This window comes from Aythya marila (assembly GCF_965140915.1).
Source record: "Aythya marila genome assembly, chromosome: 12".
Classification (NCBI taxonomy): domain Eukaryota; kingdom Metazoa; phylum Chordata; class Aves; order Anseriformes; family Anatidae; genus Aythya; species Aythya marila.
The window spans coordinates 259,289-547,646 of NC_139053.1; the positions used below are offsets into that span (position 1 = coordinate 259,289).

Below are 288,358 nucleotides of genomic sequence, written 5' to 3' on the forward strand. Positions count from 1 at the left end.
AAGTGACGCGCTTGGTGGATGAGAGAAAGGCTGTGGACGTGGTCTACCTTGACTTCAGCAAGGCTTTTGACACCATCTCCCACAGCATTCTCCTCAAGAAACTGGCTGCTCCTGGCTTGGACTGGCGCACGCTTTGTTGGGTTAAAAACTGGCTGGATGGCTTTCCCAAAGAGTCATGGTGGATGGAGTCAAATCCAATTGGAGGCCGGTCACTAGTGGTGTTCCCCAGGGCTTGGTACTGGGGCCAGTCCTCTTTAAAATTTTAATTGATGATCTGGATGAGGGCATTGAGTGCACCCTCAGGAAGTTTGCAGATGACACCAAGTTAGGTGTGTGTGTCGATCTGCTTGAGGGTAGGAAGGCTCTGCAGGAGGATCTGGATAGGCTGCACCGATGGGCTGAGGTCAACTGCATGAAGTTTATTTACCAAGGCCAAGTGCCAGGTCCTGCACCTGGGGCGCAATAACCCCCAGCAGAGCTACAGGCTGGGAGATGAGTGGTTGGAGAGCTGCCAGGTGGAGAAGGACCTGGGTGTGATGGTGGATAGTCGGCTGAATATGAGCCAGCAGTGTGCTCAGGTGGCCAAGAGGGCCAACAACATCCTGGCTTGCATAAGAAACAGTGTGACCAGGTGATCGTCCCCCTGTACTCGGCTCTGGTGAGGCCGCACCTCGAGTACTGTGTTCAGTTTTGGGCCCCTCGCTACAAGAAGGACATGGAGGTGCTTGAGGGAGTCCAGAAAAGGGCAACAAAGCTGGTGAGGGGCCTGGAGAACAAGTCCTACGAGGAGCGGCTGAGGGATCTGGGCTTGTTCAGCCTGGAGAAGAGGAGGCTCAGGGGCGACCTTATTGCTCTTTACAGATACCTTAAAAGAGGCTGTAGCGAGGTGGGGGTTTGTCTATTCTTCCATGTGCCTGGTGACAGGACGAGGGGGAACAGACTAAAGTTGTGCCAGGAGTGTTTTAGGTTGGATATTAGGAAGAACTTTTTACTGAGAGGGTTGTGAGGCATTGGAATGGGCTGCCCAGGGTTGTGGTTGAGTCACCATCCCTGGAGGTCTTTAAAAGACGTTTAGATGTTGAACTTAGTGATATGGTTTAGTGGAGGTCTTGTTAGTGTTAGCTCAGAGGTTGGACTCGATGATCTTGAGGTCTCTTCCAACCTAGACAATTCTGTGATTCTGTGATCTGTAAGAGAAAAGGTATAAGTGAAGGAGGAAACCCCTAGGGCACTGTTTTCATGTTTTTAATATCCCCATTGCCTTTTCAGTGTGATTAAAAATAGTGGTTAAATTTCCCCTACAAATAAAAATAAACAAGTGATTTGGCAAACAAACAAAAAAAAATTTATAGTGCAGCAGCACACAGCTAACTGTGCTATGGTTTAGGTTGTTGGTTTCCATCACAAATCCAGTTTGGAATTTTTAATGTAGCTGTAAAAATCTGTTCCATTCTGAAACTTGACAAGGCATTTCTCTGCCTGAGAATGAACTTTCTTGTTTTTAAATGGAAAGGTATCAGATTTCTTTAAATTCTAGGATTGTATAAGCACTTCCAGAACACTAGTTGTAATACCGGTGAGAACACTGAAGTGGTTCTCAGGCAGAAGGAAGCAGCTCATGGGAGGGGCGTGTGTATGCGCGTAAAACATTTAGGATTTAACGTACAACGGAGTATTGTGTATTATCTGTCTGGTTAAATCACCCATTGTGTTGAAGGGATTGTGATGTTCCTGATGACAAGCAAGTTAGTTGCCCAGCGAGATACAATACATGTAGAGGAAGGCACTGAGCAGGCTTTTCTACTAAACTTTGCGAGTGCATGCTAATCTTGATTTACAGGATTGTGCCTGCTCCTTTGCCAAGCTGATCTTTGGGCGAAATCAGTTTGCATTACATGGCACTGAATCATGTGATGTTCAGATGAATGCAGAGTAGGATTAGACTGAAAACCCTTATCAGGCCAGGCCTTGGGAGGTATAAAGCGATAGGCTTGCAGCATTGACTGGAACTACTTGCCATCCAGAGAAGTGAAAGAATGATTTATGTCAGAGGCTTTTTGTTGTACAGCTTCCAAAGAAAGCAGTCAGAATGGTTTGGATTACTGCCTTCCATGTCCTTAAAATAATCTTGGGAATTGATTTCTTCCTTGCCTCTGTCTACAAGTTCTAGCACCTTGATGTTAGTACAAACATAAAACATTCCTCTCCCCAAAAAGATTAGCAAAGGCATCCTAGTGTTTCTTGAAAGAAACTGGCAAGTACGTTCTTCACGTTGATATTGTATAAAGTCACTTTAGGATAGAATAAATCTTGCAGTTAAAAATGTAATGAGAACAAAATATATGACATCTTGTTATCTGTCAACTTTCTGTTATGTTGAAGCATCTTGTTAATTGAAACATCCCGTTATCTGTCGACCTTCAGTTATGCTGAAACTTGAGCTAACTTGAGCCAACTCGGCATTCCTGCAGCTTGGAAAACAACGGATTCAGACAACTTGGCATTCTTTAGCAAAAGGTGAAAAGTACACCATGAGGAAGACCTACGGTCTTCCTCCCAAAGACCCCTGCCCACAATTCTTGGTAGGCTTCGCGCAAGGACTGATAAGCTAGTTAGCATACGAAGTGAGAGTAGGTGGGTTTAGGTGATGAATATGTAAAGGTGTTTATTGAATATTCATTGTTTTGCTGTATAAATATGAGACACTTTGTCACTTCAAACATGCACGTTAGGCGGAAGGATCCCCTGTGCATCCAGCACTGACAATAAAGGATACTTCGTCACTTAAAAATTTCGGCTTTGTTCTTTGAATAATGTTAAAAATACAAAATTTTAGGTTTCTTAAAATAAATCTGTAAAGCTAAATCTCTATTTTAAGTCATCATATAGTTCCACTAGAGAGATTAACATGTTTTAAGATCTACAGCTGCAAAGAGATTAGTACCGGCTTAATTTATTATGAGTAGCTATTACATTATTTCACTGTGAGATGTTCTGGTGTGTACAAATATAGCAGTGAAAAATTATTTACTGAAAGACGACATGGAAGCTCAAAGCCTTTGAGCTACGCAGACGAGATTTTGTCCTTTATTAGCATACGAGGCAAGAGTTTTAGCTAGGTGAGAGGAAATTGGATAAGGAAAAGAATTCACAACACATGCAAACATCAAACTGAAAACAAACACTGAATTTTCTACAATGCTCATTCTGCTAATAATATGCAGCAGTTTACTATTAGTTAGCTGCACAGTACAGTATTTCATGCCAAGTCCATGTACGTCCAGTCAGGTAAAGATTGCCATCTGAGTTCAGGCATCATTTATTCATGCAGAACTGAAACAGGAAATTGATACAAAACTGATTCTGTATGTGTATGAAGGGTAATATAGAAATCATTGACAGACCATCAGAGTTTATGAAACTGCAGAAGTTATTAACTATTGTTAACACAGCAAACTCAGGTAAGTAAAGCTCTTTAATTTCTTAAATTAAAAGTACTGATGTGCACATCATCTTTAAAGCCAACAATTTTGAAGTGAAGGCACTAGACAATATATAGAGTTCTTCTGGAGAGTATTTTTTTCCAGATGCTTAGAATATAAGGACTATTTTTCTCCAAAAATTAAACACAGTTCTGCAACCTATACGTTCAGTTTCAACAATTTTAGGGGCATGCAATAGACAATACTTTGCAACATTATCCTTAACAGACAAAGATCTATCTCCAAATTACTCATCGCTTTCTACACTACTGTCATCTGAAGACTCGACCAGATCTTCGGTTACTGCAGAAGTGCAATGCAGCTTTTTAGTACCTAGAAGTAATTAACAAAGTGTAAAATCTATAAAGCAAGAAAAGACAAGAGCTTCAAAACACACATGTAGAAATACAAAAAGCCTTTAGGGTACAAACTAGACCAAAACACTAAAAAATTCTGCACCAAACTGTCTGCAACAAACTATACTGACTGAAAAATACCTGTCTGCCCATACTTTGCTAGAGGTCCTCTTATCTGTTTTCATGGGAGCTGGGCAAGCCAGCTTAGTGTCATACTTATAAAACAATTGAATATTTCAGATAACATCTATGCAATAAAAATTAGGATGATAACCATTTCATACATGAGAAACACTGACTTGTTCTATCCTTACCAGCTGGAAAAGGACCCTTGTCTTCAAAATCTTCCCAGTGTTCGAAATCAAAAGACACATGAGGATTCTGTTAACAAAAAACAGTCTGAAGTATCTGTACCAAAACACAGCTAGTATGTTTGAAATATTCAGTAATTCTCAAATCATTTTTCCCTTCACCTTGTTCTTTAGTAACTTGCACCATGGTCCTTTTTTCTCTTTTGTGAGGATAATAGCAGCCTCTTTATCCTTAATCACACACGATGACTTTTCTGTAAGTATGTACTGATGTAGCTCCATGTCAGCCAAATAAAGTTTGTCTCCTGAACAAGCACTAAATTATAAAAAGGTTTTTAAAAAATAAATACAAACTAACAGTCAAATTTCAGGTTTATTAAACTCAAATTTCATAAACCTACCTGAAAATTACTTTCTCTTTAGAGAAGTCACATTTATAGTCAGCAATACCTGCTATTTTTACCTTCACTGTAACAGTCACTTCATTTTGAAACCATTTTATTTCTGGATAAAAGCTAGAATAGATAAAGATTAATTGGAGTTAGCCCAAACACAAAATAAACTGCCTTACATACAACTAGAATTCTCCCATTAGGTTGCCAACAAACAGATGAGTTTCAGCACCCGTATGTGTATTCAAACCATAATAATTTGACTCTAAGTAGCAATATCAGGAAACCTTATGTCAGGAAAAAGAGTGTCAGCCACACTTGCTACAAAAGCAATGTGATATCAGTCTTTGGAGGAGTGTATTTGTTAGCTCAAGAGGGGACACATCCAACATCACCACTGGTCTCTCATGCTCAGTATCAATTTAACAATTAAAGAATACTTCTACCTGTATTGTATCTATTTACGCGTAAAACAGATAATCTCAGTAAGGATAATTGTCCTGTTGGACAGTTCACATTAAAAAAAAGCATAGTAGCAAAATCACTCTGAATTTTTGTACCATTTGTGCTGATGCAGGGTGGAGTCTTCTGCTTCCTTATTTTGAGCTACACCATCTAAAAATAAGAAATCAAGGAAGATATTTTATACTTATCTATAATGTACAAACCAGATTCCAGAATAGCCCCGTACCATCATAGAAATAATTCAACAGCAATCAGATTACTACTGCAAGCATTACTGCAAGCATGTATTTGGTACTTACGTCAGATACTTCCTATCTGGAAATATTCTATTAAGCTAATAATTCAACTGAAATTTCAAATGAAAAGTATTAGAGTTGGTATTAAAAAAAATAAAAATCACACTTTCCAGGTCATATAAAGGATTTTTTTTTTTTGAGTCTTCCAGACATTATTTGAAACCTGCAACATGTAATTTTAGAAACTGAGTAAATGTTTCAGGGGTTCATTAAACAGCTAAAATTGATATTATCATCAGAGCTTGAAACACAGCATTACAGTCACTCTACTATACCAAGTAAAAATAAAAAGTCTTCCATGGTTAGTATTACATGACATTGCAACTTTTTTTAATCATTCAGCCCTCATCTCTCCAAATTCACATGCTAACTAGAGCTAGACCATCTTCTGTCCTCTTCATGGCTGACATCAAGTCATGTGCTTTTAAATTCTCTGCTGACTGAATACCAAAACCTTGAGCATTAGATTAAGGAAAAAAAAAAAAAAAAAAAAAAAAAAAAAGCTGTTTTCTACCACCCGGAATCTGGGGAAATAATAATAATAAAAAAACGTAATCTCCCAGTGAATGATGCTGTTTTTCACCTCAGATATTCCAACATAGGTTAACTCCCTTCAACCTTACAGCTTTTGGAAGTAAAATGCTCTTCCTCTCCTTGGGAGTTATTTCCTGCTCACCATTCCAAAGAAAACCAAACAACTGAATGTTTCAAGGACAGAATACGTCCCAAACAGTGAAACAGATGTATTCACGTGGCTTACTCACATAGCATCTTCAGGCTACTAACTATAAGGTATTTGTGACTTAACATAAACATGACTTAACATAAACATTTAATAAACATATAATGTTTATGTTAAGTCACAACACATGGTGCTACTCCATATATTCAGAAAAAAAGGCTGCATTTGAAAAAAATGACTTTCATGTTAACATTTTAGGGCTTAGCTTGAATGAAAGCTTTAAATTTTTTGTTAACAAGGAGAATGCTTACCACATAGATGATTCCCCATAGTCATTTTAGAAGATTTACAGTTTTCAGTAGAATTTGCTTGTATGGACATGTTCTGAGGATCAGACATGTTCTCTGAATGGTCTGTATCCTCCTTTATGCTTCTGAACACAGAAAAAAATATTTTTAAAATGAAACATTTATAAAATAAAAGGTTTAAGAATGTTAAATATTCAGTGAATTCCAAATCGTAGTTGGAAGTCCTATTGGAGTTATGTTTCTCATTCTAACATATACAAAACAAACAAAAAAAAACCCACAAACAAACACGGAACTTCTAAAATGCACTTCTAGCAATCCTGAAGTCGCACCCACAGGGTTACTTAAGTTTATTAACACAGTAAGAAGCTTTTATACAGTAATCCAAGTCAGAAGAACATTTAAACTTCTGATGCTGGCAGTATTTCCTTTGAGTCAAAAAATCTGTTAGTCTTAGTGTGTGCGATGGACCTGGATAGGAAACTGGTTACCTTTCAAAAAAGAATTCCAGTTGTTCTGGGGGCTTTTTGGTCATATTTTGTTTTGACTCAGAAAAAATAAAAGTTTTAGAATATTTAGAGTTCTTCACATATTAGTAAGAGACCTCTGGCTTTACAGATTACAAATAATACCTGCAATAACAATTTTAAGAACTCTGTGCTTGTAAGAAAGTGAGGTATTAACGGACACACTATGTAAATTACATCAACTCAGTTAGTTGGCCAAATGAGGGGCTTTACTAGCTGTACTCAAGATGAAGGAAATATTGCAACAGTCAAGCTATGTGAGAAGCCATTGATCATAAGACAACAAAATTTGAATTTACAGATTTTTATGACAAACTTGACTATCTGCATCAAATGCTAGTTTAACATCTTGAAGACTTTCTATTTTTCTTTCCATGGTGCTTATGTAACTAAAGAAAGAGGAAAGCAGATGTCACAAACATGGCTGTCTCTATTTAAACAAAAATCATACTCAGTACCAATAATGTAAATATCCTGTTCATAAAGTTACTTTTTTCCTAGTAAAATATATGCTGAAAATAATACATATTTTAAATACATATTCCAAATAATTGGAAACACTCACAAAGGCTCCAAGTCATTCGTGTGATTTAATACACATAACTTCTGGAGTTGTGTTACGTGTTCTGGATTGTCAGTTCCCAGACCTGTAGACAGAATCTCAGATCGCACACTGTATTCATTGACATACATCTTCAAATCCGAAAGCCTGGTAACCCGGACCTTGAATTACAAAACATGCTAAATGAAAACCATAACTCATTAGTTGTTTCTCTACAATTCTAAGCTGTTCTTTAGATAAAATTTAGAAAATCTGAAAATTAACAAGTATATGTTTAAACATGAAATAACTTACTCACGTTTAATTGTTTTCAAAGGATCACCATATTTTAAATTGTTGTAACAGCTCAATTAACTAGTAGCTAGCCCCATCTAAAAGAACCAATGTGGAAATGAAGTAGAAAATCCTAGCGTCAATTACAAAAACTACAGCCAAAATATACACCATAGAGTTAGAATAACTTCTAGATCCAAATCACAATAAAACTGCTTTGGGTGGGGCCCCAGTTTTATTGAGAGGAATAAAAACAAAAGGTAGCAATCAAAGAGAAAAGATTAAGATCATATCAGAAATCAAGCTAAGTAAGAAAATTACTTTCAGATAATTTTCTCTTTCCACTTTATTTTTCCATCTGATTGAATAGACAGGAAAATAAAGCAGGATATATTCCAAAGCACAGAAATACCTTACTTGGACAGGACCAGGCCGACACAAGAAATGCACGGTGATCCTGGTGTGTGGGGAAGCCTTTCTGATCAACTTGTCTCAACCATAACTCATAAGCTGAGGGATCATTTTTATCTTTGACAGCAATTCTTAAAAGAACTCATTGCCCTTAAAATTGTTTTTGACACAGACATTATAAAAACACAATTAGCTTTTTAAGGTCATTAATGAAGACATGAAATGCACCTTGATTTTTTCTTTGTCCTTTGACTTCACTTTCAGAATAGATTCCTGACTTTCCAAACAAGCAAAACACAAAAAAGCCGACAACAAACAACCCAAACCCTTTCAATTAAAACACAGCCTTAAGGTAGTTTCCTACCTGCAAGATTTTGGGAGAATAGGAAAATACTCAGGGGAAACATCACTGCATGGATGACCTACTCTTCTCCTCCTCACTTTTCCCTACCTATCACCTTCCAGTCAGCACCTCTAACATGGATACTTTGCCCAGCCCAGTTCTGTTACCTTCACAGGCCAGGGAACTGACACAACAATACAAACATGGCACTGACCTTAACATGCCGATTTCAGGAAACCTAAGAAATCAGCTTTGACACAAACAATAATTAAAGCAATTTCATCATGTCTAAGAGTACTATAATGAGACATAACAAAATCAAAAATTTCAGCATCTTCAACATGAGAGGCAGCCTTTATATCCAATTGATGTTTATTAGTTTTCTTTTGAATGCCAATAGAAAGAAATGCAGCTGATGAAGAAAAACCTCACAATACTACCCATTAATGCTCCACAAGACTAAGACATCTTCCAGATGTTAGTTAATGGCAGTGTTAAAAAGTGTTAAAAACAAAACTCCACACACAAACAAGAGCACTCATTCTTCCTATTCGGATTAAGAAAACTAAGGAAAGAAGTTTAAAGGGTTCTTTTAATTTGCAGAAAAGCTTAGAATAAAACTGGCTAAGGAAAGAGAGTTGCAAGAAGAAAAAAAAAGCGCAAAAAAGCAAAAGAACAAGAAGGTAATTTGAAAAGATCGTCGAATATAAAAAAGCAACAGCATCGTCATCACTGAAACACAATACAGCAACACAATACAGTTAGTTATACAATAATCATCATTCTCAGTGTGAACATGTGGCATATCCTTTTTGTCCCACTCCCACTGGTGCAAGAACCAGAAGACAGCAAAGGCTTACAAATATAAACAGAACAAACAAAGCCTAAAGTAAGAGATCCTAGAGATTAGCAAATAATGTTAGAGGACCAAAGCATCACTATCTCAGAGGTATGTGTGGCAAACCACAGAAATGATTTTATAAAAAGCTAAGTAGTATTTCCACAAAACACTTTTGTTATTAACTTCATGAAATAGTCTGGATGACATAACTTATTTGATACTCTGTTACTGGCGTATTTTCAGCTGTCCAGATTTACAGTTCAATTTTTAATCACTCACATACATTCCATCTATAAACAAACATTCACGTTAATTGCAGAACAGCTGAAGCTGTGAGGAGGGAGTCATGTCAATCAACCTCCCTTTTCAAGCAGGGTTATCTAGAACCAGCAGCCCAGGACTGCATCCAGATGGGCCTTCAAGTATCTCCAAGGATGGAGAGTATAGAACTTCTCTGAGCAATCTGTTCCAGTGCTTAGTTACACATGAATACTACGTAGATTAAAATCAGAATATATTTCTGTCTGTGTTCTTTTTTTAACTCAACAACACCATACCTACCATTGGGTCAATCCAAACTGTATTTCCTAGGGCAAGTACTATTTTTGCTTCATGTGGTTTTCCTTTAATTTTGTGATGAATATAATGGGTTACCTAGGAGAAACAAAACACCACCTCTGAGATGTTTAGCAAGGTAACTTTGCATTTATTTGAATTTTAGTGAAGTATCATCTGAGCTTAACAATAAATTCAATTCAATAAATCGAAACGGCTTGAGTAAACTAATGAAGTACTGTAATTTTACCATGGATTAAAGTAGTTAAGTCTTTAAGGAAGGAACTTATTAATAGAAGACTACCCAACCACAGGTCAATTTACAGAGGCTGCCCTCCCATTACTCCCCACAGACTTACAAGTAGCAATAACGTTCTGGAAGAAGGCATTTAAGTCACATAGGAGAAAATCCCATAAATTTCACTTTATTATTTTGCAGGCAAACAAAAAGTAAAAGTTAACTTCTCAGAATCTGGACCACTAACAGATATTTATTGATAAGACTAAAAACAATTAAATTTGATAACTAACTTTGAATTCATAACTGTTTTCATTTAGAAAACAAACACACAAATTAAAGAACCTAAGGGAAATACTATGAAAAAAGAGATGATGAATATTACCTTTGGGTTCCATTCAATTTCATTATCAACGGGTTTCACTCTACAAACTATAAATTCCACAGCCTGAGGTGGCAGCTGCTGAAATCTTGCAGGTAAGTGAAGAAGCTGAGAGCTCTGAACTTGACGTGTTCTGCCTTCATCTATGTATTTGATTTTGATATTAAAGAATAAGTTTTCTTCTTTTGGAGGAGTCTCTACCACCTGAACTCTTCATATAGTGGGAGAACATAACAGAATTAGTATTCATCTAATCAACTGTAAGAAGTTTTTGTTTGTTTGTTTTTAAATCTGCACATGTAAAAAAAAATCACAGTAAAATACTGAATTCTGTGTGGGCATATGCATATGTGCATGTGGGATCATTTTATTTTCCATTTGGTAACTTAAAAAGTATGCGTTTGTTTGGTATTTTAAAGACTGATCTGAATATAGCAGTGTTTTTTTGCTGTTTTCAGGGCAGGATGGGGAGGTGGATATTATATTTTTTGTTTTTAAAAAACAAACAATGAAAGGTTTAGATATTTTTTTTCCTTATATAAAAGTGCACGAGTAAATTAAAAAAAAAACAACACACAACACTTACCTGTGAAAAAGTGTTTCCTCACATAATCCATACAGAGCTAGCTTCTCTGCCTTTTTAATAGGAATTTTATTACTAGTCTCCTTAAAATATTCACTGATTTCTTCAGCAAGAGTAGTATATTGGTCCTGTTGTTTATCTACTATACGACCGAAGTAGTTTGTTGCATTTACAATGTGGAGAGGCAGTATCTGAAAGAACAAAACGTATTAGGGAAGGGAAAAAAAAAGGACTGATGATGTCTCAAATTAATGAGATGTGGAGATGTTTAAGTTTTCATATTCAAGGCCAGCCATCTATTCACAACCCACAGAGTAGGCAGAGAGACTACTGCAAACACACATTTCAGAAGATCATTTATTATTACTATATTATTCTTAGGATAATAAATAGTATTAACTGACCATATTCCAGTCAATGGAAATATATAGCACAAAAACCATCAAGCCTCAGTTGGTGGTATCCCACTTAATGCCAGCGAGCTACGCTATTATCTGTGAAGCTACTAACTACTAAGGCATTCCACACCATCCTAGCTTAATTCTTAATGTTCTCCAACTTTATGATGAATTTTAAAAGAAGCTTACTGGGGAAACACGTAATGGCATTGCATTATTGTTCTCTTTATTAGGCCATCACTCTGAAAATTTTGCACTAAAAATTGGTTTCATAAAAAACAAAACAAAGAATATACTACTAGCAACTCCAACGCATAAAATTCTGGGTGTACTGTCTAAATGTCATTCCACATAGAAATACTGAAATACAGCTAGGTATACAACACAGACAGTAAGAAGACCAGACATTTGATTTCCGCTTCATAGAAATCCCAAAAGAGCACAACATGACTTCAGTTCTTAAAGAATGGAACCCATTCCAATATTTCCTAACAAAGAGGAAAATGAATACTTACTGTATTCATGTATTAATGAATACTTATAATGCTGCAGTCAGCAGAAGAAAGCAGATGATATCACGAAGTCAGTCCTGACCTTAGGCACTACAAAAACTAGATATAGCCTGCCAAATAGTCTGAACTCATACCTACCAAGAAAAACTTCTGTATTAGGCAGAAGTGGAGTGACAAAAAATAAATAAAAAATACACTCAGTTCTCCTTTCTATTCTTGCAGCCATTGACCTTTCGGTACTGATAGTGCCCACTAACTGCGTGAGCTGAATGCACCTGAACTCTGCAAAAGACAGGACGGGAAGAGGATGCAAGCAGTTCAAAGGGGCAAATTTAAGGGCAAATCTGGCACGATTCATGTTTATGCTGCAACCCCTTCAAGGGAGAGAAGAAAAAAGCTAAACATGAACAAACATTTTTGAGATATAGCACACATATTACAGCAGTATTAATGTAAATGTTAAGAAATATGTAATATGCTGAAGTACCTATTTAAGACCTGCCTTTTCAGTACCCAAACCCAAGATAAATAACAATAACTTACTGTCACACGTCCAGACGTTTGTGTAATTTTATCTGGCATATTCTGGAGCATGTCTATTTGTAAATTAATTTGATGACGGTCTGGACACACTGTTCTATTCCTATGTATTAAAAAAAAAGTTTTAGAAAAAAAATAATGAGCAATATCTGGTATGAATGAAAGTACTCAATAGAAAAATCTATGAAGTAGCAGTCATCATTCAAGGCACGCAATTCCTTCTTTCATGAGTATGAATGTTAGGAAAATGACTTATTTCCTTACTTGCAAATTCCAAATGCTTTAAGATAGGTGCACAGTGGCCTTGCAAACTTCTTTTCTTCTTCAGCTTCTAGCACCCTGGCTGTAAAATCATGCAGTTCCAGGGGAATTTCAGCTTTAGCACGCTTCAAATAGCGCAGGATCCCAAGAGCATGACACATGTTGTTTTCTGTTAGCAGTACGACTGACCTTGCCTTTGTATGTTCCTGATCTACAGATGATTCCTAAAACATATGTATGCATTTCTAAGCTTTTATTTATCCGCCAAATAGTTATCAAATGTTAACATTAATTTTTTGAAGATTTATTCAAACCTCTATCACATTATGGAAGTTGTCAGACATGTTGTATAGACGTTGACCAAAGATTCTTGGAGAAGAAGGAAAACTGAAATGTATCACGCAAGATGCATCTGTAATTCCCAAAAACTGCATGCAGTCATCTGTTAAAACTGAACACGTGGTTTAAACACAAATATAAGGGAACTGTAATACTTTAAGCATGTGGAGTATTAGATCACATTTGCAATGCCTGTTTCCTTCTCCCATCCACTTAAGAATCGAGGACAATCTTTTCCCAATACACTTACATAAGGCATTAGGTTTCTTCAACACATTTCATAAGCGCATGGCAGACAGCATCACATGCTAGTTTCTAATCTGTGTAAATCTCAATCTCATAACAATATCAAAGAAAGAATAGGCCACAGCCAAATACTTCACAAAATAGAATACAATTCCAGTAATGCAGAAATGCTAACACCTTGAACCTATAGATGCAATTAAGTTAATCTTCAATTGACAGATAAAAGGAAAAAATGAAGTTTAAAACTGCTTAAGGCTTTGCTCTGGGAAAGAACTCAAAAAAAAAAAAAAAAAAATCTACCAGAACACGGGGAAATGATTATGCTAAGGCTTCAGACATTCTGAATTTCAAACTGAAAATAGCCTTCGTATTAGCAGAGGGAAACCGTAGAAGTTCTTTGAAAGAACTAATAGTTCTTGTAACTAATAAATCAAACAACTCTTTTAAGCTCCATCTAATAAGTAAGGCTTCTTGATGATTTCCCTATCAGCAGTTAACCTTGACACTCAGGGGGGAAAAAAAAAAAAAAAAAAAAGACTAGATGCAGCACTAACAAGTAAAGAGATAACCAACAGTAATTCATAGGGGACTGGCCTCACGGAAGTGACAAAATAATCTCATTAAGTATTTAATGTAGAACATAGGTCACCATGAAGAAATAAACAATAGACAACTAGAAAATGAGAAGATACTCACCTAACACAACATGATTACCAGAAGCATAGCTTTTTGTCCAGTGCTCTAGGACATACGTGAAATTAAACTCCTTTTCTTTATGTATTTTCAAGGCAAATATTGAATTGCTCTTCAGTGCCTAATGACAAAGTTACACATTCTTGCAATACAACAATAACAGCTCTGAGAAACTCTAACAGTGTATCTTATTAGTATCTGGCATACCCTAGAGTTATTTTAAGTATATGGGAAATGGAGAAAAAAGAAAAAAAAAAAAAGAGTAGAATTCTTAGGTTATTTATATGAAAAATACTTAAGCTTACTCATTTCCTGTATAAAATGAAAACTAATAAAGCCCAGCTTCCTACGGATTAATACATTAAGCATCTGTTTAAGAAGGTACAAAGTCAATTTGAAGCTTTTCCCACCATTAAGATGACCTCTCTGTTTTAAGGGATGCTATTTTCTAGTATCATGCAGGCTCACATTTCAGACTCTCAAAAAGTGCTAAAAACTCTCATTGATCTCCCGCACTTAACTTGCATGAATGAAGAAGTCTCAAAAAGGCTTTATATATTTGTCAATTCAAAATTGTTTAGAAATTAATCACTACTAAAGCCTTTGTTATTTAGAAAGAAAGCATGCGTAATGAAGTGTTTTTTTTTCTATGTCACTTAAGGTATTTGAAGTTGGTGTACACAAGGATTACTACGAACAAGTTCCACTAAAAGCTTCAGTACTTCTGTAGCATTGACAAACTTTTGGTTTTTTTTTAGTGGTGGTATTTGAGCAGGGGGTGTTTTTGATACTCCTGAAGAAATTTAACCCTCAGACACTCAAGGAAAACAAAGTCTCAAGACAAAATCAGATTGGTTTCTGTTACCAGTCTTCAAGGACTAAGCATTCCAGATACACTAATTACGTATTAAGAATCTTTCAAAGAACACAGGATCTATTCCAAATTCTGGGAGAGAATATATTTCTGTGTTTTAGGACTATTCCTATTAGATCCGGAAAGTCTAGCCATATATTCTTTTGCTATCCCACCCTTGAAACTACTGCTAAATGTTTTCTTTCTCATATCCTCATAGCCTGCCTCCTTTAGTAAAAAAAATAATTATATCTCCACCATGCTGTTGAGGTTTAACAGCACTGCTTCGCATCTCTTGCTTCCCAGTGAAATCTAACAGTTCTCCTCTCTAGCTTCATACTGTTCAAGGACCAGCAGAGACAATGAATGTACAAAGGATATTTTTTGTTTTCCATTGCTCTCTACTGCTGTGTTACCTGAAAAAAGAACAACTGCAGGAAAACTCCTTGGTCTGCCTCTCTAAAATGCTGAGTACACATAGATTAAGTGTCTTTTTTTTTTTTTAAACTGTTATATTACAAGCTAAGTTTGGTTGTTTTGTTACCTGATGTACCATTTCTACTTCATCTAGTGAATCTGTGAAAACCAACACCTTCTGAAGATGATTAGGGGTAAAATCCAACATTTTGAGTAATATAGCGGTTTTCTCACTGCTCACACAATGCTGCACAACCTAGAAATTGACACAAAATAGATGACTGATAATTCATATAATCTAAACATACTTTATAGCGTAATTCTTCATTTTAATGAACACTATGCATTGTTACACAATACAGCTTGAATCAAGAGAAAGAAAGAGTAAATGGTAGCGCTTTTGTTAAGCTTACATGATATGCAGTTCTCACAGAGGACATCCACTTGATACCTTCCAAAAGCATTTATTTACATCACATAATCAAACACCCATGTTAAGAATTTGATGAAATGCTCCATTAAAATGACAGACACGATTTTTCATTCATTTAATTTTAGATGATTTTTCAATCTTTTGTTCTAAGTTTGGCATTTTCAAGAACTACTGAAAACCTTCAAACTACAAAAAATGTCCTGCTCCAGGTGAAACACTAAAGCCTTTAAAACACTGACATTGTCAGTCCTGCCAAACTACTAACTTGATTTCTCACAAGGAGTGGTACGTTTTTCAATTTGGGGTGAAGCTTAGAACATCTAGTCTTTCAAGTATCCTAACATGCTCAATCCCCAATTTATGGCATAAATTATAAATTATTTTTAGACACAGACGAATTCAGATCATACTTACATTTTGTATTATTCTCAAGGGCTACACTCTATTTACTAGAAATTAAATATACAGTTTGAAACACTCCATATCTTGACCTAAGATTTCCAGAAAAAAGGTATTTTGTTGCATGGCGCACTGCAGTAGAACAAGGTGTTTTTTAATAGCTCTGTTGTGGCAGAACTTACCCTGTAGTTTTGCCATATACAATTAATAGTTGAAACAACTTTCTAGTAATTTTGTCACAAGCTACACCATTTGGTAATGCTCACATAAAATCCAGACTTATAAGCAGGATCATGGAACTAATTGAGTCTTCACCCAGTCCTAGAAACTAAGGTAAGTGACCATCACCTCATTCAGTAAGGTTTTCTAAGAATCACCTCAGTTTGTATGTGGGAAGTAGACCTGAGCAACCTGATTTACAATTCCTGCACTATCCAGTTACAACAAAAAACAGTTTTATTTTATATATATATATATAAAAAATACACACACACACACACACACTGAGCTTGATCAGTACAGACAAGACGAAAGACATCTTGGTAAACCAATAGCAACATCACCCCCGGATTTTTACCTGATGTACATTTCCGTAAATAGAAGCTTCTTCCATAGCTGTTATCACAATGTAAGGATCGTTCATGAATTCCTTTATTAAACGTGCCATATGTTTATTCCAATGAGTTCCAACAGCAATAATTTGATGTGGTAAATATTCCCATTCTTCAGTAATAATGGTCTTCTTGTAGCAATCTAATATAGTAAAAACCTATAAAGAAAAAAAATCTATCATCCTCTTACCCTATTCCAAGGAATCTGTAAAAGCAGTGGAGTGTATATTGCTCCAGAACACTTTTTTTTTTTTCCACATTATAAAACTTGAATCTTTTGTGTTGTATCTCAGAAGAAAGCGTTGTGCACTTTTGCCCTATTATTTGAATACCTCTGAAGCAAGAAGAAAGTGCCAGAAGGACATGAAAGAACTGTTTGCACACATGCACACAAACATCCTCCCTGGAACTGACTATATTAATTGATCAAGGATCACAGCTAACACCTGAAGAAGCAGCTTCAGTAAACCCCTTGCCAATAAAATCTACTAGAAAAATGAATGTTCAAGTAGTTACAAAATAGTTACAAAAAGTTAGATTAATAGACCAAAGCTATACTTCTCCAGTGTTGTATTCTGTCAGAAACATACAGATAAAATTTTTATTTTTAATTCCGTTTCCTTCTCAACTTATACTCTAGCCAAGGATTCAAGATTAGTATTTGCATTATTTTCCACTGTCTTCAAGACTGCCACATGCAGAACAACTGGAACAACATTTTACCATCTGAATGCAAAACCCAATTACCTGTTCAGTAGCTTCAGAAAACAGTACCTCAATCTCATCAAAAACAAGATGGGAAAGTCTACAAAACAATAAGCAGTTATGTTCATACAGTCTCAGGAAGCTGTATGGTGTAGTCACAATAACATCACCTACAAGTCAGAAAAAAAGACTCTTAACATTTTTCTTTTATGATTTTAAAGAATACAAGTAAAAAACACTGTAGGGCAGGTCAATTTTACTAAAGAGACCACTAGATGATCTCTTGAGGTCCCCTTTAAAAATCGTATGATTCTACATACATTCAGGCAGAATAAGATACTGAAAAGTGTCTGTAAGGAGGTGGTTAAAATGCCCACTAACATAGGTCAAACCTCAAATAATGGAACAAAAATATATCTATTTCTGTTCCTTCACACTAAGTGCCAGTAACGCTGTTCTCAAGCATAATTAAGAAAATAGAAAGTATTCTTACATCCTTGGATTTTCACTCTTTTAGCTTCTTCCTTATTCTGCCCAAGTATTATCAACATTGGATGAAGCTGTCTGGAACATCTGCTGTAAGTTTTCAACAACTCAAAAACAAGTTGTGCCTTCTTCCAGCCAGGACATAAAATAAGTGCTAGTGGCTACATACACACACACAATTTTACACCATAGTATTAGACAAGAAGTACAGTTCTTACAATTCTGAACATCTCAACATTTAGTAAAAAAATAAAGTCTGCAACACAGGTCTTTATGTGCTTAAAAACTGAATCTTTTAGTACCGTATCATCTCATTAACGTAGATGCTACAGACCCAAGGAATGCTATGCCAGGCTACCTGAAGACAAAAAGGATACATGCAGTAACATAGTGTAAAAGGTCCAGAAATTTAACAGAAGCAGGAACATGGTCTAGTATGACCCCAAGTAACTTAAAATCTTCACCTAAAAGTCCCTTACAAACTCAGTAATTCTGTAGTTCTGTGCTCTAATACAAGTTATGAAACAAGTTACAACATTTCAAACAGCTAATACAAATTTGAATTTAGCAAAAACAGACTAAGTCCTTTAAAAGGAACCTTCATAAGAATCAAAGTGCTATAACATTAAGCACTTATTAGACATAACTTACTAAGTTTTAGACTTCCAATATTCATGCAGTCCATCTCCATAAGCCTTTACATTGAAAGGCCTATAAACAGGCAAACATCACGAAGATACACTAAGATCACATTAGAAACATACATTCTAAACCCCCACTATTTTTTGATTTATTATTCTATTTTGCACTTTAGAACAGAAAACCTGATACTACTCTAATATATACATACTCCATTTCTGTTTGGCAAGGCTTTGTAGCAACTTCCCAATTGCAAGAACGTAAGAACTGGTGGAATATATAAGAAAGGGTCATTTCCTTGATGTGAGATGGCAACTACATCACATCCTCGAGCAACTGGTGGCCAACAGTAAGATTCTGTGAAGGTAGGGCCTAAGAATTTTTCCCGAGTAAGTTCCTTAAGAAAAAGATAATAAAGAGTTCCATGTGAAAACTGTGTACTTACATATTGACAAAAAAAAAAAGACAAAAAAAATAAAAGACAAAACTCTATGTGACCTAAGAACTTTTTTGACCCACTTCATAACTAATATTCTTAACATGCAATATGAAAACAAATTCCTTGGGGTCAGTGAGTTAAATTATGACATTGAAATTAAAGTCACTCAACTTATGACAACAGTTGACATACCTGCAGAAACCTTACAGAAGCCTGTAAGAAATTCTTACAGGTGTCTGTGTCAGCATCTCTCTAAAGCTTCTTTATTTATTCAATCACATGACAAACATCCTAGACATTCCTCCATCAAAACAAGGTATTGAAATAACATATTTAGTATTTAAGGCTGAAACATATCATCCTTAGAAGAAATTCAGCGTAAAATCAAATATTAGTATTACCTTTTTCAGATCATCATAAAGTGGTGCTTTTTCCAGAATTGAAGATGGCTCAATTTTGTTGCTAAGAAAGACAAAGTTCCCTTCTTCACTAACACTGTGAGAACTCTGAAACCGTAAGTAGAAGATAGTATTGAAGGCAACACGAAATAAAAGGGTTTAAAATAGTTTAAAATAGTTTACTTATGATGACTCGAGCATTTCTTGTATTTAAAAAATTAGATTTTGATAAAAAAAAAAAACAAACAAACAGGAAAAAGAAGTTGTAAATGCATTTTAAATGCGATTCATACATACTGATCAGCTACACAGAGCAGTCATGAGACAAATACTCAGTATTTCTTTCTTAATGAATGATTTATAAAGACCTTCATAACACAACTGTCTTAAGAGAAACAACAAAGCAGGTAAAAGGGCTGGAAGGCAAGTTCTATGGGAAGCTGAGGACACTTGTTTTGTCTAGTCTGGAGAAAAGAAGGCTACGATGTGACCTTGCTGCCCTCTACAACTTCCTGAGGATAAATGGAGATGGAGCAGCTGATCTCTGTTCCCTGGTAACCAATAATAGAACACACAGGAATAGCACAAAGCTGTGCCAGGAGAGGTTCAGACTAGGTATTCGTTTTTTTTTTTTTTTTCAGTCAGGGTGGTCAAACACTGCAGCAGGCTTCCTAGCAAGATGTTTGATACTCCATGACTGTCAGTGATTGAAATGCACTTGGATAGTGCCCTCAATAACGTACTCCAACTTTTGTTTATCCCAGAAGGGGTCAGGCAGTTGGTCTCGATAACCTGAGCTTCTGACTGAGCTATTCTAATTAAGATACTCAAAAGAAAGCATTAGAAGCTGGATGCACACTTAGTGCTCAACTACAACAACAAAAATACAATTAATTAAAAATTACTAGTAAAATCCACTGTGGTGGCTTGGCCTCACAGCCACTTGCTCACTCTCCCCTTCCATAGGGTTGGCGGAGAAGCAGGAGAGCAAGAGATCTTAAAATACAGTCAGGGTTGTTACCAACTACTGATGCACACAAATCACACTCAACTTTAGGTAACTTAATTTGTTGCTAAGTAATGTAAATATTTGAGTACTGTTTTGGTTATTAAGAAAGAAAAACAACAGGACATTTGCACACTGATGGAAAAACACCTTTCTCCCTCCATGCAACTTCGCTCCTCTCCCTTTTTAAGTGAACACAGATTAGACTAAGCTGCATCACTGAAGCAGCTATCAGCACAAGGCAGGCACTGCAGTCAGAATGTAGCAGATTGCCTTCCTTGCTCCTTGTATCCCACTTCTTTACAGTGTGGGTCCTCCACTAGTTACAGACCCTTCAGAAATACCTGCTCCAGCACCGAACACCTCCTGTTGCTCTTATATTGGTGTTCCCTGTATTGTTTCTCACTTTTTTTCCATTCCTTACTCCTCCTCTGGTGTCTTCCACCCTTTCTTAAGTATACGTTCATAAGGGTGCCACCAATTTTGCTGACTGGCTCAGCTTTGGCCTGAACTGGGCCTGATGTGGAGCCAACAAGCATCAGCCCCTAACTTCCTTCTAAAAGACCACCTCTGTGTCCTCTCCCTCCACTAACAAAACCTTCCAGGCATATCCAGTACATTTGCATAGAACAAGGTAAATTTAAGTTAAATGTTTGAAATACCCATTGGTTATCTTCTATTTTAGGAGTCTTCAGAGGATCAGAATTTAAGAACTGCAAGAACCTGAAAAAAAGGAAAAATAATAAATATAACAAATGCAAAAGTAAAGTACAATTTATAAATACCACCAATATTTCTAAAATCTCAAGAAGCAATTCACTTTTCACAATTCAAAATACTTTTAATGCATTATCTATGCTGAGGAGCAAAACCTTCTAACTTGATTACAGAAATAAAGAAAACAGTTTTTAAAACTGAAGGTAGCATTAGCTTTTTAGTATCTGCATATAGCCCCAAACAAATTTTTGTAACAGATAATTAGTAGCTTTCTCAAGTCCAGAGGAAAAAATAAAATAATCAAACATCACTGTAGAAAGATTTCTTAAGAGTTTCAAGGAATGAAACAACAGTTCTTTCCGTCAGCTACATAGTGAATTTAAAAGACAAACAACTCAGGCATATTAAGTATGGGTCATCTGATCTGCATCATAGTAAATCAAAGCACAGCACAAATCAATTCACATTTAATTCAGTTTGAAAATATAAGATCACACTAACAATTGATATAATAAAGCAACTTAACATGTTTAGAGTGCAGAAAAATATTTCCCCATCAAATATTTTTTGCCAAACCATAGTTGAGAAGGAACTATTTTTATTGTACTCTGAATAAATATCAACAGCTTCAAACTCCCTTCTTCCCCAGAAGTGTGCATATGCATTTTTTTTTCTCTTAAGTGCTCAAGAATAGTAACTCAGAACATATATCACCACCTAAATCTCCGATTACATAATTATTTCAAATATTTATCACAATGCACCATACCTGTCTGTGTGAACAGCTGACTTTTCCTTGCAAGGCAAACCCGGAAATACTTTGACAATCTATCAAGAAAAGGTGAGAACTATTTCTTTGCACTAAAATACTGTTCAAGAGAAGTATTTCTTCCACCTACTAAGGTAAAAGTAGTTTTCTTACTTAACTCTAGGATTTTCCAAGTATTCTGGGTTTCTCTTTGTACCAAATTATATGTTTGCCTGATTGAGGCAACAGTTTTAATGAAGCAAACTTACTTCTTACAGAACAGTATTTTCTTTCAAGAACATAACAAGAATATTGCCCACACAAAAAAAAGAAATATTAGGTCATGGTCATATCTCAAGCAATAGCCCTAAATGGGGATCTGAAATAGTATGAACACACACTGCTTAGTTCTTAAACACCTTATTTAAAAATAAATAAATAAATCATGAGAAGCCTGCACACATCAGACTGGAGGAAAAAGCAGAAACAGGTTGCCCTCCTGCAAACTAACAAAGTGAATGCACATGAAGGTAAATTGAACAACAGTGAAAATCTTCAATGGAATAACCTGTAGCAGACACTATATCCAGACTTATCCAAAAGATCCTCAGTTCTGAACTAGGGTTTTCCTAACAATCATCTTTTATCACAAGCAACCAACAGGCTTGACTTGGTCAAAAACCTGCATCACTGAGGTGGCTGATAAAGGTTATTTGGCATTAGACTGCTCAACGAGTAAGAAGAAACTCCAACAAATGTTAACCATTCTATAGCATAAGGACTATTTTGTTTTCAGGGCAGCGTTAAAGTTTACCTTCTTTTATATTTAGAAAACTGAACATCCCACTGTAGACCCTTATTATCTTCATAAAACCATAGCAAAAGAGTGAAAGAGTAGACACAACCTTTCCAAGGATGTGTTTTTCTTTTTAATGTTCTGCATTTTAAAGTAAAAGGACAACATTCCACTCCAATTTAGCTCTATCAATAATTACAACGGTCCCACAAATCTGTTACATAGAAGAAACAGCTAGATGACTACAGTATTCCTTATATGTCCCATATATGCTTAATCGAATTCACCGTTGACACAATATGATACTTACAGATTTGGTACCTTCATTTACATCTGTGCTTGACCTTTGGTACATCTTTTCAGGAGAAGAAATAGAAACACTATGACCTAAGAAGATAATCAGAAATTTTTAAATTATCTGAACACATAAAAAGCTAATATTGTTATTTACAGCGAGTTGCCACTGATTTGCTGTTTAGTTTCTTCTATCAGTTGCTAATCTCAAGGATTTGAATCCTTGAGACAAGTTACAGTAAATCCTACAGTTGTACAAGTACCTCTGATCAAATAATACCCTCCAAACTCAAGAACATCAGTAACACACTACACAAGTAATTTCAGCAGTATCTAATGCTATTAAACAGATCAACAAATGCCCATTGAACTCACCTCTCAGCCTTCACTTGTCTTGTATGCTACAAAAAAAAGTATTCCTACATCTGGTGATTTGATGACTGTTTGTGAAGTCATAAGCACTCTTTGTTAGGATACCATTTGATACAATTGTTGATTCAAACTGAGACATTAGAGTAGCTTCATGTTCAATATATCCAATTAGAGAAACTTAGCATATTGTCTATTTGATTGTTTCTGAAATATATGGTTCCTACCTGTTTCAAGATTCATTGGTACTTTCTCCTCAGACAGAACTGGCCTAAAAGCACGTGTAGGATCAATGATTTTTACTGGAAAATATTCAACATTTAATGACATCTGGTTCTCTTGATCTTTTGCAGGACTTCCAGTATCCTCTTCAGTTTCCACAAAGCGAGCAAAGTTCTTTGAGACAAGATCATCATTAATGCATACCTTAAAAAAAAAATTAAAAAAAAATCCTTACCGACCAGAATCAATATTGCATACTATTTAAGGGTATATCTGAAGTTTTAAACTATGGTAATGTTTAAGCTGATAGATTTGAACGGATAGAAGGTATTAGACTTTATATGTACCTTCAAAGTTATTGCCTATGGCAAAGACCACAGCCACAGCGTTAACAGCCTTTAACATGGAGTGATCCAAGCAGATGCAAGTGAATTATTTCATAACTACATTACAGCTACTTAAGTCTGACAGTAACTACAGGAGATTATTGGCAGAAGTTAGATATTTTGACAAGTGGAGTTATTGTTTCCCCTGAAGGTTTGAGGACTCGGTCTTACCACAGAATGGTTTGGTTTGGAACATACCTTAAAGATCATCTAGTTCCAACCCCCCTGCCATGGGCAAGGACACCTTCCACTGTATCAGGTTGCTCAAAGCCCCATCCAAAGCAAGTATGAACTGGTATTTAATGACATTTGAATGAAGTAGTTGCAAAATATTCTAAATATAACACAAAAGGTGTGAAAATGCAGTAAATAATTCACGTAGCTGTCCACTTGAGTTGCTTCCTGTATATTTATAATTTTAAAGGAACATCTCATTGTAGGATGCAGAGTAATTCAGCTTAAATAACATCAAATATTTCTTGAAAAACCTCAAAGACAGTATTTTTTTAAGCAAAGAAAATATTATAATGCTTGAAAACAGATACAAGATTCTTGAAGACATACAGGTTTACTGTGCAGTTCATTGTCACAACCTCCAAAACAGTTGTGCATTACAGCTCCAGGTAATCAAATGGAATAGCAAAAACCAACCAAACCAAACAAAAACAACAGAAGAACAACACCTCACCCAGGATAATTCTAGTTCATTTAAAGTTATCTCCAACAATTCAACTTAAAAATGAAAGTGCTCTGGTTTTAACACTAATGTTAGTGTTCACACATTTCTTACACATTTAATACATTGTTTGGACCAATTTGTTTAAATTCAAGTTCCATAAAATATTGATAGCCCTAAAATTTTTGTTATCTGCTCTTTAAAAAAATATATTTATTTTAAGCTGTGAAGAACTTAATGTATTACTTCAAATTTTAAAATGTCGCTGAAATAAATGTGATTAGAACAATGAGGAAAAAGATGAATGAGCTTGCAGTGAGTAGAATTGACTCTGTCTGGTATCCATTGCTGCTCAGCCTTTCACCAGACCAAGTTAGCAGGAAAAGAGCTTTGGGAACACAACACTCATTTTCTGTGAGCCTCATTTGTGATTTTTCTTGTACCCTGTCCTGTAATTCTAACAGTTGTAATTAGACCTAAAACAAGCCAAATTGCAAATGATAAATTCATAAAATAAATTACCTTCATCAGAAGTTCCTAAAAATGAAAGAAAAACTTGAAAGGGCAAAAAGAAATTTGCATGAAATAACCTAAATTTGCAGTTCTTATGAGAACGTGTACTTTTTGTTATGCAAGATATCTTTGTGCAATGCTACAAACTTGTACTTCGCTTACCTGCCAATACCTTCAAAATAAAGGTACACATGAATGAAAATGGAATTTCTGCCTCCTGGAACACCTCCAGAGAGTTACATCAACACAATCATAAAACAATACCTTTAATAAGTTAATGATTTAGCTTCTACTGTATCTGGCAAATGACAAAACTCACTTGCAGATAATGCTTTTCAGTCCTAAACTGATTACAAAGTTATTATTTACATAATAAAGCATACAAATAGGTTTGCAGATAAAAAAGTATCTTACCTTTTCATCTTTTATTGTCACATAAAGAATAACATCAAATGTATTATCCTCTACAGCACATAACTTGGCTTTGATTTGTGTAGTTGCTAAATGTAGTAGTAAGAAGGAGAAATATTAACCCTGTATCAAATTATCAGTATTTTTCAAGCTATACAAAAACAGAAATAATGATTAAATGAATGCAACCTATTATTTTGAAGAAAAATTAATACAAATGTTGTAACTTTTAAATGAAACAATAATCTAACAAGGCATTAACAGAGCTCGAAAAATTAAGTTGTCCTCAGTCATTGAAGGAAGATTGAGAACTGAAAAGCATTCATGACCTGTCCACCAAAACTAAACTTAGTCATACAGTGAAATTATTTATATATTTATGCGTATTTGTGAAATCAAGTTCCATGTTGTTATTGCTTCCTATTGACCTTTACTTTGCATAATAATGCATTACACTTAGATGTGTGAAAACCTGTAAATCATGAAAGTGCCATGTTCCATTAGTATGGGAAATTAAGAGCCTAAAGACTCTACTGTTTTTATAAATTCATCCTCTCCTCCTCAAATATCTGTGTATTGTACTTGCAAATAAGCAGGTAGGTTGTTTTTCAGGTAGAGGCACATAAACAAGGTTAGACAAGAACAGTAAAGGGCTGCTTTTCTAGCAACACCAACAAGCGCTCTCACACCAAAAAAGAATGCTGGATATGAAAAAGACTGCATGAGCTCCTGAAACAGCACACATGGGAAAGGACAACAGACTGGAAAACAAGCATTTCTACTTCACTAAGTAACTACTTTGAGCAGTAGATAGTTTCTTCCAAGATAAACGCTCTTGAAAGAAACTATTCCAAGCTGGCAACCACCTAGTCAACTTTAACAATTTATGCAGTGTGGTAAAGATGCAAGTCTACACACATTGTTGGCTAAGTCAAATCACACCAAAAAAAAATTGACTAACTCCCTTCTCTTTAAAATGCTGTGAAAATTAAAAAGGAAGTACAATCAAATATATATTCCAGTACTACATTTCTCTGACAACTTATTTCCCAAAACAGAAGGGCCAATTACGATTTTGACAGCATATTTACCTTTCAGAAGACTTTGAAAATACTGAGTAGCAGCATTATCCCATCTTTGGGCTGGCCTAGGAAAATAAACGCAACCAATTATCCCACAGCATCAAAACTTCAAACAATAATCTGAAAAGTGAGGCACATTCAAAAAAAAAAAAAATGTTCTCAGTTCATGCTAAGTCTCAAAAACTGCCTCTAACAGAAACATTAGCACGATCTTTGAATGTAATTTCAGTTTTGATGTTTCAGTTCATTCATAAAATGAACTGCCTAAAAATTACTAGATATTGATTTGTCAAAGTATGATGGCTTATATCCAACATAAAATAAGGCAGGAAAAAAAAAAAAAAAAAACAACAAAAAAACAAATAAACAAATAAACATATTAACTAGAAATAGAGTGGGAACCCGTTTGTAGAACATATTAATTACTTAAAATAAGTATTGACCAGTTTTGAACAAGCACTTTACAAACATTGTAAAGACTTTAATGTCTATAACAGAAAATTAAGTTCTTTACCATCTTCAGCAATTGCAAATACAAAAAAAGAATCAAATGTACAGCATTGCAAAAATATAAAATATAGTAGATATATGTAGAGAACTTAGTGGTCTTTTGATAATTCACAAAGATGGCCCACTCAAGATGTATGCTATTTCCATCCTAACTAAACTAGTATTTGTTTTGTTAGAGTATCTAGGTAAAATACTGATTCCTCCTTACTAAACTAGTATTTGTTTTGTTAGAGTATCTAGGTAAAATACTGATTCCTCCTTACAAAGGACAGTATAAAAAACAAACCTAACAGTCAAACTACATGTAGTTTTAAGTATTCTTTAACAACATAAATCAAGATAGGTTACTTGCTATAATGCCACATTCCCCCACGATCTGGCAGGTCTTTGACAATAACATCCTAGAGCTCAAAGTAAGGATATACAAGCACTTTTCTTTACCACTACATCCCAGAGAAAACCTTATTCCACTCCTTCAAAACTGGCATAAATATGATACGGAAAGTACAACAAGAATCCTAAGTATTTCAAGGAGACAGATATAATGGGGAAAACCAAAGCTATCTATAATGTTTATACATTAACAGAACTTCAGTTCAGTCAGAATGTCTAATGGCCACAAACAGGATTGTAGGGAATAAGATGAGCACCTGTAAGAAACCGCACACGGATCAATTAGTAGAGAAGCTCATTTGCTGGAATCACAGTTCTGGGATTGCAGATGAAGGGCATTAACTGCCAAAAATTTGTCTGAATTTCTTAGTTTCTAAATAAACATCAGAAGTTTCAAATAGATGAATAATAAAACCCAAATCATTAGCAAGTTTATGAATTCCTCTTGTAAAAAATAAATTGTTTTCCACATCTTATCTCCTATGTTCCTATTGAAACAGTATCCTCTGAAGAAAAACAAACAAACAAACAAAACATTGTGATGAAATTTCATACCTAAGAAATTTATGACTAGAATACAATTATTAAACTCTACTTACACTATTTTTGCTGTATCTTCACAAAAGTTGACACGCAACGTCACTGGCTTTGTGCAATGCAATCTACATTTTTTTGCTCTGTATGGGATTTGCATAAATGCTTTCATTGCAACTCGAACACTTAAAAACAAAGCAGAAATAATCTCATTTTACAGAGCAGACTATTTTCCAGTGGTGTTTCAAACACGTGCTTTCATTATCCTGTATGCAACAACACATTTCTTCTAGAAGCCTGGCTCCTACAGTGAAACTCCCTGGAACCCCCGTTTTATTTATTTATCTAAGACAGGTCCTGTAAGGAGCAATTAATAAACACATTTGCCCTGAATATGACTGCACTTCCCATTTAGTAGAGAAATCTCAGAAAGGTTTGCAGTGCAGTTTAAAGTCTTTTCATGATATTTAGACCTCATACACTATATATACACAATCTGGCAATTCTTACCTCTGAGTGAGAAGCCAGGTATGACTAAAATCAGTAAGAAGGAAATTAATAAATATACTAACATGCATCTGTACTCATTTCCCTAAAAAAAAAATAATAATAAATCTTTGTATAGCTATCATTAGAGCCTTGATCTATATGTAATTACCCCTTATAAATGGTTTTATGGGAGACATTTAGTAACCAGCAGGACACCACCTATACCAAGCTTTTAAGATCCATATAATTATCATTTTTGTTCCAAGTTATTTCATAATGAAAAAGCAGTATATCATGTGTTTAATTGTATTAGAAAGTATTTTAAACTTGGCATTATAAAGTTGCTCACTGATACAGGCACAATCTATTTAAAAATGTTATTTAAATTAAGATTTTAAAATATTTTTTCTAAAATATTTTAAATAAGATTTCTTAATTTTGTTGAATACTACAAAAACACTTGGTAAAGATCCTTGTACATTAAGTTGGATATTTTACCAAAGAAATGAACCTTAAACATGTCTGAAAGCTGGAAGAGATTTTTTAAGACACATTTTAAGATTTTAGAAACCTATAGTTTCATAGTGGTTTTATTTATTTATCCCTTAATAAGGTGTGTTTCAGTAACGTTAACTGATAACCATAAATCTCAACCATATTAAACGGACACTATTCCAGTTTCAAGTCCTTAAGGAAAAGAAAGATAGAATAGAAAACATCTTAAAAAATTAACAGAACAAAGACTGGTTTGCATCCACGCTGACCAGGGCCCATCACACATCTAGCAGTTTCTTATAGACCCACACTTCACTTTAACCAAAGCCTTGTGACTATTAAATTAAATAAACACTGATAGCCAACAAAATACGTTTCAGTGACACTCTCAAAAAAAAACACTTACTCCTTTGTTTTAACAATAGTGTATTTGGCATAATCCACAAGAAAGCATTCTGTTTGATAATGACCTGCACAGTACATGATTGATTTAATAACTGCTCTACACCAGCATTTCAGTTCTTCACTGAAAACCACACACATCTGAAAAAGAAAGATCAAAACAACAGGTTCTTGTAAATGGAACAAACATCACCGTCAGTTTTCTTAGAGGCAAGAAAACGGTGTTTACAATACAGCCCCAGTTTACTCTATAAACTGCAAGTACTGCAGCTTCCTTAGTGATAAAGCTTACAGACAAGATGATATAAGATGATATAAACCACATAGATGTCCTTTTCTACTACAAAGCAATATTAAAAAAAAAAAAATACACTTGGATACTTCACCCTCTAAACCAAAAAAAAAAAAAAAAAGATCTCTTTTTATTCTTTTTATGCACACAACATAGCAATGTCTTTACCTGGCCTTTTTCTAATGTTACTGGCTTTACTTCGTCCACATTTTCACAAGATTTGTCATAGAACTGATTCATTTCTGCATTCAAGTTTTTATACTCTATTTCATCAACTATGTACGGCCCACATCCTTTCATAGTAACCCAAAAGCAGCTTGGATCTTCAATCTGGTGCAAACAGTAGATAAAAAACAAACAAACAAACAAACAAACAAGTAGTATTATCCCCTGCAGAAGCGATAGAATATTTTCATGAGCATCTGAGCAGTAAACAGGAATCTTAAAACCTTCAGCATGGCCCCCTACATTATAGGAATAGATATTCAGCATAAAGAATGTTAACAGGCATAATACATCTTTCACGTTCAGACAGTTAGTTCAATAAAAGACTTCTAAACTTGTTTCTTTAGCACTGCAATTAATGACGTATGCATTCTGAAAGGTAAAATCATTTTAAAAGTTTGTTAAATGAAATATAGTGACTTAAGTGCACATATATAAACATTTTACTTTCACAGAATTTTCAGAAAATGAAAAAAAAAAAAAAAACAAATCACTGACAGGCTTTTCTTCAGTCTCAGAAGATGTGTAACACAGCCAGTTTCTTTAAAATAGGGCCACAGCTTTCCACTCAGCCTTTGTAAGCATTTATATACCAGTCTTACAGCTAATAAGTGTACTTGCTATTCTGGGGAAAAAAAAATCCATGATCTCTTGCAGCATTAATTAGAAACCTATTACTATGTTCAATTTAAGATTACACAGGATATCTTCCATTTTAGATTTTTGCTGCATCCCTGCTAACCTCTTTTGAGAGGAAACCAAGATAAACACGTGGAAAGAATGGGAAAATGTATATAATCTGTCAATGACCCCACCATGTGTAAGAAATGACTGCTGAACAGAAATTAAGGCATAATCTTATTTGTAAATCTGACTTCTATAGTTTTACTGAAATAAACACCAATCCTTTCAACTTTTAAAAATTCCATCATACCTGTAGTACAAAGACTTCCATATTGCCCAGCTACTCAGTCTTCTTTGACGCTACTGGAGGAAAGCAACAGACATGTAACTATTCTAAAGCACATCTAAGAAGTGTACTTCTAAAGCAGGCCTACATATTTTTGCTACTTGTGTAAGCAGCATTAGCACAGACAACTGATTTACATGTATGGAAGACTTCTAGCCAGCTTTCTTAATGGGGCTCTATGTTGAATCCCAATGAAGATTCACCATCCATATTTACTCACATACGACCACACCCATCTTCAGCATGCCACAACATACTTGTTCTCCTGTCTCATAGCCCACTACCTTAAATCCAAAGGCCAACAGAAATATCTTGAAGACTGGGGCTGCTACAATCTAGCTACTTGACCAAATAGACAGCAAAACACCAAAAACTTACATCATTTAAAAAAAAAAAAAAAAAAAAAAAAACAAAGACACGAATCCCAACATTCACCAGTAAGTTTAATGTAACAGAAATTTTTACTCATTTTTCACAGCACACTTATACTGAAGCAGAACAGATCTTTTGTATGCCATTTCAGCACAGCCTCACACATCACAACACCCCTCATCACAGCAGCGCTTAGCCTACCGCTTCAAAGAATTCATGCCACGAATGAGCAGCTAACGAAAGAAGACAGAAGTCTCAGAAGTCCTCAGAAGTCAGAAGTCAAAGCAGTACTCTTCAGCTGGCAGAACCAGCTCCACTCGAGCCTTACCCGAGCCACTGCCACCATCCCCACAGTCACGAGACCCGAGCACAACCCTCAGCGCGCTGCCCGCACCCCTCAGAAGCCTCCAGAAGCCGCCCGCGGCCCCCCAGTGCGCGTGCGCCGCCCTCAGGTGGCTCCGGGGGAGGCGGTGGCGCCTGGCTGAGGTACTGCGGCTAGAGGCGGGAAAAGGCCGCGGGTAGGGGGTGGCGCGGGGCCGACCTCGGCTCGCTGAGGGCAGAGGAGTGTCAGTGGGCGTGAACAGGAGAGTCCTGCCTTTCTGTGCCTTCCTGCTACTCCTGCTTCAGGTGGGCTTTCCCAGACCCCGAGTCCGAAGTGCAGTGTATGCCTGAAAGGTCTAAAGGAGGCAGCTGGGGAACAATGGCACCAGACACATCTCTGGTGTTCTACTAATGATAAAAAATACATGCATCCCCACACAGTCAGCTGTTCAAAATGTCCCCTGACATCCAGGCCCTTACAGAAGTGTTACTTAATTCTTATATCAAGCTCTGTGACAAAGTAGCAACATTATTATTATTCCTCTCCTACACTCCCGTTTCCATTCAGGCTTAATGTTTTTTTCGGCCCTGATTTAGCTTTATGCAAGGTGCCAACTCAAGCGGATGAAACGTCAAGCTGGAAAGTAAAGCCCACCCCTTGGGCAGCAGCCCATACTTGGAGGGGCTCATTATTTTGAAACTACAGCTTTAATGATCAATATTTTAAAGTTAATAATACAAGATATTTACAGTATGTGCATTCTAAAACATAAATGCTTCTATTTGATGATTAGCTTCATTTTCTAGGTAAAAGAGCATCTTTTAGTTGCCTTTTTTTTTATAAATCCTTCAAGCTCTTTTTCGGCCTTTAAGCTCCCCCTGCTGGACCATTCTGCTTTTATTAGTGACAAAAAAAAAGTGACAGCAGCCTATCTGAAGATGGAGAGGCAGAGTATTGACCTAGAAGATAGATTTAATATTGAAGTAACTGCTTCTGACACACAGCAGAACTTGAATTATATAGGGCTAGTATAGGAATAAATATTGGAACATGCTGGTTTGTAGAACACTTATTTAAGAATCCAACCTATATTTAAGTTGCTGAATCATTTATTTCCACAAAATATTTTCTTAGTAGCCACCTTCTGCTGCAAAACAAAGCAAAACAAAAACAACAAAAACCTGTTAGAACCACAAGGTACAGACCAATAAATAATGATCAAGATAGCTCTCCAGCAACTATGATCCTAGGCATGCTTCTCCCTCTTATATTCATAGTACTACAGTGGCCAGTGTTAATGTCCAAAAGCTAAAAATCATATAAGATAGTATACAGGATACTTTATTTGCTTCTTCCACTTTCCGTTTTTCTAATTTTCTTGTCTTCATGTTCAGAAGAATCAGCCAGAGTATTGTGAAGGAGATATTAAGCATAATACACTACATCATAGAACCCATACATAGCAGATGTATAGAAGTTTCAGCAAGGGTCTGCAACCAAGAACCATCTGAGCACGTTCAGAAAGAAGAGAATAAATAGGTACATATTTTTCTAACAGAAATGAATGCTACAAACCAATTCAACTTAGTGAAAATATTACAGATGATTTTATTTGAATTAAATTACACAACAAAAGTTGGAACATAGCTTTCAGAACAGCTTTATTGGATAATTTTAAGTCATAATTCCTTCTTATTCTTCCAGATAAAGAAGATACCACATCACAGCTCCATATATTCCACTTATTGCACCAGCCACAAAATAAAAAGACCAAAAAAAAAAAGTAGCAGTCCTTCCTCTTAAGTCTTTAAATATCACAGATACGTTAGGTAAAAAATTTAAGAAGCAAAATGTGGAATACTGAATTGTGGAATTAGGCATTTCCAAGGCAGTATTTTATTTTTCTGAAGTTGGTGGCATCTTTTTGGAGCTGAACAATTTTTTCTTTTTAAATTCCTATCAACTTGAAGGTAAAAAAATGTCATGAATAAAAATATCACAACTACCTTTGAAAACTGTGAAGTTTTTAATAAATTACCATTAATAGAAACAATTTAGCTTTATCAAATATAAATATTCCTTGTAATAAGTGAATGTTAGCTGACATCTATATATACACATACACATTGGTTTTCAATTAAAATAAGGTAGACTGGAATATGTTAACAGAAACTGAATGAATTTCATTCATTTCTAGACACAGATTACAGTTGCCAAACAGGTAACTTTAGGAAGCATGGTAAAAGAATTTTTGAACTCAAAACATACTTGTTCTAAACATAAGATGTACTTTAATTTTCAGTGAGAAAAAGACCTGTGTGACCCAACAGAATGGCATTACAGCATATTCCATTATTACTATGTAAGTAGAATAAGATGCTAATTGTTCGGTATAATCACTGTCAAATCACTTTAAAGTTTATTCAGTTAATTAAGTTGATAGTTGTGTTAATTTTTCTGTAGCTTCTTTACACCATACCTGACACAACTTTGAAGTTTCAAAGACTCAAAGATTGAAGTACACATAAATCTCAAACCCACAACCATATGAAATGCTGTGGCAGGGCAATGGTATATTTAAGTCTCTTGTCCTAACTACTTGGCAACCGTTAATAAGGATGAGAAACACAGTGAATATGTATGTAGTTAAATATATTCTATCTTAAAACCAAAAATGTTATAATCTACTATTGTAGTCTGAACAATCGGTGTTTATCATCAACGGATTCATATGTTTATATTTTGCTTGAATGTTAACATAGAGAGCAAGACTGTTTATGTTTTTTATTACTATCCTGTGAAACGTACTACCCTCTTTCATGAAATCTTCAACCGTCTTATCTGTTGACATGACTGTGTTCATTTCCCCTGTATAATCTGGATCTTCTGGGTATAACTCATCTCCTGTTAACAAAAACAAAAAAAAAGATAAAACCAGCTTTTATATATACAATGCCTACCTTATTTTTCAGCCTTTGATTGAGTGACACTATCAGTTTTTAAAATATTTATTAAGACATGAAACTCAGTGGGAATAGATTTTGACAATATGAAAGTAAATTGCCTCCAAACATTTTAGTATTTAAAGATACAGCCACAAATTTCTAAAGTGTCTGTCAAACACACAGGGCACACATTCAGTGCTCTTGCTAATACTAAAATGATGTCTTGTCAGGAGGGAATTTATATATATATAAGATTGTATAATAGATGGAGAACAAGACAAAGATTTTTCTGAATGTACAAAGGCAGGCTACAGAAGGAGAAATGCCAGAATTTATTCATAAATCAACATATTAATATCAACCATATGAAACAAAGAAATTATGAGCAAGAACAGAAAAAACTGTGCTGCCCAGGTGGTCCAGTAGCTTGTCTCTGATGGTAGCTGTTACCAACTGTATCAGAGGAAGAAAAAAATGTAGGACAAGAATGCAGTAACTTGACTTCTAATAGAGTTTTTCCTTACCTTTACAGACTAGTTTGTCACGTGGCTTGAGTATGTATCAATTCCAAAGTTTTTATGTACTTAAAAGAACTCTTATTTGTTTTCTTACCTGGTAATAGCTGAATTAAGCCATCTGAAGCAGTTAACATTATAGGCATCCAACATTCACATCCCTCTAGAGCTCGATCAGAGCTGAACTTGTGTAATTCATGAAGTGAAGAGAAGTTGCACAGCCTACACAATTCATAGAACTGAGGGGGAGCAAGTGATATTTCTCGAGATTTAAAGAGTTCAATGGCTTCTGGAGGTGATGACCACTGTAAGAGCAAAGTAAGCATTGAAATATTAGTTCCGTAAGCAGATGGCAATTATCAGCAACTTTAAAAGCTGTTTGCAAGGAAGTCTTTACAGAAAAAGAGCGTGAAACAGTCTAAGTTATCTGAACACAGTAAGAGTCATGCATAAACTATACCAGAACATAACCATGAAGAGATTCAAAAAGTTTTTACAAAACACAATAAAAGCAGTTTGTAAAAGTTTTTCCTATAAGAATAAATAACATTTAATATTAAATGTAGGCATGCAAAATTTGGAGACTACAAGTCTGGTTTCAGGGACTTGACTAAAAGTCTACTGAAATCAGCAGAAAACCCTAAGCTCAATGTGAATTCAATCAACAAAGTTTGCTATGGCTTCTTCAAGGACTAATTAAAATTACCAGTACTTCCAGTGCACATTGTTTTTAGAGCACGGATACTCAGCTGTTCCTGCTTAATAAACATGGGGTTTATAAACTATTAATCTTCATTTCATTTCATGTGATGACTCTGATAATTTAAATATGTGCAAAAACAGTTGCAGTACATTTCTGCCATTATTAACAAAAAATTATACCATGAACTCTCTCAAAGATAAGATCTCAGGTGCTTTCAAATTTATATAGCAAGATCTGATAGAAACATAAACATAGAAACATTAGTAATACCAAAAACATTAGGTAAAGCTTTATGGAAGTTTCAGGTTTTTCTTTTAACTTACCTTCATACTTTTTAGATTTTTTTAAAAATGTGAATACCCAAATGTACCTGACTCTGAGCTGTCTTTTACTTCATGAGCAGTCTTTACTCTTTTACTCCATTAAAAAAATAAAAAAGTCAGAAGTAATATAGCTCCGAAACCAGTTTTAATAATACAGCTTATCTTAACAAGTTTGTATGTTAGTTATAGTATTCCAACTAACTCTACAAAAGACAAAATTAGGAGCTTTTGTAGCCCTGAAACACAGCACATACCACTCGGATCTCTCTAGGCCTACTGAGTGTTAACTGTATGGTGTCAGCACTCTGTTGGTATTGCACAAATGACTGCGTAGGAAGTGATTTAGATGTCATCTGTTTTCAAAAAATCTGTAATTCAAGGTGTAAATGTTCTGATATGAAACACTTTAAAAAACAAACAAACAAGACAGTTTGATGTAAAGGAAATTCATGTGAAATGGCCCTCAAGAAATTAATCCTCGTCTGTCAGCATTTTTGATTAAAGGGGGCAACCGAAGTTACTAATGGAAGTAGGATTGCAAGCGGTAAAGGACTGTCAGAAGAGGGAAACACTTATTTTCCTCACGCCTTAAGGGATCCCTGTCAGGAGGGGGAGGGAAGGGTGGGAGCTAGTCCTTTTCACCATCTGATCACCTCTTCACCTGCCCTGCCTGTACTGCAAGCGAGCACAGCGGCTGGCCTGCGCCCCAAGGGTACCCCTGCCGCCGCAGCGACCCGGGAAGGTGGCACAGCGCTCTCACCAGGCAGGCAGTCACCTCCCGCTCGTCCTCGGAGGCGTGGGGTGGCCGCTCGCCCAGGCAGCACAGGTAGAAGGCCGTGTCGTAGCGGCGGCCGCCGGGGCCGGCCCTGCCGACCGGGGTGAGCCAGTTGCTCCACTCGTGCAGAGCCCAGATGTTGGGCACGCAGCCCAGGTGCCGGCAGAGCTGCAGGAAGCAGCCCGCATCCTCCCGCACCCGGCGCCGCCACTCGCCCAGCTCGGCGGCCGACAGCAGGCTCTCCGCGGGCAGCGGCCCGGCCCCGCCGCTCTCCCCCGGCCCGCTCCCGGGTGCCAGCAGCAGGATCCCCGCCTCTTCGAAAGTTTCCCGGATGGCGCAGATACGGAAGGCGACTTCCCCGGGCAGCGGCGAGCCCAGCTGCCGCCGGTCCGTGGCGAAGATCGGCGCCCGGCCGCTGCCCGCAGGCGGCGGCTTCACGGAGCCCAGCCCGCAGAGCGGCGAGGCGGGCAGCAGCCCCAGCCAGGCCGCCGAGAAGTCCGCCGCCTCCACCAGGCCGCCCGGGAAGACGTGTGCGCCGGGCGCGAAGCCGCTGCGGAAGCTCCGCTGCAGCAGCAGCACCTCGTAGTCGCAGGGACCGAGCGCGGAGCGCCCCGGCCGCGCACCCATGCCCGCCGCCAGCAGCAGCGTAGCCGCCTCCCGCCAGTGCCGCAGCCGCGGGTTCATCGCGGGGCCGGCGGCGAGTGGGAGGCGGCGGCGGCGGCTCGGGCGCTGAGGCGCCGCCTGGGCGCCTGGAGGAGCCGCTGCAAAGCGCGGCGAGAGGACGGGGACGGGCTGAGGGCAGGGCGGGCGGCAGCAGCAACGCCCCGGGTCCTAACCCGCGGGGTCGTGTCACAGGGCACAAGCTGAGGGTTCGCCGGGCGGTGGCACAGGGCACAGGCTGAGGGTAACGTGGACGAGCTTCAGGTATGCGGCTGACGGCGGCCGCTGGCAATTTATTTGGGAAAGTAGGGGTTGGGGCACTTTGCAGTTCACAGTTATTCCACTATTCCACTTCGTAGCACCGAGTGTGACAAGAAACTGTTGACCCTGCTGATTTAGTATAATCAGCTGATTATACTAAAACTGAGGCAGAACACCATCTGTGATACAGCCAGACAACATTCAAGTTCGACCTCTGTCTCCCCTTTCATTCCTCATAAACGTACATGCAAAAACCATTTTGTAATTGTGGCCTCTTTTTTCATGCTTAAGCAGTGTTGCTCATTGGTGATTACAACCTTAAACAATGGAAGTGTGAGGTCCACTGCTGCTCCTATTTCCTATTGTAAGGCATTTTGAACCCAAAATCATGGAGTCTGCCTTTCATTTGCTTGTATTCTGTACTTGTAGTCTATTTTATTGAGTTAAATATGCATCTTGTTAGGAATGTGCTTTGTCTAAAAGCTGCTTTAATGGTGAAATATTAATAAACTACTGAGGTTTTCCAAGATTTAATGTCCGATGAGCTTGACTGCTGATCAAAAAGATTTAAGGTCCATTATGTCAGGTAATTACCACATAAAGGCATTTTAAGTAGAAAATAGTTGTGTAACAATAACAAACAGCATCACTTTAAAATCAGCTGTAATACCTGCACATACACAAATCTGTCTTGCTATGGCAAAAATGTGATGTATAATACTTCTGGAAGAGTATTTCACAACATCTAGGAAAATCTGATACTAGAGAATAGTGATTATGTTGTTTAGTTTCTATACAGGATATATATTTTATTATTGTTATTGTTTTTTAAGCCCAGAGAAGTCTAAAGTCTCGCCAGTGCTCATACATGTATGTCAAGCAGCAATATCCTGGACAATTCCTCCAGCTTCACTGCTATACAGCAAAAAATTTGACAGATCAACTTTCATAGGCATTCTTGTATGGAGGGGTAAATGTAGTTTGTGGATGGCATATACACTGCTGTTTGCACCCTCAAACATATAAAATACAAGGATTGCAGCAGAAAAATAGTTGTGTGGTTATAGCATTATTTATGTCTGTCGTCAGCATCTGGAGCAGTCCTCTGGGACCACACAGCCAAGTGCAAGTGTGGCTTAAGACAAATGGATTATTCTCCACTCCAGTTACTGCATTTTTCCAGACAGTCCTGGGGTGTGTAAGGTACCTCTTCCCCCTAAGCAGGGTGACATCCCTTGCCTAAGGGTAAGCATATTCACACTATTGATGGCAATTTTTAATCTTCCTTTCAGTACTGTCTTAGAAGAAGTAGCTCAGTGTTCTTTCATGACAAAGATGAAACCATCTCAAGCAAAGTTCCAGAAGTATATGAGCATATGAGTCTTTAATTGACACAGTTATCAGGACTGGGGGTGGCAGGAGGTTCTGAGGATGAACCAACTGACACTCAGAAACTCCTTGAACAAAAGCCTATGGTGCAAAGGGATGTTTTGTCCCCTTTCTACTAAGAAAGGCAAAACTGAAGTGCTGTGAATGTGCATCCATCTCCTCTCTCAGAGCTATATTTAACTTGCTGGAGAAAGCTCAAAGGAGTATGGAAAAAGTCCTAAAGCCAAACTAGATTTAAGGTTATCTATAAGGCATGTTTCTTTTCATCTCCAACTTGGATGACTTCTTTCTTCAACATATTCTGCTGAAATGCTGAGCTCATCTCAACTGTACTTAGAAAAATACTCTGTTATCAGGAATGCCAGTCCTAACATGAGGATACTAGTTTATGCCACTGCTGGAGTAAAACCATTCCAGCACAGGAGCATTCTGTGTTCAGCTGGGCTTTCCTGCATTATGGGTAGTATGTAGGCAGGGAATACAGGAGACTTTTAGATTGTTTAAGCTCATGTAACAGATTGAATAGGTGGACTCACAAAATAATATAAAAAAATAAAGAATTTGTTGTATGCTTTTCCAAGTATTGTCCAAAACATGAATAAATATCCAATATAGAAGATGCAGGCTTGTAGTTATAGCACCATTATAAGGTTTATAGCTACCTTCAGACAAAAAAAATACCAACAAAGCAAAACAGATCAGAAAACTAGGGTAAAGATAGTATTAACAATTGCAAATGTTTTACTTCCTACAGATGCTTAATGGATTACATTTCTCGTGAAACTGAAATTATGGTTCTAATTCTGCAGCCTTTAATTACATGAGTAGTCTTTGCACATGTAATTTCAGATGAGTAGTGATGGCACATATAAGTAATCATTCAGACCACTCCTTCTAAGACCTAGAATTCCAGTGTGTATTTGTTGAGGGATTTTTTGAAACAGCAAAAATCCCATGGCTTGCTGTAGCTGAGCAAACCAAGCTACCAGGGCAACTATGAGAAGTTCCCATGACAGTGTTCCCACATCACCCAATTGAGGAATTCAGAAAAATATTGTTACCAGTAGCTGGCTTCAAGGACAAGGTCTACATGACTGCTAATCACAAGGGGGTTGTTTTCTTGCAGGTGGGGTTGTTTTCTTGTAGTTGTTTGTCTGAGTGCTTTTGACCAATTATCTTGTGTGAAACACTATCCGCCCCTGTTAAGTTCACTATAAAAGTTAGGCTATTTGGGCAATAAAGTTGAACTATGCTTTATCACTCATATTGAGTTGGCTGCATTGTTCCTTCAGCCGCGAACCAAAAAGTGGCGCCCAAACAGGGACCTGTCAAAGGGTGGCTGAAGCAGAGGGGCACCAGAACACGGCGACTGGGGGGTCAAGAGCGACCGAACACTACTACAATGGTTGGTGTGTCGTCTCCGAAGACCTGAACTAAACAGTTCGCCATCTGCGTGGGCTACAGGGCAAAGGCTGCAGGCTGATTACAGGGTAAGGCATGCTTTCCTTTTGATATTGTCATAGTGCAGGATATTGCCATAGAGCAGGAACAACAGGAAAATGGAGGACGAAGTAGCCCTAGATTTATTACAGCGCTTTTTGGAAAAGCGGGAAGTAATCGCAATGCGACACAAAATTCGGGCAAGAAAATGGAGCATGATCTGACTCTACTGGTGTCTGTCGTGCTTTCGGCCATGCTCCCTGCAACATGTATTTATATATAAAGTTACATATCCAGTTAGTGTATTGGATTAAGTTGTGAAAAGAGTATCATGTTTGGTGTGTCAGGTACTCAGTCACTTTATATGGTATAAATAGTTAAATATTTTCTTTTGTCTTTTTTCATTTCCATCTTTCTCACTCTTTCCACCCCCAAGGATTATGCTGTATATATATATACATATATAGCTTCTTCAAGATTGTACAAAGGAATTGCATTTGAATTCTTAAATAATTATTTTTTCTTAAGACAATTATATGACTGTATGATGTCATGTACTATTCTTATTAAAAGCAAAACAACAACAACAACATGATTTTCAAAGTCATGTTTTAGGCTGTGTAATTCCTTCATGGTGACACATCAATGAGTTTTACTGTACATATTCTTTGAACGTTTGCGTGCAAGAGACAGACTTGCCTGATCATATACTTCATTGAATTTTTTAACATGTCTTGAAAAATTTACCAAAATAAGTTCCAAGGAGGTGAAAGGCACAGCTCATGTATTTATTCTATGATTGTGACTTCCCTTACAGTGCACTTGAATTAGAACTAGGTTTTAGAGGATTTGTTTGTATAATTTGGTGGAGACGTTATTAGTAGTATCTGATAAACAATGTTATGTAATAATAGTATAAATAAAAGAAAACACACTATTCAATCAAAACCAAACAAACACAAACAAACAAACAAAAAAAAACCAAACAGCACTGTAGAGGCTCAGGAAGCACATTGCTACTGCTTAGGAAAACCACAGCAGATTTTCTTATAGAATTACTAGAACAGAACAACACAATTGCTTTTGCTAACTAGCCTCTGCAGTTCACAGAATTTCAGAAATGCCATAATTTTATTTATATTTACCTACATGGCTTCTAGTCACACAGCCTCCAGCATGCAATGTTTGTCCATGGCTGTATATAGGAGATTGCAGAGGAGACTTCACACTGGTTAAACGCTGCATGACTTTTCACCTTCTTAAAGGTTTAATCAGTGATAGATGATTAAGTTGCATTTCCAACTGCATCACAATACTGCAACAGCTAGCTGCCAGAATGGATGGCAGAATCCAGCCTTCTGTGACCACTTTATCCCAATAGTGTGAAACAGAGAGAAAAGGGGCTGTCTTTGGACTGGAACTGATATCAACTTGTATCAAAAGGAGTCAAAATACTGTAATCAAAATATTTTTACTCCTACTCTGTACTGAGTTAATCAGAGAACAGGTAGCCAGTTCCAGTTAGAGATACTACATTTTCTTGGTCTCACTAGATTTAACATTACCTTCTTATAGAGAAGCTATAGCTTAATATTTTGATACAGTTATGTTCTATTTAACAAAAAGCATACTTCGATAACATAAGATGAAGATACTATTTGCATATATCCATCTCTTTTCATTAGCTTGTCCCTCCCTCAACACATATGGATAATTTTATATGAGAAAAACACTCTTTTCTAATCCCACTTTTACTGTATGCTTACCATAGCAAATGCTGCTCACGTGTGGACTACTATTTTGTCCAGAGCCTTTCCTGCATTAAAAGACTTACATAATCGCATTGAGAGAGAGTGCTTAGAGATCTATAATCCATTGGTCTTTCAGAATGACTTTTTACATAATGAAAATCTGTGAAGGGTAAATATGTTTACTAGGAGTTCCATTAGCACTTAATGTATTTCTGGAAACTATACATAAACAACAGAAACCTTATATAAGATGAAAAGGAAAGCCCGTAATCAATCCTTTCAGACTGCAAACAATAAGCATGTATTTCATTTTGAATCCAAAAGCTAATGACATCAACCAGTTTACTCAGTTTTTAAATAACTACATTCACATTAAAAAAATAATGCTTTATGCGAAGAATTTTGAAACTAATTTTATTTTACATTCATAAAGCTGTTAAGTTTAAATTTACATTCCATTGAAGACTGTCACTTTACTTTTGGTTGTGTTCACTTTGCTAGCAAATTAAAAAACTGTGTGCAATTTTTTTTACATTGAGAGACTGGGAGTCCTGGAATAAAATCACACACTGCTGCATTTAACAGACTCAGTTCAGATAGTTTGATACAACTGTTATCTTTGTTGCTATCAATACCACAGGACCAAATTTCACTTTCCTTCAATTGTGTATATCACTCCTTCAACTGTGTATATCTTCTGTTAAAGCAAATGCAAACTTTGCTGGATGAACGAGGATAGAGTTTGGATCCTAATACAAGAGCCTCTGTTAGTCTAGCCTAGTATGTTCTCTAGTTTTCAGTTTCCAAAGCCAATGTGTCCTTGCTTTTAATCAACAATACTGAGCAAGCAGTGCCGAAGGCAACATCATGCCTATTATCCTGAATGTTGTTGTAGCTGTTTCTTAAGACAGAGATTTTTTGGCTTTCAAATGTCCAATTTCCCTGCAGTATAAATTAAGATATATTAATATATTCATCTGCAGGTGTGTGAAAAGGGCATGTTTATTTAAAGAAAACTTTAGCGTGAGGACTTTGTGCATTAGTTTGATTCCTTTGGTTGAAATTGGAACTTTTTCTTTAGAAGAATGAATTGAAAAGGTGTGTCAATATTTCAGTTTTTGTTTGGTTTTAATTACTGCTGCAAGCTGACAAATAAGCTACAAGAATGTACTTTATTTTAAGTTAAATGGTGACAGTAACAAGTTTTATTCAAAGTGTAGAAAATACCACCCATGCACAGGCAAAAAACAAAACAAAACAAAACAAAACACAAAGTAATTCATGTCAGCAATAAGATTTCAGTATATAGCAAAGTTAACATATGTATCCTATAAATAAGGACAAAAGAACCGGAGTAAGATTCAAATTAAGCAACCAGCATCTTCTTTTGTAGTGAAAACACAGTATCGTTCTCGTTCACTGTTCAGCACCAGAGTATCTGTATTCTCATCATGCTAAATATAGAGTATTTTGAAGTTTGACTTCACATTGTTCACGTACAAAAACAGCATTTCTAGTCTCCTTCCAGTTGCATTCCCGTGGGGAAAAATCTAAGGCTGTGAATCTAGCACATTTCTTTACTTCTTAGTTTAAAAGAAACATAAATATCTTTGAGCAGTAGTGGCTTCATATTATTTGAGCAGTAGTGGCTTCATATTATTTTGATTTTTTGTGCTCTAGTGCCTGAACCCTGTCACATTGAATGTACACTTGTATCAAGTGTGTATCAAGTGCATTTTTTTATTATTAGTAAATTAATAGCAGGAATACTATCCACTTAGATGGTGCCAATCCTCTGTTACAATTCTACTTCATCTTTTAATTTCACATAGCTGAAATATGAGATAATACAGATTTTTAGGAACAAATTCATGATGAATAAATCCACAGTCAGCTTTGTCTTAAGATTTGAAAATACAATATTTTTCCAAGGTTCCTTTAAATATTAGTCGTGTGCATACTCAAATGAAGTACAACTTGCATAATTATAGGCTACTTATATGAAGTCTTTGGGTCCTGTATTACTCAAGATCCTCCCCACCCCAAAACACCATGGACTGAAAATTTACAACTTCTGAACTCACTGAGTCTTGCTTTTGAAGATTATATTACCTAGTCTTAAAAACAGCTCTACAAAAATAGCCATTTTTAAACAGTATACCCACTTTAGGATACCAAAATACAAGATAATCAATGCTGTAGATATTACCATTTACTTATCCACCAGAAACTAGACTTGCATTACTTGGATTTTCAGAAATGTTGTTAAATGATCTGATTTCAAAAGGAATATGAACTTTTCAAGAAGTGCAGAATAAAGTCCAACTTCTGATCCACCTGCATGTAAACTAAGTAACAGGAGAGTGCAAAGAGTGAAAATGTCCATGAATCCTTAGTGACTAGTGGTGGCAGTCAAAATTTGTACATTCTCCTGCAGCTTTTGCTCTATTTTCCATAAACATGTTTACTCAATATTATTGTGAAGGAGATCTTGACATTTAAATCAACGCACAGCTTTTACATCTAGTCTATGTCTAGACAGACTAAAGCAGTAGCACTGATAGAAACAGACTTGCCTGGTAAGAGTGCTGCTGGGGATCTCTAAGAACCTAAGTTAGCTATTTACAAGACACATCCTATGGAATGAATTAAATACGTAAGAAAAAATTGTGGAGTTTTACAAAACCGTGGATTTCCATGAGAAGAAGGTTTAGACTGGATCAATGTGCAAAACTCACATTATCCTTCACAGAAATGATAGTTGTTAGCCTTTAAATCAGGCCTCTATTTCACATTCTTTTTCCTCACCTGCAAGTGACTAGATTCAAATTTGTTACTTGCCTTTTCTCCACAAATCCAGTTCTCTTAAGTTCTAAAAACTTAACTGGTGCAGTTTTTAATATTGGTTAGTTCTCAACTCAAAAAGATCAGCTGTTCGCAAGTGTTGACAACATAACTTTATTTAACAAACCTACAGATTATTGTCTAGTAACATCATCAGACACATCTGATTGTTACTTTTTGATAATGTGCCCATAATAATCAGCGCGGCAGTGTAATTACCTATTAAAGCCCCCACGTCTTCGGGTCCTTTATTTGCCTGTGGAGTTTGGAATTGATAGCGTGTATTTAGATGAACAGAACAAATCTCCTTAGGTTACATAATAAAGGAACACAACACATGGGTCTTTTTTCAAGACAATAATAGAGCTTCTCTGCAAAGTTAGTATCCCCCCAGTTCTACATTTCATCACTGACAATTTTTAGGTAAGCATTGGAAAAGTTTTCTGCTGCTCTTGCATTTATCCCCCAAACCTGTAGTGCATTAAATGGGACCAATTATGGGTCCAGTCCTACAGACTTCCTCTTTCCCACATGATTAATCAGACATGAATGAAATGTGAAACCAAGACTTCTTGTTTTAGCTTTGTCTGTATTTTTGCAAAGAACTCAAAGGTTTTGTGGAAATGTGACTGTACATACAAAGGGAAAAATCCCTGCCCGTCAATGTAAGAGAGAATCTCTTTTGGGATGATTAGAAAGGTCTGCTTTAGCTCTACATCATTTTTGTTTGCCAGACTCCTTTCAAAAATTATTGCATCTGTTGTGGGTGGATTCACTGCTCCTGTCCTCATAGTTAACTGTGATGTTCAGACAGTTTCATTCTACAGAAAGAATCTGAAACAGTGGCAGGAATTAGACTTTCTGCAGGGGAAGATAAAATCATGATAAACATGGAATAGAACCATGAGGCTTGCTGGTATTTTTCTGAACATGCAACTCTCCCTTTTTTCTCTCTGGATGTGGAAAGCCACTAGTCATTAGTGTGCGCTGTGCCAACCCACGTAACTGGGTTCTGTACAATGCAGTCTAAATCTCCCATCAGTATTTTCTGAACATTGCTTGTTTTGTTTTCTCAGTCCTCCTCCTCGCCTCCTCTTTCCCTAATCATTAACTTATCCAGAATAGACACTTACATTCATTTATTGGGGTTTTCATCCTTCCCCTTTTGTCCACTGAAATAATATCTTGCGTATTTGATGAAAAAAATCTCAGTGCATTCTATTCACTTTGTTAGCCTCCAAATTTGTGTTACTCCCAAATACTGTAAACAGTGAGCAGCAGCAAACAGCAGAGCCTATTCGGGAACAAAAAGTACATGCTTCTGAGACTAGTGATCTATTAATAGCAGACAAATCCCTGTTATAGCCAGTAGTGATAATACCCTGATACTTCATAGTTAACTGTTACAAGTCCAGCAAACGAACACGTCCTATTTGCAGGCTGATTTAGATCTGTTTTCTTCAAAAAGCACGCAGAAAGAAACTGTGCATTTTTGGATTTTGAGAGGCAAAAGTTTTGCTTTATTTTTTCAAGTGTTAGGTTTCAATTCTCAGCTCACCCGGGTGACCCGTTTTGAGAAGATGTGAGGCATGAAGTGCTTCACAGGCAGCCATGGGGGCTGCTTGTCAGAGCCTGCACCAGCCTAAGAGAGCTTTACCACGCACACTGCCAGGACAATGGCAATAATGAGGACAGCGGAGAAAATAATCCCAGCTAGAATTTTGCTGATATCACAGAAGGATTTATTTTCCTCCACAGAGATCATGCCAATAGAAGATGCGCCCACGCTGATGGTGGATTTGAGTTCAGCCCCAGGGTCTTGCTTAGCCTCTACTGTCCACTGAGGGACGCTGACCTTCATTTCCATCTCGTACATCATTTCTCCTACCTGATTGATTTCGTTTTCTAGGTCTTTCAAATCCACCACATCTATATTGTGCTCAGCCTCATATTTCATGTTCTGGATGCTCATCGCCCTAGCGGCCACGCCAGAGGTTCCCCCGCTCATGCCCGTTTGTATCAGGTGCTTTTTGGGGACGTTCAGCGGGAACTCGTGGCCCAGCTCCAGGGCCCTCCTCATGTCGATCTCCAGGATCTCTAGGCACGTGGAGAAAATCACCCATAGCCTCTCGAACTCGGCTTTGTCCTCCTTACTCACACTTTTGTCCTTCAGGACCGCGGTCAGCTTGTTCCTGTTGGCCACCGCCAGCTCCTGGGCTTTTTGCCGGGTTTTCTTGAGCTCTTCGCGCAGGTTCTGCGAGTCCGAGGTGCCGCCGATGGTCAGCACCATGTGCCGGTAGCAGGCGGTCACCTTACTGAGCGCATCCAACAACGCCTTGCACTCCTCCTTCACCATGGCTCCGCCGCCCTCACCCGCTGCCGGGACCGGGACCGGGACCGGGCAGCTGCCGGAGCCCGGCACTACCAGGCATGGCGAGGGGCGGCTCCCTCGCGCCCTCCTCCGGATCCCCTTACGGCTCCTCAGGCCCCTCCGGGAGCCGGGGAAGCGGGCAGCATCGCTTCCTGCCCGCTACCGCCGGCGTGCAGTGGGACCAGGCCGCCTCATCCCGCCTCTAAAGGGAAAAGCCAAAGCTCCGGAGGACGACCGGCAGCTGTCCCGTCACATGGTGCCGCGCAGGGAACGCCCGCGGCCTGCTGGGCCCGGCCCTATAAGCCCTCACAGACTCCGCCTCCGCAGGCTCCGACTCCGAGGCCGCCCGCCTGCTTCCTCGTTCGCTCCCCGCCGCCCAGCCGTTGGCTTCGTGCGGCGTCGCCGCGCCGAGCCCGGCCCGCCCTGGATCCCGGTAGGGCTCGGCTGAGGCGCGCAGCGGCCGGGGGAGGGGGGCGGCCGGCGGCGGCGCTCCGAGTCTGGGCTGTTGGCGAGGCGGCGCCGCGCTCCGTGCCCGCAGCACCCCCGGCACTGCCGCTCCAGGAGCGGCCTGCGAGTCGCCCTGCGGCCGGGGGGCGCGGCGGCGTCCGCCGCGGCCTGCTCCAGGGCCGGAGTCTCCTCCCTCAGGAGGGAAAGGCGGTGGCGGAGCGCTGTACCCGTGCCCCAGGGCCCCAGTGGGTGACCACGGTTATCCCGCCGTCCCCAGGCTCACGGGGCGCTGCTGAAGTGGGGTTAACGTCAGTGCGGGCAGTGGTTGTGTGCTATGTGCGCTCCCCGCTTCCTGCCTTGCTTCGTGGTGTGTGCTTTGGGTATGCACGAGTGTCGCAGGTGCTTGAGGAAAAGAGTTTGCGTTGTTCTCGCCTCTTCTGTTTTTTTTTTGTTTTTTTTTTTTTTTGAGAAGGCCGATAAGAAATGTGAGTATGCAGTGCAGAATGGCTGTGGATAGCTGGAGTCAAATAACCATATGTCAGAAGGGGTAGAAAACCCTGAAGTTTCTTACCAGTGAAAATGATATTTCACAGACTGCCCTTGCACATATGTTGAAATTGTTACTGCAAAGAGCAGTGAGCTCTTGTGTGTTTATCGTACATCTGAGCCTTCTAGAACAACAAATAAAACCGATGTTGAGCACTGCAGAGCAGATGAAATTATGTTGTCTTTATTATCTGTGATGTGCTTTTGCCAAAGCAGACTTCTGGAGAACTTTCTTGTCATAACGTGTGCTACTACATGTGCCTTGGTGTTTGTGGCTAACAGAATGGTTTTCTGATGTGATAGTAACTTAAAAGATGTGAGAACTTATTTCCATAAGAAGGGGGAATGTGACCCACTCCCATGTCATGCTGGTGTTGTGCGTGCTGTAGGCAAGATACTTAGCTGTGAGGAGCAGGCTCCAGGCAAACCAGCTTTAAGGTGCTGAGCCTGGTTTGGAGAGTCTGTCTAGACTACGCTCTCTTCTGGATCTCAGTAGTTCTGGAAATCAGTTACTTGCTCCATTAACTTTTTGTTCTGCATTACTTTTGGACCTAGTTACAAGTCAGGTAGCTTCTGCTGCAGGTTTACCACTTGTGGAAGAAGTTACCTTTTAACTTCCATGGTAGGCTGCCAAGTTACTACAGAGTGTGCTGAGCAGCTCTCTGCCAATTTGTGTGTTGATAGTCAAGAAGTGATGAGCCAATAATGTCCGGCTCCTTGCTGGAATGAAGAAATACAAGATAATTTTGACCTTGTAAGTGAGGTCTTGTAATGGCTTAATTATTGTCAGGTGGAAGAAGGATTAGCTCTGATTTTGAATCTGGAGTCCTGTGTGACTTGCGTTAAATTTAATCCCAACCAAAGAATGCATTTGTGTGTGGGCGTGGTAGCCATGTTCAAAGTCTGCTACACTTCACTGAAGCTGCTATTCATTGTAGCACACAAGGATCTTGGAGCTCAGTTTCTCTGAAAGTATCTGAGAAGGAAAGGGGATATTATTTCAGCCACTTGTGACTACTTAGAATTGCTGGTACCTTTGGGCTTTAATCTGTGTCAGATAATACTCCTAAAGATGTATTGAAGCATTAGGTGGGAAGAAAGAGGCTGTTCTTGAGATTAGTTCTAAATTAAGTCCAGCTGTATGCATTTATCCAGTTCAGGTAGATTGTGGAAACTCCTAAAACTCAAGTTGTAGTTTGTCAGGCATGATGTTAAGAAAATCTAGATCTTGCTACTACTTTGATACAATGTGCTGACTAGCTAAAGTGTTGTCCTGGAAAAACTATTAGGAGCAGCATAATGAGTAGGAACAGAAATGTATTTGCTGGCTCTATGGAAAGGCTTCCTTGCAGCAGACAATGACGACCATATTCTTCCTACTCCAGTGCTCTTAAATATTTGCAAAGTCTTCAGTGGTGCATCTTGAACACTACTACTTCTTTAATCCTATATCGTCACTGTAATAGGCTGAAGCAGTATTTTAGGTAAATACAAGTCTGTTTTGTTTAAATGGCTCGTAAACTTTGTCTGATGGTGTTGCTTTTGGAATAAGCTCACAAACTGAATTCAGTTGTGCTCTGGTATGAGAAAGTTGAAAGTGAAAGCCATTGTGAGATAAGGAAAGAAGAATTGGATACAGTGAAAATGAATCTGGTTGTGTCTCATAACACTGCAGCTTTCCTTTGACTAGTTTCCTTTTAAGCATTTTGCCAGTAAAGTGTCTAGTAGTGGTCTTTTTTTTTTTTTTTCCACCTAAGCTTCTAGCAGTGATAAGGTAAGACTATAGCTGGCCTGCAGCAACTTGGTTTTCCTATTGAGAAGTGCAGAAAATGGATTAAATTCATTAAATTTGAACTGTATATGATATGCTGTCAACAGTGGTGGTCTATAATTCTGCAGTCAAGAAACAGCATAAACTTCTGTGCCTCACATCCCTGTATGTTCAGTGTTCAGGTGCAAGTACACAGGCTGGGGAATTCTACCACTGTCTTGCCTCAGGAACTAAAGGATCAAAATAACTGGCCTAAGTAAAATACTGCTTATCCTCATATTTCATCTCAGCCTGTGTTTGTGCGGTCCATCCAGGTGACCCCCAAATAAATGTGTGTGCAAGCTGCAACCTCTGCAAGCCTGATGAGGTAAATACAGTTCACTAATACTTGGAGGAAGCATCCATATTTGATAATGTTTTGGGAACTTTGTACCTTCTGTTATTTTTTTTTCCTGTATATGTGTTCCTTTTTAATGTTTGTGGCTCACTGGTCAGCATTTTCTGCATTCTTTTTCCACAGCTTGTTTTTGAATAGCTCAGGCTTTCCTATTTGAGACTTAAATGCAGCTTTAGTAATGATAAGCCAGAGAAGGGATATGGGTGGTGGACTTGTAGCTATTCTAGTATATTTTTAAACCTGCTAGAATGAAGTATTGAGAATCTGGACTATTCTGTTGTGGAGAATGCAGCTTGTTCCTTAACACTTGACTAACACTGAGCAAGATGATCTCCAAAATCAGGGTAGGTGGCTAGTTAAAAGCTCGCCTGGTAAAGGATGAGCTGCTCATAAAACAGGTTCCTTGGAGGAAAGAAATAGGTGATTTAAGAGTCAAGCCCATGTGTTCTTTGGCCTCAAGTCTGAGGCAAATAAGGTTTCCACATCAAGCTATAGTGCAAATACACTGTTAAAATTGAAAGGGTGAACTTTTTTAAGAATGAGCTCTGTTTTAGGTTACAGGAGGGGGATTCATAATGAAAAGCAGCATGAAGAACTGAAAAAAACCTGCTTGCGTGGTGTTGCCCTGCTGCTGACAGATGCTGTAGGGTTGTGGGAGTCCTGTGTGAGAGTGTGGGGGCAGTGGTAGCAGAAGTGGTAGGAGAGACAGAGCTGCTAGACCCTAAAAAGGGAAGTGGTGTCTGCGTGGGGAGGGGTGGGGCAGAGACAAAAAAAAATAATAAAGAGCTGGTGCTGGGAACTGGAGATGTTTTACCTTCCACTTGAAGAAAAATGTGACTGCAGGAGAGATGCTGAGAGAAAGGAGCATCTTCCTGTAATAACATTGTCCCCTCCTTCCCAGAATCTGTTGCATCACTGTCACACTCAGTCTGGCATAACTAAACTTAGTTTTTCCCTGTTTTTTAGGAAGCTTTGAGCTGACTGATGCAAATTCACTGCTCTATAGCCTGATAATTCAGAGGTAGTGTTCTGACTTATCTCACTTTCACAGAAATCTCTATAAGCTGCAGCTGAATGTAAAGGAATAGAAGTTGTTTTTTTCCTCCCTAACTGGCCCTGGTAGTGAAATGAACGAGCCAAACAAAGCCTTGTGCTGTTCAACACCGAATCTGAAGTGTTTCTATACAGAATCCTTGGTTATGTTAAAAGTATTTTCTCTGTAGTGTGTTTTAGGTCCTTAATGGTATAGCAGGATATTCAGAAGAACTTAAGAACTGAGTAAATAGTGATATATAACTTGTAGGGTGTAGATGTGATGTAGCTGTCAAGTAAATGCAGTGGTATCTACGTTAATGACTATCTATTTCAAAATGCTTCTTAGAAGGATCTGAAGACTGATTGGTCTGTAAATGTACCTGACTTGAGCATCTCTGAAGGAAAAATCATCAGTGAGAAAATAAACTTTTGTAGTTAAGTCTTGCTCGTTGCTTTCAGTACCAAAGGTTGTAAGACTTTGTTTCCAGTCTTTTGGGAAAAAGTGACATGCTTGGATTCCATGGTGTATAGCACAAAGAATAGCTAAAGTTAAAAACAACAACAAACAAATAAACAAAATCAACATATATGTCATTAGAATTATCAGTCTATTCTTAACCTATAAAGGATTTGGCTGTTCTAAGGTTATGCTTTTTTTTTTTTTTTTGAGAGAGTAACATAATGCCCATTAGATTCTGTGATCAGCTAGCTTTTATTCTTCTAGCAATTTTATTTTTTTTCTGTGTTTACAGGAATGAAGCCTCACATTTAAGTGATTCCATGTAAACATTCTGAGATTAGTACTTATGTATTGCTTTACAGCTTAGCATGATAGAATTTAAGAAACTTAGTGTGTATGGCTTCTGACAATTTTTAATGGACTTTCACTTAAGCATTAAACAGTTCTGATAACGTATACATGGTTTTGTGCTTTTTTGTGCCCTCTTAATGTTAGTAAATCTAAAGCTGTCCAAGGTGCAACTAGAGGAATAAGTCTATCACCTGCCACTTCAGTGAAATTAGATTGAAGTTGGATGTTGTGTTCTGCCAACAAATTCTCAATGGAGTGTTCTAATGCATTTCTAGAATTACTGCAATGCATTAGCTGGTATTTTCATATGCACTTAACTTTTGAGGTGGAAAGAAATTTGACTTAATCTCAAAAATGCCTGAGTCAAAATTTGGGGAATCTAATGTATTCTTCTGATTCTGTGGACTTAATCTATTGAAGTGTAGCATAAAGGACTTGACTTTACTGTAATTATTTATATTGTATACAGCTTATACATCCCCATTTCTGCCTCTCCATCAGGAATGCTGTGGATAGGTGAAGAGGAGGTCCAGGTGAAGATAGCAACTGTTCAAGCTAATGAGCACTTTCTTTCCTTTTGCATACCCACACTATAATCGTATAATATAGCCATCCACTAATGTAGCAATGAGCAGATGAAGCACTAAGAGAGGGATATTCAGAAGTGATTCTCAAATCAGTACTTGTTTGTTTACTGGTACTTACTTGCTGCTGTGTGCAGCTTCACATGTTAAGCTAGTAGTTGAGTCTTCAAAGTCTGCCTCTGCTCAAGCTGAGTGATAAACGCTTGGATGAACTAAGAGTTAAGCTCCTTTATTGAGGTTATAGCATGCTGGTGGCATCTTAGTTGCATTACAGTAGCTAAAATGCCAGAATTGAATGTTTCAATGCAGTTTCTTGTGACTTGACTTCTTTTTGGAGGTCTCAAGCATGATTCAACACAATTGTTCAACAGTTGTGTAGTAGAAGAAATACCTACCACTAAGTGTTTTAAAACTGCTTATATGTGGTAACTCATGAACTAGAACTGAAGACTGTTTCAAAATTACTGTGGTGATCTGTGAACTGAAACAGTTCTTCAGGTCTGTAAGTCTCTTAAGTTGAAGACTCTAGTCTCTTTTTTTTTCAGGTGCAGGTGATGACTTAAGAGCTTTGTGAATCAAATAATTAGTTTCATAAGAGCAGGCTTGTCTCTGGGAGTTTCTCCACCCCTCAATACATCTCTTCCACCTGTTTTGTCAAGGTGTTAAATGGTGATCTTAATTTCTTCTTAGACAAAGCTTCTTGCTGTTTTTTGATAATGAGGTACAGGTTTCTAGATAAGGGAAGTTTATAGAAAGTGTTCATCTTTCCCCTTTTCTGCTATGGGAAGAACTCCTTGGACTTAAAGATCCATTAAGCTGAAAAACTGGCATTATAGCTACTGCGATTGGAAGCACTTGCACAGTTTTGCTTCTGCAGTCTGATACTCAGTTGCTTTTTTGTGTCAACGTGCTCTTCCATCATCTCCTCTGCTGCCCAGTGCATGGCATCCAAATCGTCTTTTTCCCTGTGTAGAAGGTCTTGGCAGTCTCATCTACCACTTGACCAGATACTGAACATGAATTCACCAGTAAAGGTAGGTGAAGATGTGTTAGTGGGCTAACTATGTTAATAAAAGCTTGAGTTAGAAAGCTTGAGAGAGCATGTAATCCAGCCTCCTAGCCTCACTATATCCATATCACCTTTAGTAGAGGTTTGTCTAACAGGTTCTTAAAGATTTACCATATCAGAGACTTGATTGCTTAGCAAAGCTTTCTAAAACATGTTCACCTTCTTTTGAAAGGTGTTCCTGATCTGTAATCTGAGTCTCTTTACTTAGAGCTAAGTAAAGAGACTGAAGAAACAGCTAAGGCCTGTTTCTTCAGATATGTTAAGAAAAAACTCTTATCTGCAGATATGGGGAAAAAAAAAAATGTTCTTTACTGAGACCTTGATGCACCTGGGGATTTTCTTTTTAACCTATTTCATGCAGTTTCTTCACCATAAGGAACATGTCTCAGATCCTGCTTCCAAGGCATCTTGCCTTTCTTGCTTAAGATTCTTCAGTCAGTTCCATCTCCCTTGAAGTGTAGCACCCAAAAAAGAGCACAGGATTCTGAAGTAAGTCTTGTCACAGTAGACTATTTTGTGGGCTGTGCATGTGTTCATACAGCCCTTTGCAGTGTTCAACTTGTTTGTAAGAAGTTGATGCTGATTCATGTTTGGACTCCAAGCTGTAGTCATTTATGGCCTGTTGCCTAGCCTGTTGTTCAGAGAAATGTTTTCCATAGCTGATGAGTACTGCTTAGTGAAGTCTGTCTTATCACACACCTGTGGAGTATCAGTGCTGAGATGTCTGTGTTCCTGCAGCAGACCTGCTGCTGTGCTGCATCGCCTTTCTTCCTTCCCACACCGCTGGTCTAGGAACTTGCCTTGCAGCTGCCTGATGGAAGTGTTTACAGCAATCAGCTGTGGAATTGCTAGAGATAATACTGTTGACCCATGCGCTGCAATAGGACAGACCTTGTGTGAAGTTGTACTTTTACAGGGCTGGATGTCTTTTACTTGCTGAACTTAGCTAGTCTTCTGAAGGTGTCAAAGGATAATCCTTTTCTCTCCCATCCTCTAAGTAAACTTCAAAGCTGTGTTCCAAAATGGTTTTGGGACTGCTAACTTAATATTCTTCCACAGAAGCTCTTAATGTTATTATTTTTTGAAAGTGGATGAACTATTTTGTTTAGAACTTCACAGGAAAACTTTGCTTGAGGCAGTTATCTGCCACTGCCAGACTTCAGTGGTTCATAGTGTGGTTATCCAGGCTGTAACTGCTGATAACTTCACAGTGGAAATTGCATGCAGGCTTATCTGATCGCGTTTGTGTTGAGTTCTCTTTGTGCCTAATTATAAGGAACCTTCAGACTGTATGTAGATCAGTTAACAGACTGTGCATCAGGTAGCAGCATAGCTGAAACTGAAAGACTACAACCAATCCCACAGATTCTTAGATGTTTTTTTCTGCCCTTTAAACTGCCATGCAATGGTTTTGTGTCTCTTTCCTAATCTATGGAGAAGGATGTGGTTTTTGGTACAAGTGCAGCATGAGGTAGTCAATATTACAAACACAACAGAACAAGCATTAGAAGCTCACACTGAGCAAGTAACATGTGAAGTATAACTCTGTTGAAGAAAACAAGAAAATACTAATTGTCTAAGGATGACCTGCTCAAATTAAAGTTCTCTTGCTCTTCTCACCTATTCCTGGAACATATAGGTGAAATTGCAGGAGGAAATCATCCAATTTCTGTTCCTTGACTCCAGGGGGAAACATATACAGACTACTTAAGCACTTGTAAACCTGTTAATCTCCATTCTTCTGAAGAAAATAATTTTGAAGTTAGTCCAGAATAGTCCTATTAGGATTTTTCTTACCCTTGTGTCTAGGACATAGTTTTTATTGAGAATTAAAATTGAGGAAGTAAACAAAGGGTTTAGTGCCTCTAGAAGTTATCTTTGCCCTGTGGCTCACTTAGTGGTAGCTCTTCCAGTGCCTAGAGATTCAGTTTTCTGTCTGCAGGCACTTTTGCTTACTGTTCTGCCAGATTTTGTGTCAGACTCACTTCAGATAGTTGAGACCTTTTTCATGGGAGTGGAATTGCCCACAAACATCTGTTTTCATGGTGTCTTTTAAATTACGACTTGGATATTCATATTTTCTTGTACTTTTTTCCTATAAGTTCCCCTGAAAAGTTGAATATTCATTTTACACAAATTCCTGTTACACTGTCTGGGTGTCTCATTGATCTGTGTGAGTCAGTAATCCTCACGTAGGTAAGTCTTATGACTGAAATGAGCTTATTGTGGAAGCATCAGTGTCCTGTGATGCGGTCTAATCTGCTACAAAGGAGCAGTCAATTCAATTGAGGGTTGTTTTTCAAATTCAATTCTGGGTTGTTTTAGAAATTAGCAGTACAAGTTTCCTAGTGTATCAAAGTGGTAATAATGTAGATCTAAACTTCCGTAAGCTTTGTCTAAACATATCACATGCTGTTACTTCTCTTACCTGAAAGGGGTAAGAAAACATTATAAGGATAGCTGTGTAAAAGGAAATTTTTGTGAAAACTTCTTTCCTAATAACTTATGTGTGACTGTAGTTACATTCATGTTAAGCATGCCATGAACAGTCCATATTTCTGGAGAGCGTGGAAGATAGCTTCCTGACTCAGCTGGTTAGTGAACCTATCAGGGGTGGCGCCCCGCTAGACCTTCTCTTCACAAACAGAGAAGGACTGGTGGAGGATGTGATTGTCGGGAGCTGTCTTGGGCAGAGTGACCACGAAATGGTGGAGTTCACTATTCTTGGCGAGGCCAGGAAGGGGACCAGTAAAACCTCTGTATTGGACTTTCGGAGGGCTGACTTTGAGCTGCTCAGGACACTAGTTGGTGGAGTCCCTTGGGAGGCGGTTCTGAAGGGCAGAGGGGTCCAGGAAGGCTGGGCGCTCTTCAAGAGGGAAATCTTAATGGTGCAGGAACGGTCTGTCCCCATGTGCCCAAAGACGAGCTGGCGGGGAAGAAGACCAGCCTGGCTCAACAGAGAATTGTGGCTTGATCTTAGGAGGAAAAAGAGGGTTTATAATCTTTGGAAAAGTGGGCAGGCCACTAGGGAGGACTATAAGGATGTAGCGAGGCTGTGCAGGGACAAAATTAGAAAGGCCAAAGCTCATCTGGAGCTCAATCTGGCTACTGCCGTTAAAGATAACAAAAAACGTTTCTATACATACATCAACACAAAAAGGAGGACTAAGGAGAATCTCCATCCTTTACTGGATGCGGGGGGAAACTTGGTTACAAGAGATGAGGAAAAGGTGGAGGTGCTCAATGCCTTCTTCCCCTCAGTCTTTAGTGGCAATACCGGTTGTTCTCTGGATACCCAGTACCCTGAGCTGGTGGAAGGGGATGGGGAGCAGGATGTGGCCCTCACCATCCACGAAGAACTGGTTGGTGACCTGCTACGGTACTTGGATGTGTGCAAGTCGATGGGGCCGGATGGGATCCACCCAAGGGTACTGAGGGAACTGGCAGAGGAGCTGGCCAAGCCACTATCCATCATTTATCAGCAGTCCTGGCTATCAGGGGAGGTCCCAGTTGACTGGCGGCTAGCAAACGTGACGCCCATCTACAAGAAGGGCCGGAGGGCAGACCCGGGAAACTACAGGCCTGTCAGTTTGACCTCAGTACCAGGGAAGCTCATGGAGCAGATCCTCTTGAGAGTCATCATGTGGCACTTGCAGGGCAATCAGGCGATCAGGCCCAGTCAGCATGGGTTTATCAAAGGCAGGTCCTGCTTGACGAACCTGATCTCCTTCTATGACAAAGTGACGTGCTGGGTGGATGAGGGAAAGGCTGTGGATGTGGTCTACCTTGACTTCAGCAAGGCTTTTGACACTGTTTCCCACAGCATTCTCCTCAAGAAACTGGCTGCTCTTGGCTTGGACTGGCGCACGCTTCGTTGGGTTAGAAACTGGCTGGATAGCCGGGCCCAAAGAGTCGTGGTAAATGGAGTCAAGTCCAATTGGAGGCCGGTCACTAGTGGCGTCCCCCAGGGCTGGGTGCTGGGGCCGGTCCTCTAATATCTTCATCGATGATCTGGATGAGGGCATTGAGTGCACCCTCAGTAAGTTTGCAGATGACACCAAGCTATGTGCGTGTGTCGATCTGCTTGAGGGTAGGAAAGCTCTGCAGGAGGATCTGGATAGGCTGCACCGATGGGCTGAGGTCAACTGCATGAAGTTCAACAAGGCCAAGTGCCGGGTCCTGCACCTGGGGCGCAATAACCCCCAGCAGAGCTACAGGCTGGGAGATGAGTGGTTGGAGAGCTGCCAGGCAGAGAAGGACCTGGGTGTGATGGTGGATAGTCGGCTGAATATGAGCCAGCAGTGTGCTCAGGTGGCCAAGAAGGCCAACGGCATCCTGGCTTGTATCAGAAACAGTGTGACCAGCAGGGCTAGGGAGGTGATCGTCCCCCTGTACTCGGCTCTGGTGAGGCCGCACCTCGAGTACTGTGTTCAGTTTTGGGCCCCTTGCTACAAGAAGGACATGGAGGTGCTTGAGCGGGTGCAGAGAAGGGCGACAAAGCTGGTGAGGGGCCTGGAGAACAAGTCCTACGAGGAGCGCCTGAGGGAGCTGGGCTTGTTCAGCCTGGAGAAAAGGAGGCTCAGGGGTGACCTTATTGCTCTTTACAGATACCTTAAAGGAGGCTGTAGTGAGGTGGGGGTTGGCCTGTTCTCCCACATTCCTGGTGACAGGACGAGGGGGAATGGGCTAAAGCTGTGCCAGGGGAGTTTTAGGTTAGATGTTAGGAAGAACTTCTTTACCGTAAGGGTTGTTAGACATTGGAACAGGCTGCCCAGGGAAGTGGTGGAGTCACCATCCCTGGAAGTCTTTAAAAGACGTTTAGATGTAGAGCTTAGGGATATGGTTTAGTGGGGACTGTTAGTGTTAGGTCAGAGGTTGGACTCGATGATCTTGAGGTCTCTTCCAACCTAGAAATTCTGTGATTCTGTGATATTAAGACCTGAAACTGCTTTTTTCTGTTTGGACAAGGAATCAAACTGCTTCTGTGGTATTTCTGTATATAGTACTTTCACAGATACTGTGTATGACGTATTAACCATTCTCTATATGCCCTTCTTTTAAGAAAATCTCCTTGGAATATCTGAAGTCCATATGGCTATGTATGATGAAGATATCTTGAAAAATCCCTTTTATTTGGCCATTCAGAAGCGTCGTCCTGATCTCTGTACTAAAGTTGCAGAGCTCCATGGTATTGTAAGTATACAGTGTATTTGAAAGTTGCTTAATAAATAGTAATGATATGGATTTAAATCATGTCTCCTAAGACTCATAAATGATCAGTGCAAGCCTACCTGCTAACAACATGCTTATGGACCTCCAAATAAATGCATGGTAGTAAAAGATGGAAGTGTGTACTGTTTCTAAACTTCACACAAAACTATTTTTCTTTGATATGAACAGCATTGCGTGTCCTTCTACTTGCTTGTAAAGCTTAAGGTAAGATTGACCACCTGAAATCGTTAGTGGACAGACAATCGCTTGTTTCTGACAGCATTTTACATAGCAAAACAAAGCTAACAAACTGAGCTGGAATAAAAAAAAAAAATGCAGTCCTTTAAGAAGCTTGATTTGAATATTCTGCAGTAAGTCTTGATCCAAATAACCCATTCCAAATGGAATATATATATATATTTATATTTGGAATATATATTTTATATATATAAAAATATATATTATATATATATATAAAAATATTATTTATTGCTACCCCCATTTTATTGCTACCAGATTATAAATTTAAGTCTTAATTGGATAGGGCTTTTTCAATTTTTATTACCAAGGTGGTGTAGATTAGCAGAAATGGTAAAATCTGTTCACTGGTCTTGTCTGTATGCTGTTATCAAATATCCTTGACATCCTTATCCTAATCTTATCCTTAATTCTTTGTGTTAACTGTACTACAGGTTCATATGAACTTGCTAGCTTTTAGTGGGTATGTCTATTGCAGTGTTCATATGTAGAACAACAAGCATATTTCTATAAATACTTACTAAAATTGAATACAGTGATTTGTATAGGTTAAGAAGAATACAGGGGAATATGAACAATGAATGGTTGAGCACTTAGCTTGTTAAGGCAACAATCTGTCAAATATTTGCAGAACTCAGATGAGCAGTTAATATTCAAAAATAGTCTCCGTTCTCAAGTCTGACCTCTTATGCTGGTGATTCTGGTACTGATAATGGCATTGCTGTACGTTGCTAGGATAAAAACATTTGTATTGAGTCATTGTCATTTCTGAAGAAAAAAAAAGTATCTTATTTTAGGAGTAGAATTGTCTTGAAGACACTATTTCTGAAAGCATCCAAGTACAGGAAGAACGTTTGCTTCATGTTTGTTACCAATGAGAGATCTTTACAGCGTGTATAATGTGTACCTTGTATTGAAGGGAACACCACTCTTCTGTTAGAGTACAGACTTCACGCTTCCTTCACTTTTTTTCTAATTGCATTATACTTTGCTGTAATTAGAAAGTGCCCATCCAGTGCTATATTCCAAAGTACATAAGTTCCTCTGAGTGGAGAATAATGCGACTAAAAGAAAATTCCAAGACAGATTGGGTTAATAATAAGAATGTAGATTTTGCACTGAAGTCAAGATGCTTAAGATAACGTTAATTGCCAGCTAGTGGTAGTTATTTTGGTTACCTCAATAGACAATTGGTGAGTTCAGTCAGGCTCTATTATGAATAAATGCGTGTTACTATATTAAACCAGATGTGCATGTTACATTATGATTTAGTCATACTAAAGGTTAATCTGGCAAAAAAGACAAACTTTCAAAAAGGAATGAAGTTTTTAGTATCCTTTTGCGCTGTTCTGTGTATCAAAACAGTCTAGTTCTGATCTGGTTATGCCTGAAATATCACTAAGAAATAAATTGGCAGTACCAACAGGTTGTTCAGGTTGAAAACTAGACTCGTGTAGTGTATGCAAATGTTAAAATGTGTCTTGTGTGCTAATTAAGAATGTGTCCATCTGCCAATCTTTTAGTTACAGTAGGCCCAAGTTGTTTTTTAACTTAGGCTTATTCTTCATTCGGATAATATTTCCTTTTAGTTTGAAAATATATTGCAATTTTACTAGCTGCCGTGTTTAGATCATTCAGATGACTGGTGCAGGTAACTTATATGGGATTTCATCTCCTTGTTTGCTTCAGTTCCATCTGTTCTCATTCAGATAAGTCAAAAAATTAAACTTTGTTAGCTGTATGTATGGCTTTTCCTTTCTATTAAAAAAAAACAAAAAAAAAAAAAAAAAAAAAAAAACCACACCTGAAAACAGCTCTCAGTTGCCACACTTGCTGGTAAATGTGTATAAGCCAGATTTAACTGCATGCCTCTAAAGGAATGTAAAAGGCAAAAGTGATTAGGGTTTAGCTGGTGATGTCTTGCATTTGTCTGAGTTGTTTTTTTTTTTTTTTTTTTTTTTTCCCCAGGTATTAGTTCCATGCAAAGGAAGCCTTTCAAGCAACCGTATTTCTACCTGCCAGTTTGAATCCTATGTTTTGAGGCCACTAGAGGAAAATTTTCAGACCTTAAATGGAAAGGTAGTTCTGTTATGATATCTAAATGTGGCTTGGGGACACTCCAGGAAATTATTTGCTGCAGTTGTGACTGACAGTGTGAACTAATGGTTACAGGAGTTAGTGAGGAGTTGTAGCTAACTTGCAAAAGAAGTATGCTGCCCATCTAAGCTCATCTAAGGTTTACATTGCTTTCTAGCAAAAGCTGTGTCTTGGCATGTACACAAGAATAGTTGTCCTATTTAGATGGTGTTGCTGCCTCTCATTTTCAGCTTACTACTATTTCAAGCTTGTCTGTGTTTTTTAGCAATTCAATCTTTGTGAACAAAATGGGTCATTCCCACTTGTGGCTGTTAGGAATTTTATTGCGAGGCAGAAAGACCGTTATTACTAAGATAACCAAGTGATCTTTAGCTTTCAGGCAAATAGTAGCTTGCCTATATTGTACACGGATTCAGGCTCACTAATGCTTAAGACAATTTGGATGGTATTGAGTTGTATCTGAGGCCTGATTAATTAATTCAATAAATAGAGTAGAGACTTATTCTAAAGACAAGGCATGATAACCAATGCTAGCACTGCATACGCTTTTAATGAATTTTTTTCACTTGTCATTTTTGCAATAGTCTGATTTTGCACTGGTTTGCAAGCAGTCATCTAGATCTTCTTACTGTAGATATTCACACTGGAATTGCTTTAGAAGATAAGCATGAAAAACGTAGACAAAGATATATGGTATTTTTCTGAAGCTGGGCTCTAGACTTCAAATATAAGTCGTTTTTTGTTTCCTTTATACTAAAAGTGCTTTAAAAATCTGCAAATAGTCACTTTAGTTTGTAGGATGTCTGAAACCTCTTGTAATAGTGAGTTTGTAAGGAAAATGGATGTAAGCAAGGTTAAGCTACCTGTTGCAGGCTGAAGGAATTCCAACTTCAGTCTACACAGCATGAGAATACAAAAAAATCTCAAATCTGTGGCTTTCTTGTCTTGAAAGATCCTCTTCTTTCCCTGAAAATATTACTCATTTCTTCATTGCCTAGTTATTATGATTTTTTTTTCAGGAGCTTTACACTATCTCTTTTTTTTTTTTTGTTTCAGGAGATCTTCATACAAGGAAACCTCATCGTTTTAGGAACTGGTTTTAGTCACCATGTTTCAGTCCCTGTACTTTTTGAAGAAACATTTTACAATGAAAAAGAAGAGAGCTTTAGTATTTTGTGCATAGCTCATCCACTGGAAAAAACAGAAAGCTCAGGTATGTATTGAAGTGATGTCTTGTTTGCATGGTGAATAAATTAGTGTTTTTGTTTAATACATTTTCTTCATTCTGAAAAATGCTGGCTTGGTTGAAAGCTCCCAGTATTTACTAATGTGCTGATGTGGATGCTGGTATGTTGGTGGAAAGACATATGAAGTTGCTGCCAGCCATACTTAAGTCTACACATCCCGGTCTCCACAGTTTTTAAAAAAAAAAAAAAAGTGGAAAACTTGATCCAGCTGGATTTTTTTTGCAGTGTTGACTGTGTAGTGTTGACTGTGTAGTGTTGACTAATTAAAAGTAGTATTTAATCTCTTAAACCTGACATCTGTTTTCAGATGTAAGGTGGATGCACAAGACTAGATTGAAATAAACTTTCACAGTCACTGTAGTGTTTAGATGTTGTATTGCATAGCTACAAAGTAGTGCATCTGGTGATTGTGTCTCCCCATTATGTTGAATATGTTACTTTGTGGCCTAGCATTGAAAATCCTCTTGATGAGGCTGGAACACTATTTCCAAAGTCATTAAAGTTTTGAATGTATTAGGGTTTCATTGTGAAATTTTATAGCAAATCTATGTTAGCTAATTAAAAGTAACTGAAGCTACTTAAAACACACACTTTTTCTGAAATATAAGGATGTGATCTTAATACATAATGTCATTATTCATTTCAAATGGACAAAGTGAAGTGATGCCAGACAAGTGTGAAAACAGTACTGTGAGGGAAGTATTAAAGTTATTCTAGAGAAAATACCTGGAATACATATAGACTCAAACTATAAATATTAATGCATGTATAAAAATATTCTTGTGGAGTTCCTTTTTTGGCTATTTAGTGTAGTTGTATAGCGGTCTTTCAGAAGTGAGGTAATTTGTAATATTAAAGTAGTTTGAAATGAATGAGAGCTAAGCATGTTATTAGCTAGCCTTTGGTTGCAAATGAAGGGTTTGCCTAGAGAAATTTTTGTGGAAAAAAAAAAAAAACAAAACAAAACACATGAATTTGAAGTGAGGGATCCAGTTGTGTTATTCAGAAGGAAAGGGGATTTGGTTTAACGTTTACATGGAGTGATTTTGCCCTCCCATTCAGAGAAAAGCTTTCAGAAAAGAACAGGTTATGTAAAAATCCAAGATGTTTTTTTTACAGCTTGCTTAGAGCACACTGACTTCCTGCATGGGTATTCAGTCAGTACGTTGCTGTGCTTTTCTTTCAGGCCTGGGCAATGCCAGTTGAGTTGTGTATGTAGCAATAAATTACCACACAGCAAAAAAGCACGCAAAATTAATTTTAGATATTCCGAACCAATGCTTGATGTAAAAGGCAAAAGAGCCAGCTCTAAATGTGGTTATTTAATTGCATTAGGTTCTCTTAGTTAACTGAAGGTGTTGCTTTTAAAAGTATGTTAAGTTGAATTAATGTTTCATTGCACACAAGTTGGCTAGATATCTAGGGACAGAAAGTACTTTACCATGCTTACATATTCAATGAGTTAACTCTTGGATTTTGTTTTAGGTGAATCTACAGCTTCATCAAATTCCTATTCTCTTAAAAATATTGAAGATGTTAGAGAATCCTTGGGAAGGCATTGTGAGAGATTTGATAAATACATAGCATCTTTCTACCGAACATTTAAAGAACATGAAAGGAAAAATCTCCGCCACTACATAGTCAGTATCTAGTTGCTCGATGTTTAATTTACTAAATATAATTCCTGTCACTGCTTTAGGTATCTTTGTCCTGAGATTTTCTGTGTCAATCTTCCAGAGTTGTGGGAAAGGTGGGAAGAGAGAAAATTTGTAATTACAAATTACATCTTAACTGTCTGGTTAAGGCAGTTGTTCTAGCTAAAAATCTTATCTTACTGTAGTTGATACTGTACACTTCTAAGGCAGGAGAAATTTCCTTTTTTTGCTTACTTATGCTCTGTTGCTTCAAGTCAGATTAACCCAAATCTTAAAGCCTTTTTTTTTCCTCAGGATTCTGTCAATGCGCTTTATACCAAATGTCTCCAGCATCTTTTAAGAGATTCACACTTGGTAAATACTTCATTTAATGCACAGTACATGGTGTTATGTAAGCAATCAACTGTCTAACTTTTGCCATTTTTTGTGTGTTTTTTTTTTTTTTAGAAGATGCTTGCAAAGCAAGAAGAGCAGATGAATATGATTAAACAAGCAGTTGAAGTAAGCTTCTGAAATTAAGGGAAATAATTGGCAAACTATTTTAACTGTTCCTTTCATACTTAAACTACTGTTTTTTCCCCACAGATGTATATCCACCATGCTATTTATGATCTAGTCTTTAAATATGTGGGGACTATTGAGGCAAGTGAGGTGAGTTTCTTTGCTAAAGATTAGTTACATTAATTCAATGCATTTTGAAAACCTGTTGCCTTTCTGTTGATTAGGATGCTGCTTTCAACAAAATCACGAGGAGCCTTCAAGACCTCCAGCAAAAAGACATTGGAGTAAAGCCTGAGTTCAGGTGAGAGATGAGTGGATTTTTGAGCAGCCACTGGGATCTTATCTTAAATGGGTCTCAGGCAGGCCAAAAAGTGTAATCCTTCAGACAATAGCAGACTTATTTTTCTATTCATTTGAAATAAAAAAAAATAAAGCTTTGCAATTCTTATTTTAATGCAGCTGTTGTGCTGATTTTTATCTCCTTTTCTTTTGTGTTCTTGTGCATAAGGTTGACTCTACAGGGTGCAAAAGTGCAAATGTACTTGGAGTGGGGATGGAAATTTTCTTAATGCCATTTCTTATTTCAGCTCTGAATGAGATCAAACTTCTGGTTTTGGACATCCTGCATAGGAACCATGATGTATGCTAACTATTTATTTCAAATTATTTCATAGTTTTAATATACCACGTGCAAAACGAGAACTGGGTCAGCTGAACAAATGTACTTCCCCTCAACAGAAGCTACTTTGCCTACGAAAAGTGGTGCAAATTATTATGCAGTCTCCTAGCCAAAGAGGTCAGTAAATAGTGAATTAATAATTGATTTTAAGCTTTATTTTTCCTAACTAGTATGCACAAAGCACTTTGGTGTGTAAACAGATGTTTGAATTAGTCTTGTGGGCTAACATTTAGATTGAGGTCTACTTCGCAGGTGTTCCAAGAAGCAAAATGGATGTGAGATAGATGCTTCTCCATGGTGTGAGATGAGGTACTTGGTTAGGTGTGTGTTTTAGCTAGAGCATCTGAGAAGTTTGTACGTGTTAGGACACTTTCTCATGTAGAAGAAATGAGGGTGATCCATTTTAATGATCTAGCAGCGATGCTCAGTGTTTGTGCTTTGTGATAATCTTGAAATCAATACTGTTGAGATGCATCTTCTGGAGTGTGCACTATTGAGGGGGTGGTCAGACAGGCCAAGTGCCACTCAAAGTGCCACTGAATTCACAGAAATCATTCTGTGATGGGCTTGCCTTTCTGCGATGGACCTCCTAATCTGATATTTATTTCATCAAGCCTGGAAAGAGAAGATACTACTCCATTTACCTAGTAGTATTATCCTAAACTAGCACTTCTTTGCAGCATCCTTTCCTTTCTTCAGGAAGACTCTTGGGATATGGAAAAGCATGTCAACTTAAAGGGTAGCATTTGTCATCAAGAAATTTTGAGTTAGTGCTTTGTCTCCTCCTGTGTAGAAAGGAGGAAATGCTAATCAAATACTGCAACTGTATTTATTTTGGCTCCTGGCAGTCTATTTTGAAGGGAGATTGAGAACATACTTTTGAAAGGCTGCTTTGGTTACTTAATACACTCTCTACTAAGAGCTGATCCTTAATCTTAAGAGGCATGACTAATATGTAATTTCTTTCTTTTAGTTAATGTGGAAGCTGTGTGTGCAGATGATCTTCTCTCTGTTTTGCTTTATTTACTTGTAAAAACAGAAATCCCAAACTGGTATGTAACTTCTTTGGCTATATATAGCTCAATTGTATTTTACATAACAGTGCTGTAGGGGCAAATGCTTCTGGATATTTAGTAACAACCTACCTAAAGTGTTAGAGGAGCTGCTGTAATGCAGTAAGCTATTTTTAGTAGGACAAACAGCAAAGATGTGTTAAATGTAATAGAATTAAGGGCCTATCAGGAATTCTGGAATTGCTATCAGGAAGTGCTGTATGTTCTGATTCCCAGTCTAGAAAACAATTTTAATGGGAGGATCTTCCATTTACTCGATCTATGTATCCCATATAGACTTCATCTATGATGGAACTATAACCTTTATGCAGATTCTATGTGCCTGATACACTTTATGTAGAGAAATAGTTTGAATGCTTAATTGCTTGCTTCTAGTTTATGCCCTTCTATTTATCTCACACCACTCCCAGGAAAAAATTACCTAAACCTTTCATCTGTACCTGAACTGAGTTGTGTTGGTGTATCCCATATCTCAAACATTAGAATTTTTTCCTTTTAATATTTAGATATCTACACTGGTGCTTAAGATGCTTGAAACTTGTGATATGCTCTCTTACCACTGTCCTTATCCCATCCTTCATGTACTTTATATCTAATTCTTAAATTTTTATCGGACAGTTAAAAGTAGTAGTGCTCTAATCCAATCACAAAGCTCAAAACAGCTATGGTTTTGCTAGCCTAACAATTTCTTTAGAAGCTTTTTCTTAACCTCCATTTACTGTCTGCCTGCACTGCCTAAGATGAGTTGTATTAAAGTATGTCTTGCTATAGTGACATCTTATCTTTAGAGGCTTTAACTTTTTATTTCAGGATGGCCAACTTGAGTTACATCAAGAACTTCAGGCTTTGCAGTTCAGTGAAGGATGAATTAGGATACTGTCTAACCTCAATTGAGGCTGCAATAGAATATATACGACAAGGCAACCTCTCTGACAGAACAACAGTAAGCTACTCTTAAAGACTGTTAAATGTGATTTTTGATAAGCTTGTTGGACTGTACCACTGTAGGGGTAAATTGGTCAAAAGAAGCAAACAGCTAATGAGCTCCTTTTTTTCCCACTTTAAGGAATTGGTTTAGGAGGCAACTATACCTGAAACAGAATCTAAAATATTTGAATGAAGTCCTAGTCCAGTAGCAACACTTGTTCGCTGTACACTCCTAGAGGAAGTAGTTAAATGTTAAGTTTGCCTCTTCATATGATCAGAAAAAAATGACAGACCTACTTTCAATAGCTGAATTTTCAATAAGCTTTTAATATCTCCTGTAGTTGTGGTTGTGAAAGCAATGCAGTACATCAGAGTAGGCATAGCTTGAGCTTACACAAACTTTTTTTTAATTTTAAAAAACCTGGCTAGCAGAATGGAGATTGCAGTGTAATGTAAAATTAGTAAATATTAATAGTGTCTAAATACCAAGTGTTTGCAGTGTAGATTACTCTGCACCAAGTTAATAGTTTAATGGGAGCGCAGGACTATATTAGGTGGTGCTTGAAGGTCAAGTTTGGCTCTCAGGGTTTCTAACGTAGCAGGGTTAGGAAGCTTGTGGATGCGTAAGTTACTTGCTCCTGGGCAGCTAGACCTTCTGTTAATCAGGTCAAATCCCTGCAGGCCAATCAAGGATGATACTGATGTAACTTTAGAAACTTTTGTAATCTAAAAAGTTTTCTAAAAGTAATCTGAGAATCTAAATTTTTGTAATCTAATTTATTTATTAAAGGAATCCAGTCTTAACTACTCATTTAAAAAATCTGCTATTGCAAAACTAGATTTTTGTGATCTGATGTGGAAATCAAAAGGAGTGAACTCAGAATTGGAATTAATTCAATATGTCTGTCTGCCCAACTGTGAAGCAGGGGCTGGCAACGGCTCAGTGTGCAGTGCTTGGGATGGGACAACATGGGGCATAATCTTTAAAGAAAAAACACTTGTCATTTTAGTCTTTTGCTGGTGTGGGTTTTGTTCTTTTCTGGAATCTTTCCATTAACTTGTAATGCATGAGTTTTTGTACACAAAAAAAGGCACTTTCTTTTTGTGTGTAAAGAGACTGTAGTATTTCTTGTTTGTATTGTATTGAATTCTGATTAAGAAAAATATATGTTGGTTGAAAATGAAAACCTGCCAGTCAACTTTGCTTCCTGCAGTCACTTGGCTGTCATTAATTATCAATGTACAAATAGCAATGCTGATGGTCTGGATGGAGAATTGACGCCGAAGTAGAACTGTCTTCCACAAAAACATGAGCAAGTTGGAGAAAATAAACTACTTCCTGTGAAACGCCAGGTCCTATCCTTCCTTACATGGCTGAGGATAGCATTCTTTTTACTGGGATTGCCGTCTGACTTCTTGATAAATGCTGCTGCCAAGTAAAATGGACTTATTTCTCTGGGAGGTGTTTGTCTTGAAATATGAGAGATGAAATATCTCTGTGCAGTTGATATAAGGGCAGTCTCATGCTGCTGTCTACCTGCTCTTATGAACAATATAGTAGTGCAATGTTTTCCTCCATATCTCAGCTGGAAGAGCTCCAGTCTTGGGGTGCTAGTTTCCTGCTCTCTACTTTCAGTGAGTGTATAGGGAACAAACAATGTGAAAGGCAGAGTAAAGGAGGGGAGTTCCCAGGTGTGGCTTGAAGATTAGATGGAAGAACAGCAGAACCCTGAAGACAAGGAAGTGAGCGACCCTTTGCTCTCTAACACATGAAAAGGAAAGAGCTGCACTACCCTTTTCACTGGTGTAAATGGAAAGGGAGAAGGTGGCAGGCAATGAGGAGACAAACTAGGTAGCAGGTAGCTCCTTGACAGAAAGTGGGAAAGGGGAGTGAGGAGGTGGGAGAACACGGCAGGAACTTCTGATGGAATTGCTGTCCCTTCAGGGACTTACTAGTTGAGATACATCCTACTTCCTTTATCGTATAGTAAAAGAGCTGCTTTGACCTTCAAGGGGCAGCAGTTGTCAGGTTGATGTCCCATGGCTTCTGTCTCCAGATTGTGCTCAAAGAGGTTGTGGGATCTGAGCAGGAACATTGCTGTGCCCTTGGCCTTCATTACAGCCCCTCATGTGGCTACATTTAATTTCATAGATGGCTTCAGATGGAGCTTCTGGCAGCTGATGAATGCTTTTTTCCAATCCCTAAAGAACCTAACTAACTACAGAAGGAGAACTCTGCAGGGAACTAATGTACCCTGTGGGATAATGGGCATATCACCTTCATGAAGTAAGCACTTGAAAACGTGCTGAATTCCTTCACCCAAGATGATGTGAGTCTTGGAAAGACATTTTGGGTGGGGGTCAAGAGGAGGAGACAAGTGTGTAACTGATGGCACAAGAGAACTCCATATTTTCTGGTGCTTGTCAATTGCCAAATTTATTTAATGGGGTTCCAGTTAATGAGTATTGGATCCTTGTTAAATTTCTATGCACAGCTAATATGTAGCAAGACCTACCTCAGAAGGTTGAGGCAGGGAGCTGGTAAGAGCTATGCACTAGAAAATCAGTAGTATTTAGATTTTTTGCATAGAAAAAAGCTGTAGGTGGCCGTGAAGTTGGAACTGAAGAAGTGCACATAGGAGAGATCAGGAAAGGAAGACTAACAAGCTAAGGATAATAAAGTTTTTGGGATGAAGAGTGGGAGATCCTTTTTGCGAGTCCTGAATTATCTGTAGAAATCATCTTGGATTAGGTCTGTGTGTAGATATACCCTTATAGGTACAAATCTTTTTTCTATTTATAGGAAATAGTGTTAGATAAAAAGCTCATTAATATTTGGCTGTATATCCAAATCTAGGTGATCAGATTTAAAATCTGTTGTACCAGAAAAAGTCCCATTCTAAGCAAATCTTTATGTAACTCCTGGAGTTGAAGTAAAGCAGTTACAAGGAATATTGTCTTTGAAGGCCTTATTTTGCTTGATATTTTGACCAATATCTGATTCTTCTGCCATTCCTTTTTTATTCCCACCTTCGTACTATTTTTAAGATACAAGGTTTCACCTGAGATGGACTTTTTCCTGATTCATGTAATAAAATGAAGACTTTCTCTCTGTGTAAGGATTGCTGTCTTAAATGGCCCTCGAATTTTTTCACACTGGGGAAATTTTTAGTATAAAATACACTGTGGAAGGGAGGATATTAAAAGTACACTAAGTTTTACTGGTTGTTTGGATTCTGAGGGGGGAAATGCAAAACATGGGAGCAGGTCATGAAGCTCTGATGAGAGTTTTCAGAAACTGACATCTGTAGTAAAGCTTTAACATTTTTTCTAGTTAATACAAATTTTTGATCAAATATTTCTTCCTAATCACACTGAAGAACCTATCTAAGGAGATCACCACTCACACTCACATGCCTTGTAATTCTGGAAAGACAATGTATAGATAGCTTTCGCTGAAGTACTTAAGTTTGAAAAATCAGTGATTGTCATCACCTTCATGCATCTAAATACAAAACCAGTAAAAATAATTTCAAATCAGCTAACAACTTATTCTTCGTATATGTGCTAATGTTTTTTCACCCTTCAGTACAAGGAAAAAAGTGTTTCTTAGGTTAGCATAAATAGCCCAATATAGCATGCCTCTACCTAAATAGTTTATGCTTTAAAAACTGTGAGTTCAATTATAAGGGAAGAAGAACGTGTAAGCATACCGCCACATGGCTGTGTAGATGTGTTAGGAATGTACAAGCTGACTTGACTAGTGAATTTACAAAGAGACTTTTATGAAAGAGATCTTAATGTTGTGATAGGGAACAGATCTATATTATTCTGTTTGTAGCTGCTCAGTTTCTACTGTGATCTTGGATAATTTTCTATTCTAAAATCTCTGTATGAATATTTAAAGTACTGAAAGAAATTCTGTTTACAGACAATTTACCATGAAGTACAGATCTCAGCTATTATCTCTGTAGGCCTCACAAACGCATTTCTAACAGCATATTTCTAACAGCATTATTGGCTCTAACAGTGGAGGGCTTTTTAGTCAGTTTTACAAGAGACGTCTGTGCTGATTTTTGAAATTCCTTAATGAAATTTCTAGAAAATCTTAACTTTTCATTTTCGGTGTCCAAGTGATCTTGTTTAGTTGCAGTTCACTAGTTTCTGAAAGTTCATGCTGACTTGCTACTCATGTTAAGAGCTCAATCAGACATTATATCTGGTATTTACTGCAGAAGCCACAGCATAGATCTTAAACTATCAAAGTTGATCTGATAATTGTGTGTTCATTCTTAACTGCAGTGATCTTCAGTTTGGTGGATGCTGGGAGTCTTGCCAGTTTTAGGGGGTTAGATGATTGTAGTCAACCACTGCCTGTGGTTGGCAATGAATGCCATTTCTTTGGTTATATTTGGATGATGACTATGTGCCAGTGTCTTCATCTATGAGAAGAAAAGTGTTTTCTTTGGATTAAGGTTTTATTTCCCGTGATGTTCGATGCTGCCATTTCAAAATCTTACTTGAGAATTTTCTACTGTTTTTGGAAGCATATACATGTATATTCTTCTAAAGTATATCTTCAGATTTCTTAGAAAATAGGAGCTGCCACCGTGAGGGTTGAGCTACATGTCTGCTTAGATGAATCTGCAGTTTTCAAGAGACTGGTAGGAAACGCAATACGAGTGAGTCTGGTGCAGAGTAATACTTCACGTGTAATAAAATAACCTTTTATTTTCCAGTAACCAGCAGAGAGTTCATGAGTGTCTTTGACTCAGAGTTGCAACTGGGTCATCCTGTTTAGTGGCCACCAGTAGGCATGCCTTACATTAATTTGCCTAATGGCTTTTTGACTCCATTTATACTTTTGACATTGGCAGCACCCATGTCAGTGAGTTCCATAGCAAGAGAACTTTGTCTCCTCTCTTGCTTCTCCCTGTTCCTTTCCCAAACCTAACATGATGATTTCGTTGGGTGTCACAGTTTTTTGAGGAACAGCGAGTAATCATTCTTTCTTTGTTTTCTTCAGACTTCCTGTGATTTTATAGACTACTGTTGCACAGTCAAATCTTTTCCAGAGTGAAGAATCCTTATTTGTGTTCACGAGAAAGCTTCTCTACAGTTCTTAAAAAAAAAAAAGGCAACAGTTCTTGTTGCCTTTGTCTTTTCTAGTTGCCTAGTTAGCTCATGGAGAGCTACAGTAAAGGAATATTCTAGTGAACATCCACTTATTTTTTCTTTGGACAGCAGTTGTGCGATCCTTTAAGCCTTAGAAATAGGATCCTAAATGTGAAACTGACTAATAGTTAAAAAGTGGTTAATGGATGATGTATGTTTTAAAAAACTAATAATGTTGTTAAGCTACTTCATTTTTACTTGCATGTGAGTATGTATCTATTTATTTTACCTTCAGGAATCTGACAGACTGTGTGACAAGCTGCTTTTAAGACAAAAGATGAACTTGTTGTCCCAGATTTCTGCTACCCCAATAGATTGCTTATTTAAGGTAAATAATGGTGGCATTATGTATGTACTACTTATTTCATGTTTGTATACCATCCTTTCTGATTTTCTGAAATCGAATGCAGTGTTAATTATGTTAGTACTACAAAATATACATGTATATTAGTAGCCGTTAAAAGTGTATTTGTGTTTCTGTGCCAAAACATTACCAAGTTAAAACAGTTTTACGGATTTCAATGCCTAAGAAATTTGGACTCAGATGAGGATGAAATGCTACTGCTGTTGGTGTTGATCAGCCCATTTAAAGCACACATAGCTGCTTGTCACTCACTACTTTCAGTGCTTAAAATTAAAGAGGTTGCTAAAATAATTTAAATGCAGTCACCTGACAGCTGCTTCATATTATATGCTAATCTCATATTGTCATTCTAAAGGAATTTTGCCTATACAAGGAAATAAAGCAGAACTTCTAATTATGTGTGTTTGCAGCTTATGGCTAGAGACTTAGTAATTGTATAGAAATGTTTTTTGCAAAGGGGGAACTCAATTTTGTGACTGAGTCTAAAGAGAATAATGGGAATTGTTTTAATTTTTTTTTATAGAAAGTGAAGTATGCCAAGAACAGATTCTTTTTAGTACTGAATGCCTGTTAAGGGGTTTTGTGCTGTGACATTGTTAATTTCTGCTTTCTAATGCTTGAATACATGTCTTTAATAATCAGTTCCTTTGGTTTTGTGTTTTAGTAAATTACTTTTTTTTTTTAAAATTCTTTTTATATCGGTTCCTCATTCTCTCTCTTTCCTTGTCATTTTGTAGCATATTGCTTCAGGTAATCAGGAGGAAGTGGAGCGATTACTAAGTCAAGGTGACAGTGACAAGGACACCGTACAAAAAATGTGTCATCCACTTTGTTACTGTGACAAATGCGAGAAGCTAGTTTCTGGGTAAGCACTTTTCATCTCTGCAAATACAGGAAAAGCTATGTACATGTCTTAATCTAAGATTTCCTTTAGAAAGTATGCTGTTTTCAGTTTCAGAGGATGTTGGGAGCACTTCAGAATATAAGAGAGATCATACATTCATATGGTTTGAAAAAGCAGAAGAAATGTTAAGAGGGTACTGAATACCTTGGAACCAGGCAAATTTTGTGATGGAGGCTGTATGTTGTGGTGGTTTTACCGTGCTGGGCAGCTAAACACCACAACCGCTCTCTCACTCCCCGTCCTTAGATGAGGAGGGGGAGAAGTAAATCAAAGAACAACTCACGGGTTGAGATAAGGATAATTTAATTAAAGGGAAATAATTATAATAATTAAAGAAAGATTATTATGAACTAAACAATTTAACTAAAGGGAAATAAAAAGGGAAAGGGGAAAAGGGAGGGGGAAAGGGAAAATAAAAAAAAAAAAAAGGGGAGGAAAACAAATAAATAAAATAAATGAAGGCTATGTGGAAGTGCAGAGGAAAGAAATTACTCTCTACTTCCCACAAATGAGCGATGATTGACCATGTCCTTGAAGCAGGGCCTCAACGCACGTAGCCAGTGTTCGGGAGGAGGCCCGACGTTTTCACGAGAGCCCACCCCTCCCCTCTTCTTCCTGTTTCCACCTTTTATTGCTGAGTGTGACATCATATGGTATGGAATATCCCTTTGGTTGGTTTAGGTCAGCTGCCCTGGTGATGTTTCTCTTCTCACTTTCTGCCCACCCCCTAGGAGGGTTAGAGAGAGGCCCGATGCTGTGCCAGCACTGCTTAGCAGTAGACACAACACTGGTGTGATAACACTGCTGTTCCAGCTACGTATGTCTTTGGATGAGTGTAGTGTAGAAAGTTTCTTCTCTTGAGACTAACTTACACATCATGGAGAAAAACACTTTCAACAAGTATAAAGCTCTGTATAGAATAATTTGTCAGTGTGTAAAGCTCTGTATAGAATAATTCCTCTCTTCATCTCCTCATTCCCCTGCTGCATAGATAACTGAGCTGCTTTTAAAACGTTTTACGTTTTAATCGTTTCAGAAAACTGAATGATCCTTCCATTATCACCCCATTTTCCCGAGATGACCGGGGATACACGCCACTTCATATAGCTGCTATCTGTGGTGAGTGTTGTTGTTTTTTTTCATTAATACCTTCTCTTCCTTATTATCTTTATCTTCATGTTAGCATCATTTCCAACATTGCATTATACAGTGAATTTTGCATTAAATTATTTTCTGCGTATTAGCTGTGGGAACTGGTATCTTGGCCTACACTGAGGTTACTGAATTTTCTTTTAAGCTCAGTTTCTTATGAGTAGATTATTGTTTGTTTGCTGACTGTTTACTTTTGCCTTAGTGTTTACTACAGAAGTTTTTCAGCTGTGAAAAAAGTAAAAATGTGTCATCAGAAAACAGTCTCATATTTTAAAGAACTGTCAGATTGAAGAATTAATAATTTCTAACTGCAGCTGACTATGCATGGCAGATCTGTACTATCTCCTGACTTGTAATGTTCGCCATGCTACGGATGTTACATTTATTAGGAGATACATTAACTTTTTTGATTTTTTTTAACTACCTCCTTTCTTTTGTTATCTTGAATCCCAACATGAAAATGCATTGTGTGACATGACTTTATTTTCCATCCTTTTCTTACTCATAAGTTACAAATGTCATTTGCTTTTAGTTGGAGGTTCTTTTACAGAACATTGACCTTGAGCTCTGACCTTACTATGCAACAGGAAAAACAAATACCAAGGAAGTAGGAAGCAAATATATAGTATGTAGAAACATAGTATGCAAAATGCAGGATATTATGTTTGAATATGAAAAATAGCAATGTTCTTTTGCAAAGTTTACTTTTCTCTTTTAATGACTGTATGTTTTTCAAGGGCAAACATCATTAGTGGATTTACTAGTTGCAAAAGGAGCCATTGTCAATGCTACAGATTACCATGGTTCAACTCCGCTTCACCTTGCCTGTCAGAAGGGATATCAAAATGTTACAGTAAGCACTAAAAGGCTTAGTTAGAAATAAAATCAAATACTTAACCTAAATAATAAATGTATGACTTTTACTAATCTGTTCTACTGTTACTGTCACTTAGGCCTTCTGAAGTTTTACTTAGAATTGTATGTGTTGTCAGAATTGAGAATCTTTCAGCATCTTTATTTGCATATTTTATTTTTTCCTATATTAGAAGGTTTTCTGCCATTCATAATAACCAAGTAATTGGCAGGTATGTATGCCTGATAATTCATCTGTTTTATTAATACAAACCTCTGGTACATAGTACAAATGGAAAGCCTGTTAACTTTCTGCTCTTGATTAAGGCAAAAGAGCCACTGCAGTCATTGTGATTAATTAAATGACTTCAAATTGTTTTTAGGATAGACTGTGTTTGTTAATTATTGTGTACTTGAATGTTGTATATCTAAGATCCTTGAATTACTATTGCTTAAATTAATTTATATTCACTTCTGTAGGCTCTTAATATATAGGGTAAATTAGCACGTAGCATATATGTTGCAGTGTTTGCTGCAGTAGGTGATTCATTTTGTCAATGACAACTCTGAATATGTAAGCAGCAGCTTTTATTTGGTTCTCAGGGTGGGGCAAAAACAGTGCTGTAATGCCAAGGGGGACTGTGTTACTATTTGAAGCAGGAGAAAAGTAGATAGTTCTTCATGAAGTGGTTCATCATGCTAGAAATATAAAGGAATATACAGAGTAGCAATTGTTTGTCCATTAATTTTTTTACTTACTTAGATATCTATTTTTCATTTGTCTTCTAAGCTTCTCTTATTGCACTACAAGGCAAGTACGGACGTTCAAGACAATAATGGAAATACTCCGCTTCATTTAGCCTGCACTTATGGTCATGAGGATGTAAGTAATTGTTTTGTGACAAACTAAATGGACATCCTAATGGAATGGAATTAAATTGTCATGCCAGTTTGCATTAAACTGTAAAAAAAAAAAAAAAAAAAAAAAGTAAATAAAAGAGATTGGGAGGGTAGCTATTTAATGCTGTAAATTCAGACTTTATTCAGTAGTTCATAGCAATTTTTATTATGCATTCACATTAAAGATAGTATTATCGTACAAATTTAGTTATTTGATTTTAACTTTTTTGTTAATGGCACTGAACTGTAAAAGCCTATCTTTTAGGCAAAGGATTATATGAGTAGCTGTGAAAACAACCTGTTTAGGATTGCCCATGTTACGTGAATTGAGAGATGATACTATATTTTATTGATGGCTTTCCTTTTTTTTCCAGTGTGTCAAAGCTTTAGTCTACTATGATGTTCGTTCCTGTAGATTAGATATTGGAAATGAAAAGGGAGATACTCCTCTCCATATAGCTGCTCGTTGGGGTTATCAAGGGATCATAGAAGTGCTTTTGCAAAATGGGGCAAATCCAGATATTCAAAACCGGATGAAAGAGACTTCCCTACAGTGTGCATTAAATTCCAAGGTACTCCTGTTTATCTTCCAGCTTGAGTTCTTTCTGATCAATTCCACAGGCATGTAGATGCTTACCTGTTAACAGGTTTTTGTGGTCTGGTATGAATAAAGTGAAAATGTATGCTTGCCTTTGAGGAAGAAGGGTCATATTTTAAATCTTATAGCATGAATGCAGTCTCTCTATAGTATAGACCATAACATTGTAAACTGGTACTTTTAATTTGCTCAGTGATAATCTGTTACTAGTATTAAGTTGTCAGCTAATTTGTGTTTCCGTCAGTGGAGTTACATTGGTTTTCTTAATATTTTTATGCAGATTTTGTCACTGATGGAATTAAACTATATAACGTTTGAAAGGGGACAGAGTGCTTCTGAGGTAACAACCAGTACAAGTTGCTAATTTTTTTTGCTTGTGCTTAACATGCTTAATCTGATAATGTAGGTTTTTCTGTTTGCTTTTTTGCCAACTTGAAGTTACCACTTAGGTCTCCTCAGCACTCTGCAGAAACTTTTAGCAGAGGATCATCTGTCTCAAGCTTGTCATCAGCATCAATTGATACAAGACAAGAAGAAATAAAAAACAGTTATAAAGAGGTAAGACAGGTATAAGCAATGTGAAGGAAGCTGGGAGAGTGATACTTTGCAGCCTTGTTTTAAACTGGTTCTTCAGAAAATAGCCTTTTCTCAGGCTTGGAAAATGCTGCTATCCTAAGGTGCTTCTCACCTTTGTATCTCAACACTTATTTTTGTATCTTATGAACTGATCTGCTGTGTATTTCTGGGGAAAAATTGAAAGCTCATTTGGAGTAGTTGGTCATATTTACCACAGTAAATGACATACTTTGAGATTTTGTTGAGTTGTAAAATAATTATAACGGCAGTCAGTAGTCCCAAGGACCTTGATGTCTTGACCAAGAATTAAATGCTATTGTTAGGTTACAGAATCTCTCAGGAAAAACAAACTAATACAAGCATACTGGCAAACAATGTATCAAACTGGAATGTTAGGACAAGTTTTCAAAATAGGCAAAGGATATCAATTTTGTGAAATGTGAAGAAGTACAATCTACTGAATATATTCCACATGTTTTTGCTGGTTTTGCTATGTCTGTACCAACCAAGGTTTCTTCTCTGAGTTTTCTATCTTTGGCTTTTTCTTGTGTGGGACCTCAAATCCATACTTTCCATTTATGTCCTCCCAAGATTGTCATATCATCACTCCTTCTGATACTTCTCTGTTTATTTTTTCTTGATCTTCCTGGTCCATTTTTTCCAATATGACCTTCTCAATATTTTTGTTTCTTTCCATATAATTTCTTCATTGAAATTCTTCCTTCTGTTGAAATGCTTTTTTTTTTTCTTTCCAAAAGTTCCTGTTTTCTAAAAATCTTCAAGAAACTCAAAGATGTAAAGTTTGATTGGACAATATTAATTCACGCTTCAGTGTCATTTACTCTGAGAGCCTTAATGTAGGACTGTACCTCCCTGTTTGTGCAGAGTCAAGCTCTGTAAATAAGCTCTAATGTACATAAATGTTCACCTGTTAGGTCGAGGATTTGCTTTTCCTTGAGGGAACAAATTTATCACTCCTGACAGCTAGGACTAGTTTAAGCCAGGGAAAAAGATTACAAGCAGCTTACACCTTATATTCTTGAGGTTAATGACCTCCTCCTGTAATCCAGCTTTAGGTCATTTCTGTTTGCCAAGTTTCACATGGGCTCACTGCTGTTATTCTTACTAAGCAAAGAGACAACGACCTAATCCTGAGAGATCTCCAAAAAGGGAATGCCACTGGAAGTATAGGAAATTGGTAAGGTTGGTTTTCCAGATTTCAAGGCTTAAATAATGAGTTAAAGGAATGCAGTGAAATCTTCATTAATCAATACTGCGTATGAATTAAACTCTTTGCTTGAATGAGTCAGTCATGGCATATGTCTTGTATTGTATGTGGCTTATTTACAACAGAGAGTAAAAGAACTAAGCATGTAAATTTGGAACTTCCTCTTGTTAGAACTAGTAATTCTCAGCATAAATTCTGTTCAGCAACAGGAAAACTGAGTACGCAAGTGAATTGCAATAGATTTCATCAAGTGGCTTTCTGTTTAATCTATTTTTGTATTTAAAGGAGGGTTCTGTTGTTCCACAGGAGGGAGAAAGCAAGCTGGAAAGATGGAGAAATGCAAGTAGCAGACATTTTACCCTAAGTACTCATAATAAATAATCTGTAAGCTGCATAACAGTTGTTATACGTTTCTCTACTGCTAGGGCCTGAGATAGTTTTAGAACAAGGAAGTTGTTATTTTGGGAAAGAAATTAGTGGAACTTGTGGGTCTTAGGCATCTTCTATGTGATAAGACTGACTCCTGAAAATTGTGAAGAACTCTACATTCTCTGGTGACATTATTCTGTATGATTAGGGAGCCATGTCAAGGGAAATCTGTGGGAAGTACAAAACTCTGTAATAAATATTGTCCATTTTAGGTGTACATGTGCAGAGGCTGGGATATGGCTTAACTACCTTCAGATGCCTGACAGACAATCGTCTTAAGTTTAGTCACCTATTTTCCTCCTTAATTGGTAGAGAAAAATTAGTACCTCCAGAGAGCAATTCATCTCAGACACCTTAGATATTTGTTTGAGCTGAGTTGCACTCAGGTGTTTGTTGACTGCCTTCTATTTTGTTGTTACCAGAGAGGGAGTTTAGATGACTGGCTTAGATTTAGATCCTCTGAGATCCCCTTTCTATTCTGCATAGTTGCAGAGAGATTCTTAAATTCCCTTAAAAGTCACTTTCTGTTCTTGCAGAGTTGGCTGCTCTGCATCTGTTAGCTGTATCTGGCCTACTTAACCACTCTGTTTATCCAAATGTAACATTATTAAATATACTTAATATCATTGGTATTTGTAACCTGACATTAAAGTAATAAATGATATAATTCTTTACAGAAATGCTGTAGAAAGAAGCTGATAGTTTCTACACAAAATGTAGAGTTTATCATAAATAATTTGTCCATTCATGCCTTTCAAAAAGTTAAAAACAATATTTTTTTTGCCATCAGCTGTCTGATAAATATTTCTGATTCACAGGATATGCTAGAGTTATAATGTGAATAATGTGAATAACTAGTTTGTACTAAAGTGAACTACGTTCAACTTAGTTAAAAATAAGCAATTCCCTTCCTCCCCACCCTTCCAGAAAAGTGAAGACTGCTTGAAGTTCTGTAATGGTGAAACACAAGCTCAGTGTTACTGATGTACAAGTTGCAATTAGTAACGTAAGTAGAGCTATGAACTCTCAAGGAGTGTCCATTTATTTCTATTCTGTGAATAATAATGCCTCCTCTGAGTGATACTGTCACATGTGCTATCTAAAAGGACAGCTCCAAGAATAGTAGCATGCTTTCTGGAACAGTGGGAGGTAAAAATATTTTATTGCTCTCAATTATATCTTTCTGTACTGTATACAGAACACTTGATAATACAAGCATGTTGAGATGCAGCTGTAATGAACAAAGCAGTCATTTCCAGAGAAAGATTGAAGTGTGACTAGCTCCATGACATCTTCAGCTTGCACGGTGTTCCTTAATATTGAAACAACTTTGCTCACACAGCAGCATCTTTGGTGATAATGGCACAGTACTAGAATAATTTGCTATAATGATGAATCAGTCTTTCCCAAAGCTTATTGAATGATCCTTCAACACTCTGCAGGTGCTAAACAAGTTGCCTAGTGATAATTTTATTGGAGTCTCCATGACTTTTCACTGGCAACTGTGCCATTCCTGAAGAAGAGGTTTGGCTTTTGCTGGTGCGAACATACCCTTTGATATTTAATTATCAAACATTTTAAGTAAGAAAACAAATTTATTCCTTACAATCAAGCCAGGTTTATAAATGCTTGTTTTTAACATAGGAATAAACCAATAATCTGTAGATGTGAAGTGGGCAACTGGAAAGCATCTTTTTGATCTTAAACTGTTCTTTGTTACCTAGTAAAATAAAACAACTTGTCATCCTTTGTGATTTTGGTAGCATATCAATGCAAGAGCCCAGACAGTAGTAGTGTTCATCAGTGTAGGAGTTTGTCCTGAGCAGATTTTTTTACAGTGTTAGGTTCACAACAGAAATGTATGGTCAGTTCCTGCTGAAGCAGAATAATAATGTATGTTAGCTTACATGTCTTCTGTTTGGGTAAATGCTGTTTAACTGAGCAAGTCAAGAGATCATCAAATGGCTGCATATTCACATCTTTTGTATTTCATAAAGGAAGAAGGTTTTTTCTTTAAAACTTTATTAACAAATATGAAATGGGCCAGCACTAATCTTACTACTTGAGCTTAGAGGGTTAATAAAGGACACAGGATTTTCCATGTACAGCTTAATATGAATATTAACAAAGCAAATAAATTGTTTTCTTCATACACAGGTGGAAAAACTCCTCAGAGCAGTTGCTGATGGAGATCTAGAAATGGTGAGTCTTAGAATGGCTGTTGAATATTCAAATTTAAGTCATTCAAATTGAGGAAGCTGTTTGTAAATAATAGTAAATGAAGGACGCTTTGCTAAGTATCTTCCTTCAGAAACAATCACGTAGAGCTCATTTTCTACCAAGAATTTTCACTCCATATCCCCAAGTCATTTTACCTACAGTACTTTCCACATTACTCAAGTTCACGTAAAACTGTTCATTATAATGAGGACTGTCCTATTGGATGGCATGGTTACGGCTTGCATATCTATTAAAAAAAGGGTTATTTAAAAATTCTTATCTTGTTCTGATGGCCTGAGGTCTGTCTTCATAGGAACAGAAGCATCAGAAGTGTCATTAGTGCTGTTGTAGATTTCCACTGTGACAGCCAGATGAGGAGGCATTTAAAAAAGTGCTATGGAACCAGAAGATTAAAAAAATAAAAAAAATATGCTGTGATTGTTCAGGAAGCCCAAAAAAATAACCTGTGTCATCATCATAGCACCTGCGAACTTCAAAAGCACTTAATACTTTAGACTGGGGATAATGATGTTAATCAGTGGCTGTTAGCTTAATTAGCTGACCCAATGACAAACAATTCTGCATTTTGAATATAAAATTTAGCTTGCTTTGATAAATTTTCTGTGTCTTTAGTGGGGAAAAAAGTATACGAGGACAGCATGGAGGGAGGATCTACCTAGAATATGCGAAGCTTTATTCTCAAAATGTGTTTCAGAGTTATGTAGCAGTTTTTTGGGAGGAGGTTCTCAAGCTATACATTTTATATGTTTAGTGGCTGCTGAATTGGTAGATGATTATAGATCCGTTATGGGTGGAGATTGTTAAGAATTGCCTTAGCCCACTGTATGTTGCTTGTAAGAAAGCTTTATATGACTCTAAAAGTTAGTATTGTGTAGTAGTAGTCAATACTGCTTAACATCAATTTTTGGTCTTTCATTTGTTATGATTGGATTTGGTGGTCAGCTGTACACTGTGGGGGGGAAAAAAAAAAAGAGAAAGAAAAGTCTCCTCTATAAAAGAACTCCTGTGGAACAGCTAAAAGTCTGGCACATGGGGTACAATTTAGCTCTGCTATATATTCCTGAAATTGTGTTATTTTGAAATATAGAGGAGGTGTTAGATGATAAAGTTAACTGGCAAAATGAGATTATGAACGATTTCCTGAGATACTTCAGTGTGTGTACGTTCAATGTTTTTACCAAAAATGGAAAAAAAAAAAAGGGCAATTCCACTGTTATGATAGAGATAATGCATGGGATTAGCATGTTCAGATTTTTGGCGAGACTCTGATATATTGAGAGATGAGCATTTGGATAATGAGAGTACCAGTACTGAGTTGTGACAGGAGGGGGAAAGTGGCTATTGAAGAGTCTTGCCTCACGGAGCGTAGTACAAACCCAGAATGATACACGATAGGTGTTGGGCATAACATGGTCAGATGGTGCAATAAATGGGGTCTTAATACAGTCACTAGTAATTCTGAGATGTCTTTAGTTTACGTGGATTAATGAATTTCAGTGTAAAAATGTATTTCTTAATTTTTTGTTGTTGTTGCATAGAATTTAAGGTCAGAATGAAATGCAGTAAGCATCACTGCTGGAAGATAGCATAGGAATGAATGCTCTGAATCCTAAAACTAGCTTCACTGAAGGGCCTCTCTCACAAAAAGGAGGCATTATATGTTGAGGAAGAAGTAAAACTGTTAAGCTCCTGTGAAGTTACAGGCCTAAGAAAAGTCAGTGTCCCTGCAATGTTTGGATATTCATTAAATATCATTATCCATGCCACTTCTCATGTTAGTTAAAGCAAAAGATGAAACAAAATTAATGTTGACGTGAGCTGACACAAATCTTGGTCTAATCATCATCTCAGCTAAAAGGATTTGGAGGGTTTGAGCAGAGGTGAACACTGAAGTCTTGATTAGGCAGCAGGAAGTCATTTATAATTTACTTCACTGCTATACTTGGTGAACTTTCTAGCTGCTTTGTCAACAATAACATTTGACTTTTGTAATTTGGCTTTGGGGAGATGATACCAGGAAATAGATATATAGTCTGAGTTATTCACAAGTGTATGTTTGTAAATCTTGCTTGTGTAAGATGCTGATATGCAGATTTATCAGGCTATGGAGCCCTTGGGCTCTATAAAGAAAGACTTGCTTTTTATACCAGGTACGTTATCTATTAGAGTGGATGGAAGAAGATTTGGAAGATGAAGATGACACAGTCGGTACATCAAAACCAGAATTCTGCCATCCATTATGCCAGTGCTCAAAATGTGGGCCAGCACAAAAGGTTGGAATATTCATTCTATAAAAAGAATAATTTGTGTTCACGTAATTCAACTTCTAGCTCTAGAGAAATAGCATTCATATTGCCCAACACTTCTGTATCTCTATCCAAAAAGTAATAAAATATGTACAGACGATAACAGAGCTCACCTGATGATATTAAATTATTTCTTTTTAACTAAACTGTAGAAAATTTTGGGCACAGGATTAAGTGTTCAAAGGCTTACTTGATAATGGAGTGAAAAACCTCTGTCCCTGGAAAGGTGTTGGAACAGCTTGTTCTGGATGCCATCTCCAAGCAATTGGAAGAGGATAAGGTTATGAGGAGTAATCAGCATGGATTCACCAAGGGGAAGTCATGCTTGACCAACCTTGTTGCCTTCTATGATGATACCACCAGCTGGGTAGATGAGGGGAGAACAGTGGATGTCATCTACCTTGACTTTAGCAAGGCTTTTGATACTGTCTCCCATGACATCCTGATAGCAAAACTGAGGAAGTGTAGGATAGAACAGTGGACGGTAAGGTGGGTTGAGAACTGGCTGACTGGCTGAGCTCAGAGGGTGGTGATCGGCGGCGCAGAGTCTGGCTGGAGATCTGTGACTGGGGGTATTCCCCAGGGGTCAGTGCTGGGTCTGGTCTTGTTCAACATCTTCACCTTGATGAGGGAATAGTGTCTGCCCTCAGCAAGTATGCTGATGACACAAAGCTGCGAGGGGTGGCTGACATGCCAGAAGGCTGTGCTGCCATTCAGCAAGACCTGGACAGGCTGGAGAGATGGGCAGGAAGAAACCTAATGAGGTTTAGTAAGAGCAAGTGTAGAGTCTTGCACCTGGGAAGGAACAACCACGTGCATCAGTACAGGCTGGGGGATGACCTGCTGGAGAGGAGCTCTGAGGAGAAGGACCTGGGGGTCCTGCTGGATGACAGGTTGACCATGAGCCAGCAGTGTACCCTCGTGGCCAAGAGAGCCAATGGGGATCCAGGCATGCATTAAAAGGAGTGTGGCCAGGAGATCAAGGGAGGTGATCCTCCCCCTCTACTGTGCCCTGTTCAGGCCTCACCTGGAGTACTGTGTCCAGTTCTGGGCTCCCCAGTAATAAAAAAAAGACAGGGATCTCCTGGAAAGAGTCCAACAGAGGGCCACAAAGATGATATGGGGCCTGGAGCATCTTTCTTATGAGGAAAGGCTGAGAGACCTGGGTCTCTTCAGTCTGGAGAAAAGAAGACTGAGAGGGGATCTCATCAATGTGTATAAATACCTGAGGTGTGGGAGACAGAGATTTGGCCAACATCTTTTCAGTGGTTCTGAAACAGAATTTCTGGAATTTCTATATAAGAAGCTATGGTGTTGGAAGAAAAGAGAGAAAAATAAAACTCATTATTCTAAAACTCATTATTCTCTTGAGAAGTACTACTGAGCTGCTCTGGTTTACCATCTGTTTTCCTGAATGTCTCAAATTAAGTTCTGTAGCAAAAGTTTTTGTAATGTTTGTCTGCCCATTTGATGTGTAAGTACACATCAAATGGATTTTGATTGTTTCTTTGGTCAATAGAAAGTAACATGATTAATTATATAGTTTTGTTGTATATTTTCCTCAACAGAAATTTGCAAGGATCCCTACTAATGGACTTGGCGTAAATGTTTCAAACCAAGATGGTTTTACACCACTGCACATGGCTGCACTGCATGGACACTCTGAACTTGTCTCTCTCTTGTTGAAACATGGAGCCAGTGTCAGTGCCAAGAATGCTCAACATGCAGTTCCTCTTCACTTAGCCTGCCAGAAGGGTCACTTCCAGGTATTTAAGCCTCTTCTTTAAATACAAGCTATTTAACACTTAACCACCAGCAAAAAGCTGTTTTGTGAGATTAGCAATGAGACTAAACCAGTAACAGTTAAATGAATTTTAATGTTTGCTTTTTCTTGTCCATTTCTAAAATCTTCTGTCAGTCTCTTTCCAATGAAGCAGTTTCAGTAGGCAACCATTTTATCTTAATGGTATAAAATACTGTTTTGATGAAGGTGCTGCCAGTAAAGGTACCATCTTACATCAAACATTTAAACATACATTGTGCAGCTTAATCTTTCTGTATGTTTTCTCTTTGCCTTCCTCCCTTCTTCCTCTTCAAGGACGGTATGTATGCATCTGTTGATGCTATAGACTTGGCAATTTCAGTTTGCCACACCGTTAAATATTTACTATATTTTCAATAATGTAACTCATTTTAGTAGATTATGGGACAAGTGAGCTCTTAGGGTAGCTGATAACCTCATCCCTAACTTGAGGTCAGGGAGGCAATAGCAATGAAGCAGAAGCATGAGCTATTGAGAGTAGGATATTAGTACAAAACAGCAAGTGCATGAGACAGGAAGAATACCAACCAGGAAAAAGCAGGTGCAGATAGGAGACTGGAAGTAGGAAAATGCAGAAAAGGTGGCTTAAGAGTAAGGAGCTGAGAAATGCAAGGAGTAAAAATTGTGAGAATCATGAAGGTAATGGGGAGACAAAACATTACAGAAGCAAGAAGGAAACAAGAATACAACACAAACTTTTAGGTTAATGAATATTCATTGTATTTTTTATTTATTATTTTCTAGCCTTTCTTCAAGTTGCCTTTTTTTTTAAGTGTGAGAACTGAAATGTGAGAACTGAAATGTGAAAACTGGTATGATAGTAGTAGATGCTTATATTTACCATCTGTTTGGTGAGATTTTTCTCTAATCTTTTTTTTTTTTCCATCTCTTTTTTTCATTCTAAGTTAAAAAATAACTATATTATAAGACAAGTGGGAAGGACTTCCATTGTGTGATCGTGGTTAGATTAAATTAAAAAGTTGTTACTTCTTCCAACAGGTGGTAAAGCGTCTGATGGATTACAATGCTAAACAAAATAAAAGGGATATATATGGAAATACTCCTTTAATTTATGCATGCTTGAATGGTCAGTACGAGACTAGTGCCTTGTTGTTACAGGTGAGAAGGATCACTGAAAACAATGTTCAGAATAGAATTTTTGTATGTGATATCTGTGCTATCACATACAACATATCTGTGATATGTTGTACTCGGGATTAGTATATCTTTAAGCATTTCTCCATCAAAACTACTCAGAAAAAAATGGAGAGTATTTGTTCTCGCACTTCTGTCAACCCTCTCCATTCATAGCTTTTGATTAGATAAATATTACTTTGCTATTGTACAGCTTATTGTTTTTATGGAACTTCTCTGTGGCAGATGGCAGGTTTTCTTGCTTAGGATTCTGTTGCATAGGGTTTTTTGCATTCTGTGTGATTTTTTTTTGATCTCTTTTAAACTTGGAATATATACTAGATACATGCAAAAAAAGAAATGAGCTTATCCATGAAATTGTGGCTGTGAGAGAGTAGGAAATAATATGGCCAGGTGGCTTATTGTTGAACTGGTGATTGCTAGCATATGCTTTGTTTTTGCATACAGCCACAAGGCTGCTGTTGTATTGTTCTCATTGATACATGGAAAATGAAAGGGGAGAGAAACAGAATAATAATGTGCTATCTCCATTTTATGCTGCTCTTTCTTTGTAACTTCTATTTTATTTTGCTGTCCAGCATGGAGCTTCTGTTAACCTTTCTAATGCCAAAGGAAATACAGCACTGCATGAGGCTGTGATAGGGAAGAACGAAGCCCTGGTAGACTTGCTGCTTCAGAATGGTGCCATGACACACATAAGGAATGAAAGGAACTGTACCCCTGCAGACTGTGCTGAGCCGGTGAGTGCAGAAAGTTTGTTTCCAAGGTTAGATTTTTTCATGTTCCATAAACATAATGTAAGAAGGAAAACAAATGTAACTGTTACAACATTTTCAGCCCATCATTAGCGAAGACTTCTGAATCGACTTGATGAATGGTCCCTACCTTTATACATTAAGTAGCTTCTGAGATGTAGCATAATGGCCATGGAATTCTGTATTGCATCAATTTCAGTATGTATATTATAATTTAATCATAAATAGCTTAGTTGTAAATAGTGTAATTTAAAATAGTAATCCAGGACTACAAAAGCATTTTGGCACAATGCAGCTTAGAGAACACTGGTTTTGTCCCTAGTCAGACAGATACAGTTTAAAGTTTGTATTTATAAAGAGGTACTTTTGTGTTTGTTAAATTCATTTTGGCAGTTAACATGCTTTGAATAGACTAGAATTCTAATTTATACTTTTTTTTCTTTCCTTTTTTCTTTTTTTTAATACTGGTGAAAATTTTCAAATTAAGAATTCAAATATCATTAAGTTGCTGGAAACAGCACCAAGCTATGTACCTACATCAGCAGAAGGAGAAAAGGAGTATGAGCAGCATGCTACTATCAAGATAAGAAAAAAAGGTACATGTCTAATTTCCACTGGTATGAATAACAAGATTTAGGAATTAATATGTGGCGATATGATTTACATATCATTAAAGAACAACAAACTATTTTTCATGTTTATTACTGGAACACCTAAAATACTATAACTAAACTCAGCAGACTTTCTTCCACAAACTCAATTCTCACTTGTTTGGTGCATGGTGGGTGGAATTTTACAGGCAAAAGCATTTCACGTTAAAAAACATGGCACATTTGAGATGATATAATTAACCATGTAATTTTGTCCATCTCAGTGCAAAGTAAAACAGATTAAATCACCTGTAGTTATCATTTACGTTGCCCTTAAACAGATAAGGGAGCGATACTTCAATTTGTTACTGTCTCTCAGGTTATACGACAGAAATTAAGAGCTACAAAGCTTTCTAGGCCAACAAGCAAGATTTGCAGAAGGTATTTCTATAAATGGCAGCATATATAGTACAGTCTAAGCAAGTATGTTGAGAAACATGGTACCAGTTTGACAGCACAGCCGAGCTGATGCAATGGCTCGCTTAGAAGAAATGGTGTTACTCCTGGTCCATCACCACCTCCTCCCTCAGCTTCTGGTTCTCCTTATCCACTGCTTCCTTATGCTGCCTCAGAAGTTTCTCAGATGATTTCCCAGCTGATATAGTTCACTAACGTAGGGAAAGAGATGTAACAAGTTTTGAGCTGAGCTAGATAACTCAGCATAGCAAAGGGTCTGTTGCCACCACAACTGTGGAAAGAAGGGAATGAGGCTGTGTGACCAGGAAGTAGGGAAAATAAGGAGAAGTAGTGCTCATTTTGGCATACACACATTTTAGTTAGACTTTTCATAATAACTGTTGTCTCTTTCCTGAAGAAAGAATGTAAATATTTTGTTAAAATTTATCACTGTATACTGATGCCAAAGACTGAGACAGTCCTTTCAAATAGTGTAGGAATAGTTTTAAAAAGACCAGTAGAAAACATGAGTAAGTAATATTAATGAGGAGGTGGAATAGCACATGTATGTTAGTTCAGGTTTGTAAAAACTGGAATTAAGATTCTCAAAGTCCAGAATTATATAGTGTCTACAAAGGCTTGGCCAGTCATGATAATCTGATCAAGAATGCTTTGTCACAGAACTTAAAATGCTTCGAAGTTTCCAAAGAGAAATGATGACTGATTCAAGTTACTACTATTACAGTTTTACTGTAAAAATTTAAATCCAATGTCAGGAGATATCACTTTTCATTCAGAACTGATTTTTTAAAAAAATCTTAAGTGTGCCTGTAATTTTATCTACTTGTTCTTTTCAATCCCTAGTGAATTCTAAGCCATGTGAGAAAGCCAATGATCCCTTAAGCAGACAACATCAACTGGTCCAATCAATTAACAGATTTAACAAGTAAGTATAGAAACTTCCTCGGAAATACATTTATTGTACTTGAGGGAGGGGAAAACCTGGCCCGTGAAGGAGTACTTGCAAACGTATTTAAAATTGTTTTTGCATTGGTACTTGGTGTACTATAAATCAGGAATTTCTGAGCCAGACTGTTAAAAATATTTTCTTAGTGCTTCACTCAGAGGTTGGGTTTTGCTATGATCTTTTTAAACTTCAATGTATATTCTGCGATTAAAATACAGGGAATAGTAGAAGGCTGATATTTTTCAGGAAAAAAATATTGTAGCCCTTCTATGTTGAGACAGTGCCACCTTGTGGATTTTCAGTGATCAAGACTTGTGAAAAGACTTGGAAGTATGTTTCTTTACGAAGATAAATTTATTTTTTTAATATGTTTTAGAGGGAACCATTTATGGAGAACAATAACAAGAGATAAAAGTGTCCCAAATTTTGACTATGAATTATTGCATCAGGTAAGAGGAAACACTTACTTGAATTATTTGTTTAATACTTGTTTTATCTGCTATTAATGTAGATACGTATAACTTTACTGGTGGTCAGAGAGTTGTGAAAGTTCTGTCCTGTTTGCTAAAAAGATAATGTTCTATCCTTGTCTGAACTTCAGCAGTGCTTCTATACCATTTGAAGCTTCTTACTCTTCCTTTTAAACCTCTTAAGTATCTTATTGCGCGCTTCATCTCTGTCTTGTTTTCTCTTTCTTGTCCAGCAAAATCTAGGATATACCAATGCTTGAAAAACTGCATCTTTTGAGAACAGCTGTAGCCAAGCAGAGGTGCTCTTGGCAGGGCAGAAAACTCAGTTAATTAAAACTGGGGTTTGTATGATAAATCTACTTCTAGGCGGAGAGTGTTTGCAACGGAAATAGCAAGCTACATGTTGCAATGTCAGCTGTATCACAAATATATCATGTGATTAATTAATCTATGGTTGGGTGGAGTAACTGCTGGATGCTGCCCTTGACCATGTACTTCCTCTTTACAGGTCTTTGCCTTTCATCTCTATCTATGAAATAGAATACTGTTCTATTTCATGGATCCCTTATGAGATTTAACATTTGCGAAGAACCCTGGGAATGCCAAATTAATGTTATAAAAATTGAATATTTTACTTGTTCTTTCTAGTATTAATGATAACATCCCACTACTTAATTAAACATGGCATTTAAATTTTATAGTTGTGGATCACTGAAGGCAGTATGTCATGCAAATATAGCAGGTGTCAAAAAGCAACTGATATGTAGCACTTTTAATGTGTGATTGTCACGGCTCTCTGAATTTACGAGCCATACAGGTCTGAATTGTTAGTGGTTTTAGTCATACGTAATGTCCTTCTGAAACTTTTTCAAAATTGTTGTTGTTATTTCAGTAAAAGGCTATCATGATTTCTGCCTTTAATTCTTATCTTAGAAAATCTGTCATTAGCATACTTAGCCTCTTACTGTTTTTTTTTTTTTTAAATCTTAGTTAACATTTGCAAAGTGACCAGTAATGAAGGAAGGCTGTCATCTTTAAAAAGGAAAGATTAGGAGCAATTACAGAAATGGAAGATGAGAATAGTTGTAATAACCAAAAAGAGTCTTTAAGAGGCAGTAGAGGGGTGTCTTCCGTGACAGAGAGGATCTGGAAGCAGACAGTTTGGCTTTTGGACATAATTCTGCACTGTCCTGTCTGTATTGCTGCTTACTTATTTCTTAACATTAAGAGAAATGGTTGTTACGGTACCTTGAGACCTGTATTATAAAAGCTATTCAGAAGAGTTAGGGATCATACTGGCATAATGCAGTGAAATGCTTCAATTTCAGTTCTGGTACTGATTTATATGTAGCCTGGGGCAGGTTGGTCTCTTCTCGTTTCCTCACATCTAGACTGAAGATAATATCTGTCCTACAAAGTATGCTATTTCTAATCCTTGGCTGTGTTCTCAGTGTTGAGAATACCATTAAATTAATGTGGTAATTATATTCAAGAAACACTACGTTCATTTACATTTTTGTAATGAAGAAACTAGACAATGCTTTTAATGTACCATTTTTCTGTCCTCACAGTTAGCTATTAAAAGCTTTGACAAAAACAAGTTAAAATCTGTTGAAACACTGGACCAGAGCAAAGTTAAAATGACTGACACAGGATGGTTTGGTGGGTTTGTGAAACATGATGACATGCTAGAAGCTCCTCAAAGGAGTAAATTAATGCACCGAAGACACACTGTTAACGTACAGCTTTCAGCAGAGAATGTCAGTGACAATAGTTTATCTGGCCCTAGAAATCCACGTATTTCACAATCAAGAGACTGCTGTGATGACTTGCTTTCCAAACACTGACAAGGAAGTGCAAACTTGATGTCAAAAGCTGAGGAACTAGGTGGTGTTGATTTCTATATTCCTTTGCTGCGTATCAAAGAATTCAGTGACGATTGCAAGCTATGCCTTCAGAACAGAACACAAGGATGACTCTTCAACAGAAACAGAATGTTCCTAGCACTTTCAAAGACTGTTAATGTTGGAGGTAACTACACAAACAAATCATTTCTGATCTCAACAGGGAAGTACTGAGAGGTAGACAGCAAAATTACTTTCCTATTCTACTTAGCACTTACTAAAAAAACTGCATGTAAGAGTAAACCAAACCAAATCTTGTATTGTATTTTTTAGTCACCCCCTTTGTTTTTAGAAGTCTTTGAATAATTTTTGCATTTTCAGGTTTTACCACTACATTGGATAAATATATATAAATATATATATGTATTTATATATATAAAGATATATTGGATAACAAACTATTTATTGCCAGAGGTAAATGAAATGTTTCTATTTTTATTGTAATATTACAAACCATTATAGTATATATTTCTGTATATTTTAGTAGCTGGGAAAACAGTAGTCTGTAACATCTGTGACACCATGTAAGACATTTATACATGCTATTAATGTGAAGGGAACTAATCGTTGCTAATTTCTTTGTAATGCTCACCTGTGTTGGATCTTGATTTTTTTTTTCAAATAACTTTTTAATTGAAGAGATAAAACGTGCATTAAATTAAAGATGAAGTTCTTTTTAAGAGCCAAGACAGCGGAGAAAAGTAGAGAACTCTTGTGAACCTGAACTTTGGATTCACTGTTCACAGCCTAATTAGAAAATGTGCAGAAACAAGCATGTATAAGGACACACTTTTTTTCTTCCTCTAAAGCAAGTCATTCAAAAAAATGCACAAATATTCATGATTCTGAACCTGGGTAACATCTGCAGACAAAACTGCTGCTTAAAAACCTGTTATGGACTGTTTCTTAAACAGGTAGACTTCCATTTTTGAAAGGTACCTCTCATATCAGTATGCACTTGTTGGAATATGTCAGGTATTACACCATTCCTAGGTGCGATGACTGAAGAATTGAAAGCTCGTAACTGAATTGACTGCTTAGATTTGGACTTCATTTTCTACTGTTTGATTATGGGAGGAGAATGTGTAAATTGTACAAGTGCAGTTTTAAGTTCTAAGTGCAGTTTTAAGTGCAGTATTCTTCATTCTTGGCTCATCACATCCAGCTTGCATTTTATTTCATAAAATATTTGTATGAATAATTCTGTTCCTTTTAGCTGCAATATCTGTAAACTGCCTGGCAAAGTACAAAGCTGGAGGACATACCGGTGATTTTTTTCAAGTAACTTTTTAATTGAAGAGATAAAACGTGCATTAAGAGCACATACAGACACTTGTAGTTGAAGGTCATGTGTTTATATTTCTAATAATTTATGAATTTATCTGATTTTTCTAATGTGCCTTGGATTTGTGCCAAAAGATGGGAAGAAAAAGCTAGTAAAATAATACTTAAAAACACTGTTTTCTTTGAGTGCTTATTTAAAGCATTGAATCTTTTATGGAGATTTACTTCCATTTGTTTTTGTGGACAGTTGAAGAGTTCACCTCACATCTCTGTAAATTGAGGAATCTGTTGGAATTTACTCTCAAGTTCAATAGTACTTTCTTCCCTCTTCTGCCCTACATTCATAGATTTCTAGTAGATAATAGTATTACAACTAGTTAATGGATATATAGTTACTGCTGCTACAAGGCTGTATGGTTTTGGATTTAAGGCATAGAGGTGCACAATACAGAATTGTTAGTAAAACTGAACATTTTCACTTAAAACTTTCTTCTCCTGCTCCACCTTCCCATTAACAAAAAGAAAATGGTAGGATTGATGTTCAGCTATCGCAAGCCAAAAGAGCAAGAGGAAAAAGAGATTGAACCAAAAAGAGATTTTTCTTCCTTATGTCTTAGAGTAAGTCACTTATACTTACCTACAATAAAAACAAGAATTATTACCTTAAAGCCAGGCAATGCTATTTTTGAAATGCCTAGATACTACTTCTAAATTTTACTTAAACTTTTATAGATCTAATTTCCAAACTAAATATTGAGAAATTAGTTTATCTTAATTGTATAATCTTTTAACTAAATGATTCTTGTATCAAGATTCCCTGGCAATAGAGATAAGAAAAATCAGCTTAATAGCTTTTTAATACCAGTGAGACTATGCTACTACGTACAGTATGCTACTATGTACAGATTATACTGCCCTAACTACGAGTCAGCACAGTGACAGTAAATTCAGTGTCAAGTCTGTTTACTTATTCCCTAATAATGGTAGTCTAGTTGAGGAGCTTTTGAATGACTTGTGAGATAGGTTATTAAATACCTTTGAAAAGTGTTAGAGGTAAGTATCAGAGGATGTGAACTCTGATTTTTTTTTTCCTTCTATTAAAAACAACTTTTAACTGCAATAGATTATGGAAAGCTAGACGTTAAATTATTCTTATCTTTGAAGCATAAGATGTTTTGTGTACTCTGTGCAAGCAATGAAATAGCTACAATAGCTTGATATGAATGACTATATAATTATTTGATTTTACTCTTAAAATTTAGTCTGATTAGACAAGTATGCATGTACCTGCTATACTTGGATACTCCTGCAACTGCCTACCTGAGGAAGACCTAAGGTTCTAGTCATCTTAAACTCGCTTTTGTATGGAGCTAAACACGACAGAGAGATAATCCACAATAAGCAGTCACTGAGCATGAATGTAGGAACACCGATGTTCCAAAGTGCCACAAATCTCCATGTCAACTTAATAGTATTACATTTGTGGGTAGTACAGATGCCACTGAAAGTGGCACACTTACACACAAGTTTACACACAAGTGTAAAACATTAAGCCAAAAACTATACCAATATAAGGAAATGGGTTAAATAGGAAAAGTACTTCTGATATATTTTACAGGAACTGGCCACATGTTAAACTAGTACTTACCTTTGAAAAACTTTTATCCCCTCAAACGAAATAAATTTACACACATACCAACAATAGCTTACTAATGCAACTTAATGCTAACTTGGTGCTTATTGCCTACAGTAGCTTTTAACAAAATCTGTACTGTAATATAGCAAACATGCAAATACATTTTTTCTTTAGAGTTTTGTAGAAAAAGTTCAAATTCACAGGAATTAATTTGTGTTTTCTGTTGTTACTGTATCAAAACAGTTGTCCTGTTGAACCCACACCTATTTAAGTGACCAGGCAATTGCCTCACTTTTACTTCAATGTTCAGTCTAGGATAAAGCTTATTTCCAAGCATTTTGGACATATAGTTTATGAATAAAAAAGGATTGCTTACTGACCAGTTCCAGATAATGCCTAACAACTGATTCAGGTAAATGAAATAGTTCACAACATTCCTTTGACATGCTTAAACAAGCTTATCAATTAAACAACATTCAGAGATATGATGACCAAAGGCTAAACTGGAATAGGATTACAAGGGAGCACCCCTGGAAGCTTTACCCATCAATTTGTAGTATAAACATGCTAAAATCAACTTCATAACCTTGTTATGATTTGTCTGCAAAGCATGTTACTGTACAGTCCAGTTTATTTCTGTTTTTGGTAACTGAGATTCCAGACCAGCCTTTTTAGAAGAACAACAAGGCAATAAAACTTAATGAAGTAGAATGTAATGAACTTGGGAAAAGGAACATGGAACATGAATACTTAAGATACACCCAAAGAGAAAACCTTTCAACAATCTGTGAAAATCTTCACTAATAAATGGTCATTTTAAAGTCTAAGTAATTTAGCATACTCCCATGAAATTACTGAAGTTAAGGAAACCTCGTTGTAAACAAACACAAACGAAAAACAACTAGTCTACTCCAAACCAGACAAAAATAATTGTTTAAATACTTTTTAACCACATTTGCACTAGATGAAGAACACACACATTAATGCTCACTTGAAAAAATTTTATTCCATTCCAAAAAAAAAAAAGCACTGCAGTTGAGATCATACATGTTTCTATTAAATAATGTCAGAAAAAGGCTTTGTGGTAATAGAATGTTTATCAGCACATTACAGTATTTATCATCTTTCCATAACCATATTTTTGAACAAATGTACAGCACAAGTTTTACTTTATGCATGCAGAGTTGCAGAAAATTTAGGAAAACTGCCTTTTTTTTTTTTTTTAAAGATAGGAAACCCTCCAGCCATTTCACAAAATGGAGGTAGTTTTAAGAATATACAACAAGTGTCTGAACAGTGCTATATTACACGGTTAATTTTAACTTGCTTTTTTTGAGATAGCTTGATTATTTTATAGGGAAACAGTTCAGTTATGGTTGGTAACAATTTTACACAGACTGCCTGAGAAGACGCCCTCTGATCCACACACCAATCATCACCACTTTGAAACTTTCACTTTATTTTATAAATTTCCAGTGAAGACTTTAGAGTCAGAGAGTTGCTGGAGAGGCTTCCTTCAGGGGCTCAGAAAATCTTGTTTCTAACAGTTTTTAATTTATAGACTCTGGAGCTAAGTCTTTTAAACTCCTAGAGGGACTGGCTGTTCCAAGCCTTACACTTAACTTGTCTTCATGTTAAGGTTTGTCCAATAACAGTAAGTTAAGGGTGTGCAGGTGCTGAAAGCATAGCTTACGCACTGAGTAAGGGGCAACAAAACGCTCATGCTAATGAAGCAGTGGGGAACTCCACGCTGCTCAGGCTTCTTATACTACAAAAGTTTAAGTTATAAAATCCCCTTCTCACGCCATTTTACAAGACAAGTTCATTTGTTTGGCCTTTATATGTATCTATATTTAAAAAAAGTAAAGAAACGTAAACATTTTCAGGTTTTCCATTCTGCCTGACAACTGTTGCCCTTTTCCAGGCCATTTACTTGGCAGACAGTCTAACAGTAGTATTTAATAATCATCCTCTTCATCAGAATCCAATACTTTCCTTCTGTTGAACTAAAATGAAATATACAAAATGAAAACACAAGGGGCACAGTAAGCCCAACATAGAACAAGCCTTTCAAACTCTGCCCACTTAACTATTAATATATTACAAGGGAACAGAAGAGTCACCCCATCACAACCTTCCAGTCCCCACCTGGCATAATGGTACAGTACAAAAGCACAGCAGTTTGTCTCGCAACAAAACACCAATATCCCAGTGCTAATATCTGCAAATTAGACTATTGAGAAGGACTTCTACAATACAATCCCAATACTTATCAGTGTGTGTAGCAGTGATGGTAAATAAGAAGTTCACTTCTATGCTGAACCGAAGTGGTACACTACATGCAGTTTTTCTGCTCTCTTTTTAACTATTTAAAAATATATATTTAGGAAATGAAGCTTACCTTTACTGTTGTTGTCTTTTCTGTTTGCTGACTTGCTTTCTCAAGTATTTCTATCAAAACTTGTTCTGTTATCTAGGAAAGAAGTAATACATTCTGAGAGATGTTTAATAACAAAAAAATGAATTCACTTTCTCTTCTTATAAAAGGTGTTTGATAGAATTTTGTAATAGCCTTCAGAAGTTCTTAATTGCATTTTTTCAGTTAATTTGCAAACATTAAATACATTCAATATTTTTGAAGGAATTAGGTTTGAAAATGGATGTATGTGAGAAAATTAAAAAAAAATATGCCATAACTCACCTTTCCAGGTAGCTGTCCATATCTTGCCATCTGTATAAGGTAATTCTCTACTGCTTTTGCTTTGTCTGGTTTCACAAGTGCCAGATTGCTCACTGCAATAAAAACAGGCTCTATTCATTCATACCTGAATAGCTTCACTAGTAACTAAAAAGTGACAAAAGTCCTTATCAAACTGACTTCATGCCCGGGTAGTGAAATATAAATCAAAATCCCTTCTTCAATGTAAGACATATAAAAAAAAAAAAAAAAGCTGTATTTTTTACATATTTCTTTCTTTAAATGCTTGTTCTTAACTAATTTTGAATCACTACAGCTCCTACTATTAGTTCAAAAAAGTTGGATTAATGTCATTCAGACATCAGTTAACCACCCCCCTCATTGGTATCACCAATCGAAAAGCTGTAGTGGTTTCCACCTCAACGTTTTCTATTCTAGCCTCTATACAGGCATATGTTCTTGATTTGAGCAGCACTGAGTACACTAGGTGAGAAGTCTTTATTAGAAAGTTATTGGATACTTACATCTCGCACGTGCTGCTTGATCGAGAACTTGAGCTAAAATAGTATTTCTTATTTCTGCTTCCCTGTAACAAAAAATTAGCTACACATTAAAAGTGGGATTTCAAACACCTAAAATAATATGTGCAATACAATAAAATTTACAGAAGACTTTCCATTCATTTAAGTGACGTTCTGAAGTCCCTTCAAACCCTACATTTATATGGTTTCTTCTATAGCATTTTCTGTCATGGAGAGCTGTACATACATCAGCAATAAAGTTACTATATAGCTGACAGCATCTTGCAAGAAATTGAGATGGAGTTTACTACTTACCCCTTATTAAAGTTGATTATTACATCCTGATAGAAAAACGGAAGCCATGCTACCCCCGTAAAGATTCTCAATTCATTTCCATCTAGAATTTCACCTAAGGTAGTTTTTTAGAGCATGAATAACGAACAGTCTGTGCAACTCCAAGACAGAACTAAACCTCATCATTTATTTAGCAGTTTTCAGTAAGTCTTCATGTACTTACTTGCCTAGGTGTTCACAAAAACGGAATTTTACTTGTTTTATTTTCAGTATTTCAGTTAATACAAGCCCCAACTGTGTGCTCTCATCTCAACTTCTCACAGAAGTCTGGCTCTTCAAACATATGATTTTACTTTGGAAAAATTAAAATTTACTTTTTTTTTTTCCCTTCTTAAATCTCTCATATTTCTGTTTCTTTGTTGGTGTTTTTCCAAGATCAAAAAAAATCAGATGAGTATTCCAAAGAAACACAATATTAAAAAAGAAGTTAAGAAAAGATTCAAAACTATTAGATTTAAGACACTACCGAAAGTCAACAGTTCCCATTTATACCTCTGTTTTGCTTCCTGTTGCGACGGATCAGCAGAAGAATCCTAAAGAATGAGATCAGAATAAAATACTATAATTCAAGAACATTCGACACAGGACAACTTTAAGTATTTTAGTAGAAATCATTGTCAGCCAAACCTGCCTGACCACAAACTAGATCCTAGAAATAAAAATCTACTGCCCTAGCAAATACACATGCCATGCTAGTTGTTTCTTTCCTCACAAAGCAGTAATGCAAACTAGTCTGGTGACTGCTGCTACTGGATCTAGCCACAGATTGTTCTAGGTTTGGACATTAAAAAGCCTCACGTTTAGATCTAAGACAATAAACTTCCCTGAAGCCAAGAAAACAAAGATATTAAATCCTTTAAAGCAAGAAATGCAATGCAATGCTTTGCATTTATCAATGCAGAAGAAAACACAATCCTATCAGAGAATTTCAGGACTAAATTGGCAGGTAACTATTCAGAAGTAATAACGAGATTCACCTGAACCTAACGTTGCATCTACACCTCAAATTTTACAGGTGACACTTCAAAGTGTGAGAGCAGAACGGGAAATCTGAGACACTCACAAAACAGATGTGACTGAAAGGATGGGTGGCGGGGACAAAGGCGGGCAAAGACTGCGTGCGGGGCCTGGCGGGGCAGGCAACGCCCCTCAGGGACCTCCTGCTCCCGCTGCAGCAGCACCAGGGGCCCCCCGCCAGCACCTCGAGGCCGCAGCGCAGGGACCGCCAGGCCGCTGCCACCTGACCCGGCCTGTGCCCGGAGCCTTCACTTAGGGGAACATCGCGCCCGTCCCCGCCTTGGTGAGGGCTGCGGCGGGACAGACCCCACGGCGGCAGGGAGCGGGGTTCCCCAGCCGCGCCTTACCCCGTGCTTGGCCTGCAGCTCGGCCAGCCGCTGCCGCCGGAGCGCTTCCAGCTCCTCGTCCGCCATGGCTGAGGGCGGGCGCCAGGCGCTGCGCCTGCGCCAACGCTGCCAATGCACGGCCGAACGCGGGGCTTCGCAGAGGGGGTTCGGGGAGCCGTGTGGGGCACACCGGAGGCCACCTCGGAGGCTGCCCCGGAGGCCGCCCGGCCCCGGCAAGAACGATAGTGGAGGAGGCTGTGTTCCCTCACTGGGGTCTTTTTCTTTCAGGGGGTTGCTCCCCGTCTCTCCCCCAAACGTCGAAATGGTTCTTTGCCCCGATATTGAAGGCTCCGTGCTGGACAGAGCAGCTCACGGGGGAAAAAAACTTCCCGCTGCGCAGCGGGATGGTTCTTCAGCAGGTTGCCGTGGGCAGCGTTGCCCGAGCTCTTGGTCAGTGAGCTTATCTCCTTGAGACCTGTCTGGCTGGTGAACCCGCATGCAGTTCAGCTTCTGTAACATGACTGCAGCTGTAGCAGTGGTGGTGGTCTGAGAAGAGCATGTGGGGAATTACAGCTCCCTTTTCGAGAACACCTGATCGATGCTCAGGGAGCCCAAATCAGGCTAGACCAGGCCAGCCTTCCCTGTGGCTCCTCTTCCTTGAAGGGTGCTTACCTTACACCAGGTAAGCTGCTACTGGGCCAGTAGAAAGAGTTTTGCTTTGGTGTGCCCGTTTGTCTTTATTGGTGCAGCTTGCCATAATTGTATCTTGATAATAATATCATAGTGCTTCATCTGTTTTCAAAAAAAAAAAAAAAAAAAGGAGGGGGGGTAGTGGAGGAGGCAGTGCTTTGGTTATGCTTCCTGACTTGCAGAAAATGGACTCCACAATCAGTAAGATTGTAAAGTAGGTATGTTTATTCAGCGCTGGACAGCACGGGGGGGTAGTCCCACCAAAGTCATGCACACCTGACACGGCAACTTGCCTTGGTTTTATGCAGTAAAGAGTTACATATGTATGAAGTTTCACGAAACTCCCTCTCTCATTCCCACACATGCTTCCTTGACTTATTTCCACAATCTGTTCAGCTGTGACTCCCCAAAGAATAACTTGCCATGCTTTTACCACACCTTTCCAGTTCAATCTGTGGTTGGCAATTAGGACTAAAAAAGAATGAAATGGTACTGCTTCCTGCCCCTCTGTCATGAGGTCTGGCCTTCTCAGGAAAGAAACCAAAGGTGTAGGAAATTGACAAAAGGAGCCAGCCTTCATCAGACTGGTACATTCATTTTGGTACAAAGTCACTCTAGTATCTAGTCAAAGTGGCTGTTGCAGGTGACGTGTGGAAAGCAAACTCCACACTCAGGAAGACTGTAAAGTAGGTATGTTTATTCAGTGCTGGGCAGCATGGAGGCATACTTTCCCACCGAAGTCGTGTATACCCCAATGCGGCACTTGCCTTGGTTATATGTGGTGAAGAGTTACATATGCATGAAGTTTCTCGAGATGCCTATATATATGAATGACCTATCCCAGCTTTGTATTAAAATTAGTTCCAGGGAGTCATTTTCATAGATTCCTCCTATTCACGCTTACACAATGTTTTCTGGTAGTGGTTGCCAGCGGTCGTGGGGATGAAGATTAGTGAGTCTTTCTCATCACCGCTGGTTGACCTCTCATCTCAGTGCAGATTTATAAGCTTCTCAGCTTCTACTTAAACTGCAGATTAGGTTTCAGTTGGTACTTGAAATGTGTTTCCTGTTTTCTATGAGGAACTGTTGTTCATGAGGAATCCCAGAATTTTCTGCCTCAGTTTCTTTGCACAATAGGGAGCAGAAGATATAGTACATGTCCCTTACCTGTCTTATTTACTAAACTTCTTTGGGCTTTGTTATAAGTTGCCCCCTTAATTAATTTTCAGAGAGCATTGCATTAATAATAGAAAGGAATTTATTGAGTAAGCAACAGCAAGCAAAACAGAGCTGGGCGGCTGGGGAGTCTCGGCTCCGCCAACGGCGCGCACCTCACCCCCGCCAGGGTCCCTTTTTATATCTTGGTAATTCCAGGATTACGCAGCACATCCTGGTATATTCTGCGACTGCGCGCACTGTTGCTAGGGGGTCGTCTCTGTCCCTCTGGTGGTCGTGAAGATGAAGGCCGTAGTCTTCCTCGGCATTGTGGTTCAACTTCTTTTTTTATTTGGTCATGTTGGCCCAGCGTGAGACAGGAAGGCATGTATGTTGATACACTAGTTTAGCAATTTATCAGGAGATGGTTACATGAGCTTTGCAGCAGTGTCTTTGAACAAAAGAGGCAACTGAGATGCAGAAGGAGAGAAGGGGAGGGGGTTCTCTTTTTGTTACATTAAGCAAAAGAATTTTCATAGTGTCTAGCCAAGCATTATACAGCTCCTTACTTCAGCAGGGAGTTTTCACAACTCCCGTTCCTCAAACAGAACTCCTTGTTTTTATAATACAAAAGACAATGAAGAAACATTTATTGTGTATTACAGGCTTCATTTTACATGCCCATTAGCCTATCTTATCTACTAAAATTCTTTCAGCCTTCTCTCAGAGACACACTCCCTCGACAGCTTCCATCACATCAAATGGGTAACTGTCATGGAATCATAGAATTGGAGAATGACCTGAGTTGGATCACTGAGTTCAACTTTGATATTTGAGATTGTGCCTTTTTATGTTGATCATTCACGCATTCTTTTTAAAGGCTGTATTTTTTTTAGTCATACTTAAAGATTTTACTTAACTAAAGAAACAAGCTAAACACCAAAAGCTGCTTTTTTATAGGTAAGCCACAATTTTCTAAAAATAGAGGTTTCTATAGAAATACATTACCAAGTATTTCTAGTCTAGTTTTAAAAAATAACAAAAAGTATCAAGGGCCTGTTTCATTACTACTTTTAATTAAGACCTGCTGCAGCTAATGCAGAGACAGTTAATAGAGTGGGATTAATTTTCCTTGAGTGGAGCTTTCCATGCTTGCATGTGAAACCAGAGCGTAGACTCCCCATGCACCCAGCGCTGTTTAATTGCCTTTTATAAATATTACTAAATTCAGATTGAGTTGTATCTTCATTTATAACAGACAGTACCTCTTGGAAATGGAAGATAGAGAAGGAATTAGCCTGATAATTGATAATTGGCTCAACACCAGAGCTAACTTTGTTTACCCTTTTAGACCTGAAGGATGCCTTCTTTTGCCTCCCTCTCCATGAAGCCAGACAGAAAATCTTTGCATTTGATTGGAAAAGCCCTAAGAGTGGGTGCAAAACACAGCTCACATGGACACGGTTGCCTCAGGGCTTTAAGAATTCACCCACCTTGTTCAGAGAGCAACTTGCAAAGGACTTGGAGACCTAAGAAGCCCCATCAGGAGAAGGAAGGCTGTTGCAGTATGTAGATGACCTCCTAATAGCTACCCAGACAGAAGAAGCATGTGTGGCCTGGACGGTAAGCCTCCTAAACTTTATGGGAGTACAGGGCTCAGGTGGTAAAGCAGAAGGTGACCTACCTGGGTCATGAGGTTAGTGCTGGACAATGGGCCTTGGGGCAAGATCGTAAAGAAGCTATATGTCAAACCCTGAAACCCAAGACAATAAAAGAACTGTGAACTTTATTGGGAATGATGGGGTGGTGCAGATTGTGGATCTATAATTATGGATTGCTTGTAAAACTGCTGTATGTGCTCATTGCAAATGGCACAAATGGACAAAGGAGGCCACACGAGCCTTTGACCAACTATAGAAAGCTCTCATGTCAGCTCCAGCTCTGGGACTTCCAGATGTAAATAAATCATTCTTCCTCTTCTCCCAAGAGAAACGGGATAGCCTTGGGAATATTAGCACAGGACCTGGGCCCATATCGAAGGGCAGTTGCTTATTTTACTAAGCAGCTGGATGCTGCTGCCAAGGGATGGCTGGGATGCCTCAGAGCTGTTGCAGCAGTGGTGCTAAATATCCAGGAAGCATGCAAGTTCACCTTGGGACAGAAAATAACTGTGCTAGTGTCTCACAGTGTCCACAGTGCTGGAAGTGAAAGGAGGTCACTGGCTTTCCCCACAAAGGTTCCTGAAATCAGCAGAAACCAAGGGGAGCCAGTACACCATGACTGCCTGGAGACCACCAGGAGCTACCTACCTACTCCAGCTGTCCAGATCTGAAGGACACTCCTTTTGATGATGTGGAAATATGGGAGCAGCTACATCATCAGCGGAAAATGACATGCTGGGTATGCAGTTACCACTTGCAAAGATGTAATAGAATCTGGAAAATAAACATCTATACAGACTCAATAATGAGTTTATTGGAAGCAGTTCAGCTGCCTGAAAAGGTAGCAATCATGCACATTAAGGCACACCAAAAGGTGAGCTCAGAATTGGAGGAAGGAAATGATCTGTCAGACAGAGAGGCAAAAGAAGCAGCAGAAGGTGAGGTGGCTACTGAGGGAGCCCTGATTCCAGACAGGCAAATTCCTCTTGAAGGTAAGCTTGTATATAACAAAAAGGATAGAAAATTAATCAAAAGTCAGAAGGGAAAATATAACCAAGAGGGATGGGCTGTTACCAAAGAAGGGAAGGGGAAGTCATTTCCAATTTATTGTGGTCACTGGTAAAGGCAGAACAGTGGAAAACACATTGGGGAATACATGCTTTGTATAACTATCTAATTGGAAAAATTATTGCCAGGAATTTATATGCTACCATTACTCAGATAACTTAACAATGTGATCTTTGTCTCCAGACTAACCCCAAAAACACCTCCAAACCAAAACTGGGTCAAATTGGAAAAGGCCATGGGCCCGGTCAACGGTGGCAAATTGACTTTTCTGAACTTCCAAGAAAAGGGGGGTGTCGATATTTACTGGTGTTAACAGATACCTTTTCAGGATGGCCAGAGGCTTTCCCCACTAGGAGTGCCAAAGCCCGAGAGGTAACTAAGTCTCTTGTAGAAAAAAACTTTGAAAACACAGCGGGAAGGACTATACCAGGTGCTTCTTACTACCTTCACCGCAATTAAGATCAAGGAACAGAGTGCCTGGATTCACCTGGGTAACGGTGAGTTGAAACTAAAGCTCACTTGAGCAAAATGAGGACATTATGGTCAGGAGTATTTAGTAATATAACTTGCAGAAAATGTCGTTAACAGAATTGTTTTATTTTTGTGGCTTATAGTCGTAATTGTGATTCAAGAATTGGAAGGTGCCTCTATGATAATAGAGGATGGTGAGTGGCCTTGGTCTGAAGCCGTAACAACGGAGGATAAGAGAATTAATGGAAAGTTAGCAGTTGTGGTTATGTGGTGAACAAATGGTGGCCATTTATATACATTAACAGAATGGCAAAAATTAGGAGAAGAATGAACACACTAAAGAACCATAGGGGATGAAATTAAAATAGAGTGCCAGATAATTAACAGCCCCTACAGTCATCCTTATTGGCATTGGGAACTAGCCAATGGCAAGTTTCAAAGGTGTTACCAAGATGGGAAAAGGCTGAAGACCAAGACTACAAACTAATAATAGATGCACTTAGTATGGTTCAAGATAATGTATCTTTGGCTCTTAGTTGTATGCAAGCACAGTTATGGTTGCAGGTAACGGCTGCCTTGATCATTAGGGAAGGAAGTGGAAGCATTTTTCCAGTGACTGGGACAATGCCAATGATTTTGAGAAGAAGTTCCAGTCTTGGTAGACCCTGGTGAATTTTACTTATGATCCTGTTGTTAACATGGCTACTGCCTTCGTACTTACTATATGTAATGCTACAGTTTATGTTATCCACCCCATCATTGCACTAGGATTAAACCATGAGACAGTGGTTTAATCCTAGTGGCTTTATCCTTCAGAGCACAGAACATGTGCACGGATGGTGAATGGGAAATGGCAGTGTGTAAATCTAGAATCATGTGTTACCCGGGAACAACAAGGATTTGTGTGAAAGCAATACAATTGATGCTCAGGATATATGTCTTGACACTGAGCAAGGTGTTTGCCACTTTGAAATTCATCCAAATACTAGTTAAAAGACTGCCTGTATATTTTGGTCAAGGCTGTGTATGTTTAAGAACTGCTTGTGCTTTTGTAGAAGTAGATAAGGAAAACATAACTCTCTAGCAAAAAATAAATAAATCAATAAATCATTCTAACTTTTGTATTTGTAACTTTTTTAGAATTGTCAGGTGTGACTTTCTCTATTTGGCACCAGTGGTATCCCACCAGTTGATGAAGCCTAACAACACAATGTATCACAAGTTACTTAAGGAGTAAAACAAGACACAAATCACAACTGCTGGGACACACTCTTTGGATGGTCATCAACTACAACTGGGATTTTGAACACATTATGTCACCCAATTATTGTTTTATTTATATTAGTTGGTATAAGTTTAATATTATCTTTTGTAATACTTGTTTGGAATTGGAAAATGTTACAACGAATGGCGATATTAGCTTCCTTGATGAAAGTACATGGCAAGGCATTGAGGGACACATATCTTAGAGATTTGGGTGTATTAAGTTAAAGAATTTACTAGATTTTCCAGAAAAGGAGGGACTGAAATATGGGATTAGAAATTAGGGAGCGATTGATTAAGAATGAATATGTGCTATATTTGCAATGTACTGTGCCTGTGCTGCGCTTAGGCCTCCAGATAACAGGAGCCCCTCGGACCCCGAGAACCAGATCAAACCAACCTCATGGTTCAGACTTTGACCAAGGGCTCAGAGATAAGGAGGACTGTTCACAAAAGAACAAGATAAAGAATGTCAAACATACAAGGTCTCGAGATAACAGGAGCCGCTAGGACCCCGAGAACCAGACCAAACCAACCTTATGGCCCAGATTGTGACCAAGGCCTCATAGAGCATGTGCAAAGAGATGAGGTGAAAAGTTCAACCCTGATGAAGACATCTTACTTCATCCCCACAACCCTCAGCGCCCACCACCACAAGGTACTGCGGAAGTGCAGATGGGAGAAGTTTATGGAAATGACTCCGTGGAACTAATCTTAATATGAAACATGGACAGGTTATGAATATGTATAGGCGTATTGTGAAACTTCATGCATATGTAACTCTTTACTGCATATAACCAAGGCAAGTTGCTGCGTCAGGGGCGCACGACTTTGGTGGGACTACCCCCGTGCTGCCCAGCGCTGAATACCTACTTTACAATCTTACTGATTGTGGAGTCAGTTTTCTGCAAGTCACATGTTCGATGTGGATAACATGAGCCTGTCAGTCCTACCTTAAAACCTTGCATCTATCCAAATAGCAGTCTTTCCATCATGCTTATACCTTGCTATTGCTAAATTTAAAATCAGGGTCTGTTTCAGGAGCATGTGGGTAGTTAGGTCTTGGTTTTTACTTCCATATTAACAGCAGAGGGAGCCCTAGTTCTACACAAGAGTATTTGTTGCATTATGCTATAAAGCAAAAACGCTTAAAGGTTATGTCTTAAGAAGTTGTTTTAAATGGGTTTATTAGCGTGAGCTGGCAGTTGATAATTTTTCATGTTTTGAGAAGGTATCATTGTAGTTATTGTCAATTACAATATGAGTTTCAGGAATCAAAAAAGGAAGGTACGGTTTGCTTTAAAATCTGGAGGCATTTAAAAAAATTGGAGGCAAATGCAACCCAGTGCTTTGAGTTGTATTTCATTTTTGTCTAGTCAGCTGCCTAGTTTCTTTTTCATCAGCTTGGAGATTATATATCAATACCTCTTCTGTAAGCTGAACAGTTGCATATGTGGAAGTATAAAGGAATAAATACAGGTTTTTCAAAACTGGCCGAGTTATTTTAAATTGTATGTAAGTGCCACTAGATATAAAACATACTGTGTAGAATATAAATGTTACAGATAGCTAACTACTATATATAATCTATATAATCACATATTGCTGTAATTATGTACTATAACATATAGATTAGATATGCTATACATACTACATATAATCTCTCTATACAATATAAATATATTTGGAGCTACAAGTATTTTGTATATAATTAAAGAAAAAGATTTTAGGGATTTCTTTGGGTATGTACTGTTTTGAGTTATTTTAAGAGACATAATTTTCCAGTGATAACTGGACTATTGAATGCTTCTAAACTAAATAAATTGTTGAAAATTTATGCTTTATTGCTTGGACAATGAGGGCTTAAAAGATGAAAAACAGGATTCTGTTGTGGTAGTTAAATTTTAAACCACTTTGTGTGGCTACTATTTTGTCCTACCTGAAATATCAGGTCAAATTTCACAGATATAAATGAATATCAGCAAATTCTATGGAGTTCAAATTCACGTCGTCAGAAGGCAAGACTTTATTTCAGACACTGGAGGGCCCAAGAAACACATATTTTTTTTTCACAAGGTTTTGATCTCAATAAATAAATACTTCTCTTTTAGTAATGCTTACATTAGCTTTATAATTATCCTTAAAAATTACACCGTATAATAGTAACAAATGAATGGCAACAAATGAATAAGATAATAAACAAAACATTCTCTTTCCTCAAGCAATTGTAAATCAAATCAAATATCTACAGGTATGACAACACTGCAAAATCTGTATAGTAGTTCTGATTGGGAGATAAACTATAATTCCTTGTTTAGTCATTTCTGAACTAAATTTTAACTATCTAATTAGTTGTTATGTGTGTGATCACATCATGCCCATTCCAAAGGAAAGCCATAGAAAATCTTTCTTTTAACTCACATTCTATAAGCACATTAAGGCTAATAAGAATTACTTGCAACTCAGCAATCTGAACAGGCAGTTGAGGAGTGGAGTCTAAATCAATAAATCCAGTCTTGAGAAACATTGTGCCCTGTTGAGGTCACAGGTTTACAAAGATATTTATGCAAAAATATAAAAGTACAAGAGAATAGTCCTGGAAATTGAATGATGTGGACATGTGAGTCAGAGATGTGCAATCTCAGACTATAAAAGGCAGGAATAAAAGAAAGGAAAAACATTATTCATTATGTTTATGTTAGATTTTTTTTTATTACTTTTTTTTTTTTTTTTCCAGCTCTGGCATTCCTGAAACAATATACAGCAAATGTTTTGAAGGAATATAATCCATATGGTGACATCAAATCTGCAGAGCACACTGAAACTTCTTATATTATGCATATAATTGATGCTGAAGCCTGTAAAATCCTTGAGAGTGTCCTAGAGAATTCAGTAGGAAGTGAATCAGGGCTTAAGTCCAACATCTGTAAAGTGCTTGAGTTCATGCCTGACTTTCAGCCTTTTGCAGTATTTCTTTACTTTAGGATTCTCACCCTTGCATTTGCTATGCTACAAAAGTGCCAATAGTTTCTGGAACTTGGCTGAAGTCATTCATGTGACTTTTAAGAAGCTATCTTTGATGGGTTATTTTTTTAAACATTATATATTTTTTCATTATCATGAGTTTAAAGCATAAATGCTTTGGGTTTTGGCCAAAGGCTTGTACCTTAGATTGTTCATTCTCTTTCTGGGTAAAGTGTCTGTGCTCATATGAGTCAGCAGTGTTTAATGAGCTGGAGCACAGCAAAACCAATAAAACGCTGCATTATCAGCACATACATGAAGTGAGGGGAGGACTACAACTTCTTTTTCAACTTTTTGAATTGTAATCATATCATCATGTTCTTTCATAATAGTATTGGAGGTATTGTAAAATTTCTGCAAGATGAATCGCTTATTTGTTGGCTTGATTGACAAATATTGACTGTATTGTCCTACTGTCCTTTCTTATGGACTTTTATTCATACTAAACTTCAGATTCAGGCTGCCCAAATACGCTTCAATAAGGATGCAGGCGTGACAAGCTGGGTTCGGGGGATCTGTGGCTAGCGTGCAGCTGCCTGCCGGACCCCCCGCGGGGCCGTGCCCGCAGGAGGGCGCCGCACGGTGCCGGCCCCACCCCCAGCCCCATCCCGCGGCGCTGCCTCTCGGCCGGCCCGGCCCCGAGGGCGCGGCGATCGAATGCGGGGCCGCCCTCCCTCCTACCTCAGTCCCCGCGCGGCTGCCGGCGGAACCTCGCAGCGCCTCAGTGCCCGTCCGGCCGCCGGCATGACCCGGCACGCGGCCGGCTGCCTGCTGCTGCTGTGCTGCGCTCTGCCGCTGGGCTCTGCTCGCGCCGCCCTGCCGAGGACGCCGTCGTTCGGCGGGCGCGTGGCGGAGAACCGCCCGGCGGGCACGCGCGTGGAGGGGCTCAGCGTCCCCCTGACGCGCCTGGGCGCCCTGCCGTGGTGCGCCCAGGTGCGGGGCCGCCGCTGGCGCCTGCAGCTCCTGGGTGAAGGCCACGCGCACTTCCAGGCGGCGCTGCAGGCCCGCGCCGCCCGCGTCTGGCTGCGCACCCGCCGCCCGCTGGACCGGGAGGCGCGCCCGCTCTACTCCCTCCGCCTGGCCTTGCGCTGCGCCCGCCGCTCCGCCGCGCCCGCCGAGCCGCTGGCCGCCCTCACCGTCCGCGTGCTGGACGCCAACGACAACGCCCCGCGCTTCGTCGGCGCCCGCCCCGCGCGACTCCGCCTGGACGAGACGCTGCCGCTCGGCTCCGCCGTGTGGCGGGCGCGCGCCGAGGACGCGGACGCGGACGCCAACGCCGAGCTGCGCTACTTCGCCCGCCCGCCCAGCGAGCACTTCTTCGTGGTGCCGCGTAGCGGGAGCGTGCTGCTCGTCCGCTCCCTGCTCCACCTGCGCGCCCCCATCCCGCTGCGCCTCTACGCGAGGGACCGCGGCCGCCCGGCGCTGCTCAGCGCCCCGCTCGAGCTCGAGGTGCTGCCGCAGGCCAAGCGTCTGCCCCCGGCGCCCGGCCCCGCCGACGGCCCTCAGCGCCGCCGCCGGACCCCGCCGTTGTCGCTGTCATCGCCGTTGCCCGAGGACGCCCGCCCCGGCCGTCCCCCGGGCCGCTTTGAGCCGGCGGCCCCGGCCATCGAGGAGTCGGCGCTGCCTGTGGAGACGGAGAGCGGCGTGGCGCGGCCGGCTGCCCGCGTGCACGGCCCCGGGACGGCCGGTGGAGAGCGCCTGGGGCGCGTCCTGGAGCGGCAAGGTGGGTGCCGGGCCCCCGTCCCCGCGGCCCCCGTCTCTGCAGTCAGCCCCTCTCCTGGTCATCAGCCTCGTGGTCCGCCTGCCGGTAGCGCTAAAGGTGCCCAGGACCGCAGTTTGAGGAGCAGGGATCCGCAACTGTGTCGTGGCAGTTAGCAGAAATTAGCTGTTTCAGCTCTTGAAGTTCTTTGTCGTTCATGAGCAGCATACAGCAAATTTATAGACAGTTAAATACCAGAGTGTTATTTGTGTCATACACGTGCTGAGGTGAAGCATGCCCTGCTGTTTACACCCGAGTGGCTTCCACTAAAATCCTTCCCAACCCTGTGTACGTTTGACTGGAAGCATGCAGCTGAAGTTGAGATTTGAGTCGGTGCTGAAGTTAGGCATGTCTTACTCACAGGTACAATGTGAGTTTTTGCAACATTAGTGCCTTTGTATTTATATGGCAGCTCTTTTAAAACAAAATACCAGACAAGTCCCATGTGTACCATTGAAATGTCATGCTTCTGATTTAAATGCCATCAGCATTTGCAGGAGCTTACTCAAGTTAAATAGGATAGCTGATTTGATTTGTCTCTGACTGATTACATTTGTTATTTTTAAAACTTCTTTTTAGAAAAAAAAAATGCATTGTCTTGGTTAATATTTTCCACCTATCAAAATGCAGCTTACTTTAAGCTTACTTTCAGTTCACTGGATGGTGAATATCTCTATCCTTTCAGGTCTTTTTGTTGTTTTGTGTAACCGCAACTCTTGTTAATCACAGAGCCGCACAGGCAGGAGAGGTGGAAAGCTTCCCTCAGTACTCCTTTCCCTTATCTTTTTTGGTTTTCTAACTGAGGGGCAAGCCATAGGAGCGAGAGACAGTTCATTCCTTGGTGCCTATTAAATCCCAGAGGATGCCTGCAGGGATTCTAATTAGCGCTGGCAGTTTTCTGTGACACGGATGTATCTCCTTGTGAAGCGGGGCAAGATCACCAACTTGTTTTACTCACAGGTCCTGAGCAACAGCTCTCAGATCTTGCTCTTGTTCATGTTTGACTTTTGTTATGCCTATCACCGTAGCATATGGATGTCAGTCCTTTGTACTGTGCTTGCACAGTGCTCTGGCTTGAGCTTTGGCTGCTAACCAGGAGGCTGATGGACTAATTTCCAGAATACAGATGCTTGCTATGTTCTGTCTTTGCTATTCAATCCTGAGCAACGCTGTACGCCAATGGGACTGTCATTACTCAGAGGCAGTGACAATATCTATCAGGTCAATCTGAGCATGCTTCTGGGCTTTTCTCCTTCTCTGTCATATAGCTCAAGTTTCAGCCCTTTGTTGATGCCACAGCTCCCTCTGTCAGGATCAAGAAAATGTTGTTACAAAAGTGGTAGATAACCTTGCCCCAGGTTATGACAAGTCTCACCTTTGTGACCGTTTTCGCTCTCATCTAGTCTGAATATTGAAGTCTGAGATTGCCTGGAACAAGGCTTTTCACACTGTCATGCCAGAGATGTGTTTTCTGAAGCAAGGTTTGCTAACCCAGTTAAAAAAAAAAAAAAAAAAAAAAAAGAAAAGGATCAATAAACTTTAACTTAGTTTTAGGGATTTTTTTTCCCTCTGTCTTGAAGTTCTAGTAAATAGCTTGTGTTTTCCACTATCCTGATATATTACTGCTGGTAGGACCAACTATATAAATAATCTTTACAGAATATGTATAAATGAGAGACTAGGTAGAGAGCAATTACTTGTACACAGCATAAATATGGTGTTCTTTAGATGCTAGTGATTGTAAGTTTCTTTAAAGGAGCCTAAACTGAAAAATATGACATCATTAATAATAATTTTTTTGTTCAGATAATGGTTAACAATGATTTAACACCTTTAAAACTCAAGTTGCAGAATGCTTGCTTTCTCATTTTATAGGAGTTACAATACATAGATATTTGAAACGGATTCAGAATGCTGTGCCTCTTTCCTGAAAGATGACTAGCAGAACTAGAAGTTTCAATTAAACTGAAATAAGGACCGTGTACAAGATTGCAAAAGCTCCAGGAGAAGAAAAAAAAAAAAGTGTTTACAGAAGTACAGAAGTGAATTTTCAGAAGTGAATTTTCAGAATTTTCACTGCATATCTCTTCATGGATACTTGATATTTTGTAGACTTAGTTTTTAACATAGTTTATGTCTCTTTTGGAAGCAATATACCAAAGCAATATACCGTACCATATCAAGCAGCAACAGGAAATTTGGACCTATTGTGTGAAGTGCCAATTTTCTATATGAGTTCTGCTGTACTTGCAGAGGAGGAGATACCATCTTGTTGTGTAGTTCAACTTCAGGTGAGTTCCTTATGTGAACTCTTAGAAGACAGGCTTAAAATCTTGCAGAGGTTAGGGAATAAATAATCACAGATCAGTCAAGCCTGATAGATTTCATAGTTCGTGGCTTCTGCCCCACATCTCAGGAGCTGTGTTTAAGCAGCAGGGTTCCCTTCCCCTGCTGCACCAGGACACGGTGTGCTATACCTGGCCGTGTACCTTGCTGACCCTGATGCTGCCTTGCTGACTGGCTTTCCAGCTTGGCCTCGGATGCACCTCATCGCTGCACACTCGTCTGGTGATGGCTGAACTGCTGGGTGAAGCAGATTCACATCACAGGACCTGTTTGGCTCTTCTTGCTCAGTGACATTGAGGTCCGTGCCTGACTTGCTGTCACTCTGTACTCCTGATTCACCTTCAACAGGCAGAGCAGCCTGTCCTTGCTGCTCCTTAGCAGTTGAATTCTGCAACTTCAGCAGCAGCGTACATACAGTTACATAAAATATTTTCTCTACCTTGAGAAATATTTTCTCTGCCTTGAGAGCTTAAATTGCTTTGTATAGATGCTGGACAGGAATGGGAATGTAATCTTAGGAGAGCTGAAGCCACTAATCTGAAATTAAAATATGAACCAACAGTATTTACATTTTCCATACCTTACAAATATGTTGTTAAAATACAAACAAAACCAAAGAGAAACACCAGGAAAACTTGTACATAAGTTTGCGCAACCAGATGCTAAACAGAATTCCTAAATTTCAGGGCTTGACTTCCTGAGCAATTTTTTTGGTATGTGGTCCTTGATGAGGACATTCCTCTTGTTGACCCCACTGCTCATCCATCTCTGAGCCATGTTCTTCAGTTAACCTTTCCTGGAAGAAGTGATGGTTATGCTCATGTTTTCTGGAGCATTTCATTTTTTATCCCATATCAATTATTAGGGCACAAATAATTTATTTAGTCTTCACCGAAGCATAATACTGTTTTAAGTTTTTACTCGGTAGATAGAAGGTATAATACCTTAGATTGTTATGCACATTAATATTTTAACATTGAGTTAACATCTAATTTGAGAAGGAGCCATTTTTATTTCATTAATGCTTGGGGGAAGTGCATGAAAGATCTCATCTCTCTAATCATCTGTCATCTCAAGCTCCTTTGACCTTGCTTCATCCACAGGCATTAGCCATGTAATCCCCTGTCATTCATTTTTTCTTACCAGAGGATTTACTGAGGGTGATGTTTGGCATGCCTTCCCAGTAGTTAACAGCGGTCACTTATATTTGTCCCATTTAAATCAACATACAGAGTGGAGGTACCAACAATTTAAGTGATGAGTGTATTTTAAACCTTGAAGGTTTTCATGTTTGGAAACTGAGGATGGTCTGTTTTAATTTTATCTGCAGCCTTATTCCCTTACTAGCAGTATCAATTCTCTGAATCATCCCTAAGTACTAAGTAACTCCTGGTGGATCTTTTTCTTCTACGATTCTTACTACCTTTTCTTTTATGAATTATTTTGACAGTTATACATCAAGCAGGGCTTAAGCTGAAATTATTGTCTATCATCTGGCAGATGTGTTTCTTTAACCCACAACAGGTTTCATGCTTTGAAGTTGAAAGAAAATGTATGTTCTGTCTGCATTTGGCACAACTGTGGGTGTTTACAGTTTTGGAATGTTACTCATTTGTGGTAGAACGGAATATCTCAGGAAGCTTCAAAGCACCATTTTGATGTTTATTCAGTCTGAACATTTTGAAGCTATGTACCTTCTTATGGCAAGCAGTCAGATTAAAAATATCTTTATGAGACTACTGGGATTTGAGCACTGAAGCTGTTTAGCTCTTCTGGCTGTTCTGTTTATCATCTCAAACATTTAGTTTCTACAAAAGTAATAAGCTTTTTTTTTTTTTTTAAAGATCTAACTGAATTCCAGTTACACAAATATGTTAATCTGAGGGAAGCAGTAAATTATAGAGCATATGAAAAGGATCTTTCTTAAAGCTGGTTTCTAGCATAACATACTGGATATTGATTCCATGACTGACGTAGCAATTATGTTACACTTTATTTGATTATGAAATAGTTTTAATTCAGTTTTTGCTGACCTTTCCTGTTACAGTTAGTCTCAGAAGTGATACCCCAAATTTGTAAAAAGATTATCTCAAAACTTTTTTAGTATAGTCAAGTTTAGATTTTAGAATAAAAAAGGCTGAGACTTATCTCATAGTGTGGTGGTTTTACTGTGCTAGCCAGCTGAACACCACAACTGTTCTCTCAGTCCCCCTTCTTAGAAGATGAAGGGAAGTAAAGCAAAGAACAACTCATAGGCTGAGATAAGGATAATTTAATTAAAGGGAAAAAATATTAAGGAAAGATTATTATTAATTAAACAATTTATTTAACTAAAGGGAAAAAAGGGAAAGGGAAAAAGAGAGGGGGAAAGGGAAAAAAAAACAAAAAACAAAACAAGTAAAGGCTGTGTGGAAGTACAGAGGAAAGAAATTACTCTCTGCTTCCCACAAATGAGTGATGCTTGACCACGTCCTTGCAGCAGGGCCTCAACGCACATAGCCAGTGTTCAGGAGGACAGGCGTTTTCACAACGAGAGCCCACCCCTCCTCTCTTCTTCCTTTTTTCACCTTTTAGTGCTGAGTGTGACATCATATGATATGGAATACCCCTTTGGTTGGTTTAGGTCAGCTGCCCTGGTGATGTTTCTTTCTATTTTTTTGCCCACCCCCTAGGAGGGTTAGAGAGTCCTGATGCTGTGCCAGCATTGCTCAGCAGCAGACACAACACTGGTGTGATAACACTGCTGTTCTAGCTACAAGTGCAGAGCACAGCACTGTATGGGCTGCTGCAGGGAAAGCTAACATCCCAGCCAGACCCAGTACACATAGTAAATTTTCCTTTGACTTCCAAATGTTTGGCTGTAAACAGGAAACAAATTCAGTGTTAGGAAGTCTTTTGGTTCACTTAATAATATACAGTATTCAGGCATGTACTCCACTTTTTTTTTTCCTTATTCTGATAAGAGGTCATAATTCCTTACTATGAATTAGATGGTTAATCTTATGCATATAAAGAAATTCTACACCTTTAGATGGGAATTGCATATGAAAATATTAGATTTGAGAAAGCTGTTCTATTTGGTTTGACTATCTGAAGATATTTGAAGATACATAGTGTGGCCTACAACACTTCCATACAGGGTGTAACAGTAGCTATTAATACATTATGCTATGGAGGTATTTCACAGTTTTAGGTTTGCTGCCGTTTTTTTAGAGTTGCAGGGTTTCCTGAAGATGCACACCTGCGTGATTAGCCAACTCATTCCTAGCCCATTTTCAAGGCTAAGAATTTGGAAAAATGGCTGGTGGAAGAAGGTGTATGTGACTGTGGTGGTGGAGGCTGTGGTGAAGAGTCCACCTGAAGGCTGTCCAGGAGAGAGCTGGACTGGATGACAGACCAGATAAGAAAGAACGGGTGCTGATCAGGTGAGGGGTTTTGGGTGTAGAAAAGTGGTACTGGGAATGGATGGTCAGGGCTATGAGGGAACCTGAGAACAGAGCAGGAAATCTGGGGGAACAGAGTGGAGGGCAGATGGAGGGAACTGGAATAAGTGTTAAGGAAGGGCCAGCTTTGGGATAAGGACAGTTGGGGGTGGTAGAGCCGAAGAGAGTTGAAAGAGATAGGAAGGCTTTGTATATGTGACAGCTTACTCCCCACCATAGCTTGTAATGGAACCTGAGATTCTTCAGTCTTTCTTCTGTGATGCCAATAAATGTTTGTGAAGTCTCACAGTGAAGTATCCTTTCTCCCTGGAATAACAGTGCACTGAGAAATTATCACTTTATTGCACTTCCTTAGCTCTAGTGAGAGGAGTTTTCACATCAGTGGTATGAATTGGCTCGGTTTACTTATGATACATGTAAATTTTGATACAGGATATGCTATGATAATCTTTCTCTTTTTTATTATTATTTTTTCTTGAAAGCTTAAATTAATCAAGTTTTCCTGCTTTCATGTATTTAGGTTTGCAGATCAGGTAATGCTAGTTCAAATGATTTTCTGTGATGCAGAAGTACAGCAACTGGGCTTGTGAGGCTGCTGATTTCAGTGGCATTTTTTTTCTTGCACGTTGGGCTTCAAAGAACCAAGCCAGATATTTTCCCCAAAATTTAAACAAAACTTCAAGAGATCTTCCTGTTTACTAGTCCAGTAGCTGTTACCTGTTAAGCAAAGTCCACTCATTATAATGCTTTTTGGTAATCAGTCGCCATTAATTAAGACACATGATTTGTTATCTAAGGATGTCTGTTGTGATTATAATTTCTTTCACATCTGGGCATGCTTGGTTTTTCTGCCTGCTGCTGTCAGCAGATGGATACCGCATTGGGATGTCCCTGATAAAATGGTTATCATTTTACTCTCTTTTAACTAGTAATTTATGTTAAGATCCACCCTGCCATGATCATGTAGCTCTGACTTTTTCTTTACTTTTGTTTTCTGGTTCATTTTTTTATGCTTTAACTTCTATGTTGAAAGCCAGATGAGGATAAGGACATGACAGACTGTCAGTATGCAATCTACCAAAAAGATGAGGCATATTAGAAGGGAACGTGGGCTGTCCACAGCTTGAGCCCATCAAAGTTATCTGTTTAGAAGGTTTATATTTTATAAATGAGCAAGCTACTGTACTTAAAAGTGGCCTGTCATATATCATATACTTCATGAATTTTCCAAAATGACAGTAGAGAAATGTTTCTACATTATTGCTCTTTTTTTTTTTTTTTTTTTTTTGTTCAATCATACTGTATGGTATGATTGGGTACAATAACCAGTAGCTTTTATCTCATGGTGTGGCATGAAAATGGGAACAGAGATTTCTCCTGATTGCAGCTAGAGGCTTAGGACACTAAGAATTTTTCTGGAAATGTATCTTCCCAAATTTGAAGTCAGCAGATAATTTACATGAAGAAATATTGTGAGAATGACAAAGTGACTGTAATAGGGAATTAATCAGCTAAAGCATGAGAAGCCTCTGGATTCTGGATTATAATTTTACTGTTTTGGGTTTTATTTATTTTAATACATAAACTCAAAAGAGTTTATGATATTGCAAAGGTTTTTATTATATTGCTGAGTTTTGATATTGCAAAAGGGCCAATAAGTGGTGTTTGCAAATGTGTTGAAAAAGCAATCTGCTCGCATAACCTGTTTTCATTAGTTTCAGTAGGGAAGAAAAATAGAGGGAAAAATATTTTTGATCAGATAAAAAGGTGATTTTATCATTTTGAATATGAAGCAATATTTTCAGTATAACTTCTAAAAAATTTTAAGTGTTACAGTGTTATGTAATTGTCATCATTTGCAGCAGGAGGCACCTCGAATTTTATCTCTTGTTGCTCATTATATGAAGAAGCAATTTTTTTTTTCTGTATTCTGAAGCTAGGGAAAAAAACCTGTCAAATGCAAAATCTGCTTGTGTGCCAATATAATCAGCAGAACTAAAGGAGGATTCTTTGAAAGAATGAAATTGTGTAAGATATCTTCAGCGTGCCTGGCTTGAAAATCAAGTATCCTGTATTTAATATTGAGAAGTTCTTATTGTCAGTGTGTTACAGAACAGTTTGACAAATCTTTTATGGATAATTAGGCCTTTGTCAGATTCCTCATGGGGATCTCAGTAGTGGGTTGGAGTAGTGGGTTGGATCTCACTGTAGTGGGACTTACACTGCTGAATGTGGTTGTAGGTTTGCATACTTGCTGTCAGGGCCTGGTATTCTGAACTGATAATTTAAGTAGAACCTGTTTGTGTGCTTGTAGGACTTAACCCAGAGGATTACCAGTTTTAAGCTGTTTCTGCTAAGATTTTGAGTGGAATTGTAACTTATTATGTCCCCCATAGTGTAGTACTACCAATAAATTACTATTAACCATAATATTCTAGTGCAGATGTAATACAATAATTTAGTACTACTGTTAATATGCTAATGTACATGTATAATTAGTATAGGTGCTGGGTAAATATTGGGGATGGTGATACGTGTTTTGATGGAAGGCAGCATCGAGACACCTTAAACTATCAAGTGAGGTACTGTTTGAAAATTCTCTTCCTTCCACTATCTTTGAAGCACAAATAGTGTTCATAAAGGATAGTGTCTAACCATAAAATGGGAGAAAATGAATTTCATGTACCATATTAAAAATAGTTAAAGGTCTGTTTTAAGCTCCATTCTGTAGAAAATCAACTATTTTGTGGGAAAATGTCTATGTTAGTTAAAAAAGATGACAGTTACAAGACACTGCATTTTGTAATGTATATTTCATGACAATTATAACAAATGAAATGCTGTAGTCATTAAGAGTCTGAAGTTATCCTTGAAACAAATCACATTCACGTACTTATACTTTGGAATTCTTAATGTTTTGTACTCCTTGAAATACTTACATTACACATTATTGGTCATGTCAGTCTCTTCATCACATTTGTTGTCCTCTGGTAAGTCCTTGTCTGATCATGCTTCATTGGACACCCTGATGTTGTTTCTAGAAGATGTCAGGTTGCATTTGTAGGTCTCTCTGCAGAAAAGAACAGTCCTGTGCAGTTCTGTTACAGTTCTTGCTTTAATATATGGTATGCAGTCAAGGGAACACTTACATATAGTCATTTTCCTCTGGTCTGCATTTATCTGAAAGTGAAATCATGTCTAATCTTGATGATTTATTTAGTATTTTTGCTTGAGAATCAGATTGCCTATGATTGATGGAGGAAAATAACATACCAGTAAGACCTGCAAGGTCATATGCAGTGGATACTTATACTGGTCAAGAGAGGTAATTATGCCCGTCTGTCTGATGGTGTGCATGGTGGTTCATGCACTATCCTAACGAGATTCTTAAGAATATTCAGATGTTTCAGAAGTAGCCAACACATTGCTGAAAGCTTTGATCTTGCCAAGATGTCAAATTACATGAAGGTCTCTTAACTATTCAAACACAGGTACTTGGAGGAACTTTTCCAAGTCCTTTCAGTTTCTGATTAATAAAGCTTATTAGTTCATTAGAGGATTAATCTCAGTCTTGATGCAGTTTTACACGGTATTTCCACAGTATTGCAAGAGGTATTTCCCAGTTATAATTAGGTACTAAGAACCAGCTTATTAATGTTCAGTGATGTGGCAACCACTCCAGAAAGACAAAAATTGGTAGCCTTTCTACTCCTGATTATGTTGCCAAGGTGGCACTCAAATCCTCAGTAGGTCTTTCTGTTTTGGAGGCACATTTTCAGAGGTTCTTAACTCAGTTTCTAATTTAGTGCTTGCTATCATAAACCTGCAGTATGCCCTGGCAAACCAAGCCAATAGTGGATGTTGATAAACATGTGACAGCTTCTTTAAGACCTGTTCTTTTGAGAAAAGTCAGACAATTTTGACACTAACTTCTCCCCTTTACACTTAAGTCTTTTTGGAAAACGTGTTCATTAAAGTCTTCAGAACATTCAAGCAGACATTGATCTGCTTCTGATTTGGTACTTCTTATATTGAACTCTTCTCGTTCTGAGTTGTTGTGGTATATTTCACCCTCAGACGCAGATCAACGAAGAACAAATTTTCACCTTTGCGTTTTCTTTAGGTTTCTCAGACTGCTTGTCATGGGATTGATGGAAAGCACCTTCTGAAACATGTCTCTTTGAAACACATCTGGTTTTATTTACTAGGGTAGTCAGAAGGAATATCCGTACTGCTGCATTTTACATCCTCATTTTTGAATCCAATCCTTTTTTATGTTCCTTCTGGCTTCTTGTATGATAAACATTTCAGCAGCATCTGCAAGCAGAGGAGGAAGTATGCAACTGCTTTCATTGAGTCTTTCTAAACGTTGAAGAGACATATCTGGGTACCCTGTGATGTCAGTACAGTAGGCTCACCTAATGGTCAGTCTCTTTTTGTGATGAGGTAATCTCAGCATATCTTTGGAAATGTGGGCTTCATGTGCAATGTTATATGCTAGAGAAGTCAAGCTGCTCATCCTTACACCAGGACTTTCAACACTTCTGGCTGCAGTTTATTTCAGAGTCTAGAAGATGTGTAAGACTTGGCTGCACATTGTAACTGGATTTTTTTTTTTTTTTTTGTGAAAACGTAAAAAGGGGAGTTGTATGTATTCATAGCCTATGGTGATGCAAGAAATATTTCAGGTTCTCTTTCAGGAAACTGTTTGTTTCGGTGACTTACTGTTCCTTAATTCAGAAGCTTGTTTTTGCTGTAGCCTCTGCTTTTATATACGTGTCATCTTAAACTAACATTAATTCGCTGTAACATTAGATTCTGAGTACAGGATATAATCATAAAGAAATTCATTTGAATTTAACAAGTTACCATCAATTCAGTTTCTATGCTAGAATTTAGATGAATGAATGCAGTTTTACAAGTGTAATGGAGAAGAACTTCTGTGATTGTCTTGGGTGAGTGCTGATTTTTATACTAAGACAGTTTTCTTGGTAAGAACAGAAAGTTCTCAGAGGTCATGATGGATTAAGTTTGTGGAAGCCGAACTAAGAAACTTGTATTTGACATTGTTAATCACTGCACCAAGGAGTTTTCTTTACGACAATCCACTTACTGGTTGTTTATAGACTGCAGATTATGATAAGGTGTGCTAAATATGCCATTTGCTATCAGACAGGTTACTAATTATGAAAAGCTGAGTCTTCCAAGCTGAGTCTTCTCTTATAAACATGGATGGCAGGAACACTCAAGTTGGCCTCTGTAATGTGGCTTTCTACAAGTACGGTGCCAGTCCACTTGCAGCCAAACTGGCCAAAAGGCCTACATCTCTTTATACTGTGCTCTTTGGTCTTACTGGTAAATAAAACGTCATCAGTTACATTAAAAAAAAAAAAAAAAAAAAAAAAAGTCTTTAAGTCTTTGTTATAGTCTTATCATAGTTTCATAGTTTTATGTCTTCCCAGGAAGTTGCTTCAGAATCTGAGCTAGCTGTGTGTATTTGGAAGAAATATTTACCAGTTGGAAGCATATACGAGCTGATTAAGGAGTGCAGAGACAAAAAGGCTTTCTGTCTGCAGCAGCATTTTGCTTTCTTTGACACTGAAGATTTTAGTCAATGCTTTTGTCTTTTATTTAGAAACATTTTTCACCCAGGGTGAAGTCTCATTTTTCAACCAGGGTTTGTTTCTACTTTTTCCTCCTTTAACTTAATGCGTGGAGACATCAGAACATTTTCTTTGATCTGACATTTTTCCTTTTTGTTACTTTTTCAATGATACCTGCCTTTATTTATTACTTGTTCAGCTCTGCTGCCCTCACTGGTTGGTTTAATAATGCAAGCAGCATAACAAGTACTTTTCCATTAATTTTTAAGGATATTCTGTTTCTGATTTCTGGATAATTGAATAGTTCCATTTTCTGATGGATTTTTTTTTAAACAGCATTTAATTTTTAATAGAAGTGAAAACCATATTAAGACTTAAGTGAACTTTCCATCTAGGAAATTCATTACTTAGGGTAGATTGGTTAGAATCTTTTTGACAGCAAAAATTTAATTACTTTCAATGTTCAGAATTGTTGTAATCATTGAATATACAAAACAATATTTTTTTTTCTTCCAGCAAAGTGCTTTCAGGAAACATGTATTTAGCCTTTGAAAATTTAAGAATGTGTGATCTTTCCTAAAAAGAGACATTGGTAGGAAGTAGTATGGGGTGGCCCTGGTGTTGCAGTTTGGCAGTACTTGTGCTGGTTATTTTATTTTATTTTTTTCCATTGTATCTGGATGCTGTTGGTTGTAGGAGAAGAGCCAAAGAAGTCTTTCTGAATTAAATGCCAACCATATTGCAGACAGTACACCCTCAGGAGTTGATATGTGTTTGCTACTTTGAGTACCATTAAATAGCTAAATATTTATTCATTTTTCTTACTATTAGGAAAAGATCAGTACTTGTTGCACTTAGTTGCACTTACTGTGGCAGATGCAAACGACAATGTACCTGAATGGGCCATGGAGCCCTTCCCGTTCTTAGCCGTGGTTTCTCCTCAAGCTGCCGAAGGTACTCAAGTATACAAGCTGCTTGCGGTGGATGCAGATGAAGGGATCCATGGAACTGTAGAATACTTTCTCTTGGAAGGTAAACTTAAATCTCTTTGTTACAGTTGTATGAAACTTCACTATTAGCTTCACTAAACTTTTTTTTTTTTTTTTTTTTTTTGTCTCTTATCCTCAGTTTCTTTAGTGGAAAATCTTCCTTTGCTTCTCAAAAAGATTCATAAGCCTTTGGCTTTGTGTGTGAAAAAAATAAACTTCTAGTGAGCGTATGGACAGATTGGCCAGATTGGAAGTGAGTTCTCTCTGTAAAGTTGGGTTCCTGCCCAGATTATTGCCCACAGGGGTAGTGGCGACTGTAGTGGTACTGGGCTGCAGGGCTTTGCGAGGGGATGGCAATGGGAGCCATCATCAGCACCTTTCTGCTGCACTGACTCTTTATTGGAGAGGACGCTACCTGAAGCAGAGTTTGTTGGGTGGAAGAAGCTAATGTTCCTTCTCCTTTGCAGGAGTTGTGCTTCTGGATCATTCCAAACAAATCTGTAAGGGTATGGTTTATGTCTTATTTTTGCACAGGTACTTGTTGACTTGCTGATGATTTTCTTTGTTGAGGCTCTTAAAATAAAGTTCAATAATAATTCAAAACTGTCTAAGCAGAAAGGGAGTGGTGATGTACTCCAAAGGTGAATCTGTTCTTCTTGACCAGGACCCTAACAGAGTTTTCTGCTAAGGGACAGTTAGGGGTCAAATAACAGCAAAGTATTGGAGGATGAAGAATAATAATAATTGCCCAGGAAAGTAAAATGAGATTAGAAATGTAATCACTGATGTAGTTAGTGAGTTCAAGACAAACTCTTGATATTTTTGTGTGCTTGTCAATTCTAAAAGAAAACCACTTCAGGAATTGATACCCTATTTTCTTCTCTGTTTTACTTAAGTAAAAGTGTTCTTGCTGACAGCAGTTTGTGGATCTGTCTTCTTAGGTGGAGAAGCCAGATTTGAAGTCGAGAGGAACACAGGCTGGATTAAAACAACAGGTTTGCCATTGGTGAGGAGCAAGGAGTATTTACTGACTGTACTGGCAGCAGATAAACTTGGAAACAAAGGGTCTCCAGCCTCTGTTTCTATAATTGCTGGATTTCGACCACCGCAGTTCAGCAACATGTCATACTTTGTTCACGTTCCTGAAAGTATGCCACAAGGAAAATCGTAAGTAACAGTAACAAATAATGCAGTGGGATTGTGTTCTTAGTTTAACTTCTTTTTGATCTCTCCAAAGCCTCAGCATTGTTTATGAATCGTAAATAGCAATTTAGATATCTTAATTGAAGTGATAAATATAATTTGATTGATGCATTCTTAGTATATTGTAATATATAATGTATTCTTTCTTTTTTTATAAAGAAAAGTGGTAATGAATAATTATAATTTCATGCTTTTTAAATGATACCAAAAGTATTATCTGATGATGATTGTGTCCTAATTTTCAAAGAAAATACAAATCAGAACCATTACATCATAAAGAAAGATACCTTGTGTAAACGCATGTATGAGTTCTCTGTGTCAACATTTAAAAAGTGCCTTCTCCACCAAGTGAATATTGGGGTAGGGGGAAGAGGGGAGACTGTCTTTGCTGTCTTCGTTAATCACAGTGACCAACTGAGCAAAAATGAAGATGACGCAAAAGTTGTCATTTTACTTTTCCATCCTTTGTCTAACCATGTGGATCTAAATATCACGGAAAACGTTAGTAACATAGGTCTACCTGAATACTCAGTTCTGTCTTTCACAAATTGTTTTGGTTTTAGGGCAGACATTTCCTTTTCCATGAAACAACAATACTTTTGTCCAGAAATGTCTTCCTTGTGTGGCCTTTCAACTGTTATTTAATGCTATGTTATCTGTAGTATTCTGTTTTACTGTTGAGTCTACAACAATTTTACAGTGTCTGAGGTTTGTTAAGATAAAAAAAAAAATCAGCAGCTGTTAATAGCAAATAAGTTTGTTTGTTTGTTGGTTTTTCTTTTTTTTTTTTTCTTTAAAACTACAATGAACTTATTTAGCACAGGTATAAAAGAAATTAAAGAACCGTGGAATGCTACAATACCTAACTGGTATTGCTATATTGGATTCAATAATGTTTAGGAAGAAAAATAGTGGAATTCTTTGTAAATTTTTTTGTCACTATTTAAAATATGTTTGCACAATTACGGTGATAGTAGATTAATCAGTTTGTCAAGTTACATGGTAATATCCAAAAGGAATTAAATATTTCATATGGTTGTTACTATGCCATAAGAGGCTTGAATATAAACAATGTGCCCAGCAAAAGTGATTTACTGTTGTGTGTTAACCTGTGTGTGGTCCTGAAAATTAATGCAGAATCCTGAAATTCTGATATTTATATTAGACCAGTTGCAGGAAAACAGTCGCTGGATTTCTGGGGTAAGGATTTCACAATTGTAGGTAGATTTAAAACTGCTGCTGACAAGAAGTGTTACCAAGTCTTTCTTTTCCTTTCATCTGGCATTGGCTCTAGCATGCTAGCTGCGTTGGCAGGCTGATCCAATGAAAGACAAAGCAAAAAAAAAAAAATAAATTCAGTTGAGTTGTTAAATGTGTTCACAGGAGGGCCTCGTGATTGTTCGTGGTGACAGAAGGAGAGGAGAGGTGGCATGAACTTGCAGCTGGGGTAGGGAGTTAGAAAGAAGGCAAAGTATTTCCTGTTGGCAGGAACACTGACTTGTGCTGGCTTAAACTGACTGTGAGATCATATCACAGAAAAATAAGGAAAAAGAATAAAGCAAGATAATGACCTACAGCAACCTTTTGCAGTATTTTTTTTTCAGTGTTGCACCTGAGGGAAGCTAGAAGACAGCAGCATGAAAATAATAAAAGGAAAAGAAGTGTTCAGACAAACTGAGTTTTGTCTTTTTAAATGCAGTTGTCACTGGATCTTAGGTGTTGTTGGGTTCTCCTGGGAAGTGGAATCTTTTCTCCTAAGAAATCTTCATGATAAGACAACAAACATTAGAGGAATTCGTATTCTGTTTTAAACCCTTAAAATTATTGTTTTATAACTCATTTCTTTTACTTCATTCTGCAAATGCTTTTCCTACTTGAAGCACTTTCATGGGAAAAAAGTGCCAGCTGAGCTAAAAAAAAATATAATATGTCCTGGTATATGCTGTTACATGCACACTGCTAGTGACTGGCTTTTTTCCTTTTGCAGGTATCTGAAACTTTAGAACAGTATGCTGAACTGTATTATGCTGTTAGTAAAAGGAATCTTTTGTAGTTTATTTTATCTTTTAGTTTCCTTCCTGAAAATCATCACCACCTTAAAAGAAAATTAGAGTAAGCAAATTCAGTTGCAACAAAAAATAAATCTTCTATTTCTGTGTTTTTAATCTTCTATTTCTGTGTTCTGCTTCCAAAAATCTTTTTCTGTTTAACTTCAAGATGATAAAAATACAGTATAAAAAAAATATTTGAATTTGGAGTTTAGTATAGCTATCATTGACTTCGGTGTGTACTGCTCTAATCAGACCTACAGGCTTGCACCTTCAGCTCTGTTGTGTAGCATTTTTTGCCTTATTTTTTATTATGTTGTATTACATGCTTGAGACCTTTTTTTTTATATTACTTAATTTTTATGCAGCTTTCTTCGAGTCACTGCTATATCATATCAAAACAAATCCCTGAACTACAGTTTGCTAACTAATCCGAGTGGTCTGTTCAGCATTGGTCAGTCAACAGGGGATATCAGCTTAACTCGGAATGTGGATTATGAGAGTGACCAACACCAGTATCTTCTGTTGGTCAGAGCAGAGGAAAACGAGGAACAGCTCAGTAGCGCAGCTGAGGTAGGTGTTCACTTCTGCCATTCGGTATGTATTTGCATTTTTCTTGAGTCTTCACAAATATCTGCACAGATTCATGAGGAGCTGTCATTTCTCCAGCTCATGCTATATATTCTGTTGTTAATTTTAAAAGTCTTTTTTAACTCTATAGACTAGGAGGGCTGGTTTAGGTACTATTGGGTAGAGCTCATTTTTGCTAATCCTGAAAAAGCTGTTGCTTAGGGATCGATAATACCATCCCATCATAGGGCCAACGTCTTTATCCAAAAAGATGGGAGTAGATGCAGCCATGGCTAACATGCGGTTTTGTTTTACTCTCAGCCTTCATAAATGATGCATATTTGTGATTACTCCAATTTAAAACAAAGGCAAAACAGAAACCACAAAGACAATTGCTAGTTTTGTTTCAAGAACACAAACTGAACTTGTAAAGACAGGAGGTAGTAAGTCATAGGTGTTGAAAGATGATAGTTCATGGTATTTTAGAAAGCTGTTTGACAGGAGAAAATATTTCTAAATACAGCTATTACAGTTGTGTGAATTCAAAGATTTGCCAAGCTTGGAAATGCATGTAATATAACAGTTTGTTCCTGCTGTGGGAAATAAGATGTACGCGGTAGAAGGAATGGGAGGTAGAGGAACAGGTGAGAGGACAGAGTACAACAGTGTTAAAAACAGTGGCTGTAGCACACCAGAGATTGATAATTTCTGTTGTCCCTTTTAGGTACCACAAGATGAAGAATGACAGAATAAGACTTGAAAGAGGATTCTAAGATGATTGTATAAATACATTTGGCCTAAATGTAGTTTTATATGCTTTACACCAATAGAACTTCAGCAGTCATGAGAGGGCAACTTTCATTTTGTACTAACATAAGTAAGAGTAGAGTGAGTATAAGGCTACCTATTGCATTGTGAGCCAGCTTCAGACTTCAGCATGAACTGTGGCAGTATGAACTGCTGTAAAGGCTAATTTAACACACTCCTTAGTGCTTGGATTGTCAACGGTGCAACAGTGGGCTCTCATTTGACACAGAAATAAGAAAACATTTTTAATGGTGTTAGAAGCAGAGTTGTATTTCTTACTTGTCTTAACATGAACAGATACTTTTATCTACTTCTGATTGTCGTGGTTTAACCTGGCCGGCAGCTAAACACCACGCAGCCGTTCACTCCCCCTCCCCCTCCCTCTCTGGGACGGGGGAGAGAAATGGAAAGTGAAGCCCGTGAGTTGAGATAAAGACAGTTTAATAAGACAGGAAAATAATAATAACAAAAGTAATAATAACAATAATAATAATAATAATAATAATAATAATAATACAATGGTGATAATAGGAAAATAATAATAATAATATGTACAAACAAGTGATGCACAATGCAATTGCTCACCACCCGCTGACCGATGCCCAGCCTAACTGAGCAGTCCGGCCCCCTCCCCCCGGCTAGCCACCCCTATATATTGTTTAGCATGACGTCAGATGGTATGGAATACCCCTTTGGCTAGTTTGGGTCACCTGTCCTGGGTCTGTCCCCTCCCAGCTCTTACTGCACCCCCAGCCTGCCTGTTGGCAGGACAGAGCAAAAGGCTGAGATGTCCTTGGCTTGGTATAAGCACTGCTCTGCAACAATCAAAACATCGGGGTGTTATCAGCACTCTTCTCATCCTAAGCCAAAACACAGCATTCCACCAGCTACTAGGAAGAAAATTAATTCTGTTCTATCTGAAACTTCTGTTCTAACTGAAACCAGGACACTGATTTACACTGCTGCAATTGAATTCCGAACTTTGTCTTGGAGATTTGTACTGCTAGAAAGTGATATGCTTGGCAGTAGAATTTTTAGTATGAAAAATAACAGAAGTGTGGGAAGATAAGATAATGGCAAAAGAATGCTTTGAAAGCAGACAGTCCATTTCTCTTTAAATTAATCATAGGAAATAATCAAAGGAGGTGAAAGAAAAATAGTAAATGTTGATGTATGTAGCCTGACAATTCCACATGTTTTGGAATTTAATATTTAAGCAATTCTCAGCAGGAAAAGAACAACCTAAGTTTTTTTTGTTTTTTTTTCCTACATGCTACAGCTTCCAAAGACCTCAACAATAATGTTTTGTTTTGTTTTGTTTTGTTTTGTTTTACAAATTCTTCTATTCACTATTTCTAGAGCAATGAAGTCATTGCCTTGATTCACTTTGATGCCACTTAACACTCTCTTGATTTCTGTTCAGGTTTCAGTTGTAATCACAGATGTGAATGATTGTTCCCCAGAATTTCATCAGTCGATCTACAGCAAAGTTAGTGTTCCTGAAACAGTTACTATGACAACTGCACTTCTACAAGGTTGGTACTTTTAAAACCATTTGTTATACTCTTCAGGAGTAACAAATCTCTCCCCACTAATCAGATTTCAATTAAGAAGGCAAAATCCTGCCCCAAGAAGGGGTAGCCACAACTCTCTGAAGGCAATTGGCATCTTGTAGAATTGGGTCATATCACAGAATCACAGAATCACAGAATTTCTAGGTTGGAAGAGACCTCAAGATCATCGAGTCCAATCTCTACCTAACGCTAACAGTCCCAACTAAACCATATCCCTAAGCTCTACATCTAAACGTCTTTTGAAGACTTCCAGGGATGGTGACTCCACCACTTCCCTGGGCAGCCTGTTCCAATGCCTCACAACCCTTTCAGTAAAGAAGTTCTTCCTAACATCTAACCTAAAACTCCCCTGGCTCAACTTAAGCCCATTCCCCTTTGTCCTGTCACCAGGCACGTGGGAGAACAGGCCAACCCCCACCTCGCTACAGCCTCCCTTGAGGTACCTATAGAGAGCGATAAGGTCGTCCCTGAGCCTCCTCTTCTCCAGGCTGAACAAGCCCAGCTCCCTCAGCCGCTCCTCGTAGGACTTGTTCTCCAGGCCCCTCACCAGCTTTGTCGCCCTTCTCTGCACCCGCTCAAGCACCTCAATGTCCTTCTTGTAGCGAGGGGCCCAAAACTGAACACAGTACTCGAGTTGCGGCCTCACCAGAGCCGAGTACAGGGGGATGATCACCTCCCTAGCCCTGCTGGTCACACTGTTTCTGATACAAGCCAGGATGCCGTTGGCCTTCTTGGCCACCTGAGCACACTGCTGGCTCATATTCAGCCAACTCTCCATCATCACACCCAGGTCCTTCTCTGCCTGGCAGCTCTCCGACCATTCCTCTCCCAGCCTGTAGCTCTGCTGGGGGTTATTGCGCCCAAGATGCAGGACCCGGCACTTGGCCTTGTTAAACTTCATGCAGTTGACCTCAGCCCATCGGTCCAGCCTATCCAGATCCTCCTGCAGAGCTTTCCTACCCTCGAGCAGATCGACACACGCGCATAGCTTGGTGTCATCTGCAAACTTACTGAGGGTGCACTCAATGCCCTCGTCCAGATCATCGATGAAGATATTAAAGAGGACCGGCCCCAGCACCCAGCCCTGGGGGACGCCACTAGTGACTGCCCTCCAACTGGACTTGACTCCATTCACCACGACTCTTTGGGCCCGGCTATCCAGCCAGTTTCTAACCCAACGAAGCGTGCGCCAGTCCAAGCCAAGAGCAGCCAGTTTCTTGAGGAGAATGCTGTGGAAGACGGTGTCAAAAGTCATAATTACTTACTATTGCCTCGGCCATATAATATATATATATATTTATTTATTATATAATTTTAATTATATAATAATTATATATAATTATATATATTATATTGTAAATATAATATAATTTTGGAGGATGAGAACTGAAGTAAACAAATCTTCATATGATTTTGAGGTAACAGGACTTCACCTGTTTTATAAATTATTTCAAGCACTATATGCCAAGAGAAATACTATTACAGTTTTATGCTATGCACTAATTCTTTTGTTAAAGCACTTAATGTTCCAATTTATAGACTTTGATCTATGCAGTGTTTTTATCTTCTCTTTTAACAGTGACAGCCACTGACTGTGATTCAAAAGAGAATGCCGAAATACTGTATTACTCTTTGAGTCCAGACTTTACTATTACTTCTCATGGTACTATATTTCCAGCAACAAAATTGGACTATGAGCGACCTAACCATCTGTATGAGTTCACAATTATGGCTGTGGATAAAGGGGAAGAGATGAAGACTGGGACAGCAACTGTTAGGATTCATATTTCAAATGTAAATGATGAAGCACTTGAGTTTTCCCAGACAATGTAAATGCATATTCTTAAAATTCTGTTATCTTTTACTGTCTTTTACTGTTGCGTTTTTTATCCTGGTCAGAAGGCTGATCATTATAGGCGGCTAACTGGTTTGTGTTCAATCAAATTTCAGTTAGTCTGACTAAAGCAGGATGATCTTTTGGCTCTGAGATCTTGTTACTAACAGTTTTTTTTTTTTTTAAGGCTTTAAATTTGGTTAATTGTAAGGTTTAGACATTGAAATTGCGCATAGAAAGGGGTGGTATATAGACAGTCTCTTTTGGCAGATCTTGTGTTTCTGTTTTTCCAATATGTTCTTCCAATTAATCTTAGATTAATTAGAAATGAAATTCCATTAGTAGCCTACCAATTAATGATCTTCCATTCACTTACTTTGCTAAAGTCAAGATGTTTGATTGGAAGATCTTGTCAGTTTAAATACATAAATATGTAAACAGTATATTCCAGTTTTTGCTGTGTTTTAAGTAGTTTTTTCCTGCACATCAGATGGATGGCTTACATTGCTATTCACCGTGTGGATGCTTGGGAAGGTTAGCAGTGGGAAGCCACTATTCCTGCTACTCTATGGGAGATACAATAGACTATTGTTAAATGATATTTTGTTTCCTTTTTTTTTCCGTAAACCTCAGTAATGATTTTTATTCTGTATTTGGGACCCAGAGGTATCTGAAGCAATGCCAGAAACGCTGTAAATTTGCATTCAGGTTGTTATCTTAGTAATGAAATTCATTGTGAACTTCTGCATTGGCCTTCTAGAGTAGAAAGGCTCAGAACAAAACCTTGGAAGAGATTTCAACAGTGTGATTTAGTTGAACAAAATGTCAAAGCTGACAGTCATTTTATGTAAAAGTAACCTCGGGCTTCAAAATCTTATGTCTTCCTTTTGTTCCTAAATGTTGCTTAGGAGATACGGCTTAGAAAAAAATGATCTTTTGTAAATAGTTAGTGGATATCCAAATATTTTCAAATACTAAAACAGATTAAGTTTATCACTCTTCAGATGATGCCTACTTTTCATTTATTCATTTGTATTAATATTCAAGGTGATTGAATGCCAAGTCCTGTATCTATTCCCGATTTTTTAATCAGAAATGAGAGATAGCATAAAGATGCTGTAAACATCTCCATAACATATTGGAAGCAGAGTTCATAGTTAAACAAACAAAGCAAACAAACAAAAACCCACCAGCTCATATTTAAAGCCTACTGAAGAACATGATTAAAATGAATATTATTTTAAATTGCCAAACATAAATAAGAACCTTTTCTGTTCCCTATGCAGTACAAGTTATATCTATATAGATGGGTGTTGGAAGTTAATTCAGCTCTTGCAGTTCAAATTGTTTCAAGTGTTTGCTTAACCATGTTAACCAGGATTTAATTTTACTTTATCTTTCAGGTAATGAAAAAAATTTCAAAAGATAAATTTCAAACATAACTTAGATGAAGTTTTCTGTGAGATAAATCATCATGAACACCCATAAATTGGCCCCTGTTGAGAGACTAATTTGCAAGGCTAATACAAATCCAGATGATGATGACGTCCTTCTAATCCTTTGTTTAAATAGATTTATAGTCCGGTATAAACTCTAGATTCCTTGCCATGAGCTTTTTTTCATCAGTTATCCTGTGTCTCAATTATGAAATGCCTAAGACTATCGCTCTTTCATTTTGTCGGTTTCCACTTTCTGCTTTTTAAGAAACCTCTTCTGATGACTTGAGCTCCTCTGTCCCTAAATTTCATGTTCACAATTATCAGAACTGCTGTTCATTTGCATTCCAGATTCAGAGTTAAAACAGTGTCCTGAGGTTTGTGACTGAGCTAAACCAGAATAATCTACTTCTCCTACTTCATTGCATATTAAATTGAGGGAGAAAAAAAAAAGCTGTCACTACAAAGGTTTTGGTGAAAATGGATATCTAGACAGCAAAAGCTAAGGGAGAGATTTTCTCTGCACCTATGTTCTTTTGCTTTGATATTTATGCATTTCTCAGCATAATGACAATGAGGTGTGATAGTAATTGACTTCATGTAACAGCTGCAGTCACTGGGGTTGTATTTGCAATGAAATATGAAAAGTGGGCCCATGAGCAGACTGAGGTACTCTGAGCCCAGTGATACCCATGTGTATTGTTGGATAGAGCCAGCTGTAATTCCTTGCTATGGCTGAGGTTTGGCATATCTACTACTGTAATATGCTTAGCCTGGCCTATGCCTGATCTAGTCAGATAAAATAATAAATATTTGGGACTTTACTAAGGCAGAGGAATTTCTACTCCTGAGAGCATTAAGCTTAGGCTGATAATGCCGCTTAAGAGCTTACAGTGTCAGTGATGTGTCTGGTCCTGAGAAGAGATTTTTTGTAAAACTGGAGTTACGCACATATCCTCTGGATCTGATTCTCATCTTAGTCATGCTGGTGCAAAGAGTACACTGAAAGCATTTGACAACTTGTGTCAGAAAGTACATTATAACAAACAATGTTTTTAAATGTTTACTTTAATTCTGTGAATCTTGTAAATTGAAAAAAAAAAGAATTCTACATTCAGTGTAATTGTTGTCATGAAGATCAGCTTGAAAGCATCAACACTGCTGAAAGTTTACAGTGGAAATTTATGGGAGGGAGCAACAGAAAGATGGTTGGATAAGTCATCTATACTATAATTTCCTTGGTTTATGAAGTAGCATCTTAACAGTGTAATTGCATTAATAAATTACAGATCTCTGCAGTACCCTTTGTATAGGTAATCAGTAAAATCAGTTGTAAAATATTCCTCTATGTATATATTGTTTTCTGTCTAAATTTGTAAGTATGTTGTCATAATTTCATTTAACAGTTACAGGAGTTTTGTTTCTGAAGATGCAGGCCCAAATACACTGGTTGCTACAGTTAATGCTGTTGACCCTGATGGAGATGGTGTGAACTATGATATTCTATCTGGGAGTCAAAAAGGAAATTTTGTTATTGATCCTAAGAAAGGTAATACTGTATTAGCTCTTTGCTGCTACAGAGCCATAATGTTGATTCTGTTGTGATGCACATTAAGATTGTTTTTTATTAGACAACATTTATAAAAACTGAATAGCATATACAATTTTTGGAGCTAGTGCTAATGTAATAAAAAAATGCAGGAGAAAGGTGCAAGTGTTCTAGACTATCTCATAACATTAAAAAATTGTATCATTTTCCTAAAACCCCTGTATAATTGACAACTCTTATTTGTTTATTTTGTTTATTTATTGTCTGATTTCAGACAATAATTCAGACAAAATAATAATTCAGACAAATTATGAATATATAATAATAATTCAGACAAAAATTCAGTCAGTAATTTAATAGAGAGCATTGTTATTAATAATGGGTAACTTAAGAGACGAATGTTGATTGGATACCATCTCTTATGTTATGATCCATTGTTTTTTATATAGATGACTGTGTATAAGTAAACTTAAACCTTTTAGCAATTAATTTTTATAGTCTACCAAGCTTAATTCAGAAAAATTAACTTTTTTTTTTTCAAAACATTTTTTGGCTTTTGTTGCTTTTGTAAGCCAATAAAAGTTTATGTAGTGACTTGCAGCAGTTTAATTTCACAAATGATATCAGAAGAATAGTCTTTACTCCCTTGTCACAGAAATGGCAAGAAGTGGAAATATGTCAAGAATAAGTGAAGCAGCTAAAACAGTACATCTGCAAGCAAATTGAGTGACATTGATGCTGTGACAATACTCTGTTGTAATGACAATTGCTGTTATCCCTGATGAATAAGTGAGGTGGTGATTGATGGATGATGAAGTGGATGAATGACAGCTTCTTTCTACATGGTCTCAGACTTGGAAGAGTAGCAAAATGCATGTTTCTGAGGGTATGTCTAAACAGCCTAATGCTGTGGTGATTGTGTTGCAGGAAGGAAAACTTTTGCTAATTTCAGTTGAGCTAACACGAAAGACTGCAGCACAAAGGAGACAGACTTCATTGCAATAATAAAGGAATGTACCCATGCTCCCTGGTAGGGCTGAAACAGGTTAAACAGAAGTTTGCCACAATGTTTCTGGATTTTTATTTTTATTTTTGTTATCTTCTGCAGCAGATGAAGATAATGTGCAGGTCAGCTGAGCTGTAGCTGTTGTCTCTTTCAGCTGTGTAGTCATATGTGCAGACCTGTTGTGCTGTCTTCATTTTATTATCAGACTGCAGTAGAAAATACCATAATAATTAAAATGTAGCAGTCTTGTGAATAGTTAGAAAGGTTGGAAGAATAACAGTAATTGGTTAATGTACTAAAAAATAAGAAAAGCTAAAACCTGTTGTTTTTCAGGGCTAGTTAGACTTCATTCAAGTCCATTTCCAAAGTTGCATGGGACAGAGTACATACTTAATGTCATAGCTACTGATGATAATGCCTCCGGAGGGACCTGTTTTCTTACAAGTACTGCTCAGGTTATTGTGAAAATTGATGATGTCAACAACAACAAACGTGTCTTTCAGAAGGTGAATACATGAGGCTAGATGATATACATTAGACTGTGTGGTGCATGTTTAAGACTGTTGCCACTGCAAGTGGTGCAGCAGATAAGTAATAACAAGACATGATCCACTTTCTTTTTCTCCTCTTGATACCACTGTCTTCTCCATCTTTCCCGTCCCTCTCCTGAGCCTTATATGGTTTGTTCTCTTGTGGCAGAGCAGCTCCTGTAAGCAGACTTTTTCCTGAACCCCAGCTCATCTGTCATTTTAGAAAAGATTAGGTTGGGTGAATAACTTTTGGTGTTTCATTATGACGCATGAGGAGGGATCAATAGGTGTATCTATCCAGTGGACTTGTTCCAAAGTGTTCCAAAACACCTCCCTAAATTTCATTGTCTTCTTGTGATGATGATAAGTCTGGAATTGATGAAAGAAAAGATTGAAGGTATTTTATCTTGAATTGTAAAGTACTGTAAAAATAAATGCTTGAATGTGTTTTCAGAATGTTCACTTGTATTTAACATTCTGTTGTCAAAAAATTTCAAGTTTGATGCTAATGGCTAATATGTTGATGAATAATGTTGCACGTTTTAAAAAGTCCATGACTGCTTAATTAAGTCTTGCAAATTATCATTAATCTGTTCTTGACAAACTTACTTTGAATAGAAAGCTGGTATATGTCCAAATATTTTAATCAGTTGGAGTTGCATAGTTTTCATATAACCACAAAATAGCAAGTAAAGTGCTTAAGTTAATCATGATACAGATAAAAACATCAGCATATCTGAATGGCAGTGTGGCTAAATAGTGTTTTTTTTTTTCTTTTTTCTTTTTTTTCCCTCTAATGTATTATTAAATCATATGGCAAGTTACATGCTTGATTGTTTTTGGTTTTGTTTGTATCCCCTCTCAGTGTCAGTATTATCGGGAACATGCTTCCGTATTGGAAAACCAGCCTTCAGAGACAGTTGTACTGCAAGTTGAAGCCACTGATGCTGATGAAGGAGCCAATGGTATAGTGAAATATGGCTTGATGCACAGAGATGGTATCCTACCAGCATTTAGTATTCATCCTGACACAGGTAAATGGAATATCATAACTCGTTATCAAACAAGACTTTAGGGGGCTGGGTCGGTTAGTGGATGGAGCGGGAGTGCAGGTGGTGTTTTCATCCATCCCTACGGTGGCAGGGAGGGGTACAGAGAGGACACGGAAAGCCCACCTGTTAAACACATGGCTCCGGGGCTGGTGCCAACGCAGAAATCTTGTTTTTTTCGATCATGGGGCACTTTACTCAGCACCTGGCCTGATGGCCTCAGACGGGTCCCTATCTTTTAGGGGAAAAAGGATCCTGGGCCAGGAGCTGGCAGGGCTTGTTGAGAGGGCTTTAAACTAGGTAAGAAGGGGGATTGGGCTGAAGCAAGGATTGTTGGAGCTGTGCCAGGGGGAACAATAGCAAGGCCGGGGGATAAGGCCCAGCTGAAGTGCATCTACACCAATGCACGCAGCATGGGTAACAAACAGGAGGAGCTGGAAGCCATCGTGCAGCAGGCAGGCTACAACTTGGTTGCCATCACAGAGACATGGTGGGACCACTCTCATGACTGGAGTGCTGCAATGCCTGGCTATAAGCTCTTCAGAAGGGACAGGCAGCACAGAAGGGATGGTGGTGTGGCTCTCTATATTAGAGAGTCTTTCGATGTTGTAGAACTCAAGGCTGGGAATGACAAGGTTGAGTCCCTTTGGGTTAGGATCGGCGGGGCCAACAAGTCTAGTGTCCTGGTCGGGGTCTGTTATAGACCGCCGAACCAGGATGAGGAGACGGATGAGGAGTTCTACACGCAGCTGACAGAAGTTGTGAAATCGTTGGCGCTTGTTCTCGTGGGGGACTTCAACTTCCCTGACATATCCTGGAAGCACAACACAGCCCAGAGAAAGCAGTCTAGGAGGTTTCTGGAGAGCGTGGAAGATAGCTTCCTGACTCAGCTGGTTAGTGAACCTATCAGGGGTGGCGCCCCGCTAGACCTTCTCTTCACAAACAGAGAAGGACTGGTGGAGGATGTGATTGTCGGGAGCTGTCCTGGGCAGAGTGACCACGAAATGGTGGAGTTCACTATTCTTGGCGAGGCCAGGAAGGGGACCAGTAAAACCTCTGTATTGGACTTTCGGAGGGCTGACTTTGAGCTGCTCAGGACACTAGTTGGTGGAGTCCCTTGGGAGGCGGTTCTGAAGGGCAGAGGGGTCCAGGAAGGCTGGGCGCTCTTCAAGAGGGAAATCTTAATGGTGCAGGAACGGTCTGTCCCCACGTGCCCAAAGACGAGCTGGCGGGGAAGAAGACCAGCCTGGCTCAACAGAGAATTGTGGCTTGATCTTAGGAGGAAAAAGAGGGTTTATAATCTTTGGAAAAGTGGGCAGGCCACTAGGGAGGACTATAAGGATGTAGCGAGGCTGTGCAGGGACAAAATTAGGAAGGCCAAAGCTCATCTGGAGCTCAATCTGGCTACTGCCGTTAAAGATAACAAAAAACGTTTCTATAAATACATCAACACAAAAAGGAGGACTAAGGAGAATCTCCATCCTTTACTGGATGCGAGGGGAAACTTAGTTACAAGAGATGAGGAAAAGGCTGAGGTGCTCAATGCCTTCTTTGCCTCAGTCTTTAGTGGCAAGAGCAGTTGTTCTCTGGATACCCAGTACCCTGAGCTGGTGGAAGGGGATGGGGAGCAGGATGTGGCCCTCACCATCCACGAAGAACTGGTTGGTGACCTGCTACGGCACTTGGATGTGTGCAAGTCGATGGGGCCAGATGGGATCTACCCAAGGGTACTGAGAGAACTGGCAGAGGAGCTGGCCAAGCCACTATCCCTCATTTATCAGCAGTCCTGGCTATCGGGGGAGGTCCCAGTTGACTGGCGGCTAGCAAACGTGACGCCCATCTACAAGAAGGGCCGGAGGGCAGACCCGGGAAACTACAGGCCTGTCAGTTTGACCTCAGTACCAGGGAAGCTCATGGAGCAGATTATCTTGAGAGTCATCACGCAGCACTTGCAGGGCAATCAGGCGATCAGGCCCAGTCAGCATGGGTTTATGAAAGGCAGGTCCTGCTTGACGAACCTGATCTCCTTCTATGACAAAGTGATGCGCTGGGTGGATGAGGGAAAGGCTGTGGATGTGGTCTACCTTGACTTCAGCAAGGCTTTTGACACTGTTTCCCACAGCATTCTCCTCAAGAAACTGGCTGCTCTTGGCTTGGACTGGCGCACGCTTCGTTGGGTTAGAAACTGGCTGGATAGCCGGGCCCAAAGAGTCGTGGTGAATGGAGTCAAATCCAGTTGGAGGGCAGTCACTAGTGGCGTCCCCCAGGGCTGGGTGCTGGGGCCGGTCCTCTTTAATATCTTCATCGATGATCTGGACGAGGGCATTGAGTGCACCCTCAGTAAGTTTGCAGATGACACCAAGCTATGCGCGTGTGTCGATCTGCTCGAGGGTAGGAAAGCTCTGCAGGAGGATCTGGATAGGCTGGACCGATGGGCTGAGGTCAACTGCATGAAGTTTAACAAGGCCAAGTGCCGGGTCCTGCACCTGGGGCGCAATAACCCCAAGCAGAGCTACAGGCTGGGAGAGGAATGGTCGGAGAGCTGCCAGGCAGAGAAGGACCTGGGTGTGATGGTGGATAGTCGGCTGAATATGAGCCAGCAGTGTGCTCAGGTGGCCAAGAAGGCCAACGGCATCCTGGCTTGTATCAGAAACAGCTTGTATCAGAGACCAGCAGGGCTAGGGAGGTGATCGTCCCCCTGTACTCGGCTCTGGTGAGGCCGCACCTTGAGTACTGTGTTCAGTTTTGGGCCCCTTGCTACAAGAAGGACATGGAGGTGCTTGAGCGGGTGCAGAGAAGGGCAACGAAGCTGGTGAGGGGCCTGGAGAACAAGTCCTACGAGGAGCGGCTGAGGGAGCTGGGGTTGTTCAGCCTGGAGAAGAGGAGGCTCAGGGGCAACCTTATTGCTCTCTACAGATACCTCAAAGGAGGCTGTAGCGAGGTGGGGGTTGGCCTGTTCTCCCACATGCCTGGTGACAGGATGAGGGGGAATGGGCTAAAGTTGCACCAGGGGAGTTTTAGGTTAGATGTTAGGAAGAACTTCTTTACCGAAAGGGTTGTTGGACACTGGAACAGGCTGCCCAGGGAAGTGGTGGAGTCACCATCCCTGGAAGTCTTTAAAAGACGTTTAGATGTAGAGCTTAGGGATATGGTTTAGTGGGGACTGTTAGCGTTAGGTAGAGATTGGACTCGATGATCTTGAGGTCTCTTCCAACCTAGAAATTCTGTGATTCTGTGATTCTGTAACTGATACTGGCACATAGAAACCACTTCATTAGGGTGATGGAAAACAAGCTTAAATAAGATCAGACTTTGTGCTTTGCATTGAGGTTTTTTGATAGCAGACAAAATATAAGATGTATTAACTGTATGAACATTCTGCTTTTAACTTCATACATGTCCAGTAGAACTAGAACTAGATTTGATATTTTCCCTGAAACGTGGAAATTCTGCATTGTGAAATAACTTCTGTGTATCTGTAAGTAGATTTTAAAAATACATATTTTAGGTGCACATTCTCTGGTAGCATTGTTAATGGTATATAAATGACTTATCCATATGACAGAGTAGTCTTACAAATGACCAAGAGACTAAAATGTTTGGAAGGGCAAAACTAAATGCAGGCAGAATTTTTAGAGGATAAAGGACATGGAAATTTGTCTCTTAAAGTTAGTTTGGTATTATCTTTCTGAACTAAAATCAATTGTATATAGATATGAGTGTTTATGAAGATTGTGTCTGCCTGAGCAGTACAGTTTAAGTTCTTGAAATTGTTAAATCTTGTGACTGAAGCCTTGAACCTAGAATTTGCATTATATGTATATTTAGCCTATTGGCTTATATCTCAATGTATGGACAATCAAATAAACATCTAAATACAGTATTGTTAAATGCGTAGTATTTTAATTCTGGTATTTAATTTGTTTTCAGGAGTTCTGACAACTATACAAGTATTTGATAGAGAAAAACAGAGGGAATATTCTATCACTCTGACGGTAACAGACCAGGCAGCAGAACCACTCACTGGAATATGTCCGATAAATGTTATCATTCTGGACCAAAATGACAATGATCCCAGATTTGAAAACACCCACTATAAATGTAATTGAGAGTCATTGGATAGAATTTCAGTGCCTTGAGTGTGAGCTTAACTGATGTCTAAAATTATTGGATTTTTGTCTTTCATAGCAGTAAATTCTGTGACTAATTGAGTGATTGAAGCCAGAGGTGCACTTATCTTAGTTAATTGCAGAATTGCATGTATAATATTCATTAAAAACCTGGTATTTCTCAGTTAGTTATAATATACAAATCCAAGAAAGTAGTTTCTGATTTTGTGCAATAAGCTAAAATTCCATTTGCTTATATTTCATACAAAGCAATTAGTCCTTTAGTTAAAAAAAAAAAAAAGCAAAACCAGAAAACTGGAAAAAGTAATAGACTGAATAAGCATTCCAGTTTATGAATGTGATAATACAAATTTAAATGTGATCCATAGCTCAGATATTCTAGAGCCTCAAAAATAATCTGTGTCTGTGCTAAACTTACCAAAATTGACGTATTCTGTGTAGTATTCTCCGGAATAACAACTTCATAGCTGTCCCTTTCCCACTATGGAGGTTGGCTTTTTGCACTGGTAATAGTAACAGCTCTTGAAACAACTGGTAATCATAACAGCTCTTGAAAACATCATTTGATTTTATGGGCGTTGTTCCAAGGGGGAAAAAGTGATGTCTTCCATACATTTTTACTTTAGTATTTCTTCATATTTCTTAGTAAGATGTTCATGGTACTTTAGTGAATTAATGATCAGCTTGAAATAACCTTCCCTTACGTTAGATTTCCTAAGGGAACACACAATAGTTGGGACCAGCTTTCTTTGAGTTGCAGCCCATGATGATGACTACGGCTCAAATACTCCATAGCGAATGAAGAACCAGATTATTTACAGATTAACCCTACTACAGGCTGGATGTTTGTCAACCAACCCATATCTCAGGTATGGTGCTTATTTTCCTTTTGAACTGGCCATCTCAATATATCATAAGAGGCATGGAAGTCATGACATTGTTCTCATTGACATGTTACCCCTTCATTTTAAAGGATTAGTATGTTCTGTTCAAATTAAACCTGAGTCTCAGGCTTTTAGCTGATGAGCTCCTTGACTGTGAATTGCATGCAAGCAAGCCCTGCTTTCAGCTTGAAAGTAGCTTGAAAGTATTGACTCTAAGAACACTACAGACCTAGTAACAAAAACGGTTGATAGGTGAACTTAAGAACTTAGGGATTTGACAAAGATTTTGTTGTTGTTGATAGTTTATTTTAAATTTAGGATGTATAAAATTTTCTAATTTTTTGAGACAAATGTCAGTGTTTACCAGCAATCATTAATAAAGAAAAAGAGCAGATTATTCAGCAACCTTGCACCTACTTCGTATTCTGAGTTGAGTCTTCTCCATTCATGGATGTTTTCCTTTCATGCAGATTTTCTTAAGTATGCCTTTAACTCATGTTTTCATTATTTTGCTAAAAAACTCATCTGAGCCCTGATCAAAACCCTCTGTAACGAGCACTCTTTTGCTCTTCATTTATAATTCACGAGATTATTGCTACAGATGGAGGTAATAGGAGCAGTAAAGTTGAACTTGTGGTAACTATTACAAGTGCAAAAAGCCAACCTCCACAGTGGGAAAGGGACAGCTATGAAGTTGTTATTCCAGAGAATACTACACAGAATACGTCAATTTTGGTAAGTTTAGCACAGACTTGATTATTTTTGAGGCTCTAGAATATCTGAATATGCTTATTTGCTTAAATATAGTGAGCTGTATAATTTTGTGTATTGCAGTGGCCAATGATTTGATATTAGTTTTATTTCAAAAATGCTAACAATAACCAGCATTTTTTGCTTTAATTTATGTGAGTGCAACCACTATTTAATTTCCTTCCCACTTGGATATTCAAATTTTTTGAATGCTGCCATCTTACCTGTGGTAATTATTAGATTTAAAATACTTGGACTTGATTGGTTTGGCTCAGAACAAGTAAACAGAACAGCTTTACAAAGTAATTCCAAAATAAATGTTTGTAGAGTAAAACAGTGAGTAACCAATCCTGTAGTAACTGTTAAACTTTGGCTACAGCTGTTTGTGGCTTGGGGATGTATCGAGTAGGGTTACAATTTGATAGCCAGAAATACTTGTCCTACTGTTTTCAGTTGAGAGATGGAGATCTGAGAGAGTTGGTACACTGAAACTTTTGGAAACGTTGCTCTACTTAGAAACCTGTTAATTACACAAACTCTTTGAACTGTACAGACAATCAAAGCAACTTCTCCCCTTGGTGATCCCCACATAACTTACAACCTAGAAGAGGGACTTGTTCCGGAAACCAACATGCCAGTTCATTTCTACTTGACTCCAAACAGAGGTGATGGTTCTGCTTCAATCCTAGTAGCTGAGCCATTGGATTATGAAACTACAAAGAGCTTTCTGCTGAGAGTTTGAGCACAGAATGTTGCTGCAGTTCCCTTGGCAGCATTCACTGTGGTCTGTATTAATGTAACGGGTGTGTAAGCTGTTCAGTGATCATATAACCATAGTGCATATTTTTTATTCTTATTATTTCTGTTTTATACTTGTTTATGTGCTTGTTCTGATGTTTTAGATGTCAATGACAATGTCCCATTCTTCACTTCATCTGTTTATGAATCCTCAGTGGCGGAGGGAACTGATGTTGGGACATTTGTCATTAAGGTCTCTGCCACCGACCTTGACCTTGGTCAGAATGGTGAGGTAAGCAAGTGTGTACCTACATCTTCTGTACAATGGAATACCTTCTGTGTAAATAATGACTAGATAGACTAGGAGTCTTCAGCATAGAAAAGGGATGGCTACTAGGAAGACATGAGGTGAAATAAAGTAGTTAATTACAGGTTTCTCTGCCCTGTCACTTGAAGAATGCAACTAAAACTGGTAGGTATGAGATGGAAAACAAGAAGAAATATTTACAGATGGGCGAAGTAGAAGGAAGTTAAATGACTTAAAACTAGAGACTGATCAAACTTACATTTTTACCTAGTTTTCTTGGATCTCGTCAAATTCTCAACCACGACACTGTTCTTCTCTTTAAGTACTACTTTAGTTATGAGGTATCTAATGAAAGAAAAGTACAGATTAACATCTTGTTTTTAATTCTTTAGATAATTTATTTGCTGTTACATGACCGTAGCAGAGACTACACATGTTTTCGCTTGGACTCACAGACAGGCTCAATATACACTACCTCAATATCTGATAGAGAGAAGAAGAGGTCCTATCTCTTAGAAGTCAAGTCAGTAGATGGCTCTGAATCAGCTCGACCTGGAAAACATGGGAGGCCAAACTCTGGTAAAAAACAGATATCTGTGACAAGCATGATTTTACCTGGGTTGGTATCTGAAAACAGCAGCTCTGAAATCAAAAATATATGTATTTTTTCAATTGTACTTGTAAAAGTATATGTTTGTTTAAAAATTTGTTGTCCACAACAGTTGTGTCAGAGCTGAGAGAGATGTTTTTTATGACAATCAGGCAAGCTGTTTGTTCTGAAATTGAAAGAAAACTGGAGAGTCATAGTCAGAGTTTAGGGAGCATTTCCTACCTGGCAAAGATGTACCTATTATCCATAGAATACAGACCTTGTTTAGGTAGTGGAGGAGTTTCTCAAAGCACTACATATGCTACTGTATTAATTCAAGAGTAATTATGAAGTATGAATGTTCAAGACAGAAAATCCTATTCTCAATTGACAGTTGTGCTTAAATAAAAAAGTTTGGCTTTTGTGGTTTCAGGACAAAAAGTTATGACTTAAAACTATACTATTGCCATATTAGGCATCAAGTATTCACATACTATCTGCTTAAACAAATTGGATGTGACATTTGTTTGATATCCAGATGCTTCAGAGTAATGTTGGTATATATATTGTCCACAACCCTAAGGGTTTGTTCCTGTATTGTCTTCATATTCATCTTCATTTAATGTGCAGCTAGACAGTTTAAGGAATTGTAGCTGACACCAGTGGCACAGATGAGTATTTTAATCTCGTTTCTTGTCTCTCTAGACACGCCCTATGTATGCATTTTTATCACCGATGTGAATGATAACAAGCATGTCTTCTCTCAGCATGTCTATGAGGTAAATGTGGATGAAGATCAGGACGTGGTCTCACCTATCATTACAGTCAGTGCTAAGTATGAAGACAAAGGTAAAGTAGTGGAATTCCACATACCTATGTTTAAAATATTAATGAGTTAATTTCAACACCCCAAGACATATTTTTGTTGGGGTTAGGAAGGAAAATGTGTTCTTGTCTCTAGATTTTAAAACTTCTTTAAGTGTGAACTGATTGTGCATTCACGCATGAATGTTAGTTGATAATGAAGCTGTGACACATAAGTGAAAGGACTTACATGAAGCAATGTGGGATGTTGAGAAATAATTTATGTGCCAGCAAATACAAATTTATTTTAGATCATATCTTTTTTTTTTTTTCTCTCCCCCAAATAAGCACCAATAAAAATGTCCTGGTTAACTAGAATATATCAGACTTATATTCAGTGAGATTTGTTTACTTTGTCTCCAGACTGTGCAGTTGTAAGATTCTTTATTTTTTTGGCACCTGCTGTCATATTGGAAATGAGACTTTCTAAGGACATATGTTGAGTCTTAGCCATGTTGATTTACAGATCAGTCAGGAATTCAGCAGTAAGTCATGTATAAACAAGTACATAGCCAGTGCTCATAAATTAGAGAGGGGAAAGTGCAGGCTTCCCTCTTTTGTCCATTGTGCACTACTAATTTGACTTTGCTATATGGTGAAACCATATGTGTTGTTGCACAGGTCCCAGAGGGTTTTTCTGTCAGCACATCTGTAATGTGCAAGTACATCCTGAATACATTTGATGCCTCCTCCATTCAAGGAGATTGAGGCAGTTGTGGCTAAGCTCTACTGAAGGTTTTACTTGCACCAGGAACTCTTAGTTTATTACTTACGCTGCCTGCAAATATACTCTATAATGTTGGATCAGGGTTCTGATATTACAGAAATACCACCCTTCATTTCTGTCTTCTTAATAATGTAAATGATTAAAGGTGTAGCTATGAAAGAAGGAGAGAAGAATGGTAACTTCAAGGTAGAGCTTTCAGAATGAAAGGCTCTATATCTTTACTTGGTCTGAAACCATTGGCAAATTGGGATTGCATCTGAATTTTTGTGAACTTCTGTTCAGTATTAAGCCAGAGGAGAAGATCATAATTATCCTCTTTGGTAAAATCTATGCATAAATAAATGAATGGTTCTATTTTATGAAGTATTTTATGATAACTCATTCTTTACCGAAAGGGTTGTTAGGCATTGGAACAGGCTGCCCAGGGAAGTGGTGGAGTCACCATCCCTGGAAGTCTTTAAAAGACGTTTAGATGTAGAGCTTAGGGATATGGTTTAGTGGGGATTGTTAGCGTTAGGTCAGATGTTGGACTCGATGATCTTGAGGTCTCTTCCAACCTAGAAATTCTGTGATTCTGTGATTCTTACATGCTGGGTGTTAGCAAATACCAATTTGTCTTTTTGATACCATAGTCTTGGCCATTCATACTGATTACTAAGTGAATTGAAGGGATCATAAGTAAAAGCAAAATTAATACTTCATTGCATGTTGCAGGAAGCACAGCCGAAAGCATGACAGACATCAGTAGAGTCAGATCACGCTCCATTTTATTGCCCAAATAGACTAACTTTTATAGTGAACATAACAGGGGCGGATAGTGTCTCACACAAGATTATTGGTCAAAAGCACTCAGACAAACAACTACAAGAAAACAACCCCACCTGCAAGAAAACAACCCCCTTGTGATTAGCAGTCACGTAGACCTTGTCCTTGAAGCCAACTACTGGTAACAATATTTTTCTGAATTCCTCAATTGGGTGATGTGGGAACACTGTCATGGGAACTTTTCATAGTTGCCCTGGTAGCTTGGTTTGCTCAGCTACAGCAAGCCATGGGATTTTTGCTGTTTGAAAAAATCCCTCAACAATTGCAAAGGTATATTTCATAACTAGACACAAGCTGTAACTGGGCATAGCAAAATTGAAAATACTAATCAGTAATCTAACATAGCTGCAGATTTTAACAGACTAACAAACCATAATATCAAAAATCAGTTATGATTTGTACTTCATCTTAACATCCCATGTTTTTGTGTACTTAAGAAATTGTGTGTTTTCTGACACTGTTGGTAATTGACAGGAACAAATGCTAAGTTATGTTATCAGATCACTGCTGGAAGCACAGGAGGAGAGCTTGATACAGAAGCAGAAACAGGAACTATTTTTGTTGCCCAACCACTGGATTATGAAGAAACAAAAATACATGAGATACACTTGTTGGCTTCTGATGGGAAATGGGAAGATTATGCAGTTACCATCATCAATGTCATGAGTAAAAATGATGAGTCTCCAGTTTTCTCTATCAATGAATACTATGGAAGTATAATTGAGGAACTGGATGGGTTACCAGTCTTTGTACTTTAGGTAGTATACTTTCGTGCACATTCAGAGATTATAATATTTTAATGAAAGAGCACAGATTACTCTGGTACAATTACATGAATAATAATCCAGCGCAGATATATTATTGTAATTTAATTTTACTGAGTATTTTTGTCAGTTGAAGAAGAGAAATTGACTTTTAAGGAAGCATAATTGTGAAGATATTAAGCAGGATAAGCAGAATAGATCATTTGTGATCCTAAAATGCAGATCATTAATATTTTAAAGTAGCTATCAGAATAGTATAGTTAAATTAATTCTATAAATAGAAAAAATATAAAAGATGATTGTAGTAATATAATGTATTCCTGATGTGATTATTAATGTGTGGGGTATAAATGACAACACACCTTTCTTCATGTGCATGCCTGATGATTGCAATGGAAGTGCCTTTGAAAATTCTCCTGCAGATACATTAGTCATGGAAATGAATGCAGTTGACCGAGATGATCCAAATGTAGGTCTTAATGCTGTTCTGACTTACAGAATTACAGGGAATGTAAAAAATGAGTTTGGTACTGACATGTTTAGTATCAATCCCAATACTGGTACAATCCATGTAGTGTGGGGAGTGCTTGATAGAGAAAGGACGGCAAATTACTTTCTTACTGTTGAAGCAAGAGATGGGGAGGGCTAACAGGAACTGGCACTGCCACTATCTGGATTGCAGATGTCAATGACCATGTACCTAGATTCACAAAAAAGTTGTGGCAGGCAACAATTCCTGAAAACAGTGCCATCGACTCAGAAGTTCTGCAAGTGTCTGCAGTAGATGCAGATGCTGGGGAAAATGCTCGCTTAACATTCAGTATCATCGGGGGAGACCTGGATCAGAAGTTTTTTATTAAGAGTGACAAAGAATGGCAATGTGCCACTATCCGACTGAAAAAAAAAAGGATTTTGAGAAAGCACATGAAAGGCAGTTTAATCTTACTATTAAAGTGGAAGATCTTGATTTTTCTAGTACTGCTGTTTGCCTGATTGAAGTTGAAAACTCAAATGACCACAGCCCAGTCTTCCCTTTTCAATTTATTCAGACAAAACCTTTTTTTGAAAATAAGCCTATAGGTACTACAGTAATGACAGTGAGAGCTACAGACAAAGATTCTGGTTTGAATGGGATCATTATATATTCTATAAAGTCAAATTCAGATCCTACGAGATTGTTTGCAGTTGACAAACATGGTCACGTGATTGTGGCAAATAAACTAGATCGTGAGGTCATGCAGAAATACAGTTTAATTGTGCAAGCTTCAGATCAAGGGATGCCCACCCAAACTGGAAGTGTTACAGTTTTGATTAACTTGCTTGATGTTAATGACAATGGATAAAAGTTTGAGGTACCATACCTGCCTGTAGTTTGGGAAAATGCGTTGAGGCCTGAAATAGTGCATATGAACCATACCTCAAAGCTGCTTCATGCATTTGATCCAGACAGTGAGGAAAATGGGCCACCTTTTACATTTTCACTGCCACCATATTACCAGAATTCTTTGGATTTTTCTCTTCCTGACAACAGAAATAACATGGCAACCATAACTGCTTTGAGGTCCTTTGACAGAGAAAAGCACAAGGTTTTTCATCTGCCAATAGCTATAGCAGATAGTGGGATTCCAGCTATTAGCTCTACAAACATCCTAACTATAACAATTGGTGATGAAAATGACAACTGCCATAAATCTGGCCACAAGGAAATCTGTGTGTACAGTAACAATGGTAAGTAATGTCTGGATATTACATCAGGTATATTAATATAACAATTTTACGGTTCTAACAGTTCTAAATTCTATTTTTTAATGGCTTACGTATTTTTAAACTAAAGCTCCAATTCTGTAAACTACAAAATAAATCAGAGTAGAGTATAAGTTCCAAAGTTCAAACCCTGATGTGTAAAGATAATCTACCAAAAGACTGTTAGCTATGAACAAATACATACTGCATGTACAGAAAATGCAGTATTTTTATAAATCAATAAAATCTGTTTTCCATTCATTAATTTTTGCCTCTCCAGAGGAAAACTTTTATGTGTACACGGGATTCAAAAAGTATCTGACATAGAGTGATCTGGAGATGAGAATGCTGGAACTGAAGCAATTTTGAGAAATAGCAGAGATTCATATTTGAGTCAGAAATTGTAGACCTACGATGCCACACCTACTGTGTGGATGAGCAAGATATAAATCTGGAGGAGGGAGGTTTTAGCTGGCAAGAAAGGATCTGAGAGAAAGCTGGGTCAGTGCCTTTTTAGAAAAAAAAAAAAAAAAAGTGAAAAATAATCTTTGAGATGCAGTAAGTAACTACTTTCTAGAACATGGAGCCTTTGGACTGACAAACAAAAGATGCTATTCTGGATGTTTTCTTGAGTGGTGCGCAGTACCTAGTTCAAGAAATACTATCAGGAGATCTGCTCTGTGACAGCAACCACAATACTAAGAGTTTCACCTTGTAGTGGGAAAGAACAGAGCAAATGCATCCATTAAGTGAACTCTTAACATTTTCTCATCGGAGTGGTTTAGCAATGTGTAAGCAGTTGAATAATATTTTCTAACATTTGTCTTGAATTTCTATTACTGTTTGTTTCCTGAAATTATCTGTGTAAAATTTGACTGTAAATAAAGCCTTGGTGGCCTTTATAAGTACGGTTTGTTAAGCCTCTTCCCAGATACTCTGTTCCAGATAAACTTGGCTATTCTCAGTTATCATTGCAGTGGTAGAATTTCAGACAAGTGTAATCTACAGAAGATATTTTTTCATTGAGTTATTTTTTGCTGAATTCAGAACACCTGAATTAGAAAAAGATGTGATGAGATCCTACCATAGAAGTGAGAGAATGAATTTTCTAGGGTGGTTTGGCTCCACATATGAACCTTGAGAATTTCATATGTTGCTGTATTGTTCTAAGGTCTCCTTCCCTGGAGTAGTTCCCTATAGGATGCTCCTTTTGCTATTTTAGAACTATTTCGCTATTTTTAGTGGATGTTCCACTTTTGTGATGGTCCACAGAGGCCTGAAAAAAGGGCCAAGAACTGGCACAGCTTAGTGGCTTCTTGCCCATTTCCTGGCCACGTCCTTCTCTCCCAGCTGCAGTCCACAGGATGTTTTCCCTTTGTTGCTGGGTTCCAGCAGGTGCTGTCTGAAATAGCAGAGTAGCAGTTGGTTTAACTCCTGATACAGTGATTTATTTATTTATTTTTGTTCAGAGAATTTTACATAGAGTTGCATTCATCTTTGTGTTGTTTTGGATCAGTTTTGACTTCTATGCCTTACTATGCCATCCACAGTGTACTCACTTTCCCAGAACTGACAGAAATCAGATGGCAAGCTGTGAATCATGTTAAGAATCTTGGATCATAACCGTCACCAAATCAAGCAGCAATCTGAAAATAATAAACAATGTAATGAATGCTGTGGAATATTAAGTGTACCAAAAAGCAGAAAATTAAATGCAGATTTATTATAATTTATCTCAACAGGAAAATGGTCAACAACAGTGCTTGGGGAAGTGTTTGCACCAGATCAGGATGACTGGGACAATAAAACATTTCTCTTTGAAGGAAAACTGCTCAAGTGAGGATTGTATTTGTGTCAAAATTAGTAATACTTAACGCTTCTGTAATTATTTTACTCACCATATATTTCTCTATGTTCAGGATGCACGCAATACAACATTATTGAGTGTATGAAGGAATGTACCTTTTCATGTGCTTTTTCTTGTTTTTAAACAGGCTGACATCAGGACGAGGTTCTTCATCGAGAGGGTGGTTGCATACTGGAACAGGCTCCCCAGTGAAGTAGTCACTGCATCAAGCCTGTCTGAATTTAAGAAGTGATTGGACTGTGCACTTAGTCACATAGTCTAAACTTTTGGGTAGACCTGTGTGGTGCCAGGAGTTGGACTTGATGATCCTTATGGTCCCTTCCAATTTGGGATATTCTATGATTCTATGATTCTATGATTCTAAACTTGGGTAACTAAGTCCTAGAACTTTCAATGCATTATTTTAATTTTAATTTTTAATTTTATTTTTTAATTTTAATTTTGTTTTGTTTTGTTTTATTTTATTTTATTTTAGACAATGCAGGGTCATACCATGATGTTTATTTTTTGTCCTTAATTTATTTAAACATTGGGTCTGTAAGACCCAATTTAACAATAAGCAGAGTTTTTAATGCCTCCCCCTAGCTGTTAAAGTTGATGCAATACAAATCACAAATTCAAAAGGGCAGAATATAATAATTTCATCAGAAGTGGAAGTTAATTTGATGATCTTTGTTGATGAATACATTTAGAATTGCAAGGGAAAGCCATAACTTTTAACTTAGTGGAGTTATTTCTGCAAATTCATGTATCTAATTAGATCCTTAATTCTTACTAACATAGTATTTGTCCATATCATAAGTAGGCCTGTTTACATTTTAGGAGGTTACTGTTCCACAGTTGTGTTCATGGAATATTTCCATAATTACTGCTCATTGTCCCTTTGAGGTGGCACATAAAAATGAAATCAGAAATTTCATACAGACTTTGCCCTATTCCAAACTGATAAACGGGAATCAGGAATTTGTGTGTTTTTGTCACTTTCTATATTTGTATAGACCTGTACATGATGGCTATGTTGAACCCCCTGGTTACACTGTCTCCTGCAGACTGGTTGTTTTTATTCAGGATTGGGAAGACATAGGGGTTTGGGAGTGGAAGAAACATCTATTTATAAGCTCTGAAAACCATCACTTCTCAGCTAAATAATTTTTGGTGCTTTGTTGAGGTTGTTCATGGATTGCTGTAAGTTTTAATCCTGTAACCTTCATAGCAACATTTACGGCTTTTTGAGTTATGTTAATGTAAGTTCTCAGTTTTGGTTTATTAAGTTTCCCTAATTGAAAGTATATGTCTAGATTTTTCAGATTAAATCAGAGGACTGGTTCTTTGATGATGGTGGATAATGCTCCTGAAGGAATACACAGTTTAAAAGTTATAGTTTCTGATGGAGTTTGGCCTGATGTTATGTCTACAGTACAAATCCATGTCAAAGAGCTGGAAGATAAAGACATACAAAACTCAGCCACTGTGCGTCTATCAGGTTAGTTTTAGTACCTACTGAGAGTTTAGATCAGCTGCTTGTATATTTGAATGATTACATGATGTAGGTATTATTTTATGATTTTGATTTAGATGTCATTATGGGGCAGATGCACTTTCCAGTATGTTTTCATATTGCTAAATAAGAAATCAGTTGAGAAATTAACTATTTCATGTTTATTTTTGAATCCCAAACTCAGATGTCACAGCAGAGGAGTTCATACAGAGAGATAAACACGGCAAAAACAGATATGTCAAGTTCAAGGAATTACTAGCAAACATGTTATCAGTTCAGCTTAGTGATATCATTGTCTTCAGTCTGATGAACATTGATGGAAAACAGGCAGATGTAAGATTTGCGGTCTTTGATGGCTCAGCGTATTCAGACCTGCATGCTGAGATGGCAGCATTTAAAAATGAGGTATGTTCTCTAGGGCTGTTCTGCAGACTTAGTATTTGGGTAAATGACATAGATGCAAGTTATGTATCCCAGACCTCACACAAACCTCAGTGGAAGAATATGCAAGACCTACAGATAGGTATTGCTTCACTCAGGACAAAAAAATTGTCAAACAATGGCTAAATTCAAGTTGTCTTCATTCTCCTTAATCCCATACATTTTGTTATCATACAGTTGTACTCATTTTAGTTTCAATAGATATAATTACTTGTAGTCACAGAAAGATGTCCCTCCATTCCTAATCATAATACAGTTGCCTGTGTCTTCTTTAGTCAGTGTCTCATTGTATAATCTATCAGACTTTTGAGTATGATATTAGAAGAATCCATAAAAGACAAAGCAGTACTGTAATACAGATAATGTGTTGAAATTGACAGCTCTTCGGACATTTTAGATGCTGATGGAAATACCAAATCATGTGCTTGTGGTTAGACACTTACCACAGGCTTGATGTCACCCAAACTGAAATTCTGCTATACAAAGAGATGATAGTCCATAGAAATAATCCTGCTGGAAGGAATATGCAGGTTAGAAGAACAGTTAAAGTGAGATGTAGACAACCAATTTTACCATTTTTTTTAACTCACCAAAGGTTAATTCTTAAATACAATGTGACACCCCCCCTCCTTTTTTTTTTTTTTTTTTCTATGATAGGGGTAAAAGAGTTTTTGAAATTAGATGTTTTCTTTCCCTTCCTGATGACACTTAACTCTTGTACTATTTTACCACATTCTGCATGCCCTTTAAATCAGCTACCCATATGCAGTCTGTACTGGTTCCACTCTTCTATTTTCAGCAGCCTTCCAGATTTTGGCTTTGCTGAAGTCCTGCAGATGCTATTGAGTAGGCAAAAAGCTGCTGCTGTGCACAAAGGCAAGATGCTGCTGCTCAGTTGACTGGCAGTAACTTGCTCTGGACAAGATGGCACTTCTTGACATTTTACGTGCGGCTACAGGAGCATATTTAAATTTAATACATGGCATTTATGCTGGATTTTTCCTGAAGAGAAAACAGCACTTTTCATTTGTGTAAATACCATGATTCTTGGAACCAAAAAGTATCTTTCTTACCACATGCCCACATCTTATAATATCTTAAATAGTGTGGATTGTGAGAATCTACACAATGACCAAGCTGGAAATACACAGAGGCAAATTCTATTCATGAAGGTTCTTCATGAAATGACTTCTTCTTTTGCTTATTTATAGAGTTACTGCAATAATACTATGGAAAGTTGCATAGATTTTAAATATTCTATGCCATAAGATATGGCAGGTGAATTCATGACAGTGGTAAGAAGGGATTGCTTCACATATTTTAATGAAAAAGTCAAGCTTGTATCGATTATATATCACCTTTCAATATTTAATTAATAGCTCTAGTGAGTAATCACCAGTAGTCTACCGAAAACCAATCATAACTGAACAATTTCTGCAGTAGTTTTTATATATAAATAGAGAAAATAAGTAATTAGAACTGGAATTATTCATTGAATTGCTAAATAAATAATATGCTTGCATTACTTCCTTGTGGTACAGCTTTACTACAACTATTTTTAGCGGCAAAAATAATCCTCCATAACAGTGCAAATGAGCTAATGTTGTTTATATATGCTGCTTTTTTGTGACTGTACTGCATAGCTGTTTGTTTACTTCCTGCTAATGGTGATTGTTGTGGGCAGCAGACACCAAAAAGTGCTGACAGGATGCATCATGTCATTATAAAGTATATTTTATGCCTCTGGGGACATGGTTTTCCATATGTTATGATATTTGAGGGTATATTGACAATTGATGATAAAGGTCAGAGTTCTTAGAGTGGTAAATTGGCGTGACAGTACAAATAAAATTTAAAAAAAGATCTTTAGTAGTTATGCATTTGTTTTGGTCTTTTAAAAACTTACTTTTAAAATATTTGTCATGCATTTTATAGTTTAAAAAAATACTTGTTAAATGTACAAAGAAAGGTCTGATCTCATTTTGTTAGTTCTACATTTGTATGTCGCCCTTGCCCATGACTAGACCATAGTGAGGCCTCTTGTATTCAGGTTTGGGCACTATATGCATGTCATTCAGTGTATTTGAATCTTCGAATACAAACCAAATTTTGAAGCTTTATAGGCACCTGTGCAAAATCCCAAGACAAGTGAAAGGAACAAACGTGTTATACTAGGGAACAAATGTGGTGATACTGTAGTCCTGTGCATAGGCTACTGGCTGAATTACAAGAGGTGTGAAATAGTCACAGCTCTGTTATTTTCCTCAGGGTTATTGTGAACAACTAACTTCCCTTGTGCCTTATTATAGTTTTGTTTGTTTGTTTTTCCTCTTTGGATTAGGAGTTGCAAACTGCAAGAACACTATTGCTGTGTTACAAAAACTATATATATGTAGTATATATAGTGTATATATATGTGTGTGTACACACATATACAGTGAGGCTCTTTGCTTTATTTGGACCTTCAGATGCAAGCCCAATTCATGATAAAAATAATGAAATAGCAAAGATTAACGTTGAATAGAACATGATATCCCATACACTAGGTTGATTGTGTTTTGTTTGAGACAGTTGACATGAAAAGGAAGCTTAAAGGACGTGAATGAATAGGCTGAATTCAAATTGCCACAAACCTGTCAAGTCACTTTCTGTGGATGTTATTAAATGCAGCTCAGCACTGCATTTTCCAGTGCTTGCATCCTTATGGGAAAGGTTACTTAAGAAACACTGGGTATGAATTATGGTGCTGTCAGAGTGCAAGAAGTGTGACATAGACCACACAGCTTTGGTCCTCAGCAAAAATGTTGGTAGTCCGGTACCAATTTAACACATTCAATATCAGTTGTATCAGGGATTTAAGTTTTCAGGAAATATTGCTACTATGAATTTTTTAAAATAATTCCTGTATTTATGAAATCACTTTGCTTGTATAGTCAGAGATGTTACTAATGATCAGAAAACTAAAGCATTCCATTAACTTTACAATAACTTAGATTTTTTTTTTAGAAATGAAGCAGTACATAAAAACATTCATTAAGAACAGAATGGTAATTTGTTAAACTGTGTTTTCTCTTAGGTCCAGTCAGCTTTACAAGCAAGTATTTCACAGATGGATGTAAATGAATGTAGGAGTGCAAATTGTAGTGAGGGCAATGGTTGTATGAACTACCTCAGTGTGAGCGATGTCCCCACAGTGATAGATACTGGAACTGTCTCATTTGCCTCTGTAACAACCACCGTCAGCGCAGTCTGCACTTGCTCAGCTAGGGACTGAGTTCATCAGTCTTGTTCTTCCTACTCTCGAAGCCCTTGTCTCAATGGTGGAATGTGTATTGACACTTTGAATGGTTACAGGTGAGGAAACTGGGATTGCACCTTAACTTTTTTCCTTTTGTTTTTAAAATGTCTAATGTTTTTCTAGACCTGTATCTTTTTAAATATAATGAGTGCAATGCTGACTGAAGGAAAAACAAAGAACCTACAAGTATACTGGAGTGTAAACTTAATGACAATGGTGCCTTTACCAGTGGCCCGGTAACACCATTTTAGTCTGGAAATCAATGGAAATACTATGTGTGTGTAAGAATTAAAACCCTGGGAAAAAACAGTGGCCTTATGAACATCTCTCATTATAAGACCACTTAATTCAGTAGGAGTTAAATAGCAGCAGGGTGGAGGGGAATAAAATGTAGTTTGAAGAATGGGCAGTAAGGACTTTAGAAAATATTAGATAGTAAACTTGCTTTACTATAGCATCTGGCATGTACCAGTATTCCTTTGGTGAAATTAAACTGTTCATTCGAGCTAGGAATTTACCTCCCAGAGTTTTTGCTGCAATAAACTGGCCAATTGATGTTTGATGTTTCATGTCACTTACCTAGTGAAATAATTCATTATTCTTTAAGTCACAAACTCAGAAATACTTTCTGGATAGAGATAATATGGTGGATAAAAATGCTTTGTACTCATAAAGTATTTTAATAATTGCTGAGCACCACTATACCTGAGATACTTAAAATCCTTGTTTCACTTCTGCTTGTGAGCATGGCAAGTGCTACATTTGTTACATATAGAACCCCACAAAAAAGTTGAACATTTGGGAATTCTAACAGTTTTTTTGTTTATGCTCTTTCAGATGTCTTTGCCCTGCTTCGTTTCATGGACCAGACTGCCAGCAGACTAAGCACAGTTTCCATGGAAATGGTTATGCATGGTTTCATCCCATCAGGCCTTGTTTCTAAAGCTCACTTTCTCTAGAGTTTATTACTGCAGTTCCAGATGGACTTCTATTATACAGTGGTCCTTTATCAAATCCAGAACCTAGGAGTACAGAAAACTTCATTGCAATAGGTACTTCAGCAAGTGTGTGGAAAAAAACATCTTCTGGGAATGCATGGGTTGTGAACAATGTAGCAGTCAATGAGTTCTATCCTTCCATCTCACGAGATAATTTATTTTCTGGGTTGAAAATGTTGGAAAATAGTTTGAAACATTCTCTAATAGGTATTTCTTTTTTGATGTAATGTATTTTGTAGCCTGCAGCTACGGCTTTGGTCCATTGCAGAGTTGTAGAAATCAGGGGAAAATAAAACAGACAGATTTGTATATTAAAGAGAAAGTCTCCCCCAGGAAAACTCTAGTACTATAAAAGGAATTTAGGTAGTTTGAAGATAGATATTACATGATTAATGCAGTCTTAGTCACGTGTCATTCTCGTCTAGTTTAGTGAGAAAGGAAATGCACTTAAACTTCTTCCCATCTCAGGGCATTTTGAGCATTATAAAAATACAGATCGATTACCAGGAATAAGTTCCAGTGTTTTACTTTTGACGAAGAAGTGCCACAATCTAAAGTATAAAAATACATACTATATTAAATTAGTATTTCTGCATAATACAAGTCATAGAATACAATTCTAGTTATTTCTGTACTGAACCTTCTATGCTGAACCCCACTTCATGGCACTGGCAATGAGCATTAAATAAGTACATTCATTAAATGTGCTAAAATACCCAAAATGGAAAGATACTTGTTGCTAGATTTAATTTTTTAATTTCTTTTTTTTTTTTTTTTTTTTTTTGTGTGTGTGTGTATGTGGCATTACAACTCACCAGTGGCATTCCTGTGCTGAAGATGAGCCATGGCTCAGGTTCTGTGATACTGCAGTTTCCAAGTCACCTGAATGTAACAGACAAAAAATGGCATCAGCTGGAAGTGAGAACCAATGGTCAGTTCGGTTATTTGGTTTTCTGCCTCAGAATATTGGTTATTTCCAATAGCATTTGCCTATGTAGCAACAGGATGGTAGAAAAAAGAGACTGGATAATTATATGTATTATTCTAACTGTGCTTGTAGATTTGATGAGTAATACAAATTTTGGAAAGACAGCATTGTCTATTCCAAATCTACCTATGTTGTAATCTTCTTCTGGGATCAGAGAAATCTTTTTTTTTTTTTTTTATGCACATGTGTAATGTGCATAAAGGCTTAATTGTAATTTGTGCACTCAGGTATTATTTGAAGAACACTGAGATCCATTACCTATGCACAAAAAACAGATATTACTTACTTGCAAATGCAGTTACATATTTTGTAAAAGTGGTTAAACTACTCAGAGGTATAAATTGAATGGAAAGGTAAATGCCTTTTCTGTTGAATGGTTCCATTTTGGCTTTAGTGTTTATTGTGAGGAGGAAAACATGGAAAAAGAAACCACAATACTTTTTGGATGATGCTCTGAAAAAAAAAAAAAAAAAGATGAGAATTCGATATCACACGCTTATTGAAACTTACAGTAATTCCTCATTCAGTAACGATATGTTTTGGTGTAGGATGTTCGATTCACTTTGGATCATTGCAGTACGGCTGTTGTTTCAGAGACAGAAGGAGTAGGCAAATGGTTGTCTACTGAAGATTATACAAATTGTGAAGTCTTTGGGTATGTTCCACAAAGGGCAAGGTATGTTTCTGGAGATTCACTGAAAGTCAGTTTAGTCTAAGGCCTTTGAACATACAAAGCAAGTACTACATTCAAAGCAGAAGGGAACATTCAGTTGCATTCTGCAAGTGTTTGGATCCAGTGTAATTCAATCCTTACTGCCCTTGGTGATAACACCAAACTGGGAGAAACAACCAGCATGTTGGACACATGGGTCAAGTTACAGAGCTCTAAGTTACAGTGAGGGGTATTCAGGTTATTGGGAAAACTTTGTACTAATAAAAATACTTGAGCATGGAATAGATAGTCCCAGGAAGTATACTGATGAGAATTGAGATTAATTGAAATCTGCCATGTCAGCAGATGCACGTAATGCTCCTGTTCATGAAAGGTGCACACAAAAAAGTGAAAACTGTAAGAACAAATGAAAACCAAAAATGGAAATTGAGCTGCTACCTTAGGGAAAAAGCAGCTCTCTGAGGACTGAAATAAATGGAATTTTTTGGCTCACAGGGGTAATTGGAAGAAATTGCAGAGCATAAGCATGTGTATGGTACCTTTAAGACCAAGTTGAGCCAACTTTCAGGTTTCTGGCCTCTGTCATATGCAAAACCATCTTCTTTTTAGTATTGCTTTAGAATAGGATGAATGTGCACACACGGCAGTTAAAGGAGAACATGGATTCTAGGGTATTACAGCTTTTCCTGACTTGAACACAGATGAATTGTAATGAAGTATCCCACAGTTAAATTCCCAGTAGACTTCACTGTCATGTTTGAAAAATACATTACCCCTAATTTTAAAGGGCCAGAGTTTCTGTTCACTGACTGATTGTATTTCAGAGGAAGAAGCAGATAAAGTTCTGTTATTGTAGAGAGCCTCTGTTCACTGGAAATGCACTCTAGATGTTTATCTGTATTATTATGTAATGCCTGTGTTTGAAGGTAAATTCACATTTATTTTTGTTATGCGTATCATTTTAAAAGATATTTGAATGTGAACCATGTTCTTCAGCTGGATGGTGTAAAAGAATCGTTATATTCCTACCTACAATTGCTACACAAACACTTTACTGGTTGTTTGCGCAATATCGTCTTGGATACTCAGGTAAGAGAAGTGTAATGTTTTGCTTTAGCAATGGAGAACATTTATTTTTAAAAATTGTAGTATATTTTCATTATACCTGAAATTACTGCTTCCATTAATCCACTCAAGGCCTGTGTGCATCAGTGTAAAATGCAAGGAAATTCTGGATTTTTCTGTCATAATTAGAATAACTACCTTGGAAAAAATGTTTCTTAATCACAAACAGGTGTTTTTGTGAGCTAAAAACTCTACCTTTGTTTATCTCCCTACTTCATGCAGATGTCTTTCAAGCTACTTTGCCCATTCAGGGAACTTCTGAATGGCAGTAGTATAATGGTATATTTATACCAGCTGTCTGCTTTGTTAGGAAATATTAGTGTTTTTTTGCTTTTGTAGTCAGTTGAGTTTATTCAAAGCAAAATATGGTCTTGGTGTTTAATATTTAGAAATTGGACTTCACTAAAAATAAGTTAAAATCTCACTGTCAAAAAGCAAACAGTGTTTTAAACAATGAAGAACAGACAAATGTGGTACAGCTATTTCTGTTTAAGAATGAAATGTAAGTACTTTTAAAATAATATTTTGGTGTGAAACAATTTTCTCTTGAAGGTATATGACCTTCAATCTCCTGCAGAATCCCTGAATAGCTTCCCTGGCTCTACACTTACGGATGGGAGCTGTGAGACCATGGGGTCATCTTCCTGTGGTGTTCATGGGAAGTGCCTTGGAGAGTGCCTGGGGATCATTTGCTTGTCACTGTTTGCCTGGTTACTATGGCTATCGATGTGATAAAGGTGAAGTCTGTTTTTTCTGATATAAAAATTACATTTCATTTTACAATGCAGAAATGCTCGGTCATTTTACAAGGCAGAGAACTTGAAATGTTTACAAGTAATGCTTGCTGAGTTGGTTTCTGATGTTTGAATTGTGTAAAGCCATGTTTCAGTGTAGTTGCTGTCCATTTTTAACAATTTCTTGTAAAGCTTACTTTGAGTCCCTATGGGTTAGGGTCAGCTGGAAGTCCAACAAGGCAAGCATGCTGATGGGGGTCTGTTATAGACTGCTGAACCAGATGAGGAGACGGATGAGGAATTCTAGAGGCAGCTTGCAGAAGTTGTGAAATCGTCAGCGCTTGTTCTTCAATTTCCCAGACATATCCTGGAAGCACAACACAGCCCAGAGAAAGCAGTCTAGGAGGTTTCTGGAGAGTGTGGAAGATAGCTTCCTGACGCAGCTGGTTAGTGAGCCTACAAGGCGAGGTGACCCACTAGACCTTCTCTTCACAGAGAAGGACTGGTGGGAGATGTGGTGATTGGAAACTGCCTTGGGCAGAGTGACTATGAAATGGTAGAGTTCTCCATTCCTGGAGAAGCCAGGAAAGGGACCAGTAAGACTGCTGTATTGGACCTCTAGAGGGCTAACTTTGAACTGTTCAGGATACTGGTTGGCAGAGTCCCTTGGGAGGCTGTTCTGAAGGGCAGAAGAGTCCAGAAAGGCTGGGCACTCTTCAAGAAGGAAATCTTAATGGTTCAGGAGCGGTCTGTCCCCAAGCTCCCAAAGACGAGCCATCAGGGAAAGAAGACCAGCCTGGCTGAATAGAGAGTTGTGACTTGAGCTTCGGAGAAAAAAGAGGGTTTATAATCTTTAGAAAAGAGGGCGGGCCACTCAAGAGGGCTATAAGGATGTTGCAAGGCTGTGCGGGGACAAAATTAGAAAGGCCAAAGCTCATCTGGAGCTCAGACTGGCTACTGCTGTTAAAAATAACAAAAAATGTTTTTATAAATACATCAACACAAAAAGGAGGACTAAGGACAATCTCCATCCTTTACTGGATGCGAGGGGAAACTTAGTTACAAGAGATGAGGAAAAGGCTGAGGTGCTTAATGCCTTCTTTGCCTCAGTCTTTAGTGGCAAGAGCAGTTGTTCTCTGGATACCCAGTTCCCTGAGCTGGTGGAAGGGGATGGGGAGCAGGATGTGGCCCTCACTATCCATGAGGAAATGGTTGGTGACCTGCTACAGTACTTGGATGTACGCAAGTCAATGGGGCCGGATGGGACCCACCTGAGGGTACTGAGAGAACTGGCGGAGGAGCTGGCCAAGCCGCTTACCATCATTTATTGGCAGTCCTGGCTATCAGGGGAGGTCCCAGTCAACTGGCAGCTAGCAAACGTGACGCCCATCTACAAGAAGGGCCGGAGGGTAGACCCGGGGAACTATAGGCCTGTCAGTTTGACCTCAGTGCCAGGGAAGCTCATGGAGCAGATTATCTTGAGTGTCATCACGTGGTGCTTGCAGGGCAACCAGGTGATCAGGCCCAGTCAGCATGGGTTTATGAAAGGCAGATCCTGCTTTACGAACCTGATCTCCTTCTATGATAAAGTGACACTCTTGGTGGATGAGGGAAAGGCTGTGGATGTGGTCTACCTTAAATTCAGTACGGCTTTTGACACTGTTCCCCACATTATTCTCCTCAAGAAACTGGCTCCTCGTGGCTTGGACTGGCGTACACTTCGTTGGGTTAGAAACTGGCTGGATGGCTGGGCCCAAAGAGTTGTGGTAGATGGAGTCAAATCCAGCTGGAGGCCGGTCACTAGTGGCGTCCCCCAGGGCTGGGTGCTGGGGCCGGTCCTCTTTAATATCTTTATCAGTGATCTGGATGAGGGGATTGAGTGCACCCTCAGTAAGTTTGCAGATGACACCAAGTTAGGTGTGTGCGTCGATCTGCTCGAGGGTAGGAAGGCTCTGCAGGAGGATCTGGATAGGCTGCACTGATGGGCTGAGGTCAACTGCATGAAGTTTAACAAGGCCAAGTGCCAGGTCCTGCACCTGGGGCACAACCCCAAGCAGTGCTACAGGCTGGGAGATGAGTGGTTAGAAAGCTGCCAGGCAGAGAAGGACCTGGGAGTGATGGTTAATAGTCGGCTGAATATGAGCCAGCAGTGTGCTCAGGTGGCCAAGAAGGCCAACAGCATCCTGGCTTGTATAAGAAGCAGTCTGGCCAGCAGGGCTAGGGAGGTGATTGTCCCCCTGTACTTGGCTCTGGTGAGGCCGCACCTTGAGTACTGTGTTCAGTTTTGGGCCCCTCGCTACAAGAAGGACATCGAGGTGCTTGAGCAGGTGCAGAGAAGGGCAACGAAGCTGGTGAGGGGCCTGGAGAACAAGTCCTACGAGGAGCGGCTGAGGGAGCTGGGGTTGTTCAGCCTGGAGAAGAGGAGGCTCAGGGGCAACCTTATTGCACTCTATAGGTACATAAAGGAGGCTGTAGTGAGGTGGGGGTTGGACTATTCTCCCACATTCCTGGCGACAGGATGAGGGGGAATGGGCTAAAGTTGCACCAAGGGAGGTTAGGTTGGATATTAGGAAAAACTTCTTTACTGAGAGGGTTGTGAGGCATTGGAATGGGCAGCCCAGGGAAGTCATTCAGTTACCATCCCTGGAGGTCTTTAAAAGATGTTTAGATATAGAGCTTAGTGATATGGTTTAGTGGAGGACTGGTTAGCGTTAGGTCAGAGGTTGGACTAGATGATCTTGGAAGCCTCTTCCAACCTAGACAATTCTTTGATTCTGTGTGATTCTGTGAGATAATGACTTTCTCGGTATTAGATCACTTCTTTAGTTCTGAAGGTGTTTGTGCATTTACCGTGTAATGGAAATTGCATGTCAAAGAAACAGTGAAAAAAATGCTTTGTTCTGTTTACGATTTTTTGAATTCGTATCTATTTACACTTTCAGAATAACCTAGAACTTAAATGCTAGTGTGTTAGTGCCACACACTGTGCAGAAGTAGTACGCAACTGGAATCGTAAGTTACTGCTCTGATGATGTCTGAAATAGACTCTACTGCCTTAAGGGATCTATGTTTTCAGTATAGCATCCTTCTTTAATGTCTTTAGCCCATATGGAGCCACGTTCACAGCAAAAGATGACTTAAAAAACACCAGATTGTGAAAATAGGTTGAGGTATTTTGTCTGCAGTCTCTTCTTTTGTCTTGGTCAGAGCTTCTGCTTTCCTGCTGTCATCCTGTGAACATTGTAAGGAGAATCATTAGCAGGATCAAATTAGGAAGGAAATTGCCTCTTTACAGAGGAAGAAGAAGTAGGAGAGTGAGTGGGGAAGTTGTGGAAATAGATAAAAAGGACATGTACAAGTTATGTCTCATGGATTCCATGCTTTGCACTATAATCATTTATTTTCCTTTCAACTCTAATTGTTATGAAAATAATGGAAATAATAACATTTCCTTCTCCCTATAGAATGGTTTAAAGGTCTTTATCCCCTATCTTTTTAGTTGCCAAAGAATATATGTTTGGGCCAGGAAGTACCATTCGCTATCAACTTCCCATCAGCGTGCCTGCCCGCAGGACACAGTTTGAAGCTGTGATTAGGACACGGCAGCCTGACAGTGTCATCACAAGCATGTTGTCTCGAAATAAGGATGAACATATAACCCTGCAGGTGAGCAAGTCATCCCAGACAGTAACAGCATAAAGTTAAATCAATCTCAGCCTATACCTAGCCCAGAGAAACTAGTCTAAGAGTTGGAAATAGAACCAAAAACCTTAAGCCAAGCACAAAAACCCTTGGAGTTCTTTTTAAAGATGCTTATGGATCCTTCACTTAAGACATTATGATCCTTCACTTAAGACATTGACTCTACAATCATGAAATCCTGCTGGATTTAAAATGAATTTATTGCCTGTGATGCTGAAGTAGCATTTGCTATGCAAAACACTATGAGTAGTCTGTCTGCCCTGGTGTCCTGTTCAGCCATGGCCAGAATTGACTGGTTTTGTATAGTTCAGACTCTGCCAATAAAGTTGCCTGTTGCAGTTCTAATATTGTTGGTTGTTGAAAATTACATCCTGTTTGTTTTATATATACCACTGAATGTGTTACCTCTTGAGCTAAGTTGGCTTGGGCTGTCAGTGTAGAAGTGATGCACCAGATTCTCAACCATCTGAACACTGTAAATTTGTCAAAGAGAGAAGCAGGGTAGAATTGCTCTGAATGAATTACATACTGCTCTGAGTACACAGCTACCAGTATTTAGATTATCTAGTTCAGTAGTACCTGAAGTACCTTTATATTATACTGCAGTCGTATCAGTATGTGCAGTGTAAATGTACCCTAAATTTAAATAAATGCTTTATTTTAGATCGATGGCTACGTACAAATTTTATTTCAAGTAATGTGACATTTACAGATCAACATAAACTGTTAGGTGGTAACTTCTCTTTTCTTTCTTACTACCTTGTTAATTATCCACAAGGTTGTTCAGGGATTCTTAGTGGTCTCATATAAACTGGGTGATGGAGACTATTCTGTGAGGCTTCCTTCCTACAACATTGATAATGGCAAATGGCATCATATCACTCTGGACAGAAATGAAAATGAATTTACTCTTCGCCTTTATGAAGGAGGTGGGAAGAGAGAAATTCTGAAAGCAGCAGGAATATACAAAGAGATTGTGATTGACACCTACACATTCAATCTAAACAAGAGTTTTCAAGGTAAGGAATTCATGATCTCACTGTTCAGGATATCAACCTGTGAAAATGAAGGTTTATTGTTACAACTTACAATGTAAGCATATCACAAGTTTTTTAGAAAAAAAAAAAGTTTTCTATTGTTTTACTAGAAGTATTCCCATAATTGTAATTTACGATGAGAACTAGGGACTGTGTTTTGAAGTTTTATTTGTGGGACTAGTAGTATTTGTTTTGAAGTAAATAGATTAAAGAAGTTAAGAGGTTACACAAAGATCATTTTAATTAGTACAATTAATGCTGCTGTTAAGCATATGAAACTTTAAGGGTCTTGAATTTGTAAAATGTACTTAATTCATCAAGGTATATACTTTCATGCTGAGGCATTTCATACATAAAAAATGAACGCCACACATCTTCTGTACAAGATTTCTATCAGTGATGCAAAGCTGTCTCAGCCTGTTATTTTTTGCTCTTTTTTAAAGTTAAGCTGAAAACTACAGTTACAAATCAACCAAGCCGAATTTATACTGGTATTCATTGAAGAACGTAGCAAATTTCCACAGTGATTGGACTTCTCTTTTGAAAACACAGTGAAGGGGTGGTACATATTCTGCTGTCTTGAACACAAGAAGATAGAGGTTTGCAGCAGCACTTGGTTTTTGTAGAAGACATTTTGAATCTTGATCAATAAATGGAGGACAATACTATGGAAGCTTAGGTAAATTCAGTCCTAGATTTAAACTTTGGTAGCCTGGGTCCTTTGTTAAATGTAAATTATGTCAAGGCTTACAGCTTACAAGGGTTTGTAAAATAATCTGTTTGTGTCTTGCCTCTGGATGTATGAAAGATGTCAGATTCAATAACTACAGGATCCCACTGGATACTCACACAAAGGAGCTGGTGTCAATATTAAGTGCCCAAAGCATCAAAGAAGGCTGTTCTTCAGAGGCTTGCAGGAATAACCCTTGTAACCAGGAATTTATTTGTATTGATTTGTGGATGATGCATGAATGCCAGTAAGTGGTGGAAATGAATATCTCCAGATTCAGATGGGAAAGGGTGGATGCTGGAGAAGTGTGCAACTTGAAGGCTGTCACTGACAATCTTACCAAATCAGTCAAACTGCAGTAGAACACTGAGCTAGATGTCTGCATTGTATCAGGTTCCTTAGAGAACACTCTCCTTTTAGGTAGTGACCTTAGATGATGCAAAGCAGTGTCTCCACTGATTCTGCAATGATTTCTTCTGCCTGTCTCAATTGAAGGTTGTGCTGTGCAATGTAAATGTGCTTTCTTATGTTAATATCTAACTTCTTATGCCATCTTAAGCTATGACCTTTGTTCCCTTACAGGCCTCTTGAGTTGAATTAGAAGAACCATATTAAGCTAAGAGTTCTGTGTGCCTGGGGCTGAGTTTAGGACAACCACTTCAGTTATAATTCAAGATAGCTGTGCAGTGAAAATGTACACCTGAAGCGTTACTGACTGGCACTGGCCACACAAAGCCACACAAAGGAAGATTTTTTTTTTTTTTCTCCCTGGAAATTCACTGTAGTGGAAACACAAAGAACATAGCTTAGCTTGTCCTGCTGAAACAGAACTGCAGACCATGGCCCTAATACAACTATTTTTTCATATGGATAATCTTGCAGAAGCCAGCAGAACTACCTGACTTCTGAAAGCCCCAGCTGTAAGGGTTTAAAGTTGTGAAGCACATTGTTGTATGACTGCTTTAGAAAAGACTACAGTCCTATAATTATTCTAAGACAAGTAACTTATAGCAGCTACTTTGGAAACTACATAGAGTCATCGAAGACTGTTTTAAAGACTTAAATGATAATTCATAAGACTTAAATGATAAATTAATATTCTTTCATGTCTACTTTTCTCAAAGTTTAATTGTTTCATTTTGCCTTCATCTTTTCAGTTACCCTCCAGGACACATGATCATGGATAATGTCTCTGGTAGACGGTGTGTCTACACTGCATGTGCTAAAAGGCCCTGTAACTATGGTACGTGCATCTCGCAGTCACCAACCACGTTCCAACGTCACTGCCCTGATGGCTATACTGGACGTAACTGTGAAATCACATTGGCGATCTTTCACAAGGACACAAGCCTGACCTTTAGTTCATGCTTGCTATCTGCATTTGTTTTTTGGCACTGTTAGGTAGTTATGGCAACTACATATTGTACTACCTTTGGTGAACTCATTTATCCATCTTGTCCTGAATAGTCATCATCTCATTCTCCTGCTGAAAAAAATGTTTCCTAATGGAGACTTGACTCTGCCTTTGACTCTTTGCCATGCTTTCAGCTCCATCAGCAAACTTATTTCTCATCCCCATGTGCATATATTCCTAAGTGAATCAACATTTGATAGCTGTGGAAAGTGTTTGCAGTTTATTTTATGCAGATTTTCAGTTCTTTGCTAAGGAACTCTTCAGACGCATAGCGGGAAGCAAATTCATTTGAACAGAATGAGGAAAAATTGCTACAAAATTAGCAGTTTGAAATACTACTGATCATGAAACAGATTTTTTCAGTCCAGGAGAAACACCTTGCGTGATAGAAATGTACTTAGTCAGACAAGAATAGTTTCTTGCACCTTAACCAGTTGTATCACAACTGACAGCCACTTTTGGCTTCTTGAACTGTTTTCAGGTATTTGGTTTCAGAAAGAAGTGAAAAAGAAAGATCTCACTATTCAGGAAGGATCACATCTGCTAGTTCTTGTTTATTCGAATTTCATGAAGTCAGGACACGTTTTTTTCTTGTAGCTTTTACAGTTTTTATTAAGTTGAGGTCAGAAGTTATAGTAACAGTATGAAAGTTTTTTGCAGACTATTTTGAATTGATCTGTAGCTACATGAAATACTATCTCTTTCCCCAAGTCTGCTGGGTACAATATTTGCTGTGCAAATATGAATAGCAAGTAACGTGGGAAGCTAACTGTTCTTGCATCTTTTGGAATCAGAGTTACTTAATGTTGATAGGAGATCATTATGTTAAAGGACTTTTTTTTTCCCTGTGTCATAGCAGTTTTGATGTGAGTTTTGTATTGTTACCTGTGCTTGACTGAGTCTGGCTGAGAAACCAACAAGAACTTTATATACTAAACCTTCTAATCTTTCAGGTCTAAATTATGTTAGAAAGAGTTGGTTTTAACCAAGTGGTGTGCATTGTTATGAAAGTTTTAATAGATGTGGTTAACTATGATGTTATCACACAACTGCAACTTTTGTCAGGAGAATTGTTAATAAAATCACTGTTCTCAAGATTTCAAGTGCCCTTTCTCATATATAGCTTCCAAAAAACTGGTAATGCACTTATAAAATGATAAGTTAATGCAGTTTTACGTATAAATTTGTTAGCTTCCAGTAGATGAAAAAAACTGCTTCTCTGACATTAGACTACATCTTTGAAAATCAAACATGGAACCACTTTGCAATTAAGGTGATACTGGGGTGGCTTCACCTTGGTTTGATATCACATGCTTTTGATAACAACCACGTGTAGTGACAGCTCGAGATCATAAATTCATTTCTAGTTGAGCAGAGAATCAGGCAGGAACTTACAGTGTTGATATCTGTATGAAAGAGGTACTATCCTCAGGAGGAATCCTTCAGGTTTGGAATCCATTATGTCTTAGAACATGGTCTATATTCATTTTAAGAATTGGCTTATTATTAGCAGTCACAATAATTGAATAGGAGAGATGTAGAACATTAAAAGATATCAAATATCTAAAAATCAGCTAAGCTAAATGACCGCCAAAAAATTACCATGTGTAAAAATTCGTGTGTTGTGGTTCTGGTAATTCGGGGGTGGGGGAAGAAGAAAAAATAAATATTTATCTCAAGTGCATTGATTCAGCTTGAAAAGCGTAGCTGCACAGCACAGTGCAGGGCATAGCCCTCAGTGTACACTGATTTCAGTTCAGCTCATCCAGGTGCTCTTATAGAACTGCACTCTGCAGTGGGTGCTCTGTAGGATCTTCCCGTCCATTTAATTCACTGCAGTGTTAGTTAATGGTACCCAATAGTTTAAGGTCTTACTATGAATGATCATCTATTTTATGGAGTTTGTAGCACACTGGTACATAAGCTTCTATTTACATAGTTTTCAGTATCTTATGTTGACGTTTTATAACTCTGTGTATAAAATGCACCTAAGCATTTGAGAAAAGTGTTTATATTCATGGATGCTAAAGGTACAACGTGCCTGATTTTTTTCTAGTAGTATGTATAGTAATTTCCTCTTTAGTCTCATGTCTTCCTATGCTTCATTTCTGTCTAATTGTATCTGTGACTCTCAACTCATTGTTATTTATGTGTTATCCCTTTGTACCTAGTTTCTCTTAAAAAGTTTAATAACTACAGTAAATGGGTCTCTGAACACCACTTGCGGCATTCAGTTCTTCAGTCAGCTAAGCTTCTAACTCCAAAGCTGTACTTTAAAGGGTATTTTAAGATACTCTCTAAAGGCATTTTCTTGTATCTTTGGTATTCACTTGTAACTACAAGTATGCAAAGAGTGCAAAAAATCAAACGTGTTGAGAAACACAAAACTACAGCCTTACTGGTTCTGATGGCACGCCATTGCTGCAGTCCTCATTAAGAGTGGCTGCTGTCTTAGCCACACTGCAGTATTTCTCTATGTAAATGTCATATTTATTTCTGAATTATGTTGTTTTACTCCTGTGTGTTTACACAGTTCTGTTCAGTGCTATATTCTTGTGGGCTCGCTGGAAGAGTCACTTCAGAGTGTGAATGGAGGCATATACCATGTATCGGCCCATCACGATGATTTGGAGGACATCAGAGAAAGTATCCTCAACTACAGTGAAGAAGGGGGTGGGGAACAAGACCAAGTAAGGATCATTGTGTTATGTTACTATTACAAGGGGACTGCGGGCTCACCATGCTAATGAATATATGTATTATGCTGTTCCTTTAAAATGAGGACCTTAGTCTTTGTTTTGCTGATTCATTACTGCAATTGATAATTATTTGCAATGGTTTGTACACAAGAGTTTATGTTTTTTAAGCAGAGATAAATGCCTATCAATTTTTGATTGCTCTCAAAGCAAGTGATCTTATATGCCTATTTAAAATTACTATAGTGTGAGTTTAGAAGCGAAGAACCAACAGCTGATGTCCTTGGTTTCATGACTTGGGAGATGCTGTGGTACTCCCGTAATTGCTGCTGTAGCACTGAGGGTTTGAAAGAGCCTAACATGAACTGTTCTCCTTAGACGTATGTTGTCGACGGAAGGAAGACACAGACACTCAATATGAGTGAACAATAAACTTCAACTTTAATGGATAGTTCAGTCGCCTTTTATCTAGTTCGAACATAATCAACTCATACATATTGCAAAAACTAAGCTCAGGATTGGCTAACATTTCCTGCTCTTTTCAGGTAGTTCCTCCTTCTTTTAGCCACCATCCCGCCTTAGGGACTTTCCCAATCGCCCAAGGGCATCGTGTCCTTGAGCCTGATTGGCTCTCAGCCAGCTGCGTACGTGCCCAGACTCATGTGAGTTGAGTACGGTACTTTACTAGCCCATTGCCTCCTAACTGCCCAACATCCACATGTCCTATTTTACTTAACCATTCCTCCACAGACGTAGGCTGTCTATTCTTAGAGACTGTTCGTTAGAGTATTTTGTCCGCTATTCTGTATATTAGTTTTCTCAAAGGCCTCAGAGTTACTCAGACTTGACTTGTTAAGAAATTCTGGTACTCCATTTAAGCCTTAATGTATATGGGGGTAGCTGTGGAAGAAACTGTTTTAGGGATTTCTACACAGCGTTTTAAGCCATAACTTTGAGAGGAAGTTGCAGGTATTACAGATGAATAATTTAAATAGATTATTTGCTGACCCACAGATGTTTGCCATGTTAAAAATATGCATTGCCTTCTTTGAACTAGTTAATTTCATGGGTTCAAAAGGTGCCATGACACTGCAGAGGAAATAATTGTCAGGGCATTAATGTGACAGATCAAAAAAGCCAGTGCTAAAGAAAACAAAAGTGTCCCAAAATGCAACATATCTTCAAGAATTTTTAGTAATAACATATTAAGAGTGTTTTACAAGGCCATGTGAGAAAACATTCTTGTAGAGTGTCCTTAATTTCTTGATAAATTACTGTGAGAATATTAAATACAGGTGCATTTTTCCATGTGATACATACAGCTATATACATAAATTCTGTTTTCTTTAGTAAGATGAACTTTCTCTGCAGCATTTTGCAATTTTGCACCCAGAAGGTCTATAGCTTAAGGAAATACACAGTTACTCTATGACAAGTGTAATACACAATAAATGTTTGTTCATTGTCTTTTGTATTATAAAACAAGGAGTTCCGTTTGAGGAGCAGGAGTTGCAAAAGCTCCCTGCTGAAGTAAGATGTATAATACTTGGCTAGACACTATGAAAATTCTTTTGCTTAATGTAACAAAAAGAGAACCCCCTCCCCTTCTCTCCTTCTGCATCTCAGTTGCCTCTTTTGTTCAAAGACACTGCTGCAAAGTTCATGTAACCATCTCCTGATAAGTTGCTAAACTAGTGTATCAACATCCTGCATTCCTGTCTCACGCTGGGCCAACATGACCAAATAAAAAAAAAGAAGTTGAACCACAACGCGGAGGAAGACTACGGCCTTCATCTTCACGACCACCAGAGGGACAGAGACGACCCCCTAGCAACAGTGCGCGCAGTCGCAGAATATACCAGGATGTGCTGCGTAATCCCAGAATTACCAAGATATAAAAAGGGACCCTGGTGGGGGTGAGGTGCGCGCCGTTGGTGGAGCCGAGACTCCCCAGCCACCCAGCGCTGTTTTGCTTGCTGTTGCTTACTCAATAAATTCCTTTCTATTATTAATGCAATGCTCTCTGAAAATTAATTAAGGGGGCAACTTATAACAACAAGTATAATTACTTCTGGAGAGATCTTAAAATACACTTCTGATATTAAGCAGTTGAATCAACTAAATTAATGACTTGATGATCTTAATCTGAGGCTATTACTCCATCTTGAAGAAATGTTTTGAGTGAAGCCTCTGTCTATAGGTTCTATATTCAGATTATTCAGATTTTGTAATTGCTTGGATTGCAGCTCCAGTACTCTAGTATTTTTAATACCTAACTGTTTGTCTAAATTAAAAAAACAACCAACACCCAGAATTACAATAATTTAGGTATATTATAATGTTATCTTAACAAAAGGATCCCAAAGGTACATTTATGTGGAACAGAGACTTTTGTCTTTGGAATGTTAGCTGAGAGTAGATATACTGGGACAAGAAAGAAGGCTGAATTACTGCACCTGAAATAAACATTAATATCATTAATAAAAATAAACATTAATATCATAATAACATTAATATCCTTCTTATTTGGTTTTTACAATCATGCCACTTGATAATTGGCAATTACTCCAAATTGATAGATCTTGAAGAGAAATTATAGTAGATGTTTGAACTTTAAATAGCTACTTTTGAACTGTATTTTCTTACCTTTGGTACTATACACAGTGTCAGGGTTTAGTGATGAAAAACACTCAGATCTGAATTTCAGAGCAAAAATTGGGACTTTTGTCATTCTTATTTGGCTTCTAATAGGAAATTAGACTTGATTTTTAACCTGACTGTAGCAATGCAGGGTGCATGGTGGTTTTTTGCTTTCTTATAGCTCATTGTAGGTGGCAGAGTAGGTTGAACAAGTCAATCCTTGTGTAGTGTTCACACTAAACAGACTGCCTCAGGATTGTTTGTTTCTTGTTGATGTCCAATAGAACATGGAATTTGGGGACCTATAGAGAACATAATAAATTTAACGTGAATGGTTTCTCACTCCAGGATGCATACAACATGGCAGAACTGCAGGTGTCTATTCAAACCAGCCCAGCCTATTTCCTCTGCAAGAAGAAAGAAAAGGCAACAAATCTGAACAGCTTCTTTAGTGGTGCGTCCCCAAGCATGCAGGAGCAGACCAAAAAACATCGGTGCCTACAAAACTCTCTTTTTCTAGTGCAGACTTTGGTCAGTACTTGTCAGATGTTGTTAGAAATGCTGACCACCACCACCAAGCTGTACCCTGTGACTCACTGCAAGTGTTTTACACTGAAGGAGAAGGCTCAGTTGCTAGCAGTCCAGTGCCCTGAGCTCCTCTGACCTGGATGAGGGTATAGTGTATGATGACATTAAAGACTGGGGAACAAAGTTTGAGAAACTAAGTGAATTGTACTTGCATACAGATGCAGAAGACCTGTAGATTACCAGGTATGCTATTTTCAGAGTTTTGGAAGCAAGTGTGAAGGACTTCATGCTCTTGCTGCTTACTTTCAATAATTGTGTACTACTGCTCTCACCCTTCTTTTTATTTTTTATTTTTTATTTTTTTTTGAAATTCCTACTTAATTGATGTATTTAGTAGCAGGAGCTTGTCTTTGGTCATTCTGGACATTTACTTTTGGGGATATTAAGTAAGGGGAAAGAATTCAGACACAACTCGGACTACTTAAGTGATTCACAGAATCACAGAATTTTTCTAGGTTGGAAGAGACCTCAAGGTCATCGAGTCCAACCTCCAACCTAACGCTAACAGCCCTCCACTAAACCATATCTCTAAGCTCTACATCTAAACGTCTTTTGAAGACTTCCAGGGATGGTGACTCCACCACTTCCCTGGGCAGCCTGTTCCAATGCCTCACAACCCTTTCTGTAAAGAAGCTCTTCCTAACATCTAACCTAAAACTCCCCTGGCTCAACTTAAGCCCATTCCCCCTCGTCCTGTCACCAGGCACGTGGGAGAACAGGCCAACCCCCACCTCGCTACAGCCTCCCTTGAGGTACCTAAAAAGAGCGATATTCACATAAAATATTCACATAAAATACCTGAGAAATAAACATTTTTTTCTGTCACTAAGGTAATAATGGGCTCTTTGAGAGTTCCTTATGTTAGCTCATGTACACAACATCTCTCAAAGAGCTTGATATTACCTTAATGCAGAAAAAAAAAGTTTATTTCTAGATAAACAAAATCCTGCCAAAAGGTTAATAATTAAAAGATGGTAGTTTTCAAAAATTATGCAGGAACTATTCTGGCTGCTAATGTATCATAGCAGTATGATAGCACAAAATAATGCAGCTCTCAGATACATGCTAGTAGAAAATCATGATTGTTTGGGGAACAAAGAGAGGGAGGAAATAACAGCAGTTGCTAGGGGTGAAATACCTTCTAAATTACCAATCCTCTTTTCAGACTGTTTAATGTTCAGCTATTATTGTTTGTTTGTTTGTTTTTAATAGAAAATATTTGGAAGAAAGAAGGCACCATTCATATGAGGTGTTGTAAAATGAAGCCACTAAAATAGCTTTGCTTACAGTTACACAAGTAGCTTGTTTGGGAGGTCTGGCTTTTATTTTCATTTTATAGGTTGGATTAATTTGCATGTTGTCCAAGTGAGAAATGTCCATGCAGGATCTTCTTTGTGCATGCATTTGTGACACACTTCGAATAACCTTGAACACTCCATCAACTAATGGCTACAAATTTCAGATGATGTGGCATTTTCATCAGGAACAGCTATGTGCCATTTTTACCCATGTCTAATAGTTCTGATTCACAGACAGTACATGGGCTGTGATTTTATGATTTTACTTATATGCTTACCTGGGAGGAAACACAGGTTCAAGTATCGTGTCATGTTCACAAGTCGGGTATGTCAGAGTCTATAGTTCATTACTTTAGCAGTTGCAAAGCACAAAAAAAAATCTAGCATTTCCCCAGACAGCATTAATTGTATGTGCATTCCTTGTGTTCTTGCCACAACTATGGACAGACTGTCATTTTGGTCATTTTCATTTAATTTAGCTTGTAAGCTCCTTGGGGCAAGGACTGTCATCTCATTTCCCTGTGAAGTGTCATATGTATCTAAAGCACCGTATGAGTAATAAATACGCCTTCTGTATATGGTGTCTCTTCCTTGCATCTATTTAAGGTTGACTGAAGCTTGGATTTTGCTGAATTACTTCCCTCTCAGCTTTGATCAGACACTTCCACGGACTACAACGTGCATGCTTCTCTGTCTGAAGAGAAGCTGAGGGAGGCAGCAGTTGCTTCTGACTGACATGTGGACTCAAGCTTTAGGTACGCACTGTTAATATCTCTGAGTTTTCCAGACAGACGGCTGCAAGCTTGCTGGGGCTACAGGCCAGCACTATTCTCAGATATGAATGCTTTTTGTAACAGACAGACCACTATTCTGAGAAGGAAATTACTAACTTTATGTTCAGTATTTACTCAAGTTGTGTTCCCCATTGGCTTTACTCTACAATCAACCCTCTGGCTGGGAATAGGGAGCTAAGAAGCTGACATGCAGTATGCCCTGCTGCTCTGAGCCTTACATTCACCACAAGCAACAGGACACTTACAAAAGGTGGATGGTTAACAGTGTCAGGTGCAAGAGGCAGGACAAATGGCATGGAGACTAATATATCTCATAAAGTTCCAGTTGTTTTCCTTTCTCTTCCTCCCTACCCTGTTATTTTAATTCATTCCCACAGGACTAAAAGGTTGAGATTTGCAACAGAATGCAATAAACAGAGGAGTCAGTAGTGCTTTGCTCCAACTCCACTGCATTTAAACACATTTCTGAGCTTCTGAGAAAAATTATAAACGTTTACCTTCCCAGGAAAGTGCCCTGATTATAGGGTATTCTGTGACATGGAGAGCTCAACATTGTTTAAGTGCTTAGACCATCTGTGAAATACTTGAATGGTCACTGGGTGGGAGTAAAAGCAAGCCAGACCACAATTCTTGTAGCATGGTGACTTTGCACTAGAGGAACTGGGTTGCTCAGCATAGTTGTAGAGTTACTCTGATTGAGATGTCTCCGATTTCCATTCCCAAACAGGCAATTTGGAAGCCAAGCTGAAGTTGCTCCTCTAACTACTTCCCCAATTGCAGCATATTTGTGATTTGTAATCATACATACACAAATAAACAAGCCAACCCTCAGAGTTGCTTGCGTTTGTAACTATAGTTACACTTTTTTTTTTTTTACATAATGTAAACCAAGGAGTCAGAAGAACTTCAAAACCTGTCTGCTGAAAAATCTTTTCCTTTCCTTCATATGGACTGAAATACAGCAGATTCCCTAACAGCACCTTTCTCAATCAATCCCACCATAAAAAAACAAAAATATCTGATTTTCAAATTACTCAATTTATTTAGTATACAAGAGTCACTACATCTCTTTACAACAACATATAAAATAACTATGTTAGATCTCACCAGCAGAATTGTGAAAAACAAAATGAAAATATACTTATGGTCCTCAAAGGCTTTTCTCCCCTAAAAACATTCCAGCCACTTGATAACATTTTGCCTCTGTGATCTAAAAATGTCATTCAACGCCAACCATTCCACTGATAATGCACAGCTTGAGTCCTTCCAGACAATATGTAACACACATGAAATCATGACGGTGTCATTCACATAGCTAGTTATTTCAGATTTTGGTAAGTGCATTGCCACGAGTGTTGTTCATGGGGCTGCATCATACTTAATACTATGAAACAGTGATATCACTACAGCTGCTTGGAAATAAGGTGCATCAAGATGATGTAGATCAGGAACAGGTGAAGTTATTATAAAAAAAATGCACATGTATAATGCAGTAAATATATACCATAGTAAGACACAGAAAGTAGAGAACATATCCAGTCAAGTAAAACACCACGTACCTCCTAGAAATCACCTGGATTTAGAGACAACCTCTAGGAACAGGAAGCATAGCCCTCTGTACCACCAGTCCCCACAGACCAGTAGGTTGGCCAACACCACTGGCCGCCATGTCCAGCATGCCTTGCTGTGGCGGGCAAGCCTTTAAATTGGGGCAGAGGAGCAGCTGCTTGCTGTCTGAGTGCTGTGTTGACAAGTGTATGTACCTTTCCTCAGAGCTGGTAGGTGTTTTTGTTTCTTGACATTTTCTATTTTACTGTTTTAAAAAGATCATTCTTCTGAATGCTTTATTACACGGTCATTGAAATACACCCTTCCTCTTAAATCTTTCAAATACAGAAGTGTTGGAATAGCTTGGAAGCGTCACAAACTACCTGGCCTTATTGACTGCTAGCTGCAAAAATTTCAAAAGTGGTTTGAATCTAATGCTTCAAGTTTCTGGTGTGCTACTTTGGGGGATATTAGTGTTATGCAAAAAATTGTTACTGTGGTAGTTCTGGATCAGGAGAGTTGTGGTTTTTATGTGTACCCAAGAACAAAGGTAGCTTGGATTTTATTTTAAAAAACAAATAGACCTTTTTATTTTCTATATTTTTATTTCTCTTGTGGCAAAATCACAGGCTGTGTTTTTGAAGAAAAAAGTCTACTTAAAATAATTGTTATAGCCTGGACTTCTAGTCAGAGCTGTTACCTACAAATAAATTGTGAAAATCTTGGGGTACCACTGGATCTTGGAATCTCTCATAAGAAAGTTACTGCACCTTTAAAGAAAGATAAAACCACATTTTAAAATAAGACAGTACAGCCTAAATACACTTTACCTTACATTTGCTTGTTTTCAATTACTGTAAGGCACTTATTGAGGAATTCACTGACCCATGCTTTCAGCAAGAACAGGCGTGCATCATTACAAGTCTAATTAAAGTTTTAATACTGATTAAAGTGTTTTATTATTGTATTATGTTAAACTGCAGTGGTCTCCAACCTCATTAAGAGATACAGGATAGAATTTACTCAGGAGTTTCAGTTGCACAGTTTAACAGTCTAGCTACTGTCAATGTTTGATTTAAATACAGTCTGATTAAAGCATGCTTTCTTTTTGTGTTAGCATGGAAGTATAGAAGGATGTTGAACACTGTTAATGAGTATTTACTGAATATAAAATTGTTTGAGCATGTGACATAACCATCTCCATCTCTTCAGTAATTTACCTTAGTACAACTGAAAAGGGAAAACATTTAAATCATTTGGCATTGGAACACAGGCTAGTTTTGGAAGCTAATCTTATTACACATCTTGATTAAATTAAATGTGGAATTTGCTATCAGTAGCACTTTAAGTTTCCCATCATTAGAAATTAATTGCAGTGGTAATTATTATAACAGAGTTATTTGCACAGGCCACGAACACTCTTATAGGTGTTCAAATGTTAATTCAACTAGAGATGCTTAATTATTACAGTTCTGTTTTTCATAAGAAACAAATGATCCCAGTGGATGTCTAATTAAAGTTGGAGTACCGTTAGACTTTTAATCAGACTTAATCTCTAATTTCAATATAAAACCAAAGCAGCCCTAAAACACAGTAAAAGTGACATATTATCTACTGAGCATTTACAAAGTCAATACAATCCACGAAATTCTAGCCTGGTAAAAAGACAAAGACTACAAACAAATCACAAATTCACAGGATTGAGGACTGCTTTCACGCAATCTTCCAAACCAATTTAAAAAAATTGTGGTATTTTAGGCTAAAGAGCAAGGATACGTTGTTTTTTGTAATAAAATAAAAGGCCTTGTGACTGGAATAATGTAAAGCAAAGCTCTAATACCCAAACATATTTAAATACTTAAGGTTCCTGTCAATTTTAGGGGTGAATGTTTCTTCTGTAAGGTTGGCAGTGTTCAGTTTTGGTATCTTACTTTTGGAATTCATGTGGGGAGAAAATCGCTCCCCTATAGTTCATAAACTACATACAGAAAATAATGCAAGAGTCCAAGCTGAGAAATTCGTGTTTTGTTTGTCCTGAGCATTCTACAAGGATATTTTACAAGGATACATGCAACATGTATCAGGCATGCTCCAACCTTAACTCTCACTAGAAATAGGTAACACTCCATCGTTATATGCATAATGTTATAAAACAGTATGTTTCTTTATCACTAAAAATGCAGGACAACGATTAAAGTTTTATTCTTTAAACTTGTTTGCTGATTCTGCAATCACACCCACAAGCTTAGAAACTCGTATCCACATACATTCCCAATGAATTCAAAAAAGAGGCACTGAAAGAGCATAAGGATCTGTCAAAATAGATCACATTGTAAGATTAAACCCTATTTTTTTAATTAAAGATTCACAAAGATAACACATACTCAGTATAGAAGTAGCATGGCCTACTTTCATTGCATTTCTGTAACTTTATAGTAAAAATCCAAAACGGTGAGCAGAACTTCATAGGCTAGCTATTCTGCAGTGGTCATGCAGGCTGCTCATTTTGTGCGTCTTTCAGCTGGTTACAACTTGAAAACAATTTCACAGGTATTTCAAAGGTCAGATTTTATAATCAATATGGTCCCAGTTAGCATTTATGAATCATTGACAATTCTGGCAACATCAAGAATGTTATCAAAACTAAAACTGTCTTAAAACAAAAAATCAAACAAGAAACCATCAATGTAAAATGTCTCACAAACATGAAATGTTTGTAAACTTCTGTATTTTCTAATGTGGGTTCTGCCATTAAAAAAAATAATGAACTTGAAGCCATTGTTGGAAATGCTATTTATACTTAGCAAGTTTGTAAACATGGAATGTTTTGTTTTGAAACACTCTAATGAAGCGTAAAGTATAAGAAGGCAGATTTTTTTTAATTTCCTCACAGAAGCGAGGATACAAGGAAGGCTTCAAATCAGGTTCACTCTCTCCCAAACCATCCATGATCTGTAATGAAATTGAACAGCTTTATGAAGATTTATAAAATAACAAGAAACTGAAAACAACCTTGGTGATACAATCAGGGTTAGACTGGCCAGATTTGTTAACAGTGACTGTGTGAAACAAGTGAGAGGAAGAAAGTAACATGAAACCAGTAAGATTTACAGTATCATTGTTTCTCAAAATGCTAACTTGTCAGTGGCAAATATCTGCTTTGGGTTATGTGGTCTGCTACGGTTCCATGTTAGCTCTAGAAATGTTTGACAATTGTACTTGCACAACAGAGTAATACAACTGCTCACTTTCCCTGAGGGAACCAAAGCTATGAAGTGATTTACCCTGTGAAAGGGAGCATTATTTGTGTTCTGTTAATCTGATGCTCAGCACAAGTGATTGCTTATTTTGCATAGGTTGAATTCCATCAAATACTATTAAAAGCAAGGAGGGTTCAATTTGGCAATTTTGAGAATGTCTAAAAGCTCCATTAGGTTTTACTTGCTACACTTATGATGAATTGGAAATAACCGAAACTACTCCAAATCCTAGCTGAGCTTCAACAAGAAGCTAAGCAAAATATTTTCTGTATAAATATTGTATGAAATACTTACATGACCATTAGCTGTATCAAGCAGGTCACGTAACCTACAGCCTCTACTGTGTCTTCTTTCATAGCAAATACTGTCTTCTAGGATCACATAGTCTGTGCCAAAGGATTGCAGTATTCTGTAAACATCTTCAGGAGATCTCTTGGCATAGATCTGATAAATCTATAATAAAAGAAAACTGAGTCATAAGGTAAGTGCATAATCACTACCTATTTGTTTGCTCTTTCATGATTCTGTTATTTTGAACCAGAGGAAGAAATGAGATTGATAATCCACATGATAGGTATTTCAAAAACAAACAAACAAAAAAAAAAAAAACAACAAATGAACAAACAAACAAACAAACAAAAAAAACCAACAAAACCAACAACCCATCTTTATTCAGTATCCATTTACAGTCTCTACAAGATGGTATGCATACTGTAATGCACAACAGTGCTGCTGCTGGCTATGGAACTGGAAGATACTGCTGCTGTTTTCAGAAAGGCCTTGGTAGATGCCTGTAAAACTTTCAGAATGTCTAAACTATAGGAAAGGATAGTTTAAAACAATCCCCCCTGTGTAGAGTTTCTCAAGGTAATTTCTATATAAAATTTCTATATAAAATGTCATGTGCTGTTATATCTGGGAACTCAAGGGCAAATCAGAAAGTGCTCCATGTGAGTGGTCCAACTGGGCAGCAGGATCTGTAAATGGCAACAGTACCTAACAGTTTGTTCAGAACAAGCCTGAGCATCTAGTTCAGTTATTCAGACATACCAGCTGTCAGAAGTGACTTAGCAGATGCCCAAAGCACTGAGTTTCACAAATGGAATTATATTCTGGAACTGTATCTGAAAGTAAGTTAGAGCAATGCATAAGCACATGATGTCACTTGCACTATGCCATTAGAGATTGTACGTGTTTTCCTGAATGGAGCCAGCGACATGAATAGGAATTAGCTTAAGCAATTGCAATACTCTTACCTGTTTTGTTCTCTCTCTCAGATGTTTATCCTCATAATGTGGATGATTAGTTAACGTCCGTCCAGTGCACAGTTTGACTCCTGCTAATAGCTGCATGCTTCCAGCAAACACTGCTGTGTTTGGAGTGTTTGACCTAAACAAATGTTGATAAGTCTGAGGAAGTCTCTGTGGGGGTATTTTTGCATCACTTGTTACAGATCCAATGGAATGAAAAACATTTTTGTGTCTTCATTATTCAGGGACCAAACTGTTAAGCAACCATGTTTTTTCTCAAATATGAGGCCTTAAAGTCCAATATTTCCTTTAATGATGTACACTTGAAAGTGTACAATAAATCTCAATAATAAATACATACTCTGGAACTGTAAATAACAAATGCATTATGAGGAAACTTAGGGAAAACATGATCCTGAAAATGTTAACTAATTCCACATGTCATGTGTTTCTTGGGCTCATAGAACCTCTCAATATTCATAATTTTCTACATCCTAATTATTTTTAAAAAATCAGGAAATTTATTGTGACATACATTTGTATATGATGCAAGGTATCCTACATAAAGCAGATAATCTGAATGCAAAAACTTGTTCCTGGTATTCATATGGAATGAAAATTTTGCTGTGTCACACACATCAATCTTCCTATTCCAGCAATTGTGGGAGAGAAGTTATGAGGAAAGTCACCCTAGTTGCAAAAAGCATGGTTCCTGTTGCAGGATCAGGGGGATGCAGCGTGGAGGAAGAGGTCAGACAGAAATACTATGGATTATTGATACAGTGATCTCATCTGAAAATCAAAACCAATGCCTAGAATTGTTACCTAAATAAGTCCTGGTGTTTTGGGATTGTTTAAACACCTCCCCAGGAAAGCACTGTTTTGCCCATACTCCCCCTACAAGTTTAGAACCTAAATATATTAAGACACAGTAGAAGAAAAGTGTTAAATATGCCAGGCAAGAGAGGCTACTATAATTTAAGGCTAATAAAAGTGGTGATAGTATGCCAATTGCTTAACTGGTTTCCAGCCCTTAGTGGGTATATAACTAAGGGATGTTCTAGGAAGAGATTAAAACAACAGAAAGAAGCATACACTAAGCCAATTAATTTTAAATTGAGGAAACATGAATAGATGCCTAAAATTCAAATGCATGCATGCATGGCACCTATGGTAGTCAAAGAAGTGTGACACTTCAGGGTGTGCTTAGGGAGCCTTTTGAAATTGCAGCTACAAACTCAGTCATCTTTATGCTCAATGATAGGCTTGAAAATGTTGAGACAAGTATTAGCTTTTAGTATTGCTTTGCAAGAGATTATGCTTATCAATGAATTAATAACTACAAACCCTTCCTACAAATTCTTGCATTGTTATGTTGATCTCATTTGGGACGGGCAGAGATATGATAATAATGATATGATAATTTAATATGATAATTTAACTTTACTGATTTACTAGTTCTTAAGTAGCTTCACTTGGAATTCTGCAAATATTTTATCTCCTTTAAAATTTCTTTTACTTAAAACATTGAAAGTCATTAGGCGTCATGAAGTAAATGTTTTATTAAAATAAATCAATTCATCTTAGAATATTATGTAAATGTAATGGTACTGACAGGCTGTCAGCTAGGATTCACTGTTTCATCTGCAAGAAGCACAGTTCTTTAGACTAAGCTGAAAACACATGGACTAGGTTCACATGGGAACTTCAGAGAGCTTAAGACACCTAAATAGAAAATGATGATTCTGAACGCTTTCAATATGTCTGTGTTACTGTGCGAAGTCTGTTTCAGTTCCAGATTAGTTCAAGTTTTATAGCTCAGCAATACTTATCTCCTGACTTGGCCTCATCCAGGCAATTTGGCACCTCTGATTCCTGAAGTGTCCAAGAGCAAACTTGCATAATCAAACTTTTTTTTAAAAAAACAAAACAAAACAAACACAACTAACTCATAAGCAAACAAAAGCAGCCTACAGCCTCTTTTCTTACAAAAGAAATCTTCAGGAAATGGCGAGAGTTTCCTTTTTTCATTATTCACTGGTTAAAATGCTTGTCCAAAATGTAGAAGATGCACAAGGCTCAATTCCCGTTTCTAAGAGTAATACCTCTTGCCCAGGAGGGGTGAAATACAGCTCAGTGCATTCTTTATTTATTGGGCGTAAAGAGCTTTGACCATTTTCCCTCCTGCTGTATTTTAAAAGCAATCCAATGATCTTCTCTTGGTTTCCAAAAAATTGGCTTACAGGCCTTGGTCCTGGATGGAATTGGGAACAAGGTATTCCAGGTGAAGGTAGATGTTTCCCCAAGACTCAGATTTACGTGTCTGAAGACCTACATGTACCACTGCCCATATTTTACCCGGGCCAGCTCCAACAGTTCCCAGGCCAACAACCAGTGTGACCTTCATGTGATTCTAAGCTCTAGTTATATCTCAAAGAATTTTAACTGGTAGTTGCTACTGAGCTTTTATCTTCTGAAACAACCACTAGACGGGGACATGACAATTAACTAATATTTTTCAGGTACAGGGTAATTTCTACATTTCATGCAAGCATCCCTCTCTAATACTTGTTACCTACGTCAGTCACTAAATGCTGTGGTCTGTATCCAAGGCAGCAAATGTGCTTCAAACCGCTGAATGACACTTCTCTATTATAGAAAAATGAAGCAATTTTTACAAATGTCTGAACAAATTAAGTATAAAATGAAAGGATAATTTGTTTCCATAGCTTTCCGCCAAGCTCCATACCACACTGCCCAACCTGCAAACAATTTATTCTGTATGAAATGTCACTAAATAATGACAAGGACTTAAAGGTCAAACTGATTTACATTATGTAATTTAAATGTCATTTCAAGCAGACTTGATGGCATTTTGAACAAATAATTTCATTTATTTTTGAAGCTCTAAGCCTTCAACAAGTTAATTACAGCTCAACTAACGCATAAACTAACCACTACAGTATAACGTGTGAAGCTTTTCTTTACCTAAATTTAAGAATGTAGAGAATTATGTAAATACTAAAGAATAACTCATTAAAAAGAAAAGGGCTTCACAGGAATTACAGGTCTATGCTCAACTTGCACAGACTCTACAAGTTGTAGTAATTCTTTCTGTTAATAAGCTGCTACAGAATTATTGCAAGTTTGTTTTAAGGAAGCCCTAATGAAATGGCAAATGTTGTAATCACAGTTATATCATTATAAAGAAAAACAGCTATTTCTATTTACTGAAAGTAAACTCAGTAGTCAGCTTTCAAAGGTATAAAATAGGCAAATCGCAGATTATTCCTTTCTTAGCACTTGGGTGCACTTGGGTGTGAGATGAATAAACAAAGCAAAGGGACTTGAGAAAAGGAAATTCTGAAAAGAGCTTCTCAATCATGCCAATCCAGAATCTTCTTTGTCTTGAAAACAAAGGCCTTTTAATTGCAGAATGCTCTACTAAAATATAGCTGAAACTGGTAGGCAGTAAAACATATGCAATGAGACTACCATGGTTTTCCCTCTCCTCTCATTTGGAAAGATAGAAAATAACAGAAGATGACAGCCACAAAGAAAGAGCAACAAGATGCATTTTTGTTAGTTCCAGCCTCAATTTCTTGCATGCACATATTGTTCACATAAAGGAGTGCACCTACACTGCTGGGAAAAACATCATTCTCAGGCACTACCAAGTTTGTGCCTGAATTTTACAGGCAAATCAGAGCCAATAGCAAAGGATACGCCCAAGAATTTCAGGAAAGAGTAATTTAAACAAGTGTAATATTGCCCTTAAAGTCTGGAATATGTGTTGATTTCAGTATGATTACCCTTGAAAATCAGGTAAGTCAGAGTGAAGAGTTAAAATTTATAGTGGGCTTGAAATTAAAATATAACTGTTAATACAAATTACTGGATAAAATAACTCCTATCAAATCATGGGCATTCTATTTTTGTACCCTTAGCTGCACTTTCAAAATTTGGGGGGGTCTCTACTAAAATAAAATTTGCCTGATTGATCCCCATGTCTGAATCAAATCCATTTGACACACAACTAAGCTCTGCCAAATCTTAGTCTCAGTTAACTTCCCCTCTATTTTGGCTGTTGTCTGAGATTTCTTAAATTAACAAAACAAAAACAAACAAACAAACCACCTTTCCTATGATTTTTATTAACTGTTGATAAAATATGCCACAGTTCTAGACAGCTTTCCCCCTTAAAGGCAGAAGACATTGCTTCTTAAACACTTACCAGAAGAAAACAGAGTAGGGAAGTTCACGCTACTCATTTGCTCATTCTACTGATACTCTTCCCCATCTCACAAATGAGCAAGTTGTTCCTGTTGTCTTAGGGAGAAAGACCAAAACTAAGAATTTTAATATACCTCCCATCTGGGAACAATGCTATGAACTATCCCTGTGTTACTGGTAGGACCTCCTTGACCTCTTTTTTTTCTTTACTAACTAGAAAAATGAGGTGGAGGGTAGGAAACAACAAGACTGGGATATGCAAGCTCATTATGTCAAAAATTGTGCTCTAGAATAGATGCAGTCCGATACTATGCAGGCACTTTATTTTAAAGATATAAACCAGTATATCTTCCTGAAAACGTTATGCTAATGTTAGTAAGGGAAGGAGTTAATACACCTGAGACCCTTCGTAGTGGACAGACTAACAGTTGGCTATGATTCAGACTATATATTTGTATATTTGGCCAAGTTAGTATGCATTTAGATCTAAGCAGATCAAGAGATGTGGAGAGACTAAAACACAGATGAGTTATTCCTAATTCAATGCTGTATGTGACAAATTAGAGCACCTTATGCTGAGTTTTAGTAATGAATGATTAGTTCCTGATACCAACCTTGACGGATCATTAATTGTAGCAGAGTTATCAAGTGTCAGTATCATAAAATACTCTTCTTAGGAATCAAAACTTAAGAAAATCAGTCCCACTTTTAGAAACTTACCATTATTTTTTGTTGGCTTGTATTTAAGTCACTAATAATTAACTCCGCTTTGTATGAATAATATGTCTAAACAAAATAAATCCCAAATAGAAAATTTACCTCTAATTGTCTGTCATAACATGAAAAGAGGACAAGCACCGGTTTAGCATTTTCAGCACTAAGAACATATGAAAAATTATTTGCATTGGATCAAGTCAAATCCAGTTCATGACTGGGAATAACTCCACATGCATATTTTATGTACAAATCTATATGTAACTCCATATATTGTACACAGGAGACCTGAACTATCAGACATTTACCATCTTTTAATACAACAGAAGTGCTAAATTGAACTGGCTGGTAAACAATAGTCACAATAATGTGTCAATATGGCTGCAGAGATTCTAAATGATGGAAAAAACATGGTCTGCTTTCAAAATAAGTCAGGGAAGGCTTGTAATGCATTTTACTTCTGAATTACTCCTTCTGGTTTATGGATTAAAAATACACGATGATGGAGTACAAATATGCTGCTATGGGTAGAATGGGCCGGGTGACTGGCTTCCCTGAAATTCACTGCATATGAAAACACGATAGAGGGTTTCAAGGAAATACTAGGTCAGTGCTAAATGTAATAGGTCTAGAATAGTCTCCTCCAGACCATGAAACTGATTTTGAAAAATGTTCCAAATAAATAAAAATCCCAGGACTATCTCTATATTAACCTGAACTTAATCTGGAAGATTTCGGTGGTTAACTGTATGTTAATAGAATATATCTCTTAAATTCACAATCCTCCATAGAATGTCCTATTTGGCCCTTTTTATCAGATCTTCTACTTGGAGTGTTCTAAACTGTTTTAATCAAAAAAGTACTTTCCTATACTTTGTGAGAAAGCAGAAGTGATGAGTTGGGGCTGAAATGATTCTCACACTCTTGAAACAGACTTTGTACTTGTGTTTAGCCTTGTCAAGTTCAATTACAAATATTTTATTTACAGTTTGGTACATATTCATTCTAGTAAGTAATTCTACTATTTTAAAGGTCAAGAAACATACTGTAGGGTACAGCTTTCCTGGCCCTACAACTGTACATGCCAGTTTTTTACAATTATAAACATTCTATTTTTTTCTTAAAGAAAACGGAAAGGGTGTGGGAATGGGTGGAGGACTGGGAAATCAAAAGAAAATTGTTTCAATACAAAGAACTACTAATGTAAAGAGGTAGACATGGTATGATGGAAGAAGCTTGACACCTCCAAAATGACTCTTTCAGTTGGGAAAACAGTGTGCTTACAGGAGCAAATGGAATCAACAGCTTTCCTGGCACACATGCAGTACAGTAGCATGGTACTGAACCAGAAAACAAAAGCAGACTGGGGGGCCTTCGCCTATTGCTGTCCACCACAGCTGTTAATATGCTAACCTCTAAATACCCCATTCATCTGAAACTATCTCTGTGGGTCACCAGAGATCACTCATGACCTGTGACAAATAAAACAGAGGACTATAACTAAGAACATTAGATTTACATAAATAGCATTTAACTTAAATAGAGAAAAAATCCTCTTACTTAATCCAATTCATCAGCTCCACAGTGTCTGGGTCATAGAATTCTCTCAGCTCTGACAGTTCATCCATTATTCCTGGCCAGAACTACAGTGAAAAGAAAATAAACTGAAGACAGAATGAAGAAAACAACTTCTGGATGTTTAATTATTTCCTCTCAGTTGGTAATTGATCTCATCCAGCTCATTGATTGCAAGAGTTAAGCGTATCTACCCTTATGAAGGATGTGTGACTGTTATTATGACATAAACACACAGTTTCAAAGTTATAGATACGTAGCACTTGCTAGATGACCAAAAGGAACTTAATAACATGCTGTGGTAACCTTCAGGAACTTTTCTCAGAGCTCTGGAAAACTCTCACTGGAGCGAGTGGTTCTGGTGAGAGGTTTTCAGAACTGTTATAGTTTAAGATCAATTTGTATCTTGATACTTGTGGGAAACCACAAGTTGTCACCAGATGTGATTGTTGTGCATTGTATCTGCTTTACACGAGCCATTTCCTTTCCCTGGACTATAGAATGAATAGGAATATTTTAAGTTATTTCTTGACAGGGCAAGCTTTAAGAAAAAAGATCAAGAAAAAGAGTCATCATGTAACAGTTCACTACACAACAGGCAAGCCATTAAATAATGTCAATGACTACAGGAGAAGGAAAGGCACCAGAACCTGACAATAACGTTAGAAAAGCAACTTACGACTAAATGCAAAGAGGTAGCAGATATGTATCAGAAGTTAAAATCATTACATGTGCTATGGATGCCTTTAATGGCATTTCAGAAGTTTGAATTAAGAGAATCACTAAAGGAAAAAAGGAGAGTACTAGTGAATAGTAACTTCCCATCTGGGGAAAACGTTTCAAAACTTACTGAAGACAGTACATAAATCAAAGTTGGAGGAAGGAAATGAGAAGGACTGAAACAGATTTTTGAAAGCTGACCAAAAAAAGAAACAACCAACCCACCAAACTAACAGAACAGAGATATATTTGAAGGGTTTCTTGTTCAAGCTAGAGAATATTCAAGGGCAAAAGGGAGCAGTTAAGAAACATGATGACAGTGTTAATGACTAACTGATAGTTTTACATCTGTCTTTACTACAGAGGACATTGTGGTGAAACCTATTCCAGACCTGTTTGCTTAGATAATAAGCATTGCTGGCTTGCAAAGTGAAATGTCACTGGGAAAAAGTATACGAAAAACCTCTTGATGATCTAAAAAAACATAAATCATCCAATTTAGATAATTTCCATCCAAGGGTTCATGAGGAATTTGAATGTGATGCTGCTGAGGTACTTAGCAAAAATATGCATTCTTTTACTACAAGTGTATTTATGTAGGAGGGCTGGTGAGCAGGAGATACAGTTGGGTCAATTAAGACACTTATTAGCGTAACTGTTAATTTGATACATTTGTTAAAGTAATACTGACTGGTAGATTGAGAAACGTCTAAAAGACAGTTGTGGCAGAAACACAGCCTTAGTAGTGTTTTGGAAAGTACTACAGTATTGTAACGTATTTCCGTTCTTCTGAAGATCTCCCAAGAGATTGGTAAATAAATTAAGCAGTTGTGAAATGAGACTTTAGAATCTAATAACAGAACAAAAATTCCTTTCTTCACTGCTGAACTATCCCAGGTAGCCAAATGTTTTGAAAGCTTGGAATGCCAATTGCTTGGAGTCCCTTCAGACTGGAGACAGAAGGAAAAGGACTCTGCTTTGAGTCTAGATTATGCTGCAAACCTGCCATGCAATGGATATACACCTTGAGGATATACACTTGGCAATTTAAACTCAATGCTTGTGGTAAGAACTCGGGAATTTTTAAAAGCTTGTAGGTTTCCTCACATAAAATCTTTTATTTCTATCTAGAAAGCCTAGACTTTAAATAATTATCCCAGCCATAAATTTGGAGGTACTGAACAGGTCACTGAGGTTCCTAGCAGTTCAGAACTTTTCAAATACAAGGCTAATAATTTTGAATTCAAAATGTTTAAGTATTAATTATTTGGCCTCTTAGTGTAAAGCAGAAACTACCATATTATAAATACATACTGTTGGCCAAAGAATGAAAAATAGCAATCTTCTTAGGAACTGAATTAAATATTATGAATCAAAATAAATGTATTTTCTTTTGTCATTTCTTCTCCAGACTTTCACATTCACAAACTTTAGGTGTAAAGAATAAATACATACAGTACATACAAGGAGTTCTTCAGCCAAAGACAGCTCAGATCATTAGTATATGTTGAGCTATGAGCTCAAACAAATGTATGTATACCTTTGGAGTAAAAGGACTTGGACATGATAAAGATAAAAATAAAGTTTAAGAAACTGGATAAATCAACAGTTTAGTAGCAAAGCAAAATCAAGATTATTTGCCAGAAACACTAACTGCAAACTTGCTGAAGCTCAGGAACCAATTTCCAGTACCAACAATTTATTTAGGAATGACTGACATGCAAACACAATTTGATGGGTATTATTCTGTTGAGAAGTTAAATGCAGCGGACACTGATACAACCAAAATCTGTCTATAAAAATATGAAGTGAAATATGGAGAATATTTAGTACTGCTGCATTATATCCACGTGTTTACCTGTGACACAGCTAAAGAACGCACAGAGATATTACCGTACTTTTACATGAAGCCTGAAAGACAGCTAGCATTTTAGCTGAATCTGTATCTAAATAAATTATTGTTCAAGTGATGTATTTGGGACTCTGGTAACCACAAGCCTCAAAAGAGGCTTTCATTAGCTTATTTAGGATTAGGTTAATAATCCCATAGGCTTCTTTCCTGAAAGCTCACTATTAGTGTTTTGTTTTTTTTTTTCCCCACAAAGCACAAATATATCATATATTCCTCTGTACTTGAAAGAAATGACTTTTGAAAGAAAAAAATACTAGGTTGATGTATATTTTTATTCCCACTGAGCACTTCTGAAAAATTTAATTTTTAATGTCAATAAAAATGATTTCCTATATTTAGAAGAAACACAAAAAATAAGGCTTGTCAGGCAGACTGAGCACAACTACAACTGATCTAAAGCATATGAAAATCATTGATTTTTGTTGACTTCAGAATTGAATCTGACAGATTCAGGAACTTTGTATCTCCTCATGGAGAGTAGGAGGAAAAGTATTTCAGGCTAATCTGTCACATTAAGTCATTAGAATGTTATGCTCTTAGCATCACCCGTGTCAAAAGAAATGGCATTATTTTGATTATTTTCAGAGATGATAAAAAGGGAAAACATGATAGAAAACTTCCTTCTCAGCTAGCACACCAATGAAAAAAATCCTAGAAAATCCTCTAGCAGAGTAACAGGAAAATTTAAGTAGAATTCATCAGTGTAACTTTGCTAAATAAAGTTTTTCCTTTTTTTTTTTTTTTTTTTTCCGACTTTTTGTTTCATTTTATTAAAGTGGAGGAGCAAAGAACATACTTCTGGAGTGAACTCATAGCAACTTTCTTAACTGTTACGCTTTACTACTACCTTTTTAACTTTAATAATGCAAATTCACCTGGAGTTTCTCTGAAGGTTATTATTTAACAGAAATAGTCTCATCTCATACTAGGTCTTGCAGAAAAAATGTCTGCAACCAAGTGCCTTCTGACTTTTTTTCTTTGCAAATGCAGATTAAAAGGATGATATGCCCATTAATTTTATGATATAATTCTCACTGCTGTGACAGACTGACAGACTAATAAACTTGTAAAAGTTATTATTTTAGCCTGTTATTTATGTTTTTTTGGTCTGTTCTGTATTTTAAAATGTCAGAGGAGGCACTGCAGTAGAGAATGTTTTGATTATTTCTACTCCTACATCATCATACAATTTAACAATCTGCATCTTATCTGCATACTATCTGCAACTTTGTCAAAACAAATTTCCAGAAAGTAAGGCATATAAATCATACCTGCTAATTTATGCATATAAATGCAGTCAAACATTTGTAACTATGAACAATCCTTTGGATCAAATGAGTAATGTAGTATCTTATGAATAATGTAATATATTATAATGTAATATCTTATGAATATATTATAATGTATTATAATGTAATATCTTATGAATAAAGGTGTACACACTTTTTTTTTAAAAAAACTTTCTGTGCAATTATGTACAGACAACATCTCCTTAGTAAAAAATGAAAATCCCATGCAATTAATAAAGGCCAAAACACTGAGAGAGAAAAATACTTACCTTATATGAAATGTATAGCAATGTAATTATTGGTATGGAATATTTAATCATTTGTGTCTAAAAGAAATCCCAAAAAAAAAAGTTATTCTGATGATACATCTTTTTTATACTTAATTTTCAATATATTGATATATATTACATGCTTATGTGGTAGAATTTACACGTTTTGAATTTTAAGTTCATATTCTCATTTTGTTTTAAAGTAAGGCCCTTATACTTCTACCACAAAATGATGGATTTATATCTCTTTAATCGATCTTCTACCAAGATAAAACACTGTACAGTTGAGTTTAACAGACTCTAAAGTTCTCTTCAGACTGCTGCTTTCTTATTATTAAGACTTTTTTTTAGTAAAATTGTAGTTATTTTTCACAGCTACATCAATAGTGCCATCTAGTGTATTCAAATGGAATTGTTTAATATATAAAATACTGGAAAATATATTTTACTTGATAAGCTTATACAAATATACTTCAGAAATAACTATTTTAAGAGGACTACAAACAATATTTATAGCTTTGGGTCTTGATTGACTTAGCTATGAAGCAAAAATTAACTTCATGAAATCCAGTAAGTATAGTGCCAACCCGCTGTGATGTGTAGAGATGAACACATTTCAGGATTAGTCGCCATACTTCTGTACTACACAGGCCAAAAGATGCAAATACACACATGTGGGACGTCCACAGGTACTTCATTCTGAAAGAATGCACACAATTTTTTTGCTTATCATCTGGAACTCTGCTAAGCTGTACTGATGAGAGCAGTTATATTACAAACATTTTGAACACAGTTTTCTTGGACTTTCAGGACTCTTAAATAATTTAATGAAAGATCACTTTGGTATGTGCTCTTGAAAACATATCTGCTCCCCAAATTCCAAACAATATTTTTTGGCAGAATTTGGGGAAATGTCTCAGTCAAGAGGAGGTGATACACCAGGGAGAGAAAAGAAGATTCATGGCGCTATCAGGTTATGGTCAGCATTTTACACTCTTACTAAAATATATTGTCTACAAAAACCTTTAGAATAATAACAACAAGAATAACAACAAAAAAATGTTGTACCTCATTGTGCTTAATGCCAGACACCCAAAAAGAACTGTGTGAATTAAGTTGTAAGCAGCATCAGGCTTCAGTGTTATTGTATATTCTTCTGCTTTTTCCTGAATTTGATTTGAACCACTGATTGAACACAAGAAACAAAGTGTTATATTAAGTTCTGTTACACACATCATAGTAGTTGGCAGTATTTTAAAAAAAGCACATTTAATCCTGATGCAAAAGAGCAATACTGCTGCTATCAGTCCACAATCTTATATTACATCTACGATATAATTAAGCCTGATATCACCAACTTGATAGAGCAACATTTTCATGTTTGGTTTTCTGCATGTGCAGTGGGTTTAAATATGTTGAGAATGAGACACAATTATTTACAGAAAGGTATAGCTGAACAACTTGGTCTATTGCTTGAAGCGGCTACTCCCACAGGATTCACAAGGCTTTTGATGACAGTAAAAAACTTTACTGTGTTTTGTGGTTCTCTGTTGGTATACCTGGATGCTACTTAAACTGTAGAATTTAGTCCATCTACAGAAAAGTAAGCTTACAGAAAGGAAGTGCTGAAGAACTGGTTATTGTCTAATGTGGCCAGTTTTGTGAATGTTCGTAAAGGTCTGGTCAAAAAAGAAGCTGCTTAAATGCATGTGGGGGTTTTCCCTGTTTGTTTGTTTTGAGGGGGTAGTTGACATAACTGGGTCAGTATTAAAAACTGCAGTGAAGTCTTAGATTACATTAAGGGTTACAGTAATAAATAGCTGTAGAGTCTTTTGTTAGTTTTTAAAAATTGACTACTGCAATTAGTTTTTCAATATGTCATTGAATGCCACCAAAATGCCTCATAGAGGACTGACTTCACAATCACCATATCATAGTTTTAGAATCATTATGTGCCAGACCCTGTCTCACTCCCCTTTGCCCTTCACACCTTTTTCTTGTTTTCCATAAAGCCTACAGTGATTGATATTAGTAATATAATACTCCTTAATTTTTCGTTAATCAGGTTTCCTATCATCCCTTCTAACTTTTGCCCACATTATAAATGTGAAACAGAGTAGTTTATAATTAATCATTTACTTTAAAAAATAAAATAAATTTAAATTAGTATTTAGTACTAATTTTCTTCTACTGTTCTGTAAATTCCTCCAAATCCTACACCTTAGCTACAGGAACTAATCTAAATTACCTGGTGGCAGGTGATGGGCAGTTGCAATCTACCATTCTTGCCACCTCTTTACACAGATTGCAACAGTTCAGGTCAGAGTGTGTTAGTTCCTATCTGGGCAGCTTGAGGACACCCACCAAGTGAGTAAGGTACTCTTTGAGTACCTTACACAGGGGCAATGAGATGAACTATAGAAACTAACACGTATGTTTAAAAAAAAATAAAAAAGCACACTTTCTCCTCCCTTCACCAGAAAAAAAAAGAAAAAAAAAAAGCCCAACCAACAAACAACTCTGTATATACTGCAGAACTTCAACAGCAAACAAAAGAACTGGGAAGAATCTTGCGGAGATTATTTCTTTGTTCAGACCTGTTACGCTGATTGTAATTTTAGCTTTAATAGGAAATCACTTATTCTGCCTGATCTCTATGTAGTACATCCTATTGTTTCCTTAGCACATGTGGAAAGTCGTAATGTATGCTGCTGCATTCAACTGTCAGTTTCTTGGCCTGCTGAAGAAAACTGATTTAAAAAAAAAGGGGGAATTATTTTTAAAACATATTTTACCTGAGGTTCCGAAAGGCAACAATGAGAGCTGCTACTGTCAAAGGGAAGAGACTGAATATGTAGACGTAAAAAAGTAATGTATCCGAGAGTCTTGAAAAAGTATTTAATGGTAGTAAACCAAAAGCTTCTTCACAAAGATAGAGGTTAGCATCAAAATCTCTAAAGAAAAAAGAATAATACTTGTCATCATGTATTTCATAACTTGATATCAAAAAGGACCAAAGTTTCCTTTTTTCCAAGCAATTATACAGCCACAGTTGTATAGCTTTTTATGGAAAAAAAAAAAAAAAGTCTGACATAAACATGGTAAAAATTAATGATTCATTAGTAAGATTTTAAATAAGCAACAACCTGCAGACTTCAGTTATTGGAGCTTTACAACAAAAAGTAAAATTGCAGCTAACTCATACCTTGTTGACCCGAATCCAAATTTTGCTTTCAGGAATTTGAATATATGTTCATCTGATTCAAGATTAAGACTTTTCTACAAAATGAAATAATAAAAAAAAAAAAAATCAGTATTTCTAAGTACTGAAAAATTAGGCTTCACCTAGTAAACTTGTTTTTTACTTTTGAAATTAAACTATGAAGCACACAGGCTTACTGAGATAGAATGAGTGCTTATTTGATTGCAAAGCACTCTGTAATTTGGTGCTGTGATTCAAAGGACAAGTTATTTACCTTTCAAAATACATATACTGGTTTCTTATTTACAGATAAATTTTACCCATGACAGGTTGGTTTTAGCTTTAAGTTTTTACTTCAATGACTTTTTACATCTTACCATGGTATTTTATATTAGATATGTACTAAGTTTTAATGTCACTTTTACAATCTCTTGAAAAGCAGAAAACTGCTTCTGTCTGTACTATTATGCAGATCTCTTGATGCACAAGAAGTAAATAAAAGTACGGAATAGTCTACATCAGTTTTACAGCAAGCATTTATTTTAATTGCATTCACTGAAAAGTGAATTAAATGAAATTTTGCAAATGCTCAGCAGTATCATAATGCAGTATAAATCTATTTTTTATAAATTAACACTACATATTCAAATACACATTCATAACTTGAAGTTCACCTGTAGTTTTATGTTAAGAGTTTTAAGATTGTATGTTTTAAAGTATACCAAAAAGATTAGCAAAGCAATCTTTTAATTTCTGAAACCTATTCTTAGAAATGCAATGATATCTTTGCAATTTTTATTTAAAGGTATTATTGTAGATGATCTCTTTACAAGTACCTTTCAATATTACAAAATTAAATTTTGTAGTATTACTGTGTTAAAAAAATATTTCCTTACCTTAATGAATTTATTTACTAGAAGAGTCAAGCTTGAGACTAATAGTACATGGAGGATAAGTTTCCCAAGCCTATTAAACAAGTTGCCCTTCTTTAAGTTTTTCTAGAGAGAAGAAAATATTAGTATTTCAATATTTAAAATATTTAGGATTCGTATATATTTGGAACAAAACCAACAAAGACTATTTGAAACCACTTATTTGTTAGGCCTTTTATCAGGATATGTATTAGGCTCATGTAAGCAAAAATTCAAACATAACCAAGTATCCAGAAAGAAGATACATTTCTTCCCTGAAACTGAAGGGACAGCATTATAAAAAACTCTCCAGCATATTTTTTTGGCACAGTTATTTAACTAGCCGAATAGCCTTCAGTTAGAGGTGGCACCAAAAGGAATATTTACACAATTACTGGCACCCAGAGAAACTGCAGTTGTGATCCAGGATTCCTCTAACTTCAGTAGCATTATGTGCCTTTTGCCACATTTAGGTGGAGAGTCAAATTAAACGTGTATTCTGACTAAAACTATCAGTTGATGTGATTTTGGCCAATTTTCCAGGTCAAAGCTCCAGATCCAAGAACTGAACTTTTCATGCTCACAGACAACTTGGATTAGGTGCAGACATTAACTATAAAACCAAACCAAAACAAAAAAAAACAGTCCTGATTTTAAAAAGTCACAATAGTGAGAGAGAGCAGGAAAGGCTCTACAGGTTCATATATCCTGGTTAGAGGCAATCAACAATGCTAGTAATAGGAAAAAAAAAAAGAACTGCAAATAGAGGAAAAAATCCTAATCTTTGAAAGAAACAATAGATTTCTGTAAACTGAATTTAACATATATCTAGATCTCATAGAATATTTTGCTAGAGGCAGATCTGTAAACCTAAGACGAGTCCTGCTGAAACAAGTGTAGTCCATTTATGCAATTTTTTTGCAGGATCAAAACTGAAGCTTACATAATCATATGATAATAGCAATCACAGAATTATGGTGTTCAATGTGCTCAGTTACACTGTAGTTAGTGTAACTGAATTCATTATTTGTTCACGCAATATTTTTGTTCCTCTACTCTAAAGTAATTCCTGTAATTTGTATTAGTAATTTAAGACTGTAATGCATACAAATTTTTCATTTATAACGTGTAATATATATATAGTATATATTGTGATATTTACTTCAAACATATTTCAGTACATACCTGGATTGTTCTTGCTATCAAGACAGAAGCATTAAAGCTTATAAGTAATGATCCAAGAATCATAGAATTAAAAAACTGTAGGACACAGACTAGCAGTAATCCAGAAATTTGGATGATATAGAGCCATGTAACCTGTAAAAATAATGATACTTTTATACCTACAAAATTTTAGTCAGCTGCTTTTCTTAGAATATGTTTTATAATTTATTTCAACATCAATTACTTTTACAAAAAATATGTTGTCTTGCACTATATCATCACACCTAGATCCATTACTATACTCTTCCTATATTTATGTCTTGAAATAGATTTAGTATTTTATACCTTTCCTAAGAAAATCTGATGCTGTCATAAATTGGACAAGTTAAACACTTGCAGAGTGAGGAAAATATTAACTAGTTAGAATTTGGGAGATGTTATCTATTTTCTTTAGTCATAAAACTGTATCTGTAGCCTCTGTAATGTCTTTACAATCAAAGACATACAGCACAGTGCAGTATAGCAATTAAACATCTGATTTCTGTGTAACTTCATTTATGTCTTTTCAAACAATACAGAACTATTACGACAATTCACTTGAATGCATGTGCTAAAAAAGTCAGCTGATTTTCTGATACTGTTGTACCAAAACACAAATTTTACCTTACAAAAAGTGAAGTTTAGTCTTGTACTACTGCAGTGGCCAAAGTCAGTACCAAATGACCATCAAACACCAGTAGTGTTAAGTAGCGCTTTTGAAAAATTAACATGGAATAAGTGGTGCAGTAAGTCCATTATAGTATAACTGGGGGGGGATTGGACTAGATGATCTTTCAAGGTCCCTTCTAATCCCTAACATTCTGTGATTGCCAAACGTTAAGGTAGCTAATTAGTCACATTAATTGCTAACTTCAGCTTACATTTGAACACATAATGAAAATTTTAGATTTAATCTCAGTAGAATTTCACACTGACATTGAGTTCAATGTTTTCATCTTCTACAATGTGCTTCCATTTCTGAAGATTGACAGTACATGATCCCTTAATTTCCTAGTGACATTTGTTTAACTTTTCAGCTCCTTCTCTTTAGCAACAGTGATAATGTTGTTATTTTGTGGTGAATTTCAATGCATGAAATCTAACTGCTTCTTTTGAGCCCTCCAGCCTATTTTCCTCTTTTGTGGTACAGTGCCTACAACCTAACTTTCAAACAAGGATGCAGAATGGTTGAGGCAAAATTCATAGCCTGTTATGACTTCAGCTTAGGCAAAGATTTCTTGTGCCTTTTTTTTTTTTCCTAGTCACTTCCAGAGGACATGCTCAAGCTGTGGTACTAGATAACTGTTGAGATGGTGTTTAAAAGCATTGCCTTAGTAATGTCAAAATCCAGTTGTGTCTAAACAAAACTAGACTAAAATTAACTGGAGTGAATTACATGAAGTGAAATAAAATCAGCTAAAAAAATGAGAAATTTGATTGTTCACTTTTCCCACTTAAAATATATGCACTATCATTAATCAAAATCTGAAAGGCATACATGCAATGCTTCCATAGCTTGATGATGGAAAAGAGAAAAGTTTGGTTCTTACCTTTGCTGTGGGAAGCATGTCAAAGCAGTCCAGTATGAATAATGCCAATGCTTGTATCAGCATCATAAACTGATTAAATTGCCAAGTCAAGCTAAAGAGGAAGGTTGCTACGAATACAGCGAGAAGTGTCAGTCTCTGGGAGGGTGGAAAAAAGTTTTATTAAACTTTATTTTCCTTCATCAGAGAAAAAATCAGGGATTTAATTTATTTTAAATCATTTTTTAAAATTGCTAATACATGCTCTCTGCAGTAACTGCTTGTAAGATAATATTTTTAGACCTCAAGCTCTTGTATTTACACCTGTGTTTTATCACTGTAATATGTTCTGGTTTCAGCTGTGATTGAGTTAATTTGCTTCAAAATAGCTGCAAGAAAATGGTGAGTTTTCAGATATGTTCAGCCCATAGATTGACATGCGATGTGATTTATTATGCTATAAATAGTAGTTGACTTGAACAAATTGAGGAGTAATGACTGTTTGTCAGAGTTTATCATCAACTTACTTTTATTTCTGCAGATTGGCACAACCTCCTATTTTTGTAATACAAATGAAAGCAAAGGAAAAGCTTTATCACTTGAGTTTCAACAAGCTTTTTTCCTGTCTCCTGTGCTGCTGTTTTGTACTCTATAGAGCTTAATTTTAAAGTTAAAAGCTTCACCATATTTTTTTCAATGCTGAGAATATATATGTTTGTTTTCCAACTAAATCTAAAGGATATTTTAATCTTTGTAAGCAATTTTTGTGTGTGTGTGTGTGTACACATATGTATTTCCAGTGCTATAAATGCTTTTTAAGTATTTTCTCCTAAGTTTTAGAGATAGTTTTCTGATACTAGTTTTGCTGTGTCATACTTTTAAGAAATACTCACTTCTTGAGCTGGCTGCAAATGTGTTCTGAGTAGGTATGTGATGGCTGCAATCTGAACCGCAAAGAATGGTAGTGCCCAGTTTTCTCTTAAGGGAATGGTGAATTCTACTCTTGTAGTATCTATTCTATACAAAACAAACAGTTTCATAAATTTAAAACAAACAACACTAGCTTGGGTGACACAGAGGCTGCAATGACAGGCATGTTTTGTGGTGTTTTAGAAATGAAGACTCTAAACTTAACATGCCTGGTTCTAGAAAAAATATCATTATGAAGGTCCTGCAAATCTGCAAGCTGTTTCTGTACCTCAGCTGCTGTGCTTTAACTTTACTTACTGTGAGAAAAAGAATATAGTATGGATTAAATCTTGCTTCTAAAACACAGCTTGAGTAATCCAAAAATGAAAAAATCAACCCCTCTCCCCGAAAATCACCTCTGGAGTCCAGCATGTGGAATTTAAGCTACAGGTAATTACACTTTGTCTTTTGGTTTCTGTAAAGCGCATATCAGAATATTAAGACATCAAGTTCTTCAATGTGATCCCAATGCATTGGATTTGAAAACCACTAGAGTGGTCAGAAGCTTGAGCTAAGTTTTTGAATATTCTAACATAAAAGGTATGTTACAGGAATTAGTACAAGCTCTCCAAAAGGCAGTCGTTACAAAATCTCAATTAAAAGTTAAAAAAAAAAATCAACACAGAACAGTCTATGTCACTAGTCTTAGCTTCATTCCAGCAGCTTAGTGCTGATGTAAAGCCAGTTCCTCCATGTTTCTCTCTGAATGGAGAAATCAATTGATAAAAAGATGATCTTAGGTTGTTTAGAATCTCTGGTGGGTGGATACTAAGCTGAGACCTAAAGGGCATATTAGCAGATGTCTTTAACATCTAAGGGACCCTAGGCTGGAAAATACAGGACGTATCTGGAAATCCAGGCATATCTGATATTTGTAGTCCATTTTCAGAGACTAATTTACACAATTTTTTTACTCCAATTTCTTGAAACTTCTGCATCTTCAACTCATTTTTGATTGTTTTCTAATTATTTTCTATTATTTTTTCCATTTTGTGTCTAATCTGGAGAGAGACCTTATTTTTTCTTCTAATTAATCATGCATTTGAAGGTTTAATGCTCTACCTTTGACATGAGGTAAAAATTTTTGGAAGACTGAATGCTGAATCTCACTTACCTGTTTGTAATATACCAGCAAGCTGCCAATAACCCTGAAAGCCATGTTCCACTAAGAAGCCAGCTTGTTACATACAGAGCAAAGACATACACTGCCTGAAGTCCAAACAAAGTGTAGATATAAAAATAAACAGGCTCTAGGTATTGCTGTAAAACACAAGAACACTGATGTTGACATAAAACACTTGGGGAGAGGATTATACTTAATATATATGAAGTTTTGCTTTGATAAATTAAAAAGGTATCAGAAATATTTCTAATTAGAAAATAACTGAAAAGGGGAGCTATGATTCACTGGGCAAACTTCATAATGCACTTACAATCTAAAGCCATAAATAAATGCCTACCTGAATTGGAAGAATCCTATACAGAATGCTGAGAAACACCTCCTGGTAAACATTCATTCTTTCAAGTATGTTAATTGTCCTCACAGATTCAGTTTTATTGTCATATACTAAACCATGTAAACCTTAACGATAAAGAGAAATTGAAATAGGAGATGGTCATTTTCCCCCCTCCATCTTCATTTGAACAGTGAATAACTTTTTCAAAGGTATTTTAGGATCTTTCACCAAAAACTGCATATGTTGAGCCAAGGATTCAGATTACATTACCTCTAAATCACTATGACCTTCTGCTGTCCTCAGCTTCCCTGCTGAGAATGTGACTTAGAGTGCTAATTCAGGTACTATATATTTAGTAATGCATAAAACATTTATTTTTTACACTTACATTCCTAGTATAGAGTTAGTGGTATGTACTAGATCTTGCGAACCATTCTTGTCACTACTTTGAACACAGGTGATGTTAATATTGACAAATGTAGTATAAGGAAAATTGATAGGGAGCAACATTTAAGTATCTAGAAAACACGACACTATCACAGAAAACCCTGTCATTGTATATGGCTTGCTTTTGAAAACTGCCATTGTGTCACTTACTGTATAGGCATACAACAAGAAATTGTCCCTTCCCGCAAATAATTCATCATTTAAGTTGAACAAGAAGAGAAGAGTAAAAATGAGAGTAATAAACTGAATAAACCAGCAAGGCAGAAATCTGAACAAATATGAAAGCTGTCTCCCAAAGACATTGCCTTCCTCTGAAGGTGAAGGTGTGGGACAGAAACCAATATATCACTGTGAAACTGATTACATCCATAACTTAGTGGCTCCTTGGTGGATGAACAGAACAAATATGTCTCCAGTACAACTGTTACACCATCTTTCACAGTTACGGTATTCCTTGTCTTCAACTATATTTGAAAAAATGTTAAAAACAGTCAGCTGGCAACACAAAGGAAAACTTACTTTACAGTTTACAATACCTTGCTGGATGGAAGCAGCCTGAATCATCTGTTTGTAGTAGGAGTAATAAAGTCCGCATTCTGTTCTGAATGAAATTTCTCTTTCAACTTCCTGCAAGTTAAAGTTCAATAATAAATTCACTTTCTACTTGCTTTTTGCAGTCAAATGAAGCTGCCATGTTTTTCCATCAAGTCAACCCAGTGGATGCGGTAACTAGTGAATTTTGGTACCAATTATGTTAAACTTGCCTATGTAAGTAAACTTCTAATATTCTGATCTAATTAATTTCATCGGATACTCATCCAAATAACAATTACTAAAGAGTCAATTTTAAAATAGAAAATTTATTTCAAATTTCAGTATAAATAAAAACATGAAATTCTAATTCTGTCTACAATGGGGGAACCGGCCTATTCAGTAGTTTGAGTCTTTGGATTTATGTATTCTATGCAACTTAATTTAAATAAAATACACGAACAACTTAGGGTGAGAGGCAAAAGGACTGAGGCGTTGATGCTTCTGTTAACTATAGAAATGTATGTGCCTTTGGTGGTTCTGATATGCAGTTCTGAAACATTTTGGATCTTTTACTATTTTTGAATTATTCAGTGTTTAGATAGGTGCAGTGGCCAAGGGGTGCACTTTAAAACTGCATATGTGTGCTCCATGCATTTAAACTTTTCTTCCAGATGTGGTTACACTGTAGTGCTCCACGGTTTTGCCACCTTAAGGCTTGATTAAATCAATGTGCTATACTTGGGACTACATCATTATCCCAACTCTGAGATTTCAACTGGCAGGGTAATCTGCTGCCCATTTTCCTAACAGCTGTTTCTTGCAGGAAGCCAGCTAATCATTACACTCACACTTAAAATATACATTAAAAAAAAAAAAAAAAAAAAAGAGATTATTTACTTGTTTTTAGGCACAGGTAGAGTTATTTTTTAATCCAAAAATGTTTACATTATCTAAATTAGGTGCATTTCAAACTCTACCTTTTTATTAGCTGATGCTAAAGCAGGTGAGGTCTAGTGAAGTGTGAAAGCTCTCCTAGATAAAAAAAAAACTGCTCTCAGACAGGCTTAGGCATTTGTTTCCTTCTGTTAACTTATTAGTTATGAAAACCTAATGAAATTTAAAAAAAAATCAGAGTCTTGGATGACCACATTTAACCAAGATAAGACTGCATGAACAGCCAATGTGATGAGAAATAATAGGCATCTTATACAAAATTATTTTCTTAGTAGTCATCTTTGTAGTAGTTTTGATAAACACATTCCTTCAATTATCTCTGTTAAGCATTTAATTAGAAAAGGTTAATATCCCGATTTGCAATCCGATGAGGTCCCCATATGCGGTGTAAGGAAGTCATACATTAAGAAATTTTGGTGAGATTTCTAAAGATAACCTTATTAATTCATGTTTTGTTTGTTTTTTACAAAATTACTGAAGTAACAGAATGATACGATTCTGATATTTTTATGAATGCCATTCTGGTTAAAGCAACCTTGCACAGAATTTCAAGACCTTCACCTCTCTTAAACAGTCTCTTCTCTTCTGCTGGCACAGAACCCATAATGGGGTTAAAAATAATAATAAAAAAAATGGGATTAATAATAATAATAATAATCATAATCATGCTCCTCCTTTCTCTACTGCCCAGTACACCATATCTTAAACCAAAACACATGTTTTATTGAAGTTAACTATTGACAGAATAAATCAATATTAGTTCTGGTCTGAGAAAAATCAACAGATAAAAATGCATCTGATTCAAAATAAGTCCACAATTAAACTCTCCAGATGCTCTGCAGCATACAAATAATTAATACAAATTAATACAAATACCAGCAGAAGAAACTGATATTGGCACTACATACTAAAAGCTACATACTTAGCAAAATGAGAATGCTGGATTTTGAATGAGCTCTATTTTCAAATTCATCACTACTGAAGTCTTCTAATACCAAAATACCAAAAAGCAGCTGATACAAAGTGTTTAAAAAAAAAAAAAAAAAGTTAACATTTGGAATTTATTAAGGGGGAGAGCAGAGTCACAGAGGGGGATCTAATCAGCAAAAATGCATTCAAACATGATTAAATTGTAATCCTGGCACCAGCTGTATTCAACTAAATTCTATACTTTATGAGACAAACACTAGTGAGCTTTGCATCTGTTTCATGCTAAGATAACATCTGTTTTATTCACGTGCAAGATTTTTCCAGTTCTACAGCAACTTATACTTTTTCTAGTATTCCATGACAATAAAAACATATGGACTTACGGGTAAGCATTATAAAAGCACGTTTGCCTTACTGTATATTCAATTTGTACGTGTTCAACAAAGTTATCACTGTTATAAAAAAATCCTCCAGTATAGTATGGCATATGATTTCAATTTATGGAATTGTAGTCTAATAGTATTAACCATTCAAAACAAAATACAAAGGACTCTTCCTCTCTAGAGCAGTACAAAATTCTGGAAGTCAAATTTCCTTAAGATCCCTAACCGAGTCATCCCAGATACTGAGCAATCAGCCAAAGTCTGAGTTGAGCTTTTCTACAAATAAAGAACACAAGCAAAGCTCTAATTTGTTTTACCTTTTGACAAAACTAAAGCACATTTTGTGTTACTGAAAACATCCTTTAGCTGTTCCATTTAAGATTTGAAAATCTCCTCAACTGTACAAGTGGCAACTCAATACAGATGGCTGCTGTCATCATTTCTGGTTGCAAATCATGCCTTCAGCAAACGTATTTAATCCATGTACATGGTCTGTTGCCTGGTTAACCTTATGCGCACCTGTTAGGATGGCATGGCTCCTACTCAGATGATTTTTGATCTGGAATAAAAGCACCCAACAGCCACTCAATGGATACTTCTTTGGAAAAATACCACAAAAGTTTTGGACTGCCCTCCCCCTGTTTATGGCTTACATATTCACTTTGGGAAGTTCTAATTATCTAGCTACCAGTTTCTCCACTTTTTCTCGTCTTTATTTTATATTCAGAATGTAAAGAGGTAAAATAGAGGCACTCAGAGAAAGAATCCTAGGCTTTTTATGCTGTATGTCTGAAAGATTTGAAGCTTGATATTTTTATTCCTGGTTTCTTGCAAGCAGCAACTTTATTCGAGGAAAAGGAAACAGCAGTCACCTAAATGCTTACTCAGAGGGGATGAAGAACAAATGAAAGCTCTGCATGTTTAACTGTTTGTGTTAGAGCATTAATTTGTTGTGTGGCCTTGGCCTGTTCAAGACTTCTTCTGAGTTTGCATTTGAACAAGCAATACAACAGCTGACAGGAAAGGTGATGCAATTCCCACCCTTTTTAATTTCTGTAGAACAGCATGTTTCCAAAATGGTACTACACTTGAGAAGCAATCAATAAACTCAATCAAAAATCAGAATTGCTGAAAAATACTGGAAATAGACTTGCCAGAAAACTGAGAAAGGCTTTTTGGCTAAGAAACCTGTTTTGGCTTGTACCATCACAAAGAGAAATGTTTATTGTTTTGATGCATATGAGAGGAGATTCAAGCTTTTTTTCTTCAAATAGCTTGACCAAGATAAGTCATTGTAACCTTCTGTGATCCCTGGTAGAAGTGCATGAAAACACCTCTTCTGATTATGTGACATGGTATTTTCCATTCTAATTTTTTTCTGCAGTTTTTTTCAGGAGGTCTTGGGATAGTAAAAAACAACAACAACAACAACAAAAAAATACAAATACCAGTCATGCACCACTTTAAACGGCTCTTCAAAATCTGCTTTTTCAGTTTTTCTGATAAAGAAACAATATTATAGCCTTCTCCAATGACGATGGTAAATTTGCAATAGCAGGCATATTTATTAGCAACTAGGAATAAGACTCACACATACTGAACCAGCTGAAATCACTACACTGTTGAAAGCCATGTTTAAAATAATACAAAACAGTACAACAAGCACAGACCACAGTTCTTGGTAGTCCGGTGAACCATTGCTGGAAAATACCCAAAACTGAAGCAGCTTTCTGTTGACTGTAATTGAAATTACAGAAAGGCAATCGCTACAAGCGCACACAAAAGTTGTTACTTCAATTACATTGAAGTTACAATTCATGACTTCACACAATTAAGTCATTTTTACTTCCAGTCTTTAGGGCTGAATACAATTGGCAAAATGTGTAATTCTGTAACTAAGCAATTATGATGTTCATGCATCAATGTAGTCTTAATTCAGAAAAAAAAATCTACCTTTCTACCTAAGCAGTATATGTAAAAGCTTCTGTATAGGTTAGTCCAAAAGTCCAAATTTTTAGTCCAAAATCTTTCAAAATTCTCATATTTGCTTAAGATAGGCAAATATTTATGCTTTGGCTAAACTATAAAATGTTAGAGGAAAAAATTTTTTTTTCATTTATTTTCAAAAAAAAAAAATTGCGAGGATCTCATACAGCTTAGATTTCTTATCTTGCTAGTCTGACTTCTCACCATAAAATAGGTATACTGGCAAGAAAAATGTGTATAAAATATGGATACTGAGATGTGCATACTGGCATGAAAATTAGTCTTGCCTATATTTAAGTTAACGTTAAAACCTTAGAAAGCTTTGTGTTAACCATAGTGAAAGCACGTTCAAACTCTGGCCTGGCAGACAACTGCAGATGTTACCAGACTCAAATCATTCTCAACATTCTTTGTATTTGCAAATAAACTGCAGGGGTTGCTAACTGTTTGTTTTCAACCTGTAATACATCATGTAAAAACAAGTCTTTTGAAGTATCTTTGAATCCTTCTTGGAAAGTAAGCATTTACAAAACTAAATTGCATTTGTCTGATCAAAGTATAATGATAGTCTTCTACATGGAAAGATATCCTTAGAACCAATGTAAGTTGAGAATGTGCACATGCAAAACATAAATAGACTATTTTCACTGAATAATACATACATATTCATACAAACATGAATACATACTGCTTTTCACTGCTCCAAAAAGCAGTATGTATAAAGCCTGTCTGATTTTGGCTCTGTGTTACAACTGGTTATTTTATCTCTAATAATACATGTATATGAAATCCCATTAAAGTTTTTCCTGTTGCTGTCAGCTTAAAATTAGCCCTGGGGGCTCCCAGATTCTCTGGTGGAGTTAACATCTTTGACCTCATATTATACATTCTTCAGTAAGAGTATCTGTATGTTTTTCTCAGTTAACCTGTTGGTAGATGAATTTAATACTTTTAAGAATATTTCCATCAAATTAGCTAAAATTGTTCAACATACTCCAATGTTACTAGATATCATATCAATTCCTTAGGATGGAATGAGAGGCACAGAGACAACAGACTAAAAATGTATCTATATGGTTAGGGTGTTTTCCAGTTTTGAAATCTAATGGCATTCTGTACTTAATGATCAAATAAAATGGTCATTTCATCCACTGGGGGGGCAACTTAATTGCAACTACAGACTTGCTTCTCTTAGTGTGCTGTGTCCCTGTGTATCAGTTCAATAGAAAAGAAAATAATGTTCAGACATGGACTTGTAGACAGTTATATTTGTACTTCAAAATACCTGTGGAATTCATCAATACTTGTTTTTGGAAGGACAAGGTAAATCTGAGGTGCACCTAATACGTATATAATATACGATATATCTCTACATTCAGAGAAAGATGACAGCAGGTACAAAACTCTATTATATGTATAATACAGCAGTAAGTGCTTCAGTAAGTACCAACTATTTTTATTTTCAATATGTAAATGTGTCTTGGACAGGAAAAGTGCCTATTATAGGAAAGAATCATATTGCAATACAAGTGTTCCAGTTAAATACAGATATTTGAATAACATAATACATGGAGACCTAACAGAGCCTACCAATCTTAGGCATTTTCAAAGAAAAATTACTCACCTGTTTCTTTTCTCTGGTTAAATTTAGATGTGCATAAAGCTGTACTATTTTCCCATGCAATGATTCTGGGAAGAAAACTAGTCAGTTATGGATCTTGGGAATAAAAATTCCCCTAGAGTGTTTTATATTGATAATTGTCTGAAATGTATTTTGAGGTTTGCGCATTTAGAATAGTCTTATATAAGATTAGTATTGAATAGTAAGAGACTGTGCCCAAATTGTATTACAGGATCACAGCTTAAACATAATTAAAGAACTGTGTGCCAGGATCTTGTGTATTATTTTTAACTGTTGTTTTGTTTTTTTTGGTGGTGGTAGTTTTGGATTGCTTTTGCTACAAGATATGTTTATAAAGCAACACATAGCAGATTGTTAAAACTCTCTTCTTGATAATGACCAGTGCTTGGAAGAACCATTGCTGTCCCTCAGGCAGCAGAATAATGGCACACACAGCTGTATAACAATGCATTTAGAGGAAAAACTGGTGAAAGGTCTTTACAGAAATGACTTGAGTACTTAAAATGTCGTGGGGAGGAAGCACAACTTCTGATTTTACATAACAAATTAAAAAAAAAACACAAAAAAACAACTGAAATATTCTATGTTTTTGAGCAAGTTACAAGACAGATAAATAAATGAAACTTCAACTAACATTCTTATTAAAGCTCTACAAAAGCACTGATCGATGAAACTATGAAAATGACTGTTACCTTAATATTGGAAAACCACAGGTCATTTTCATGCAGCGTAGCAACATAAAAAGAAGTAAGAAGTCCAAGACCAATGGCAACAATTCCACCAAGAGTTATTGAAAGTATGTTCCACAGCTTTCCACCTGTATGATCTTGGAAGAGAAATATTTGACTGTGTAACTGTGAAGCACACAATTCAATTTCAGTGAATTTTGGAAACTCATTGATACATTGCCTGTGCTAGTACAGGTTACATTCTGGCATCAGGACACAGGGTTTTGAGAGCTCTTTATAAAGTTACATTTTTTCTTTGCAATTCACGCAAAATGAAATAAAGTGTGCCTTACTTGGAAAATGTAGTTATAGTTTAAGAACACCACAACTCTACATAAATCTAGATATATATCACATCTAATTTGTAAATCCAAATTGGAATATCCTCAAGGGCATCTTTTCTAAATCAAAGCTGTAGAGGATGACTGTTAGATCACAAAGATATCAAATCTTCAAACTTCTTAATATATCTGCCTGCTTTTTTAAACTTAGCTAGCCAGTCTGTCCTGCAGCCAAAAAGCAAGGGTTTCTAGTTCAAGTAATATTTCATATGCAATCTGCTTATATTTAAGTACGATCAATTAGAGGTTTTCAAATCTTTTTATGTTACCAATGATTTGAACTGTGATTCCTTTAAAAACGGATGACAACTATAAGAAATCTGACAATGCATCACTATTAGTAAACAGAAAAAAACTGTTTTTACCGAATAAATTAGAGTTTTAAAATGGAGTGAGATTGCCATGCAGTAATCTGCATGCTCTCTCTCATCCAACTAATTTTGGTAATAGATATTCAAGTATGAAAATTTATTCGGTACTTACCTATTTCTAACCTGTGTCTAAGACAGACACCAGATGCTGAACACTAGTACAAAGTCATAATGTCCTAATCATTACCTACCAGACAGAACTTTCCCATCAGACTTCACATTCTTCTCTTCTGAAGGCTGATCTTCAGCTCCTTCTGTGACTCTTCCACCCCTTCTCTGTCTTACAGTTGTCATGATGACAGTCACTTTAATCCATTATTCTTCAGTCTGACTCCTAAATGGAAACATTCAAGCAATGCATCTTCCTACCCAACACTCATTTAATACTGTATGAAATGTTTGAAAACAGAAACATATTTTATGCCATCAGAGACCTTAAATTACCTGAGTTGAAAGTATAGGAAACATTACGCTAAATCTACTCATGAAATTCATAATTTTCCATACTCCTGACAAGGTTTTAGAACGGATCATAGCTTTGAATGCACTCACTTTTTGGGTCCTTGACTCAAAATGCCTATCAGGCTCCACTTCTTTGAACAGTATGAAATGTCAGCCCTTCACAGAAAAAAATGTTCTTTAAGCTGTTTTAGTTGGGTACCTAGAATGGAGAACCATTTGTTTAAATCCTGGCTTTCAGGAAATCCCCCCATAGTGGGCCATAAGATCCAGACACATTGCCAAAGAACATGCACTATAAAAGACTACAGCAACACCATTAAAAAATCTTTGATGTTTTGTACTGTCAAAGCCTTGTAAAATTTGAAAACGTTAAAAAACAACAACAAAACAGCTAGAACAGCTAGTCATTCTCTTGTTAATTCACAGTTCTCTCTGTTCTGTGAGAGCAGGCCAGAAGTAAAATTGCTTTACCCTGCTACTCTGCAATTGAAAATCAACAATGTCCAGTCCTGAATGCAGGCACATTACCATTCCCAGAGTGCAGACAGGGGTACTTGTGTTACCACTGGTTTGAGTGAGTGATAATGGAGCTGCTCTAAGAAATATGCCTCAGCTGCATGCTCTTTGTGGTTTTAAAGCTTTTGCAATGAATTGGTTTCAACTCTTTTCCTTACTCCTGGGGGAAAAAACATACACACACACCAAACAACATGCACGTGGAGGGAACTATGTGAGCATGTATCGGTTTGTAAGTAGCTTGTTTGTATAAAATCCAACTATAACGTAATAGGGGGCAAGATGGTCATCGCAACCACGGTCTTTCCCACCACCAGGCTTTCTTCAAAACGCCCTGTGCCGGGATGAATGCCTTTTCTGCCAGGTACGCCCGAGGAAGCCAGAAGCTCAGGGAAGGAATGGGACAGTCCTGCCTCCGACCCCACAGTGGCCTGCGGAGGTGAGAACAGACGAGGCGGGGCAGGGCCTGCGGCCGGGTCCGGGGCTCAGTCAGGGGAGGTCGGGGCGAGGCCGCTCGGTGGCGGCTGCGGGCAGGCCGAGGGATGAAGCGGCCCCGGGGCTGGGCAAAGGAGGCAGGAGGGCCGGGCCTGGGGCCGCAGCTCCCCCCCCCGGAACGGGCTGCGCGCTGCGGCCTGCGCGGCCTGGGGATCGGCTCCTGCCCCGCTTGGGCCCGTCACCGCTTCCCCACCGCCCCCCCCCCACCCACCGCCGGCGGGGCCGCTACCTGCCGGCGCTGCGAGGGCCGAGGGTTGCTGTAGAGCGGCGGTAGCTGCTCCTGGAGCCGGCTCCGGCTGCGCGGAACCGCCAAGGCCCCGCCGCGAGGAGGGGAAGGGGCGGGCGTGGGGGTGGCCGCGGTGCGAGCTGCTCGGCTCCGACGGGCGGAGCGGAGCCGGGGGGAGCAGAACTGGGCGGCAAGGGGCGAGCCGGGACGGGGGAGGCCCGCGAGGGGAAGAGCCCCACCGTGGGGCCCTCGGCGGCCTGCGGGCCCCGAGTGAGAGCCGCCGCGGGGGCAAGGCCGCCAGAACTCGGTTTTGGGACACCTACAGCCCAAGTTGCACGTCCTGGGCGCTGCCAGTAGCGACTGGCCGCAGGGCTCCTCAGGGGGAAGGCGGCGGTTTGGATGGTGCTGCCCGTGCTGACCTAACGGAGCCACGCATTTCTTGTGTAAAACACGGCAAATGGGTCAGGGGAAACCTGGGGGATCGCAGGAGCAGGATGCTTAGGGGGGAAATAACTTCTGCTGAGGTTATTTCCCCCCCAGTATCTTCTACTGAGGCTCTTCTGTTGTATTAAGTTCCAGTTTTTGTACTGTAACGTATTTGGCCCAGGGCCGTAAGAGCAATAATGAAGTGAAAGAAAATAACCTATTTTAGTGTAAGCCAGATAATACCAGGAATGGGCACTCTGGTGGTACTTTCTCTCCTTGGCCAGCAGCAGCAGTTAGAACTTTTTTTTTTTTAAGTTTTGGTTCCATTTTTGGAAAAAGATGGGAAGCAAAGCTCCAGCAAGGCCAAGAAATGTAGCATGTATATAAAATTAGGTTGCAAGATTTAGCTTACATGATAGATAAGCATGAATCCATCACTTGAAAAAAGCTGTGTAAGGCTTTCACACCATTGAAATTAGGGACAAAAGTCCCACTAGCTTCACTGTGAATTTTGAAGACAGCTCTGTCCTTCAGCATTGTTCCAATGTAACTGCATGCTTCCCTGTATACTTCCTTGTATTCAGAACTTGCTTTAATAGTCTCCTATTTCATCACTACCATTACTTTTACAAAACTTGTAGTAACATTAACTAATATCTTGATACAAGAGTGTGAAATGGCAGTGAAGTATTTCAAGTACTTTTTGATGTAAACAGATTCCTATCTCTAAACACTGGTTCTTGTCTCTGTTTTCTGTATTCATAACCTTATTTCATACAGGTCAAATAAAAGTGACTAAAGTGTTTAACAAAAAAAGTTTATTACCAAAATACATTATTAAAGTCAATACGTGACAAACTCCTGTAAAGCAAAATAAATTATTCTAACATTGTACAGTATTTCAGAAGGTAGTTAAAGTAGTACTACAGACTTTGCTTCATAGTTCCGAACAGTCATCTATCAGGAACACAATCCTAGAGAGAGCTTAAGGCATGCAGCTTAATGTGCTGGGTAATTTTATAAAATGGAAGTCATCCTATTTAATAAGATACAGTATCAGAATTAACTGCAGTCTTTACATGTCAGTTTTCTAAATTTTTTGTACTTTGGCTATAAAAGCAGTGCCATAGTGTTACAATACCTTTTCTTAAAAAAATACATGTACCCATGTCCATGAATATCAAATGCAAATGTAAATTTCTATTAAATATATCTTAACAAACGTTACTTTCAGCACCAACCGTACATCTTTTAAAATGATTAAATAAGTGCTTCTGAAAGAGGAAAATACAATAACTGACTGAATCCCACTCCAAGCATAAATCAGAAAGATGAAATACGCACCTATTTATCTGTGTTGTCTAGTAGGAAGGAAGTTTTCTCTTTAATAGAAGTATAGGCCTTTAAAATCAAAGCTGCAAGTTACAGTTCATATAATGGATCAAACTCTTAATAAAACAAACAGCAAGTGAAATAGCTGATCAGCTCATAGTGCTGTGACAGAAGATCTGAAAATATGAAAGGGGGAGACTGCAGAGTTGGTGACTTTGAAATGTGCTTGAAAAACCCTTACATAACATGCAAACAAGCCAACCATACACTTTCTAAAGCAGGTAACCTGAGAAATACTTTACTTTCAGAAACTAAGCCTATAATTACTTCACATGCAGAACTTCTCATAAAGGCCATGAGAACTGTGAGTGGGTAACTAATGGCAAGCAGCAGGGAGACAGTTAAACATACCTCTGTGCATATGGGAAAGAATTATTTGTTGGCATTTGATAGGACTGATAACACTTTTTAGAGGCAACTAACTTTATACTATTTTATAGTAACACATGGTCAAAACAAAAAAAAGCAACGAGATGGAAAAGAGCAAATGTAAATAGATACATCCTGCTTAGGAATCCCATTACAGTCAGTCTCGGTGCATTATATTAAATGTTGCAAACATGTACACCAGAATTCTTAACTTTGATTGAAAGCTACTTGCTTTTTAAGTCTTGGTTCGCTGCCACCTTCTTTTTAGCTTATGAATGCAAGCTTTTCACCTTTTTTTCTTTCATTAGTAGAGCAATGTTAAAATAATTATCCCTTTATGCAAAAATAAGGAAAGTGGCAAAATACTGTTTCTGTGAATACTGGCTGGTAGTTTAACATTATCTTGGATCTCTTCCTACCTTTAATTTTTTCAACAAATAGGATCTCTGAATGAAGAAGATCAGATATACTGCAAATAGTTTACTACTTTTGCATGAATTCTATATTGAATTCTGTATCTATAGATAAAATACTGGTGTCAATAAGACAGTATGAATATCCCATTAGAAGTTTACTATCTCTAACTGATTTTGAGATGTGAATAAATCTTGTTCATTAAATGAAAAATCTGTAGAAATATTAAAAATAACTTTTAACTGAAAATACTACAAATCTGTATTTAAAATATCTCAAATATGACACAAAAATGCTTTGACATTATATCAATTTTAAAGTAAAATGTGTACTTTCTGATATCAATTTTATATATAAAAAACTACAGATATTTAACTTGAACAAGTTAAGGAAACCACTTAACAACAAAAATTGCTGAATGTACGTGGAATGTAGTGCCTTTTACACTGGCATTTAGATTTTGTGCTGCTTCATAAAGTAGTAACCCGACTTGTTTACCACTTACAGTCAGCAATGCACAACAGACTGTATGCTACACATACCACCTTCTTAGACTTACTGTTCTAGCTCATTTCTGCTAGCAGAAATGTATAAATATGAAATAAATGTAAAACACTATTTTTCTAAGAGTAAGTCATTTTTTAAGAAATGAGCTTCTAAAAAATCAGGTAACTGCATTCCCATGTCAGGAACAAGGTATGCTTCCGTGCAACTGCCATTCTTTAAAAACAGAAATAAACGGCCACACTAGAAAGCTTAAATCAGGTTACAAAAGGGTTTCTTTTAGAAGTGCTACTGCTTCTCTTGATTGAAGTCTGTATTTCAAATAATTTAAGTAGCCAACTTTATGAATGACCTTAGCAAAGTTGCAAGGTGATTAGCCTGTATATATTTCCAACTGAGATGTTGATGAATGTTGTCTTCTGCAAACTGCTGTTAACACACAAAAAGAAAGCACTCTAATTTTACGGTGCTTTACAAGGGAGAGATTTCTATATGTTTTTTAGAAAACAAAGTAATCCCTAATTCCCCTTCTGAGCCTGTATTATATACACTAGTAAAATTTATTCTACAAGTGACTGTTTTTGATGATTTTGCTTAAAATATGGTTTCCATATTTTATTTTTTGAAATATAACTTTCTATAGGAACATTGCTATGATTACTTTATCCTTCTGTGTATTATATCTACAATTAAACCCTGTCACACAAATGGGATTATTTATACAGCTGGTGCAACTTTCAAGGAACTCCAGAACATGTAGGCATTCCTCAAAATCCCTTTCCTTCTTCATCTGCATCCTTAGAAATCTATATAGATTTAAAAATATCTTTATGGCAATTACTGTTAGTACCTTGTTCTCATAAAAAATGGTGCTCCTAGGTACTACAATCACCACAAGTTAATAGTGACATATGAGGTGACTTGTTTTGCAGGTTTAGTTTAAATTTGTTTTTAATTATTATTTATTTCTTACATAGTTCTGCTGAATGTGTTAAGAAAGCCTTTTAAGAAACAGCAGGCCATTATTATGAAGAATCTTTTATATACCATCAATTAAAAGATACCAGCTTATAGTTAGGATCCAATTAGAGACAGTTATTAGCAAAATGCTTCTAGTTTACTCAGTTCCTGGTGCTTTAAATCAACGGATAGGATACCACTCTTTTTTGAAAGACAACCTGGAGTTTGTAAGGTCTTAAAAACAGATTGGGAATACACATGCAAGCACACATATGCGCTTATCTCCCCTCTTTCTACCTTCCAGAATTCAGGCTGAGTTTGATGAAATCCTGTTGTAAAATTTGTATTTGGTAAGTTGCTATCTTCAAAAAAGAGGGTTAAAATGTTTTTGCGTAACTATTTGGGAAGCAACAAAGCTTTCATGTCTTTAGGTTTTAATATACTGTACTAAGTCATTGTTACTGACTAGTACCAGACAGTAAAAGGAAAGAAGAAAAACAACAATCCCACGTTCTTGGCACCATACAGAGAAATAACAGGTTAAAATGGATCATTCTGTTCCCTACTCCTGATATTTATCTCTAAAACGATTCATCGATCCCTAGTTAAAAATTTGAATTCTTATTGAAACAAGGACTTAGAATGGGAAATCGGCAAGTTTTGCTTGCAATTCTTCTCTTTACCAAGTTTTTCAGGCAAAATTAGTGAAGATAGAAAATGTCACTCTAGGAAACCCCCTCTTCAACTTAATGCTTCACCTAGTTTGTGCTCTGATTTGTGCTGTTGTCCTTATTTAGGATGATGTTTATGATTTCACCCTCATGTTCTTTCATGTGATCCAGCAAATTTTCTTTGTTGGTAGACTCAAAACCACAAATGCAGCAGCAGAAGAGAAGAACACAGTATTCTGTGCCAAGATGGGGTAGAGTGGAGTTCTTTTCTAAACCACCTGAGGTATTCATCAAGTTAGGTTTTTCATTTTCATCAGAACCTGAAATTTCATTATTAGTCTGGTTAATAGACTCTGTAAAAGACACCAGGTTGTCTGAACTTCCTAGTATAGGTACTGTACTTTCATCTGTGCCTTCCAACAAGGTTTTGTCAGGAAGCTGTCCTTGAAACCTGAAATAATAAAAGAAACAACTATCAAAATGTACAGCTGTTGCTTTTTGACAGGAATTGTACTTTGGATTAGAGGTGGCTCCTTTGAAAATTCTAGATAATAGGACTTGAAAATAGGTAAGACATACCTGCTACTTTGCAAAATTGCATCATTAATAGCCTTGTTCACTTGTTCATAGTTATAGTTTTGGTCACTTGCATGTTTCCACATGTGAGACTTCAGGGATGGAGGATGGCTACATACATATCCACAGAGAGAACATCTAGAGAAAAGATGTGGGGAAGAGATGCATTTAAAAGTTAAGTTTTACTATTGTACTAATTCACTGCTTTTTCCAAAAGGATGAGTAAGCAGCAAGACACAAGTCAATCCTCTTCTTAGTCGCCCTGTTCAGTTTTGTAACTAGGTCAAAAAAGTTTGTAAAATGGTTATTCCAAAATTTAAGACTATTTATACAGTCTGAGAACTTAAAATTGGCTCTTCTGACTTCTTAAATAATTTAATTGAAATCTTATGTTTGGCCTGATAAAACTGTTTAAATACTGCAAATATGCAATAGTTCAGAAACATGGAGATGTCTGTGTGGTATCTGGCAGCCAGGTGGGGAGCTCTCTTCGCCATTGTTCTAAACCAAGCAGGTGCTGTATAATTAGCAGTGCTAATTTTAACTGAACTAATAAAGCCTTTTTTGCTGTAGCATATAGTAGTTTATTTGAGGATCACAGAATCATTGAAAGTGGAAGGGACCTCTTGAGGTTACCAAGTCCAACCCAGCTGTTCAAGCAGGATCAGCTAGAGCAGTTCCCCACACAGTGTCCAGCCAGGTTTGGAAAACGATCACAGATTGATAATTTTGTCCATAGAGTTTTCCAGCAGCCCAAGGTAGTAGAAGGCTAAATCTTTTATTTCCCTATAAAACACTGACTTATACAGTGAAGAAACACTGACTTGTTCTTCAACCAAGTTTGAATTTTATACATAAAATTCTGAGGGGGGGGGGGGGAACGGATGGACAAAAACACGGCCTAAATAATCCTAATTATTAAGCTATGCTTGATCTTTTCAAGAAAAATGGTTTGAGAAATGCTTTTCAAGTTTGAGAGGTAGTTGTCCTATTAAATTTAATTTACACTCCTAGTATTTAGGAAGTAAGGCCTTTATGTATCCAATCCCAATTATCTCTTGTAGGAAGAAGATTTTAGCCCATACTTAATTAAATGCAACTGAGAACATTTAATAAAGGTAATACTTTGGTACTTTTTTCTCTCTTTCTCCCAATAGTCCAATCTCTTTTCTAAAAACAGTTGCAAATTCTATGACACTCAGATAAATACACAGCACAATTCAGAACTGAACACAAAATGTTTCTTCCTCTGCTAGAATTTGATTGGATAGTTCAAAAGCATTGAAAAATAAATTCCATTTACATAGACATATTGTATATTTACAGACAAATAATATGACTGATCAAATCCCACAGGACTTTTCTCATACATGAACATACAACAGAGGAGTTTATTTTTTTAACAAGTGTTTTCTGAGATGATAAATTAGTTATCTGAGCATGAAGGAGATGAGTGATACTGTATATCATCACTCTGGAGCTGAACAGTACTCAGGGTAAAGATGTGGTAGCTCATCATCTTTTGGACAAGAAAGCTGCTTTGCTTAGCTACTTAGGAAGCTTTTCAAATCACACGAAGAAGACTAGGATCAAATTTTCCTAGATACTGAAGGCGAACTGTTTCTAACAAATTATAGTTAGGAATGCATCTCAGTCTATCTCATTCATTTGTCAATAAGAATTAAATGATTTCTACCCGAGCAATGGGATCCCCTAATAAGTTGTATTATGATAAGTCTATTAAAATTACTACTATACTAGTAAATTTTTGTAAATTTCTGAGGAAGAGTTCTTCAGAAATAGGACCTGGAAACACAAGAAGGCCTGCATAAAACAGTGTTTAAAAATTACAATGGTATACTGCCTTCCTTAGGTAGTGACATAATTCTGTCCTGCTGGGGAACAGGCATGACTTTCTAGCTCACTTGTCTCTATTACGTGTTTTGTAATGTGCTACTCTATTTTTTCCTCTTCCTTCTAATTTGGAGCCTTGTAAAGAAAATGGATGTTTTCAAAAATAGGCAAGCTCACCCTCAGATTGAGAATCTTAGTATTTCAAATAAGACTTTTTCAAAACAATGCCATTGTTAAAAATAAAAAGCAGACCTTATCATTCATTTACAGATAAAATTAGGTCACAATGAATTTTTGCAAAACACAAGAGTCAAAAAATAATCTTAATTCTGTTCTGTATGCACATGTATTCAACTAGTCTTTTATTATATGATGATATATAATTTTTCTGCACTACTAGCACAGCTTGGTCAGTGGATTGGTACACAGTGAATGAAGCAACAGTTGAGTGACTTAACCCTTTTTAATGACAGTCTCTTTTTTTGAAGTACATTAATTTTCTCTCTATGTATATAAACATAGATGGACAGACTAAAAACTACACTCATCAGTTAAACAATGACTATTCATACTCATTCTTAACTAGGGCAGCGTGATTCCAATCTGGATTCTAACAAACGTGTATATACTTAGGCTGTGCTTAGATTAGGATATTAAACAACGCCAGAGAACATTCCTGGGTGCTGGAATTTAACAATCTATATTGTTACAGTGTTAGAAGTGCCCCAGGCATGGTTTTGGCACATACATTTTCCTAAACAATTCCACCCATGCTTTGGCAATTAACACGGTCCAGAAGCCTCTTGTAATACATATTTTATATACAACCACCCCATTTTGGAAAGAGAGCGGAATATTGTACCAGAGGGATGCCATGGACCTATTTAATTAGCTAGCATAAATATCACCTGGGAACACCATATCAAATCTCTTTCCTTTTCTCTTTCCCTCTCAATAAAAAAAGTCACTGGAACAAAGAATGAATATAGAAGGGAAAAGAATATAATCTAAACTCTGCTTTATATCTTAACACAACCAAACCAGTACTATCATAGCTTTTTGCTAAATCAGAGCTGTTACATACTTGTACTGTTCCATTAGCTGCACTGCCTGATGCTCCTGGGGGTGGCGCCTCATATGACATTTCAAACTATTCATATTTGTGGTGGCGAAGTCACATACTCGACATCTAAAGAGACAACAAGAAGTAAACTAATCTGACAATTAACTACTAACACTTCCAGAAATATAATTTAAGAGAAAGCAAAGGTATCTGGAAAGACTACAATTAAAGGCTAACAATATTTACAGAAGTCCAAGTGATGACATCTTTCAATTTTTGGACTATGAGAACGTTTTGCGCTCCAAAAAAGACTCCAACTAGAATCCGAGCTAGAATCACTATGAATACTGACCATGGTCCATCCTTACAGCTACCTTGTGCACCTCTACTAAAGCTGGTATGCCTCATGATCTGTAAGGGATGCACTTACAATAGCTGTGATGTAGATTGCTTGGCTATGTTACGCAAAGGCACAATATGGCCATAAAAGCTATAGGGGAGACAATGTACCTAGAAGCGAGTCTTGTTCCTTAAGAATATGTATTCTGCTTAATGCAACAGGCATTTCTCATGACATTTTAAATGCCAAACTATCTATTAAGTAATAAAACATCTAAGTTTCAGAGCATGATAGCTGAAGTAAAAGTCAGGGACAAGATCAACATGTTTAGATTCAAGTGCCCTAAGACAAGTGAGTTGCATCATGCTGTCTAAATTTTTATTTTTATTTTTACATTTTTCATGGTATCGTTGTCTAAAAACAATATAGATGAGATCCTAGATTGAGATCCCTGGATTTGGACCACAGAGTATTACACAAAATACTAAGATATGCATAAATATAGTACCACATAACAGATCTAATGGAAGCCATCAAGATCAGCTAAACCTTTGCACATTTATCAGGATTTTTAATTGTCTCTTTTTTGAAAAGGTAAAATGTCCAACATTTACTAAGTCTGGTCTATAGAGTGAAAAAGGTTGAGATTACAGGATATTTATCTAGAAGTTCCTAACTTTATTTTTGAAAGGATTTAATTGTGCAGTATTAATGTCCAGAAGGTATCAAATCAATACAAATGAATAATTAGAGGCTATACAGTTTAATTTCCAGCAATTTTTGTTAAACAAATAATAAAATACCTTTATGAGTGTGAAAATCACTACAATGTACTTAGGTCGCTATCTGATCAAGCAGAAAGGCTTGAGGAATACATCTTTCAAAAGAAAAAAAATACCATAAATACTGAATCTTTACAGTTTTTAAGCTGTGTCTTGAGTATCCTACAAGGTCTGCAGATGTGTCTAAAGGATTCATGCATAAATAATAAGAAAAGCAAGCTGGATCTGTAGGCTTAAATTTAGTAAGCAGCAGTCTGTATCATCAATGGAAAATTTTCAAAGATTCCTAAATCAAACAGGGTGGGCTAACACCAACTCAGAAAACTACCAAATACCATGATACTACAGTATCTGCTGTTCCAACAGAACTAAGTTAAAAATAATGGAAATAGGGAAGATTCGGAGAAGAAAAAAATATCTATTTGTATTCCACACTTACTTTCCAAGAAAATATCTTTCAAATTTTTGCTAGTGATAATGGATATTGTTATAATGCATAAATTAAAACACACGTCCTTTTTTTTTTTTTTTTTAGCCAAAAGAGAAAGCTACTGGCTCAGTTAAGCATTTCAATGTGTTAAGATGAGTTTCCACAATTTGCATTAAAAAGACGGAAGTTTATTAGCTCAAAAATTGTATTAACTCAGATCTATTTCTAGCCATTAGAGAGGGACAGAGATCCAGAGATGAATGAGCACGGACTGAAAAGGCAGGAATTTACATGTATACAGCAACCAGAATCATACAGAAAAATGCATGATTTGCTTTTTCTGCTGAGAACCTATAGTACTAAATGTAATTCTAGATATCCAAGTTTTTCTGTAAATCCATGTAACATCCATCTACAAAAGCTATACAATTTGATCCTAAATGTATTAATATTGTTTGAAACCTGGAAAAAAGGTAAGGGGACAGGACAAAGGGCAGCAATTTGCTGAACTGTAGGAGCCAAGACTTTATGGATGTACCTTGACTCCTCCTCCTTCCTTCATTAAGGAATGTGAATCTTGCTGTTTACCTTGCTGCTTTGAAACAAAGCTTTAAAAGCAGCAATATCACAATGGAGAACACTTTGAAATAAGGTAAATCCAAAATAAAATGAAGTATTTAATGAGTACTAAATAAATTATTGCTGTTGGCCAAAGTTCAATATTACAAGATAATTATTTCCCTTTCCACATCTGGATGCTTGAAACTGAAAACCAGCAGTTTTCAAATGCAATGCATCCTGGAGACACTAGGAAATTTTAATTACATAGGGTTGAATCAAACAGAAAGCATGGCTCCTTCAAATTTGCAGTAAAATTATAGTACTGACATTCTTTAATATATATTCAAAATTGCATTAAAACAAGCAGACTAAGAGCCTAGCATTAGTTAGCAATAATTGAGACTTACCTATAGGGCTTATCAGAGTTATGAATTCGTCTGTGATTTCGTACACCAACATAAGTTGTACTTGTGTAGTCACATACATCACATCTGTACAGTTTCTGAAGTGAAGACTTATTTCCTATATGAAAAAACACGACATTTTCGACAGTTGAATCCAGCATTGTCAGTTCTCAGATGATAATTTCAGCACAGCTGAATTATGAAACATGAATTAACACTTGAAAGTAATACTTTAGTATCTGGAGCAAACTGGCAATAGACAGAGATAATAAAGGTACATTCTATTTACCATGCTGTTCTGCATTTGCCCTACCTTCTACTGGAATTACTAAAATTTTTAGGAAGACACATTCTTTCTATGAACTCTTCCCTTCTTCCAGTTGGGTCAAAATCCTGAGTTACAGCAAAAGGTGAAAAAATGTGGGAGCTGCTGAACCCATCATTTTTCACTGTTTTGTAGAATGAATCAAATCATGAGAAGATGGGCAATGAGAAAAGAGAAGTTTCTAACTGTAGTCTCACTACATTCACAGCCATTTTCAGAAGGATCTGAGATTATCTAAAAAAACCCTCCCAAACCAAAACAAACAACAAAAATCAAGCCACCAAAAAACAAAACAAAACAAAATACTGACCAGATGTATAAAGAAATAATTTGGAACATCACCAAATTACTGAAAAGCAATAGCAACAAAAATTGTTTCTCCTTCCAGAATAAAAAAGACTCTTGAAAAATTAATGGTTGCAGAGACAAAGGCTAATGACTAATTTTACATAGGAAAATCTGTGCTTACAAGTGCACAGTTTGAACATTTTTGGGATGTGACTCTGTAGACACAGAGTCACACTCCAGCCCTATTCCTGCTCCCTCACTGAATAATGTAACTGATCTGGGTTTAAATATGAACATTTAAGAGGAGGGATGGTATTTTTTATGCAGGTCATTTTCCCACTCCAGCTCATCATACAGCAGCTTTCATACACTCTTCAAATGACTTTAACCGCAGATACACAAAGGAATACCAATCTGGAGCTGCTTAAATCAAAACTACTTTGACTACTGCCAAAAGAAACATTTAATTAAAATCTAAGGTCTTGCTTTCTGCATCTAACCTCTTCACTATTTGAAGGTTTTAGATTTTTCCTTTTCGAAGAGCAAGTAAGGTAGGTGCTTAAGTTCGTTTCAACTTTACATCAAATTCTTGTTCACTGACTGAACAGTCAAGCCATTTGCAGTTCAACCTTAAAGTTCTTAAAGCAAAATATATCAGAATTTTTCCTACTATCTGCTCATATAACTTTTTAAAATTTACTACTGTTAGAAAATCTTTAATTTAAATTAAAAAAAAATAATCTTAATTTCACCCTTGGAGACATCATATTTTACATTTCTGTAGTTATTCATTTATGAATATACATTTATGCAGAGTGCAAATGAACACAAAGACACTGGACTGCAGATCTTTGGTAGAGCATGGGTTTTGTGAAGGCTGGTCTATTGCATGCTCTATCAGAATGGGTTTTCCTTCTTAAATTCTGCAACTTTAGAATAAACCTTTTCTAAACGTATTTTATATTATGAATTTGGTATTTTATTCGGCAGGCTGCTTAAAACAAACAGTATCTAATGAGATTTTTAATGTTACACAAGCATATTATCTATTGCATAGTTGTAAGAGGCTAACCACCCAGTAACTTAGTAACTTAGGAGCAATTATTTATATCAATCACTACATTAGATTTAGCCTTTCAACAAAATGCACATGAATTATGTAACACATCATATAATCTCTAACTGAAGTGAAATAGCAGTCATGTCCCCTGCCTCCTTCAGCAGCTTATTTCTTGAGGTTGTGGGATTTTTTTGCTTTCTGGATTGAGGACATCAGGTCTCTTAAAGTGAACATGGAATGACAGATCTTTATTCTCACAGCAGTAACAGGTGCTCCTGTAATTCTGCTTATTATCCTATTCCCTCATTATTAGACATTTACAATCAAATCATATCCAGTCTCATAATGTTCTCTTTTAATTTATAGTACAACCATGATGAATAAAGAGACTTTTAGGACTAACTATTTCATAAACAAGAAATGGAACTGTTCCAGCTCAGGCATCTTTCACATAAACAGATGCTATGCCATAAACTTCTTTGTTCTGTGTTGCTTTACAGGGATGACATTTGTTTGACAAGAGATTGCTGTACTACAGTGGTGTTGTAATTTGATTATAAATTGGTTCTGAAATAATTTAAGCATTCCAAAGCATGAGTTAATAAAAGTTTAAAAGGAAAACTGTTTTAATTCGAATCACCATTACTGAATTTCATGTGGGGTAAACATTTAATTAAGGTGCCTGGATGTAACACTTTTAAGACAGTAATGAGCAATAAATACTTTAAAAAAAATCTCTGAAATAACTACATCGAAGGCAGACAGTTTTCACAAACAGAGGTTCCTCCTTTGTGGAAGTTAAATTACCAGGTCAGGATATAGCATCTAACAACACCTTTTAAAATGTAGTATTTTCAAAAGCAGCTAGCTATCTTGATTTTCAGTCACCTTAGGACTTTAGCTCAAAAGGTACAGTATTCACAAGTCTGATATGATTCAGGAATCTCAAAGTACTGCTTTATTAGGTCATCTTTAAAAAATCTTGGTTTAAAATAGTCAAAACAGTGTCAGAACTACTAATCCAAGCTGTGCTACCATATATTTGTAACCAGCAAAACTCACAATGTTTTTCCTATCATTTCTCTTACTATGCTATTTCTTCTGAAGAAAAATAAAACACAAAACTTAATGTTCTCACTACCAGCAGACCCTCCCTAGCCTTTTTTCTGCTCCCCTGGAATTCAGATAGCTATCTGAAGCTTAGGTTTTATGGATATAATAAGCACTACAGAACAATTTCCCGAATTTAAATATTTAAATGTCTTAATGTCTTCTGCATTGATGAGAGCAAAAAGGAGCCAGGAAGGGTCATTCTACCTGAGGCTAGTGAGCCAATTAATTTTTAATTTCCCATCACGTATGTTGAAAGCCAAAACAAGAGGCAGTGTGAGCTAACAGAACAAGAGTTAAGAATCAGTCAGGAGTTAAGGATCTCACTTTATTCTGACGCCTACCATGTTGCTTTGGACAAACTGTTAATGGTTCAAGCCGTCTACCTGGCTCATGCTGCTTAGTACCTTTCTTCACAAGTATCTGTGCTAACGTCAATGAGGTGAGAGTAGAACCCAGATATTTCAACTGCAATCTAAGTACTATTATAGTACACATTTTGCTATATAAACAAACAAGAGACATAGTTAGGACAGAAGAGAACTATGAACACAAACTGTGAAATATTTTATCTCACAGTTGTTCAGAGGTGATATAATTACTAGCATTTTTCAACAATACTCTAAAATTGCTAAGTACAAAAAAATCTACAGTTCTGCCTATAGAAGCTTTGTAAATATTTTCAGGAGCTTTATCTCACCAGAAAAGAGGATGCATTGAAGTTATATTAGATACTGGGCCTCCAAGAGCACTGAAAGGATTTTAGGATCACATTTCCCTTAACTTCAGGGATTAGCTATTTTCTTCCTATTTCACTACCTTTACACATCAGGTTTGTTTTTCTTAAGAACACTGTTAAATTATAAGCAGATACACAGTTAACCAAACGTTTTAGAAATGCATACCTTTGGTTACCCTAGTGACTATTACATATATAGCTTGCATTTTTAAAATGTTCTACATTTGCCTCTCCAGGATTAAAACTCATTTTGGACTCATTTTGGACATTACCGTAATTAAACAGAAACTTCTAATAGCAGAATAGACTGTATTGTATGTATATGCTGATAGAAAACTGTGTAACCACAATGAGTTTAAAAAAAGGGCTTTATTTTGTTTACTCTAGGAAATTTAGAAAATACTATAGTTGCTGAAGAAAGATAAAAAGGATTGTTTTTCTTAAAAATGCAAAATAATACTCCATAACAATTATTATCTGTAAATATTTAAATTGTTTTTCAAAAAGAAGAAAAAGAGGATCTGATTAAATGTGCAAAGAATGTCTTACCTACTAATAACTGTGAGTAAGAGATCTCAAAACTGATCATTTAGGTAAGTTTGCACACTGAAAAGGCCACGCATTTAGGTTAGGTATAGATGTGAAAACATTTTGGCCTGAAAAGGACCTTAAAAACAGTAAGCCCGCAAGTATAGCAAACAAGTCATTTTATGAATGATTTTTTGTAGTTTTAAGTGACAATATAAACAGTACCTTCTCTTTCATCTATGTCATTTGAAACAGTTAGTTTGTTAGATGTGGCTGTTGAAAAGATATCTGGAAGACTGTGTTGTTCTCTCTCATGATTTCGCAGTTGGCTCTGAAAAAACAATTGCCCGTGTTTAAATACATACTACAAACATTCACCGGTCACTTCAGACACTGCAGTAATATATGACATTGCTACTCAACTTTTAATGACAACTGTTATAAAACATATGTTAGCATATATACAGATTATCCCTCAGTTAGTTTTACTGGAAACAAAACAAAATACATAACATTAATTAATAACATATAGGATTGATGAAAATGACTCATATGATTGTGATTTTTGTTAATTTAAAAAAAACCGTTCATTAGAAAAATGACTATATACATATTATCTGTAACTGTAATGTGTCATGTTGACTTTTTTATTTTCAAGCTTTTTCTTTTCCCTATTTCCTTCTTCCCCCTTCTTCCCATCTTCTACATTCTCATGTACAAGTGGCAAACAGTTTTTCCTCCAGAATTATTATACTCCAAAAGCAATATAAGATTAGAGGTTAGAGGATGGCTTGTGTAAAAATGGCTCCATTTTCTTTTTGCCTTCTGACTTAAGAATGTGTTGTTGTGGTTTCTACTTGCCTGGGGAGGAAGAGGGAGAGAAAGCCTTTTTCTACCCAACCAGTATAGTTTTTCAAACTAAGACCAGACAACAGGAAATACAGCAAAATTTGCACTATCGCTGCCTAAAAGAGTTTCAGTTTTAAGACTGGGTACTGTTGTTATCTATTCTTTATTTGTAACTACTGAATTGAGTACAGAGGAACACACACACCATCAGTATCAATGCTTAAAATGGAGACGATAAAAAAAGGCCCAAGTAAAATATTCTGCTATGGCAACTCATCTTGCAGCTCTGTTCTACAGAACATCCAGCCTAAAGCAAAAACAGAGAAAGAAATTTAAAAAATAATAATCTGTTTTGCAGTTTCTCCTGTTACCCCCAATTACTATTGCTTTTGCTCACACTCACAACTAGTGGGTGCATCTGAGCATTCTCTTAAAATTTCTGCTATTAAGTTCTCTGATGCTTCCACTTTTTTAGTTGCTACAGGTTAGCAGAACAACAGGATATTAAGATGTTCATAAGATGGTTCTCATGAAAATAACTTATGTGAAGAAGCAAGTTTATTTCATTGGGTAAGGCAGAGTAATTATAGCTGAATGGTATATTCAGAAAGTACTGCTAGCAATAACCCTCAATTGTAATGACAATGAAACCAGGATATCAGACTGAATCAAGATAGAAAGAGGGATCACCAATTATAAAAAAAAAAAAAAGTAGACAAATAGGTTATTTAGCAATTATAGACAGGCACAGGAAATAACTTTACCTTATAATGAAAGGATTCTTTGCATTGTTTGCACTGATACATTCTTGTTTTGCAATGGTTGATCATGTGGCTCTCTAAATCCTTACTATTGTCAGCAATGTGTTCACAGATCGGACACTGATAGGGCTGCCTCTGACGATGAACTCTCAAGTGTTGTTTTATGTAGCCCTTATTACCACTGCTGTAATGGCAGAGGCGACAGCGGTAGGGCCGATCTGCACTGGGTATATATTCTACTAGGTTACTTCCTGGAATATTTGCATCATTTGCGTTTTGGCATTGTGCATTGTCTTGTAATTCTTTCAGAATGTCATCATCAGAAGCATTTTGATCTGTCCTCTCCTTCAGTTTTTCAATGACAGTGAGTAGTGACATACTAATGCCCATTTTAATTGGTGCTTCTGATAACTCTGGCCTTTCGTTCTGTATCTCAACTATTGCACATTCATTTTGGTTTAAGCCACTAAACTCCTCTGAAGGACTCTTATGCGAGGATACCAATTTAGGATGAGCCATGCACAGGCCATTAGCCTCTCCCTGCCCCGTATCTGCAACCACAGTGTCTTCCCCAGTCAAAGTCCTAAAGCTAGACCTTGTTAGTTCTGCAGCTCTGATAGGCATTGTAACAAGAGCTTCTGCAGCTAATGAGTGTAGTCGTAAAGACTCAGAATTTGTCCTTCTTCGTACAGGAGGTGCATTTTCATCAGTTGCTACATTTTTAATAGGGCTTAATTCATTCTCTTTCTTCTCGGTATTATTCCATCCTATTATTACTTCTTGGATTTCATCTGAATGATAAACTTCATCAGGTTCTTCACCGGTAACACGGGATGCTTCTGAGATTATTTTTGTTTCTGTTTCAATGTCAGTGTTTATCAAGAAAGGCTTTTGTAAGACACTTTCTTCAGCACCTGGCAAACGTTCGACTATTACATTAACATGACCCTTTGTATTTGGACTACAATTAATGATTTTCTGTGCTGATGAAAGTAGGCTATCAGTTACCAAATTATCCCGTTCTGTATCTGATACAGTCTCCTCTAAAACCTCTGTAGTAGGAGAATGCACTAGAGACTGATTTATCACCTCTTCTTTTACATTTGTTCCTACTGGTGATTTACATGACAGTTGCTCAGAATTGCAAATCTGAAGTTGAAGAGTAGGTTCACCATGGATATCTAGTTCATTATTTTCCAAAGAAAGAACAACTGCATCCATGCTGTGAGGTGTATGAGTTACAACCATCTCTGACAAGTTGGCAGTTTCATTTTCTTCCTCAAAGATAGGATAGGAACAATCAACTTCACCTGCATGCTTCCAAGAGTGAGTTTTCAACATTCGTTGCTGACCACAGGTGTACCGACAGATTAAACACCGGTACATGCCATACTGCTCGTAAGTATACCATTTCCTCCTACCCATTTCAGGTATATGAGTAGACTGAGTTATATCTTTACATTCCACATTTCCTGTCTGATCAGTCCCTGATTTGACACTTCTTTCCACTGGCCCTTGCAAAAATGAACTCGAGACATCTACACATTGCTGTACTTTTGTCTGCATTTTACTACCATTCTCGTGGTAGTTTTGGAAGTGAGATTCAAGTTCTTCTTGGTTTTTAGAAGCAAAATGACATTCTGAGCACATTAATATCACTTCATTTTTCTGCCCATGTTGTTTTATATGTTCTTGTAGCATTAAGAGAGAAGGTGATAGAAACTTACATAGACTACACTGGTAGCATGTCACCTTTTTTTTGCTTTGTGGAAGACATTCAGTCACAAAACAATCAGCTTGTAACTCTTCAGTCTTTTTAGTAGCAATAACAGAGAACTCAATTGCTTTAGCTGGGATTTCACAAAGATCATCCGTTTCAAAGGACTGTGCAGAAGCATTAGGATGGGAACGTTTTTTCCCTATTAAAAGGCATCTTTGTGACTTCTCACTTTCAACTATTTTGCTTAGCTTCTGGATAACATGGATTAGTGGATCAGTTTTACATTTCCTCTGATCTTCACTGGCTTGCAGTGTTGGGCCAATGACTGTTTCAGAAATCAGTACAGCTTCCTGTTCTCTAATACTTGGCATCAGTACTGCAACGTTTCTTCCTTCTTCCATAATATCTAGGATAAAGTGTTTTATAAAATATTAAAAATTAATACAATAATAAAAACACAAACCAGTAGTATTTATCTACTAAATGTGGAAGCCCAAAGCCACCAACTTCATAAAAACTTTCAGAATGGCTATTTAAATAGCCAAATATTTTGAGGACTATGTAGATAGTATAAATACTATTCAAAATATCTGGACAGAGTACTTCCAGGACAGCCTCTAACTGCATGCCTCCAAGTTGTATATTGGCAAGATAAATATTTTTCAAGCATAAGCTGATTAGCATTGTTACAACTATTGTTTTTCTTTACAAGGACTACCCATTTGAATGCTAGACACTTAAATAAACCAATCAATAGTAACTGGCACATTTATGAGTAAAACTCATGATACGGTATGAAAACGTATTCCTGATGTACTCACTCTGATACACTGATGTCTCCTAAAACAAATGTCAATTTACATCAACATAATTTACAAAAATAAGCATTTTTTTCCCTTGAGAAGTTGGTACAAATAAGTAATTCTGGTATGTAGTTACGTTAGTCACTTCGCTTTGACTGTATTAAAGACCATTCAAATGTCAAAGCATACTTAAAAGTGTCATTTTCTAGAAAAGCTACTAATTGTAGCTTTTCCTATAGTTCCTTAATTGTAGGGAAAATCAATTTATACACGTTTTTGTTTGTTTGTTTTGAGGGAAAGCTAAAGATAGTATTTCCACTTACACTTTCTTTAAACATATCTAACCATAAACCACAGGCAATAATGTGGTAGCGTTGAAGATTAAGTTAGAAGCCAATACATATAAATGTACATGAAAGGATACTTTGTGATGTGGGCAAAGTTGTGGAGTAGAGATGGGGGTGCTGGACAGTGAATTTCAGTGGAATTTACTTCTGAAAAAATGCCAGAAAATAACCTATTCAGGTTCCTATTAAATACCCACACAAATGGGTATTTAATATACTTCTTTTTAATACTATATTTAAAATGTAGAACATCGAGAGATGACAGGTACTTCTTTTATCAGTTATCCTTAAATTAAAAAAAAAAAAAAGTTGGAATAATTTTTTTTTTTTTCCAAGAAAGGTATGTTGGCCAAAGCAGAACTTCCAGAACTGGTCCAAAAGGCCCACAAAAAAAAGAAAAAGGGGACTTGTGGATGTAGTATACAGCTGTAATTTAAAAATGAGAATGTATTTCTAGATAATTTTTTTTTGACTCTGGCAGGAGTCTACTAGGAATAAAAAGCACCACTGGCCTTACTTTGCCCATAGGCAGTGTAAGGAAGAAAGACAGAAGCGCCATGATGATGCTTCAGGGCAGGTTTAAGCCTCAGCCATGCCTGCATGGTCAGGTGGGGTGGCCCTCTCAAAGAGGCAACCGCAGCATGGATCTATTGCCACATGTGGCACTACTTCAAAATATTGTTTAGACAAACGTAAGAAATGTATTTACATTTTTGCATTGCAGGAGATGCAACAACGTTGGGGAAACTTTGGATTTTTGTTTTAACACTGGAAGATTTCATGGGATTGCCCAGTGTCAGCAGAAGATGTGCAGGCTTATTTGCTGAGGCAACACATGCGATATGAATGAAGCACCTTCCAGTTACTGTATGTTCTGAAGATAAAAAAAATAAAAAAAATAATCACACTTACTGGAACTTAAATACAAACTGTAAGAAATGCATTTATTGTAAAGCACTGCAGGTGTTTTGATTTTTAAATAAATCTGTTACTACTGGACACAAGAACATACAATTTCTGGTTTAATTGAATATAGCAAAGAAATAGAATTTCTTCTTATTATTTGATACAGCCAGTGATGTTTACTTAAGACATGCCTTTCTTATTTTTCAGATTTTTACTTAAAACACACTAGTTAGAAAACATATGGGACTTTATGATACAATTTCTTCCTCATCTTTTCGAATGTAAGCATAATACATTGCTTACTCTAATATTTTAATATTTTTAAGGTAAGCAGTACGTTAAAGGTCTGAACACATATACAGATTATTTTTGATCTATCAAGAAAATAAGCATATATAATAATATGTAATTATTCCACAATAGCAGTTAAATATTTCCACCAATAAAAATCAGGTTGTTATAGCTTTTCTGTACTAAAATTATAGATAGAAATTTAAGAATTTCTTTAAAGCAGAAACAAATCCCAGAAGGTACTCATTCAGAATAACTCAGATTTATTTTCCACATGGATTTGGTAGAGCTACTGATTGTTTAATTTATGTGCAGATAATATTTGCAGGATCATAAAAATTTGTCAGGCTTAAGGCCACTATACTTTTTTCTTTTATTTCAAAAACATATGTCATAATTTTGATCTATAGAAAAATTCAAAGCAGGAATGTCAAGTTATCTTTATTTGCCATTCACCTTACTACTCAGGTTATCTACAGAGTCTGTTATAATTGCAAAGTTCAGTACCTGTTGGAAAACACAGATTCACACTGAGAAATACATTTGGAACATTTCCTTGAAATAATTGTTCCAATATGTATGGATTCTCTGAGAGTTTTTAGTATTTAATTCCCAGTTGGATCTGTCCAATTGAAGCAATCTATTACAGAAGCATCATAATTATCAATATAAGCAATGTTAATATCATTCACACTTGATATGCTTATGTATTTTAGCTGAACATCCAAAAATATTATTAAATTCTGAATTATTAGGAGAGACAAGACTACTGTCTTCAATGTTACTATTTTGCTGTGTTAGTTTCAAGAATATTTACCTGTTAATGGCTAAAGTCTAAATTAAAATTGAAAAATAAAAATAAAAGAAGCCATTAAGGTAATTGGATTCATGATAATTAGAAAATAAAACAACTTAAAGGCCTTATGCCTTTAACTGGATACATGTAAGCAGATTAAGAATTATCAATATTGTACTGCCATTGTAAATCAACTAGGAGAAATACAAATTAAAAAATAAATCTATTTAAAACAAGATAGTATCACTTTACATGTGAGTATACCAAAAAACCTGCTTATTTAATTCAAGTTCAGTATTATCTTACTAACAGGAATCAATGTTATGTGTGTTCAGTTACTATTAAACTGAAATATCCAACTATTTAACTTTTTAATATAAAACAGATGTCTTGATGTGCATTTTCAGCTTCAATTTCTATTGTCTGCTTGGTACAGTAGATTGAATGACTAACTCTTGTCTATGTGGCTAGGAAAACTTACATCCCATTCATATATTTCCAATTATACATAAAAGATGTTGCAGTAGCAAATGGGTGACATGTCAACAACAAAGTTAATAGCGACTGACCTTCCATTCAACCACTTCTTTTACTTCACTTATCTATTGTTTGAAAACCATCCTATTTAGCTATAGAAAAACATTTAGCTGTTTGTTTCATACTGACTACAACATGTTTAATAATATTGTAACAATAAATGTGCTTCTTCCCCCTGCAAGCAGACTTGCCATCACATGAAGCCCTTCAAGGAATAACATCAAGCTAAAATATTTTCAGAGTCATTTAGGGAAAATTATAGGAACATGGCACTACTTTAAATCAAACTTAGTAATTTTAACCCTTTATAAGTAATGCAAAGCAGGCAAATATTTTCCTTACCTGTTTCATTTGAAAGCAGCATAGGAACTAAGAGGGAAGCCCACAAATGAAAGGCGCTGCCATTTAACACTGCTATGTCGAAGCAGAAAACAGAGTACGTTCAGATGCACCGATTGTTGATACTTGTAGCTGATGCGTGTTATCAGCTGTGCAATTACAGCACACACTTGCACATTAGTTAAGTTATGCGCTCCCTGTTTAGCGCAGGTTTAACGCAGATCGCTGCTCTGTTATATAGGGACGGCCAGCACGGAACCCCAATGCCTACCCCAAGCAGCGCGGGTCCCCGACCTCAAGGGGACGGGATGGGACAGGCAGCAGCCCCAGCCCATGACCTGCGGTTCAGGGCCGAGACCCCGTGGAGGAACGGGGAGAGCAAAGAGGGGCTGCCCCTTCCCTTCCACCCCCGAGGTGCCGCCAAGCCGCGCGCGGTCCCCGCGCGGCAGCGTGCAGGTACCGCCGGCGCGGCCCAGAACGGGTGGGAAGGGAGGAAGAGGATGAGGAGGAAGAATAGAAGAAGAAGGAAGAAGAAGAGGAGGAAGAGGCAGCGGGCAGCAGCCGGCGAGCTCCCCGGGGGAGGTTCAGCACATGGGCTCGGCTCCACGCGTTGGTCCAGGGCCCACCCGCACGCCGCCGCCGCTCCCCGAACCCTCCCTGCCGGTTGCTGCTCCTGTGGCGCTCTCCGCTCGCGCTGGCAGCGCCAAGGGCCGGTTTTGAGGTAATTTAAAGAGAAACCCAATAAAACAAAATTTAAAAACTCCTCACCTTCGGACACAGCTTCAAGATGGCGTCGATGGAGATCATATCACGTGATCGGCGGGCGCGGGTCAGGTGACCGGCTGGTGGCCGCTGTTGCCGTGCCACCGCCTCCTCGCCGTTGCCATGGGGACGGGCCCGGGCCGCCCCCAGCCCGCGCGGCGCGGCCCAGCTCCTCCCTGACGTCAACCTGCACCGAGCCCGTCTTGGGGTGCTGTGGTGTCCCTGTCACCTTCTCCACACACAGCGCCACCGGCCTCTTGCGAAGGCTGTAGGGGCTTAGATCGGTGCTCCGTTAATATTTTTGTCTTAAATTTCCAACCAGCGCGAAGCCCCACAGCAATGCGTGGTCACTTCTGACAGCACAGTGCAGCTGATTTGGTTTTAGGCTGTCTCAAAATAATTGGTGTTTACCTTTCACCTCCCATTTTACATAATTCACCTGTCCTGCCTGCCCTTTGCCTGTATAATAAGTTTATAAGCATTCCAGTGCAGGCTGATGCCAAGCCAGGCAGCACAATGTGTGCTTCAAGAAATAATATATTCTTTCAGATGATACTTTCAGCAAAACTTGCAAATGATAAACACCTGTTGTTAAAACAAGAAACCTACTCCCCCCCACACCCATATTTTGGGTCCTAAGCAAGAAATCAATGATAATGTTACCAAGCATAACCTGCAGAGAACTGACAAGAAGATTTTTGTAATTTAAGTTAGCATGAGGATGGAGTTGGAAAGCATACTCTGCATGTCAGGGACAACCTTAGAAGCTGCATGCCAAAAATGTTACATGCTGTCAATTTGAGATATTTCATATGGAAAGTCAAGTGAACAATGAGTTTCAACAGTGGTTCACAGCTAAGCGATGACAAGTAAAATCTAACATTTGGTCCCAGAAAGTGACTTGAAGTGTGTTGACATGGATGGGTTTACAGTTGAACTTGGGGGGACCTTGTAAAATTGTAGGAACTTTTTGCAAGTTTGCTTCCTTCCGCATATTGCAGCTTTGTTAATGATTGTGCATTGTTTGGTAGGAGTAGGATATGCATTTGAAATACTGGCCAATAAAAAATACTTGTTCAAGAGATGGATTTTGCCCTGCTTTCAATAAGCATTATTTCCTCTGTCTTTATTTATTTTGTTACCGTGTTTGGATTCACTGTTTAACCTCTGTTTGATTGTATGAAGCTTTAGGAAATCTCAAACCTTATCCTACAGTCTGTGACTTTAACCTGATCCAGAGCCCCAAATGTAGTCCTACATATCTCCTGACAGAGGTCCAAAGCAATCTAATTTCTTTCTGCCCAGTCAGTAATATACTGAAAGGATGATTCTTCAGCCACTGCTTCTTTTGATTATATATATATATATTTTGACAGGTACAGTGAATGAAATGGAGCTTAAATAACAAGGTCTGCTTAAAAGCTGATGGGTGATTCGAGCAGAAGGGTTGTGCTAGATGACCTTCAGAAGTCATAGAATATCCCCAGTTGAAAGGGACCCATAAGGATCATCCCTTGTTACCTCAAATAAATATTCTAATCTAAATCTTTGTACACTTTGTGCACTTCCCACCCTACACCTACACATCAACTCTTTAAAGCGCTGCCTTCCATTATCTTGCCTTTCTGACTCAGCTGCATACTAAGGGTGGGATGAAGGGTGTTATACCGAGTGGCAGAAATATGCTAGTTGTGCCAAAAACACCTGTGCAAAAGACCTGCTTTGCTGCTGCTACAGCTGGTGTTGCAACTTCTCTTACATGTATGCCATGAGAAAGGTCACTGCTTTCTCTTTTCTTCTTCCTAGTCATGTGACCTGTCCTCTCATATATTGGGAAGGAAGGAATTTTGAGAGATTTGGAAAAGGCACTGGAAGATGACCAGCACGTACAGACTTGGGTCTGCATCCACAATGTAAAGTTGCAAAGACAGCTGGGCTAAGGAAGGTGCATGGATATTGGTGCTGAGTGCAGGCCCAGTTGGGCTTTAGGCTGTGCCCAGCAAGTACACAACTTTGAGTCTAAAGATGAGAGGTCTCTAGGTAAAAACAGCATATGTGGAAAGAACTCAAGGCTTAAAACTGGTCCTGACTTTCCAGTAGAGAAGCTCTAATGACAACTTCAGAAACTGGATCTGTCTGTTCAGTTCTGAGTGTGTGAAGTAAACCAGCTGGTAAGAATAATGGACTGCTGGTGGTAAGGCAGAACAAGATTAATTCTACCTCTCCTGCTATTTAACTACCTTGGTTTTAGAGTTAGGATTTTCATTTCACTATCCTGCAGTTAAATAACACAAAGATTTTAATAAGATCTCCTTTTAAAGAAATTACTAGAGGGAAAATGTAGGCATACAACCTCACAATCTTCTTAACAGCTACCAAAATACATTTCATTAAAAAAAAAAAAAAAAAGTAAAAAAAAAAAACCAACAGCTGAAACTGCACAGTGTTCACAATTCAAAATGTAGTAGTAATAAAAGTAGGAGCTTGTTGCATCTTTTTCCTACTGTATTAATTGGGGCCTTTCTGTAGAAATGTGATTATCTTTTGTGGGCACTGTTTCTTTAAAAGCTTAGTTTCCACAAATAACAGATATTTGTCATAGTTTAATTAACAAGTTATCTGAACTGAAACACTCTTGAAGACATTGAACTCTCACCCTCCTTTATCCAATCAAAATATGCCAGGATCTGACATGTCTGGATTAAAAATACTGGGTTGATAGGGTTGATAATAATTAACGGTCTCTGTGTGCTCTGTTATTCATCTTTGTTATAATTAAAGATAGACTAAGTTAAAGATTTCGTTCTCCTTGTAAGTATGATTGTACAACAAAAACAGATATGGATTTTACACTTTTACATTAATTTGAAAAGCTTCTTTATTCACAAAGTTCTTTTCATATTTTTCATTTTCATTGCTTTCAAGTTGAAGGAAACGTGAAATCAAATGAAATTTGGGTAAGGCAACTGTCCCTGAGTAGTAGAGATGAGACAGTTGTATTGAGCACAATATGTTCAGAATGTTGATATTTTTGTAAGAAGTTTATACAAAATTGCTTTGTAATCATTGTAAATATGTACAGAATGTCTGTGGCATAAGTTTTATGGTAAACATTATAGGCTTAATTTAAAAGAGTAATGCATAGTCTTTAGAAAATTTAGAAGCTACATCAGCAAAGATGCTATCTTGAAGTAAATACTTGGAAAATATATACTTTGTCTAAACTTTTTAAATAATAGCAATATACAAATAGTAAGTATAAGGTCTCTGTTTATTTTTCGTGGTCTCAGTCTCAAACTCTTTTCAGTCATCTTGGTTAATGATTAGGCTTATTTTCATTAATGGGTTGTAGAGTCATGAGTTATATAGTTGTCAATAGAAAATTCAGTTTAGTCCATGAGTTTTCTGTACCTTGGTGACTGGCTGTTCCAAAATCATTCCAAAAGCTTTATAATTTGCATGTTATTATAATGTATTATATAACTGAGGCCCCTGAGTCTCTTGAGTGAAGATTAGCTAAATTTCTTCATGGCTCAATGTACAACAGTAGTGAATCTTGCATGGTGCACATGTTGGAACAGGAGCTTTGCCTTGTGCATCTCCTGCTGGGGTGCAAAGTGGTTCTGTCCGAGCACTCTGAGTGGCATGTGAAGAAAGTTTTTTCTTTTGCATTTCACTTAAGTTTTAGGTCTTGGCAGCCTGGAGATGGCCTTTATCTATTGTAAGGTAGATCCACAATAAAAAAGTGAAATTAGAAGTTGCATTGAAAGACTGTTGGCATCTAGGAATTTTTCTATCATATTTATAGACTAATTGCAACACATAATCCTGGATTTACTCTTCTCATTGTTTTTGGCTGATTTTTTGCTTATTAGTGTGTAATCACTTGGCGTTATTTAACCATTAGTATAGGATTCACATATAACATTTATTTACAATACAGTCTGTTTTGGAACTGCAGAAACACTGTTCTGGGAGAGCTTGACTGCTGACCAGTGTGAAGTCTGTGCAGTTTCTTGTAGGATACAAGGAACAGAAATTGTACCCATACAGTTTGGAGAAAATGTTTAAAAGTTTAAAGTTTAAAACCACTAGGTTTTGAACTGCCTCAGTGGCAAATTTAGTACCCTGAATAACGTTAAAGCAGATTTAAATACAAGTCAAATACCAGACTTGCATTTCTGTCTGCCTGCTGGTTGCCCTGCAGTTCAGAATTGCTCAAATCTGACCACTGCCCTATCCTAAGATGTATTTTCTACCCTAGAACTTTGTGAATTAAGAAGCTTTTCAAATTAATGTAAAAGTGTAAAAAAATGTTTGTACAATCATACTTACAAGGAGAATGAAATCTTTAACTTAGTCTAGCTTTAATTTTAACAAAGAAGAATAACAGAGTACAGAGTATTCCATAGCTCCTACATGGCTGAGAGAGCTTGGGATGTTCAGCCTGCAGAAGAGAAGGCTCTGTGGAGACCTCATTGCGGCCTTTCAGTACTTAAAAGGTTCTTATAAAAAGGATGGAGAGGGACTCTTTACTTGTGAAAATAATGATAGTACAAGGGGGAATGGTTTTAGATGGAAAGAGGGGAGATTTAGATTAGATGTTAGGAAGAAATTCTTTACTTAGAGAGTGGTAAGGCACTGAAATATGTTGCCCAGAGAGCTTGTGGATGCCCTGTCCCTGGAGGTGTTCCAGGCCAGGCTGGATGGGGCCCTAGCAAACCTGATCTTGTGGGTGGCATTCCTGCCATGGCAGGAGGGTTGGAACTACATCATCTTTAAGGTCCCTTCCAACCCAAGCCATTCTATGATTCTATGGTCCTATGATTTTGTGATTCTACGAATAGCAGAATCTGTTCAGTATTTTCAGATCTGCATACTAGGTTTATCTTTTTTTTTTTTTTTTTAATTTCTTTTCTTTTTCTTTCTTTTTTTTTTTTTTTTTTTTTTTTAGATGCATAAAATCATAAAATACTTATATGAAAAATAAAGTTTTGCAAGTTTCTTCATTAGAAAATTGCAAGATAATATGCTTACATAGTTGCATTTGTATTGGCTAGGTAAATTTATCAGGCTGGCAGCTTGGGATTCTTTAGTGGGAAATGGAGCCTCATGCTTGGGATGTTTTGATCCTCTCAATATATGAGCTTGCAACCCTGGTGTATAACATACAATAATACAGAGAGTAAGTAAAAAAAAAAAAAAAGTCAGAACATTATACAGGAAAAAAATGATACTATTATTAGTTTATGAAATAGGTCTATATTATACTCTGAGAGAAAATATTGCAGATGGATTCAGAATTACTAGAAGTACCAAAAATTTGATGCATTGTTTCATTTAGGCAATGAATGGTGTGGTACAAAGAAATTACATTTTAATTTTGATTCTTGTACCATTAGGCTAATTAGATAATCAGCAAAGTCAAATGGTTGAACTTTCAAAACAAGTTAAAGAATTTTTAGATTTCTTTTCTTATACATGTGCAAGTAAGCTCTGGAACCCATTGCTGCCATGATGCATGTATTGTAGAGAAAAAAAGCTTTGTACTATTTTTAAAAAATAGTTCAACTTCTGTATATATAGTGAGAAGATGTACATCTGTTCCAGATAGAATTAGAGATGTGTTAATCACATGAAATGTCAATATTTCATACTGTGACTTCTAGATTCCAAAGTCCTTTGAGGTTTTTGTGTGCACCTGCTGTTGGAACCAGAATCTAGTGCATTCTTCTGTATTGTTAGTTATCTTTGTTGTTGTAGCCTCAGAGGTTTATGTGCTTCGCTGAGGCATTAAAACTGAGCAGAATTTATATTACAGAGATAGTTTATTTAGCTTTACATAGCCCTTTCTTAATACAGAATTTACCTAATTCCACAGGAGTGGTATTTCAGCTGCAGCAATGACATCTAGGGGCTGATTTATATAAATTTAATTTATACTTGTGTCTTCCATTTTTTGAGAAGATGGTTACTAATATGTTTACTAAATCTAAATTATTAGGTTGCTAAGAAGTTGTAAATATAACGCATGTTGTATATGCAGACAACAGCCTTGACATTTTTAAATTTTTTGTTTTGTTTTTCCTTGTGTTTTAATTATTTTAGAACTGCTAACATTGCAAATCAGTGAATCTCTCTCATTACTCTACACCTTATGACACATTATCAGATAATGAGATTTTTTTCCATCCTGTACTTTAAGTATACTTTTCTGTGAATTAAATGGAAATCTCTTTTACTTTTCTTACTCATGACTTATTCTGTCTCCTAAAATCACATTTACTTTACTTTGTTGTTGTGGTTTAACCTGGCTGGCAGCTAAACACCACGCAGCCGTTCGCTCACCCTCCCTCTCTGGGACTGGGGAGAGAAATGGAAAATGAAGCCCGTGAGTTGAGATAAAGACAGTTTAATAAGACAGGAAAATATTAATAACAAAAGTAATAATAACAATAATAATAATAATAATAATAATAATAATAATACAATGGTGATAATAGGAAAATAATAATAATATGTACAAACAAGTGATGCACAATGCAATTGCTCACCACCCGCTGACCGATGCCCAGCCTAACCGAGCAGTCTGGCCCCCTCCCCCTGGCTAGCCACCCCTATATATTGTTTAGCATGACGTCAGATGGTATGGAATACCCCTTTGGCTAGTTTGGGTCACCTGTCCTGGGTCTGTCCCCTCCCAGCTCTTACTGCACCCCCAGCCTGCCTGTTGGCAGGACAGAGCAAAAGGCTGAGATGTCCTTGGCTTGGTATAAGCACTGCTCTGCAACAATTAAAACATCGGGGTGTTATCAGCACTCTTCTCATCCTAAGCCAAAACACAGCATTCCACCAGCTACTAGGAAGAAAATTAATTCTGTTCTAACTGAAACCAGGACATTTGTACAGAAAATTAGACTAAAAATCCTTATATTCAATCCCTTGCTTCCCTCAGCTTTATGGTTGTAGAGAAAGAGTTTTACTTTACCACCATCTTTTTCAGGAAATGATAAATTAGTTGGTGTGATTCTTAATAGAAGTTTTACCATTGTCTTCAAAATACCCAGGCTTTCTCCTAGCCATTAGAATCTGCAGTTTTCTGCAATTTTCACTGCATTAGAATCTGCAATTTTCTTTATGCCTTACATAAAGGCAGTGTGGACAGATATGTTTTAATCTAGTGGAAATCATGAGGAAAGCTTGGACTCGTTTGTATTGCTGAATTGGCCATGGGAATGCTACACTTAGAATAAAGAAACACAAAAATACAGCTAAACAGAAAATACCAAGGCAGTTCAGACACTTGCCATATGATGTACACGTGATTTTTAACATCCATGATTATTTTCCCTTTTACTTCTTTGTATAGATACTGATATTTTTGCCAGCTCTTACTCAGAACAGTGCTTTCTCAGGTATGTAATCCAATGAAGGGAGTGTAAAATGTGATTTATTATTGGCAGATGTAGCAAGGAGAATCATATACACAAAAGACTCCTACAACAGTGACAGCAAACTACCACTGTTCTTTCTTGTTACAGTTGGTGAAAATACATAAGTGTCCTTCACATTCTTAAGAGAAATTAGCTGTGCATGACGTGTTGCATTATAGCAGGTGCATACTGATCCCAGTTGTTGAATTTGCCATTCATATATGTCCTAGTAGTGACTGTCTTTATTGTGTTCTACACACTAAGTGTAGAACACTTATAAATTCTACAGTACATAAATTAGTATATCACATATAAAAAGAGGCCTAAAAATAATTGGACTCACTGGAAGTCTGAATATAGCTAGTATTTCTGTAATTGATATAATTGGTTTGTTTGCTTGCTTGTTTGTTTTATGGCTTGCTTGTTTGTTTGTTGCAGTTAAAAGGCATTGCTTTTCCTCCTTCTTAGATTCGTCATCATTAACTAAAATACACTAATTTCCTGGTGCAAGAAATAACTCTTTGAGTATGTATTACATGTTAGCTCCCAAAGGATAAAATGCTATCAAAATTTTTGTTAATCCAGTCACGTTTAACTCTGGTATATTCATGACTTAATTTCAGTATCTATTATCAATATATGCCAGAATAAAGGTATTAAGTTTTCATGTTCAGGGTGGAAACTGTGTACTTTGAATAAAAAATAACAAGCACTTTTGAGTAATTCAAAATATTACATGGTCTTGTATTTTGTAATTGAAAAATAAATACAATGGTACTTAGAAGCTACCCAAGTCCTTGAACAATCTAGGACTGCAGAAAAGTTTAGGCTGGACTTCAGGAGGGGGTTCTTCACAGAGAGGGTGGTTGCACACTGGAACAGGCTCCCCAGGGAAGTGGTCACTGCACCGAGCCTGTCTGAATTTAAGAAGAGATTGGACTGTGAACTTAGGCACATGGTCTGAACTTTTGGGTAGACCTGTGCGGTGTCAAGAGTTGGACTTGGTGATCCTTAAGGGTCCCTTCCAACTCAGGATATTCTATGATTCTATGATTCTATGATTCTATGAAAAGTTCATAGTACTGAGAACTTTGCACACCTGGGCCTAAGTGTCAACTGATGGAAAACATTTTTGGGAGAACACAAGTTCCTCATTATGGGTAATTCAGGATTAAAAGCTGAAAGATCTACATGGCTAGGTGATGGACTGTCTGATGGTACCCTGAATCCCTCATTATTCAGTCTGTGTACCAGTTCAGGGTGTGCTATGGCATCTCTTTGACCCATGGACTTGAATTGCCTTTCACAGGTATTTCGTAGTTGGGCACATGTGTATACGTATTATGTGTAAATAAGTGGATATGAGGTGGACAGAATAGAAATCACTTTTGCTGATTCTAAGCTGCTGCACTGCTATGGTTAGGTCTGTCAGTGAAAAGTTCATCTGAGCTTTGGCTTTGTAAGATTTCCATCTGAGTTTGGTTATAAACATACACGTGCACAAATACATTTGAAGCTTGTCAGCTACTCTTTCAAAATATTGACAGCTTTCAGAAGCTTGCTATGAAAATATTTGTAGTTTTTTTTTTTTTGGGGGGGGGGATTTTTTTCTTAAGAGCATGTATTTCAGTAAGTGGTAACGTGCATCTTTTTGTGTCAGTTTAAGTTGAAGATTCATTTTGATAATTATATGCATATTTTTCCTCCCATATTCTTAAGCTGCTTCTGATCTGTTGAGGCTCTTTTTGACATCTCTACTTAGGTAAATTCTCCATCAGACTTCTTTACTTGAAGTACAATCCTGTTTTTTTGCCAGATGGGATTTTTTTCCCCCCCCTGAATCTAGACACATACAGGCTTCAGATGGATTTTAAGCAGTAAATGTAAATTTTAGTGTAACATTTTTCATATAGGCTCAGTGTAGCAGTCACATTGTCCTTGATAAATTTTGCAAAATTTATACAGCTGACCACATGTTTGTCATCTGTATAATGAGGCTTCTGTTTTGCTCCTCTAGAACCTCCAGGAGTACAAATTTATATAATTTCTGAACAACTTGCAACACTTTGTAGATATTCCGTGGCACCTAATAAATACATTGTTCAAATTTTCTAAATTAAAATATTTATTTCTCCTTTAAAACCTTAAATGGGAAAATGTACACAACTTTTCTGCCTGTGCTATAGAACTTACTGTACATTTACAGCTTTGCTCCCTCAAATATATATTAAAATAATAATATAAATGGGAAAAACTGTAGTTCTACATCCTACCATGATTTTCATCTGAATGTAAAAAAAAAATAAAAAATTGAGAAGATACTGGACCAAATTTTTAAGTCCCTTTTCAATCTTACTAAGTTAAATTCTTGTTTGTGAATTTCTTTATAAAATTAGGAACTCAGGGTTTGGCTCACTTTATGAAAATTCCTGAATACCCAAAGATTTTCTTTCAACCATTAGCACTATGCATACATGCGGGTCTACAGGTGCATGTGTATGCATGTGCATGTATACACAACTATGTTTTCACTGGAAACATACACCTGCACACAATGAGCATTGAACGGTTGAATGAAAACAAAGGAGTCCACTCATTCTTAGTTACTGAATCTTGCCTAATACTGCTTATTAGATGCGAGCAGACCAAAATGAACCATCACACTTTTCAGTAGTGACCTTGAGGTGGCAGCAGCATTACATTCAATTCTACCATACACCAAATCCATTAAAGGTGAAAGTAAAATTTGCAATAAATCAAAATAATACTGATTGTTATAATTTTATTACCAGAGCATTAAGTCAATAAAACTTATCTGAAATGTCATTTGCATTGTATACAATTTTTACTAGTTATCAAGTATGTTTTAAAAGCATGTTTAAAACAACCAAATGAAGAAATTGGTGATAACTTATTTGAAAGCTGAGACTTGTCTTGATGTAGTAAAACTAAAGTCTGTTTTGATCTTTTGTAGTATAAAAGACTGTTTCTGAATGCATTTGTTAGTACAATAATGTCTTGTGTCTTGACTAACTATATTTAATGTCCTAATGCCTGATTAAATATTTTCCTGCAAGTTGTCAGGTACTTTTTCATTCATGGTTTTATGTAGGAAGGTCATCTAATTATATGACACCCTTTCTGTGAAGGAGAATGTGTTTGTTTCTTTTAATAATAAGGAATAATGATATTTATTTATGTAGGAAGTCAGAGAAATTTATTGGAGAATTACAACATGAGAAACATGGAAATAAAAAACAAACAAACAAAAAATGCTTTTAATAGCATATTCATTACCAAGAAGTTTGCAGGTAATGAAATAGTTGTCTGAAAGCCAGTATACTGGGTGATATAATATTGCTCATGTCAGTTTTCTGGACATGGTTACTATACTGTTACTATACATGGTTACTATGTTGTCAATTACTATTAGGTTACTAAATTATTATTAGCTAACTACTCAAGATAGGAGGCACTAGAAGAAAAGGTTAAAAGCATTTGTTTTTACAAACTTTTAAAGCAACTTGTGTCTGGCTAGTAAGTTAGAGTGTTGTAATACTCCACAACAATCCTGCTGTTTGGGCTGCATTACTAGTCATGTATTGCTCTTCAGCAAGGCTAACAAAAGCTTGGTCTAGAAGTCAAAAGTTTAAGTATCTATTATGCAACTTAATGTTAAAGAAATGACATTCAAAAGTATTGACCTTAACAAATGCAGAAAACTGATAGCAATGTGATTATACATGCCACAAAATTATTTGAAGGAAAACATGTATGTAACCACTGCTAAAGGAGTCCCAATAACAGATTAAAGACAAGCTATGAAACAGGTAAAATAATTCAGCAGAAAATAAAGCAGAGGTAGAATCACAAGCCAAATGGAGTTTAGAAAGCATGAATGCTGTTAGGGCTGTGCCAATGGTTACCAACACCAATATAAATATTGACTTCACTGAGATGTAGATCTGGTCTTTTACTTCTGACATATACTGTAGTTTTCTCTTTGTCACAATTTTCTTTTTCTTAAGCTAATTTCTGTCATTTTACCACATTTCCAAACGTATGAATGCAGTGATTGACAAAATAGGCAGAATAATAATACTATTCTGGTGAGGAATTTAATTCAATGTGAGCTTGCTTTCTTCTTTCTAATTTTAACCTCCTGGCTCTTTATTGTCAAAATGTATTTACTTCAGTAATAACAGTAAGGCAAAAATATCTATGAGACAAACATAGTTAACACAGGAACTAACATAAGTAATGTCTTAGAAATAAATAGAAATAAGATTTAGAGGGTACCCCTAATCTCTGTAGGTCAGGATACTAGATTATTGGTATCTCAAAATCAGAGACATGCCTTTTATTTGTCTTCAAAACACCATAAACACACATGTTGTTGGAGACGAAAATAACTAGACTGTCACACTGGGGGCTCTTTATAAGTATACAACATGCAAATAGACTGTTTGTCCTCACCTTCAGTGAGAGAGGAATCTATTACAGAAATTGCCAAATACCCCAGACATTTTGACCTGAAGCCAGTGTTTTAGGTTTTGCTCAAGTGTTAGTTTAGCATTTGTCTAATGTTCATGCACCAATGCTACATGTCACCATGTTGTCCTAAAGTCACAATATTGCTGTCTTAAAAAGTACCATTGCTATACTGGCATGGAAGGTATGTGATGAGATCTCTTTTGGTTAAGATGTCTAGTGTCTTATAAAATTTATTTTATTATGTTGTGGAATAATTTGGGTAGCAAAGTACATATTGCAAACTGTTCAGTTAGAAATGCTACTGTTCAGTAAAATCACATTACCTATAACATTAAAACAATCATTCTAAAACATGATTTATAATGATTTGAACATGTTTGTAAAAAATAGATGACCATTGTACATTTGCAGTTGACACAGAGGTCCCTAATGTCAAGAAAGCACTCTTGACCTTGATGGGTAGTTGCAATTCCATTTAAATCAATTGCCAATACAAGTCAAATGAAGTTCTTATGGCTGTCTAGTGTGCACTTCCCCGTTCTTCTGACATTATTGGTCTACTCCAAGTCATTCTTCAATCTTTTAACAGCTGAAAGGGACTTGTATTCTGCAGCTTTATGGGAAAACAGCAGTAAGTTGAAGTTCTGTTTTTGAAAGCTTCCACTCTTTTTTTGCTGACTTTATGTCCAAGCTAAGTAAACCGCATACTATTCTACATAAAACAGAGTACTTGATCTGTTGATAGCAAAGCCAAATATTTCAGTGAATATACAATGCACCTTCTATGACTACGATTTCACTGGCCATTCAATTAATTTGATAGAAAATGAATTATTTTATTTAACTCCAAAAATTGGAGATCTTGTTATTAGTTTAGCTTTAGAAAAAGCTTTTACTATCTTGAATGGTGTATTTTCTAAACATCACTTATGTTAAAATGCTACTGAATACAATTTTCAGGGTGTTTTCTGGGGTGGAAGAGAAGGGGACACCACAACAAAGAAAAATAACTTGAAAATGTATCCTCTGTGCATGTCTGGATACTTATTTTTTTCAAAGGATTTTGGTAAAATTGGTGATGAATATAGGAAAAAAGACTTGAGACTGTTAAACACATTTTACATAAAACAAAATCATTGGATATATTGAACTTTCTAAAGATATCTGGTTTTTATGTTATTAACTCAAAACTCAACTGGACTGATATGTTAACCTAAAAAACATAAAACAACAAATAAGAATTGATAACAACAACAACAACACAAAAGTGTTTCTGAATGCCAGTGGAAGCTGGCATGGGTAGTATTAACAGGTTGCTGCAATTAATGTAAAACTAATCATCAACCCTCCATGGAGAAATGCAAATTGCAAGTTGTTAGAAGGCCTGTTATGTTCAATAGGATTTGTATTGCAGCTAATCCACTTAGCAGCATCTCATGTTTCTCTGTCGAGTTTCTTTTATTCTTTTATTTTTTATTTTTATTTTAAGAAGTAGTGAGGTATTATCTCTTTCTAAAGATTCTACAGATTTCTTTAATTTCTATATTTTGACTCTTCTTGTTTGACTAAATATGTATATATATTTGCTTGCTCTTCCTTTCCCATTCTCATTAGTTCTGATCATTTACTTTCCTATGCTGTTGGAAACTGTATTACATGAAGCCATAGCAGTAGAATTGACCCTTTGGCATACAGGAATGTGTTACCCACACTGCCCTTATATATGCAATTGAAGTTCAAAGATTCTGCGACATCTGATGTTCCACCCATCTACTGGTGGACAAGAATAGCTGTCTAAAACTTGCATTAGATTATAATCTCATGGGAAGACACATCTGAAGGAAGAGATTGAGTCTCATTTACCTTCCTTTGAAACAAATGATAAAATTGTAGTAGGATTTCTGTTTAATTCACTGGAGAGGCAAGTTCAGGTGTAGCGTTGAAATGTAGAACACTGCAAGACTAATGATTGACTTTACAAACCCAGTGTCATTGCTTTTAATTAACTATGAGGAGAAATTCCTTTCAGAGCAAGTGTAGCACGTGTTGTTAAGTAAAATTTGTATACAGAAGGACAATGTTATTAGAATTGAATGTTTAGCAAGTATATTATGCAAAAGTACATGCATGAGTTGAACTTTTTTTTTTTTTTTTAAACACATTTTCTTTTGTAGCCCTTTTGAAGCTGAAGACCCCATACATACAAGGTTATAAAACCAGTTATCTTCTGTATACCGTTGAATGTTTGGCCTTTTATCACATAGTCTTTTCAGACATTGAAGATTTTCATCCATATATGCAACGAAACAAGAACAACTTCCAGAAAAAAAGATAAATTTCATTTATGCAGCCTTTTACTCAGACATGAAAGCCATGTCTGAAACAAGCCACCTGCTTCTTTATTGTTTGATATTGGAGGCAGAATAATGTCTGATTTTAATATCATACTGCTTGGCTATGTATTGCACTAATTCTGTGACATCAGTGAATCAAAGTAGAGTCTCTGATAGAAGAATATCAAAAGGAAATTAATCTTTCTGTGATAGTATTAATAATTCCAGAATGCCCATGTTTTGCTCAATTATTGTAACCATTGAAAGCTGTGTTTCTGGGGACTGTTAGATCAATATCACAATTGCTACACAAATCGAGTGTGTAAGAGTGGTACTCTTTGGTGGCCAGTCAGGAGTGTCGTTACTGATAGGAAAGAAGTTTGCTAAGCCTTCTTGGGAGAATTTTATGGTAACTTAAGTAAAGGAGACATGGAAGCATGAAATTGGTGGGGAAGGGGGGAAACTGCGAGAAAAAAGTCACTTTTCAAAATGTCAGAGAAGATGGTAGGCCTGTGATTCAAGGTGGAATCAGCAGAGTGTAACACATAAGGAACTGTGTGATACTGGAAGAAATTAATATGTATTATGCGTGTTGTAGCTACAGAGTATGATACTCATTGACAGACTAAGGCTGTATTTAGGGTTCCAGTTCTGTGCTGAGAATGGAACTAAATGAACACACAGGCCCAAATGTGTCACTGAAATAAATATTGGCAGTATGGATGTGTGATCAAAATATCCAAATGTATCAGAGACTGACTGCAGATTTTAAAGTATGTAATAATCTAGATGGGGATAAGATTTCAAGTAAATCTTGCATTTCCCTAAGTTTTTATATTTACTACCTTTAACTTCACCCCTTTTCAGTTCTCCCCCAGCTGCCAGCTGGTAGCATCCAGCAGTCTGTGGAGGTGCTTACCCAGCTTCTCTCTCACTTCTAAGCTTCTCAATGGGACAGGGAGAGAAGAAAGGGTGAAGAAGCTCATATGTCAAGATAAAGACTTTCCAATCACAGGTAAACAGACTCGATTTGGAGAAAAATAATTTAATTTATTGCCAATTAAAACAGACTTTGATGGTGAGAAACAAAGTCAAAATTGAAGAACCACCTTCACCTTACTCCTACCCTCCACAGGCTAAGATATGGCCAGTCCATAGAAGCTCCTCTCTGCTCCTTCTTCTTCCTCACACTTTTCCCCTGCTTCAGCGTGTGTCTTCTCCACAGGCCACAGTTCCTTCAAGAAACTGCCACCAGCACCACTGTGGTGGAGAGCCACAGGGGAATCTCCGCTCTAGCATCAAGAGCATTTCCTTCTCCTTCTTCTTTTCCTTTTTCTTTGCCTTCCCCTTCTGCTTTGACCTGGGTGCTCACAGAGCTATTTCTGACACTCCTTGGCTCCTCACAGGCACTGGCAGCCCTCTCCCCAGCACACTGCCCCAGAGGTGTCCCAGTGCTGCTGATTGACTTAGTTGCAGCAGGTGCTGTGGAACTAGCTGGAACCAGCTGGAACCGGTTTTGGCCATCCCCAGCCTCTCCTCACAGAGGTTGCTGCTGCTCCTGAAACCTAGGTATAGGAACCCAATACAGCTTTGTACTAACAATTTCTTAATATTCATGTAAGACTGCCATTGATATTAATGAACTTGTTTTTTTTTTGTCTGGGAAGATGCAGTGACTTCACCCTGTGAGGGTAATAATTCTATAAAATTCCTAAAAAATGTGACCTACTTTCTTCATAGCGAGAATGATATATGTATATATATATATACATTTTTTTTTGTTTGTTTGTTTGTTTTCCTGCGTTGACTATGGCATCCAATGTTTTTACAAACTCTCTCCATCTATGACCATGGAATACGATCTGTTATTAAGGACAGTAGTTAGGTAAGTAGACACAGGACAGTGGAAAGGCTGCCAGTGAATGTCAGTACAGAACTGGGGAGGAGCAATACAAGTCAAGCCATCTGCATGTCTGTTCTAGTCCTTTCTTCACTTTCACCTTAGCTTTCTTTCTGCCTAAGCGGCAGTTTTCAATGGCAAATCTGCTCATAAGCTGTTTGATAAGCTGTATGACTGTGGAAGGAAAGGTTTCACTACTGTCACAGATTCATAACATACTGTTTTGACCATTGCAAATTTGCTGTTTGGGTTGTTTTCTCCTGTTTCATAAAAAGAACGGGAATGGGAGGAAAACTGAGGTAATCCTCCTGTAAGCATTTTCGAAGAGTTTGTTCCAAATTGCTGTAATGGAAATTAAAGGAAACCTTTGTGGTTCTTCTGGTAGTTCCTAAGTGACAGAAAATTTTTTGTCTGTGGTTTTGCATGCAAATCCCAAGGATCCACGTTATCTGCAGATATACAAGGTATTTTATTTTATTTATTATTTTATTTTTTATTTTCTATTCTTTTCCATCCTTTTAGACATAGATAAATGCTCTAAATAGCAGTGACCATTGGAGAATTGTCAGAGACTGTACACAAAGAAGTCTTGGAAAGTCATTCAGGTGTAAGCCCTGCATGTGCCATGTTCTGTTGCTCTTCTCTAGAAAGCACAATGATAACGTGCTTTCAGAGAACAGATTTAACCACTTCCCCTGGCAGCCTAGTTCATAAAACCTTCCTCTTCTCCAACTTTTAAATAACTTCAAATTTGGAAAACCATCAAGTCTAACTATGCCTGTATCTGAAGTATTGTTTTGACAGTGTTTGTAAGCATGGAAACAGTATATGTAATTAGGGCTAATAGCTTATTTTTTTATAAGAACAGTTAAATATCACGCCATATATAAGCATGTAGACTCAATGTCCATTTAGGTTTACTAAAATATTCACTGTCCACAGAAAAGTGTAGGTTATTAAATGCATGATACATGGTAACTGTATGTACAATAGCTATCTATTTACTAGCTCTCTGCTTTTCTAAATTACTCCTACATAATATGCTTTATAAAGATACAACATGCAGTGTTTCTGGCAGAGTCCTGCAGGGAGAGATGCAATTAAGAATGTTATGCAATAATACATTATTTTTTACACGGAATATATTGGTGAGCATCATACATGCAAGCAGAAGTGCTGAGCTCAGTAATCCAGGTCTTTACATCTTTGCACCATATTGTCTATTTTAGCAGTTTTAGCACAAAGGTAGTAGTTCCAGAGACTGTATTGATGATAAGAAATAGACAATAGCTTATTAATTATTTGTACAACAATAATGAATATGTTACAACATAAAGGTTTGCCAGATGTTAGTTACATTTTTCCATTTTTAATAGACATAGTTTATATATGAAAAAAATCTGTAAAAGGGTGGTGATGAAGCAGAAAAACTTTATTTTTAACAGCCAAAGGCAATGGCATTGTCAGTGAATACTTTTCCATAAATTATAAAAAATAATGAGAAAAACATATCTAGTCACTAATCATTTCTTTTTGTTAAGCTGGACTTTCCTCATGTTTCTTGTGTCTTGTCTAGGTTTTATGTTATCCAGACACTGGACTTCCTGAACAAACTTTTTGATAGATTTTCTGCAGTTGCATAAATGTAAGATGAAGGAAATCTTTTTAAAATATTTAACCTCAATCTTCCTTCTCCTAACAATAATACGACATCTACTCTCACTAAGATTCATAATGATTTCATTTTACTTTCTCCAAAACCAGGTCACCTAATTAAAATAAAAAAGTAAATAGCTTGCTTTATGATACTGAATGCAGTAGTTCAGCAGAAAAAAAATAAGCAAGTGAATGAGTTTTTAATACTCTGATAAATCATAGCAATACCTTTTATTGCCCAATTAATTTACTACTGCATACTGTAAATAACAATAATTAATAGCAGTGCTGTTTTCCTATCTTGGCTGGAGTTACCATCATGACCCTTGGTAATGCTGCAATAAAAGATTAAACTTTTTGAACTGTAGATGTGGGTGAATGCCTTTGGTGGGAAATAACACAAAGTTTCGGAAGCTGAATTATTAGTTGTTTGTGAATTAAACTTGAACCTGTTAGGTAACTGTGAAAACTTTATAATCAAATATCTGATAGCTAGCAAATAAATTTGCATGTAAGAGTTTATTAATATTGTACTTTTAAGAAAAAAAAGAGAGAACTGAATGTATTCAATTATATAGAATCTCTGTCGTATGATGCATAAACGTTAGGTAGAAATGTCTAAGTTAAAACTGAGAGGAAATAAAAAGTGATTATCCCCCCTACCTCCCCTTTTCATTTTTTTTGGAACTTACAAGTGATAAGACTAACTTCATAGAGTAATTACAAAACATTTTGCTGTTATGCGACATGTTAAGTATCTATGGTGATACATTCGTGAGTGCTCACGGACACATTTCTTTGAATTCTAGGTGGTGGTTTCCTTTCAATGCTTTAAAGTAAAAAAAATAAATGGATTCCACTTTAGCAGATAATCCATAAGGCAAGGGTAACCCTGATTTTTCATGGGGTTTGTCAAGTCATTACAAATTGAAACTGGGATTACTTTTAGAATACCTGTGATCTACTTAAAGTGTTTTGGAAGTAAAACTTAGTAGTATGGTTGATAAGTTGATCTTCATGTTCAATATTTTAAAGCAGAAGTTTTCAGTCTCTGTGATTTTCTGGCTGAAAGGAAAAACTTACAAATTTTTGATTCAGTCTTACCCGAGGACAAATCTAAAAAATACTAAAACATGTTCTGATAGATAGCATTCAAGAAATGAAATAAAAATACCATCAGCAAATGAATATTCCATTAATTCATCCCTTATTAATTATTAGTCAGCTGAATATGAGCCAGCAGTGTGCTCAGGTGGCCAAGAAGGCCAACAGCATCCTGGCTTGCATAAGAAACAGTGTGACCAGCAGGGCTAGGAAGGTGATTGTCCCCCTGTACTCGGCTCTGGTGAGGCCGCACCTCGAGTACTGTGTTCAGTTTTGGGCCCCTTGCTACAAGAAGGACATCGAGGTGCTTGAGCGGGTGCAGAGAAGGGCGACGAAGCTGGTGAGGGGCCTGGAGAACAAGTCCTACGAGGAGCGGCTGAGGGAGCTGGGCTTGTTCAGCCTGGAGAGAAGGAGGCTCAGGGGCGACCTTATCGCTCTCTACAGATACCTCAAAGGAGGCTGTAGCGAGGTGCGGGTTGGTCTGTTCTCCCACGTGCCTGGTGACAGGATGAGGGGGAATGGGCTAAAGTTGCACCAGGGGAGTTTTAGGTTAGATGTTAGGAAGAACTTCTTTACCGTAAGGGTTGTTAGACATTGGAACAGGCTGCCCAGGGAAGTGGTGGAGTCACCATCCCTGGAAGTCTTTAAAAGACGTTTAGATGTAGAGCTTAGGGATATGGTTTAGTGGGGACTGTTAGCGTTAGGTAGAGATTGGACTCGATGATCTTGAGGTCTCTTCCAACCTAGAAATTCTGTGATTCTGTGATTATTATTATTTTATTTTATTTTATTTTTCTTCTGACTGCAACAATAAGTTTCATATGCTAGGACAAAGCATATCTGGAAAAAAAAAATCTTTATTGCATTAATGTTATTTGGGAAAAATTGGTTCAAATATTTTTTTTTAAGAACAATGAATGCAATTTATAAATGTCATTGATACTGTGTTATTGATTGATGGGAGTATACCAGGTGTATTTATGTGGTAATGAGCACATGTTACTATATGAGACATATGATTAAAATTTGTAAAAAGTGATTTAGGAACCTAATTCACTTCTCTCAGGTTATTTAGTTATTTCTGAAGATATTATTGTCCCTCTGGTAGGAAGTAAATTGCATGAGGAAGATCTGTGATAATAACTGATGGGCTGAATTCTGCAGGTCAGTTCCACACTTATCCAACATGAGTTGCTGCAGAGAATGAAGAAACCTTCAACGTACCTTGTGTAAGGGAAGCAATGAAGTCACACAAGCTGTTCTTTTCATTTCCTTTCTGCACTGAGTCCGTTTTCAGTGCAGAGAGGAAATGACCATGCTTCTTGATTTTGTGATGTTCTAATTTCAGTTTAGTATCTAGAAACGCCTATTTTGCCACATTCAGGCACAATATAAAACTGGGAATTTTCTCTGAGGTGTAGTCTGGATTTATACTGAGTTAAAACTTACGAAGACAGCACTTTCAAGATGTGCTTGCTCCCCAAGAGCTTCAGAATGTCAACACCTGTGATCTCAGAATCAACTAACATTAAAAAACAAACAAACAAACAAAAAAACAAACACTAAATAACCAAATAAAGTACACATTTAGACTTTCTATTATAGAGACAATTGTGCAAATATTTTGTTATTTTAGTTCACATCAGTTTTTAAGAGGATCAGGATGTCTGTAACAAAATAAAATTACCAAATTATATTGTAGCAGTATGCCAATTTCAATGGATCTTCAATGTGACAGTAAAGATTATTTGTATGCATTGAGCTTTATGTATGTGTCTAAACAACAACACAATTTATGGTAGCTTGTAACCTATGTCTACAGTTGGACAAACAGTTTAACTATTCATGTGCGTTATTTTTATATGATGGAGTGCAGTAGAGTAAGTACACCCAAAAGAATAATATTGCTCACTCCTCTTGTGCTGGAGAGACCAGCATGGACTGGCCATTTAGGGCTATCAGTAAGCCAATACTGTGCTAGGGTAAAAGGAAGCATATGAATCTTAAATGTAGCATGCTTCACCTGTTTTGTTGCTAGCTTTATGATTTCATGCTGCTTAAACATTATGATTTTGTGATTGAACTGTCTGTTTTCCTACCTTGCCATGTAATAAGATGACATTGAAGAAAACCCTCTTTGGGTTGTAACATGTTTAATCATATCAACATTTGATCTGAATATCTGAAATATCCCTGATTTGCACTCTATTCTCAGTTTGTGACTCTACACTCTTTTAAATTACTGAATGGATACTTCAAAGAGAAGAATAACAAGAGTCAAGAAGTTTTCTTCAGTTTGAGAATGTTTTACTCTATGTTGTTTTTCACTTTGTCTTCCATATCATCTCATATATATATATTTCATGCTTGTTATGCAGTTAACGGAAACAAGGATAAAAAGGCTATAGCGTCGTGTCTTTCCTGTCCATTAAAATCCATGTCTGTAAGCAATTTTTTATTAAATATCCATAGTTAATAATATTTTGTTTTAAAAGAATACCTGCATTTCCAGTGAAGAGCTTTGTGCTAGTAGATCCCTTAGGACTGATTATGGTAAGCTGAAATCTTTTATATTAAGTGAAATCAGCCTTTGTGGCACTTTGAAAGAGTGAATTCTGCTATCCCCTTTTGAAAAATTCTGCAATACATTGGCATCAATTTTGTCTTAACATAAATTAAGATAACTCCAAGGATGATCCAGCTGTGTCAAAATAATTGTGTCTTTTGTGGCCATTATTCAGGAGGAGATTGGCTGGACTGCTGCTGCCAGAATTCCTCGTTACTGCCATGCTCCTGACATATGATGTATGCTCCCTCTATGATACTGACGGTATTAGCTGTCAGGTTAAACCATCTTATGGAACTAAAAAAAGCCATACCAGTGTTCAGGTGTATGAACATTGATGTCTGCTAGGCAACAAAATTGTGGATGAGCTGGAATTGGTATTCAGAGGTTTTCTTCCTCTAGTTCCTTGAGTATTCTGTAGCTTTACTACTTTACCCTCAAAACAAAGAAGAAATGCCAAGTCTGGGGAAAAAAGAATCAGGTGCTCTTCAGGGCTCTGTTCTACACATTAGTGTGAACCTAAGTACTCTCAGCCCTGTAGTGTGAATGGGCAGAGCATAGGCTTCTGCTGCCTGGTCATGGCCAGAGCTTTCTTACTATCTTTGTCATATAGTTAGTACTTAATACATTTATCTACAGAAGTGTAATCGATAACTAATCGTTAATATTGCTGTTTCATCTAATTTTACTAAAAGTTAGAGATCATTCACTATAATCAACAGTTTAATTAAGTTGATGGATACTAAATCATAGTCAGAACTATATTGGTAATAAAGTAGTTGTGTACGAAGATGAGGATAAACATTTTCTAAAAGTACGGACATAATTCCCACTAATCTTCAAATAGTCTTCAGAGCACGTTCCTCTTTTTTTGGGGGGGTTTGTTACAAATTGGAAGCTAACTGCATCTTTTAAAAGTGAGCCTTTTAAGTGGCTGCTGATCTGTCATTACTTTGTGATATCTATAGATAAATTGGGTGTAGATTATATTGCTAGTATGTGTGGTTAATTCTGTTAGCTTCATAATCATTTTAACAGTTCTCTCATAGCTGTGGGCAGTGTAGTGGTGAATCATTTCTCCATGTCTGTGAAAAACATTGTTAAGGAACATTTGCTTGGAACTCTGAGTGCCAGTGGTAATTTTACCAGAGATCTTGTGGAAGGAGGAATAATGTGGTTGTCTGCCAGTCCACTCTTTATATTCTTCCAATGGTGTAAGTAGCCTAGAAGTTCCTGGACCTCCAGGTCACTTCAAGCCATCTTGAGTTCTGACAACTGGTTATGATAATTAATTAGGTAATTAGCCAAAATGTGGTAATCAACTTTTATTGTGCCATAATAAATTTCTATTTATAGCCAAGCAGAACCCAGCCAGTAGTTTTTGTCTAAGTGAATTAACATTTGAAACTGTAACTCTTAGAAATTTTTCTTACTGTTTTATTTCTGCATATTACTTCAGGCAAGGAGTAGATAAATTTGAAGTATTTTGAACAGAGTATCTCACTCCTAAAGATCTTTTTGCACTCTTTCAAAGAAAAAGATGGAAGTTTTATTTTGGATTCAGAGGAAGCAAGATGAAACTCTCAGTCAGTTTAGGCATAAGAAATGAACAAAAGGATTTGACACAATTACTTGTCATTTAGATTGTTCAGAGTACACATTTCTTTTATTTGATTTTTTCCTCTTCTGAATAATTTATTTATTTTTTTATCAACTTAATGTTTTACATTTGGATTTTTATAGTACATTTGCATTTCTGATACTGCTATTAGACAGGAGCAATAGAAATTGATAACAGTAGTGAGGCTGACACAAACATGTCAGAAATTACAGCGATGAAAATTCACTACCATTACTGTAGCTTCAGAGCCGTTACTTATAGGAACAATGTAACAATGACCACTGTGTTTCAGATAAAGCAGTGACATTGGTTTAAAACAGTTTTTGTAAACAATTAACTTCAGATTTTTTTTTTTGTTTGTTTTCCTTTAGTATTCTGAAAGTTTTGGGTTCGAGCTTGCATTGTTTTCTCATCATTACTGAATTTTAGAAACAATAAAAAAAGAAGGAAATGAGATTTCTTTACATAATAATACAGCTGTGGGAGTTGTTAGATGAGAAGGAATACCAATTAACAGGAGACTTGTGATAATATCATGAGTGTTGCCAACACAGTAACAAGTAAGAGAGAGAGATATCAAAATAAGCATCCATTGTACACTATTTAGACATTTTCACATTCAGCTTCCTGGAAAATTATACTATTATGTTTCATTTCATGTGGATTCCCTTTGGTAAAATGTTGGACCTAGATAGTCTGCTCACCTGGCTGTCCTTACTGTTCTACCTTACACAGGTGACATTCAGTCATTAACAAAATGCATTCTGAGATCATGCATAGATTCTACATCAAATCTGAAAGAAACTGTCTTTTCCTGTGGCACGACTGAGATGAAAAGAAAAATCTAAATTTCATATCTCCTGGAGAAAATGAGAAGGAGCTGCTGAGTAAAAAAAAAAAAAAAAAAGGTAGAATCTTCTCTTGCATCTGAAAAGAACTCTAATAACTTTCTGACTACCAATTAGTACATATATATTGTTTCCCAAGTATTGACCGAGACAACGTAAGGATAAGAATAATTGTAAGAAGGTGGAAATGTGGTGTTGAATTGCTTGGTTCACTGATGGTGGTTTATGTTGAATTTTACTGATTCATATAGATCAAGTTTATTATATGGATGGCCATGTAGAATATGAGAAAAAGCAGATATTGAAAGCAATATAATAGTGACCTTAATGAATTTTAGTATAATGATACAGAGTAAAAATATTGTATGTGTGTGTATATATTGCAGGAATATGTAAAACAAATTTAGTAATTTTTGAAAAGCTTCTCAAATTTTAGTGCAATTAATAGATATAACTGCATCTAATTAATAGGTAAGGGAAAAGGTGCTAAGAGTAGTAACTGTGAGTTGGTTATACTCTGATAGCAACTGGTACAAATAACCCACCAGGAGCAATGAGATTTTTAAGATATGCTGGTCTGGAAATTGTAGGTTTCTAAAACTGAAATGTTTTTTTTATCAAAGGAACTACAGGAGTGTTATAGCCCTCTTATCCACACAGTTGTATATAGATAAGCATGCGAGTTGCTAAATGAGCTGAAATCAGATTACTAGACTAAATGCAGAAGCCATTTGTTACAGAACAGCTGTTCTTAGTCACAAAACTGTACTGTCTTTATCAGTGGTAGATTTCTGTTTTTCCCTTCAGATGAGATGATGCTACACATTATTTCCTTAGTAGCCTGTTCATCAGTTTTCTTGATAGTAAGTTATTTCTTGTGACTGAATATTTGTATTACTAACTGGTAGTCCAGCGTAATCAACAGTATAAGAAAGATCTACGGGGAAAGGATGCATTAGGCTTAGCTCATCCCATGCTATGACATTTTCTGCCATTTGAGACATCTTGATGATCTCTAAGGTATTCTCAGTGGGTTGATGTCCTCTCAATCTCTAGGAAACCTGCACCTTTTTCAGCAGCTGGTAACCTAGGGTGTCTTAAAAACTACTAGCTACTAAACCTACAGGTTTAGGAAACTGTAATGAGCCCACATGGTAAGATGGTAAAAGTTGGTAAAAGAAGTTGAAAAGAAGTTGTCAGTGGGAATGAAAAGGAATGTGAAAAACAAACCTGGAGCACTTGAATATAACTAATTTTCCTCCTCCCTCCTCCTGCCCCCCAATATTTAAAGGTAGGTGAATGAATTCCAGAGAGATAGAACAGGAGGAAATTGCATTTCTTGTTAAAATCATATTTTAAATAATACGAAAGCTTCTGCTAACCCCTCTCAACTGTGAGCTATATCATATGATGTATTGTGTCTCTGTGCAAATTCTGTCTTCTGAAGGCTGAAGACAATATTGTTCTAGAGTTCTGCAGAGGAATACCACACAGATGTTCATGGATCATGATGTTCCATTTTCCATTGATCAATAACTGTCATCTGTTCCCTGAAGTAGCTATTTTCTGTGTTTAGAAAAAGAGCTGTCTCTGTGGGAACCGAGGAAGCATGGGTTTTAGTGATGTGTTCAAAATTATATGAGAAGTATCCTTAGCAAAGCTAGGAATAAACTTCAGGCCTCTTGATCTCTATCCTTTAACTACAAAACTGTTTTATCATGGCAAAGCCCACTTTCAGTTCTCCTTATATCTCATTTAATCTATCCGAACATCTTAGTACTTTCTATAACATTGTTAAATTTTGGAAGATGGACATTAGTTCAGGAAAATAGCTTGCACAGTGAGATCCTCTGTGCAAGATACATTCCCAAGCAATTGTTTAACTCAAGTGAACATTTTGGAATCTTGACTCAGGATAGGACTACATATAGTAGTTTACATGCTGTAATAATCAGAAAGTAAGGAAAATTAAAAGGCATAAAACTAGCAGTTCCAGGTAGTTTCTGAACTGCCAGACTTTCAGGTGAAATAATGACAATCCTATTATTTTTTCCTTGTGGTAGAACATAGAGATGTCCTTATTCTCTTTGTACGTTAACCTGTAATCCAAATGCCTGTCCCTGCCTGCAAAGCCCTATATGAGCAGAGGAAGCTAAATGCCTTTAATTGCTGCAATAGCTCTAGTTGCTGAAATGTTCCATTCAGAACAGAGCTATTTATGTTAAAAGAAGTCACCTCTCCCCCCCTTTTCCCCCACAGTTAGCTTAGGTACAGATGAAATCAGTTCTGTATTCTTGAGCCTGTCATCAGCAGAATGCCATTTGGTATATATGCTATTCAGTAATTCCAATGTATTCTTTTAAACCTTCAATAGCTAAAATGGGTTTATGAGGTAGAGAGACTCAAGTGATGCCTTCTGTATATATTGTGATTTCTTGAGATAAAAACAATGATATTGTTAATTATATATTTCAATTAAAGTAACTGTACTATATAACTGCTGCATAGGTACATGATTGAAATAGAAATGGAAGTGGAAAAAGAAATAAAGGAAAATATAGAGTAGAAACAAGAAAAGAGAAGAAAAAAAAAGCAGAGCAGCTGCTTACAACTGCCTGAAAGAAAGATTATCTCTTATCCTAGTTTCCTCTTGCTGAATAAAATGTGATGCGATCAGGTCACTGCATGTGAAATGCTGTAAGAATGTGATCTGTACTTCATCATTATAAAATTCAAACATTCTCAAACCTTTTATTCCACCCTGTTCATATTTATCTTTTTGGTCCTGCCTTCATTGGGTACCACATTTGTGCTGATAAATTGTAGGTACTTGGAGATGTATTGATGGGCTGAAGACAGTTCAAAATGTAGAGTGCTGTGGCTTTGCATATCATTACACCTAGTTCGCTCTTTGCCTCTTGAAAGCTGTCGATTTGTGCATTATTGCTATTCAGGCTGATAAATGACAGTAATTGTTCTTAAGTTGAAGAGCTGGCTTAATGTGCTGACTTGCTTGGGAATTCTGAGCACCAGGGTTAAACTAGTGCTCCACTGGTTCTAACAAAATGGTCTTTTCCAGCTCAGAATAGATACTTAATTGAATTACTTCAGTTTTCATGCATTTTGCAGCTTTGCACTTGAAGAAAAAATATTCATAACAAGATCAGGGAATTCAGAACTGTTCACAGGGAGGTCAGGCTTGGTGTGTGCCTCCACTTCAAGGCACCTGCTCCCAGTGGTGATACCACAATTAAAAAAAAAAAAAAAAAAAAAAAAGAGAGAGAGAGGGAGAATAGTTTAATGGCACTGGGAAAAGACATAAAAATGGGATGGAGATGTATCCCTCTTCTTTCTTCCAGTATCCCAGTGGTGGAATTTACCAAGACATTCTTATAAAGATGAAATACGGCTCATTTTGTAGGATTATTTATTTATTTATTTATTTATTTTTAAGCATTGCTTTTCCATGTGTAGTAGTACTGATTTTTCAACTGATTTAGTCTAGGAATGATATCCTAAAGCCTCTGCTAAAAAAATAAAAAAAAAAAAAAAAAAAAAAAATTCTCAGGTATAACTTGAGAACAATTCTTCATGAAATGTGGGCTTTTTCCTTGAATAATGCTCACAGATTTCAAATCATATAGTAGCATCATGATATTTGGGATTTCCTTTGTACCCTACAGGTACTGATTGTTCATTAGGGAGAATTTATTCACAACATTAATGCAAGATTTTTGTCTTATTTAGAACTGCTGTAGCTTCAGTGCATAATGTAAATAGTCAAAAAAAAAAAAATAAAAAGTTATGAAAACACTGGAAAGTGATAAATTCAATATTTGTTTAGTCAGCTTAGTAAACAGAACTCCTTTTCCTTAGCCTTAAAAAGGAAGATTCTTTACAGTTATATAAATGTGATAAATGGTCAGTGGATAACATTACCAGAAAGGTATACCTGTTTCATTTACAAAGTTTTGTGATTGCTGCTCTGTGCAATCTAGAGTTTTCTCTCATTCAGATAGTCTTATCAGAGCTGGGCTTTTAAACTGACCGTATACGTCTGCCAACTAATCACTTACCAACCTCTACAAATCTGAGTGTAGATATGTTTTGGAGCCCTGAAGACTTTGCATGGGTATGCAGATGTACCCAGTGTATATCAGTTCATTCCAGAATACTGCTAACACTGATAATCAAGCAGGGAGAACGAAAGTTATACTACTCATCATCTGTATATGAGGCATGCTATTCTAGATTATTGTCATTAAAGTAGGTAAACTTGTTTTCACTGGAAATGCTTATTGGCTCAGGGGAACATCAGTGTTGTTTAGATTAGATGTTGGGATTCATCCACTGAATGCAAAAAAAATACTCTGTTATGTAGGCCATAAAAAAAATCATTCTTTCTTCCTAGTCCGTTTGTTACAATACAGATTTCTTACCTCTACGGATACTTCTTCGTTTACTGAGCTAGAAGACATTGAAGATATTGGTTAAGTTCCTCCATTCCATGCTTTACATGCATTTTCCAGTGAGAAAAGACCCATTACCTGAGTATAATAGTCTGCAAAGTTTAGATTTTCTTCAAGATACCTTTTTACTTATTTTTTTCTCATGTCTGCTTTGAAATTAAACAAATAGTCATTAAATACTTTTCTTACTCTAATAATAGGTAAATGGCAGTAACTGTGTGCAAAGGAACGTGGACTTTTTAGGCCTTGCATGATTACTGTATTTCTTTTTCAATTTTATGCAACCACTTTTCTTGACTGAACTCATATTTTTTATTCATGAAACCTGAAGCCATTGCAGCATAAACCTTAATGGATGCTATCTTTCACATGCTGATCTTCACATGCCCAGTTTTCTTGCAGGATCTATCTTAGAAGGTTAAAGAATAGCGTGACTCAAGCATATATTTTATTTTTCATAATCTTCTCTTCTCCAGTTCTTCAGATCTTTGCTATTCAGAGTCAGGATAAAGAAGAAAGTATAAAAGTTCAGCTTTTAGAAGAACTTTGGAAATAAATAATTCAGAACTGTTATGTTATTGGGCACATTTAATGTCCGTCAATGATTGTTAATACACTTTTACAGAAATTAATTTTATTTTAAAGTAAAATGCTAAATCTTTCTAGTTCTAGGAGAACTTTAAAAACATAGATCTCATTACAGATTTGTTTCTGGCAATGTCAATAGTATATTGTGTGCACTTTTCAAACAGAATGTCTCTGCTGAAGACAAACGGATGTCCTCTTTCTGAATGTAAGGACTGAAGTAACATTTGTGATCTTTGTTATTCAGCAAGTAGTTATTATGACTATTTTAAATTTAGTAATCTGAATGACTGATTTTAAGTTTTCTCAATTTAGAAGCAAAGTCAGGTACCATGCAGTCCAGACTACATCTCTAATTGCAATATGACTTGGAGAAAATATTTTTATTTTTATTTTTTTATTTTTATTTTTTTTAGGGTTCTAAGCATGTGCAGGTTCTGCTGAAGTAAGCTGAAATCCTGAAAAGATTGACAGCTCTTAAAAGCCAAAGCTTAGTTTAAAAAAAAAAAGTCTGAGCAGTTCATTGGCTCCTTTGTTGTTTAAAAAAAAAAAAAAAAAAAAAAAGTGAATTTCTACTTTTTTTAAATTATTATTTTTTTCTCTGCAAAATGAAATTTAATTTCTCTTTATTGAAATATTGAGAGTACTGTGGTATAGGAAAGGTAACTCTAAAGCAAAAAGTATTTTGATTGGGAGGGTGAATTTGCGAATTTTTCTCTCCATGTGTTTCATTCTTCCTTTCAAAGGATCATAAAGTGTTATAAGAATGTGGTCTTGTGGTTCTACATCATGCTAAATCTGTAATTATAATTTCCAGCTGGTGGACTGTTGATTGACCTAGTGGAAATACCATTCAGAGACTGATGTTACTTTAAAGCCTTTGTGTAGCTTTGTTCAGCTCTTCAAGTGGTTGCGGCCTTAAGTTTAGAGTGATCTTGGTTGCTTCTGGATTTGTCGCACAGGTGGGCTGCTGCTGGCTGGTTGTGGTCATTTTATGTCTGGGCATAACTTGTCTTTGCCCAGATATGCTCTGTTAATGTAATCCAACCAGAGAAAACCATGCAGATGTTTTTTGGTTGAAAAGGTGGGTAGGGAGGGTTCTGCCTTCTTTTCTACTTCCTTATTTTAATCTGTATTCTATACATAGATGTGCCAGTATTAATTTCTGTATTCAGTATATTTTCTGAATCAGAACTCCACTACTTTAATTGGTTATGCAAAGCCATTTCTTGTGAGGCTGTCTACACCAGGAACCTCATCAAAATTGACCAACTGCTTCCTTCAGGAAGGAAAAGGAAGGCAAATTAATCTTTGCATGGAATCAAAAATATTCTTCAGAAAAGCATCTACCAGAGCCTTGAGTAGAATGGATCTTCAGGCAAAATTCCTATTTAAAGCTTATTTAAATTTTATGCCCTGTGTGACATACTCTGTAGCACAATGTTTTCTTCTAAAAGGATGAACTCTTCTGCTGTAGGCATGCAAGTACTGTTATAACAGCCTGTGCATCACCCTTCATTTAAGTTTGCCCAATACTTCTAAAAACTCGTTTTCTGTGTCTTGAAACATTGTCAAATGTCACCTGTTTTTATGGGCCCAAACTTGCAAGTTCCTGAAACATTTGAGTGTTTTGAATAAAACGTTTTAGGTGTTTCTGAGAACTAAGTTAGAGAAAATATGCTGTTGGTTAATGTTCAAATAACCTTACACCTGATTTTTGGAAATTTTGGTATTCCCTTTCTTTGCAATAGATATTTAGAAGAAGGGCAGATTTTATTTTATTGCATGTCAGTGTCCATTTAAAAACAAACAATCATCACTTATACATGTTCATCTGTTCATTAGAAAGCTTTAACTTGACAGGTAAGTTTGCTGCAGGCGGGGTCAAGATTTCTGCTTTGAAAAAGCTATGTTAGAATTGAATTACATCTTAAAAGTCACCTCCTGGAATTTTAATGTTTGTTGATGAAATGTTGTTGTTGATATGCTAGAAGAAATAATTTCAGTATTGTGAAAGCATTAAAGATTAGTTAGCTATTTGGAAGTTGTCCCACCAACTGCACAGTATTCTGGCTCCTGTTTCCTTGTTGGCTAAAGAATTGCAGGGGTTTTGGTACTCCAACATGGATATTACTTGTGTAGCCAAGCTGGCTGATGGGATCCTGCTGTGTCAGTAGGGACAGAAGAAAAGTTGCAGATGAAATAACAGTAAGCCTTGTCCAAACCAGATTTTCCTGTAGAGGACTAAAAAGGGATTGTGATGTTTTTTGGCTTTTTGATTTTTATTTTATATTAAAAGTCTCAGTCATTCTTTACATCAAATCACCCTCTTCCCCAACGCTTTTCCCTTCCCTCACCCAGCCTTAATGCTTGCTACAGAACCTCATTGTACAAAGTGTCTGCAACTGGCATGGCAATCACAAACCGCCTGGGCCAAATTGTTTGCAAGGGTGTTCTACTGCTCAGATCAGCAGCTGAAGCAGTTAGAACAATTCCAGAAAACACTCTGTATTCCTGTTTTCATACGTTTGTGAGGAAAAAAGTTCAATTTTTTGTTTTTCTGATGGAAAAGGTACATATATAGAGTGTGTGAATATATAAATCTGGTGTAAAAAACACGTATTCTATTTGTAAGAGAGTTCTCACAAGAATTGTTTGATGCAATAATAGTTACTTGATGGCAAGTTAGACTTTTTGCTTATCTTTAAAAGTTTCCATGAAAATTGTGGAGGAGTAATAAGTAGGTCAACTCCAAACATTCTTATATTATGACTCAGACTCAGGCCTTCTATAATAATGTTGCTGGCATAGAAAATGAAGTTTTGTAATATAGAAAATATTTGTCCTCTGTTTTCTTTGAGTTTGGGGTTTGTTGGAGTAGACTTTTTTTTTTTTTTTTTTTTTTAATGATTGGAAACAGTAAGAAGTGTAGTCTTTTCTGAGCAGATGTGGGCATCTTATTCCATTATGCTTAAACTGTGGACATATTTTAGCAATTAAACTTCACACTGAATTTGAGATTTGCAATATTCAGACTACACACGAAGCAATCAGCTGGCAAGGATCTGAAATTTTCACCTCGCAGTGCATGATTAAACTGTAGTGTATACAAAGCAACCCAAGAAAATTAAGAGGAATTTGCAGCACTTACAATAGGCTTCATATTTATGCAGTAGAATTCAGATAAATTTAAATGTGTGTAAATACTTCTCTCTGTGGTGACTATTGTTAAGAAGTATAGTACTGTGTATGTCACAAAGGAGCTTCTGTGAAATTTCTCCCTTTGCATACCTGTATCATAGGTATTCTGTAAGAATTTCCTGCTTTGCAGAAATCAGCTAACAACTTCAGTGACTGGGCAAACACAGTAACTTCCCCCACTTTTCTTTAGAAATCTGGAAATGGAAGCAGGAAAATCACCAAGTCTAGAAGGCTTTGGAAGAATCATTGGCCTGAGTTAGGCTAAAAAAGCAGAGATTCTTGGCTCTCTTAATAATTCATGTCTTTATTTTTCCATAGTTTTTTTAGAACCACTTCTGTAAGACTTGTGATAATGCAAGTAAAACTCTAAATACATCTTCAGAAGTATAATCCAATTTTTAATTTATAAGTTCTTATTCACTGTGAACTTTTTTTATAGTCTCACCAATGTAGGTGGGAAGAGTCACAGAAAGGCGGAAATATTGAAGTCTCCAATAACTGCATGTTTTATCTGTTTCTCTTTTCATGAAAACTGCATGTTTCTCTTCTGCCCAGGGAACTGGAGTGCCTATCCCTGGAGTCTTTTTTAGAGATGTGTGGATGGGACACTAAGGGATGTGCTTTAGCGATGGGACTTGGCAGTTCAAGTTAATGGTCGATGTTGGCAATGTTGAAGGTCTTTTCCAACTTAGATGATTTTACAGTCTTATTTTCTGTAAGATATCTTCCTAGAATAACTAGTACTCCAGGATCCTAGCTCATTTCCTAAACTTAGCTCTTTGAGTTATTTCTGCGTTCAACTTTGTTTCTGTGAAAATAGAAGAAATTTGGTATAATTACAGCGTAGTAGTTAATAGTAGTAGTTATAGTAGTTAATAACATTTGATTTCTGTTCATGTATACCAGATAGATTTCAAGGATATTTTAATCTTAATCTTTAAATCTAATCTTAAAATTAGATTTAATCTAATTTAATCTTAAGCTTAAAATCAAGTGGTAGAGAAATAAGGGAAAGTGTTTTTTTTTTTTTTGTTGTTTGTTTGTTTTTGTAACATACATTTTTTGCCAAGACTGACCATCAAGTGGTTTTGACAGAGACAGATTTGTTCTTTTAGTTGGATAGCTAATTAATGCCTTTTTTTTATTATTATTCATGTTTCTGTCCTTCATGTGGTGGTTGTGAATTAGCTTTGTGTCATTTGCTAAAATATCAGGCATTTTTATACATTTGGTGTATTGAATGGCAAATACTTGATGTAAAGTCTGCAGTTTTACTCCATAACCAGATTGTAAAATATGAACTGAATTAATCATAACTACAAAGAGTAATGGCACATTTTCTCCTATTTTATCTTTACTGCCTTTCAGATCATGGTTTAAAACCTTCTACATCTGGTGCACAGAATGAGGCAGCAGCTCTGGTAGTGGATAGTAAGAGGCAAAGGTCAAACCAGAGGCTGCACAAATATTGTGCACTGGATTTATTGTTTTAATTAAGAGTGTGGCAGTTCATCATAAACTGTTTATGGTGCTTTTGCACAGTGCAGCATTTTGAAATCAGCTGTTTTAATGAAAACATAATGTCACATCTGTCAAAGTTCTAAATATTTTGAAAGTGAAATATAGAAACAAGAACTTTAATTCTGGGTTTACTGGGATTAGCTCTTAGAATTGTTTTAAAATCCCTCATGTGTCATATCACAGGTAGCATAGTTCTATCTTAGAAAGGGAGTGGAAAGCACTGTATGGAGCTTGTTATTTAATTGTGAAAATACATGCTGAAGGTTAATGTATTGAAAGACAAAGCTGTTATGGCTTCTGTTGGAATACTTGAATTATAAGCAGCTAACTTATTTATATTTAACATGTAAATATTGTATCCTGATAGTGTTTTTAAAAAGCAAGAACAGAAAAGCAATCAACCCCCAAACCAATGTATCCCTAAGTCTGGAAAGAAAGAAATACACTGTGGATAATATGATGCTGTGACATATTAGCATCAGGGTCTCTGTAACTAATTATTTACAAGACCTAATGTATTTTTTTGTGGACTTCTAGGGCTGAGCAGCTTGTAGTCTAGCAATGGTCTGCTATTGTTATGTATTCATGTAGATATGTAAAGCAATTTTGCTTACATTTTTGTGTAGTCTGATAAAATACTTGTATAATCTGAAAATTGTATTTTTGTAGTAGTCTCCTTGGAAAATGGAAATTAAGTCTGTCATTAGATGTTAGGCCACAGTAGTTGACTGAGCAGGGTAATGTATGTTACATTTTGTGCTATACTTGGTCAAGTTCATATATATTGTATTCCACATTATTTTATTAAATTTAATATCTGCACTTCTTATTACCAGACATGCCTCTCATTCAAAGCACAGAGGCACAGTTCTCTAATCAGAAGTGACAAGCTATATACTTTCTTTCAGCCATTATTCGGTAGCCTAGAGCAAGGAGCTCTGTTTCCTTGAAAATGCTTTGAATTGGGTTATTTTTATTGAAGTATTAAAGTAATTCTTCAGATTTTAGGCTATTATTTAAACACTTTTGGGAGAATGCAATAACCTCTGGATTCTATATAGCCTTTGTTATGTTAACAATTGTAGCTGCCGAATGTATCTTTTTAATGCTTGTTATGTAAGTGTCTGGGAAAAAAAAAATCATCCAACTGATAGAAATGAACAATATTTAGGAAATAAACCGGATTAGTTGGCTAAATTAGTTTACTATTGAGGAATGATATTAAAGTGACTCACTATTTAAATATACAAATAGATTCTAGTAACCATACCTTCACTGACAAATTTACATGATTAACTGTTTACTAATTTGTTATGACATGAAGTTCATATTTGTCAGTTTAGTTCTTAAGGAGTCTGAAAATGGTACCTTCTTATCATAAGGCAATCTATCACTTGTGGTGATGTTGGTTAAGTCCTCTACAAAACATAATGTTTAGTTTTGTTGAATGTCTTTGTTTAAAAAGACTTCGGGAATCTTTGCAAATTTTGTACCGCTTCCTTTTTCCTTTATGCTAGAGAGGTATGAAAATGTCATAATAGCTAGGGGAGATTTGGTATTGAAGAAAGCAAACAGTTGTCCCAAATATCAAAGATATGGCTTTGTACCTCCTCTGCAGTAGTATACATCACAGAAACTCGAGGTGAAGCAGCTTTGCTGGAGGTATTGTTCTTTTTTGGGGTACAGTTTTTTTCTGAAAAGTCTTCTTAATGCATCATATGTTGCCAGTTTTCCTCCCGTATCTTCTCTGTGCATCAATGGGGGAAAATGTGTGAAGTATAATAGAAAAGATACCTCTTTTTATTGGAATTGGGGAAACGATGTGAAGAGATGTGCAGTGTAGTTCACAGGTCTCCCTTACCTTAGAATAAATACCGACCTTTGTCAAGTGGAGACAATGAGCCTTGGAAAATTTTGCAGTGATGTTGATGTACACGTTTGAAGGATAACACTAAGAAACTAACTTCCAATGTTGAGTAAGGATCTTATTACTGGAGAAATTTGTTAATTCTTCTAGACAAGTATCATGGGCACAACTCGAAGTATTTTCCCAGAAACAATTTCATAACAACTTTCTGCCAGTTGTAGATATTATTTGCATTGTTATCATTGTGGTTTTAAACAAAAACTCTTGTTTTTGTTTAAGTCGAGTGTGTACTAGGATTTGAGAGCTTTCTTTTGTTAGTATACTTGATTACTGTTACTTGGTATGACTATGGTGTTAAACATCTGCTTTCTTTATCAATATTCTGTATGACTTTGGTACATTTAAAAGTTCACTGGGAGCTAATGCTGACTGACCAGGTGTGTTGGGTCTGTCTGAGCTGGAGTCACCTTTTCCCTGCAGCAGCCTGCACAGTGCTGTACTCTGCACTTGTAGCTGGAACAGCACTGATATCACTCCAGTGTTGTGTCTATTGCTGCGTAGTGCTGGCACAGCGTCAGGACTCCTTCCAAGCCCCCAAGAGCCAGCAGGCTGGGGGTGGGCAAGTGATGGGGAGGGGACATTGCCGGGGCAGCTGACCTAAACCAACCAAAGGGATATTCCATAACACCTGATGTCACATTCAGCAATAAAAGGGGGGGCTCTCGTGGGGGAGGGGGCTGTTCCTCCTGAACAACCACTACGCGTTTTGAGGCCCTGCTTCCCAGGATGTGGCTGAACACCGCTCGCTGATGGGAAGTAGAGAATAATTTTTTTCTCTGTCTGTGCTTCCGCACGGACTGGTTGTTTCTTTTGTTTCTGTTTTTTCCTCCCCATTCCCTTTCCCTTTAATTAAACTTTTCTCATCTCAAACCTCAAGTTCTCTGTGTTGTATTTTCTCCCCCTTCCTTTTTGAGGAGAGGGGGAGTGAGAGAGCAGTTGTGGTGGAGCTTGGCTGCCCACCTGAGTAAAACCACCACACCAGGATGATCCTAGATCTAAACACAGCTGCGTGTGTATATTATCATTTCCAAATTACCATGCTATTTCGTCATTCAGGTGAATGAACATGTAGCAAATCCACAGGTGATAACAGACCATACTAAGGAAGGAAAGAAATAGAGAAAGTACTGATGAGTATTTTAACAAGAAAGTAGGAAGTCAATGTTGGAAATATGCATGGTAAAAACAGGGTTAAGTTGTGTTACGCTGCTGAGCATGGTTTTGTATGCAGTTTTGATGAAGTAATTACCTGCATGGTACACTGTTTGATTTGGAAACACAAACTATCACATGCGCAAATACACGCTGTTCTCTATGGGAAATATGTCCCCGAATAGAATTTCAGAACTACAGTTCTGCCAGTTTGGTGGAATTAGAATTAGAATTTAACTATGTAAGTAATTAACAAAACCCCTTATTACTACTTGAAAAATGAGGATAGATAATAATGAAGTAGTTGCTGAAAGGAATATTAAAGTAAGCAACTGATGTGAACTGGTGAAGAGTACAACCTGTCAGAGATGACTGAAACAAATTAGAAATTAAAACACTCTGATAATAACAAACTCCACACAGAGAATTAAATCATCAGCAGATTAATGACATTACAGGGCTAAAATGTTATAGAAATTAGTAAGGTAGTATACACTTCTGAAATTTTCTACACCTTTCCTAAGTGAAACTTGCATCATGTCAGTTTAATGGAACATTACTGAAAACATAGGTGTGCAAAATTGGGAAAGACATGATTTACTTGACAAATTGTTCTCGTATTTCAGTAGATCTAATGTATCCTACCCATACAGGAACATTTCAGCTTTGAAATCTTGAGTTCAAATACAACACCAAGTTTCTGTAGGGAAAGTGTACACTGTCCCTAACCTGTATTAAAAAAGGAGGAAAAAAAATATACTCCCTTTAAAACTGCTCTTGCTTTCTGAGATGCACAAGTTTTCACAAACTAATAATCAATGGTACAATTTCATTTGCAGGAAAAAATTGTCATTAACAATGTGCATATAAAGGTAAAAATGAGAAGAGGGTATGTAAATGTAATTAAATGTCTAGAATTTTCCTAAAAGACAGAGAAATACTCAGTGCAAAAGGAGACAGATAAATGGTACTTGGGTATCTTCTGTCTAAAAGTTAGTAGAAAAGAAAATGAACGGTAGAAATTATGGAGTAAATCATATAGGAAGCAGAATATAACACTTTTTTTCCCCTCTCAACTTTTTTCACGAGTGTCTACCTATTGGATATTGACTATTATTTACTTTATTAAATAATGCCAACATAGTATGTAGTAATTTAACTGATGCATTATTAACAAATGTATGGTTAGCGTTCATAATGAAAAGCCATAGCTAGATAGGAAAATTTCTACAGTCTTTAAAAATAACAAAGAAAACCCCAAAACAATAAAAACCCTGCATTTATTTAATAATCTACAGTAGGATAAAATTAATAGAAAAATCTGGAAATATATTAAGATATATATATGTATATTGGACATTAGTGCTATATACAAAATATATTGGGAATGTGGTTCAAAATATTTCAAACATTGTTGACCTTTTTTATATAATACCAAGCTCAGGGAAATATATTTGCATAGATTTAGTAATATGTTGTAAATAACTACATAGGACAGCACACATTTTTCCTTAAGATGCAGCACTATAAGCAAGACATTAAATTATGCCTATCAGACAAAGCAGCACAGAATCTCAACTTTTTTTTTTTTTTTTTTTTTTTTTTTTTTTTTTTTATAGCACATTCTATTGGGAAGACATCTCTGCTTCTAAAAGCACATGCATTAACTGCCTGATTCATGTGGTGACATGTGGCATATCCAAATGCGTTATGGATCTCCCAGGAATAAAAACAACATAGCAAAATCATCACCTTGGGATCTTCATTGAGTGAATATTTTACAGACATACTCCTTTTATATTTATATAATAATTTAGTGTTATGACAATTTTTTTAGCAGTATTGGCAGTTTTTCTTTTTTATAATGGTATTATATTTGTGAGCCTATTAAGTGCACATGGGCTAAACTACAGAAAAAAGTATTTCTCATAATTCCTTAGGGTGCTTGTAGCAAAAGAACCATATTGGTATAGAAAAATTTTAATAAAAGGTCAAGCAGAACTTTCCAATGTTTATCATGATAGCAATAGCAATTAGGGGCTTTTTTGAATTGTATATTGAAGAAGCAGATTTATGGAGTATATAGAGAAGGAACTACACCTACTGTACTTTGTATTTAAACTCTTTATTATGAGACAAATCTAACAGTTTTAGCAATAATCAAAGTAGTTCATTTCCATTGTTTTCCCTTACAAATATCTGTAAGTTGGTGTGAAATTGTATGAAGAAAACTGAAGGACTGTCCTTGTTTTGCTGTGTTCCACTATTACAGCTATTGCTATGTCCTCTACAACTGAGAATAGTGCTTACATCTATGTGGACATTTTTGCTGTTCCAGAGGGTTGGCATTCATAATGGGAGCAATGCTTTTGGTAGGGTGTGTTCATGTACTACAGAGAAAGAAATAGTAATTTATTAATTTAGTCCATTTGTTCCAGTATATCATCATATTTTATTTACCTTACATTTATATTTGCACTGAAATTGGTGAGTGAAACAGGGAACTAGCTAGGCTATTGTTTATCAGCTCTTAAGTCTCTAAGTGATGCAAGAACATCTATGCTCATATTTAGATTTGATGAGTCTTTTGGTTTTTCTTGTGCAAAGCTTGCAGAGATGCTTGATTTGTTTAATTACAAAATAGACTTGTCTGTTTAGAGTGTGCAGTTTATAAATGCTTTTCCATATTTATCCAACAGATTGGAAGTAAGAACAAAAAGCAGGTAATGCATATGTTGTCTGTTTGAACAGAATGTCAGATTCAGTTCAGACCTGGCTTACTGGATGATTCCAGTTTCATTAACATTCTGCTTGGTGTTCGGTCAAACTGCCCAAGTGTCTGGTCTTGCACTCTTGAAGTCTGTGACTTCTGAGGGTGTTTAAGTACAAGATATGATGAGACTAGCTATGGTGTGAATGTGCTGCCATTCAGCGAGACCTGGACTGGCTGGAGAGATGGGCAGGAAGAAACCAAATAAGATTTAATAAGAGCAAGTGTGGAGTCCTGCACCTGGGAAGGAACAACCACATGCATCAATACAGGCTGGGGGATGACCTGCTGGAAAGGAGCTCTGAGGAGAAGGACCTGGGGGTCCTGGTGGATGACAGGTTGACCATGAGCCAGCAGTGTACCCTCGTGGCCAAGAGAGCCAATGGGATCCTGGCGTGCATTAAAAGGATCGTGGCCAGCAGGTCAAGGGAGGTGACCTTAACCCCTCTACTGTGCCCTGGTCAGGCCTCACCTGAAGTACTGTCTGCAGTTCTGGGCTCCCCAGTACAAAAAAGACAGGGATCTCCTGGAAAGAGTACAGAGGAGGGCCACAAAGATGATATGGGGCCTGGAGCATCTTCCCTATGAGGAAAGGCTGAGAGACCTGGGTCTGTTCAGCCTGGAGAAAAGAAGACTGAGAGGGGATCTCATCAATGTGTATAAATACCTGAGCTGTGGGAGACAGAGGGATTTGGCCAACCTCTTTTTCAGTGGTTTGCGGGGACAGGAGAAGGGGTAATGGCCACAAGATTGAGCACAGGAAGTTCCGCACCAACATGCGAAAGAACTTCTTCACGGTGAGGGTGACGGAGCACTGGAACAGGCTGGCCACGGAGGTTTTGGAGTCTCCTTCTCTGGAGATATTCAAGGCCAATCTGGACTACCTGGGCAGCCTCCTGTAAGGAACCTGCTTTGGCAGGGTGGTTGGACCCGATGATCTTTTGAGGTCCCTTCCAACACCTACAGTTCTGTGATTCTGTATACAAGTGCATTTACTCATTTTTTTTCTGTGAAACTACAGCCTTAACTAAATACAGATTATCATTAATTTCTCAGTGATGGTAGCAAGTACCTCACACTTCATTTCTTTGTGCATTAATTTACTTGAATGTCTGTATCTGAAAACAGATAAGCCTTATTTCATTGTCTTCCTGATGACACAAGCAGGCCATAAACTTCAATATAATGCTAATGACTGAATACTGTCACACCTGGTGACTGGATTAGGATTAGCTGTTTGTTTTTCAGCCTGATGAACTCAGAAGACATGGATGATCTACAAATGACAATACAAGTATCTTTAGACCCAGTATCGTGTTCGTACTGTTTCTCAGTTAGTTTTCTGCTTCTACTTTAACAGATAAAGAAAACTGTAGGTAGGTGTATGTAATAGTATATGTACACTGTGTAAATGATATTAAGAGTCCTGAACTAAATACTTTTCTATTTGGAAAATTCAAAAATGTCTTTCTTCAACTGTTTTGTAAATCTTTGTCTGATAGTCTTCAGTGCTTTAATTATATGCAAGTTACAACACTGTTATGCTGCAAATTAAAATACTGACCACAGACAAATACTGCATCTCCTCAAAATAAAAATGTGTTTTCTGTGCAAAAGTGTAGATAAAGGCTATTTTCTTGAAATTGATCCAAGCTGTCTCCACAGGAACAGAAGCATGAGCATCCAAAGTAGCTGTAACAGCAGGAAATTCACTTTTCATTGCCATTTTGCTGTATGCCTTGTGAGAAGGGTTGAATATAGTGCAGGGAAAATACAGGAAATCTATATCAAATTTTCTTAGGGATCCATTTTATTGTTTAGCAATTTTCCATTGTATCATATTAATACTGTTTTAAGTATTTCTTTTTGGTGGAGACAGTAGTGGTGGTTTTTACATTACAAAAATGATATTAAGGTTTAATAGTGCTAATGAAGTGTAAATGATGTTGGCAAAATAAGGTATGCAAAATACATAAACACTACCAGGTTTGCCAGTACTAACTGATAATTAATGGGCTGCTTAACTATCTGGTGTCAAGTTACTAATGGTTTATAGTTTTATCACATCTAGGAAAAAAAAATTTTTTTTTGGTCCATACAGCATTTTTCAAAAAAATATTTTATTCTCTATTTCTTTGGGGGTGCAGGGGAACACGCCTTTCTGAGCATCACAAGACACAAGACTTCCCTTTATGGCTCTATGTGCAATGAAATTGTGATGCTTTCCATGTGTACAGAAGTCTTCTTTAGGTTTACCTTAAAATAGCAAGCTACACAAAACCCACACAGTATGAAGATAAGACATCTTCAGCATAGGAATTACAGTGCTTTATATTGTATCAATGATTTGGATGAATAGGAGCAGTTGTACCTTCAATTGTCTTATATATGTAGAGAATTGTTCCCAAACTTTGTCTACCTACAGAATATCTTAATTGTCAATTCTGTTTTTAATTCTGAAACATTTGAGTTTTGCATTAAACAGTAGAAACTCTCCATGTTATGGATCCCCGCTACCAGGGTACACCAGTAGTGTTGAGGCATGGCATAAAGCCTAAATTAATAAATTCTTTCAGGCTTATTAGGCTGGGCCCTGTGCTGACACTGCCAAATTGGGCAGCTGTGGGACGAGGGAGGTAGCGGCAGGGGTCAAAAACAAAGGAGGGAAGACAAGAAGACAGCATCAGGCAGTGGTGAGAAGCAGTGTGGTGAATTTGAGGGAGGAAAGGGAAGGTGGTGGCTGTAAAGGAGGCAGGTTGTGAGGAAGAGAAGAAAGTGGAGGTAATAAACTTCATTGCCAAAAGAATACTGGGGGTCAGTGATCTATTTTATGCAGTGTAACATTCAGCCTGACACCTGATATGAGTTACTTCTTCCCAGATACAATAGTGAAATAGTGATTATTATTATTTTTTTTTTAATAAGGTTGAACTGTGTTATTTTTACATCTAGAATTAGATCTGTGGTAGGAAATGAGGTTTTTGTGGTGTATCTTCTTTAAAGTTTTGCCATTCATATTTTATGGAATATTACCCTTAACTGAAGAATTCTTTTTCACTTCACAAGAATCTCTGCTAGTTGTTTCCACTTTAATTTTGAATGCATAAGATTGTGTACATCTTTTGTTGGCTATGTTGCCAGAAATATCCAATATATCCCCTAAGCATGAAATTTAAAATGTGGCAGAGAAACAGGTTTGAGAACTTTGGAATACATCACGTAACTTTTTTCTTTGTCCTGTCCAGATTCTGGAAAGTGCCAGGACATGAGTCCCCAGAATAGCTAAATATATACAAGGCTGCAGTAATGGTACTATGGAGCCATATTCTGACTGCTGTTTGTTTCTGTACATACCTAGCATTATCTTTATGGTGTCCTTTTCATTTTGAAGATGAAATGAAGTTATTGGTAATTCAAGAAGAATTAATCAAATCTGAGAAGTCTGTAATTCATGTGAAAAACAACAACAAAAACATGGGTTTGTCATTCACAAGGAACTGCAAATGGGCTGTTCTTAGGAACATAAATGAGAATGAGACATCCATGTCCCATTAAGTTATTTGCAGGTAGATTACTGTCACGTACACCTTTGACTATTTCCAGGGTGTGCGTTTTGTTTGGAGATAGTTATGCTTCTGCTAGGTCTGATTTCTCTTTTGGGATTTCAGTGTCACATGTGCCATCCTTTGGAGCTTTGCAGTTGTGCCATCCCCTTGAAATGCATCTGTACTGCCTCTCCTCATGCATCTTACTGTCTTCCATTGCTGCCCCTGGCATTTATGGTGGGTTTGTAATGCTTGACTTAATGTCTTCAGTGTTTTTTCCTTCTTCCAAGATAATGAGAACATGTAAATAACAGTACTTGTTTTCTTTAGTTTCTCTATCATTAGTTGCTCTGTGCTATTTGCTGGAAAATAAACACTATGTAAATTCACAACCAAGTAACAGAGATCATAGTTTTAGGCAGATGTTGAGACTGATAAATGAAAATGGAGCTGCCATGTCAAATATCACATGATAAAAGTGATTGAAAAAAATAAAGCATTTTTGATTTAAACAGGTCTTGTTCTTGGCCACTTCCAAAAGTTTTATCTGACTTGCATGTTTTCTTAGGTCTTAGCTTCTTCTAGAATATTTCTATCTCTCTCCTGTTTTTTTTTTTTTTTTTTTTTTTTTTCTCCCCACCTAACGCATTTTCCAGTTTGGTGCAGCATCTTCCCACTTTTCTGTTGTAATAGTAATGGATAACTTTTCTTTTTGTATCCTGATCATAGCATCTCACAGTAGTTAATATGTTGTTGTGAAATGAAATCAGATGTCCAGAATATAAGGCATTATTCCAGTTCTGCTTATTCTGAATACTTTATACCATTTCCTGAAATCCTTTTCTGCTATGGCTAACAATACTATTGAGTGATTAGAAATTAGTTACATGAATAAAAAATTCAGAGTATTTCTAAAATTTGGCTGACTCAAGGCTCTTATGAATATATGGTAATATTGGGCGAGCATGATATAGAAGTAGTAAACAAATTAGTTTTAAGCACCCAAAAGCGTTTGGCTTGTAGCTGGCAGCTATAGCTGAGATGCAAAGAACTTTGGGAAAATCCGTAGTTGTGTAAATGGGAAGTGGAAGGAAAGAGAACTTTTAGGAAAGTCACTTGTATGTTAATCTCTTAGTTTTTACTCTTTGTCACTGATGATTTGGAGTTTATTAAAAACATAAGTGTAGTGAAATCATGCCTTGGTTCTGTGAACAAGACTCTGAAGTGCTCTTGCCGCATTTGGGGGATTTTTAGCAGGCAGCACTCCTGACAAGTCATCGTTTCCTCCAGCTCGATTGAAGCCTCGTGGCCGTGGCAGCAGGCTCTTGGTGGTCTCTGCAGGCTGAACGCGTCGCGTTTGTTTTTTTCTCCGCACCTTTGATAAAACAGCTCCGGGTGGTGCCAAGCGCTGCGGGGCCGGGGCGATCCCACGCGTGGCCGGTTGGTGGGAGTGGAGGCACACGCACCTGCGGCGCGCCGGTGCATCAGCGAGCTGCAATGAGGCCACGGTTGACCTTTGTCAGGCTCAATAGCCTTTCATTTATCACTGATCACAAGAGTGGAATGAACATATTTACTTTTGTTTTACTTTCCACTTATAATATCTAGTGGCATGGGAGGAAAATGAAAACAATTGTTCATATGAGAAATTTATGTGCTTCATCTGGCTGTATGATTTCCACAGTTGTACCAGTGCCACTTAGGGACTGGTATTGCATTTTACATCTTTAGGCTACAACAAAGTAGCTTTTCCATCTGCTGTGAAGCCTCTAATAATACAGGTCTGTGTTCTTGTAGTACAGAGTTTCATTTGAATAGCAGGCTCCTTTTGCTCTTTGTTTAACAAATGCTTTTCATCTGATACAAAAAACATTTTTTGTTTTAAGGATATTTCCCTTTTATCCTTAGTGAATGGAAGATCTGGATTTCTGTTTTCTCCTGTTACATGCTGGATACAAAATCCTTTAGGTACCTGAGCTAGCCTTATTCTAGTTCCCAAGTTCTAGATGGAAATCATTCCTGGATAAAGTGTGAAGGGTTTCTGAATTCATTCCCATCACAGATTTGGTATCATGTTCATCCTTCCATACTTTACTTATTCAAATAGTCCCATTAAAATCGATGGGATTATTCAAGTTAGTGACTTTGTTTTGATCATGTATTGAAAGTTCTGTAATGTTTAAGACTGTAACAATAATTTCCATTTTATGAGCACCTTTATTCAGATTTGTATTACTTTAAAATGTGTACATATCAGTAGTTTTTTATAAATCCACCTCCAAATACATTATTCTTTTACCACTGTTTTTTTACAATATGATAATTGTTATATGTATTACTGTAAATTCATAAGTGCATGCATATTTATTTTTTAATAATAAGTGGTAATGTGTTATAAACATAGCAACATATGGCAGTGTTTATCTGCAGATAACTTTTGGAGCTTCTATAGGTATACATATAATAACTTAAGGAATAAGCAAGCTGTGAAATACTGTGATCTGCTGATGGATTTTATTTTTCAGTTGTACTGTATGGTAATGTATGTATGGTAAAATATCGTTCAGTATGTACTGTAAGGTAATTTCTCTTTATTTAACCTGCATGGTTTACAGATTGGAAGCAGAGCCAGATTAGAGGGAAATCAAATAGGGTAATAGAGTGAAACTGCATTGAAAGCAGAGTTGAATAAAATCCCTAAATTATTTTAAGACTACATTCTGCAAATTATGATTTCATAATAAGTTTTCACTTTAGAAGAAGACATTGCTTTGTGTGTGTGACAGGAATGCCTGTTCTTTGAATACAGACCATAGGAAGCACAAGCGCACTCTGCTTTGGCATGGTGGTGATTAAAGTGTGTCACAGTCCTGTTGAGGCTGCCAGTGGACAGCAGAGTTCACAATTATCTTTGCCTTGTTTTTATTGAGTTTCTTATAGGCAGGTTACACTTTTCTGTTTATCAGTTTTAGAACTTAAGGCAATAATGAACACATACAAAATTATACCATTGCATTAAAAATGCATATTATGTGCTGACCGGTTGAGTGTTACGTACAGAGACATTAACTGATGTTAACCCGTTTTTTAATGCCCAATGCAAGTTCTCTGTGGCTTCAGGACCAGCATTTAATTTAGTATCATAGCAGTCCTTTTGTTTCTGTAGATGTGATACATTTGAAATGCTTTAACCATACCTGTTTACCTAAACTGAGATAACATTTTCTTAAAAGCAAACTTTTGTAGCTTTTTTTTTTTTTTTGAGGCAGCAGCCTCCTTCAGAGGAATCCTCTCAGTTAATTAGAATTGTCCCCATTTTCCCAGTAGTCTTACAATTAAATTATTCAAAAATGTGTTTCTTTATTGCATATTGCCAAATTCCAGAATGAGAAAATATCAAGATAACGAACAATTATTTATGATAAATTATTATCCTTTATGTATAAGCTTCTATTAAGATCAGCAAACATGGTAAAATGCATATTATACTAGAACTGGGCAGAAGATAGTTCGATACTGAAATCTATTTTTGAACAGACAAACATTGGAAGTGGGTACTTGTATTCAGGTATATGTAAGTTATATTCATGTGCAAATATTTAGAAAATGCTGAAAGGCTTCTCTTTTGTTGCCGTTTTCACTGAACATAAAATGATAAAAGAAGTAAAGAATGTGAAATATTCTACTAATTTTATTTGCATTTAAGTTTTAAAAATCTCTTATTACTTGAAACCGAAGTTAACTTTTAAAATTATTTATGGTAGCAATAATGCATGTTTTTGTTATTGAACTATATCTATATAGTTCATTTAGTGAACAAAATCCTCCCTCGGCTAATTATAACTTACAGTATTTTCCCAGCAGTCTTACAATCAAATTATTCAAAATTGCGTTTCTTTATTGCATATTGCTAAAACCCAAGACAAGCAAACATCAAGATAATAAACAATTATTTATTGCAAATTATTACCTAATATATAAGATTAACAGCTTGTAACTATTAAGATTAATACATGTGGTAAAATGTATTTATTATAGTTATTTTGTAGCAAATATCTTTGTATAAAGCATATGTTTATGTATTGCAATTAACGAGAAAAAGTGTAAGATTAACAATTTAAGCTGTGTTTTGTTTTTAGATTTATGCATACTGTAAAACTTATTTATTACACATATTAAAAGTATTTAATGACGGACTTTTAGATGCTATATTTTTAATGTGCAAATATAAACTAAAGGAGTATTAAATTACAAAATGGAAAATTATAACTAAAGTCAAAGGATCTAACTATTTTCTGCTGTAAATCTACTTTAAAATGATCATCACTGGAATTACAGAATCCTTGAATTGTGGCCTTTATAGTACATAATGAGTTGTGATGAGTTTTCCTTTTTAAAGGCTTTTTTCATCATTAGATATAAACTCAACATCTTGCTCTTAAAGACAAATGTAGCTCATAGTATAAACATCAGAATCATATCTTTTTATGATGAGAAGTTAAAGTAATATTTCTTAGAGGAGAGAGAGAGAGCAAAACCAGACAACTTTTGATGTACTGCAAGGCAGAAAGTGGATTTAAAAATGAGGCTTCTGCTTTGTCTTTGGAGAAGAGCTGCTGCTGCTGCAAGCACGTAGGTTACATGGGTTGACTGAGAAACTCCTTCAAAGCTCTCTTATCTTGGAGAGAGTTCTTTGGCCAAAGAACTTCTAAAACGATTTTTACTTTTGCAGATGTACCATGTTTTTAGCATCTCTTATGCTTCCTTCATTTTGTTAGGAATTTTTCTTTTTATAATTTTTATTTATTTATTTATTTATTTATTTTACTGCTTCAGTTTGTCAGAGATCAGGCTATGATATGCCTGTTGCCTTAGCATTTTGTTTTAGAAAATACTGACATATCACAAATACATTCAGTATCTGTATTTTTCACTATTTTTTTTGTCAAAAATGCAAAGAAAATGTTTTAGGGGAAGATATCTGTCAGCTGAAATATATTTCCACTTCCTATGTGATCATGCTCAGTACCAGACATTTTGCTGTAATTATGAGAAACAGGTGATGGGATTTCATCGGGATCTCTTACTTAAGCAAACAACTATGTGTACAAACAGGTTGGATAGAGGAAAAAAAAAATCTTACTGCCACAAGCTTTCTTTCTTTCTTTTTTTTTTTTTAAGTTGTCTGAATAAAAGTGATTCTCTTTAAACACTATACAGACAGTATTTCTAAAAAGATATATAAATGAAATTTTTGTTTGATTAATTGGGTACTTCTACTAGATTTTTTTTTTTTTTTTTAAATGACTGTTCAGAAAGTATCCCAGTTGAAGAGAAGGAATTAATAAAAATGACTTAATTTTTTTTTTTTTATACCTACACAGTTATTCTCACTGACTACGTTAATTATTCAGTACTGGGTTTAAATAACTTTGCTATTCATACCTTAAAATATTGAGATACAAAGGTTTTAAGTCAGGCAAAAATATAATTAAATTTGATAACTATAGTGATTTAATGGAATGAAAACCAGAAGAGTAAATATATTTTTTTTCTTATTGAAGATACTGAAAAATTTGAACTGAAAATGAGGGTTTTCTTGTTTTTATGACTTGTGGAACAAAAAAATACCTTAAATTTCATTTCCAAAATGAGTTTTTTGTGTTAAATGGATTGAAATATTGATGCAGTGAGTTCTGCTTATCACTGTAGATGTTACTCCTGCATGGTTGGAAGAAAAAAAATCTTATTCCTCATTTGTTATAGATACAGATGTAAGACTGCAAAAGTCCATGAAAATATGTAACATTCTCTGAGATAATTTTAAATGCTCTTGTTCAGAGTATGATGCTTCAGTATCATCTAAAATGCAGATGTCAGGTTTTTAAATGGTGATAGTGCATTTTGGATAATCTATACACTTATGGAACTCGAGAAATAATTGGTCTAAATTCTCTAATGTGAGGGAATTAAGAAGGTCTGATCTGGCATGTGCGTGGCTAGCTGAAACTTCCTGAAATGGGACGTGGCACTCTAGTGCTTGCTCCTGCCTTTAAATTTGTGGTCCTAAGAACAACTGTTCTACAGCAGACCAAAAACCTTCATGGATTTAGAGGAAAGGAGCAGAAGTAGCAGAGCAAAAGTAGTGTTATATTTTCTCGAATATGCTCTCCTTGTTTGTGGAAATCAGCAATCTGTGAGTTGCAACTCTGTACTTCTGATTACTCTTGTTTCTTGTCTCTTACGCCCTTTTGAGTTCTATTATCCCTTTATTGATAAGTGGTTACCAAACTGCACTCGAGTTTAAAGTTCAGAATCTCTGACATCGAAGAGAATCCTTCATTGGTATGAACTCCTGTGGCTGTCACCTGAGCTGGTGCTCCATAGGCAAATACCCTCATGGCTTAAACTTGAGCAGGGGACCATTGCAGACTGGTCTCAGAGTTACTGAGCTGTAATTAGCCCCACGATACTTCTCTTAGTGTCATGCTTCACAGGGTGCAACTCGGACTTGGGCACTGACCTTAAGATCAGTTAACAAAAATTATGCTTCTATTAATGTGAGTTTGTGTGTGTGTGTCAACTTGTGTGTACTCCTAAAGCAAGTACAGGAAGCCTCAGCTTTCCTATGCCACCTCTCCGGATGAGGTTTAGCAGCCCCAGAAGTGAATATAGCATTTTACCCAATTCACTGTTTAGACAAATCCCCTGATTCTGTGTTCATTGTGTCTGCTTTCTTTGAGGTTAACTTGACTGTGGCATTGCTGGCATTTTATTTCACTGAAGTGAGAACAAAACAACCAACTTTTGTGGCTGATCTGTGAAAAGCCATTATCATCAGGCCATCTGGAAAAAAAGCATTTTTTAGGTCTTGAGCAGCAGTTAAGAGCTAGTTTTTGAAGAGTAGATTTCTTGCGATTGCCACATGATAGTGACAGTGTATTATAAAAAAAAAAAAAAAAAAAAAAAAAAAAAAAGTGCTGAAACAAGTAGGATTTTATACCATCATTTATATTCTAGGTTTATTCATACAATCATTTAAACCTTTTCCTACTTTGCAATTTCTTTGTGCCAGTAAAGGTTTATATAGCTTTGGAGACACTGCTATCTGGAATGCTAACTCTGACTGGATTACCACAAAAAACACAACAGCAGAATAGGCTCCTTAAACATAGTAAGAAGCTGAATAAATGGCATGTGCAATTTATATATTATATATATATATATATATATTTGTGACATTAAAATACAAAAGAAAAAATAGAATTAGAACACTTACTTGTGGGCTGGTATTACTGTACTTCAGATACTAATAGTTTTTGCTATAGTCCCTAAGATTTATTTCTAATATAAACATCCTAGGGGAAAATGGATAGCCCAGATGAAATCATTCATGTTTTGTATGAGAGCTTCTTTACGGTTGTTTGTGAAGTAATTACACTTGAATTTATTGGGATAATTGCCAGTTGTGCATGTGTGTCTGTCTGTCTTTTATTTCTCATCTTTTCTGTTTCCTACTGCCTAAGAAGTTCTATGTACTTTGTGAGATGTGAGTCCATGACAATGTGGTATGAACTCAGAAAAACTTCTATAAGTTATTTTCAGAGAATATTTATTGATTATGCTTTTTTGTCAATATTCAGAAAATTCAGGCAAAAATGACTAATTTATTTTTCTGTCTTTTTAAAATCAAAATTAAAAAAGGAGAAAACAAACTTTATTTAAAATTGCTTGGGAGAGATTCCTCTTCAGTACTTCCACAAACTGTACAATAAATCAGATGCATTATTCATGTGAGAGCTAGAAAATTGTATGTTGATGGGGAAAAAACTTAGAAAAAGACACTAAAGAATCATGAACAACATAACAGATTTATGGGCTCTTCCTGTCAAATCAGCTGGAAGAACAAAGTGAAGTTCATTTACAGAGGACAAAAATTAACAAAGGATGATTTGAACTGAAGGTCATATCTGGAGGTTTGCAAACATTGCAGAATAACGTATAATGGACTATACTGTAAGGGTATTTGTCCACACTGAGATCCACACCGAGAATTAAATGCTAGATTTACTTGTACTGCAGGCAGTAGGAGCGCACAGCAAACAGCAGACAGGAGCTTCTGCTTCCTGCTGAGCTCTTGGTGTATCCACTGCCTGTCAAGCTGGGGATGCAGCCTTACTAGCCAGTGCTTTCTGTACTGTGTGGAAGAGACATTCAGTGGCCACTGAGGGAGGCAAGGGCGTTTGAATGTATCTCAGACCTGGTTTATTTTGCAGATGACCTGCTGAAAGAAACACACTTCGAAAACAGTCCTGGCTAGAAACAAGTTGATGCTGAATACTTTATTCAACTGCATCTGTACCTGAATCCTAAGCTTTCGCTATGGATTTCTGTTTGTCTGCAGGCAGGTTACAGTCTAATGGTGCTGTTTTCCTCTACATTCATTTTTTGTTTGTTTCTAAATCATGTGTTTTAACACACATGGCGTGCTTTTAATATTGCTTTTCCATATGCTGCTCTAAATGCATACATTCCACATATGCTGCATCTGAGGAATCTTTTTCTTTCCAAGGAAAGTGTTATTCAGTGGAATTTATCTGTACTTCAAGAAGTCTCATGCAGGACAGATGGAAACCCCTGGAAATATATATACTTCTAAATGGTTTTGGTTATGAGTCAGGATTAAGGATGTGAAGGAGCTTGGTTTATGAAGATGCAAATGAGAAGGGACATGATCCACAAGGTAATATTTCCATTTAGATGAGATCCAGAATAAAGAAGAGAAATTCTCAACTGTAATATTATTTGGTTAGAACACTATTTTATTATCCACTGTTCTCATCCAGTTTTGTAGTATGAAAGTCAATATTTGTTTAAATACTAAAAGACTGCCAGATTGAAACAGTTTTTAAGTAATGTGTACCTTGTGGCTCCAGGTAAAGCTTATCAAGAAGTCCCATGTGAATGCAATGACTGTTTTTTAAGCTGTGAGACACTTGCAAATTTTTACATTTGTTGAATTTTTGTGGTCCATTTCTATTTACACTTTGTTCTTTCCTAACCTCAAAACTATGTAGGTTTCAGTGTAGATCAGGAATATCTTGTACCAGAGATATCAGTATGTCATTATTTCTTCACTGAGAAGAGTCAGGGCTTAGGGGTAAACCTTAGTAATGGAATTCAATTTTATCATTTCTCATCAGTAGATGGGATATCTGTAGATACCATTCACATATTATGCAGACTACTCAAAAGATTTTAAAGGTTGTATTGAATGGATTTGGGTGTAAGTTCTGTTATCTATTAGTGTTTTATAGTTTTCATTGGAGCTTGAAGTACTCACTTCATAGAATAAGAGATGGTTTAGACGCTTACTTTAGAGTTATTACTGTTGAATAGGTTATATTGAAGCCATATTAGTAGGCTACAAATCCTTATTTTTTTGCTGTTGAAGGTGTGATAAGCAGCATTTAAAGTTTTGTGTTTGCATGGGGATGAGATATACTTGGACTGGGAAAACAGACTTGGATAAGAAGCTTTTCTTCCTGATATTGTAGTGAAGCTTGAAAGTGTATGATTCATTACAATTATACACACTATTCAAATTCCGTATAAGTAAATAAATGACAAAAGTATACAAAACCCATTACTTTCTGACTGCAACTCACCAGAGTTTTTGGAAAACGATCAAGTGGTTATTTTGTTCTAAGATTGAGTTCAGTCTGTGTGATATTGGTAGCACAACAAAGTAAAACAGAGTAGAACTGCAGTAAAAACACACTTCTTTT

At 37.1% G+C, this 288,358-nt stretch overlaps 7 protein-coding genes and 1 pseudogene across 20 annotated transcripts; 2 read left to right on the forward strand and 6 right to left on the reverse strand.

Annotated features, from left to right (window-relative positions):
• Positions 1–3,729: 3,729 nt before the first annotated feature.
• TDRD12 (tudor domain containing 12) lies at positions 3,730–30,891 on the reverse strand (the record flags this gene model as incomplete). Its single annotated transcript, XM_082769696.1, has 30 exons — positions 3,730–3,815; positions 4,153–4,219; positions 4,312–4,465; positions 4,551–4,664; positions 5,102–5,156; positions 6,296–6,417; positions 7,385–7,542; positions 9,811–9,903; positions 10,428–10,635; positions 11,011–11,198; positions 12,461–12,560; positions 12,722–12,942; positions 13,033–13,169; positions 14,000–14,117; positions 15,394–15,522; positions 16,676–16,867; positions 17,457–17,584; positions 17,908–18,061; positions 18,751–18,936; positions 19,380–19,484; positions 21,045–21,105; positions 21,869–21,927; positions 22,954–23,030; positions 23,534–23,732; positions 25,518–25,603; positions 26,606–26,661; positions 28,099–28,218; positions 29,424–29,560; positions 29,880–30,041; positions 30,871–30,891. 30 exons carry the CDS (start codon positions 30,889–30,891, stop codon positions 3,730–3,732), a joined length of 3,693 nt encoding a protein of 1,230 aa, XP_082625822.1.
• Positions 30,892–33,868: 2,977 nt separating this feature from the next.
• Positions 33,869–37,608, reverse strand: NUDT19 (nudix hydrolase 19). Its single transcript, XM_082769843.1, has 3 exons — positions 36,847–37,608; positions 35,158–35,365; positions 33,869–34,504 (listed from the first exon to the last, which is right to left on the reverse strand). The coding sequence occupies exons 1-3, from the start codon at positions 37,543–37,545 to the stop codon at positions 34,278–34,280; spliced, it is 1,134 nt and encodes a 377-aa protein (XP_082625969.1). The 5' UTR covers positions 37,546–37,608; the 3' UTR covers positions 33,869–34,277.
• Positions 37,609–42,774: 5,166 nt separating this feature from the next.
• Positions 42,775–47,703, reverse strand: RGS9BP (regulator of G protein signaling 9 binding protein). Its single transcript, XM_082769711.1, has one exon. The coding sequence runs from the start codon at positions 47,560–47,562 to the stop codon at positions 46,849–46,851; it is 714 nt and encodes a 237-aa protein (XP_082625837.1). The 5' UTR covers positions 47,563–47,703; the 3' UTR covers positions 42,775–46,848.
• ANKRD27 (ankyrin repeat domain 27) lies at positions 47,703–104,070 on the forward strand. 8 transcript variants are annotated; one of them, XM_082769704.1, is made up of 30 exons: positions 47,980–48,010; positions 50,517–50,708; positions 59,300–59,430; positions 61,675–61,785; positions 62,860–63,016; positions 64,536–64,690; positions 65,000–65,059; positions 65,153–65,206; positions 65,291–65,356; positions 65,431–65,507; positions 65,881–66,002; positions 66,859–66,937; positions 67,769–67,901; positions 73,296–73,388; positions 74,162–74,289; positions 75,365–75,447; positions 76,218–76,333; positions 77,123–77,215; positions 77,607–77,804; positions 78,111–78,170; positions 78,269–78,388; positions 82,221–82,265; positions 84,455–84,577; positions 86,179–86,376; positions 87,432–87,551; positions 88,166–88,327; positions 88,830–88,938; positions 90,253–90,334; positions 90,732–90,804; positions 92,397–96,502. In XM_082769704.1, the coding sequence occupies exons 3-30, from the start codon at positions 59,329–59,331 to the stop codon at positions 92,670–92,672; spliced, it is 3,195 nt and encodes a 1,064-aa protein (XP_082625830.1). In that variant the 5' UTR covers positions 47,980–48,010; positions 50,517–50,708; positions 59,300–59,328; the 3' UTR covers positions 92,673–96,502. The 8 variants fall into 8 exon arrangements, with proteins under 8 accessions (XP_082625835.1, XP_082625829.1, XP_082625832.1 ...); XM_082769709.1 differs by lacking the exons at positions 50,517–50,708; positions 92,397–96,502 and adding an exon at positions 103,762–104,070 and having other exon boundaries at positions 47,703–48,010; XM_082769703.1 differs by lacking the exon at positions 50,517–50,708 and having other exon boundaries at positions 47,703–48,010.
• PDCD5 (programmed cell death 5) lies at positions 96,637–100,657 on the reverse strand. Its single transcript, XM_082769712.1, has 6 exons — positions 100,587–100,657; positions 99,715–99,755; positions 98,872–98,933; positions 98,351–98,442; positions 98,051–98,122; positions 96,637–97,655 (listed from the first exon to the last, which is right to left on the reverse strand). Exons 1-6 carry the CDS (start codon positions 100,650–100,652, stop codon positions 97,608–97,610), a joined length of 381 nt encoding a protein of 126 aa, XP_082625838.1. The 5' UTR covers positions 100,653–100,657; the 3' UTR covers positions 96,637–97,607.
• Positions 104,071–110,567: 6,497 nt separating the features above from the next.
• Positions 110,568–174,754, forward strand: LOC309882781 (neural-cadherin-like; annotated as a pseudogene). Its single transcript, XR_014319587.1, has 33 exons — positions 110,568–111,620; positions 123,880–124,080; positions 124,979–125,204; positions 127,657–127,861; positions 130,089–130,200; positions 131,819–132,068; positions 134,916–135,058; positions 136,398–136,570; positions 137,460–137,628; positions 141,574–141,744; positions 142,483–142,642; positions 143,225–143,392; positions 143,961–144,210; positions 144,310–144,437; positions 144,845–145,031; positions 145,747–145,890; positions 147,932–148,320; positions 148,517–149,949; positions 151,707–151,800; positions 153,130–153,314; positions 153,514–153,734; positions 156,847–157,124; positions 157,906–158,136; positions 158,885–159,000; positions 159,601–159,730; positions 160,696–160,816; positions 161,405–161,589; positions 165,086–165,252; positions 166,067–166,307; positions 167,122–167,302; positions 168,213–168,456; positions 171,003–171,159; positions 174,154–174,754. The product of XR_014319587.1 is annotated as a neural-cadherin-like (transcript).
• A 2,753-nt stretch (positions 174,755–177,507) lies between these two features.
• DPY19L3 (dpy-19 like C-mannosyltransferase 3) lies at positions 177,508–212,765 on the reverse strand. 4 transcript variants are annotated; one of them, XM_082769968.1, is made up of 20 exons: positions 212,542–212,764; positions 211,392–211,500; positions 211,031–211,173; positions 210,092–210,225; positions 203,507–203,597; positions 202,527–202,648; positions 202,181–202,326; positions 200,991–201,114; positions 200,122–200,256; positions 198,554–198,685; positions 197,354–197,455; positions 196,461–196,534; positions 196,051–196,209; positions 194,324–194,440; positions 193,843–193,954; positions 193,256–193,312; positions 189,051–189,133; positions 182,550–182,682; positions 181,588–181,746; positions 177,508–178,803 (listed from the first exon to the last, which is right to left on the reverse strand). In XM_082769968.1, exons 3-20 carry the CDS (start codon positions 211,131–211,133, stop codon positions 178,795–178,797), a joined length of 1,992 nt encoding a protein of 663 aa, XP_082626094.1. In that variant the 5' UTR covers positions 211,134–211,173; positions 211,392–211,500; positions 212,542–212,764; the 3' UTR covers positions 177,508–178,794. The 4 variants fall into 4 exon arrangements, with proteins under 4 accessions (XP_082626094.1, XP_082626091.1, XP_082626092.1 ...); XM_082769965.1 differs by having other exon boundaries at positions 177,508–180,985; XM_082769966.1 differs by lacking the exon at positions 211,392–211,500 and having other exon boundaries at positions 177,508–180,985; positions 212,542–212,765.
• Positions 212,766–213,648: 883 nt separating this feature from the next.
• Positions 213,649–235,475, reverse strand: ZNF507 (zinc finger protein 507). Of its 3 annotated transcripts, none has more exons than XM_082769957.1 (7): positions 235,452–235,475; positions 228,948–231,070; positions 227,560–227,665; positions 223,288–223,402; positions 220,789–220,893; positions 217,854–217,988; positions 213,649–217,725 (listed from the first exon to the last, which is right to left on the reverse strand). In XM_082769957.1, the coding sequence occupies exons 2-7, from the start codon at positions 231,063–231,065 to the stop codon at positions 217,362–217,364; spliced, it is 2,943 nt and encodes a 980-aa protein (XP_082626083.1). In that variant the 5' UTR covers positions 231,066–231,070; positions 235,452–235,475; the 3' UTR covers positions 213,649–217,361. The 3 variants fall into 3 exon arrangements, with proteins under 3 accessions (XP_082626083.1, XP_082626082.1, XP_082626084.1); XM_082769956.1 differs by lacking the exon at positions 235,452–235,475 and adding an exon at positions 234,687–234,754; XM_082769958.1 differs by lacking the exons at positions 220,789–220,893; positions 235,452–235,475 and adding an exon at positions 234,687–234,754.
• Positions 235,476–288,358: the final 52,883 nt, after the last annotated feature.

What these genes read in the sequence shown, in the direction of transcription:
- NUDT19 (XM_082769843.1), bottom strand. Translation starts at nt 37,545, where the DNA reads ATGAACCCGCGGCTGCGGCACTGGCGGGAGGCGGCTACGCTGCTGCTG. An exon ending in GGGAGGTGACTGCCTGCCTG is followed by an intron (nt 35,366 to 36,846) that starts GTGAGAGCGCTG and finishes TTGCTCTTACAG; the next exon opens with TGGTCATCACCTCCAGAAGC. An exon ending in CTTAATTCAGCTATTACCAG is followed by an intron (nt 34,505 to 35,157) that starts GTAAGAAAACAA and finishes TTTTGTTAACAG; the next exon opens with GAGATGAGTTATACCCAGAA.
- RGS9BP (XM_082769711.1), bottom strand. Translation starts at nt 47,562, where the DNA reads ATGGTGAAGGAGGAGTGCAAGGCGTTGTTGGATGCGCTCAGTAAGGTG.
- ANKRD27 (XM_082769703.1), top strand. Translation starts at nt 59,329, where the DNA reads ATGGCTATGTATGATGAAGATATCTTGAAAAATCCCTTTTATTTGGCC. An exon ending in TAAAAAACAGTTATAAAGAG is followed by an intron (nt 78,389 to 82,220) that starts GTAAGACAGGTA and finishes CTTCATACACAG; the next exon opens with GTGGAAAAACTCCTCAGAGC. An exon ending in CTGCAGACTGTGCTGAGCCG is followed by an intron (nt 88,328 to 88,829) that starts GTGAGTGCAGAA and finishes TTTCAAATTAAG; the next exon opens with AATTCAAATATCATTAAGTT.
- PDCD5 (XM_082769712.1), bottom strand. Translation starts at nt 100,652, where the DNA reads ATGGCGGACGAGGAGCTGGAAGCGCTCCGGCGGCAGCGGCTGGCCGAG. An exon ending in CAACAGGAAGCAAAACAGAG is followed by an intron (nt 98,934 to 99,714) that starts GTATAAATGGGA and finishes TTTTTGTTACAG; the next exon opens with GGAAGCAGAAATAAGAAATA. An exon ending in AAAAGACAACAACAGTAAAG is followed by an intron (nt 97,656 to 98,050) that starts GTAAGCTTCATT and finishes ATTTCATTTTAG; the next exon opens with TTCAACAGAAGGAAAGTATT.
- DPY19L3 (XM_082769966.1), bottom strand. Translation starts at nt 211,133, where the DNA reads ATGACAACTGTAAGACAGAGAAGGGGTGGAAGAGTCACAGAAGGAGCT. An exon ending in GTTGCCTTTCGGAACCTCAG is followed by an intron (nt 194,441 to 196,050) that starts GTAAAATATGTT and finishes GTGTTCAATCAG; the next exon opens with TGGTTCAAATCAAATTCAGG. An exon ending in TGCTATACATTTCATATAAG is followed by an intron (nt 189,134 to 193,255) that starts GTAAGTATTTTT and finishes TTTTCACTGTAG; the next exon opens with TTCTGGCCAGGAATAATGGA.
- ZNF507 (XM_082769956.1), bottom strand. Translation starts at nt 234,708, where the DNA reads ATGCTGCTTTCAAATGAAACAG. An exon ending in AACTCTGATAAGCCCTATAG is followed by an intron (nt 220,894 to 223,287) that starts GTAAGTCTCAAT and finishes TTGTCTCTTTAG; the next exon opens with ATGTCGAGTATGTGACTTCG. An exon ending in CAGCTAATGGAACAGTACAA is followed by an intron (nt 217,989 to 220,788) that starts GTATGTAACAGC and finishes TCTTTTCTCTAG; the next exon opens with ATGTTCTCTCTGTGGATATG.